Below are 220,792 nucleotides of genomic sequence, written 5' to 3'. Positions count from 1 at the left end.
CACGATCCGGCTTTTAATTGCACGTAACGGAGTTACCGTGAATGATTACACGAGCGAGAGGGTTGGGCCAGCTAATTAAACGACCTTACGCTAATGTATTTATATATATATATAAAAAGGTAGAGCTAATCTGCATTTCCTTTGATGAGTGCCTCCAGCTGCGGATGGGGCTCATTTGCAATTAAAAGGGATATAAATAGATTTCAATTGCTTATTTAATTTATTATATTATTTCCTGTTATTATAAACGTAGCTCATAATGAGCTGTGGTGGTTTTGTGGTTGAAATTCATTGGAAAACAAGGAAGAAGTCCTTTGTGAACGAAGAACATTTTATGACAATTTAAGTTAGACATTTACTCAGAGAAAACAGAGTTTTTAAATTCGACGTTTTTGGCGCAAATTAAAAATGCTTTTGCCCCTAAAATTTTTGCTCGTTTTCTCTGTTTAGCTGATCTTTCAATTGTAACGATTAAAAGTTTTTAAAAAATTTTGAATTTTCAAAAACTAAGGTACTTTTTTTGTAAAAATAGACAATAACCTATCTTTCTGTGTAAAACAAACTGTCTAAAAATAAATTAGTCAATACCAAGCTAAATATTTATTTTGTGCCCCCAACAAAAGTTTGATAAAGTTCCCAAAGTCCAATAATTGTCAATCTTGTGAAAGATTCATAGTCAATTTTAATTTTAAATATATCCCCCTAAGAACGGTGGCCCAAAATCAGAGTGAAAATTTAATATTCTGGGCAAAGTTAAAGCCAATTTAATTCACTTTAGCGCCCACCATCAATCTTTGTTATGCCAACAGAACGGAAACTTGTTTGCTTATTTGTTCGGAGGCCTGTGTCAAAATATTTGTGCAATTGCTAGACTTTGTTTGTGGGGGCCCTCAAAATATAATGTTATATTCATATAGGCTCCTAGGTATCTGAAACCGAATCTGAATATGTGCTTTGGTTTAGTATTAAAACTAAAGTGGCGTCGTAAGTTCAGCTTTTAGTATGGTTTTTGTATCTGCGCGTTTTTATGCGAGATGTTATGAATGGCCAATTTTATGGGCCGACTTGTTTATGTTTACGCGAACCTATATTTTCGTTTCATATAATGTGTGCCTCCGTAAGCTTCCGTTTGTTGACGCAACTCTTAATCAACCAGCTGGCTTTTGTCTGACATTTATGGCTAAAGTCCGGTTCGGGCTAAATTTAACGCACTTGGGGCTGACCCGACCTCATCTTTTATTTCTTCGGCCATGTCAACAGCATTCAATCAATCGCAATGAAGTCGGCACAAAGCCCACGCCCAGCAGGTCGCCATTGTTGATGAATGAGTCGTCATCCAGCGAGTCCTGCGAGTCCTGTTCCGAGAATGACGACTATGGCAACGCCAACTCAGATATCCGTGCTCAAAATACAATCGAGTCACATGTCCTGCCGCCTGAGGACCATAACAACAACAACAACAAATGGTGGTGCTGCATTAAATCCCTGAACAAACAACGTCGTACAAGGAATTGCACGGTAATCATAAAGCGTGATAAGCTAGGGTCTTTACTAAAGCCTGATAATCCATATATAACTTTGACATCAATATGGTATCTTGCTGTTAATCCATATAGCTGTGAATCTATTTATGCTTGTTTTGGTTTTCTATATGCATGTAAGCCATTACCAATATATTGTAAGTAAACAGATAATTTGTGCATTTAGCTCTACCAAATATTAATTAATTCATTAATTTTAGTGTTACAAAATCTTAATGTAATGAAAAGTTTTTTCATATTCATAAGCTGAATTGTTTTATCTTTACAAAAATACTATAATAAAAAACCTGTCCATACTCAAAAGGTCTTAAAAAATTAACTAAAAATATAATTAAAATAAATGGTTAATGGGTAAAAATGCATTTGGTTATTCTCATTTTGAGTCGTACTAGATGTGTGCAAAAATTCTGCAGCAAAATATTACGTATACGTATTTTACGAGTTCGTCGTAAACGAAATATGTTCTATACATGTACTGCTAATCTATATTTAATGACACGTTAAATAAACAAAAGATAAGTTTTATTATTGTTTTTTGCCACATCAAATGTATAGTATATTCATTCATCACATTTTTTACGTATAAATAAATTGATTCCTATTTACTTAATCGATTTGCTAGCCGAAAAAAAATATCTGGAATTATTCTCCGTAATAAATTTATTATGTATTATATTTTTCATTGTGATTAATAATAATATTAAGAATTTAATTAAAATTTTGGTTAATGCAACTTCTTAAACGATTTATTATCCGTTATAAAATATATCGTTACTTAAAGCTTATAATGATTATTTTCTGCACCATTAATAGTTTATCTTTTTCATTCTGAATAATAAGAGAGTTAAGATTTAGGTATTGATTTTATAAGCACCAAAACTAAGTAATACTTGCAGTACAAGCAATCATGTAGTAATCGATTGATTTTGCTGGTACTTTTGTTTGACGTCAATTCAATACCCTAGAGTCACCGTTTAATTAAATATTTAAAATTGACCCCCCATCGAAGAATTTAGCAATTAAGAGGCACGCGCCATTAATTGCAATCACTCCCATTTGCAATCCCATTTACCACTTTCCGTTGCCTACATTTCAGGGCAAACGATGGCAGTCGAGAAATTGTATGCGCGCACCTGTTGCCAAAAGGTCAAATCACTTAGCTGGTAACCCTATATAGCCCACACATACTGCACACTGCGCACTCCACACCAACTAACCGACTAATGGTGGATGCAAATAGCCTGTGACTTACCTCAGTTTGACATTTATGGCGTGGCTCATGTATTTGTTTACTTCATATTCAGCGCAATCGAACGAAGACATGCAAATTGTTGTGCGATGGTTTTATATAGTACGTTTTTATATTAGTTTTATGCCGTTTTCTCCCGTTGCTGCCCTCTCCAGTTAATTAAGTTGCTCCTAGATCGTAGAGATTTTGATTAATTCGGCTGGTATGTACTTTATAGAGTATATAAATGTATATGGTTTATGTTCGAACAGGCACTTCTTTTTGACGCAAACAACGTCAGCGACTGACGACAGCAGCCTGAAGCCGAAAGCCAGAAACCAAGTATTCGAAGACGTTCAAAGAGAGTTTGGGCCAACAAATAAAAAAAAAAGGAAAAACAGAAATAGAGAGAGCGAGCTTCCAAGAGCACCGGCTATAATGTGATTGTGTGGGTGTTATGGGTGTTCTGTGTGTGTGGTTTGTGTGTGTTTTGAGTGTGGCAATGTGTGGGTGGATTTCAGTTTGCAGGTGTTCGCAGGCGCACGGATGACGTGCGATTATTTGCGGGCAATACATTTGGCGTCTAATTGCCGCCTCGCTGCTGTTGCTGTTTGCTGTTGATATTGGCCCACATGTTTCCATTTCTTGGCCACACAAAAAAAAGCAAGCCTAAAAATGTGGACTAAAATGGGAGAGTGAGGGTGCGTTTCTGGGCATTTAACTACGCAATAAGCTAGGCAAACCACACACTCTCCAAAATAGGCCTTTGTTTTTGGTCTTTGCTTAATTGTGGGCGGGTGCACAAAACACGAAAAACAGAAATAGCATAGCAAGGGCCAAGGAAAATGGTGGAAATGCAAGGAAAAGCATGGAAAATGGCTGGCTGTTGGCTGGCCAAAAAAACATTTATAGCATATGGCTGGCTGTTATTTTGTGTAGCATACTTCTGGGCTGTCACTTAAAATGTTCTTCACACACTCACACACACACACACACACGGCCGCACTTCACACACACACATGCTCACGTTTAATGAAGTTCAGTGTCAAATTTTCGTTTCTTGGTTATTTTAGACACAAAAATAAGACAAGCTTTTTTGCTCGCCATATTTCTTCTTGGTTTGTTTGGCTTGTTTTTTTGTTTTGAATTTTTTTGAAAAATGTTATTTAATATGATAACAAAGACTAACGCCTCCTTACACTGTATATTATTTTCTTTTATTTTTTTCCGTGCTGCCCAAGTCCTTTGCTGGCTGCTCTTTTCTCGCGTTGACCGTCAGCCGAAGGACTGCCTGTCCTACTGAAGCGCCGTGCGAAGTCGCCTCGCTCTCGTGGCACGGCACTTTCGCTCGGCGTTTTCCAACCAGCCAGCCCGCCAGTATGTACTGTACAGTAGGCCCTCACCCACACAGCCACACACACGCTTACGCAGCCGAAGCTGTCCAAAATTCCTACGCATTTCGCTGTGTAAGTGTGTGTCTGAGTGTGTGTGCTGTAGGTTAGGCACACACGCACCATAAAGTTAAAGCTCGGCAAGCTTTTGGTTTCGGCCCTGCTTTTCGTGTTGGCCCACAGATGCGGCCGAAATTTAAGTACTCTAGAACTTTCTGTTATGAGTAAGCCCTATTTAAAAAATATAAATAAATTCGTTATATTTAAAATGATCTTTTGACTAGTGTTTCTTAGCGGATTGACTTTTTTTTCAAATTATATTTATTGAATTTTTAGTTTTCTGGTACAACTATGAAACGCTATTTAATTAGTCAATGTATTGGTTAAGCTGGAATATGATTGTTTAATGAACGTTTAAATTTTTTTTATGTATTTATTCATAGAGTTTTGTTAATTTAGTTTTTAGTTTTGTGCCATTTAACTTAAATTGTAATAAATACAATTTCTTTTTATAGTCTTTACATAAAACTTATACTACGGATTAATTTTACTTGACTTTTCAAGTATTTCTTTTTGTTTAAATGAAATGTGGCAGTACTAACCGTCGAGTTAAATATCAAATGTATTCAATTTTTATCAATTTTTATAATATTTATTTGAAAAAAAAGTAAGTTGGCAAAAGTAATAATTCTGAATAATTATTTTTATGTACAAAGTCTTTTAGAGCTGCTAACTTGACATGTACTGTGTTCTACTAATTATCATTATTAATTGTTTGAAAATGTGAGAATTGAATGTCAATTGTTGTTGTCACATAAACAGTAAAAACCCAACAAACTAAAATAACTCAAATAAGAAACTGGAAATGTACCATTAAATTAACTCCCTATAGTGTAGGGTATCTAATCAAATTACCCCCGTGGAATCGGAGGGTTTAACTCCACCGAAAGCTGTCCTGGAGCAACAACAATGGCCTGGCTGCCCAGATACCGCCCACAACCCCACAAATATAAACCATTTGACGTAGGTTGACAGCTGTTTGCACTGGCCAAACTTTATGGCTATTGATTTTGCCCCGAATTCTTGACGCAACAGTTTGAAAGTCGCAGCTTTCACTTTCGTGGAGACGAGAGAAAAGGATTCGAGGCATAATACACCCACTGCGCCTGTCCTTTGTCATCTGTGTATTAGTGTGTTAGTGTGTCAGAGCGGCGCCTGCGCTGCATTTAGTTCTTCTCGAGCGGAAAAGTGGAAAAGCTCCATGGCCGCAACAGTTTGTTGCCGACGTAGGCGGCACCCGGAGAACACAGGCCACTTGCCACTGGAAGACCATCCACTCCCCAAAGGACACCAACCCACCCAATTCCATCCACAAAAACCTAGACAATGACCCATGCACATGCACAAGCCAAGGCGTCTCAGTTGGCTTAGCAAAAATTAATTTAATCACCCTGCTAGAAAAGCGAGAAAACTGAAAAGCGAGCTGCATGCTAATGTCGCTTTAATGAGTTCCCTTTCCGTCTGAATCGAGGGATTATGGCTCGGCACACAATGGGCTAAGCGTTGAGCTTTGCACTTTGGGCTGGCAGAAGGGGCTACTGCGCTAGTGCTGTTTTGCAACAGGTTGCCAATGGCATGCGGCGCTTTGAAAAACTGCCAACGGGCGGCCATTATTATTCACGGTACGAGAAGCCATTTTGAATGGCAGTCAGGAATGTAGGCAATAATAAAAGGGTGAAATAAAGTGCTTGCATACTTTGCGGCTCTGCCAGTTTAAACTTTAAAGAAAAAAGCCATTCATAATTGCAAGGAAATTCTTTGGTTAAAATTGTTTTACGTAAACTTAAGCTGTATAATAAATATAAGAAGACACATAAAATTAAAGCTGGGACAATATGAAATGGTAATGATAAAAAGCACCCCAAAGACATTTACCATCAATAAAAATCATATTTAACTCTTACATTTCATGTAAATCTTTATTTATTTCATTCATTGAATTCGTGTAAATTTTGTTGGTATTCATAGTTGTTTATTTTGTCATAGTTTTGCAGGCCTTTTCTTTTCAATTTGTTAGCAAGTATCTAACTATAATAAGTGGCGGCAAAGTTGCATTCAAAATGTCCATAAGTATTTTCATTCAGTTTATTCAGTTAGTTCTGAATGTAGTTTTGAATATGTACTCGTGTCACTGTCTTATCTCAACAGTTTTCAAGTCAATTTCATAAGATAAACAATTTCGATTTATGCCATAGATATAGAGTTTTTGGTATGTTTTAAAAACGAGTGAACTAAAAGCAATGGATGGATGGACAATGGGTGAACAAAAACAAAAGTCAATGAAATTTCATAAGTTTTTGATTCTTTATTTTTGATGTATTAACTATAAATTTTGTTTCCTTAGTTTTATGCTCGCTGTAAATACAATTTCTAGTTTCGATGTCGAGCTTAGCATGAGTTAGCCTTTTGCTTCGTTTTTCTTTTTTTTTTTTTGTGGGTGTGTTGTGATGCAATGCGGGGTGTGTGTGTGTGTGGACTATGGACAAGGCCAAATCAGATGGTTATCATAATAATAGCCTACTTAAAATTTGGTTTAAACGCTAATTTACACAAGATACAACTAAGTAATTAGAATTAGGCTTAAAAAAACAGACATTAGCACTGTACTTAGAACTAAGGTGATGTGTTTTTTTTTGTGATTTAGTCGAGTTTTTTGAGTTTCATCTGTAGTTTTATATTGTTGTGACGGATTTGAGTGTGTGGTAACTGAGTGTGAAGACAGTGTGTGGGCATCATCACCTTCGCGTCGTCGCATCATCGATATAAGGCAAGTTTAACAGACGGCAAATGGTAACAACAAATGTTCTTTTCTAGTGACGGTTGCTGCTCAATGCTTTCTCTTTCTCTATGTACAACGTTTTCAATATTGAGTAATGCTTAGATTTTGGTTTTCGTTTCAAGTCTAAGTCGAAGGCACTGATTCTGATTCTCTACTCGGTTCGGTTCGGTTCGTTTCTCAATTTAATATCTGTTTCTGGCTAAAGTGTGTAAGTATTTTTTATTTTGTTTTGGGAGGGGGCGAGGTGCAACGAGTTCGCGGCACTTGCAACAACTGTCACCGATTTTAGCTGAGCGTGCACATAAAAAATAATAATACATCATAATTACTAAAATGTAATTGAAATACGAGTGGTTTTACATTTAATTTCGTTGCGCTACATATACATTTATTTACTTTGTTTATTCACTAGTACATTGTAGTACATAAAATGTGCATGAGTGTATAGTAGTGTGTGTGTTTCTGGGGTATCTTCGTAATTGCTTTTCGTAATATACTTTTTTGAATGCTGCCTCGTTTTTACTAGATTCTGATTCTTTCGATCTTTAATTTAAATGATTCGCTTATGTTGTAACTATGAGTATGAGATGAGTTGAAAGCAGATTTTGCAAATGAGTTTTTCTATATATTTATTCGCTTGCGCTAGTTTGTGTGTATGTGTGTACAATGGTGGTGTGTATGGGTATGTGTATGCGTATGAATGTGCTTGGTTTGGTTCAATAATTTAATATAATTTAAATATTTGTTGTATTTAGTTTTGCGCTGCTGTTTTGAGGCGCCATTTTAAACAATAATTTACGTTAGGCCTTGTTTACTTATTGATTACTAGATAAAGCATTCGATATAACATAAACTTGCATAGATAGATAGTTGGATAGTTTGTAGGAGATAGCCGACCTAATTCTAGTAGCAGAACAGTTACAATAATTTCTCCTTGCCGCGCCCCTTGCAATTTAATTTATACATCGAAAATGGGCGGGCGGGCGTTTGCTCTCTCTCTCTTAGATTAACATTCATTTAGCATAGCTTATAGCAAATCATAATACGTTATATGCATATATGTATATAGTAATGTGTGTTTAGTATTTAACACAATATTGTTCTGTGTACACGCACACAAAAAAAACAATTTCGACAAAAAATAAATGGAAATAATAACATAAAGGTGATTTATATGTTTGTTGGTGTTTTTTTTTGTTTTGGAGGGGGAGAGGGGGAAAAGGAGTTTTGAGTTTTACAAAAACTAAGATACTACTCGTACAATATATCATAATCGGTATACAGTATATATATAAACGATATCGTTAGTGTAGCGTATGTGTATAGTAATAATTATCATTATAACATAGAGTTCAGTTTTGAGAGTTTATGTATCTCTCCCTTCGCTGCCAAGTGTTTTGTTGATTTCTTTTCAGTAACTACTTTTATTCTCGCTTGTCTTCACGTCGATGTCGTTAGGGGAAATATATTTTCCAGTCGATCCTTGCAGTATTCGATCCTAGGGCGTCTTCAGCAGCAGAATATCTTTCTTGCGCGTGCGACTGGCACTGGCATTGAGCCGCTGGTAGAAGTAGTTTCGCCCGATCTTGCGCTGCAGCTTGTACGACTTGCCCGCCAGAAATCTGGTGATGTCCAGCACATAGTCATGCACGTCCTCGTGATCCTCGAGCAAATGTATCGATATCACATCGATTTTCACTTTGTCGAAGGGCAGCGTCTGCAAGATCTGCAAGGCAAAAGTGTTAAACATTTAGTGAAAGTGTTTAGCAAAATGGAAAAGTCATGACAGTGACTTACCTCCAGCTCATGCCCCTGTACGCCCAGACTGAGCAGATCGTATTCGGTGCGCTCACATGCCAGCATGATTGTGTAGAGCGGAAAGCATTTGACACGCGAATTAAACCACGAGGTCTCCTCGTCGTGCAGACTATTGATGCGCACATCCTCGTTGTGTATGGTAATCTGTAAAAGAAAGCGAGCCGAAATTAGTCTTTGATAAAGCTTGGTTTTATGGCAGTGATGGGAAGTTAATTTGCATCTGCATAAAACACATATAATGAGTGTGCCACAGAAATCTATAGGGTTGTGAAATCACTTAAAAAGATGTCTAAAATAATTACTACGGTTTTCAAATCACTTATTAATGTGTCTAGAAGTATACAACATTGTATTTTGATTTCCGAAGCCTTAGTGGAAATGGACTTATTACAAAATATGTCTTTCCATTTTTACTAATACTTTTAGGCACCTTTAGTTTGTAGTTTTTGTAGCAACCCTGTGAAGAGTAATTAGCTTCACCTAGGGTATGCATTTGATGGTTTTCTTTGGTTTTATGCATTGAAAAATTAGTTTTTTACTGATTTTTTACTGATAAAAACTCACCTCTTTGGGATAGGTATTGGGCGAGACGCAGGCATGCACCACCTGCATGCGCGCCCGCTGGGCGTTCTGCTTCCTCAGTGTAAAGTACCAACGCGGCTCCGGCTCCACCAGCACGCCCATCCAGTTGAGCTGCTCACTCAGCCAGGGCGCCGTGATCAGATGGGCCAGCGGACCGCTCAGCGACTGGATCACCGCTCCGTTCATCTTGCCGCCCACCAGATCGGCCACATAGTGGGCCAGCTGATCGGCTCCACTGCCGCTGCTGTTGCCGCTGCCGCTTCCGCTTCCGTTCCCGCTGCCAAACGATGAGGCGGGGGAGGAATTGTGGGGCAGCTGCGGCGGTGGAGGACCCACGCCCACTGTGGCCACTGCTGCCGCGACCTTGGGCGACGCCTTGCCCAAGTACTTGCCCATGTGAATCTGGCGCAGGAATGCAATGAGTGCGGGATCGTCTTGTGCCACCCCATTCAGCTCGTAGTCGCGCGACATATTCAGCCGAAACTGTTGATGGCGAATCTCTGCAACAAATAGAGAAAAATCGAAAAAAGATCAGTTGCAAGTTGGTTGTTTGGTTTTTATATGGTGGCGGTAATTGGATTTAATTAAAACTTGTTGCACCACTGGACGCATGGCGTGTGTGGCTGAAACTCTGCCACGCTTCGCTGCCAATTGGAGCGCATTGACCACATTTGCATTGGCAAAATGAGTGCGCTTCAAGAGCGCACTGCTGAGTTGTAGATCTTAAGGTAATCGCAACTCTTGAAACATGTTTTATAGTTATTTTTAGGCCTCTAAATTTCAGTCAAGCGTATTTGTTTTTAATGTCTATAAAAGTGTACTAAAAGTTGTTAGAGAAAAATTTACAAAAACTTCTTTAAAATTTGTTTGCGATAATACTTCTTGAAATCTAGAGTAATTAAGTATTTAGCTAAATTTTAAGCAAAATACCAGTCAGTAGAAATAAAATGTGCAGGTTAATGTCAATGAAAATTTTTTCTAAAAATGTTCTAAATAATTTAAGTAAACCCAATGCATATTAAAAATTCAATAGAAATAGCCTTTAAATGCCAAAAAGTGTTATTTGTTGTATATAAAGGATATCTCCGACTTCTTGTGGTATACAATAGTTTCTAGGAATGTTACTCGAATTTCTATTTAGCCAAATTTTGGGCAAAATGCCATGTCAGTTTGGCATAAATTGTGCAGGTCTGGAGGTGAGAAATAGAGAAGTAGGAGACCCTGCCGAAGGTCGAGTGGAGGAAACAGCCACCTGGCAGCTACAGTGACCTCGCCTTGAAAAACAAAAGCGGCTCGACTTGGCATCGGCTTTTGGCCGTTGTGCCGGCCCATAAAGTATAATGAGCGCACGGCCTTTGATATTTAGCACATGACCCCATCATCGCCTCCACCCCCCTCTCCACCCAGTAAAACCGAATTTCCCCCGGGCCTCCATCCAACCACTTGAGTCATTTCAAAGCCGGCCCAACCTGTCCATAAAACCTTAGCAACAAAAAGCCAACGATTTGCCGTAGTTTTGTTTTTAGTTGCCACACTCCACACACAGTCATACATACATTCATACAGACTTGGGTTTTATTTGCTTTTCACACTTTCCTTGTGCCAATTTCCACTTTTTGTTTCATTTCGCTTTAACCTGGCCTCCGGCGAAACAAATCGTAAAAGTCGAAAGAAATTAAAATATATCAAATGTACTTGCAGCCAATTGTGGCCGCTAAAGAGTGCTTTAAGCCGTCTTACTTCTTTGGCAAAGGTAGCCGAAAAAGCCAAGGACCAAATTTACAGGGTTTTTTTGGCAAAAAGTTAAAGTTTGTTAAGTAAAAAATTGGGAAAAATAGCAAATCAATAGTCCATTGCTAACAAGATTTTAAACAAAAAAAAATATATATTGGCTATATATTAATATAATAAATATATAATACAAAAGATTTAAAAAAAAACAACATTAATGGACTCATAAATTGTCTTATAAACAAAATTAAACCGTAGACTGGCTTTATAGTTCAACGTAAGCTTCAGATCATTTATTTTCCCCACCATTTTCCAAGAATCTGCACAATTTGTCTAAAATTTTGCCAAATTTAAATTATGAATTGAAAACTTTTGACAACAAGAAATATAGGCAGTTGAATTGATCTTCCGTTTCGGCTATCTATACGTCATTATTTTTCGCTCCGTTTCGACAGACGAATTCACATCGTTATGGGCTAGCCGTTCGCCTCACCCAAAAACCAAGTCGTTATACAAATATATTTTAATATATATATTTTTTGTTTTCCGTTGGCCATTCAACGTAAATGTGCCATGCAAATTTTGAGGCGACAAACTTTTCTGTTTCGGTCGCAAAATGGCCATAAAGTTTATTATAATGCATATATAGAGACACAGATAGACAGCAAAAACAGTTTGCTGGCCATTTAGACAACTACTATAATTTAGCTGAAACGAAGAGGAGACGTTTTTCAGTAATTTCGTAAAAGGCCAAGTGAAAACTTGCACTAATTAAGGCGACAAAACAAAAAAAAAACCGATCGTGGCAGGGAAAGTGCCCAGTTGGGGGATATTTATGCGGCCATTAGTTGTGGAAATCTGATAGCCGATTGATCGCATTACACCAAACGATTAGAAGTTAAATGAATTATTTGATCATTTGTCTACCAGCATAGAAAACAACCCACCTCCATTAATGATCTTATATACACCGACAGCTGTGCAATAAAAACCGCCTTAAACCGTTAAATGCGAACACATGTAAATCCGATATAAATACTATATATAAAAACCGAAAAATGAAAATGAAAAGAATGAAATGGAATGGAATGGCCTGATGGCTTGATGGTGGGGAAAAAGAAATCTGCCCTCGGGCGCAGCAATTTCGGTGTCAAAAGCTGGCATTTCTAATTTGCACAAGGGGTCGTCGTCGTCGTTGTAGTTGTCGGTTTTTTTTCAGGGTGGGCAAGACAAATGACAGGGCAGAGCCAAAAGACCCGAGCCCGAAAATTATATTCAATGGCAGCGGACATTACCCAAAAGGAATCGTTTAATTGCGGTTAAGCGGCGGGCAAACTTTAAGTCGAGTTCACAGTCGCTCGTCCTGAGGCGGCGGTTTATTCAGATTATTCAGGGGTAGCAGCGAATGAGGGGCGACTTTTGCCCTGCCACTGCACGCCCTATTCAATAATTCAACAAAGGCGGGCAGGGCAGGCAAATAAAAACACGGGGAAAGGGGAAGAGGAGGAAAGGCACAAGTAAAACCCAGAACTTTAATGCATTTTCAATTGCGGGCAAAAGTTTATTTTAAAAGAAAAGTACACACAGAACAAGTTGACCAAATTAAAAATACACAATCAACAGCATGAAATAATAACCAAATTATTGAAAAGATAATTTTGTAATTATAATAATGACCTACAGAACTTAGAAAAACAGTCCTTAAAAAGTTACAAGCTGAAAAATCAAAATGAAAATAATAGGTAAGAAATAAGCTTTTTTCCTAATCAAACTTTTGATTGAGTAAATAAGTTGTAATATAAACAGAGCTTAGAAAAAATAAAAATGTCAATACATGTATTTTAATGAAAAGAATATAAAATACATTTTAAAAAACCAACAATTTGTATTGAATTTAAAAGCAGAATTAGATGGTTGTAAATATTAAATGATTTCGATAAACATCATAAGTTTAAGTTATTGCTGGACCCTAAGAACTCAACTAATTTTCTGCAAAGTGTATGTCTATAAAAGTACCAAAAACTTTATCGCTGTAGTTTGTTTGTCTTTGTGTTTTTTTTTTAGGGCGCTGCGACGTGGCTGTCGTCGCGCAATGTTACCCTTGTTGGGTAATATCCAAACGGCCTGAAAATCGGGAACTGGATTGCGTGCCCGCCCTGGAAATAATGTTCCGCATGTCCTATTGCTAGTATATTGCCTAGTAGTTCAGTTATTGATTTGTGCAACGATTTCTGCCTCTTGTCTGCCTAGTTGTAATTGCTTGTTTGGCGCTATTCAAAATGGCCTGTTTCCATGTTGATAACGACGAATGTTCCTACATATAGTATATAGTACATGTCTTGCATGTGGTAACAAAGCAAAGCAAGCAACGCAAGTGCTGATTTATTTAGCAAAATGAGTTCGTGGCGGGAGTGAGTTGTGGGCCTAATCTAAGTGGGTCGGATCTTAATCACCGCCTGCAAAGCCCATTTAACTGTGGCCAAATGCAAAAAGGCCAATGCGGGGGCAAACGTCTGCATCACGTGATCAGGTGAGAAGTGCATTTAGTGTGGAGCAGAAAAATTGCACCTTACAAATGTCTAAATACTTAGGTCTATAGACTTAAATATCTTAATTTATAAAATATAAAAGCATGTAAGGTGTTGACCATAAATGTATACACACAAGATCCAATAACTTCTTCCAATTAGGAATTGATACATGGCAGCCAAGCACTCAATATGATATATGACCCCAATTGAGACGTGCCAAGAAACCTTTAACATAATAAATGACCCCGTTTTAATGTGTTAAACGTTCCCTTAGCCATTTATCAACCCTGATTGAAATATCTTTCAACGAAATCCCGATAAAGCAGGCAGGCAGGCACAGGGCAGTTGTTGTTCTCCGTAGTATTAACCTTATCGCACGCTGGGCAATTTCCCAAGGAGAACCCACACGTCGCCTAAGAAATTGCGCAATTGCAATGGCAGGGCAGAGAGGGTTGCAAAATCCGAAACCCACATGCGGGTGTGCCTTGCTACTATACAAAAAAGAAAAAAAAAAAAAAAAAAAGAAAATAAGTAGAAGAAGTCGCTGTGTGGCGCATGCTGTGATAATGCCATTTGAGCTTTGCTTTTCAAATTGAGCACTCGCTGCGCATTTGACGGTGCCGTGTTCTGATGATGATCATCTCCGCCGGAGCCACACGAACGAACCACAGTACCACTTGCACCACATCGACGAGCCGCAGCCCAGACGACTACAACGACTACTCTCTGCGGGGGTGGATTTTCTCGCCAGCCATTTCACCGGCTTGGGGGCCACGCAATGCAACAATGTTGGCAACTGCACACGAAAATTATGAATCACAAGGCAAACTAAGCCGGCAGTGGGAGTAGGGGGGCCCTGAACTGAACGACATCCGGTGGCAAGTAGGGGAGGTTACTACTTGCACACAGAAAAAATACCTACACAAATTCTAGTATTTGTATACTAAGTCTAGTATATACATCAGTTAGTTTAAGTACTAACAAAATCAATAAACATCTATTTAAAGCAAAAATATTACAAATTTTAAGTGTAGCCACGAAATAATCAAACTGTTCTATATCTGTTTGTTATTAGGTAAAGTTACTACTTACACACTGAAAAAATACCCACGAAAATTCTCGTATTCTAGTATACTTGACGTAGTATATTTACATTATATTTTTTCACTGCTAGCAAAGTCCATAATCATTTATTCAATTTCGTTTTTAGTATTTATAATTTTATAATAATTTAGTAGTAATTTTATAATTTTTTGTTTATGCAGAATAAAAGTCTAGGTATAATCTACAGTAGTTAAAACTGCTTAGAGGCAGTAAGAGCAAAGAGGGGCTTGTCAAGACTCCTCCGCCCTTTGTAACCTCCCTATAAACTCGCTGCGTGCTTAACGGGAATTAAGTCATTAGTGGTATGTAGTGGTGTGTCCCTATGCAATAGAGTTCAAGTTGTAAATTTCAATTAAAGTTGCAATTTGCAAATTGTCACCAATGAAGGCCAGACGACAGTGACGACGACGACGACATCGTGTAATCACCGCAAGTGTGAAGATAATGCCTTCTTAACATGATTAATGCTTTGACCTTTGGCTGCGTGTTTGATACGGAAAGGCAAACATGATGAAAATGCACAGAGATAAAAGGGAAATACTTTTTAGGCAATACATATATATAATCGTTGTACTATATTATCTATTGTTATAAATTGTGTAAGCAAGTATTAAAAAAAACTATATATTATCCTTAAAAACAAAAAAAAAACTTACACACTCTAAAACATAAATGGGTAATGGAATATAAGTTTATAACACAACACTTTCTACTTTCTTGTTAATGAGCCACACAAATGGGGTAATACGCTTTGAGGTACTTGTTATGGTCGTCTTCTTTTTTTTCGGCTACCGACTACTGTCAAAGGTGAGGCTAATGACACTGCACCTGGCCATCTGCACCACAGATATATATGGTGCCTCCCCCTTTTTGGTCACGAGTCACGAGCCATGTCAACAAAAACAAAACAACAAGTGAAATGCGGCAACGTCGCCCAAAAGGCGCGGCATGTGGCGTGTGAAGATGGCAACAGTCGTTACCAGTTACCAACCAATCAGTTAACAAAAAAAAAAGTGAACGGTGAACAGTGAAAGTCAGCTAATCGATGACTAAGTAATCACATGGCGTCGATAAGTAGGCTATGCTTGGATTATGGCACAAATCAATGCAATCCGAGGGTGGAATACCATACAGTACATATAGAAAATCATTTCATTGAACATCGACATGTGTTACACATTCAATTTAAATGGAAATATGTTGATGGAATGTGCTATAAATAAATTTTACTACTTGCTATATTGGTAGAACCAGTTCTTGGCAATAAATGATTTTTTCAGCCAGTTTGGCAAGTAGCAAACATATCGAGAAACGTTTAAATGGTAAATACCAGCAGTTAAACCAAAGTTCAATAACCTCGCTGTATTCAAAAGTAGTCAAATAGATTAATTTTAAATCTGACTAAGATAATAGTAAAACCAAATATCATATAATTAAAGAAAAATTAATTAAAACGCCAAGGATTATGAAAACCAATTATAATGTTAAAACTATGCTCTGGTAAATAAACTAAACTACCAATTTATACTTGGGATAATTGCCACTCAATTTATTTAAATTAATCTTTAACTAATGGTTTTTTTTTATGCAAAATCATTGCCTAACTTTCCAAGTGGATAAACATACAGGCCTTATAATTATGGCAATTTTATTTGTAGCTCTATAATTATTTCTAACTCTTGTGAATTATAGAATTTTTATATAGCTTCCTTAGTTAGATTTTCCCAGCGAAATGATCACCACATTCTTGAGTCACTCGATCACATTCCCCAATTACAAAAATGCCGCCAAACATCAAATGCAATTTCCGATTCCGAATCTCTCCCCAGAGAAAAACGCAAAAGTGCTTGGGTCATTGCAACAATCAAAACTGGAACGTGACTGTTACAACAAATCTAGGGATTGGATTGTGGGGGACCATCATCATCATCATCATCACCACTATCATAGTCATGAGAATTACAGAAGTGCCGAAGAAATGGAAACAAAAAGCGGTCGAGGTTGAATTTGTAACAAAAAGAGCGTAGGCAAGCAGAAAAAATGGTATTTGGGTTCTGAAAAGTCATGGTCAGAGGTTTATCAGCTTTGGGAATTTTGGCTACCTCCAACGACACACATTCCAAAAACCGAAAAATCCATAAAAAAAATTTGTCACTTTAATAAGCGCATTTCGGTTTGACTTTGGTTCTGTCAAGTGCATGATTTGAAGAAATTTTCAACTTGAAAACTTCAAACTTCTCAACCTCAACCTTTGTTCCTGCGCACGGAACGTGTTCAATTTGTATTCAAAATAAGAAAGAGCAGAAGAAGAAATGCCTAATTTATGATTATTTTTGTTTATGAATCCGTCCTTTGCTCGTATAAACCTAATAGAGCCATCAATAAGCCATAAAAATGGGGCTGTCCAGCAACTTCAGTCGACAAGTGACACGCCCAACTTGGAGACATCAGCAGACCTTCGTCGAACCCATTCGAATCGAATTAAAATGAAAAACCAGCCAAGTCTAGTCGACATGGCGACGTAAAACAAAAAGAGTCGGATATTTCAGCCAATAAGATGTTGAATTATAACCCCTTTTGAGCACTTAACTGAGTGCATGAAATTACAAATTTATAGCAAGAAATCAGCAGCAATCATCATTTCGATTTTATACAGCTTTTAATGGCAATAAACCACAAGGAAGAAGCAACAAAAAGTGACAGAGTCAAGCCATGAATTTAATAACAATTTTGATTTATACACCGAATCAAAAGTGTGGAATCTGGAATCAATCAATAAATTGTATGCATAAATAAAATTCGAAATTCAATAATAATTTGGATATTTTATACAGTTTTTTACCACAAGGGGGGAAAAATGACAGATTCAAGCCAAAAATTAATAACAATTTTGATATGTGCGTTATAAAATATATTTAATGGAAATGCCTAAACAAAATATGAAATTTAATAACAAGTTGCATATTTGGTAAGCAGACTCAACAATACATATTTGTTTTCTTATTCTTAAAACCCATAACTTTTTCTTTAGAGAAAAAACTGAAATATATAAGGTGTAAACTTTATGGCAAGTTTCAAAAACTGTCTTATTAATACAAATGCAAATCTTGTTTAATCAGCTGGGGAATGGCGCTGTTAAAAATCAATTCCTTAAAAAATTTGCATAAAAGTCTTCAGACATCGAGTGAGAGAAAAAAAAGAGGAAGGAAGAAGTTGGCGCTACGGAAGAAGTCAATGTGCCAAAGGGAAGCAAACAGTCAACGTCAAAGCGAAAATTGCCAACACCCGAGTGGAATTTTAAAATGCCTCTTCTTTAGAAGTGGATGTTGTGGATTTTTACAGCTGCAACAACAATGGACTGACATTGATTTTTTGGGCTCTGGTCTGGGGTGTTTACTCTTAGTAGCCCTTAGTCACTCTGTTGGGTATATATGAATCATCCAATAATACCCGGCGCCAGCATTGACGATCATCCATCGTCAGCGAGCGAGCTCACATCATATGCAAAACAATTTCGCTGGTAAAATACTTTCCGCTTTCATTGAGCAAGCGAGCGCCAGAGGCAATACGAATTAAGCAAATTTATTTTGTACTTTACAGCGACGACGAGTACTTTGTACAGCGACGACGAGTTCGCAACGAAAATTTACACACAGGCATTCGGCGGGCTGTACTTCTGTAATTTGGTCGTCTCGGCGACAACAAAATATTTTAGCGAATTAAAAGAAATTGCCCCATCCGACAGCTGTCCGCGATCTGGACAATAATGTGGATAGATGGCCAAGCTAACTAGGTGCGTCATCGTCATCGTTCGGATCTAGACAAGTCACAAGGTTTACGATGCGGATCATTCAAGGGAAGGCTTTGTTTGAAACGATAGAGATAGAGCTCGCGAACCCAGAATTTTTCTTGCAAATCAACAGCTTATCATGGCACTCTTTAGACATTAAATATTTGCAAAAATATTTTCTTATCGGGTGGCTAAGTACAAAATGTTCTATAAAGCTTATTAATAACTAAGGAATGTGCATTTCCAAGAATACTGGTTAAGAACATGGCTTTTGGTATTTAACATCATTTTACTCAATTGTGTTATTTTCTGGGGGTTTCTGCAAAGATATTTTTATATGAATAAAAATTTGCAAAAATTAAACATTGTTTTAAAAGTAATTTACCTAGTTCACCTGAACAAAATTCTTCCTTCTTTTTTTTATTAATATACTTATTTGTTTAAGAAATTTAAAGTTCTATTTTATTGTCTACTCCTTTACATAATAGTACTCTACTCTACTCCTACTCTATTATAAAATATATATTTTGAAAAGGATTGGGAGGGTACGAACTTTGGGGTATGGTTTTACTATGATAAAAGTAAGATTCATTAGAATTCTTAAAGAGAACCCACAATAACTTCTCTCTTGTTACCAAACACCTATTTAAACTCTTTCCAGTTAGTCAACCAGCCATAATGGCTCCTCAAACGATGGCAAGTATAGTTATTTCTACAATGGCAATTAGATATTCCTCTGACGTTGGAGGCGGTTGTCTTTGAAGCGGAGGCTCCTCCAAGCAGCACGTGTCTGGGCTGCCTCATCGATGATGGCAACGTTTTGGGGCAATGACAACAGCAACAGCAACAGCGAAGGCAAAGCAAACAGCAGCGACAGCTGCGATGTTGCCCTGTTGCCAAGCGATTATCGACAGGAAGCGCCACTGCGCCCACGCCAAAAAGATATTGGCAAAAATAAAAAATGCAGACCTTAAATAAACTCACAGAGAGGGGAAACTAAAAAAAAAACGCAGCGATCTATGACACAAGATGCGCTGCTACTGCTGCTGCTGCTGGCCAGTTTTAGATGAAGCATAAACTAATCTTAAAAGTGTGCCCACTACGGGGAAAGGACAACCTTTCCAAAAAAGACAATACAATACAATACAAAAAAAAAAGTGGGAGAAACGGATCTTCAGGCAAGGCAAACACAGCCTACATCCGGTTGGAAAAAAATTGTATTTGGGTAAAACGCAACCCAAACCAGATGACATATGCCAAAGATATCAAATTTAAATAAGTAAACACTGTACAGGATATGAATACCATAGAAGAGAAGAGGACTCACCTGTCGTGTCCATGTAAACTATTAGTGTGGCAAAGACGGTCGCAAAGGAGAGCAGGCACAGGGCGATGGGCAATAGCTGGCGATAGGGCGAGGGATTCAGTCGGGGATCGAGCTTCTTGGCTTTGCAGGAGGATGATCCAGATGACCCAGTTGCTCCGCCAGAGGATCCCCCTCCTCCACCCGCACAGCCCGCTGCCGTGAGATGATGATGATGGTGGTGATGATGGTGCTGCTGCTGCTGATGGTGCCTGTGCGGATGCTGATTCAGCTGCGGTGATGTTCTCGCCCGGGATTCCACACCTTTGGATTTCGGGCAACAGTGTAGCTGCTGCTGCAACTGCCTGCGGCAGCCGAGTGGGCGTGGAAAGGGGCGAGGATACTGTGCTAACCGATGGCGAACTGATCACGCTGCTCAAGTCACTCTGGTCACCACCTCCTCCTCCTCCTCCTCCTCCGCCTACATCTTGGTGATGAAGCCTACTCGTCGTTGATGTCGTTGTTGTGTGTTTGTGTCGCTGCTGAACATGATCCGTTTCATCAATGCCACAGTCTTTGGTTGTTTGCCGAGTCTCCTTCTCCTGCTTGTCCTGCTTTTCATGCTGGCCAAAGTTCACCTCATCCACGTCCTCGCATTCAATGTCATCATCGTCATCCACTGCCGCATAGTTTGTTCGCACGGGCAGGGTTTTCCTGGACTCCGGACTGATGGCAGGTTGGGCTGATGATGAACTACTGGCTGGCGTGACTTGCTGCTGGTGGATGCCGCTCAGCGTTCCCGATCCCGCACAGCTTCTGCTCAGGGTGAACTTTTTGGGTGTGGCCTTGGCATGCCGCCTGCTCGATCGCTGCTGCTGCTGCTGCTGGTGATGATTACTACTCGTTTGGTGCTCCTCCTGTTCCGCCAGCTGCAGCTGCTCCACCGCCAGCGCTGGATGCGCCGAGAACACTTGCTGGGACATTGCTACACTTCTGGCTTACGATCTCGTCTGGGCTCGTCCTCCTCCTACAGCAGCCGCATCCTGGAAAAGAAACAGAGCAGAAAAGAGAGAAGAGAATCCAATTAGTACCAAAACGCAAAACTAATTTCATAAAGTGCATTGAACTGAAGCATTCTCATCTACACACGGACAGCATCCTTACAGCCAAACTCTCCATATGTCTGGCAATCTTTTGTCTGCTCCTTTGCTGCTTTGCTCCTTTGCTCCTGCTGCTGTCTGAGCTCATTTTCAATTTTTATGAATAGGCAAAAATACAGACCGAAAAAAACTCAAACTCAAACCCAAACCAAACCGAACCCAAGAGCAAAAGTCGCTGCAAGACGCTTCAAGACCCGAGCCCAAAAGAAATTGAATACAAAACTCCACCACCTGTCAAAAATCGAGCAGCAAATGCCAGACAAAAGCCGGGTGCGACAGAGACGGGCATACGGCAGACGTAGAGCGAGAGGGAGGGAACGAGAGCGGTTGATTGCCAAAGAATTTCAACAACAACGCGAGGTATTTTGTGAACCAAATTAAAAAAGACACAGAACGAGCGTAAGCGAGCTCCGCTCCGGAGGGGTGAAAATGCATTGCAGCGAGGCATGAGAATTATAAATGGAAAAGCATTGAAGACGACCAAAAAAAAAATAAAAGAAGGCGATCGAGGGCCGCTGAGAAGGCGGAGATCCACACACAGTGGAAGTGCCAGCCGTTCTGTGTACTAATGTGAGTAGTAGTAGTACCTACAGCATGGTTTAAATAATTGTCCTGGAGTTTAATCTTTTTTTTTAATTTTATGTCTGTATTACTAGGGAATATTCATTTAAAAAATGTTGTGTACTGTAAGTAAGTAGCCCCTAGGACACCAAAATTAAAAAAAACCTTTGATGATCACCCTCAACATCTATGCTGGATTAATTATTTTAAGGCCCTAATAATTTTTCAATATCGTTGCTATAATTTCGACCGCCACTGTATTGGTGTAGTATAGTGCCGTGTACTTGTGCGCCTGCGCAACAGACGCGCGAACGAGAGAAGCCATGCTCGGCTTCAATTGGAGCGAGTGAAACGGCATGAATCGAGTTCATCAACTGGCAGTGGAAACAGCAGATGTTTTTCCAATGTTTGGCGGCTGTTGCTGCTCTTGGGCTCTTATTCATTCTCGCTTAACGTTGCCCTGCCCCCCAAAACCAAAAAAAAAGGTATGCACAAATTAACAAGAGATTTGTAGTGGACCAAGCAACAGGCAGGGATTGCAATTAAGTGTATTTAGCAGAAGAGTATTTACTCCTAGCTATAAAATCCTTAGCCTCTGTTCTATATAGAAACCAATTTTTAACGTTCTGGTGCTCATATGACTTTATTCTTTATATAATCCCTAAAACCCAAGTGTTGTTTTTTGAGAACTTGTTTTATTAAAAAAGCATGTTTCTAAACAAACTAAATCTTAAACAAAATCTTTATAAAATCTAAATAAGACCACATATAAAACCATATCCCTACAATCTCTTTGTAAATTTAAGGGTATTTCAGCATCTATTTGGAACTGATAAACCTTTCATTCATGTAATTCCTTCTTTCTTAGTTTTTTGCTTTATGAACCACAACGTCGTCTTCTGGGTTGGCCGATGTATTGGCCGTAGTATTTTTTGCTCTGCCATCGATGATGACTGCCTCGTAAAGCTCCTTTGTGCTAAGGGCAAGGCTGCCACTGCCATCCATCGAGTAGAATCGGAATGAGAATAAGAATCAGAATCAGAGCGCTGACCAGCAGCAGCGGAGTGGAGTGAAGTTGTGGTTGCATTGACTTATGTGCAGATGCCGCCGCGAGGCATTCGCGCATTCATTATCCATTACGCGTGCGCCCAGTTCTTGGTTCTTGGGATCCCCATTCTCAAGTCCACAACTTCTCCGTCATTTTCCCCTGGAGAATGGAATATGTTTTGTATGTTTTGATTTACTGGAATTTATTGAAACATATCCCAAGCAGCAGCAGCAGCAGCGAAGAGCTGGTCTCTGCAAGACCTGTGATTAAATGCCCTGCTGTTGGTTGCTCGCATTTAATGATACTCTTTTCCCTGCCTTCGTTCGTTAAACGATATGGTTCCTGGAATGTGCTCAGCTTAAATGGGTCCATCTGAAAGATAAGTCGAGCATCTGCAGGTTGCAACTGCAAGTGGGCAGTTTGAGAGCAATCAGATCTCAGATTAATCGATTTCGAGCATGTTATTAACCACTTACGGATTTTTTATAAAACTAAATAACATATATATTTTAAATGTCTTAACATTCTCCAATTTTTCCCACAACTATCAGCTTTTTAATCCTATTCTACACACTTTCTGCCAAATGATTTTCATGGTATCGAACTATTAAGATGCATTTTCACAGCTTTAAAAGAAACTTCAAGTCAATGGACGCGTTTAATGTGCTTTTAATTCAGTAATTAGTTGGCTCCGTCTTTGATTTGCAGTGCGTAAATAAAGCGCCATGAAATCGAATTGACACGAAGCGAAAAACTTTTGAAAGGGCCGCTCAGATACATAGTATCTGGTGGATACTGCAGGCGGTCGGTCTGGCGTGTGATTTACGGCTTGTCGCAGCGCATGAAATCGATCGATTTGAAAGAGAGAGGGAAAGAGACTGGGGAAAAAAAAAAAAAAATAGAAAATCAGTACGGAGCCGACAGCACTCGGATGTATCTATGCATCTTTATAGCCATATATCTATAGATGTATCTGTATCTGTATATGTATCCGTATATCTATCAATAGCTGTGTGCGCGCTTTTGCCGGCGTCGTTTTCATTGATGCTGCCCTTTTTTGTGTCTGCTGGCTGTCTGGGAAATCGCCGACACTTGGCAACAGTATCTATATCTAAAGCCGACTAAATATTCTGTGACAACAGGCACCTCCCAGTTGGCGCCATCGTAGAAGAGGTCACCAAGATTTAAATGGATTGGGTTAGGTTGGGTTGGGGGTAAAAGATTTAGGAGACGACCGAGGCGATTTTTAGGCCCTGCAATTTTAGCCATTTGTGGCGTTGTGCAACATATTTTGCGGCCCCAGTTCCGAGAATCGCCAAGCCAAGCTGAACAAACAACAAAATCAGGAGGGGAAATGGAAAGGAAAAGGAAAGGTGAGACAAGGTGGCACATACACGGAAAAAATTAAGAATATTGAAAATACAATATTTAAAACAAAGTGGCTAATACATACATATTTATGTTGTGTTTTTAAGGCTTGAGAAATAGTAAGTAGGTTTATTAATTTGAAATATTTTATTTTTAGTTTGGAACTCGCTCACAATTATGATTGTTAAAAAAAGGATTTTATTTTAAAAATTTCTTTTTTTTTATAATCTTTTATTAGTTTCAAATATATTGTCAAGCCACACAAATACAATTTCTTTTGCCATTTTCTTGTGAGAAAGCAAATTAGTTAACCGATTTTGATGACATTTTTTTCCGTGTGTAGGAAGCAACAGCAGCAGAGGAAGAACCAGCGAGCGAACATGCCACAATAATGTTTTGCGGTTAATGATCGTGCGATGCGAGGTACGTATAAATGTAACACAAAGCCAGAAAAGCCAGAAAGAGAGGGCGAACGGCACAAGACATTTTGATAAAACATTTACAAACGCACTCAAGCAGAACTCCATCATCCCAGCCGCACACACAGCAAAAACAACACGGCCAACACAGTTAGAAGGTATAAGGTATTATAGCCATATAACCACCAAAGAAAACAGAACCACCAGCAAAATTCTACAAGAAAAACAGAAAAAAAAACTAAACCCAAGAACAAGAGAGACAAGAAGCGTTGACGATGGGCAGCCAAGTAAGAAAAAGGCAGGCCAGCTCGTAGAATTATTCTGCTACGCTTTTAACCATATGGTTTATTTATACAACAACAACTACAACAACAAAACGACTGAGGAACAAGAACAAAAAGTGGAAGGCAGGCCACCACTCGGCAACATTGGTAACAACAAAGTGGCAGACAATAAAAATGCAATTCTAAAAAGCCAGCAATAACAACAACAGCTCGGTCGAACATATAGTTGCACATAGGAATTCTTCGTTTTCTACACTTGTGGCACTTGGAAAGGGGCAGAAAAGCGAGATGGTCAAGCCATCAATGCTGATTACGAAAGTTTTATCGGTTTGGACAGTACGAAATTCCTTTTAAAACGTAAAAAACAATGCAGGAGAATGGTATTTAAACAATTTGGAAAGGCTTAGGTTGATCTTGAGATAATTTATAGGTAGAAATACCTTTAAAAGTTTAAACCTGTTTTTCAATTCTATTTAATATCACTTTAACAAGTTACCACTTAATAACCTAAGATTCTTAAAATTGGTAACTGCACAACAGTTTTCACTACTCAAGAACACCTTTTGCCTTAAATTTTCCAAAATAAACCCTAAAAATGTCTACTCCCACTTGTCTCTGGTTAAAGACCTTCATAAATAACTGTCCCATTCCTGTCAGATAAACTCACAAACGCTCTAAGTGACCCTCCTTTTTGGCCAGCTAGCAAGACAAGGCGGTTCCCTCAAAAAGTTGTTGAAATTTTCCAATTGCTGCAATTGTTTCGAGTACTCGTGTTGCGCCCTTACTACCAAGAGATCTTCTCCCTTTTGCTTCCACTGAAAGGCTACTTAGAAATGAGCTCCGCCACGCTGAACGCGCTAATGAAAAAATTGTTCTGGCCAGGTAAGGCAAGAAGGTATAAGGTATTTCGGAAATTTATTGGTAGCACACAGAAAACGTGAAAAAAAAATACGAAATGTGTAGCAGCCATATGCTGCAGAATGGTGACTGAGTTGAGTTGAGTTGGTGGTAAAAGGGACCTGGGACCTGTGTGGTCGTCGAGGCGGCATTGACTTATCTTGGCTTGTTTATCGGCCAGCGTCGTTGGCGTCGTCGTTTTAATTGTTTGTGCTTAAGGCGTTGCGGGTCGGTTTGTAGTAGGAGTTTTGCCAGCCAACGGTTATTTCAGCAAGTCGTTCTAGTAAATTAGCACATAAAAATGCGGCTGGAAAGTTGCCAAATAAAAAGCGGCAGCAGCAGCAGTTGCGGAATCTAGGGTAAGTTGAAAATGGCAAATGGCTGCCATTGCAGCCGCTGCTATTTTATTGCATTTTCGCCTTTGCATGTTGGGAATTTATTACCAAAAAAAAAAAAGAAAAGAAAAAAGGCTGCACAGCAGGGATAGGCTAAGGCTGGCTAGTTGGCTGGTTTTTCGGTTCCCGTTCCCGGACAGATGGCGTGTGCCAGGACTAGAGAGGAACTCCACAGGACTCCGCCAGGCACAAAATGCAATTCATCGCATTATTGCATGCGACAGTTGGCGGGGAGCACTTTGATTTTGCTTCCCTTCTTGAGGAGATCCATCCAAAACAGGAAGCCAAAAGCGCTTATCTTAATGAGAAGTTGACGTGTCTGCATGCCACAACCAATACCAACTTGCTTGGGGCATGAAAATTGCCTTAATGTGCCGGCAGATGCCCGAAAAAAAAAATAAAATATTTATGCGCCTCAATAAAATTGTGGGAGTTACTTGGCCAATTACACCATAAACTTGGCCCATTGATTGTTTACTTTACTCCCTGGGAGCCATAAATTCCATCTATTGATGATGAGAGTTTCATTTGTTGACTTTAAAACTACAACAATATTTTTGACTTGTCTATTGGTCTGTTGATATCCAATGACACTTGTTTAGAGTGGAAAATTTCGATAGAATTTCTATTAAGCTTTTAGTTTATGGCCAACGGAAGTCTGCTGAGTGTCTTACAAACCCAATTACATAACTATTTAAATCAATGGTTTATTTTTGTAAGGAACACAACACACACTTCTCTTATATAATTAAATTTCCTCAATTAACTAAGTTAACTGCAAATTACAATCGCCGCTGGCCAGCGGCATAATTATGCAATGTTCATCTCGGCATAATTTCGCAATTAAATTGAAGTCCATAATCTATCCCACATCATCGCAGTCAATTGCCAGCGCGTACTTGCGTTTCCAAGGAATATCAGAACGTTATATTAATTTGAGCACCGCCGCTCTCCGCTCCGATCCACAAGATGTTTAGATGTTTATGCCGCTCTTGCTGCTGCTGACGTGACTGCAGCCAACCAAAGCTCAATGAAGCAGCAGCAAAGTGAGAAAACAGAAATGCAGTAAATGCGTAAAGTTACAGTGGTAACCAGAAAAAAAAATAAACTAATAAAAAGTCATAAAGGTTTTGTTAAAAAAAAAACGTCTATATAAGCAAGGTTCCTAGGAACTAAATAACTTGGTTGATTATTAAATATAATAAATAATACATTAAATATATAAATATTTATGGCATAATTGTATAGCAATTAAATATTAAATTTGAGTAAAATTTCTATCTTTATTCTGAAAAAGCTTTAAGAACTTCATCTTTATTAAAAACTTATTAACATATTATTAAAATTTTTAAAAATCCCTTGTACAGACAAGTTATTGCTTGCAGTTTTCCACTGTGCCCGAAAGGCAAAAGAGGCAACACCATCGCCTCGTAATGAGCAACACGCACAAAATCCATAGAAATGGAAATGGATCAAGAGCAGCAGGCACAGATACATTCACAGATACAACTGCATGGCATATAGCATATAGAAGGAGCAAGCAGATGCAGATGCAGATACATCAGCAGCAGGTCAAGCAGGTACAAATGCAACAAGCGTTCGCTCGGCTGATTAGAAAGAGCGGGCACTATTTGTTGGAAACATAAACAATATTTGATGGCCATTGCTGTGTTGTTGCTGTATTTGCCTTTTCCGACTACAATAATGACGATGACGATGATGATGATGATGATGCGTCGACGGTGGCGGCTGCTTCTTGTGTGTCTACACATGCATGACGAATGCCAAGCACCCCGGAGAACTGAACTACGAAAGACTAGCATAATAATTCACTTAATCAGGCTTGAGCGGATTTACCGACTCGGCACATTTATCACGGGAGAAAAGACAGTAGAAAAAATGCCGAAATTGGCCTACACAACCTAGAACCAGCAGATAATAGACAAATTGCTGCTGATAAGCGGCAGCAGCAGGCAAAATGGAAAAGCGGCGGGAAAAATCAGGGGAAAAGATGGCTAAGTGGATGCGGGTCCGTTTAGGCAGGTGAAAAATGGAAATTGAGATTATGTTTAAGAGAAATCCTCACCCCTATGATTTTTCAACCACTACACTTCATCTCAAACACATGTCGCTCTTATTTCCCTTCTTTATTTTTTTTTTTTTTGGGCAAAACGGAAGAAGTCTTTGGAATGCATGAATGGGCAGCAAAACAAAAAAAAGAAGGAAAACACCATGAAAACCCAAGAAAACTCAAGTGGAAAATTTTCACTAGGATGCGTGTGCGGTTGAGAGATGAGAGAGATCCGAAAGGCAGAGTTTTGTGTGCGTTTGCATGTGCATTTCGGTGTCTGTTTTTGTTTGCAACACGTTCACGTTCACTATACACTGTATACACTGCATGCCATGTTGCCTGACTTCACATTCAAATGGCATGACATTTCACATTTCTGGATGGATTCCGAATTTAAATGGAATTGCTTAAATTGCAGCCTGAGCTTGGCTCAAAACAAAAAAAAAACAATAGTTAAGGCAGGGATTTACCAGGAAATAGTGCCCCAAAGGCATCATTTTTAAATGAGCACTGGAAAATAGCTGCCGAATATCATATTTTAAATATAAAAATATTAAAAACAACTCTCAATAAATCTGCAAAAAAGCATGGATGATTCTACCGATTCAAGCCATTTTACACAATCCTCCCTTAACTTTTGCAGACGCCATTTTCCCTTTGCAAATGAAATTTCCATCCATCGATTGCATAAATCGCAAAAGCGCCAGGAAACCGAAGCCGGCACACACAAATGGTAATAAATGTCAGTCAAAGGGGAGTTTTAAGGAGCAGGGAGCAGCAGAGCAGCATAAAGAAGTCGCCAATCGAAGTCAGGTCGTGTCAATAAATCGAAATGTAAACTCAATTTACAAAATTGAAATTGAAGCGGGCCGCACGCAGAGGGTAAAACGCAAAGCGATGTCTGCAGGGAGCGGCACACCTGCGCACAAAGTCCTGGACTTTGGACGCCTTTTCATCCGCTGGATTCGTTTGCGAAATCAAAACAATTCGTGGGGGAAACAATTTGAGAACGGAACAAAGATAGTTTATACAGTGGAACCTCTTGAGAGTTAAAAAAAAAAAAATATTAAGTAAAATAAAAACGATTTGATAAGGGAACAAATTTAATTCATACAGTGAAACCTTTTAAAAGTTTTAAAAATGTATGAAATAAAATAAAAACGATTTGCTTTAAACAGTGAAACCTCTAAAAAGCTAAACAAATTAATCAAGTAAAATTGAAACATAAAGGAAAACCTTAGAAATATATTATTGTTTTTGGAAGAGTTTTTCTGAGCTTTGATTATTATGATTTATGATTATGATTTTTGGATGCGCCAGTTCTTTTATACAAAAAGAAACAATGTACTGCCAAAATCGAGGTGTGTGACCTTTTTCCGCAGTTTTTGGCGTCGCTGTAACTCTGTTTTTCTTCATCGTTTTCAGTTTTTTCTTTTTTTTAGGTTGACGTGTGCGAAGCATTAAGTAAAAGCAGCAACAACAAAGCGTCTATGAAATTCGCATAAAAGTCTGGGAAAAGTAAAACGGTTTACGTGCGGATTACAAAAGAGCAATGGATGGGCGGACGACGGAAAGCATAACTAAATAAACCCACCGGGGGAAAAATCAAATAAAACAAAACTCCATTTTTGCAACATGCTTGCAAACTATAAAAAGCACTCTGAATGTTTAAGAGTGGGAATTCTGCAGAGGCACGTGCGTGATTTCCCTTCTCAAGGCATTCAACTTTCGGTCAAGAGTTGGTGCGGGTGGGCGTAATTAGTGGAGCTAATGACAGGTGCCTCAGTTGGTGTCTGCCACCGGGTGGCACCGTAATTTGCCAAAAATGATGGATTCCCTTTATCAATTTTGTTGGCTCGTGTGTGATGGCAGGATAATATGTTTCCCGAGGCTGATGTGGGTCCGAAAAACTGTGGCGCATTGAACCCAAACGTTGGTGGGGCGGGAACAAGAATTCAGGAGATATACCTTAGGAAAAGAGGCAGTAGCAGTGGCAGTAGCAGTGGTAGTGGCTGTGGCGGTAGAGCGGAGTGTAGCCATGCGGTGCATGTGCAGCGGCTTGTTGCAGGCGGCAGTTCAGCAGGAAGCCAACAAATTACGGCCGAGCCACTCATCATCAGGTGGTGCGACACGTCGAGTGATTGAGTGCACCGAAAAAAAAAGTCCAAAGAATTCTAAATTTTAAAAATATATCCAGAGCATAAGATGTTATAAGATTTTGTTTGAAGATTATAGAGACAAATAGTATAAAAAATGCGAAATTTTCAAAGTAATGAAGTGTTTGCGTTATAAGATTTTATTCTAAGATTAAAAAAAAATTTTGGTTTTAATTAAAATTTTTTTTTTCCTAAATTATTTTTTAAGCTGTTTAGGGCCACAAATTTTTTTGTATAAAAAATTTTTTTGGTAAAATAAAACTTTAATTATTGATTTTTTCATTGCAACTACTTAATGGTAACCTAAGTTTTTTTAGAATTTGGTTTAAATTGTTTTGAGTGTATTAACGAGTAGAACAAAACTGAGCGTCGAGTTAGCTTCGGTTGGCGGTAATTTGGTTCAACTGCCAGCCATGACACATTTTTACGGGCCTTTCTGGAGCGAAACGCTGAGACCGCCGACTGCCCCGTCTCCCTCTCCACCTCATTCATCTCTTTCTCCCCTCGTAATTGAAATGGAAGTTCTGATGCAGCAAAATGGCGACGAGACGAACACTTTTAATTGAACTTAAACTGTACTAACGGCACATTTCCCAGACTAAAACACTTTTCCAACTAACTTTTTTAGGCACATTTAAATGTCGTTTGTGCCCCGTCATTGTCATATTTATATGATTGGCGGTTATCTCGGTTGGAACTTGGAACTTGGTTTTGAGGGTCCCTCCCCAACTCTTAAGAAGTTGTTAAAGTTTTACCACCGCAAACCGAGAAGAGGAAGGAGGAAAAATAAAGTATAATAACAACCATAACAAAACTAAGAAAACTTTGACGTTGTCTTTGCGATCAGTGGCTTATGTTAAATTTGATCTAGAGGGGATTTTAAGATCCCCAAAAAAGCTTATTTTAGAATTTGATATACAATTTTTTATTATTAGCTTATTATATCATTAGGATTTTTGTTTATTAAACACCCTAAACCCCTCCGGCATACGCCACTGCTTCCAGTCCTATTTTTGTTGTGCTGAAGACTTCTTCCGACTTTATTTCGTTTGGTATCCGTATCATTTCATACACAACACACCTTTTTCCATCCATCCATCTCTCCAGTCTTTGCTTCTTCTTGGTTATATTTTATTTTTTCCGCTTCTCTGTTTTTGTTTTGGCAGTCACAACTTCTTTGGCTTTGCCATTGAAAGAAAAGAAAGACAGAAGAAACAGACTTTTTCTGTGGTCTAGAAAAAAAAACTTGTAACCACAAAAGTTTGTATTTCAAAGCAAACCACACTGTGATTCTTCTTCATCTTCATCTACCTTTTTTTTCTGCTTCTTGGTTGCTTTATTTGTTGTTGTTTTGGGGACGGCGACACTTGGATATCTCTTTTTTTGGTCGGATTTCTGTATCTGTGCGGTTCATTGTTATAATTATGGGAATTATTATTGTGGTTTTCACTCGGCTTTACCTTTTTTTCCGAAAAATGAACTGAGAACTGGTTTTAAAATCCCCGAGAAGAACCAACCATTTTTTGATGCAATCGATAAGAAAAGTGTCTGGGAATATTAAAGCTGTACCATTTTTTGAGACAATTCCAGAAGTCAAGAAAAGAAGATGTTCATCAGTAAATTGCGAATTAATTTTTGGATAGCCCATTGAAATTGGTTGTTTATTTAAAGCGGCAGAGATCCCAGCCAGAAATTGTTTACACCATGCGGAGGATGAAGAGCCAAAATAGATGGAAATGGTTTGTGTTATACTTCTCCGCCACAACAGGTATTGCTGCTGATTGATCGGGGAAATACTAAACACAAATCCGAGCTAATATTCTTTATGGACTTCTTGGAAATATACTTATCGCGAGTTAAAGAGTTAGGTCAACAAACCAAGTGGTGGCGATGGTGCAATGGATATAGGGTTTACCAACTCCAGTTCCCACACTTCATAAAGTTCGTTAAGTGAATCATTAAACAAATTACAAATTAGTATGCCAGTTATAAATAGCGTCAGAATAATACATAAATAAATAAGCCAGATCTATATGGAGGTATATTTGTACGCATAACAAGGGGGCACCGAAACCGAAGCACCTACAAAGTAGGTAAACATACATGTCCATCAATGTTGTGTAAATATTGGCGCAGTGAGTTAGTGTAGGTGGCTATGAAAAGCTGCACCACCCACAGGCATTCATTTCAGTTGGGAGAACTGCGTCTATATAGTTTGGGGCCCCTTGTCGATCACCGGGTTAGTCAGCTGTTTGCTATGGATAACGATAACGATGAGTGGGATCCATTCCGGTGAATGGATTTCGCAGCGTTATAATGACGATTCTCTATTGCTCACAGGGGGGAAATTTCGAAAACAATGTACTGCAAAAGGTTTGCAGATTTAGTCATGTATTACCTAATTTTAACTAAATCACCCTTGAAAGAGTTATGTAAAGGCTATATTATTATAAATCATTATAAATCTATGAGAACAATCTTTCAATTTAAAATCTGAAAATTTCTACTATGATTTTCCATATTCCACTAACTATGAATCCTTTAATAATCCTAAATTATTTTACAACTTAATCTTCAAAAAGACTATGATATATGGGCGGAAAAACACTATGTTAAACACCTGACGTTAAATACCGCAGTCGATCTTGACTTCATAATACCATTCCCATTCATTATTCCATTCATGAATGTATCTCGAGTTATTCCAAATGCTGTATTAACGTAAGCAAATCAAAACAAATGTCCGCTGAACCCATAAAATAGATCGATGCGCGAAATGTTTCAACCTTCAATTAACAGGGCAATTTGTACAAATTTATTGCATTATGGAAATTGTTTAGCGAAAAGTGAATTTTTAATGAAATGTAAACAAATGCCAAACGGATTTCGCTTAAATTGTGTCGCTAGAGAGAATTAGATAGAGAGGCCGAATAGATGATCTTGGCAATGATATATGGGCTATATGTAGACAGCATCTCTGCCTCCTCCATCTACTTGTTAAAAATTATTAATTGCGAAAATGTGTGGAGCAGCCAGCCGACTTTATGTAAATACGTATATGTACTTGCGCATCCGATAGGTTCGGGCAATTTCACAACTCAAGAAAAAGAAAAATCCAACGTCGGACGATGACTCAACTCAATCCGAGCTGCTGCGCTACATTACCTACTTTCAATATTTTGTTGTGTTGACGGCAGCGAGAAATTTAGCCCACAAATAGCAGCCAATTGACAACAGTAAAACATGGCCAAATATGTACGAAGTGGGCCCATGACGTAAGCGCCCCACGGTAGCTGCATAAATAGGCAAAACTGTCGAGCCAGAAGTGAACAGAAAAGGTTGCAACGAAGCTGGAATTACCCTTGCAAATCGTATTTTCTATGACTGATAATTCCTTTTTAACATCTTGATTCATCATGATTTCGTTGATTTGCCCGTTAGGAAATAAGAAGATTTGATTGATTTTGCGATTAGGGAAATTGTAAAATGACCACTGACCAAAGGTGATCAATTTGATTTTTTAGAACTGTCTCTATTGATTGTGAAAAAAAGTGTATACTGTATTATCTACGTAGTATTTAATAGAAAAATTAAAAAACTGATACAAGATTTCAACCCATTAATCATTTTTGTTGAGATATGAATCTAAATTACCTATTCCTTCATAGCAATTATATTTCCTTTATAATACAATTTCCACAATATTATTTCCAATAATTTATTAAATATTTATTAAATATCAATACACAAAAAATATTTTCACAAAAATCGTATATTTGAAAACCAATTAAAATAAAATAAATATTATTCTTTATGTCTCATATAAACATGTTGAATGACGTTTTATATTTTATATCATAAAATGAACGACTCGATTGTAGGGTATCAAAGGCTAAACAAATGCGAAATTTACATGAGCGGGTCATGATTTATTAGCAACAGACAAGGACGGACAGAGAGACGCGAAATTACAACTCAAGACGTTGGCGCCCACATTTACATATATGCACAGTGATAAGGAGAGAGGGGGAGATACAAAGCGTTTCATTCACAAAACGAAAGCAAGTAAAATTAGGCGACATTTGAGATCGATTTACATTTGGTTTTTCTGCTTGTGTAGATGGATCAATTAAATGCCAAAAGAACGGGGAATAATCTGGTAACCAAATTTGGACAAAAGGAGTGGCCACATAACGGATATGGGAATGGGCCCAAAGCGAGTTTAGTCATCTCCTTTGGCATGAATCAATCACAATAGATTCCACAGATGTGTTTCATTCACAATGGGCTCCACTCACACATTGTCACTTATTTCAAGTTCCGTTTTTGCCAATTTAGAGTGAGAGATCAATGCGAAAAACTACTCCCCCGTACTCCTCACTCTTGTTAGCTATATATATGTAGGTACAACTATATTAATTTTTCTCTTGCTCTGGCTCCCTCCTACTTCCCTCTCGCTCCCTCCCAATTGCACGTGTTGGGGCCGCTGCAGCAGAAACAACAACAAAAGTCTCGACGCCGACAGCGGATTTTGTTGGATTTTATTTTTGGGTCTTGAGGCTTCTTTCGCTTTTTTTATATTCTTCTTTATGTCTTTCCGATTTTGGAGGTAGCTCGCCATGTGAAAGGAAATAATTACTTTATTTGTTGTTTTTGTGTGTGTATGCGTACAAGCTGGGTCAAAATAATAGAGAAAACAACTTATTTTCCAGAAAAGCAAGGTACATCAAACATTAAAACAATTATTTCAATTTTGAAAATTGTTGTTTTCTTTTAACATTTTTGTATCATTAAAGTATTTGTTAATAAACATTTGAAATATATTTTTTATCGACCAAAAATATCTTATTTTGAATTTAAAACTAAAGTCATAAAATAGTGTAGAGAATTTAACAAAACTTATCCGAAAACCATATACCACTTTTTTTAAAAAGCAAAAAAAAAACTATATTATTTTGACCGCATTTGTACGCCTATTATGAATGTGTGAGCAAGATTGTTGTTATGGCAGTGTTGCCTTTGGTTGATTTGGTTGTTTCTTTTTCTCTGTTGCCAGCTGGGCTGCATTTCAAACAATTTGGAAATTTGAAATTGTTTGCGAGCTTTTATTAGCCAATGTTGCCTGTATTCGAACTCCGCCATCGCTTTTCCGAATTGCCTGCGTCTAAACAATAATTAACAGTAAATGAAAATGGGCAGGAAATGCGAGAGGCCGCTTGTAGGTCAAGAAGCATTAGATGGGCAAGCCATTACTTCCCTAGTCGATGGTATTATTCTGGCCACTGTGATGCAATGCCTTTATTGCCTTCGTTAGACGTTAGATGCTATATGGTAAATATACCTAACGGCAGATAATGACGCATAATTGCCCAGACTAAAATCACAGAGATCGTCAATTGAGAAAAAGTGAGATCAGTGACAATTAAGCGTGGCAATTTGAGCGCAGCTTTAAGCGGTCACATCCGTTTTGCAGAAATACCCGCAGCCTAGAACATTAGACAAATTTGCACATTTAATCAAAGACAATTGCTTAATTGCTCAATTACAGCTATTCACTGGAGTACGAGCAAGGAAATGGGAACGGAACAAGTGCAAAAAATTATAAAAAGGATGAGACACCTACACGAAGCATTAGTCATAACTATCAGAATTGGTATATATAATGAACAGCTCTAACCAATTTAATCGTTAAATTATATTCGTATTTGAGTTACAAATTTAACTGAGGTAAGTTGAAGATCCCTCCTCATATCTAGTTTCTCTATTTACCTTTCTGGAGTGAGATGGCAATAGCCATCTTCAAGTGCGACTCATTGCTGGTGTTTTCGCTGTAGCCCCTGCACTTCCTACTAGGAAATTCTACGGAATTCAGAATTATGTGCAGCAGCAGCGTTGGCAAGTGTCATTTGAGACCCAAACACAAAGAGACAAACAGCAGCTGCTCCACCAGTGGTCTTGTGTGAGTGTCAGAGAGTGGATTTTATTTGAAATTCAAACTCTTTTTATGGTACCCAGTTATTGCAGGGTAGCTGAGGGTATAACAAACTTTAGAACAGTTGGGAAAAGTACAGAGAATATAATAGAACGATTCAGTTAATGCAGGGAAGTTTCTACTCTTGTACGAATAAACTCTAATTCTATAAATTTACTTTTATTATCTTTAAATACCTAAAGACAAAACCCTAAAATCCATGGCTTTTCTCAATGTTTCGAGCGGTATTAGCTAGTCGTACCTCCATTTATGTTCTTTCCTCCCCGGGTTACCAGTAAAAATCGTAAAAATCGCCGTCGCAACAGCTGTAGGAAAACTATAAACCAATGCGTTAGGAAGGGGGTCTCCTCTTATTTTTTGGCAGGGCTACGCCTTTTACTCTTCAGCGTTTTCAAACTCCGGGATGAACTTCTGTGCTCGATTTTCCAGTTGCCAAAAAGCGCCGGAAATTGCTGGCAACTGTCGGCGGTCGCCAGATCGTCGGCAGCCCCTTTTTTATATGGAAAATCACAACCTGATTCACAAGCACTTGGCGAAAATTACATAATCGCCCAACAAATGGGAGCACCACACAGTCGTCATATCGAAATTGTGCCAAATTGCAATTGCAGAATGATAATAACGAAGAGTTATTTCTCCCCCAGTGGGATGTTCATATTTTTCCAGCAGTTTTCTGAAATCAGCGGGTGGCTAATTTCGCTCAATTTTCGCTGTTTCTTCGGCTGGGAAAACATTTCAATTTATATTTTCTCGATTTTCCTCCAGCCCACCAACAGAGGTATTCTCTAGTTTTTCGGGTTTTCCGAGGGATTTTTGGTTTCTACCTGCGAATACCTGCCCAAAAAAAAGGAAGGCGTGGGAATCACCAAAAATATATAGAGTGAAGAAAAGATGAGAAACGGGAAAATTGCAATTGCAGGACGTGTGAAAATGTGCGGAAGACAGGAAACGTGGGCAGGACCGCTCGCAGATTTCACGGAATGGCCTTGGCCAATGGGAAATAGATTTTCCCATTATTTACCATACACTCACCTTTTTGGGCAAAGAGGAAAATTATAGTTGTTCCGTATCCAAAAAAACAGGTCGTTTTATAACTCGGTGCTCCAAATCTCCAGAAGAACACAATATTTTCTTTCACTGCCGATTGATCCAAGTTGAAGACGAATCTTCGCACTTTTGTTTTACGTTTTTGCACCGATTTCGTTTTGGAACATTTATTTTGCACACAATTATTTATTAAATGCTGCACACACACAAATTAAATTTAATCGTGTTTGTGTTTGTTGTTTACGTACGTGTGTGTGTGCGTAGAGCACGCCTCGCACACACTGACAAATATTCATTCACGATACGGTGATCACGATCTTCGCTCTCGCTCTCTCTCATTCATATTGTTGTTGTCGTTAAAAAGCCAAGAGAAAATTAATACTATATGAAATGTGAATGCGAAAGACGCACAAAGTTATCAACACGACGGGTATACGAGTGCTGTGTTGTTGTTGTTGCTGCTGCTACTTGTTTATATTTACTTGATTTCATATTTTCATATTTCTTTTCGTTTGCTACCTGTGTTTTAGTTAAACGAACACACGAAAAACAACACACACGCGCACGCACACCACACACACGCACACACTCACACTACGGAACAAGAGACGCAAAGGTAAAGTGGTAAACTGTGTGTGCAAGAAAAAAAGGCGACAAGAAACGGAACGGAATTAACGGAACCCGTATATATGCACGCGCTCGGCGATTCAATGGCGATTTCAACTGCACTTGGTGTGTTTTTGGGCTAAATATTTAAGTTTTCCCCGCTGTGTGGGTCGAAGTATTGAGTTTGGGCTGCCGTATTTTCCTGGTCGTTCGTAGCACTCGCGGTGTTACGTTTTTGCCGATGCGCGGAGAAGCGTCGTGTCGGAATTTATCGCTGCCGAGTCCACGTGTAATTGCAAAACCTCCAAAATCATTCACTTTAATATATCAACTCTAGCTTGAGTCCGAATTCAGCCATTTGTAGTTTCAGCGAGGCGCAGCGAAAACACGTCCGAACGGCGAGAAAAATGTTTTTGTTCTCTTTCTCTTTCTCCGTCTTTACTTTCTTCTTCTCTAGAGGTGGAGGAACTTCGATTCAAAACGTCATCGATGTTTTCAAAGCGTCGGTTTTATCGATGTTTTTAAAACATCGGTTTCATCTTTTTCTTTCTGTTCGACGATTCGCTTGCATTGAAGTGGATTTTTACTACCTTTCTCCTTCTATTTTTCTGTTGGTTCGACGTTTGGCTAACATTTCGTGGTTCGCGTCTAGCGGTGGAGAAACATCGATGCTAACATCGATGTTTTCAAAATATCGATGTATAGCAGGGTTTCATCCACGCTCTTCCACCTCTAACCACTCGAAAACGGTCACACCAAAAAAAAATTACCCCGCTTATTGCCCTCTGTTAACGAATCCACTGTTAATTATAAATAAAAGAATAATCCGAAATACACAAATTAAATAATTAAGTAACTTTAAATAATAAACTCTTAAAATGCCCAACAAGGAGTTCTTTTAAATTTAATATTCAGCCGTAAATTATATATTGATACATATTTTCTAAATTAAAATAAGGGAAATTTAAATATATAACAAATATTTATTTAATTGTTATTGGGATTAAGTACATCTCATCAACTTAACTCTGCATGCAGAATCGATTAGAGGTTTTTTCTATATGTAATTTTGAATCCAAAATTCAATCACTTAAGAATCACATAACTATTCATTCTGATAGTCTATGGCTTATCCTCCAATATTTTTAATGTTTTGATTTTCAAATAAGGTTGTTGGATTAAATTAAACATTAATTTTTTTAGTCAAAGAACTGCACTAAAAACGCTCATTGCAAAATGAGTTTTACTTTTAATAGTTATCATTTCTTTTTAGGTTATTCTCCATTGTATAACAAAATGTATATATCAAGTAAATTTAAATTAATACGTTTGATTGCTTACATTCAGAAAATCCAAATTCTCCAAATATTAAAAACTTTATTTTATTTCAAGAAAAAATCTAATTAATATCCAGCTTTAACAATATAATCCTCTTAAAAAGTATGTGATGTGTATGTTAACAAAATTGCTTATATTTTTCTTCCGTGTAGCAGTGCAAATGTTGGTATTTTCCAACACTGCCATCTAGCACGCGTTCGATTCCCAAGTGGAAAAAAATAAACAAATTGCAGCGGATCAACAAGTGCGGGGATTTAAAAACAAATGGGAGTCCGGGGCCTAACCAGTTACATAGCACAGCGTGCGGAGATCTACCTGAAGCCCTTCGAGCTCCACTCCACGGCGCTGGTCATTGACGGCGACAACCTTTCCTGCAATTTGTACAAGGATGTCGCCGGGAGCTACTCCGCTTTTGGAGGGGACTACGACGACTTCTACCGCGCTGTGGTCCAGTTCTTCCAGGTCCTGGCCGAGTGCAACATCCGGCCATATGTCCTCATGGATGGCGGTTACGAGGAGCGCAAATTGCGGACCGTGAGCACCCGGCTGAGGGGCAAAATCACCGTGATCAAGAAGATAAATCCAAATGCTTCCATCACTCTGTTTCCGCTGCACCTGAAAGAGGTCTTTGTGGACGCAGTCCGGGATTGCGGAGTCCCCGTGATGCGGTGTGTCTTTGAGGCGGATGACGAACTGGCCGCCCTGGCCAGGAAGCTCAACTGTCCAGTGCTGTCCTACGATTCGGATTTCTACATCCACAATGTCAAGTACATACCGCTGATCACGCTCACAGTGAAGGTTCGTAAATTGGATCATTTATATTGTCGCAGGCTAAAAACGTTCCTTTGAGGCTTTACATTACATTACACTTTACATTAAATTTGTCAAAAGGCTTTGTCAATTAATGCTTATATTAATAATAATTCCCTACAAAATTGCCTTTTCAATATTCTGTAGCTCAAAAAGCTCAAAAAATACTACTATTTTGAACGCAACTCTTTTGCTATCTGTCCCCGCAGGTGCTCACCAAACAGGTGAAGGCCAAGAACAACCACAAACAGAAGGATTCCCGGGACCTGCGACGTAATGAGGCCAAAAATGTGGAGAAGCGCACCAAGGCCAACAAAATAGTGGCTGGTATACAAGCCTCAGAGGAGGTGACATCCCCCAAAGGGAACACCAAGACCTACAAGTACCTGGACTGCTGCATCTACCGAGTATCCCATCTTTGTGGACGCAGCACTCTCAGTCCGGAGAAACTGCCACTATTTGCTGCCCTTCTGGGCAACGATTATATAGCTCGCAGCGCTTTTAAAAACTTTTTTGCTGCCGGCATGGGAAAAGCAGGCAGAAGCCGCAAGCTAAAGATTCAGCAGAAACGTATTCAAGTTATACTTACTTGGCTAAAGGAAGAAACAGCGGAGTCTGCTTTGGCCAAAGTTTTGTCCAGGCTGAAAAAGGTTTGTTTTGTTTGTGATTTTGAGGATTTCTTAAAGTTAAAACACTATTCTTACAGAACCAGCGTGAATCTCTGGTGTCGCAGGTCCATGCAGCCATCTCTGGTTACTCCAACGAGCTTTGCCATGCCTACGATTTCTTTGAGGAGCACTACGAGAAGGCTTTTCCTTATGTAGAACCTCCCAGCAGTGAGGAGGAACTAAGCGATGAAGAGGATGTAGAGGAAAACTTGTCAGGAGACGATGATTTAGCAGGAGAAGATGAGCAGCTAGATGAAGCTGAAAATCAAGAGGAGGATGAAGAGGAGGGCAACCAGAAAACCAAGAGCCAGACTCTGGAGCAGAGGTTGAAGAGGAGGCGGAAGAGGAATCGGATGAAGTCGAAGTGGAGGACAAAACGCTGCTCTTTCCGCAATGGTTCCTGGACAAACTCTACCCTGCCCACCTCTCCCGCTATTTTGTGGATCTTATGCACCTGCGGAAATACATCAACAACCCACAGATCGAGCACTTTCCCTACCACGACTCCAATGAACTGGCCCTGCCCATCCTGAACTATGTTTTCGCCCTACTTCACAATGTGGAGGGTTCCAAAACGGAGCCACAATTGGATGAGGAGGGTGCACCACTACCGATTGCGTTTACCTACCTCACGAGAGCTCTGCGCGTCACGAATGTAAGGTACTTCAAGATGCCCATTGAAAAGCAGCCAGCATATGCTTTCGAACCAACTGCACCAGATGCCAGGCATTTGAAAGCTGTTTTCGAAGAAAATGTCCCGCATGCGAATACGGAAAAGCTGTTCAAGAAACTGGATGAACTGCCAGAGGATCTGAGATTGTATTTTCTGGCCATAGTCTATTGGCTGCATCGCTCGGAACACTGCGATCTGCTCCATCTGCACTCGCTTATCCTGAGTTTAATCGTCTTACGGACCATAGACGTTACCATACCCGCCGAAAGGGAAGTGAAAGCTTTTCGCAAGAGATTCGGCAAGATTTTGAAGGCAGAACGTGGAGTGAGGGATAAGGAACTGGGTGAGGGTATAAAACGTGGCATTAAACCTGCACTCCTTCAGCTCTCCGTACCGGATCGCATGGCCCATGTGCCCAAATCGGATTGCTATTTAACGCAGGAACGCCTGCTGCCGCACTTTCACATGCAGGAGATATTCAAGAAGAAATTTGATTTGTACTCAACGACGGTTATACACTCATTTGCCGAATTTCAGGCTGTGGTCTATCAACTCAACGGTCTCAATGCACTCTTGGATTTGCCACTTCAGAGTCCTCGAATGAATCAACTTTATTGCGGCGCTTTTCTCTACAACATCTATGATCTTTTGCGGAATCGCGGCGATGTCCGCTACCACATAGAAAACTTTCTACTGCCGGATTCCAAAATGATGTTCGATTTCTATTGCTTTTTGTACGATTGGTGTGCCGAGTTTGTGCCACATTGGAAGGAAGTGGAGGTGGATCAGACGGCGGTGAAGGCGCAAAAGAAGCGACTGAAGAAGCAACGTCAAGCGGCGAGGAAAACGGAAGCAAAGGAGTCCAACGCGGATCCCAATGCGGATATGCTGGTCAAGGATGCAGATCCCGATGATGACTTCTTCGATTTGAATAATAAATTCTGCGCGCTTAAAGTGGGGTAGCAATCTAAGTATATTAAGTGCAATCTAATTATTATTATTCAGTTACAGAACTCTAACTTTATTACCTTAATAAATACGAGTTTTGACAACAAACATTAACAATTGTCAAACAAGTGTTGCTTCTACTAGAATTAAAGAAATTCTCAATCGATAATCATCAAATTAATAAATTTCAAAATCTATATTTCCATTGCAATTTCGGAAATAATAAATAGTTGGCTTTTTAAAAACACTACATCAGTCTATTCGGATCTTATTTTGATAGATACTGATTTCCAAATATACATATTTATTGTATTTGTAAGGCGCTGTAAAAATATTTATATAATATTCAATAGATTAGTGATTCTTTTGAACATTAAAAAAAGAAACGATTTTACCATTTAAAATTTTTGAAATCAAAATTCTGTTACTCTCTATGTTATTCCTCTTTTAAGGGGTACTTTTAGTATTTTTTTGTTACAAGAAAAAGCTAAGATTTTTGGCCGCACCTGCTGCGGTCACACCAACAGCTACGTCACTGCTGTTATCGTTGTAATCAACAAAAAAAAAGGAAAGAAAGGAAAGGAAAATAAACCAAATTGTAAACGCCGCCAGACTGGTGAAAAGTTCTCGCTTAGTTTGTAATCAGCGCCCGACGACACTGCCAACAATAAATGCCACCACTGTGACCTTCGGGCGGGAGCAGGAGCACCGCTGCCAGATCGAAAACAAAGGCCAAAACAAAGGGGCGCCCCAGCCCAAATCAGAAACAGAAAAAACAGAAACAGAAAGTCATTGGCAGGCAATTAACTAGAAGATACGGAGGCTCTATTCTGGTCACCTGGTGTCCACCAGTTCCTCCTCCACCCAGTCCACCCCCCTGCAGTGGGCAGTAGATGCTGGTTGGGCTCAGCGACCAGCTAGCGCGGATCATGGAGAGCGTCTTCGAAGCGTATTTGGGCCCGGAGGGCGTCCTCGCCAGCGCAGTGGGCCAGGCGGTGGGCAGCGGCGAACCGGAGGACATTCCGCGCCGGAACACCGACGTCTGGGTGCTGGGAAGGCGGTACAATGCCATACAGGGTAAGATGAGATCACATATATGTATATAGGTGGCTCAAGATGAGTCATTGGTGTTTCCTTCCGCAACACAACTTTTAAAACAGGGGGATTACCCTCTTAATACCGTCGTTAATTTAGGGATATAGATCCAACATATTGAGGTCTATACCACTATATTTAAATTATGCTTATCTTAAGCTGAGTGTTATTATTCTAAGTTTCAAGTGCTTTATCCCCCATAAAATAGGAATAAAAAGGAAAATGGTAATGTAGAATATATTTCCAACATAATTGGCGACTCGATGAGTCATGGATGACCCCATATCATAGTTTTTCTTATCTGAAGCTTGGGTAATTTTTCCTCCCATTAATGGTCATGCAGAAATCAGTTTTTTTTTTTTTAATTTTTTAACAAACTGTTTGCAACACAAATACATTTTTTAAAATTTGGAACTTAGAAAAACTCAAATAGCCTCTAAATCGTATGTATATTGTCTCTCGTTTTAATTATTTCTTCAAATATCGTTCTACATGTTTTTAAGTTTTGAAATTTTTAAATTAAATAAATTAAATAAGTCAAATAAATTTCGTTGAAAGATATTTCTTAAGCAATCCCAATGAAAATTATCTTTATTAAATGAATTTATAAATTGTCTTTATTTGTGTAGCCACCTAGGAATTTATATTTTTATAAAAATCAATTCCGTAAATAAATTTAGTAATTGTTAAATAATCTCTTTCCAGAACTGGAGCTCATCCGACGCGACATTCAGTCGCGGCTGTGGTGCACCTACCGCCATGGATTCTCGCCGCTGGGCGAGGTGCAGCTCACATCGGACAAGGGATGGGGCTGCATGCTCCGCTGTGGTCAGATGGTGCTCGCCCAGGCCCTGATTGACCTGCACTTGGGTCGCGACTGGTTCTGGACGCCGGAATGTCGGGATGCCACCTACCTCAAGATCGTAAAGCGCTTCGAAGACGTAAGGAATAGCTTCTACTCCATACACCAGATCGCCCTGACGGGAGAGTCCCAAAATAAGGCTGTTGGCGAGTGGCTGGGACCGAATACAGTAGCCCAGATTCTCAAGTATAATAAATATGTTATTTAAGATAAGATGTTACTATATATGTTATATATAATTGCAGGAAACTAGTGCGTTTCGATGACTGGAGCTCGTTGGCTGTTCATGTGGCCATGGATAGCACAGTGGTTCTGGATGATGTTTGTAAGTGGTACCTACCTAAAGAAATTCCCTTATTAATATTATATTTTTAACCCATACTAGACTCCTCCTGTCGCGAGGGTGACAACTGGAAGCCACTGCTGCTCATCATCCCACTGCGCCTGGGCATCACCGACATTAACCCGCTTTATGTGCCAGCTTTGAAGCGTTGCCTGGAGCTAGATAGCAGTTGCGGCATGATTGGCGGTCGACCCAATCAGGCGCTGTACTTTCTGGGCTATGTGGACGACGAGGTCCTTTACCTGGATCCCCATACCACGCAAAGAACAGGCGTGGTGGGCCAGAAAACCGCGGCGGGAGAACAGGAATACGACGAGACCTACCATCAGAAGCATGCAGCTCGCTTGAGCTTCTCCGCCATGGATCCCTCGCTGGCGGTTTGCTTCCTCTGCAAAACCAGTGACAGCTTCGAGGAGCTGCTGGCGAAATTCAGGGAGGAGGTGCTCAGCCTCTGCTCGCCGGCCCTCTTCGAGATTAGCCAAACGCGCGCCGTCGATTGGGACACAACGGAGGACATCGACTGGCCCACCATGCCCGACATCGATTGGCCAGCGGGCACCTCGGATTCGGACTCTTTTGCCATAGTTGGTAAGAGAAGGAGTTCCGTTTCGGAAGCTCGTACTTAAGTTAGTGTTTATAGAAATGTAGTTTAACCTGCGTCTATATGATTTAACTAGACTTCTAAATTTTCCGCCTTGTGTTTTTTGATCACATAGATCGAAACATTACACATTAACATTACATGTTATAAATATAATTTATTTAGACAAATATTTGTTAAGTCAATCTTACCTGGTTAAATAATTTAAAGCCTTGCATATCAAGAGTTTTTTTTCTTTATATATTTCGTGTTTGCTCAGATAGTATAGACTTTACTTTGAATGCTTGGTAATCCATAGTCTGTAGCCCCTACAGCATGAGTTCCACTCAAACTCACTCATAAATCACTCCGTTTTTCAGAGGAGAGCGGTCGGGACGGCGACGCCGGCTGCAGCGGCACCAGTGCCAGTACCAGTGGCAGCGGCAAGAAACCCAGTGAGAGTGCCTTCATTTGAAGCGCCTGCGCCGCACCAAAAGCCGAACCGATGAAGCCCAACCAGGCGAAAGTGGAGCAGCCGACGATGAGATGGACACGAGGATGAGAATGAGGATGTCGATGAGAATGAGGAGTGTCTGCGAGAGGGAGCAGAATTGTCGAGCCCCCACTGCGGATGCTGCAAGTGCTGCGAATGCAATAAACTAAGGCTAAAGTGCATAATTAGACGTGTGGTTGAGATTTAGTTTTTAGTATGTTTACGATTTACGATTTACGATTTGTACGAACGAATGCGATTCTTAGCGATTCATAATGCTGCTTTATTGTACGCGATATTGACATTGACTCCACGGGAGACAATTTGGCAAAAAGAACATACACACACCCACACACAGAGACACACACGCTTTTTGATGATGATGATCAATTAAACATTTTTATGCAACCGTTGTACATTGAAGACTCGATGAGATCGATCGCTGCCTTAGTAGCCAAGTGTGTGTATTTATATATTCATATTCGTTTCGTATATTCATCTGTATATGCTCAAAAATGGACCAACAACTAAATACATAATACTTGGACTATATGTATGTATCTCTATATATCTATATATATATATATATGTATATACTATATATATTAACTTTGCTATCCGCGTTTTGGACTCAACGGTTGGACAAACTCAAGCTACACGAAATAAGGAACTTTCTCGAATGAGTAACCAAGGAAAGGTTGTAGGACACTCTACGTTAACAACAAACTCGCGTCTATGCAGCTGACAAATTGACACTAATTGGGCTTGTCCAGTGGTCTTCTGAATTTATTCCCGCAGAAAGGCAAACTTTAAAGTACAAACTCTTCTTCAGAATTAGCAACTCAAATAAATTATTTTTGTTAAGGTCTTTTGGAAGCTTATATTTTCTATCCTATTTAACTCTTCAACAAAATTAGTTGTTTAAAAAAAGGTTAGTAAATACTTTTTACTTTCCAACATTCAGAAAAATTAGTATTTGTTATCATTCTAAATGTTTCTAATCTTTTTTGGTATTGTAATATTTTTAAATCTATTTATTTGTTTATATTTCCAAGGATAAGCGAAATCCATAATAAATCTAGAAAATGAAGCTGTTCAAGAGAAGTTTAATCCAGGACACTTTTTGTTAAATTAAATTAGTACCAAATTAGAATTATTCTTTATTGTTTTATGAGGCTTCAGCTGCAGCTCTGAGAACATCTGCTTTTCTTTGCCAAAAATATAAATTTAGCATGAGAAGCTGATAATAATAAGTTGGCCAATAATAGAGAAAATCATTTCAGCTGCTTTTTGTACAATCAAATTTTTGTAACTACTAATTTTTGGAGACTTAAACTTTTACGTTCTCAGAACTCTAATTTCCTGTTTTACCAACAATATAAAATAAAATGGCCTTTGGTAATGAACATTATTCCAGATAGTTTTTGTTAATCTAGAATTATCAAGTAGCAACGAAATAGAAATTATGCTTCTTGGTTGCTGAATAATTTGCAAGCTTAAAGTTCTTAGAACCTCTGCTATCCAGCGTTTCCAAAGAAGGTTCAATGCAATAACCCCTTTTTTTTTAGCAAAATAAATTTAGATTATCAAATCACAAATATAATAAGGAATTGTATTTCTTAGAACCTCTGATTTCCTGATTTTCCAAAGAAGGTTTATCGAAATAGCCTCTATTTCTCAGCAAAATTAATTCAGATTATCAAATCACAAAGAAATAAGGAATTGTAGTTCTCAGAACCTCTGTTTTCCTGATTTTCCAAAGAAGGTTTAAGGAAATAACTTGTATTTCTCAGAAAAATTCCCTAAAAAGCCTTTTCCAAAGTAGGTACATCCAATGAAGCCCTATTTCCCAGCCAAATGCCATAGAACCCAAAGTTTGCCTTTCCTTTCGGGCTAATCCAAGGACCACCAGGACCAGGAGAGTAGTATAAACATTCAACATCTATTCACGGCTGAGCCTTAGAGTATGCAGCATGATCTCTCGATGCGCTTTTCCACCTTTGGCTCACTGTGCAGCGCCATTTCCACATGTTTCCTTGCCAGCCAGGATTGTTTTTGCAATCGATTCACCACAATCCTGTAGGCTCCAATGATATCGGAACGGGGTCCACTTTGCCGCGCATTTATGAGCATCTCAGAGGACAGGCCCAGTTCGGCAAGGATTTGCCTGGCCTCGAACTCCAAGGCTCCCAGTTGGCTGAGATCCTCGGTGCTGGTGGGCAACATGATGCAGCTGCCCGTCTCCGCATCATAGTTTTTGAACAGCGGACAATCCTCGGCCACCTCCACGTTCCAGGGATTCATCTTGGTCTGTGTGCCATTGGCCAATTGCTTCTCCGGCTCCGTTTCCATGGGCGTCACCTTCTTTTTGAGACTGCCGCACAGCATGTACCGCCTCGTTGGCCTTTTCACCTGCTCCGGCGGCTCCTTCAACTGCTGACCCGATCCTGATCCCGCTACGTGATGAACCATCAGTTCGTGGCCCATCTCAATGGGTTGCAGGTAATTCTGCACAAACATCTCGTCCTGTTGCCGCGTATTCATACTAATGGCCGGCTTCTTGACCACCTCCGCATACCGATCGCGCAGGGAGGCGGATTTCCTCAAACGATGCGACTTGCTGCGCACCCAGAAGATCGATCGCTTCGCCGGCTTACTGTGCTGGTTGATCTCCCACTGCATCAGATCGGCACTCAGCTTGGGACAGGTAACAAACTGGCTGTTCAGCATGTCGTCGATGGTGGGCCGCTGTGCAGGTATGTGGATCAATATGCGTTCTGCAAACAAACAAAGAAGAAATATCCAATAAACAAGTTAGAATGTTAGGGTCTTTAACAATCCTTACTCATTTTCAATGGTTAATTTTTATTGGCAAACCCTAGAGTTAAGCAATATTATAATCTATACCAACTTTTTGAACCACTCTATATTTTCATATATTTTTTCAATACCCTCTTACTCCAATATTTGTATTATTTACATATTATTATATATAAGTAGTTTTGTTATTTCCTATTTTAAAAAAAAAAAAAAACAAATGACTTAAAACCAGCACTTCCAAGTCCATAACTTTTGTTACAGATATCCGATTTTAAAAAGGCATACTTCTGCAGTTTTGTAGTTTAATTTGCTAAGGAACTGCATTCAAAGTTTGAACCTATTTTTTATGGGGACTTTAAGTCTTTGCAGGCAAATTATTTTATATTATATTATATAAATTATATGAATGCAAGATGCGTGCTTTTTAAAATGTTTTGGAGTGAATATTTAAGGGCTTTTCGTTGTTCATATATTATTATGTTAATTATATAAATTATATTATTTAAAGATGCATATTATTTCAATTTTTTTTAGTATAAATAAAGGGACTTTTCATTGACAACTCACGTATAAGTCTTATGCAGGGCAAACTGAGCTGGCCGGGCAGCAGATAGTCGCCCTTGAGAATGGCTGCCTTGAGGCCGGGAATGGTGGGTGCCCGGAAGGGCATGTTGCCGACCACCATGAAGTAGAGCAGGATGCCCAGGGCCCAGACGTCCACCGGAGCACCGATGTAGTGGTCATCGGAGAAGAGCTCGGGCGCCGCGTACGGAGGTGAGCCGCAGAACGTATCGAGCTTTTGATTGGCACCTGTCAAAGAGTTCGAAATTGATTAGTTTGCCGATGGAATGAAATGAAGGCAGAGGGATGGCGGATTGTTGTTGCAGGCTGGCTGTTGACCTCACCATTGATAAGTTGGGTGCTGAAACCGAAGTCGGCCAGCTTGAGGCGATCTTCTGAGAGGAGCAGCACATTTTCCGCCTTGATGTCCCGATGCACATAGCCCAAACTGTGCTGTACGGATTCAAAGGGAAAATATGTTAATTAATTAAATTGTTAAACAAACAAAAAAATAAAATCAAATTATTGTTCAAGGATTTTATTTAAAGAAGCCATAAAAAAGCTTTAAAGTGGACTAATTAGATGACTGCTGAAATTATTTAATTTTTTCGCCACATTAAAAAATAAATAAATTCAATTGTTGTTTGATTTTCATTTCATTTAAAAAAAATATTTTATAAATACGCAAGAAATTAAAGAAACATTAAAATTAAATTAATTTTCATGACTTTTATTTATATATTTTTTTTAAAGATTAATGCGATACAATTAATTTATTTTCCGCACAATTCAAAAAACGAACTTTAAATTGTTAAACAATTTCATTGAAACAATAAAACAAGCTATTAAGTGAACATTTGAATTATACAAAAGAAAGAATAAATAAAAATCAAATGCATTTTCATGGCTTTTATTTAAAGAAGACATAAATCAAGCCTTAACACGAATTAATTAAGTGATTAATTTGCGTTTTTGTTTGAGATACAATTGAATTATTTTCCCCACAATTCCAGAGCATTTTTCATTTTAATTTGGATCAATATTTACCATATGTTTGACGGCCAGCAGAAGCTGTTTCAATAAAGGAGCCGCATGAATTTCTCTCAAAGGACCGCCTTGGGTAATGTGGTTATAGAGCTCACCACCGCGAATCCACTCCGTGACCAGATAAACTCTACCCAAAGTCTCGACCACCTCGAAAAGCCTAAAGGAAAGTATAAATATATGTAATAAACTTATATTTGAAGAGTGATATATTTACCTCAATATGTTTGGATGATGAACACACTCGAGAGTGGCTATTTCACTGGACAGCATTCGAAGCGCCTTGGCATCGAGTCCGGCCCGATCCAGATCCACCACCTTAATGGCCACTTTGTCTGCAAATTTCACAATTAATATATGATCAGGATAGTGTCCTTCGGTAGTTTCTTTTACCACGCGTCAATTGGTGCACTGCGAGTTTGACTTTCGAGAAGTTGCCGCGTCCGATGTCGCCACAAAATCTGTAGAGGCCAATGCGACGGCCGATGGTTACCTTTAATGATAGTTATAAGAAATAAATAAGTAATTTTATGGTTAATTAATGAAAATTCATTAAAACATACTCTAAGCCCTATTTCAATCTTAGAAATAGGGTCATTTTATTAGGAGCTTAAGATATAATGATTATATTTGTATATATATTATTACCTTTAATAGAAACGAAATTTTAGACCCATTTCGTAGCTTAGAAAATTAAACTTAAATTTAAAATTTTCTATCAAATTAAAAATAACAAGATTCTGTTTAACGTAGAGAATACCTACAAATTTTCATTCTTATCCCATTAAGAATTTTCTGCAGCTTAAATAAAGCTTCTAGTTTAATTTTCATCAAACGAATGTCAAATTATGAAACATTTCCCGAACATTTTGCTCAGGGCCAAGGGCCCTAAGGTTAAGTAATCCAAGGCGGCGATTATTTGATACTCCAATGTACACATGTTCTAGCAATTAACATTGAATACGCCCATTCCTTCCTGTAATTAATGCACTTGCGCCCCCAAAACCCTTCACTCAAGTTTAGCTGGTCTTGCAATTAGCCAAGGTCAAGTGCGGTACATTTCTTTTTTGTTAATGTAATTTGAACTGTGCACTGCACTTGACGTGGTCGCATTTTTATTTTCTGCTTGTTGCTGGTCGTTCCTTTCACCTCTTGGATTTCTGTGTTTTTTTTTTTTTGTTCTTTAATCCACCATTTGAGCCACCGAGAAGGAGGCGAGCGTTAATTAAGGAACGAGCAAACGCAACGCAACGCGGCGTATACGTAATGGAAATTCCTTGCCGTCGGTCACACGCGCATTCTGCAGCGTTAGCCCCAAACAGGCGGTGAGCGAGCTTACACAAAGACAACAAATCCCCTAATACACTGGCAGGAAAAAGAACAGACTCTTAAAATAGGTGAAACTTTCAAATGCTTGTATTTGTTCTTAATATCTTTTACAAAATAATAAATACCTAAGCCATTTATTAAGTTGAAAATGTTCTAATCCTGTTATAAAGTATGTAAACTTAAAGTAATATTTTTTATTAAAAACCTTGCTTCCTAATTTTCTAAATTGGATCCCAATTACTTTTAAATTTTTATTATTTATCTATGAAGAAGTTTTAATTTAAAAAAAGAGTCTTAAAACAGGTGACATTTTTAAAAGCATCTGTTTTTTCCCAACTCCATTTAATAAATAATATTTAATATTTTGTATTAAATAATAATATAGTACATAATACTATTCAAAACTTTGCATTTAATAACATATAATTAAATTAAATGCTAATATATGAAACAAATTAATTACAAAAGAAAAGTAGCTATATTGAAAATATAAAAATGATTTCTTAAAAATCCCTAGTGCTTAAAGGTTCGAATTGTTTTAAGTGTACCGCTTGACAACGGCATTGCTGCACAAGCAAATTAGCCTTGAACCCCTCTATTCCTAAATAATTGCAGAGCTGCAGCAGAGGGTTTGTGTATTAGCTAACACACAAACACACACAAACACCCACCCGGGGAAAATGGTACAAAAAAAAACAAACGACAATAACCTGGCTCTAGTTTTCACCGTCACGTCAGAGCCAAAGAGGCAAGCCCTGTTTTTGTGTTCGCTGCCAAACAGGTTGCATTCAGACCTACTTTTCCGCACATGAGATGAGATACAATTCATCATGCGCAAGGACACGCAAATCTGGCACAAAAAGTTCATGACACAAAGCGAAGATAAATTCTTTCCATAACAATTTGCAGCCTTCACGCCTGTGACGCCACAAATTCGGCTGAAGGTATTTTCTTTGATGATACTACGGCTGCTTTAGATTTAAAACATAAACATAAATTTGCCATTTCAAATGTATAATTTTTAAAATGATGATACTAGTCCATATTTCAAAATAATATTTTAACCCTACCATCTTTTTTAAATGCAGTAAACAAGGAAGTCAAACATATCACTCATACGCAGTGTTGTCTCCGTTTTGCCTTTTGTATTTCATACTGCTCAGTTAATGAGCAAAATATACTATTTTTCTAAAAAATTAAAATGTGTTTCCAATTTTATTTTTAAAATCCATTGTTCATGCATAATTTTTAAAATTGTTATATATAAAAAAAATATTTAAAATATTAAATATAATATTTACAATTTAATATTGCAATTGAAATGTACTTCCCATTATAACCAACTAAATGCAACTTAAAAGTTAAAACGTTAAATAAGATTTTCCATTTAAAATTGCAATTTAAACTTTCAACACATTTTCATAAGCCATATATAAATGGTGTATATCCGTTCATAAGCCATAAAGCTCATTGATCAAATAACTTAAAATGTATTAAAAATGTTGGTTGCTGAAAATGTGCCACAGCTAATGGCGGAGGTAATTGACTTTAACCGCGCTGGGGGGTGGGGAAAACCCGAAGTTATAGGTTACAGGGGGCGATGATGATTTTCGCCGCCACAGGTATTCTGGCACTGGCACTGGCACTCGGGCATTTCAATTTGCACTCACCTCGTGGCCGCAGCGCGGATCGCATTGCAGCGCTTTGGTTAGCCGCTGGTAGGGCGGAGTGGGCGGGGGCGGCTGACAAATTGTCAGGGGCGTCGTCGTCGTCGTCGTCGCCGTCGAGGGGGTCACTTTCACAGTGGCTGAGCTGCGCAGCGCGTTGGTATCCACGGCTGCCGTTTTGCTGCTTTCACTTCCCGGAAATCGGACTGAGTTCAGTGTTGGCAACTTGTTGGTTCTCGTCCTCGTCTTCGTCCTTTTTCTTTGGTCCTGTTTCCCGAACTCGTGTGTAATTACAGTGCGGCAAGTCTTAGTCTTAGGGCAGTCTTACATTATTAAATGCTTTGTCTGCAAACACTTTTCTGACTTTCGGGGGGACGAAAACACAACCACGCCTGCAAAAGAAAAGTTGGTAAGTTGGTAAGTGAAGGAGTAGAGTTAAGCCATGTTGATTTCTGTTGTTCGGTAAGCGTCTTATACTATTTGTTGGCATTGCAGGTCAATTGAAATTATATAATTTGATTGTTTTTCGGGTTATTTGAGGAGCTTACAGGTAAGTTTGTGGCTTAGTTGGGGTAGTTTTGTCCGAGGGAAATTAGTCTTAGTATTTTATTATTTTTGAGAAGGTTAAGGAAAAGTTTTTGTTTATGGAGTGACGTATTGAACAATTTGTTTTGGTTACTGTTAGACAATCTATATTGATATTAAGCTTTTTATGTCTAAAGTTATTATGCATTTAATTTAGTTATTTATCAAAAACAATCAGAAACCATGGATATTTAGAAATATAATAATCATATAGTTCATTGCAATAAGAAAATGTAATTTAAAAACACTAACACTAAACTTTTAAAATTAAAAAAATAAATTTAATCTAATCTCAAACCGATTAATCATTACGAAACGTAGTAAATTATATATTAAGTTCATTGTGGAACTTTAAAAAAATATATAATCCAAAAAACTAAGCCTTGAACAAACAAGTATTCAATTGTATATTAAGTTTTTAAAAGTATTGTAAAAATATGACCAACATCTGTTTAGATTTATAACAAAAGAGAAAATTTCCTTAAAAACAGGCCTTTGAAAAGTACATTTACAATTATATTACTAAATTACCCAACTTTGACAAATTTTTAATAAATATCCTAACACAATCTTGATTTACCATGCTCCGAGGAAAAATAAATTATAATAATATATTTTTGGTAATTACATTCGCTAGCGTGAAATTTATATACAATGAATGACCTTAATGATTTTCAGTCAAAGGAAATGCCTGGGCGGCCATTAATTTTCCATTTTTTGCCCACCTCAGCTAAATGCCTTCAACTACAGAAAGATTGTTTTTGAACATAGATTTTCGGGTTGGGGATACCAATAATGATGGGTATTCCGTGAGTCATAAATTAGAATAATTAAATGCAACTTGACTCAAACACGTTCAACTCGCTTTCCTCTTAGGGAAACCGTCGTAAAAAATGTTGCTGGCCAAATATAATTAACGGTTGTCGGAGGGCCATGAAAATGAGAAAACTTTTGGCTGTAATGTAATCGCTATAGCGATATAGGTTGAGTTGACTGTTCGACCCCGTGTTATCCAATTATGGTGGCTGTAACTCAACTAGTGGCAATGCTGCTGGGAGAAAACTGATTTCCAATAAGCGAATAAGCAATTCTTTAATAATTCAATAAGGAAAAGGGCGCACAACCTTCAGCGAGGGCAAACATTAACTCGAAGTAATTACGTAAATGGATTTTCTTTCCTTCTCACTTTTATTTTACTTTTTTTTTGCTCATCTTGCTCAAATTTCCTGCACGTCGTCTCGAATAAAACACAGAAATGGCAAACACAGCGCAGGGATCCCAGGAATCGGGGTAATGTTTATGTAGCAATGTAGCAGAAGGACCTCCAGCGTGACAGGAAGTTGGTCAGGAAGGAAGTTGAGCAAAGGCGCAGCACCGACTAAGCCCCAAAACACAAGCTCGACCGGCAGGCGGCAAAGCGTTACAGAAGATTTGCCAATGGGCCCGCATACTATACTATATATATATATATATCTATATGTAAAAGCACTCGCATACACACTGTATATTTCAACTATAAACACTTGAAATTATTATAAAAGCCGCAGGGCTGGCCCAACTTTCTTGGCAAGTCGGCGACAGGCGACGCCATCTCTGTGATTGACTGACGGCCACAACTCGCCCACGTCCACGTCCACGTCCCCTCATCCAAGTGGTTTTAACACTTTAGGGATGTGCGTACGGGCACAATAGAGGCCAGAAAAATAGTTTGTTTTTAATTTGTTTTCCTCTTTTAAAAAATAAGGTAAATAAAGAATTCCAAAGCGCTTTTGCTATATTGAGATAGAGTTTTGTAAAAATTGTTTATATTTTGTTTTATCTAGGAAATAAAAGATAAACTTAAAATTTTAAACCTTACAAAATATTTGTATTTAGAGATATTGGCCATTTTTTTCGTGTTTTTGGCAAAGTAAGGTAGAGCTTTCAATCAAAAATACTTGGGGATTTTGCAAATTATGACCTTGCTTAAATTTCCCATAATGCTTTAAGTTAAAAAATGTTAAGATAAGGGTTATCATTTTCAACATGCTTTTCATTTTTGCACTATTTTCATGGTCATAGTTGTAGTGTGTGTGGTTGGCACAATTAAATTCACATTTATATTCGCATGTAAGAATACAAGCGCAGAGTTTCGTGCCAGCTGTCACAAAATTTTCCCATTTTCCGCAGGAGCCGCATTTTCATTTCGACGCTCACAAGTATGCAACGAAATTTTTACACTTTTCCCACTTATCAAACAGAAGCAGGCTCCGTTTTTTTGTGAATGTGTGTGTGGGTTTTTGGGGGAGTTGGGGTCACCTTGGTTGGGTTTTCCCCTCCCGTCACGCATACATTTGCATGCTAATGACATCCCTACAGCCGACATCCCCTCAACGAGTATCTATGTGGAATTACTGTTTTAATTACAAAACTAAACGTGAATGCATGTGATATCAAAGCAAAACAGAAGCGACTCGGAGCTCAAAAACTTTTGAGTAGTTGCAATTTGAGTGATGGCTAAAAGCAAGAGTGCGGTGCGGCAGACTGGCGAAAGATAGTGCGGCGGTCTAAGTTCATTTCAGCCAGATGCAATTTTCAGCTGGCAAAGAGTGAAAGGAATCCCATAACTGGGTCAAAAGTGTTTGCATTCAAGAAAATAAGCACTAAGGAAAAGCGGAATGGGTAATGCACAAAAAGCTAAGAACATATAGGATACTGCACATGTGTAGTATGAACTGGAAAAGGCTTTCATTTTAAATATGAAATCGTAATATTTTCTCAGTTTACCAAACTTAATTGGTATTTCATTTCATATTCAATCAAAACATGACATTTCTGTTTAAATGCCAAGCACTCAAATTTCTACAAATATATTTTGGGATTAAATTGACATATTTTTTGCATACACATCAAATTTTTATAATTAAATTCTAAGCTTTCAAATTTATACAATTTTATTTTGAGATCACATATCCTTGTTGTTCATGCAACAAATTTGTACAATTAAATGTTGTGATTGAGTTGACATAGCTCTTTCATAAACGATATTGTTTTATAAAAGCAATCAATATTTTAAATAGCAATCAATTATATCTACAAGCTAAACAATATAAACAATATAAACTGCTCACATTTCTTAGAACTTTAGTAATTAAAGAGTGCTCTCTTATTATATTTATAATGTTTTTTTTTGTGATTTGACCAATCAAACTGTGTTCACTTACTTATCTGTCTACCCAAGAAATCATAATTACCCACAAGTTTAGACAACACATCCTTAAAGATAAATTAGATTCTTAAACCAAAAATAATTATCCAGCCTTTAATCCCCACCCACTTACCTCAACAAACATAAAAGAGTCTTGAAGCTCATAAATACTTGTAATATTCACAAGAGAAACCAATTGACCCATTTAGACCCTACTGGACATCCTATAAATCACACAGACAAACGGTTTAGAGTTTCGCAATTTAAGACATGGCTGGTTCTGCTCTGGGGCAATTTCTGCTTGGCAGCCTCCCCCATAAAATAAGCTTTTGCTAGAGAATTATTCACACAATTTTGGGTCAAGTTCAATTGCAGGCATTAATTATAAGGACTTGGCATTCTCTAATTCGGCTCTTTAGTTCAAAAAGATTTCAATTTGTTGGCCTTTGAGTGAGATTAAAGTGAGTGTGACGAACAGATGTCTAAATTGAAATACTAAAGCTGGCAATGTTTAGGTGTTATGTCAGTTAATAAAAAAACATAGATTAAGAAAGATTAATATAAATAAAATTGTCATTGCAATTCTTTAAGTATGAAATTCTAAGATAAAGTTTTATATTCGGGTTTCTTGTTGTTCAAAAGCAAATTTGATTAAGGTAATGTTAGTTTCAATTTACTTCTATCATTTAAAATATATTGTTTAAAAAACATAATACTATTATGCATTTAAATGTATTTTGCCAGCTCAGATCTTGGGATTAAGTAATACATTTTAAAAGGTTTTCTTAGAAAACAATGTTGTTAAGTTCATTGAAATTAATTTTACCATCTCTATTGTGCACTTTCCCATAAATGATTCATCTTAGTGGGATTCGGAATCATACAAGTGCGTATATGTCGTGTGATTAAAAATAACAAACAGCGCATAATGCGGTTTGTTTATAGAGTGCATGTTAAGCGGGGGGTTCGGGCGGTTTCAGTGGTCGGAAAATCGCTGGGGGCCAATGAATATAAATAGAAAATGCTCTCCAAAAAGTGAGATGTGCAGTGCAGAGGCTGTTTTGGATGGGCAAAACTGGCGCAAGGACACTTGTTGTGGTCACTAGTGTGCCATCAACACCATTAACCCGCCTAAGAAATCGATGCAATCTGCATGGCATTATAAGGCATACTAAGGCATAGTAAGCAAAAAGGCATCCCATATATCGTTCGAGTATGTTAATGATATTACGGCAAAGTAAATGCAATACAAATGAATAATTAGAGTGAAAGGAGCTCTGAAAATGGAATTTATCACGATTTGCACATGTAATTAATTAGTTTTTACGCTCCGTAAAGCAAAAGCCCGAGAAGTCATTACGGATTCCTGCCTTCGTTCGCCATTCACTTTTCCCCATTCGCAATTTGAATTTCATAAAGCAGAAGCAAAAACTACAGCGACCAAAATTCAGTTATGTCCTTCAACTTGAACGATGTCGTTATGCCCTGCCCACTTTCGCCCACTTTCGCCCACTTTCGCCCATTTTCCCCACTTGAGCTACTTACAAGTCCAACAACAAATGACGACGACAATGAGAACAACATTCAAAGGCACTAAAGTGAATGAATGCGTGCACAGGAAGAAAATTTTAATTTTCATAAGACCCTAAGACTTTTATAACAAGTGTATGTAAGCAGGAAAGACATTATTTAATAATACTGCATTTAAGTACTGACAAAATTTAAAGTAAAAAATTCTTGTATTATAATTTAAAATCAAATGAGATTACAAAACTCAAAACTCATTTTTGTGTTAATGTTTATGATTCATAAAAAACCTTTAGACTTTTAAAACAAAGGTATATTAGCTAGCAAAGGATTATTCAAATTTTATAGAAAGATTACAATCAAAAAATGAATGATTTGATATATCGGTGAACAACATTTCGGTTTCCCTTTAAACCTTAAACTTAATATTAAAATTATCTTAATATATTAAATAAATAAATAACACTGCATTTAAGTACTACCAATATATATAGTAAAAAATTCTTGTAATTTAAAAGCAAATGAGATTACAAAACTTTCCAAAGCTGAACTAAAGTTTTTAAGAGTGTAATAAAAAAGTTGAATAGGCAAATAATAAGTATCAAAGAAGGCAAAAGTAGAGGACAAAGAAATGCATATAGCTGAAAGTAAATATAAAATTCCAACTTATTTTATTATTATTGTTATTGTGAGTTCGATTTCCATAGACAAAATAACCAAACACAAAGAGGAAAACTAAAAAGAAGCTCAAAACTTTGCTTTGGTTGCATTAAATGTAGCAGTATTTTGTACGATATTCTCCACCTAATTCCCTGGTAATGTCAAATTTAATTTGCCCATCAAAGTAGAACTTCGGTGCTTAATGATCATGAAATTTCCATTGAGAGGAAGCCATCCATCAGCGGTCGAAGCTCCACAGTTGACCGTCATTATAGGTAATTCCACGATGCCAGAGCAGAAAAGAGCCAGCAATAATGCAAATACTTGGGGGGAAAAACATTCCATTCTACCCACATTTCTTACAGCAACAACCGATAAGGCTGGAAATTTTCCTCCACTTTTTTTTTATGTTTTTCTTTTCGGACAGCTCTAAGCCAAGCCCAAGTCAACTCAAGTCAAGAATAAACGACGACAACACAGAAAATTTTCCCAGCCACAAAAACAAAACAGCGCAAAGAAGGGGAAAAAAAGAGTCGGAATAGGAAATGCAAATTTGCATACAAAAACCCAAAAGTCGCGCGGAAGTTGTGCGCGAAAATTCGCATGGGCGCACCTGAAAGCAGGGGCGTGGCACCACCAGCAGACCACCAAAAAAAAAAAACCAAAGAAAATATATAGAAAAACGTGAAACACCCGTAAGGTGTAATGAGTGTGGAATGTCGTAAATTTTTAAATTGCTTTGCTTGGTTTTACTCTTTTGTGTTTTTTTCTGTTGGTTGCTGTCTTCTGCTGTGTGTATGTACTATAATTTGTTGTGTTTTTCGGTGGTCAAAAGGGGGAACACTGAGAACAGCTTGTGGGAATTTCCGCTGAAAAGTTAAATTATGAGCCACGCACCGCTAAGCGCCATCAAATACCATACCTATTCTCCAGACACTGAGCGAATTAAATTGACGCTGCGACGCTTTCTGCTAACTGAATGTCAAATCTATTGAGGCGATTAAAAGCCACACACCCACACCCACACAGAAATGTCCGCACAATAGAAAACAACACACAGTCGCCGGGGAGCGCCAGCTTAAGAGCCATTGAAAGCAATCAAAAATAGTGCAAAACCCAAAAGCTCATGGAATAACCGATACCCTGTGCTACAAAGAAACGAATAAGCTTTTTAATAAGTCAGTAGTCTGTCTTTAATAAAAATATGTATTTTAATTTTAAATAATTTGTAAATATTCTAATCGCTTTACTACAAATTACTATATTAGTAATAATATGGTGTATATCCATAATTATTGTTATAAATTATGTAAGGAAGTAGACAATAAAAGAGAACTTCGAAGTTTTTTTTACCAAAAAAAATAAAGTAAACCTTCTATGAGCAAAGAAATTAAATACTTAGTTATATAAACTACGAGATAGTTAGTTTTATATAAGGTTTGCTATGACAAATGTTTAAAATTTAAAATTGTATGAAAAGAAAAAAATATATGGCCATTAAAATTTCACGTTTTTTACCTTTATACTTTTGTGCCTAATCACTGTCAAAATCCAAAAATAACTATCAAAAATTCAAAAAACATACAGTGATAAAATAACACAAGTACTTTCCATATGGTTCTCTTAGCTTTAAATATAATTTATGGTTGCAAAAATACACAATTGTAAAAAAAAATGGACATATTAATTTATTTAGGAATCTGATAAAAAAATGTTTTATTAACCTTAGCATTATAATGGTCCTCATGAGTTTAATATTGGACTGATTCTTTTACATGTTCGTAAGTAAACTTATAAGAAAAACAAAGTATAAAAAGCGAGCTTAATTAATTCGTTTAACGCAAATACACTTCAAGCGAAGCTCAAATACGGAGAATTAAAAAATCAACTTAGCTTAAATTTGACATTGGCCAAACTGTAAACAAAATTTGTTTTCAGAGCATGGTCCACGCATTGCTGACGTGCCAGTGCTATTGATTGGGTCCATTGATCACTTTGTTGGCCCCCAAATGAATCGCCCACCCCCCTTGAGAATCTCGTGTCATCACAGTTTCAGCTTCAGTTTCAATTTCAGCGCCATGGAATGCAAATTAATATTAATTAAACGCGCGCTCGCCAAAACTGTTTTTTTTATTTTTTGTCGACCAAACGGGGTAGCTGGAAAAAGGGAAAATGGGAAAAGGAAAAGGCACTGGCACTGGCACTGGCACTGGCACTGGCACTGGCCTGGATTATGTGTCTGATGTGGGTCTGATGTCTGGGTGCAAATGCGTGAAAATTCTGCTTAAATGTTGAAGATTAATGACTGACCATGAGCGTGGCAGCGAGTAACCTTTTCTGGCAGCCATATACCCATGCTGGGATTCATTTGTATCCTCATAAAACGAAATTTATGCTTGGCCGTTTAATCAAAACATTTCAAATTGCTAGCCGGTTTTGCACAGAAATTAATCATGTGGAAGTGTAAACAGGATTGGGGATTCTGGGAAATATTATGACATTATCGTTCACAAAAGCTTTATTTCTTCTCGCTTCCACATAAATTCACCCAGAGTAGCTTTCGCCGTAATTACAGCTCATATTCTACAAATAAACTGAATTACCAATTGCTGCTTTTATTGACAGTATTCAGGGTAATGAAGGAAGAAGCTTCCCTTTTTCATTTCAGAACGTTTATTTATTTATTTAACTCGCTGAACGTTCATTCATAGAACGCATATCCATATAATTTATTATTGTTAGATAAGCTGGACGTAAACGTTACTTATCTGCTGATATGCGTTGCCAAAAAATGCCAACAGAATCAACAAAACCCATTTCAGGAAATAACAGGCTTTTATAAGCGAGTGTCAATGCCAGCAGATGAGCCGAATCTGGAGCAAATGATTAGCGGTCACGTCTGATAAGTGTGGCAAATATTTTTAGAATTCACTGGAAAAATGTATGCCACATTTCATCAGTTATGTTTTGGCTTAATCGGGTTTTTGCAATTTATTGAGTAAATATTACAAAATAAGAAGAAAAGAAAGGTGTAATTGTTGTGCTTACACTTTTGTAATTAAAAATAAATTTAAATAATTTAAAGAGGCTTCATAACTAACTTATTTTTACCTACATTTCAAACACCAATTTTTTGCTCTTCTGTATCGATATATATATGAATATGTTTATTATTTTATTTTTGGTGCAAAATATTTTAATTGTGCATTTTAATTTTTTTACTGAAAAAGTTAATTAATGAGAATATTTTATTGCAGTATTTGTTTTTGTTAATTTCCCACTTTTGATAGGATAAATATTTGCTTGACAACATGGATATGTTTTACACGTTAAATGTGGAGGTAACAAATATAAATACTCTTATTATTGATTTAGTAAAGTTTTTAACCATAACTATTTTGTGTCCATGATTTTAAATCACATATTTATATGTTAAATTGCCAAAATTTAATGAACCGCAGAGGCTATACATTTTTAGCCATTTTGCAAGCCACAAAACACGATTGTAGAATTTCCATTGGTTCAACAAAAAAAAGGGAAACATTGAAAGGCAAATAACTCAGTTTTGTTTGCATGTCGCGGGTTTTGCAGCTGCAACGACATCAGCCAGCCACTGCATGCGAGCATTTAATTCAATTTATTTAAACCTTATTGAAATTTATTTATTTTAATGACACAGCGCCTTTTGTGCGTTGTGCGGTGTGCGTTTTGCGTTCATGGGAGAGCCCATGAAATATTTATAGCGTGGCAGGGGGTGTCGCGCAGCATGGCCCATGTTTTATTTATTTATAACATTTAAGTACAATGAGCAGAGACGCACACGCACTGGCAATGAGTGTTTGCATAGGCCTCTGACTTTGCCTATGCACTCCCTCCACTATGTAAATATATTATTATTATAATACGTACTTAACGAGAAGAGCGACCGACTAGCAGCGAGCTCGCCTATTTGCACAACAATAAAGTCAATTTAGTCGACTTCATTAAGTGCAGTCAAATGCGAGAAATCGTCGACTCTACCTCTATTTTCTGAGATCCCACATTCCTCTGCCTACAGCCCCTATATATATATATATATATATATATCCCCTACCCTGCGAGCACATATGTATATAAATATTTGTCATTGCCGCTGTTTGGCACCTTAATCAAGGGGTCCTACAGCATCATGATTAAGCTTATAAAATAAATGTTTTAAAGGTGTTTTTCTGGTGTTGAACACACATTTGTTACTCTATCGCTTGTATCTGAAAGATAGATAGATTCAATCAATCTCCTAAATCCTTGTTGTTTTTTTTCTGTCCTTATATTTGGCCATCTATTTATAGATGCATGATTCTGCCAATTTGTCCACGTGTCTTTTAGTGTGTCCTGAATCAAGACGCAACCTGTGACTGATAAAGTGACAGGGTCCAAGTGGCAGGTCAAGCACACAAAATAAATGATTAAATAAGAAATGGGTAAGAAAAAAAAAACTGTAAATAAATAACTTATCTTTTCCTTTTTTCATTTTCTAAAATATCTTTTTCCTTTGTTTTTCGTCGGAAATGATTGATTAATGATGAGTTTCCTAAGTTAAGTAAATAATTGAATAAGAACTGGCTAAGCAAAAAAATAACTATAATAATGGGTATAAAATATTTGGAATAATAATTTATTATATTATAATTCTGTCACTAGTTTAATGAACCCAAACATTTCTGTAGTAAATTCTATTAAATTTTATAAAAACTTTTTACCAACAACGAATGTTTTTAGTTTTAAGTTTATTTACACTTTTACTTTGAAAGTACTTAGGTTACAGCGCAATAATTTTCTAGAGTATTTTCCGCATCGGTTGGCTTTCCGTAGTTTTCCATCCGCCTCCGCCAGTTTTCTTTTTTTGCGAATTTATTTGTTGCGTGCGAACGAGAGCTCAATTCGCCTGATAAGGCGATCCGAGCGACAGCGACAGCGACAAGGGGTCTGACGTTCCAACGTTCGAACGGTCCGATGTTCCGATGCTCCGACGTTATGTTAACGCTCAGCTCAGACTGGCCCCGGGGCCATTTCCTTGGGGCTTAATGCCAATCCCTTAACCCTTGTCAGCAGCCAGCGTCGGGGAAATTCGGGGCAGCGTCCAAGTTTATGTATAACTGGCGTTTAATGGCGACTGCCGACGGCTCTGGATGCTGAGAGAATGTTACGCATTCGCCACGTGGTACAGCGAAAGTAATGCGACAATATGGAATAAACTTAAGCGATAGCCGAAAAAGTAAAAAAAAAATAAACACAGAAAATATATACACTTGTAAAAAAACGTGCTTACTCCAAGAAATTAACACACAACTTAAAAGGTTTATTTTGTGTAGGAAACTTTTATTTATTTTTTTTTAAATTTTGGAATAGATTTAAATATGAAATATTTCGGAAAATTAAGTTAAATTGAAATTATAATAACCCATCAAAGTAACAAAAAAAACAAGTAGTAAAACTAAATTTGTAAAAAGGATTTTACTTTTTAAAATTTTTCGACCCTGTTTAAACAGTTTCAACTTTTGTTTTGTATTTAAAAGCTAGATATCTATTTCAACTATCTTTTTTTTTATTAGTGTAAGGAAGAATGTTTTCTTTTCTGTTATATTTCCCCAGCCGAAAGCTTTAATGGCTTTACTTGCCTTTTTAGCGAGGATGTGCGAGCATTGTCAACTGTTTTCGCCTTGAGGCTGATTATTGCCGTTTGACACATTCGGCTGACTTGTCGTCGATTCGCGTGGCAGTGTAATAGAGGAACATTCACACATCTATTTCCACTGGCACATTGAGCATACGCCCCGTCGACGCCCCCATAGCTGACTTATTGAGCAAACACACAACAGTGTGCCAGTAGTAGAGCCAGCACAGCCATGTGTCTATGTCATAGGCAAACAAACGAATGCGAGAGTGGAAAACGTGAAAAGTGAAAATAAACAAACAAGCGCAAGTACGTGGAAGTCAAAGACATCAACTGTCTGTCTCTTGGTAGAAGCCATTGACCAGTCTAGTTTACTCAATTTTCAACACAAGATTAAGATGTTCTTACTTCGGCATTACTCTTTACCCATTGTTAATACACATGTTCGATTGTCCTCTGCAGTTGCCACTTGGTCTATTGATCTGTTTAATTCAATTAATGACTGGCTTTCTTCCTCAAACAAAGGCTAAGAAGCTTGGCATGGATAATTGTGGAGAAGCTTAGACAATAAAAGAAACGAAAGCTACATTTTTCGGCTAGACAAGTGATATACTGATTAGCGCACATGGCTAAGTGGAGGCTATAATGTTGGGTAACTGAGTATGTAATGTAAGGAATTTACTCTAGGTAATCTAAATAGGCATATAAAACTATGTATTATCAAATCGAAAGTATTTAGTTAATTAGAAGGTTGGTATTTAATTTAAAAATATCATTCTGGAATTGTATAAATATCTTTAAGTACTATAATGTTTCTATTATTATAAAAATTACTAATTTGGCCATATTTGTATAAGGCTTCTTATTGGATTGCCGAAGTAGTACCAATTTCTCTTGATGTCGCAAATCGAAGTTCCTAGAATGGCAGGACAATAAGTTGAATAATTATGTCTTCTTTAATAACGCCTAATTAGTCAATTTTCTGATTGATTTCACAATTTTCCAACTGCCAATATATACTTAATCCGTTTTTATTGAATTGCCGAAGCTTCTTCGAATTTTATCCCCTTTTTCTTGATGTTGCCAGTTGAGCCATCTCAATGCCGAAATTCCCGGAATCGCAGGGCAATATCGTTGGATTAACAAGCATATAATGTTCTCAAAACTGTGATGGAGCGAAGAAGGTATCTTGAAGAGTCGTTTGGCCACTTTCTCGCCACTTGAGTTTCGTAATCATTTGCTCATCTTTCTTCGTTGTTTGCCCCCCTATTCTCTTCCCCAAACCCCTTCCTCCTGCGGGTAGAGAGCCCCCCTTTTTGCACCCAAAAGGGGCAAGCTGTTGCATGGCCGGTGGCAATAGATTGCCTCACAGCACATTACATTTGATTATGAGTCTGTGTGCGCGTGTCGGCAACTACGCCTCACAAAATGCCACTGGCCTCAGCTCCAGCCCATTTGCCAATTTCCCTGTCCCATTTCCCCGCTCATTTCCCAAACCCCTTTTTCCCCACCCCTCACTAGTACTCACAGGAAGGAAGCTTCAAGACGCGATTAAATCAGCAAATAAAATAGCAAGCGGTCGGTGTGTGGGAATGAGATATATAGTAGAGCTGGGTAGATAGAAGGTGATTGAGTGAGGAGCAACAAGAAAATGCCACGGGAAAAGCGGAAAAATGCAAAGAAGCAGGAAAAATAGCAGTGCAAACAGCAACTGCAAAATTGCAATTGAGTAAACAGAGAAATGCTGAGAAAAATGAATTTTTCAAAAGTTTTTCGGTCGGCGAAATGGTTAAGCAAGGTGCGGAAACCTTCGACCAGCTTAAAATGTTACATATTTTTTGGCAAGGAAAGCTCCGATTGTGACGGGGGTTGACTTTCTGATTGAATAGATAAATGAAGGACGGAAAAGCACTGAAAATTGATGGCTTCTCTATACAAAAATGCACAATACCAACTGGTATATAAATTTGTATACTATATATACATATGTAAGGCAGCAGAACAAATGAATAGACATGAAAAGAATGAAATCGAATGAAACATATAAGTCGAAAGAGGAAAGTCGTACAGAAATGCAAAGTAAACTGATAACAAATTTGTTTACCCCACAGAGTTCAAGGCTGACAACAAGTCGATGGATGGATGAATGGGTGTGTAACAGGTGGGGGAAGGGCCATAGATTCGCGACCCTGAACGTATGTATAAATTCATATTGAATTACTAATCAAATGAAAGAAAATGTACTTTAAATTGCATTATGTTTGGAAAAGGAAATTTTCTAACCAAAATATATTATCTATACTATATATTTATTAAATTATCATTTTCAAGACCATATTAATTCGTTTAGCTGCACTTGCATTCCAATTTGTTATACATGCTTTTCAATTAACCATCGCTTTTCCGAACTGTAAACTAATTTTTTTTGCTAAACCATATCAACCTGAATTATTAAAATGATTTAGATATAGTCTTTCAAGCAAGTTTATGAAAAAGAGGGCATAGCATGGGCTCCAAATCCGTTTTCATTGTCCTTGCTCTTGTAACATTTTTCTCACATACCATCACCTACGAATATGGTGCGAGTCTAATAACTTCAATTAAGTTATTTCTAGATAAGTGTAAAGATCCTCCCAGCGTCAGAGGAAAATGTAAGGCCTCCTTAAAGAAGTGGGTCTTCAAGGAAAATAAATGCCAGCCGCTCAATTATGGTGGATGTGGTGCAACAAAAAACTTATTTTACGATAGATTACTTTGCGAAGCAGTTTGCAATGGTAAATATAAGAAAAACTGAATTTAAACCGATTTTTTAATAAATAAATACAACTCATGAAATTATAACGAATATAATATTCTTTGTCGGGAATAACAAATAAAATTCAACAACTGCAAATACAATTTATCTTTGTATGCAATTTCAGCATTTCGTTTCTAATATTATCTAAATTAGACGGCAGCATCCAGTCCTAAAAAACTAATCGGATTGGGGTGTATTAAATTAATTGTAAATAATACAAGTTTCATTTTTTTGTAATAGTTAATTTCTTTAATTAAAAAAAAGAGTTGACTAAATCAAGCATATCAAATCGTTTAGTTATACACTATTTGACCATCCCTATTTTAACTGTAGCTGATGTTTTTGTTAAACTATATCAACTCGATTATTCAACCTGATTTACTGAATAAATCTGAATATGTTCTTAGTAGCTGGCAAGTTTTTGAACGAGACGGTACAACATGGACTTCAAATTAGCTTTCATTTTCTTTGCACTCGTGACGATGGTCTCAGTTAAAAAACCCTATGATAAAGTTTCAAATTCTAAAGGTTAATTGAAATTGAAGCCCAGTTCCTCCTTAACGATGGATTTCTTGCAACAAAAAACATACTTGAAAAAAATCGTTTAAATAAATAATGTTTCTTGTGGGGAATAGTAAATAAGATTTAATAAATGCTAACTTTATTATCATCAAAATTAGATTTCGGTGCTCTTTCCTTTTTGGGGTGTATTAAATAAAAACGTAACAATATAAGCTTCAAACTGATTTTCATTTCCTTGTTTTATTAATTTTTGTAGCTTACAAAAATAAAAGGAGTTTACTAGTCAAGCAACTAAAGCTTTTATATTTGTTCTTCAATCAAAAATTGTAATCTACGATTTTTATTTCCTCAATCATTGTCAACTATCCAAAAGCAATTAAATTTATTTGAAAATGTTAAAATCGAATTAGTAAACCAACTCATTTTGTGTTACATAACTTGACAAAATGATTACATTTAATTTCCCATTAATATTTATCTTGAAGGCAATAAGAAAAACTGGCATATTGACATTTATTTATGGGCTGTCGAATTCAATTCAATTGGGCCATGGCTCTTTCACTGATTAAGTTCACGTCTAGACTTGGAAGTATGTAACATAAAACCGTTGACAAGCTGCAAAATCGAGCGGAAGGGTGACAAAAGAAAAGAGTTTCACCTTTTTTCGTAACTTCCACGAAAAATGTCTCCAATATTGTGACTAAAAATGATGTGAAACATGCCTAATTGCGTCAATTCTTTGGTTTTTGTTTGGTAGTTTTTTTTTTTGCGTTAAGATGGAGTCCCATGATAATTATTAAGTGCCATGGCAACGTCCGCTCGGTGCAGGAGAATCGCATTAATTTCCCAACCCATCGCATCGCTTGGCCAATTACCGGGCAAATGCTATTAGCCACAGTCCCCGCAACTGGCCAATTACAAGAGCAACTCGAATGTTGGTTGGGCCCGAAACGAAACACAAACCTAATCAAGACCCAAGACCTGCCCAAAAATTTTCAACTTGAACTGAATCGAGTTACGTGAACATTTTTGCTGCCTGCCGCTTTTCTATGATTTGGCCAAAATCATTTTTTAAAGGCCAACGAGCAATTTAAGCTTTTGTGGGGGGATTTTCTTGGCTTTGACTATCATTCCACTGGACAGCTCTGTTGTAGCTTCTGTTTCTGTTTCTGTGTCTATTTCATTTTCTGTGTTGGTTTTATGGCAAGTCAAAAACCTATTAATGCCCAGCTCAGCAGCACGTTCAACTTGTTACAATTTTTATTTTCCTCTTTCATCGTTTTTACTTCCATACACTAAAAAAGTTGCTTGGCTGGGCGATTGAAGATTTAAGATACAAGATTAATATCGAAAGGTATGCATATTCATATATTCCAACCTCTAGATGACCTTGGCTTTAACCAAACTGACTGACCATGTCAACTTGGCTGTAAGCATGTGTAAAGTCAACGCGTTTTCGATCGGCCATGAAAAATATATCGCCAAGTGACAAAATGTCAAGTCACACCTTTAAAGAAATGTGATAAAAAAAAACTTCATATTCTGTAAAGCAACAATAAATACTAAAAAAATAACACATTAATATAAATAGAAAAAAAAATTTATAATCAACAAAGGTTCTTATAATATAACATTTGAAATTGTATTCTTATTGAAATGTTGGTATCTAAAATTGTAAATATAATTAACCCAATAAGTTTAACTTGTAAATATATAAAAATAAAAGTCAAATTGATAAACTTATTCTTAAACCATCACATTTGATATTGTAAACTTTTTGAAATAAAACACTTTAAATATCTCTTATTATTTTTCGTTTCCCTAAATTAGTAATAACAAGTGTGTAGACTGTTCGCATTGCTCGAATTTAATTTGTCTTCTTTCCTGTTTTCGTTTTTTGCCATTTTATTTGCTTTCTACTAGTATTTCCGCCAGTTGGCTTTTCTGTGGCTTTTGCATTAGCTTCTGCCTTCGAGTATCTCATATATGTTCGTGTGGGTCGTTTCGTATCCCCGACTTTACCTCCCCTAACAAAAAAAAAAAACGCAGAAAAACATCCCATATCAGCGAAAACAGAACCGAACTCGTGTATTGAGCCACCTTTGGCGCATTGTTTGACATGACTTTAATATTTCCAAAAACGATAAAAAGACAATACATTTTGGCACTGCTCTGTCACAATTTTAATCGATACGAAGTATCAGCGGCAATAACAATTGCATACCGAAACAAAACAGATTGCTTGGCAGAAGGGCTGTCAAGTAGAATTTTGATTCCCAAACGGTAACAAATGGTACGAGTATCTGCACAGAAAAAATAAATGTATGAGAAATGGTACTCGTTTTGATGAAGTTTGTTTACCAATTTGGCAGTTATATAATTATAAAATATTATAACAAAACTTCGAAAAAAAATAGTTTGTTAATAAATAACTTGGTAAGCTAACTAAACTTTATATTCCAAGAATTTTTTGATCTTAAAAATGTGTAATAATAATTTGAGTAATTAATTTGTTGGCTCAAAGAGTAGTTATTAAATTGTGGTTTTTATTATACCACTTATTATGTTTATGATCCCTGGTTTTTTGACCTGCGAATGACAAATTGCAATTTTTTGTTCTGTGTGTGTAGCTCTGTGCAATCAATTTCAATTAGGGAAAGTGGGGCAGGTGTACCATAATTAAGCTGCGTGTCATTATGCATTGCTGGCCAGGATCACTTAGGGCTTAATTCAATCAAACCTCCAAGTGTCCACTCCGTTTTGGGATTTTCCCTTTAGCTTTTTTGCGTTTCCATTGGTATTGGTAGGCTAGCCAGCATGGAAATAATCACCGGAAATCTCCGAACGGAAACGCTCGTAATAATGGCACCCGAAATGGACGACAGCAGCGCATTTAGCCAAACAAAGTGAAGTGCTGCCCGGTTTGGCTGTAACAGTGGCAGTGGCTGTGGCATTGGCCATGTCCCTTCGCCTTTTTGGTCGCAAAGTGTTGTTGTGCATGCCATCGGTACATTAATTCGCATTCATAAATAACACTAATGAAAGCGAAAGCGAATGCGAAAGGAAAGCCAGCCGCCCGGCAAAGTGGAAATCAATGCAGTCGAAAACGGAGCGACCAGTGGAAAATACGAGCTAACTATGCAGCATTTTCTGGTCAGATTGTTTGATTTGTGTTTTTTGTTTCCACGGAAGGGGGTCTAATTACTCACGTTAGGCGAGCGGTTGACAAATGGGTGTATTAGTGAGTTCACAGAAACAGAGAGAGAAATATTAAACGTAAAAAGTTAAGGACAATAAATATAAATTTCAAAATAATCAAAAATTATTTTTTATATTTAAGAGAATATAATCTTTTCTTAATTGAATTAATACAACTTATGGGTAATAATAATACTTATACGATTTTCTATTCTGATTGTAGTTCACATTTTATTTAATGATCAATCAATGACAAATCCCTGCCGTGTGCAACTAGCGATTATTTTGTTATCTCTTTATTTGGCTTCTGATATTGAAATGTGAATGTTGAATATTAACTTATTTATATTTTATCTTTGTTTTAATTTATAAATATTTCTGCACAATATTATAAGACATTATATGGTGACATATTTTGTCTTTTAAACTCTACTGATTTAAAATAACCAATTAACTAAGTAGAACAATAAATATGGAATATTGTGATTTCAGTTGGCTTATAATATTAAAACGTGAATTTTTAATATTTACTAATTTATATAATGCCTTTTGGTTTTATTTCCTCCACATAAATTGTTTTAGAATTTGTCCCCATTTTTCGGACGGTGCCAAAATAGCATAATCTCTGCCTGCACTCGCACTTGACTTGATTTGACTTTCCCCGCCCGATAATGGTCATAGCTCACGCGAGGTTGGGGTGGGTGGATTGGGGGTGAAGTGGGTGGCTTGGGTGGTTGTGGGTATTAAAGTGAAATGTGGGAAAAGGACAGTGACAAGCGGTAAGCTATTGACAGCTGGCGGGCTTGCAGTTGACTGACTTCTTATCTCATGCCCCGCGGCTGGAAAATCCTTCCTTCTATAGTATCTCGCTGACATTGAATGGGAAATTATCGGAACTCCACCGCATACCTATTAAATATGCAATAAATAATATGAGAATTCCATGCTGAGTCACGGCATAAATTCAGTTGTCCGCAGAACGCATTATAAATGACTCAACCTTATGGTTTCTGATAAATGATGGCGGAGAAAAGTGCATGGAGACTGATATTGACAGCACTTACAGAACACACCCGAAAATTATTGTTCAATAATTTAAGATTTATGTGGGATTTCTCTTGGAATTTTTCGCTAAAAACTTAGCAGACCAGAAAATAGTTCTCTTGGGTAAATAGTTTGAAGGAATATGTGTTCTTTAAAGTAAGCTTTTGATTTATCTCCACTTACTATCTGCTTTTTTAACAACTTCGGTTGCAATATTATTGTTAAATAATTTAAGATTAAAGTGTCACTCCTCTTGGAAATTTTTTTAGAACTCTAAGTAGACCATAAAATAGTGCTCTTGGGTAAATATTTTGTAAGAACATGTTTGCTTCAGAATAAGCATTTGATTTATCTTACTTACTATCTATCTTTTTTACAACCTCGGGTGCGGTATAGCCATAGCACTAACTGATGTGAAATAAACAAAGTGTAAACCCAACCAGTTAGCACTCAATACGGGCGGCACACAACATTTACGTATGCATCACCATCACGATGATTTGAGCATTTTATCCTGCCACATCGTGCCGCACGCCACACAGCAGGCAATACGACAATAAATTTAAATGGCCATTTCCACTGTGGCAAAATGGATAATAACCCATTTGATGTACGGACACACTTTTTCCATTAAGACCAAATACAATGCGATGCTCGCACACCGGAAAAATATACGCCTACAAGAGGCGTTTCGGGGGGCGGAATTATATGAGCTGGGAGTTAAACACTTTAACGCCCGCAACTTATGGCTCACAAAAGCACACATACACACACAAACATTACGCATACGCACGATTGGCCCATAAAAAATCATTTCCCTATTCATTGTTAACTGTTTTTAATTGAAATCGTGTCGAGACTCCATCAAATCGTATTAGTTGGCTGGCAAAAGTCGTTCTTTGCTATTTATTTATTATGAACGAGAGGTATATTACGTATACGCAATAGTGGTGATCAAGCTGGAAAGCAAGTTTGGTTTTTAAAAATTAAAGTTTTAAAGTTTTTATATACATTTTTGGTAAAATTTAAGTTTTTATAACAATATAAGCGCCATTTGGAATTTCTCAAAAACGGTACTATTCACATATATACTTTTTTTTAAGGAAATTTTATTACGTATACGCAGTGTTCAAATGTTACCTATTTACTGCCTAATTTTTTATGTTTAATGCATTTTTCAAGTTGGGGTTTGTTCTTCCACTCATCAAACGATTAATTTCCATTTGAAATGTTTTAAATTGAAATCGTGTCGAGGTCTTATCAATTTTGTATCAAAAGTAGTGCGATAATTTCGTCACTTGTTGGAAAAACTCATTTGCAACTCAATTTCCATGGAAATTCAATCAAACCCGTCGACAGGCCGTCAATTATGACATTATCACGAACAGAAAACTAAGTTTCAACTTGGCACCCCCCCCTTTTGCAATCTTCCTCCCAAAACATTGTCCCAATTTAAAATTGGGTCTGTGTGCGTTTATCTACGCATATATGCTACTGCTTCTGTTGCTGCTTCTGTTGCTGCTTCTTGTTGTTGTTATTGCAAGCGTTCCTTCTAATTTGCATGCCCCTGCACAAGCACACACACACAGGCACACCGCCTGTAATTGAATTAGTTTTAATGCGATATTCTGGCGCGATAAGGCCGACACCCAGATAGCTCTTTTATTCGTTTATGAACGGTCGTTTATCAATTGCAACTCGCACAACTTATTTGCAATTACCCAAACAAAAGACACAGTAAAAAACTAGCGAAAATCGCAAAGATATATCGCTGGGATAAAATGAAAAGCAGAGAAACACAATAAAAATACACAAAACAAAGAAATTAAGAGCACAAGAACACACAAAATACGTTTGGTGTCACATAGAAAATTGAAGAGATTATTCTTTTCCTTTTCTTTTATTCTTTTAAAAATAATTATGTTGCATTTTGTTATTATTAACACAAATGTGATTTTTTAAAACATGTTGCCTTATTTGTAATGAGCTGATTTTTAATTTACTAATTTTATTTTGATTTTATTTTTATTCAAAGTTAAGAGAATATTTATAAAAGTCACAGTTTATTTGCTAACAAAACTTAAGGTCATGGTTTCTTATAATGTTTCTATTACAATTTTGTACAATTTGTAAGATTTTTTTTGTAATTTAAGTTTTTGTGTATTTAGTTTAGTTTAGCTTAGTGTCACTTATATTTTCAGTTTGCTAAATTAATCAAATAAATTTCTAGCCTTTAATCTTCCTTAATTCATTGTGCTGATATGTATCATTTTTATAAAAATAAAATATTTTCAAACTATTTAAAATATGCAAAACACTTCTTTAGTGTATTTTAGTTTGGTGGCTGCTTAGTGTCAGTTAACATATTTTCATTTAGCTGAAATTAATTTGCACTGCACTTTGCGGTTGCCCCGCCCCCTTTTTGGGTCATCTCGCCTCCCACAATCTGTGTGATATGCGGTGATAAAAAACTAATCAGGCTGATGCCGTACCTGAGCGATCCACCTTCAGCGCGGAACAGGTGCAGGTGCAAGAACTGCAGAGATGCGAATTTTTGGCGAATTGCAGATGCCAGCGGAATTTCCCTCAGAGCGCGCAATCAGAAAATCGGCCAGCGGACTACTCGAAATCGCAGCGTTCTCGACGCGTCACATGAACTTTTCAGACTGAGCGGCAGGTCGGAAGCGAGCGGCCAGCCGAGCCAAAAAAAAAAAAAAACATATATAAACGAGAGCAGAGCGGCCGAAGAAAGTCGACGCCGACGTCGACGTCGCCGGTCGCCGGTAGCAGAGGCAGCGGTAGCCAAAGTGGGCGCGCATGTAAAAAGGGGGAGTGAATTTGAGCGTAGGCGTGCTACCATGAACAAGCCACTCGGAATCGGAATCCGGAATCGCAATTCGGAGTCCGAATGAGTGAGTGAAAACGAAAGCGGAGCAAAGCTGTCCGAACTGGGAAATTCGGAATGCAATGCGGTCGTAAATCAAATGATTCTTTTTCTTAATATTTAAAATATAAATTTATGCTGGAGATAATTACAATTTAGTAAAACAAATAGGTTATTTAATAATGACAGAGAATAAATATATGAGATAGCACTATAGACAATATATAAACTTACAAGAATAAATAAAATTATAAAAGAAAACAATCAAATTACAAATTACAATTGCACTTAGTACAATTTAGTGAACAAAGACTTAAATAAAAGAAAAATGTATAAATAGTAAACCACTGATAGTTAAATAGAATGTTTGAGTAGTTTTTAGGAGTATTTAAATAAGAAACTTTAAGAATTAATCATACGATTCTATACATTTAAGTAAACCAAACCGTTCAGTTAACTTATAAGCATCTAGTAATTAAATTGGGCGTTTAAGTATTTAGCTACCTAAGCTTATCAAAGAAACGACATCCAAAATTAAATTCTAAAACTAAGAAACAACTAGATTCAAATTGTACTCCTACCAAGTAAAATTAAGTTAAACAAAAATTAAATAAAAAGAAATAATCATCAAAGAGTAGAACTCTTAAAGAAATATTTTTAAATTGCAAACAAAACAAGTAAATAAATTTGTTTATAAATTACATTAAAAAAAATTGTAGAGAACAATTACAACAACAATTTAAAAATTAAGCGCCTTGGTATTAAATCGCTAAATCGATTGTTAATTTACAGAAATAAAATGATATACATAGGTAACCTCACTGAATATTGAGGGGGTTAAACTGAAAGCAGCACAAAGCGGTCGGAACCGACCAAATCGGGAAGCGATCGTAAATCAATGGATTCTTTATGTTCTCCCAGCCGAACAGTGTTCCTAAAAATTAGAAACAATCAAATGTAATTGCCACAGATTTATTGAAGTAAAACAAACAAACATAAAACTCAAAAGATGCAAAATGTGGGAAAAATAATTAAAAAGGGAAAGTCGATAAAAGAAACTATGGGTAAACATAAGAATTAAAATAAAACAGGTATTTATAAACAAGCTGAACCACATTGCGGTTGTTCCACTCAAAAAATATTATATTTTAAATAGAAATGAGCGCAAGATAAACTCACATACTATTGACTTTTTGCACATGAATCCAAATACACATTCTATGTGTGAAGTATCTACAGTGTAGTGGCCAAAAATTAATTAAACAATCGTTTAATGGCACAGATACACAAGCACACATGAATTTCGAGTAGCTCTGACCCAAAACGCAATGAAAAACTTAGCGGTAGTAAAATACACAGCAATTAAATGGCATTGGAATTAAATAGAAAATAAAATCGATCAATGGATAAAAGCAGGCATTTCCCGGTATTATATAATCCATGCTTCTGGAATACAACCCCTAGAAATTATTAAAAAACAATGGTTTCGTAAACATTGTATAAACAAGTTTTTGTATTTAAATGTTACAAAATCACATTCTTGTAGTTTTTGTTTGTTTTTCATTTGTTTTTGGTATTAAAAGCCGAATAGTTTAACAAATTTAACTGGTATTTTAAATAAAACTAATGACTAAATTAAGATCAGGCACTTTTAATGTCGTATCTTAAGGTTTTCAACTAAAGAAGTACACTGAATCGAGTACGTTGCGCAGGTCAAAGTCTCCTTTTTGTGGCAATTGCTTTAGAGTGCGGTTTAACTGACGCTTGGACAGATCCTCCACAGATCCATCGTTGGTAAAGTCGCTAAAGGAATAACATGTATTATTCAAAATATAATTTATAATATATATAGTCTCAAAACTTACTTATCCTTAAAGCTGTAGGTGTGCCGCATAAACTGGGATAGCTGCTCCAGAATGGGCTGCGAATGCAGGGCCACAAACTGCTCCCGACACATCCTGTTCAGCTCGGGCACAGTATTGGCGTGCGTCCAGAAGCAATCGTGAACGGAGACAAAGGTGATGCCCTGCCTTTCGCAGTGCAGCGAAGTCAACATCATGTGCGAGGAATCCAGTGAATGAATGAAATTCGGCGGGAAGGCATTCTTTTGCTTGAGGATGTTTGGTCGCTCGTACATGTCCATTGAGAAGTTGGAGGAGACCTTAAATCCGGTGCGAGGCGAGTGCTTCATCTCCTGCCGATTGTATGGCTGCACCACGGGCAAACCCAATGGCGTTATCCACTCCACATTCTGGCTACAAACTCCGGAAATAAGACGCGCGCACTCCGTAAACCAATCCTGAATCTCCCTGGTCGATGTGAACATTTCTCGCAGGCTCTCGAAAGTCTTGGTGGTCAAATAAGTGGACGCTGGCCACACCCAATCCTTGGGAAACTCATCGATGTCCTTTAGCTGGCGAGCTATCTGCAGTCTTGCTCCATAGCGGGTCACGCCATAAACTGTGGTCATCACGGTCTGTTTGATAACCTTGCGACGCACAAATCCTGCCAGTGCCTCCGCCACATGCAGTCCATTCTGGGCATCGGTTTTCCTGCTCCTCTCCACCAATACGGCCACCGCACTGTAGACATCCTGGGGAATGGCCGATGGTGCTAGGTTAACACTACGTGCACCCGCTTCATCTCTGCCCAAAGCTGCATAATGCTGCAATCCATTGCAGGATCCATCCTGATGGATGGGAAAACGACTCAAATAGGCGGCGGGATCAGCAGAGCGGTATACATTGGCAATTTCCATGCAGCAGGCCAGCGTTTGCCAGGGTTCATCCGACTTGGACCACCACATACGACCGGTGAGGGGATTGTCCGCAGAATCGAGTATTTCGGGCATGATCTCTTCCGCGTACAGAAGACGTTCCCTCACCGAATCCCTTTTCTTTAAGCCAGTCAAATTGATGCAGTGCAGCTTCAGCCAACTGAAACCATCCACGCCCAATGGCTGTGCCTGATCGAAAATGAGCATCGAACGAGCCAAGTCCGAGCCAAGGTGATTGAGATGCGGCGGCACGGGATAAACTCGGCCACGGAAGTCCATGTTGTGTGGCAGCCAAAAGACTTTATCGCGGTACTAAAAATGAGAACGAGTTAAGAACATTATAGTTGATGGATTTTATAAAGAAATGTTTGCTGGTTTATCGTACTTCAGCTTATATAAGATCTAAGATCTATTTGAAAATTAATTATCTTATACAAATTGTAATCTTATCATAAATAATATAAGTTAAAGTGCTTAGTTTAATTTGTTTAAAGCCATGAAGGTCCTAAGTCCTAAAGAATACTTACATGCTGTGCCAGGGACAACCTGTAGAGAGCATCACACCACAAGCTGTACATCTCGGCCTGCTTTCTGCGATGGCCCAGCTTGTCCCGGAATTGCTTGGCACGATCTGCATTGGAGGCGGCATTGCCGTCCACATCCTTAGCTGGGAGCGTGGGCAGAGGAGGCAGGGAACTCGGAGGCTGAGGGACATCCAGTTTGGCATTGCCACCATTCTGGAACACCTCGATGATGACATCCAACAGCTGCGTATTCACGCGCCAGGGAACACTGGCCAGCTGATTTAACGAGTCCAGAGCAGGATAAAGATGTTGAGGATTAGAAGCGGCAATGCGATCCCACTGCTGGATGGCTTGGTGAGGCAGGCGAATCAGTTCCGATTTGTTGAGCAGGTAGCCACCATTGTGTGGGGTACTCCACGGTTGCGGAGGACACAGCATGGGCACCAGATTTGAGTCGAAGGTTAGTGTTTGCTGGCGCGAAGCTCGCAATAATCTCGAGAGCACAGGATGTGGCTTAACCTCCTCCTTAACGAAACGTCCCTGATTTCGAAAGAGTGTGTAGAAGGCGGGCAGCATGTTTTGCGTCTGAGTAGCAGACGCTTTGGTTTTGCTTTTCAGCCGCATAACATGTGCATCTATCTTGATGTCCCGCATCAGAATGTTGTACAGAAAGCGACCCACTCCGGTCAAGACATTCGAGGGCCACGGCACCTCTGGCAGATCCATACTGGGTCCACTCTCCCGCTGTTCGTGCACCAGACGCTGCCAAGCCTGTCGGGTGTTATCCTGTGACTTTCCGCTATCCCACAGCTCACAGTACGAGCTGTATATCTCGCCAATCTTCTCCAGCGTGCCATTGTGTTTCTTCTGCTCGATTTTGTAACGTTGCTGAACTTTCTGGCCGAGTTCTTTGTACAGCTGACCCACAGTGGGACTGAAGGTTTCCGAACCCTCGGCCAGCTTATAAAGCTCCTTGATCAGAATGTCTGCAAAGTGTGATGTATCGAGGGTCTTCAGGTATGTGTAGTAGTTCATAAAGCCATGTGGCTTAAAGCGCACTTGGGCTCGCAGCGTGTTAAGATCTCGCACGATGGCAGAGGTAATTTGTTTGCGCCACGTTTCCTCCAGTTCTTTAAGCCGCTCGCGCTAAAGGAAGTTAAATTTACAAATAAATATAAAGAATTTATAGCGAACATTATAGATCTAACTTACGCATTTTTCGGAATTGGCAAACTCCTTTGATTTCTCAATGGACTTGATGGTTATGCTACCGTCTAGCTCTATTTTAAGCTGCTCTCGAGCAAGCTGCTCCAACTGTGCAGTGCTATAGCCTCTTTTCGAGTTCATAATGGCATAGTCCAAGTCCTTATTTTCAGCATTCTCATCTGCACCTAATGGGTAAGACATGCTCATTGAGATGATTCAGCAGTTCATTGTCGTAGCCCAGCTGCGGTGGCACGTAGACTGGTTTGAAATCCGGACGTAGTCGTCGAATAGCATCCAAAGCAATATCCCGCTGATCGGCCACAAACTTTGACTGATCCATAATTTGATTCAAACTAAAGCCCTCGTTCTCCGCTTTAGCGATATATTTGGATATAAGTTGCTGATTCTGTTCGTCCGGTTCCAAGCGACCCAAGCACTCGAAGACGGCTACGTAGGTTTGCTCATTGAACGCCAAACCATCCTCCTCGATGAGTTTGAATAGCTCCTCCACTCGATCAAAGGATCCCTTGCCCGCGTAACCGTGCAAAAGGATGTTGTACAAGTGGATGGTCATGAGGCCCTCGGACATATGCGGCAAAGTACTCTTTCTAACTCTGCCTCGATAGGCAATTATTGTGGACAAGGCACGGTTTAACATATTAGCTGAAACACACACATTGAGGTAAGTGTTCAGGTTAATGTTCAGTGCCCGCTGTTTGGCCAGGCGTTCTTGCTCCTCATTCACATGAACCTTTGACTTGAAACTAAAAAGGAAAATAATTAACTTTAAGTTATTTGGTTTTTAAATGTAGATAAATCAGCTCACCGTTTCTTGGACTTGGCTATAACTGCTGCATTGGCATTGGGCGTAGCCACAGCAGTTACAGAAGAGGGTTTACTTTTGTCCAGCGGATTGATGTACGGTTCAATGGCTTCAAAGGGATCTATGGATTCAGGTTCTTCTGTTAGCACTTTGGGAGTACCCAGCCTGAGAGAAAGAAAAGTTAATTTAATTTTAAATTTAAAGAAAAACCTAAAGGAAATGATAAAAACTGGATTGCTAACTGCTTTATAATAATTCACATTTAATTTAAATTTTAAATGCAATGCATATTAAATTTCATTATTTAATAATTGAATAATGAACAAAATATTACAAATGATTCATATTATTATATTTTCAGTTAAATATGGTTTACTTTAAAATTAAAATTTTAGATATTACTATTTATTTCAAAAATAGTCAAATGAAAAATCTAAAATTCCTTAAAATCGCAATGGAAGAAAGTCAAACATTTGTATTTCCTTATTTTTAGACTCGCCCAAAACCGCTTTTTTTTTTACCAGTAAACCAATATTATCCCCTTATTTTTAGACTCACCCAAAATCCGCTTCATGATGATCGTTCCCCATGCTCTCGATGATGTCCCGAAAGTTATGGAAACTCTTAAGAATATTTTGCATCTCCTCGGGATTGGCTACCACCTGCTTGGTGTACTCATCCTTGCCGAAGAAGAGCATTGGCCGATCGTCGTATATGCCGGATTCTAGAACAGAACCATCCAAGGCCTCCATGTCGATTTTCTGATACTCAACCGGTTGCCGTTGGGCCACATCCGATATGCCTTTGGCCCTCTTATCCTTACGATCCTCCCGGGCACGTCTTTCGAGGATCTGTTGTTGGGCTTTCTGTATGAAATCGGCTAGCTTTTTGGATTTGAGCCGCTTAACACGGGATTTTCGTTCGCTGATTGCCTGTTCGGTGACTGAATAGGGAAAAAAATTTAATTAATATACTATTGCAGTGAAGACATTTCGTACTCTATAAAGTATATATATTCTGGATCAGCCTCACTAGGAGAGTTAGTTTCTACGGAAACCTTCTTCCAATTGCAGGTCGCAACTTTTAGGATCAACCGAAATTCGACAAAGCTTAAATGTTAAGAAAGATATAGGCATATAAATCGAAATATAGTATATATACTTAATTTTCCAGATGTTTGCTACCTTTCTTGTTCATTATCCTAGCTAATAGGACTTACCCTCCAGGAGTTCCACATATTTAGCATATCTTGGCTTGCGCAATCGTTTTTTTTTTCGCCTGTGGCAGTGCATCTACCTGTGTTGTTGTTGGTGTGCTTGTTGTTTGTGTGCGTGTGGTTGTTGTTGCTGCTGCTGCCGCTGATGTGATTGTCACTGCAATGGGAAAGCACACGTTTGTGTTCCTTTCTAATACTTTCTATAATAATTACTCACCTGCCGGCTTTTGGCGGTATAGCATTTGATAATACTGCTGATAATGGACAAAATTTGAAGGCGCAATTTCGCCGCAGCCGCAGCATACTGTTGTTGTTGTTGTTGTGGGGTGGGCTATGGGTGGCAAGCGCAGTGCTTTTTGCACGGCTGCCGCTCGATTTGCACTCAATAGCCGATACATTTCGATGGACTGCAGCTAGGAGCATACAATCTTCGTAAATGTCATTAATTTAATGCAGTTTGTGGCTGTTTTCACACACAATTTGTTGCATAATTACACACTGACCCGTCCGATTTGTTGTTTGTTTCTCTTCACGTGTGGCGGTGCGCAAGCAGTTGGCAACACTGCTTGCGCCGTTGAACAGCTGATTGGGAGACCAGGGCGGGCAAGCAAAAAATACTACATATATACTGCAAAATGCACTGTAAAGTACTTGTTTCCCATCTGTTTCAAATAACTACGTCGAAGGCTTAACGAAACTGTGAACAGTTTTTAAAAACTTCCCTTTAACATACATGTCGGCAATTAGAGAACACTTTCTTCGTATTATTTAAACTGCTTGGCAATATTTACCACCAGCCCTGATTGTTGCCAACGAAACTTGTTTGGTATTATTTAGCCTGCTTGGTATTATATTAACCAGCCCTCGCTCGTTGCCAACGACTTTTCCGTTAGAGTTCAAAAATAAACACAATTCAAAAGTTTGAATGAAAAATGGCGCCAAAAAAGGGGAAAAAGGGCGCGGCAGTTAAACCGGAAGAGGACCTGGGCAACCATCCACAGCCGCCGAATGTCTTCCTGTACATCCAACTTGCCAGGATCAGCAATCTGCCGCAAACGCGGCATCCACTCGAGATTCACATCAGTCAAGGAGACAGTTTGATCGTCAAATGCGATGAGCACTACAACACGGATGGAATTATAGTGCAGGGCGAGTTCTACGGCAAGCCCACATTCACGTTGATCTTCCAGCAGGACAATGTGGACAGGATCAATCATGCGGCGGACAATCCCCTCCTGATTCAATTTTATATGAGGGTGTTTCCCGGTACGGGTGACTTTTTGTTGGACGAAACAGAGGACGAAATGTTGGAGGAGGAGGATGCAGACAATCTGGACTCCGTGGACTCCGATTTCGTTTCTTCTGCGATAGAAACAACGGAGACAATGAAGCTGCAACTTCTATGTGTGGGCTATCTGGACGTGATCAAGTTGTTTGGCCATCGACGCAGCATGATCAGTGAGCAACTCTTTCTTTATCCCATGCCGGATGTGTCCAATGAACTGAGATGCACCGTTCACACGGAGTGGCATCTCTATACCCTACTGCCCATTGCCAAAATGTTGACCTTCACCAACATGACCTTCGTGACCTTTGAGAGCATCTACAATTTGAAAGAGGATTATATTCTGGATCTGGAATCCTTAAGGGTTCGCCTGAGTTTTCGTTCCCGACTGCCCAGTGAACGCAATGACTACACATTCATTCCGCTCTGTGAATTCGGGAATTTGGAGCGAAAGGTGATCGGCACGCAGGATAATCACCATGTCTTCGAGTCCTTCCGGCAGCGAGTGTGTCCTTGGAACGTGACCGGCTTGAAGTCCGCCATGGAGGTGGAAATGCATCGCATCTTCTCGGAACTGTTCTACTCCGAGGGCCTCACCGTGGACTTTGAGGAAATCGAGCAGGTGGTGGACGAGGCACTCGTCTGCAACTCCTTCCACCGCTTCATCCTCACACAGAAGATGGCCGACATCCTGTCGCTTGCCATCACCTGTCAGCAATATGTCCTGGCAGTGGAGGTGTTCCAAAGTCTGCATGGCACCGCCAAGCCACAGAAAGTTTTCCAGGGCGTTCTGGATCCCTCTATAATGGCCTTTCCGGGCGGTGAGTTTAGATAATTGATCAGATTGAACAAGCCAATAAGATGTTGAATACAATAAATGCCAGAGGAATGAGACTTCAAATAGTTATAAAAAAGGGAAACATAGATATCCAAAAATATTGTCTATAAGGCAATTATTATATTAAAGATTATATTAAGATATAAATCTATATGATATAAAAATATTTATGTGTATAAGTAGGGGGTATCTTTTAGTTGGCAACCTTGAATTTTATTTATTTCATACTCAATTTAAATATTTGTATATTTGACTTTCATTTTTTAATGCATTGAAAACAAATATAATTGGCATTAATACAAATATTTTAATATTTCATTTATTATTATTATTTTAAAAAATTTTGTATACAATAGTCAGATATTTATTTTTACTATTTCAGTTTTTTAACAGTTTATAAGTGGTTAGGAATTCTATATATTTCTGTGGCACATTCGATATTCATGATATTATGAGTAGCTGGTATCTTCAAAGGCAGTAGTCTTGATAAAGTATTTACTCTACCATTAAATCCATTTCAAACAGTGCAAAACATGAGGTTCGCTGTCCAGCTGGACTACCTGGGAAAGCTAAAGGCCAAAAAGCAGATAAGCGAGGGCAGCGTGAAGAGTTTGGAACGCCAAAGAGTGCTGCCCACGTTCGCCATTATCAAATTGTGCCTTTTAGCGCCGATTGGGGAGATCTACAAGGAACTTAAAGTGTTCCGCGATAGCTTCATTCGCCAGAATCGCCTGCTCTTCTGCGATGCTCCCTACAATGCCCATAAAGCGCTGACACTTTCTGAAATCCAAATGGAATCCTACGCCCGCTTCGACAAATTCATCCGGGATTGCATAGCTTTCATTATCGACAAGAAGGTGATGAAGGTCGAGGATAAAAAGCAACACTTTTGCTGTGCCGTTCAAAACTTGACCAATATCCTGATGAAATTGGTGGGCAGTGTCTACAATACGAGGACTCCCACTTCGACAAATGTGGAATTTGCGGTAAGTGGATTATAATATATAAATTATATATTATAAATAAAAATATATTCCTTTAGAATCTCTGCAGTACGGCCTACAACGATTTAGAACCTCGTATCCATTCCATTGTGGAGAAAATTGAGAACGAAGGCTTTGAAAATTATTCAGTCAATAAGCATATTCAAATAGAGCGAATCATCGACTACTTGAACACCATCAAGTTACTAAGTTTAGTGAATGATGACAGCCTGGGCAATCTTTTGCTTGAGAAGGTCAGTTTTTGATTCACAACAGTCTGATTCATTGAACACTTTTGATTACTTTTTGTGACCAGCCAGACTATTACTAACTTTTTTATAAAAAAAACTAAGCTGCAGGCTTTTAGTTTAATTGGAAAGTTAGTTTTTTCTTTGAAAGTAAGTTTTACGTATTTATCTATTTTGATTTCAAGATTCAACATGTAATTTCTATAACAGTCATTCAGCTAAATTTAAAGACTGAATCATGCCAATTTATAGGCTGTTGTTTTTTATTCACTTTTTTATTAGCAAACATAAGTTAAGTAATCGATTAAATTCAAGTCATATAAAAATTTAATTTGTAATACATTTCCGTTGGAATATTTGTTTATAATATAAACGGAAGTGAATATGGCTTCATATAAACCTGTAAGTGAATCACATAAGCTGTACGCTAATTTGATTAGATTTTGTACCTTCCCGGTAATGATAAACTGATAAAGTTATGAATGAACGAATTCGGAAGTAAACAATTAATCATTATGACTGTTGAGGGTGTGTTATCTAAATGTTCGTTTATTAAATTAGACATCGACAATTGAACATAACTGGTTTGGAAAAGGCCGCTTCGAAAAATTTTAAAAGCTAATTGTTGACCTATTTTAAAATCTATTATAATTTTAAATTATTTTCATATACAGGCTACCACCGAGTTTCCTTCGGACGAACGCTTTTGGTTCTACATGCTTATCGCGAACATGGAGCGTGGAGAACTGGACAAAGCTAAGCTCTACTTTAATAAGAATCACCTGGCGGATGCCCATGAATATTTTGCGTAAGCACCAGCCTATTAATTATCCCAAATAAATTTTAAATATAATCAAATTACTAAAAATGGTAATTTAAAAAGAAAACACACTAAAATATAAACAATACTAAAGTTAATATATTTAAATTTAAGATCATAATAAAAATCATCAAAATATTAAGGCATTTTGTTAATACTGTACAATTTGCCTATCAGTAAGAATAAATAAATAAATTCATATTTATGCATATAATATAATTTTCTTGCCTGTTGTTAATGTTCTTTAAAAATAAGTTTAGTGAGTAGCATAATTACTTCTAAGTCATAATTGTCATACTATGAAAAATTTAAGCATTTTAATAAATAAATAAATACAAAGAACTGATATCGAAGGGCATTCACAGGGGCTGGATTAAATTGTACATCAACTATGTGGACACTCGCGATAATCCGGAAACATCAGCTGATTGCACGGAGTGTCTGTTGAAGAGCATTACCAGCTATGCTGAGAAGAATCCTCGACAGCAGGATGCCTGGATCCTGCTATACTGTTATTACAAACGATTTAAGTACGAACCGGGATGTGCTTTCGCCCGCTGGCGATTCGAGGATCAGCATTCCACCAGCAAGGTCAGCAAGTCCGAGGCTCCTCACAGCCTTTGGGGTCTCTTCCTATCCCTGAACATCACATTTCCATCCAGTCGAGGAAGCCTCATCTACGACGTCTTCAAGATCTTTGTGCGCCTGGGACTCTACGAATTTGCTCAGGTTGTTTTTGCCACCGTGGAGCATCTGGTTAGGGATGCGGATCGATATATGATCAACACTCAGTTGGCTCTGATGCTCAACCAACTGGATGAGGACTTTGTGCCACAGAGCTTTGAATTTGGAGAAGAAGAGGGAGCTGATCAATTGGTATGATTTTCCTGAATATCGTGACACCCTACAATCAGAAAAAAATACTTTGATTTACAAAAATTCATACTTTAAGGACCTTAAGGTTAAGACATGGCCTTTAAAACGAGCCAACATTTTTTCACTGGTAAAAATCGCAGTAAATCCAAAATTCTTTACTCATTGCGATTTTTGTTTTCTTATAAATTCATGTTTAATATTTTTAAAACTCCTTTTAAATATTTTTGAAATAGATTTCAAAGCTTACACTTAAGTATGTATAATGCTTCACTTTTAGTTTAATCCTTTAAATACGATTTTTTTAAATATTTATGAACTTGATTTTCTGAGCGTAGTAAAAACATAACTTTTTAAGGCCGCCATGAATGCTCAGGTCAATGGAAATGTGGAGTATTACCGAGGAAATCTGGAAGAAGCGGCTCTCTACTACGAATGCTGTTTGACCCTGCCACCTCCAGAGGTCAATGAACGTGACTACTTCGAGTTGAGCAGATTGCGCCTCGGATATATATCCTATGAACTGGGCGACTACCATAAATGCATCGAAGCCCTGAACTTTACGTTCGCCGGAGAGTTGCTGACCGTCGTGGCAGACTATATGATAGGAAAAGCTTATTACAAATTGGATCACTTGGAGATGGCCCTCCAGTGCTTTGCCAAATCCACCCGGATTGATACACATGTGCCCAACGTTTGGGGATTCCTGGCATTGATCAACCTGCGACTGGGCGACAACTATAAGGCCATCGAGTGCTGGAAGTACGCCAAAATAGTAAGTCCACATACTACATAATAGAATAATAGAAAAGTTATGCTTAAGAGTGATAAATAAATAAATTTATCTATAAGTGCATATATTTAAAAGTATTTATTAAATGCAAATTAATATTGAATAACAATACAAATTACTTGCTAATTTCTTATCATTTCAATGATTTGGTTATACGAAACAATACATTTTCAATTATTTAAGGTAAACAAAAAATTGATATAAAAAAGCCTTTAATTATGGGATATAATCTTTTTCAACTTTGTTGTTAAATAGTTATACTTCAAAAAATGCCCAATAAAAAATATAGTAAAATTTCAAATTTAGCTAAAATTGTAGGGGTTTGACAATAAAGAACCACCAGCATGTTTCATTTTTAATACTACTATATAATAATATTCCCTTTTTAGGAGCCCAACCGTTCGATTGAAGACCTTATGATCTACGAGGAACTGGATGCCTTTGACTACGATGCCGTTGACTTGTATATCGATGCACCTGGTCAGTTGACCGAGGACATTTTGGAGGAAACGCTGTCAGGCGGGTAGAGATTGTATATATATTGTGTGTGTGTGTGTGTGTGTGTTTCGAAAACCCATAAAGTCCAAAGCAGCCAGAATGCTCTGCTCTGTTCATAGTGGCTTCATCAAAATGAAAGTGGAACGGTGTGGGGTTTTGTGGTTTGGCTTTATTACTCAGTTTCTTTTTTTTGTCGCTACGAGGCTCATTTGTTGCTGTTTAGCTGGCGTGACTTGTTGACACAAGGTAATGAGACAGGGGCACCAGCAATTTGCTTACATAAGACCAGTCCGCCCAATACACAACCACACACACTGCAGTCGCCAAGTCCTGGCTTTTTATAGAACACATCCGAGGATGCTTAAAAAACGGCGCTGCAGTCGGCATCCAAACATGGCCCATGCAGGTGGCATCTGCTCATCGGCTGTCCTGGAGGAGAAGCCAACGGCCTGTGTGGCCAGCAGCACGGCTCTGGCCATCAGGAACTCCACCATAATTGCCCATCGACTGTCCATTTATCTGCCCCAACTGCTGCTGCCCTCCAGGGATCCCCAGAAGGTACGTTTTGCACACCCTCCATTGATGTCTGTTAAAGAAAGGAATTAGTAGAAATAAATATTTGAACTTAATGTTCAAAATTGCATACATAACATTTAAATTAAATGTGTTTATATCATAATCATATATCATATATATTTTATATTTAAATTAAATGTTGTTTGTATCATAACAATAAATACAATGCATAATACTTAATATGAAAGTTCTTAAATTAATAGAAAAAAAATATGTTCTATTCGTTTTAAATTTAAAATTTTTTAAATTAAACACAAATTTTCAGAAACTTACTGTTTTAGACTGCTGACTCATAACTTTTTTTGTTAATCCGCTAAAAAAAGAGTTTTTACAAATTTTTTTTCAGCTAAAATTCTATTTTCGAGATTGTTGTAGGCCATTTTTTTGGAAGTATTTTTTTTGAATTTTTCTTTTACGATGTCTTGGGTAGCATACAATCCCAAAAAGAAATTTCCTTATTTAAACTAACTAAAAGCCTCAGTGCATGAAAATTGAAGCAACATTGTTTAAATTGGGTATTAAATACTATAATACATTTTTAACAGTGTAGACATTACTACTATTGTAGACTTAAACTAAGCCAAACTCAATTTAATTATCTAATTTAATCAAAGGTTGACACCTTCTTATGTTTTTCCTTAAATAATATATTTGGCTTTCCCAGCTCATTACCGAAATTAACTGCCATGTGGCCCAATTCCGGGAGATGCTCATATTCATAGGACAGGCCAGGGATTCTCCAGAGCTGCGCGAGAAGATCAGAAAGTTGAGAAGGAACTGTGTGGATGCCTGCAAGCACACCTCCCATTTGATCACTCCACAGCCACGACATTGTTTGGGCAGTCCCAGCGAAAGGATGCACTTGACACTGCTTTTTCATCTTACCCAGCAATTTCAGCATGAACTGATCAAGAGTCATCGTTTGATCCAACTGGTGCCCCTCGATATGACTGACTACTATGGTTGGCAAGGGGAATAATAAAATAAGTTCATATTTTAATGGTTTATGTTGCTATTTAGCTCCTTCACGAACTGCTCCCTCGAATCTCGGCAACGTCATTAGTCAATTCCTGTTGTGCAAGCAAATAAATCCCGATTTCCAGCAGGAGGAGCTGTGCAGCATTGCCAAGGACTCGGATGAGCTGACGGAGCTTTTAGAGGAGCTTCAGGCCCACATGCCCTTGACAGAGGCTTCTCCCGACACTGAACTGGATCCGGCACAGAAATGTAAGTAATTCTAAAATTGTTTATTAAGTATTCTTATATTTGATTGATATTTTTAGCTGAAAGTAGTCTTGTGTCACTCAATACTCCAGTTTGGTATGCCCGCCAGCGGAGGAGAAGTTGCAAAACTCGGAGTCGCAATCTCTGTTGTTGTTTGGCCAAAAATCGTACCAAAACTTATTGAAGGAAGTTTATTTGGAACAGAAATTAGAATTCACTATTAAAAGGAACTTAGTAAATTATAGTATTTAATAATCAATTTTAGGTATGGTTTTTGGTATTGTAAAAAGTTTATCGCCAAAAGCAAATTACAAGCAAATTAACTTTAAATACAAGAAAAGCCTTGCATTTTAAAATATGTTCAGCAAAAATAGGAAGTAGAACACTGTCAAAGATACAACCCAATAATCAGATAGAAAAGTAGTGATTTAAAATCCATAAACCAGTTATTAAGTGTGTAATAACTGCAATGCTCGATGATAAGGGAACAGCTTTCAGCAAGCCGATAAAATGTATTCCCAGAAATGATAATAGCAGGTAATGCCGGCAATGTGGGGTACATCAAAGAGGCTTCCCGGGCAATAACCGTAATGAAAGCGATTAAACGAAATAAAAACCAGAAATACAAATCGAGAGTTGGTGTCTTCTCGTTTCGAGGAAACCCGCAAAGAAAATGATGAAATCTGAAATCCGAAATCTGTGCCCCTTACGCGAACAAAGGGTGATAAATTCACCAGAAAGCAGGTGAAATCCCGCTTACGACGACTAAAAAAGATGTCACATTAATTGGCGAGAATCCCAGAAGCCTACACATTATTTACCCATCATTTAGCGCGGCAGGTGATGTCGGCTTTGCCCACCTGGTAGTCATAAATGCTGATTAGATTCAGGCTTACAGGTTAAGCGAGGCTGATAATACGCCTTGACAACAGAGAATCTCACAATCTGGCATTAATTAGAATACATTTGTTTTGATTTTTGCATAGTTTAAGTTTTAATTTTAAAAATATGCCATTGTCTTTTTACAAAACATATCTCTACATTAAAAATATATATATATTTAGATTTATGTATATTGTATGCAGTTTTATATGGTATATAATATATATTTATATATATAGGTGTATATATTAGGTATAAACTTCTACTTGTCATATGGATTTTCACAGAAAATCTTCAACTTTTTGAGTAATGCTTTTTAATTGTTTCCTTGTGCGTGTGTTCTTACATCTTTAATTTTGCAACGACGCGCTTTCGCTTTCCCCTTTTGAAGAGACTGTATTGACTGTTTCAATCCAAACCGATAGTTACTTTGTTGAGCATTTATGCAATATGGAAGATTCTTTGTTGCGCCATCCGTATGCACCATCAAAGTTAACTTTGATCTGTGCTCGTGGATCTCCTCGCTTCGAACAAGCTTTGACACAAGGCAAAAAGCAACAACAACTAACTAACTAAATTGTTAACAACAATCTCTACACGATTACACGGGTGGTTTTGTGTGTGTGTGTGTGTGTTAGACGTTAGCTACATTTTGCTACATCATTATAAATTCACTATTTTTGTTCACGATTCTTTCTGGCTAATATCACCTTTATCACTGCAATGCCTAAACTCGGCTTAAGTCTAAGCAGAAAGAAGTCTTTTCCTTGATAGAATAGGTCAGGTGAGTGTGTGTGTGTGCAAACAAATATGGTGCCGTTTAAAAAGTAGACAAAAGGAACTAACTTAACTGCTAAACAATTTGCATTTCTCACACAACGAACAAACGAACGAAAAAGAAAATTGTGCAAAAATAAAAAATATAAAGAGATACAAACGCTGCACAACACAATAAAAACTAACAACTAAAAAGCTTAGCAATTAGGCCCTAAATTACGGGTGACAGACTGTGTGTTTTTCGTGTGGAGGTGGAGCTGTTCTCCAGCTGTTTGCTATCTGCTATCCGGATGAATGGTTTTGGTGGAGGTGGAGGTGTGGCCGATGTGGAGGCGTGTGTGTGTGTTTTTGCAGTCTGGCTGTCGGAAAGGAACTCTAGTGGCGACCGCTTTTGCTCGCCGTCGATGTGGACAGCTGTTCCAGGCGGGAGCACAGCTCCTGGGCCAAACGCAGTTGATTCGCAGCGGCGGCGGCACACGAGGTGGCAGCTCCAGCTCCAACGGGCAACTGGACTCCGGCCACCGCTTCCGGATAGCTGATGCACACGCCCACCCAGCGAGCTTGACTGCAGGCATGCGACTGTAAGGAAAGAAAAGGAAATTGTTTAGTTTATGTAAGCAAAAATAAATAAATTCAGTTGAATTTGTATAACTCAAACACTGGATATTTTATTTATTTATTTATATAAAGCTAGCTAAAGGTTAACAACAAAAAGGTAACTAGTAATTGAAAGCATGAGCAAAAAGGAAAACAATCTTATTAAAATTAAACAAAAATAAAACAATTTCAAATTTTATGGAAAACGAAATAAAATGTTTTTTGTTTTATTTTCATTTGAAATATTTCATTTAAACCAAAATATTGGTCAAATTTTTATTATATATATTTCATTAAAATAAATTTAAGAAAACCATTTTATATTTTATTGAGTTTCTTGAAACAATTTAATGATTTTGGTTATGTTTTCATTGGATATATTTCATTTAACTTAAGGCGTAGTGTTATTATATTCTCTTAAAAAACATTTGTTTAAATAATCCACCAAAAGTTCTCTGTTCTCAATGTTAGGTACCAGCTTTCATTGCATATTTGTATTTGTATTGACTTATCAACAAAATGTTGAGGTGTCAACCGTAGATGTTATGTATATTAAATTTTTTGTCCATTATTCAAAGCAGTTATGTATATTAACTTTTTGTCAATTATTCAAATCTGTTATGTATATTAACTTTTGTCAATTATTATCGATTTCATTTTTTTGTACTCGCAAGAAATTAGTATATCTATCAAAATGGCACTAATAGAAACGACTTGGCAAAGCAAACAATTAATTTGAGATAAAGAAATTTCAATAATGACGATTGATAAATCGAGGAAATCTAGGCTTTAGTTTGAGTTATGGAAAGTTCGACAAGGGAAGACATATAAATTAATTCAAGTTACCAACAATTTGACAAGACAAGATATAGGCATTTAACTTATGACTAGAGATTAATTCAGGAAATCCAGGCTTTAGTTTCAGTTATGTTGACATTCACTTAGAGACTTGAACTCACCATGGCAAAGTCACGTTTCCATTGGACACCGCACTGGCCATCGCAGAGGGGGCAAGGACGCTCCAGGCTGTAGCCACCGCATTCGCTGCAGTCGAGGGACACGTGGTCATCCGTCCAGGAGACGCCGCAGGTGAAGCAGGAGCCCATGTGCTGGCGCAGCTCCTCTATGGTCAGCACATTGTCCATGCTGATCTCCAGGGGACTTCCCACCAGATCTGGCAGCGAGGCGGACAGACCCAGATTATGATGCCTGCAAGAGATTAAGGCCGGAGCGGGGAATTCTTGATTAGTAATCATAGTAATGGCTGGCGTCGGGCAACCGTGACCTTGCCAAGTGGGTGGCGGTGGCGTTGGCGATGGCGGCATGCGCTGGCGTGATTATGATAATGAACTGCGTGCCGGTATGGGATCTTGGGAGCTGGGGGGGGGAGGGATGAAGATCGGGACGAGGGCAATCACTAGCGACTACGACGACGACGACTCTACGGCGAGACTTTCGCCCGATCATGTGAGCGATGGCGACGGGGCTGGCTTTTGTGCTTTGTGCGGCCCCAAAAAGCGAAATGATAATGATACGAACGCGACTATATGTGTATAATATATGGCTGGTTGTATACAAACACAGGCGCATGGCCCCCTTCATTAATGGGCCAAAGTCGTGGCCAAATTGCAGCTGCGTTTCTGTATTGTATTGTATTGTATTGTATTGTATCGAATGGAAATGGTGTTGGAATTGGAATTGCGGCTGTGTACTCTGCACCCTAGCCGCTAGCCATGATAAGATTGCTAAACTCATGAATGAGCCACCGAATTCATGCGTTTACCCCCTCGAAATTAACCCTGACATTTGTTTACAGCGAATTTTAGCAAATGCGAAACGGAAACGAAACGAATCACTACTTCCAGCTAAAATGATTCATGAGTGCGCGAGATGTATATAGATATGGGCATCTAAATTTGAAAATTCAATATACTTACGACAAGGGACTGCAGATGTCGGCGATTTGGGGACCGTGAACACTAGCGATCGACATATTGGCTGTTGATGGCACTGCAAAGCGTAGGAAAATGGTATACAATTAAGTTTAAAATTTAACAAAAAAAAAATGTAACAAGGTAACAACAGAAACAGAGGGTTCAATGCTTCGCCGGCGAAGGTAAACGAGCTTGTTGTACAGGTGCGTGACTCAAATGTCAGAGCTTGACTGTACTGGTACTAAAACGGAAGATCAATTCAAATGTGGTCAAATATATAGATTGATGCTTGTATATTTCATTTTCCAGCCAGCAAACTCGGACGACATTCTTGGCTAAAATCAACAACTATTCGTGTTGGGGTTGGGAAACTGAAGGTGGAGCGTGCGGTCCACGAACCGCTGAAATCCGGTTGAAAGCACCATAAACACACTGCGAGGCCGCCGATCACTCTGATCAAAATGCGTCATCTCTGTGTGTTGTGTTGTAGTTTCAATTGTTTAGGCGACGGACAATTAAAAAACTTTAATGTGCGAATTATTTGGAATTGGAAGCGGAACGTTAATTGCTTGTGTCTCCAAGCGGGGAATACTGCCTATAATGCATATACTATACTATATTTATACGACCTGTGTCTACATTGTCGCCACGATTTTGGCAAAGTTGCCAAAAAAAGAAAAATCTTTGTTGGCAAGGCGGGCACATGACTGCTGGCCTGGCCTGGCATCATAATAAATAAATAAATAAATGTTCTGCGTTGTTATGCGGCCAGTCTTCGGACGTTCTATGTTTAGCTGGCTCCTATCGAGAAAGTATAATCATTGAGACGTGCCCAAAATAAACACATAAAAACATGCAGTATAGTCTGGGATGTGGTTTGCAGCTCAGCTAGGCTGCCCCTGCAATTCGGTTTGAATGCCGACTACTTTACTGAGGGGGCAATTTTCAGCAACGGCAACGGCGCAAATACGAAATTGCTGTAAATTATCCGAGCGAGCATATTGTGTGCCTCACACACAACTAGTTGCATTTAATTTGATTTTATTTATTTATAGAAGGGCACACACACTCCCAGCCGCACAAAAACGAGGCGCTTCATTTTTTTGTTCAGTTATTTTAGGCACGGAAATACTTACATTTGTTGTGTTATTTACGGCAAAACAGTTGTTGTCTTTTTTTTTTATTTTTTCAGCGCTATTAATAAATCCAAATTGGGATTACTGCCTGTTGTTTTATTTGATTTGTTGCTGTTGCTGCAGTTGGTAATTGTAGTTGGCCTTGCGTAAGCCAGAAAATCAAATTACTTTTGTTTTAAATTGCCTGGATATTAGCATTAACCGTTGGCAATTGTTTTGTTATTTTTTGCAACTTTTCACACGCGATGCGAGACAGTTAGCTCATGAAAATGCAATTTGCAGCAATAATAAAGTTTATATCTCTTGAATGCAATTGTTTTGACAGCGACTACAGCGCACTTTTATAGTTGGACTTGGGAAGCGAAACTGAACTGAGTTGCTGGGGATCAAAATGGATTTTCACCAGATACGAATAGTTTTCTCCAGAGCCGAAAGACCAAAAGTGGGCTAGCACGTCGAACCGCGAAACTCAAATGAACGGCGCTCGCTGAAATCGCCCCGCTTTTATAGGCGATCGAAGCAGCGAGAGAGGGAGAGTTTTGCGAGTGGGAGAGCGAGCGAGTGATATTGCTCGCATCGGATGACAAAGCAAAGCTAACGAACTGCAAAAAAAAAAAAACAGAAAGAAAAAAACAAAACAGAACGATGTCGAGTGGCGTGCAAAACTCGTAATAAACATTAACGGGGGGTAAATCACAAGCAAAATGCCAAAACAAAGTCAGATGCTAACAAAAATTAGCGGTAGTTGGCAACAGGAGCGGTTCTCTTGGTGAACCAAAGAGAACGAGAGATAAGAAAACAAAACAGTAGGGGAAGTAGCGAGTGTCTCGACTATGGGATACCCGGCACTCGTTTTCTGATTACGAAATTTAAAGTCTATCTTCTGGCGCTCTTTAGCAAATGCAAATATAAATTATGATAGCTTTCTTTAGGTTTGTGATACAAAATAAGAAATCTATTTTTACAAATGTTACAGCTTAATAAAATATGTAACTCCTTACAAAATTAAGTTAAATTGTAAACGCATTGAATATTTCTTCTTACTGTTATTTAAAGCAAGCAATTTCAATCCAAAATCTCAAGCTCTTAAAGATATTGTCATCTTTGCATACAAGATTGTGAATCTACTCTATTTCATAATTGTTACAAGGTTTTCTCGAATACAATATACATCTACTACTCTACAACTAAGGGGTGTCAATCCAGATAACGAGTAAAAGAGAGAGAACGAGCACATTTAACGGTCAAGCGCAGCGGGCGGGCACCCCTACATTACCTCTTATACCTCCTCCATACGCCCCATCTGCCGGGCAGTACGTATACGACACATTGACCGGACGGACACTATAGTACATCGACTAGGTGTAATCGCCTGCCGGTTATTGACGCATGTCCAAGAAGACCGCAAAACAACATGCCCCCTGGCAACCGTCAGAAGAATCGACGTTCGACGGCATTTCATTTGAATAACAAATCATTTCACGCTACGACAGGTAGAGCGCCAGGCAAGGACAGGGACGGTTACGGGTTCGAATTCGGGTTCGGGTTTGGGTTCTTAGGTCCGTGTCCGTGAAAACAGCGGCAGCAGGTGGAAGATCATAGTGAATGGACAGGCGACAGAGAGAGGTATTTGGAAGATATGATCCTCGGAAAGTGTGCAGGTAAAAAGCATCCCTAATAACTAGATCCTCAAATGAGCCAACGGAAATTTCCATCAGGAGGTGTTTTTCTGCTAATTACAATGGTCTTAATCTGTAAAATAACATGTTATTTCTAAAAAATATTCAATGTATTAATAACTGACACAACAATATTTACAAATTGATCGATTTCAATGGTTTTAAATGATCATAATAACTTGTAAGTGAAAATTTTATAAGTGTGCTTGCAAAAATAGATATTTAATCATATCAAGATGACAATATCATGCTGAAAGACTTATTTTTTCTCCTCGAATATTTCCCCACCATAAATATACACACACACCATTTTTCGCTTATCAATGTAGAAGTAATCTTATCAGCAAACTTTTTTTTTTGTTTTAGCAATGCGCGTGCCTCTGCCACAAAATGTAAAAAAGTGTAATGGTGAAACCCATAAAATAAAATATAATAAGAAGGCGAGGTGACTCCCGGGGGGCTATCATTCTGCCGGAATGGAAATTTTAGCTAACGTTAGCATGTTAATAGGTAAAATAATGGTTGCCAAAGTGCAGCTAGACCCAGCTTAACAACTTATGCATATGAGCTGAGATCCAAGGCGTGCGCGCTTTGCTTTTAAAGGCGTTTCAAATTACGCCAACCCAAACGAAAAGGGAGCTCCCCGAGCAAAGTTAAAGCCCAAAATTCAAAACCAAAATCAGAGACGAACCAAAGCCAAAGCCAAAGCCAAATCCAAGCGACGACCCTCGCCAAATTAATGCAATTCAGCGTCAGAGGCGACGGTCAACTGACAAGTCATACACAAGCACACATAAACTTGGGAACATCGTACTATACATAGTATAAACAATTAATGTTTATTTAGAAAGCAAGAACGAAACCCTCGCAATCCGGGCACGCTTTTCACTGGCATTCAACTTTTGTCGAGGCGCAGTTTCTTACTTCTGTGCACGGAAAAAAACAGAACCCGATATATACTGGATAAATTTATACGAATTTGTACTTGGAAAATCTATAACTGTATTAGGTTCTCGTCAATAAACCTAGAAGATCAATACCAAACTATACTAAAAACAAATCATATAATTTTAAGAAAACTTATTCTTTCTTATTAATATTGTATTTTAAGGATTGGTTCTTAAAATCGAAATGTTAACATAGAATTATATACGTACTGTATAAATCAATATTAATTTATAATAAGCAATTCACGAACTGTATTTGGTTCTACCCAAAAAAATCTTTTAATAATTAGCTATATGATTGCTTTTAATGGTTTTAGTGCGCAGAAAAATTTTCGAATTACAATAAGCGATGCGTAAAAAATACATTAAACTGATGACTGCCATAATTTGGGGTATTATACTGTATAATATTGGGTAATTGCATAATGACCACGATCGTTTTGCGGCACTTTAGTTTTCAGTGTGGAGATGAAATCGGGGGACCATTGTCATCGCAGAAGGTCGCACGGCAATTGCCTGAGAAGCTCACACAAAAGAGACAGTACCACCTCACCTCAGCGGAAATTGCGTCAGACAACGTGAGGATATTAGTCCGAAATAACAATATTTAAACAATATTTTGCAAACCTTTTAAAAACGTATTAAGTGCCCACGCCGTCGTGTGTTTATTTTTATACTCTTCCTCGAAAGCCAATCCAATTGCAAATTGGTTTATATCGATTTCGCTCTATAAATATCCAGTCTTTTGTCCCGAAAACGTAATTTTTCAGAAGCCTGTACGATCGAATATATATAAACAAATGTATTTCACAAGCGGATGATCTGGAGTAACAGTTTTCTATCTTATCGCTTGATTTATACACCGACAAAAGGTACAATCAACAATATCAATAGATTGAATATCGTAAATATACGTTTATTGAGGGCTGTTATTCTAGTATTTATTATTTGACATTTTTAAATAGATTTTTTTTACGCACTGCTATTGGCGAAAAGCCCTTTGCAATATATTTAAACCTGATTGTTATTTTCCCAAGTGTGCATAGAGTTCCCCTGGAATTCCTATCTATGAAATTCATCATTTGTTTGTTATTCATAATTAAATTTTTAAATTAGCACTTGTGGCGAGTTTTTTGAATTGATTTAATAGACATAAATAAACAGCCTGACTTAATTGCACACTTAACTATCGTTTAAAATAGCTTAAGGTTTGATCTATGACTCTTTTCATTAGTTTTAGATTATCTTGGGCAAGACTTTGAAAACTGATTTTACTTGATTTTTTCTTTAAATCTATATTTAAAGATTTATTTGATAGTTTTAAAATTAATAAAATAAAATAAAAAGTTTATTAAGAGAGAGGGAATAAAAATGTTTTACTCTCTTTAAAATTCTTATAAAAAAATAAAAACAAATAAGAAAATTTAAAATTCAGTAATAAAAAGATCGCTCAAAAAGCCATTATCAAATAAATCTATCAAAAATATTAAATGTATATCTTGGTTAAGAGTGTTAGTAACAAATTATAGTTTTCGATGCTTGTTAAAATAAGTAAGTAATTACAATTCAATTTGACTACCGCTACAAATATAAGCATAAGCTTGGGATATTAATTAAAATAAAATAAACAAAAATGTTTTGAAAAAGGCATTTTTTTTCCAGAGTTAAACTAAAAGAGTAGCTAGTTCACTTCGCCTGCTGTTATCAATACAGCTCAAAAGACATTATTTACGCAGCCTGAACTGAGTGTACTGCAGTTTCACATATGCCATAACTATAGTTTTGTGTTTGCCAAGACAGTTACCCCCCTCAATGGAAATATGCATAACCACAGTGCTCAAGTGCTGCTTGAAGACATGCGCTTCCTCTTTTGGATTATTTGGCCTGGCCGCCAGTCTCTAGCTTCAGTTTGAGCTCTGTTTTTTGAACAGTTTTGTTTTGCAGCTACGCAAACAAAGCTGCTCCTGAAAGTGGCTGTTAATTATTGTTATTATGGGTGTGTAAACATACAGCACAAATGCAAAAACAAAGGCGACCACGGCTTGACGTCAATTGCAAAAGGGGGAAATCAGGAACCAACCAAACCCAGCCCCAAAAAAAGATAACAGAAGAAGCGCGGCTTTGTTTTGTTTTTGATAAATATATATTTATATATTTTGAATATCGAACTTGTGGGCGGCTGATTCATTAGAGTTATGGGGAACGACTCTATGACTCTGGTTTTTTGGCCAGTCAGCAGCGCCACACGTTTCTCATCAAATTGATCTTCGGTTCAGAGCATTGCTTCCATCATCACATGTGGATGCTAATGAGTTCGCTCGAATGCGAATGCGACAAACCAGTACCCGTTCCATGGGATTCCCTCTCGAGCTTCGCCGTTCAAGTGTAAACAAAAACCGAAATCGGAATTCCAACCTATGAAAAGCGTTTACTTAATTAATGGGGGAAAAGTACCCACACAGAAATATCGGGGTAAACTGCCAAAACGGGGCGTGACTTTGTCTGGGCATAATCCAACGAAAGTGGCTATATGGCTTCTCCACTATGTATATAATCACAGGCCAGATAAGTGCACTTAGCATTCGAGACTCTATCAACTCAACACTCGATCGGAAAGATTCGCCAGACGAAACTGTTGACAAGGGCAATTAGAATGGCGACGAACGACCCTGACCTTTGACCCCCTTTGGGGAATACTTATTTCCATGGGTTGTTGTGTAAGCCATCCCACGTAATTTTTTTTAGCATACCGTGACTGATAAACAGATCATTCCTAAATGAGCAATACGAAAATCTCCTATAAATAGGTCTATGACATGTTATCTCACGGCGTCGTTACAATATTTATATTTACGAATGTATATATATACAGCTCTCAGCGTTCTATATAGCTGATGACTGATATTGGTTGCGAAGTCAATGCGAGACCCTGTCCATGACTGAAAAAACCCCCAAGAAGGTGGGTCTCATTGAGCTCTGGTTTGTTGTACGTGACCCTGGCCCTGGAAATGTGTAATTCGCCCACAGAAATGGAGCTGCATTCCTCAATGAATGAGTTATTGCCTGACTACTTAAATGAGTGTACTACATTTTTGCATTTATCAAACCACATATTTACTTCGAATTTCTCAAATATAACTAATATTTAAAGTGAGGGTTTTAACTTTATTTGGATTTATGCTAATAAATAATTTATTATGTTTATAATTAGGACATTAGCTTGCTCTACAATATTATCTATATTGAGAAAACCTATTTCATAATTAATGTATAACATTTTTTATACTATAAAAACATATATAAACAATTTCTTATATTTATAGAGAGTGCATGAGCTTGATCTACAATTTTTTTCCATATCAAAAAAAACCTATTTCTTAATTAAGTTTAATGTTAAACATTTTCTATATTATAAAAACCTATTTATGCTTACAAAAACATATAAATACTGATATTTATAGGGACGGCATCAGCTTGATCTACAATATTATCTATATTGGGAAAACCAATTTGCTATAAATATCTTTAAAAATAGAACGTGTTCTATTCAGGTTTAATGACGCCTCTTTTAATATTTATAGATCTCGTTTCATTATGTCTGAACCGTCTCACTATTATATACACATTTCGTACGTAAGCTTCACTAAACTGGATTGCAATGATGGGTGATAAAATCGCTTACCTGATTAGATCAAAAGGACTATACGTAAGAATAATAGGGTAGGTTCTAGGAACGATGTATTACAAAGATAGTATTTTTCCTTGAACTATTTCGATAAGAAATCTTTTATCTTTCAATCCTTATGTAACATTACACCTAAAATGTTGTGTTAATTAAGCTAATTAATACCTATAGCAAGCAATATCAGTAAAGACTCATTAAACTTAATATGGTTTATCGACTCTATTGTTTTAAAATACAATAACTGGAATCCCCGGAAATTCGCAGAAGTTATATTCCGACGAAGTAGTTATTAACTTATTAGGTAGAAACAAAACATTTAAGATTCTTTCATTAGCCTGCAAAAACTAGGAATAAATAGCAGTTTTTTTCCTTTTAATATAAACTTATAAAGTTCAGTAGTATTGTTTAGTTTAAAAAGTTTATATTTCCCTGTAATAAACACTTTCCTAAGCTTTTTTAATTCGAAACGCCAAGTCATGCAACGTCCCACTGAATAAATACAAAACCACAGATCACATAATGTAACATATATTTTAATGGCAGGCAAAACTACTGGGAAACTATATGAAACTAATTAAAAATCGTTGTTTATATTAGGCTTGCCTAGGCCATATACCATATAACATTTCTTCCTAAAACCACGATATCTAATTTGTGATAATTTGTGATAATTTCAGACTGAGTTGAGTTAGTGGGAAGCCAAATGGAACAGCCTAGAAACATGTTTTTGTTTTTCCAATTTGTTTTCTGGACCTGGGATCATTATAAAAACAATGCCCGGAACTTTCCCCAATGGGATTGTATTGCACAAACAAAACCCGGCACATTGAACACTAGTTCAAGGTACTATTTGCAACGCAAAATCGTGGTTTTGCAAAAATCCCAACCGCAGGGGCAAAGTGCGCAATCCGCAATCGAAAAACTAGAACACAACTGAGTAAAATATATTATAGGGAAAAGGTCTGCGGTTTCGTTTGGCGTGCGACAATTAACACTTGTGGAAGTCTGGAGAACACCTAATTAGCAATTTGCATAATGCAACACGTTGTTAATTACTCGTGACACGGCAGATTTCCACAGGGGACTATCAAACTGAAAGATTCCCCTCACAGATTGGGTTCAGTTCAATCTGGTTTCGCTTTAAATTTGCTCAATGAATTTATGAACTTCGAATCTTAGACTTTTGCGCCATGGACAATATTTAATTAATTTTTAGCATCCACATGGCTAGCAAACAAACGGGTTTCGTTAATAGACAAAGGTTCTACATTTGCTCATTTAATAATGAACTTGGAATTCAACTAAGGAAGAGTTCAGTTTGATCTGGTTTGGGGTGTTTAATTTTCTCAGGCAAGTCATTTCGAAATGCGAGCACTAATAAATGAAGTGACAATAAAGAAACTTGTTTGATAATGTGAAATGTTAGCTACATTATATGTTTATATGTGGCTCAGCACTTCCAGGTATTTTAGTTTAATTAAGTTTTCTATTTAATAAACTCATTATCAGCTCAAAGGTTTCCCCTTAAATGGGGTTTTAATTAATTATATATGTACCTATACCTATTCTCGCAATTCTGCAGAACATGAGATTAGTATTTTTCTAAAGAAGACTGTTGCTGACTCCAGACTCTTATCTTTGGGCCTTAAAATGTTTTATGTAATTTCGGTTGAATAAAGTAAATGTTTATTATGGGATTTAGCAATAAATTTGCTTATTGATTTTTGAGTTACAAAATAGCTTTCAGAAAAGTGCGATTTTTTATGTAATTTTCAAATAAAAGTTTATTATTTGATTTGGGAACAAATTGGCTTGTTTATCTTTGAGTTACAAAATAGCCAATGCACAATAAGGACAAAGGTTTATTTTCGTAGTAAAGATCGCAAGAGTTAGGGTTTTAGCCCCTAGATTACTATCTTTATGACGACTACTACCGTTTGTGATGCAAATCGGCGGGAATTTTACTACAATTCGAGGGGGTATATTTAGTCAATAAAGTGGCGCGAGCGACTAACTGACGTCGCCAGATCTGTCAACGTCGTCATCAGCATCGTTGACTGAATACTATATGGCTATATTCGCTATACGGCTATATGGTACTTCTCAGTTAGATTTGCGTCGCACGGAACATTTGCCCAGTGTAAACATATACACAACCGGTACCGGTTTGAACCGATTACGACTGCCGTAGTGGCCGGCAAGGCAAGGGTTCTTTCTACATACTATATACTATATGTGCTCGCTTGTGTGTGCTAAAATTGTAAATTAATAAATAAGAACGAAGCCAGCCAGCCAGCACAATGAATGAATGAACGGGCGGAATTCGAATTGAAATCAATCCTAGACACACGGACATACGGACATACGGACACACCCAACGATCAAACGGACGGGCCTCTCCAAGTTGAGTGGTTTATAACTTTACAGAACACAAAAATATATGTAACTATAGATTAGTATTCTGTTGCCATCTGGGTTTTATTTTATTTCACCTTATCACTTCGTTCTAAATTCTATTTAGATGCTATATAATACATGTTAAACTCCTTGAGAAGCGGCCTGAATGAGTTATTAAAAACACTATGCTTATAAGTGAATTGTGTGACCAACTTTGGTGATGTTGTCTGTTGCTTTGTAATACTACATTCAATAAATCATTAATTATGAAGGTTCTATATAAATTCCATATAAATAAATATAAACGCAGGATAAACATAATCTAAGTTCAATTAAACACAGTCATTATTCTTCTGTTCCTTGAATTAATAACACAGTTCTATGACACACTCTTGTTTTTAAGAAGTTATTAAACCAGAACCCGTATCAAAACGAACAAAGTTTAATAGAAATCATTTAAATTCCAAGTGTATGCTCATCACAGCACAATCATTACTCATGGTTCTTAGAAGTAATACAATTGGTGATCATTTCTCCCTGTGTTTGGATTATAAACGGGGAAACGGCAGGCAGTCAGCCTCGAACCGGTTGCGTCCCAAGCGAATCGGTTGAGGACCATCTGGAGCCGCCTTTAACTGGTGGTTCCAGCTCCAGACCACAAAGCCCGGCGCCAGATCCCGCTCAGAAGTCAAAGCTGGCAGATCGGATTGCATTTGGGCACTTTCCATCACGACAAGGCATAATACTATACCTGTGCCGACCAGCACACTTCCACACTCCAATGTTTTTCAGTTTCCGAGGGAGAGATTGGAGAACCTCGTCTCCGGCTGCTGCGCAATTTCAAGCGAGACTTATCGCTCAAATAGTCGACAAATTGAAACAAAACCGTGAACGGACTGCGCGTGGCGTTTCGTTCTATAATGAGCATGGGAACATAAAAACACAGACTGACAAACGGACAGACAGACAGACAGAGACATTGCGAAATCGAAAACCGTTTTATTTTTAAACAAAAATTGCCATAACGTTTTAATAAGCATTTTATGCAAACAAAACGCTTATGCAAGCGCACATGCCAGCGAGCTGCCAATGTGTATTCTACTACAAACGCTTCCCACCGCTCCAAAAAAATTATAATTAATTTTGTATAAGGAATAGCCGGGTCTAGACATCGGACATCGGATGACTCAAGCCGATTCAACACGAGATAAGCACAAGAGCGATCAGTTAAGATAATAAAATTCCATGACATCTATCATGATAAGTTCTATACCGCAATGTTTGCTGAGGAGAAAGATCAAATCTAATATGAGTGAGTCACGAAGATAAAGCTAACTATATGGTCCTATAAATAGCTCGGATAAATCGCTTTCAACTAGCTTGATTGACTGCAAATTCTCTGATTCATTTAAAACGCTTACAACATCAAAACGTGAACTGAAACTGTGTAACTTTGGCAGACGACAAAGCTGATTGCAAATAGTCTGATGCAATATGCTAATCATTGGCAAATATGCGAGCTAAGCTTGATAGTTTGTAACAGGCAAATGTACGAATGCTGCCTTAACTTTCTCTTCCCTGAAACTGAAAATATTGTCGCTTAAATATGTATCGCATATACAATTTGGATTAGAGAAGTTAGAGCCAAGAAACAAGACTTATTAAAGGGATTAACTTCTAAAGAAAGATAACTTTTTTATAGTAAAATTCTATGAATGTAGTTAAACAATAGTCATAACTTGGAGACATCAAAATCAAACAAAGTAGTTCCTTTTCTTCAACACAATCGGCAAGAGCCAAGAAACTAAACTTAACTACTGAAGAAAGTAACCCTCTTAATAGTAAAATACCATTAAAGAATGTAGTTAAAAAACAGTCATGAATTAAAGACATAAAATCCCATCAAACTACTTCCACCAGTTACTCAAAAAGTTTTCCTTTCCATAACTGGCCCACTTAAGACCGGAAAAGGGACATAATTTCCACATTCATGGTTGGTTCACACGCAATATTCATGGAAGGTTGGGGGTCATGAAACCACCTCTATAAGCACTATTCCGTAGAAGCCTTTAACGAGCGACACGTGCCGTAATTGCATGCAAAAAAAAAACAGCTCACGCTAGCCATAATCCGCCAATTTGTTATTGTTGACCAAAAATTGAGAAAAATTCCACTCACATTGTTGGGCCATCGGACATATTTGCACACTCTTTTGGCACCCATTTCTCAGCCGGTTAGCCGGTGAAGGAGAAGAAGAAGCTTGATTCGATCCGGAGTCACATGACAAACGCGTGAATTGGCCCGCTGAATTCTGGGTCTGGGTGGCAAGCGAAACGTGTGAATAGGCGAGTCGCACGACTAGCTTGTACGGCTAATCAGTTTGCAGATAAACGGACGGGCAAAGCAATTGCTCACTGTTTCAAAAGGTTATTGATATGGTTACCCCAATTTTTCCTGGGATATACATTCTAAAAACAGCATAGAATTCGCCTAATTTTAAGTGGAACTCCTTTGGGAAGACAGAGTGTTTCTATTTCTGTGTTGTATAATTGATGGCCCTTGTTTATATATATATATGGCCCTTATCAACTGGACACTCGACGATAAAGCCGAAGTATTGGCATTAATAAAAGTGTATGGCAGTTTCCGCTCGTTTAGACACGAAAATACGGGAAAAACCGCTGGGCGATAAGCCACTGCAGCTGGTACAAAGGTGCAAAACATTTTCCGCCTCTTGAATGAAGGAATTCTCCGGGGCTAATCGTAAAGAAATCATAGATTACTCCTCATGTCTAGACTATTAATATATATAATCGGTGGGGCTAATTATATGCCTTTTTAGTAGTCACCTATGAAGTTCAGCTTGTCTGCCGCTAGATTACAAAAGTCGGGATCATCGACATCGAAGATAATGCCATCCTCCCACTCGGTGACAATTTGAGATGATGTTCCAATGGAAATCCCCGAAACGGATACGGAAGTTGTTGTGCGTTGTTGTTGATGTTGTTGTTGCATCAATGAGTTGTTGTTGTTGCTGCTGCTGCTGGCGGAGATGTGATTGTTGTTGCTGCCCGTTTTCATCTGTTTTTGAGGGAAAAAAATATTGTTGGTAATTAAAAAAAATTTTTTTTGTTAGGCAAAAGATGCTCCAAGGTAATTGCTGCCGTTGCCATTTTATTATATATATTTCACCATGAAAATTTACAAAATATTCTTTAAATGTCACACTTTAGTATACCCATTGGTATTTAAGAATATATTTCAACTGTTTCGTCAAAAAAAAACCACAAACAAATTTTTTTAACACGAATTCACCCTACTCCCCCTCCCCTTTTCAAGAAGGTTTGGAAAATACAAGCATACGTGCTGCTATGCAAATAGCCAACTACACACGTGGCTCAAAGTGCAAACTTATGATGATTAACCAGGTTAATTGGATAAACCCCATAAAGTGGGGGATTCTCAAAGGGGGGAGGGGGAAATGAGGATTCCAGCTGTTGCACACTCACACACTAACACACCTAAATTTCCTGCAACACCTCATATATGCCACATGCAAATCAATAGACGCAAGATGCATTTTATTTGGGTGAAGGCTATATATACAATATGCATTTGTACATATGAGTGTGGCAATTGCATTCGCTTAATGTTGTTACTTTTGTTATTGCTTTTGCATTTGCAAATTTTGTTTGGCCCCCAAAGTGCATGCGTGTGTTTGTGCATCGAAAAGACCTCACATCGGCGTTACCTGTATTATCACAATAGTTTTACTCACTTTTAAATAATCCACCCACACCTCAGTTAACCAGCATAAACGTAAATTGCCAAATTAAAGCACAATTCTTCTCCAAGTGGCTCTTGTACGAAAAAAACAAATAGCTCGGTCTTCTTCTTGCTCACCAAAGGGTGGCAGCTTCGGGTCAGTGCTGCCAGACGAAAATTCGGCTGTTATCGATGTTTTCATCTCTTACGTTCGCCATGTTAAACGTAAGCACTTGCCATCTCTAGAAACGTAACCATCTCCCGTCTCTTCGAAACGTAACCAAAATTCGATCAAAATAAATTTGGAATATTACAAAAATTAATTGATTCGCAACTGAAATCTAAAGAAAATGCACCTGCCTGGCCGGCTTCAACTGAAGAGAGTGCATTAAGGGCATAATTTGGAAACGAAAACGTAGGAATTGGCCAAAAAATCGCAGTCATGGAGGAGAATATGTGGTAAATAATAAACATTGGGTTGGGGCTACGTCAACAATTAAGGTTAGTCGGTGCCCTAAAAGCTACAGCATCCAGTTTTCTGGTGATTTATAGGGCATGTTTGTAGTTTTCCCTCAAGGCCTTCTATTTTCTCGAACAGACGACCATTTGTTTCGGTGATTGAGTCAGCAGCTTGGAGCAGGGCCAGCGGGGGGAGTGACGGAGCACCTGGCGGGGGAGGAAAAAAGTGGGTGCTCCGTCTTATCAGCAGCTGGTTATTTAGACACGTTGACGTCGCCTTCAGCCTTCTACAGCTACATGATTAACACAGTTTTCCTCCCAACCCCTTTTAGGATCATTGAGCTGGAATCGGCGCTACTGGACGACTGCAATGTCAACGATATCTATGGCATTTGCCAGGGCAAAGCTCTGCCGGAGGCACTGCGTCCGGATGTGTGGCAAGTGTGCCTGGATGTGCGCCACAAATCGGATCAGATGTCGCTCTTCAACGAGATCTACGACTTGCCTTTTCAAAGCCAACTACGCGAGGATTGCCAAAGGCATGTCGATCGCATGGGCAACGATGAGGAGGACAAGGTCTCGGTGGTGTCCGACCTGGAGTCCATCATCACATTCTACTGCAAGAACCGAAATCTACAGTACGAGCCGGAAAACGGTTGGATAGAGCTGCTGCTGCCACTCTTCGCCCTGAAACTAAACCGCTCGGATACTTTCAACCTGTTTGAGTCCATCAGGGATACCTACATACCCAAGGGCTGTCGGCCCAAGGGCAATGTCTTCCACGTTTTTCGCCTGCTCTTGCTCTACCACGATCCCGAGCTCTGCACTCTGCTGGACACTAAGAAGATCACACCCGATTTGTACTCGCTTACCTGGTTTCAGTCGCTTTTCGCCTCCTGCAGCAGCCTGTCGGTTATCATCGCCATGTGGGATCTCTACTTCCAGAATGCTGACCCTTTTATGGTCTTTTTCCTCGCCCTAATTATACTAATCAATGGTAGAGAGCAGATCCTGCAGATGAGGAGCTCGTCCAAGGAGGAAATCATTAAGTTTCTGGCCCTTATGCCCTGTGCCCTGGAATTTGACGATGTGCCCGACTTTTGCTCGCTGGCCCAGTACTATGCGCTCAAGACACCCACTTCGTTCAAGACGGACTACCTGAAGGCGCTGTATGGCAAACAGAATGATACGCCACGCAGCCAGGAGGAGGCGAATAAGGTGTCGCAGGCCCTGTGCCTGCCCGTCTCCGTTTATGAGCTAGTGGAAAACTCGGCCACCGAATTCCCTGTGCCGGATGCAGTGCGTTTCTTCCTCGTCGACTGCCGACCCGCAGAGCAGTACAATGCCGGCCACCTGTCCACGGCATTCCATCTGGACTGCAACCTGATGCTCCAGGAACCTGTGGCCTTCGCCACCGCCGTCCAGGGACTGCTCACCGCCCAGCGGCAGGCCATCGAGGCCAATTCGAATGCCGGCGGCGAGCATTTGTGCTTCATGGGCAGCGGACGCGTCGAGGAGGATCAGTACACGCACATGGTGGTGGCCTCATTCCTGCAGAAGAACACCCACTACGTGTCGCTGCTGACGGGCGGCTATGCCTCCATTCACGACTACTTTGGCGACCACATGGCCGACTGCCTGGAGGATCACAATGTGCGCAAGTGCCTCGTCTGCCAGCAGCACAATGTCCAGCAGGTGAGTTGTACTTAAGTTAATTCCCTGCTTGTGAGGCTCCAAATAGATTGAACACTTTACCCTCCCACAGACAAAATCAGCGACTCTAAAGGCCTCGACGCCCTCGTCCACGGATCTGTTTAGCAAATTCTCCGCCGCCATGAAGTCAAAGTCAGCGGAGGTGAAGGGCAAACTGCTGGACATCATTGTGAATCCCAGTGCCAATCCCAGTGGCTCAGCCGGCGGTTCCAATGGCGTGCAGTCGGCGCCGGCCCAGGAACGCCATGTGAGTGCCAAGGAGCGGAACGGCAAGCGCTATCGCAATGTGGCGCCTGTCTTCAGCATTGACGATGAGAACGAGGATGCCTTCGATGGAGCGACGGGGGAGCGGGATGACCAACCACTGGCCGGCGATGGCAAGGAGATCGTGAGCCTGAACCAGTACTTCAAGACGGCGGACATCATCAATGCCTTTAAGTGCCAGGAGGTGCACATGAGTGGCTATATGTACGACAGTCACTTGATCATCACGCCCGGCCAACTGGTGGTGCTAAGGGAACTGGGACGAGGACAGGCGCAGATAATGGTGCGCCGCCCGCTGGCCAGCATTGTGAAGATCACGGCCAAGAAGCGGCACCGCGACCTGATCACCTTCAAGTACGGATTCCCCGACGGCGATGGGCTGCTCATCACGGACATGGACCGATTCCTCATCCCCAATGCCGCCGAGGCAACGGCCCTAGTCTCCAAGCACATAGTGCAGGTGCTGGACAACGCCAAGTAGTAGGATAATGTTACATATTAAAAACCTCCATGTGCTTTTCTTGTTTAACCCCTCCACCCCCGCCCCAAGCTTTACTTCATATACCCACCACACAGATGGCCAGAAATCAGAGAAACAAAATGTGCAATGCAGTTAGTTTGTAATTGGCAATGTTTTCCTTAAAGTAGCTGACAAATTGTAGTTCTTATTGTAAACAAAAGGCCTCTGCATGCAATTGTAACATAGAGCAAATGAAGAAGATAGAGGAACGTACACCCACGGATCACATCGCCAGCATATGCCCTGCCCTTGGGCCGGTTTTTCTAAAATTTCTAAGTGCAGAAGAGAAGAAAAGGAATCCTTAACTGAAGCCTTGAGACTTACAACGTGTAAATGAAGAGAGTAACTTATATTTATTGCAATTAAACCAAACAAATAAATCTGTATTATAATCGACACAAAAAAGTAGTTCGAACAAAACTATCAAACTTAATTTATGGATTTTGGGTTTGGGAAAAGAAACGTACTTGAAGTCTGTGGGATGAATCCGTAGATTTTTCCGCACGTAAAAGAAAATTTGTCCTACGCCTTAGATTTATGTTTTACTTAATGGGAACTACTATTATACTATACTGCAACTGTATGTATGTTTATCCATGTTTATACATGTAGACCTCAGCAATTTTTGCCTGCATCCCTTTTATCAGATTGCAAATTGGTTTTTTTTTATTTATTAAATATTTATTTTACGTAAGGGCACATATTTGCCACCATAGAATATTTTAATTTTTTTAAGAATATATTCAAATCCTAAATAAATACTTATTTTACGTAATAGCCAGTGTCATAACCGCACATATTTGCCACCATAGAACCGGATAGCACAGCTATGACCGAACGACCGAAGTCAGCGCTTTGCAGATTCGACGCAGGCGCTGTGGAGGATTACCCAACTGTCCGAGCCAGGGAACTACGTAAGCAGGCTCCTCTGAGGCCCGCCATTCTTTATCAATGAGAGTGACGTAGGTTGTGTGCCGAATGGAGGTGGAGTAGGGTGGTCCCTGCAAACACACAAGGAATCGTAGTCGGAGTCGGAATCGGAATCGGGGCCAGTACGTTAAAAACTGTTGCACTGCGTCGCTGGGACGTCAGTTCATTCAGAACAGTCGAAGGGCGCAGACCACTGGAAGAGGACAAAAATCGAGGAGTCGACGTCGACCTCCCACCTCCAGATCCGAGACTCCTATTTGGGACACCGACACCACATAGCCATGAAGATGCCACTGCTGACCCTCCGCCGGAGCAGTTCTTTGCCCATCCTGGCACTAATCCTGTGCCTCAGTCCGCTGATCCAGGCTGTGCCCGCCTCGGTGCTCGCCCAGGACACGGAGCTCTCCACCAGCGCCTACCATAAGCTCCAGCTCCAGCAGCAGCAGCAACAGCAGCTGGAAAAACAGCAGCAACAGAAGCAGCAGCAGCAGCAGCAACAGCCGGCAGCAGGTGAGTGCCAAAGTGCCAAAGTACCAAAGTACCAAGGTACCAAAGTTCAGGGGGAGCAGCTACGCCCACAATCATAATGCCAAAGGTCATTGGGAAAATTTCGTTTTTCGAGTTTTTGAAAGTGAAAAATGCTTCGGCCCAAGGCGAAAATCTGCTTGTCGGTTGCGTGGGCGGGCATACTCTATTCTCATACTCGGTGGAGAAGCATCCGAGCTCCCATCTTGAAGCTCATCTCATTTAGCATTTTCCATTTCCCATTTACCATTTCCCGCTCGTCGTTCGCCGTTCGCCATTCCCCGTTTTTCGCCAGGAAATGGCGTAGGTGTTTTGCGCCAGGTCGACAGCTGTCGACTTCGCCAGCGATGTCCCTGCTCCTCCTGCTCCACCTCCTTCTTCCACTTTCTGCATGTTTTTACAAATTTCCATGCTGCGGTTGTTGTTCTTACACTGGCTTAGTGAATCATTGCTATCCCTACACTGTAAAAAAACTCTGTCTAATAAGGAAACAGTTATGGGAAGCACATAAAATACAAAATGAAATATATTTTGCTTAAGAAAAAAGGAAAATAAAAATGCCTTTGAAAACATAATAATCTTAAGTGATAAGAGTGGTATATCATTACAAATTTGAACAAAAAGTGAAACATTTTATTTAAATGAAGTTTAACCTTAATTTGTAATAAATAAAAAATTTTTTGGGCAAAGTAAAACATTAGACAAAAAACCTTAAACATTTTCAAACCAGTTAATAATCTATGACTTTATAAAGGCCTTTATAAAGGATTTATAGAGTAGGTGAAAAATAGTCTTAAAAGCACTTTCAGTTTTTAGAAATTCAGTGCGAAATGTGTTGGAATTTTCAATGGAGTTTTGTTAAGCTGAGTTTTTAAAAAAATTGTATTACAAATTGTGCAAAAAAGACTTTGGAATCAATATATATATATAAACAAACTGATATCAGACAATTTAAATTAATTTCAACAGCCAAAGTAAAAAAAATATTGTTTGAGAATAGTTTAAACAAAATGTTTGGAAACATAACAACTTCAAAAATTAACGTCAAATGAACTTCTTTTAATAAATAATAATTTTGTTGAATCTTAACGTCCTACTATTTTTTCCATTGCATTAGATACAAATAAATTCAACAATAGAATTTGTTATAAAAGCTGATTAAATTTTTCGAAAACAAAAACCAATACTTTTTTACCATCTTGTTTACCAGCTGTTAAAATAGCTGTGAATTATAAAGAATTTTTAACAAGGAACCCCCGCATTTTTTCAGTGCATTTACACAGTACATATATGTGTGGCTAAAAGCCCACCAACACAGGCACACGGGAACCTACAGCGCAGTTAAACATCGCGTAGGCGTTCGCTATACAAAATGGCGGCCAGCCTCCTTTGCACACACACACACACACACACACACACACACACTTGTGCATTCAAATATACACGTACAATGAGTGTGTGTGTGTTGGCCCTCCATGCTGTTAAAGGTTGCGTACGTGCGCGCGATTTCATTTCTATTTTTAGAAAGCGAGTTACTCGAAAGTTTTACAGCCAGCGCCCCTGCCTCCTGCGATTTCAGCATTTCTCTTTCTGCTTGCCTAGCATCGCCCATTCACCACATCTTGGGTGAAAGTGCCACCCACTTGTAGGCCACCCCGACCACCTCACCACCCACTTTCACCGCAGGACCCTTGAGCCCTTAAGTAGGCAGCCAGCAGCTCAGGCTGTTAAGCCTTTTCAATCCCATTTCGTCCGATTTTCGAGCGTGTACGTTATATTTATATGCAACACGTTCGTTAGCGACCTCAACCGCAGAAAATACAGAAGGCGGGGCTCTGGTCAAATGTCAATCGCCTAAAGCCAACGGCAGCCACATCAAAATGTCAAAAGCTGGTCCTGAAAAATGGGTATAAATTGAATTGGGGTGGACAGCCAATTAAAATGTTAATTTAAGTATAAATCAAAATCTTATTACCTTTTTCTAATTGTAATAATTTTATTACAATATTATTGCAACAGTATAATCAATATACCAACACAAATGTCTTATATTTTGAAATATTTTATTAAAAACATTTTTAGATTAAATTTAATTTAAAAATATTTTTGTCACAACCCATAAAATACAAAACATTTTCATAATTTTTAAATCAATTTAATATTTACATAGTCTTAGCAATTTTTAAATAAAGATTACGATTTTTCAAAAGATCTTTACATTTACTATACAACAAGAAATCTGTTGAAACCCTTTAAGACTTAAACGTTTTTGTAGAACTTAAAAAACGTTTTTGGCTGGAATTAAGTTTGTAGATATATTTGTGAAACCCCACAAAATGCTAGACATTTTTATTAAGTACTCTCATTTTTCAAAGCATACTTCAAGGCTCTGAGTCCCTTCAGGGAACTCACTAATTCGCCCCCACCAACTGTTCGTCGTAAATAGATTTATTAAATCCCTGGGTGGGCGGAACTAGGGCCCCCCAGTGTGTTTATTAAATTACACATGGCAGCTTGACGACAAAGGAAAACAGGATCAGCCTTCAAGTGTCCAGCTGTTGGCATATCTGACATCCTCTTTAAAATGCAAAGCGAAACACGGTCCACCCTAACGTTTAAATTACGCACCAACAGCGTCGGCAGTCAAGTGTGCACATTAAATATTTATAAAAGCAATGGCTGGCCGTTCCTGTCACTCATCGACGGGCTATAAAATATTCAGGGGAAACAGAGAGTCCTGGGTACCAAGTTCGATACCAATCCGAAAAACCGCAGGCTCCAAATCGTTTGATAAAATTTGTTCCATATGCCATGGTTATTATTAAGTTATTTCTGGTTTGGGGAAAGAAAAGAAACGCCCAAGGACTTTTGGCCATGGCGTTAATTGTGCTCATGTCTGTGTAGTGACTCGACTTTTCAAACAGCTGCTGGATCCAGGAGCCACCCGAAAGCACCTCCCAACCTCCCAACCACCCAACCACCCATCCACCCCAATCTCTGCGCATGTATGTGTGCAGAGAGCAAACAACTTGTTGATACTTTTACAGTTCAGTGAACACACTCTTGTGGAAAAAATGAAGAAAAATAACGACGAGGCCGACGTCAGCAGACGTCAGAGCTGAGCCAGTTTCTTTTTTTTTTCTTTATTTATTTATTTATGTAAGTACCCTACACCCACACACAAAAACCCCACCCCACATTTGATGGACATCCGAGGAGCAGGACATTTGCCACATATAAACATAGTTAACGGGGGACCACGAAATAAAAGCGAAACACGAGAATGACTGCGGATTCTTGGAATCATTTAGCCGGAGGGTTTCTGGAATTGTTCGCCATCACCAAGGACTCTAGGGCATTGCAAACTGGGTTACGTGCATAGTCCGAAGTCCGTAGTCCGTAAATTGTATCGCCTTAAAGAATGTGCGTTTTTTAACAACTTAGCTAGAATTTTATAACGCTGGAGTGTAGTTTCTTGGAAGGGACTAATTTTTCAAGGTTTATGAGTCATTTTAAAATGAAGAGTAAAAACAATATATTTAAATATGATTTGGCTTCAATTATAAACACATTTTTGTACCATTATTTGAAACGTGCAGTTACCATTTGTTGCAAACTGCTTGTCACTTTATTTGTTACATTTCCTGATAAAAAGCTTAACCATGGCCAAATATACTATATTACCACCTGGCCCAGTCAATTGGCACAAGCTAATAACACATTAATCACTGGGGTCGTATAAATCATGGCTTTTTAGGTATCTGATATCGCTGTTCCCAATAATCCACTATCAAAGGTGCGAAAGATAAGCCATAGATAGAGATTCCAAATAAACATAAAAATATATATATAAATATATCTGTTATATCAGAAATGCTTTATCCTATGCTGGGGAGTTTAACGAGTTTTAGTCACGCCCCAGGAGGCTTACAAAACCAAAAGAGGGTGACTAAAAGGGTTTTTACCAAGGTTTTGGTAAAATTTATAAAGCTGTCAAAAAGTATGCAATCAAAAATATAAGTGCAGTTTTTTGTAATTTGTAATACCAAATTGATAGTAAATTTTATATTGCATACTTTTAAACAACTACTAAATAAAACCTTAAAGTTATTATATTTCTTAATAGTATTAGCTCATTAAAAAAAAAAACCATCTATTCTGTGCTTGTAATGAATATGTGAGTAAGGATAATTAAATTAAAAGCGAGCTACACTTTCATCTTTGAGTGACGGGAGGAGAATTAAACCCAGCCAATTAGTGGGCCGACTGTTGCGCAAATAACCCCTTTAGATTGGATGTTATCCAACCAGCATGAGCGTTGGGTAATACGATTAGGATTAATAAGGTCAATCCTTGGTACCCATCTGCGTGTGGCGATGGCCTTGCCTCCATTGGGATTATATAAACATAAACATAAGCGTAAGCCCGGCTGTCAGGGCGCTAAAAGCAATTAGCGACGACCGAGAAATATGTTCGAGTGTATAAAACAATTATGGTACTCGTTTTGGTGGACGGCGGCTAATTGGTTTTGCGGTCACTTGGCAGCGGGGCGTTTGCTGCTGCTGCTGTTGCTGTTGCGAATTTATTGAATCAGCCCGGGGAAATGGGAAATGCAAAATTGAAGTGCCATGGAAAATTACAATTTCAATTTGCTTTCTCTCCTCCACCTCCACCATCTCCACTTAGCGAAACGTTCCGAGGAGGCGAGTGCTCTGCCCTCGGCGGACAAGAAGTCGAGTCCGGAAATTGTGCCTGCTTCCTTTAGCAATGCTCCATCGGCCCGGAATGCTCCCATTCCCGCGATCTCCTCCAGCCAACAGGTGCCATCCGGCATTTATGCCCTGCCCAGCAACGATGAGATCCTGGCCGCGGTGGCTGCCGCAGCCCAAAATAGCCAGCAGCAGCTGCAGGAGGAGCCCACCCCGCTGGAGGAGGCGGTGGCCAGCTCCACGATGCGCAAGCGGGGCGTCAACTACGAGTACAACCCGTACTTGTCGGCCGCGGCCAGCGACTACGGCAGCGATGTGCCGAATGGCGTCTGGTCGGATGACTACGAGGCCGCCGTTCCGGTCAGCTATGGCGAACGGGATCTCCAGGAAATCGATGACTACGTTCCAGAGCGAAGAGGTTGGTTACTCTAAACATTATTCCAACTTAATTTGAGCTTTGTACTCAACTTTTTAGTTTCACTTTATATTTAAAGTTAGTTTTAAACTTATTTAAGTATAGGTAATTTAAGTCCGCTCAAACTTTAAGTTTAATTTGAACTCTGAATTCAACATTTTGGTTCAAAAGCCTAAGTTAAACTTAATATTTATACTATATGCTTTCTATTCTTTGAATTAAATAAATGTGGTTCTCGGAATAAATTCATGCTTTGGTTACAATTTTAAAATTGTATAAGAATTTGTTTTAAAATTTAATTTGTACACTTATTATTATTAATTTGTACTTTATAGCTAAACGGTCTAAGATTAACTTAAAATTTTAAACGATAAACAGGCTATCTTATTTATATTATTTTCGATTTTAATAAGTTTTATAAAATAATCTTCCAATGTTTTTCAGTGAGTGGCTCGAGTGCGCGGAACAAGGCCTATGATAACCTGCAAAATCTCCTGAATGCCGAGGCCTATCTGGAGAGCATTCCCCTCTCGGTTCCGCTGACCTATGCCAACCGGAACTACAACTTGGATGACCGGAACAAGCGGGGTATTTACTACAACATGGGTGGCAGTGGTGCCAATAGTGCAAGCAGCCTTGGCATTGATACTGGCTATAATAGCGAAAATATTAACCTCAACAAATATCGTCGCTTCAATGATATGCGGTGAGTTATTGAAAATATTTGAATAAAAGAATATATACCATGAAGTTACAATTTTTTTTTTTGAGACAACACTGCGTATGTGTAATAAGTTTAAATTTTATCTTGCTAACAAACTCAGGCAATATGTATAAAAGTCTTTCAAGCTAATATTTAATTTAAAACAATACATTTAAAAAGAGTATTATAATTATGCGTAAAATTGTAAAGTTATTTTTGTAATAAGCTGATAAACGCAGATTACATATAAAAAAGTCTTTTAAGCTAATATTTAATTTATAATAATTAATTTATTAGAGTATTTCAAAGAAAGAACACTGGGTATGAGTAATTGGTCTAATTTTCTCCATTCTGACAAAGCTAAAATTTAATATTTATAAAGACAACACTGCGTATGAGTAATAGGTTTAATTTTCCTTGCGCTGACAAAGGCAGATTTTTAAACTAATTATAATTTGTTTAATGTACCCTGTAATTTCAGTCTGAAACGCGACACCCAGCTGAATCCCGCCGACATGTTGGCCCTGGTTGCTTTGGTGGAGGCTGGTGAAAGGGCGCGCAAGGAGAGCGATGTGGAGAGCTCCGTGGCAGTGCCCATGGTCGCCTCCGATGACCTTGACTATGTGCCGGCAGCCAGTTGGATGGACGTGCCCGTACAGGCGCAACCCGCACTGGTGGACTACTACGGAATGCCGCTGGACAACCAGAACCAGTTGATGCCCAAGTATGAGTACGTGCCACGCCAACACAAGTACACTGGAGTCAATAGCCGTGAGTTTCTGGTTAATAATATAATATAATAATAATAATATATTATAAAAAAATTATTTACCCAGGCTTTGGAGCCTCGAAACAGCGTTATATGGTGGCCAAGAAGAAGCGTTCCATTAGTCAGAGCCAATTTATGAACGAACCCGTGGCCGAACGTGGATCCAGCTATAATGGCGAAAAGTACTTCTAAATCTAAAGATCCCAACGCATCGATAGTCTACTATATAGTATTTAATGATAGCCCACACAGGCCCCACGAAAAGTATTTCTCGTTTTTTTCCAAAAAAACATTGATCATAAACATAATCCAAGGATAAAAAATCAACAAATTTTTCAATTCAATTATAGTAAATGAGCTAGTGTGTCAAGGTCAACTCGTGTGCAATTTTTGTGTAGAACTTCAATTTTTAACCAACACTAACAAGAATCAAATTATTGTTATTAAATATTATATGTCAAGAACATAATCAAGTCAATGTTTTTAGTATGTCAAACCGGGTTCGATGATTTTCTCCCATGAAACTAGTCCTTAGTCTAATCGAAAAATGGAACTAAACCGAATCTAAAAGCCACTTAATCCCTGTAAGAAATCAATGTCTATGGCAAACTAAATGTACAATTACTGAGAAACCAGAGAAACCGCAACTATCTGTATCTACTCGTGTGTAATACTTATCGAACTAGAGGCTTCCCGACTAGTACAAAAAAAATGAGAGGAGAATGTTCAAAAATATATTATATACTATATATATATATATGTATATCGGATAGCAAACAATCGCCAAAAAATACGGCTAGTTATCAACTTTAATCGAGCTCAGATGCGACAATGGTCCTCTAAACCGCTTTAATTTAAAAAAAACTAAATATTTTTGAAGACGTTTGAAGCCACCACATTGCGATCTAAACTTTTATATAGCCACGAGCCGACTTGCGGACAAATCGATCAAATGAGAAATGATGCTGAGAGTTTTAATCATATATAATATATATACTGAATATCCGCAGCTAAAATATATATTAACTATACGTATACAATATGCAAACTATTTGTCAAAATTATAAGAAGTGGCTCAGGCATAAATATTTTAAATATTCTATGCCGACGATGGAGAGGCGTATTTTTAATTTAAATGAAAAATTGTCTGACTGTTTTTGGTAATAATCAAATATACAAACATATAAAACATAAATTATATATTACTTATACAGAGTATTTAAAATGCATTAATACCGTATATATGTGTGTGTGTATACAATACAATACAAAGAAATACATATATATATATATGAACACTCAACTAACTATAACATTATATATATATTTTCCCTTACACTTTTTGGGTCTCTGAATATTTGGCCTTTAATTTACGCCTTAAGTTCTTTGCGCGAGCTTAATTTGAAAATACATTTATTTACAAGCAACTGATTTACGATTAAATAAAATACGTCTTTGGTTTGGTAACCAATAAAAAATTGGTAAATCTGGGGGTTTTCGAAAAAGGGAGGAGGTTCATTGACCCGAAAATCAATATGCTGCTGAATAAAATTGGAAATCAAATCATGCAAATGTGTCATCAGTTACAATTAGATGAATGCAATTGTATTTTCAGCTACGCAGTAACCACTTCTCAATGAAAAAGTCATAAAAGTCCATTTCTTTTTCCCCGTTTTGTTGTCAACCGAAGTTTTGGGGAAGAAAAAGTTAAATAACTGAAAATTGGAAGACAATTCAATGAAAGCCAATTAACAACTAGACACATCAAGTGGAAAAAATGGACTACCAAACGAAGTGTGTGCCAAAAATTAAATAAAAACCAATTGGCCTCCGCACACGCGTTGACATCAATGGGGTGAATTCAGATGGGTTTCATCATCAGCCAGCCAGTACTTTGTTCTGTACTTCTTTTATGTTCCAGAGACAGAGAACCAAGCAGCCATGAAGCCATGAAGCCATCTATTGTGGCCACTGCAAATTCAACACAAAGTTATAGACGCTTTTGATGAGGTCCAACTTTATGCAAACAGAAACGGGCTCCTGTCGGCCATAAAAAAATACCATATATACAGTTGGGCAAATAAACGAAACACTGTGAATTACAAATTTTAAATAGAATACTATTTTGCACTTATTTGAGAGGGGAGCAATGGAAAATAATTGTTATATGACTTCAGATACACTTTTTTTAGGGTGATTAACTACAAATTTTTAATATTTCAAACAAAATTCAGTTGAGTCAAGAGTTTTGTTAGTTTGAAAATAATGTTGTACTTAAATTATTTTAAAAATTTCAATAATTTAGAGAATAGAATATTTAAATAATAAAATAATTATTTCTTTTTTATTATTAACTAAGTAATTTTTAAATATATTTTGTGCGATTTAAAATGAAATTTTATTAAAATCGCAAAGATCAACTAGAAAAAGCATTTACTAAATAAATTAAGTAGAGAATGCACACAACTTTATAAAAATCAAAATCCACGTTAAGTAGTTACCTTATCAAACGTCATTTGCAGAGTGTGTAAAACACATTAAACATTTCCGGCTTTATCCCAAATTGTTACCATATGGCCAAGGAAAACTAAATAAATACAAACAACAGAGAACAGACAGAAAATGGCAAAAAGCAGGCATTAATATGTATGGAGTGTGTTTTAGATGGATAACGAGTGCAAGAGCATTAGAGCCTGAAGTTGGGTGAGTGGTGGGGTTGAACCTACATATAGTAGATGCGGGTATGAATGGGAGCATTTGCATATCTCATCAGCGATTGAGCAGTGACCAGAAAGACAAACCTGCTAGACAAAAAAAAACAGGGAAAAGTTTTTTCCGGGTCTCTTAAATTCTTAAATTAAAAGAAGTCCATAAAATATACATAATATTTATAGTCCCCTAATAATAACTAATGAATCTCAATTGTTGAATGCTCACGGGACTTTCCCAATAGGAAGCAATTGTTTTAGCGAATTCCCCTCACGAGCATCACGAATTCGCACCTCTTATCATGAGATCAATCTGCTGGAAAACTTTTAAGATTGGCGTTAATTAACTTGCCAAATAAGAAAATCATTTAAATTAATAAACTCTCGGTATAAAAAACGAAAAGTGAAGGCAATAAAAACCATCAGAAAATGGGAATAAATTATACAAATCTTTTTTGATACATTTGGTTGGGCTTTTTGATCGGTTATTGGTTCTAGATCGGCTCACCATATTTATACTAATTTCATGCACGCGTTTTGCATGTTTAATAACAGCTTTGTATGCGGTTTGCTTCTATTTGCCAAATGTAGACGATTTTTTTTATTTTTTGTTATTTTGCTTTTGAGTTGAGTAAGGCAAGCTAATACTTATATAACATTTGATTGTATTAAATAACAGGAATAAATAAAAGATTATCTACTTAGTAAAATTGTATCTTTATTAAACAATTAAGTTTAGTTTGTATCATTGAGTTAAATATTATTAATAATCTTAATAGTTTTTAAAAATTTTATTTAAGCCTTTTTAAATAACTTATTGCTAAGTTTCAATATAAATATTAGCTTACTGGGGCAAATCGTTATGTTATGAACTAAAAAGCTTACAACCTTTATATTTCAAAGTTTGTAAATGAATTTCAAAACAAATGCGATCAAAATGAAATTTAAATTCCTACCGGGATAGCTCATAAATTAGAAGATTAAGTCGTTATTACCCTTTCATTTGAAATTGGCCTAAACTCTGGTGTATATCATTGATATGCTGGACAAGTTAAAGTGCGTGGGCGTATTTGTAAAAGCCAACTTATCGGAGACCACCACCTAGTCAAGAAACCAACCACAAGTATCTAAAATGTGACGATGCAATCGAACGAAAAGCAAATGAAATTTTCTGGGAAGCGGGGAGTGTCGTTCGTTTGTTGTATTGAGGCATAGAAAATCGTTTTTTTTTTTATATATCGGGCAGTATGACAAACACTTTTACGAGCCCCAACACAAACACACAGGAAAGGAATACGCGCCAAACAACAGGCAAGCCACTCGGAACCAGAGAACAAGATCCCAAAAACTCGGGACCCACCACCACCACTACACTGGTAAAAAATAAATTCAATATTTGACTATTTTTAAAAAAAGATTTCAATATCTGAAAATGTAATTTGTTTTTAAATATAAAGCATTTAAATCAAATATGACCCATTTTAAATATAACATTTTCCATTAGCTCAAACATCATGATTTTCAATTATGAAATTTAAAATATAATGTTCTCATTTTATATTTAACTCAAAAAAAAACATTTTTTTGTCAGTGTACTAAGTCGACCCAAAACACAGATACACACTTACACCAGTGGACGAGAATGTTTTTTTTTTGGGGGACGACGCACAAAATCAAAGAGTATTCCAGCTATTCGCTTCAGTTGGTGAGCAACTTTCGTAGGGGACGCACGTTGATTTCGGTTACGGATTCGTTCGGCATTTCGGTTTTCGACGCCTTTAGAATATATCTCAGTCTGTTTGAATAAACTATTAGCATTTTCCGGGTCGCCAGCTGCAGTTAAATCGCCAAGATGACGGACGAAGTGCCCGCCAAAGGCAGCATATTGGGCAGTAAGTCAAGGAATATACATATGGGGCCAAAATCTGAACCATCTGTTTCGAGATTGCACCCTCGAAATGCATCATCCGGTGAATGCAAAAGTGCAACAAGTGGGTGGTGGGCCAAAGACTTTTGAACAAGGCCAAATATAAAGATACAACTTTGACCTCAAAACCGGCATAAAGGTCATTCGTGTGCGTGAGTTCCAGAAATCTTCCTTATTCTTCGTATTCCTGCTAATGTGTGTGTGTTTGTGTGTGTGTGCCATATCCTTTAGGTTTTAGGTTGCTGTGGCCTTTTTTTAGATTACTACCCACGCGGCATATTTGATTTGTTTTTGGCGTTTTTATGCCCAGGGACTGATGTCCGGGCAAGGTCAAATGGAAGTCATATAGTAGATATAAACAATATTGGCATACAAAAATATAAAGCCAATTTGTATACGCGTTCGTACCGCCCAAAACAACCGCGACATTCTTGAAATTCGTCTACCTATCCCAACAAAAAACATAAAAAGGCGACATTGTTTCCCAAGCTTTTGAATGGCGTAAATAATAGTGTTTACTTAAATCAAAATATGCGAAAATTTCATGCGGCATTTGCAAACAAGTTTTGAGTTTTATGATAAACGATAGGCAAGCCCCCAAAAGGGTTTACTCAAAGAATTTCTTATCAAGTATTTGATGAGTGTTTTTTTTTTAAATAAACGCTAGATGATGATTTAAAGGAATTTTGGTAACTTACAAAAATTTGTGAAATATTTTGTTTCACCTTTGTAAACAATTATTTGCAGCATTTTCTAATAAATATTATCTTAATAGAAGTTTGGTAATTTATCCAACAGTTGTAAAATTTATTTTAAATTTATTTTATGGCAAGGTTTAAAGTAAACACTGGGGTTATTTCAAAAACTGTAACCTTATTGCATAGTCATTGCCATACTTATTAGTTGAAAACAATTAGTCGACAATCTTTCTGTGTTTATGACAAACTCAAGATAAAGTCCACAAATAAAATTGTATAATTTTTACAAATTGATTAGTTCAATAATTATAATTTAATATCCATTTAACAAACGTAAAATATTTATAGAATATTAGCAGTAAATGCCATTTGATCATGTTAAATTCTGAAATTATCCAGGATCAGTCGTTCTTTAACGGAGATTAACCCAACCCCTTGAGCTTTACTACCACGCCACACCCAATCAAACAAGCAAATAAGTCTGGGGAGAATTTATGAATACTTACCAAGTGAAAGGTATTGGTGCTCCTCAGCATGTTACTCAAAGCAAATATAGATTAAGTAATAAAGTGTTAGGAAATAAATGCTCATCGAAGAAAGAATACTCTAGGAACTATTAAACTACTAAAGTAAAATAATTTTTTATACAAAAGCAAAATAAGTACATTTTTTGGAACCAAATGAAAATTAAATTAATTAATTAATTAATTAAAACAAACTTATTTATTTTATGTATTAAGAAATAATTTTTTTCTGTAGTATATGCTAGATTACTTAAGTAATTTTTTGTATTCCTCAAGTACTCAATAACTTGATGGAATCTAAAAAGCAAACCGCCTTGCCCATGAATATATCAAAAGAAAGTCTACATCTTAAGACATTGAGGGAATAATATTGTCAGTATCGATGCAGTAATTAGCAAATATAAATAATCGTGTTGCCAGCTCGTAAGGCTCACTTCTGACAGCCATGAAAGTGAAATTGAAAACAAAGACCACAAATTTATAGGCGTTCTTATCGCAACGTGCGCTCATAATTGCCAGACATGATAGCCCTCTTTTTTATATTTCAAAACATATTATAATCGATATCGGTGCGCGTGCGGTGGTTCTATATACTGACCCTACTCAACTACCAATTATCAGTATCAGTGTCCATTTTGAACTCGTGGTTCACCAGGTGATTGAGTTCCAAATATCCAAATGGTGTCATGTCTATATTAGACCCCAAAAATAATTTTATGGTAATGATAGAACTGCCTTTACTGTCGTCGAATATATTTCTCTATGAGTTCAAGAATTAGCAGCAAATAAAACCTATTACTAATTATTTTATTTGATTAAACGATGTTATTTAGCATTTCATATCAATGCTAATTGAAACTCGGCGAGCAGCAATTCAATTGGCCAATATGAATATCGATGGCATTTATCAAATTGACTTGTCTCACACTGCTGAGAAAATATTTAATTGCTTGTGCAATATTACTTTTACTGAAAAGTGATATTAAAATTTTATTGATTTCTGTGATTATTTTAAAACTTTAAAAAACTTTAAAATTAAACTTATAGTCCTCCTCTGAGTTGGGAAAAATCTCTAGTAATTATAAGCGAAACGAATGTTTAATTTTTAAACTTTAAAATTATAATATTTATACGATACTTTAGATCACATATATAAAAAAACTTTTTACATGCCTGTTTTATAGTTTTATATTATAGCACTTCTACAACAAAAATGGCAATATTTTCTTTTTTGAGTAAATTATTTACATCTTGGTTTTCTTTCACCTGTGCAATTTTATATATACAATATAATGTATTTTAAATTAAAAACCCGATTTTTTCCCAATTACAGAACTCGTGCCCGCCCGCTATGTGTTGGCTCTGCTGGGCTCCATTGGCATGGCCATTGTGTACGGCCTGAAAGTGAATCTCAGCGTGGCCATGGTGGCGATGTTGAATCACACGGCCATCAAGGCCCACAACGAAGCATCCAGCTTGCACGGCGGGGTGACGCTATCGAATGTCAGCCATGTGTCCTTGGTGGAGGAGTGCCATCCGCCGGGAGGAGCCAGCACCAGTAATGTGACGGTTAAGGTGGAGGACGGACCCTTCGACTGGAGTGAGCCCCTGCAGGGAACCCTGCTGAGTTGCTACTTCTGGGGTTATTTGGTCTCCCAGATTCCGCTGGCCCATGTGGCCGAGAACTTCTCCGCCAAGTGGGTGATGCTCTTCTCGGTGGCCATTAATGTGCTGTGCACTCTGCTGACGCCTGTCTTCACCAACATGCATTTCGGTGGACTGATCCTGATGAGAGTGTTGGAGGGAGTGGGCGGAGGAGCCTCTTTCCCGGCCATGCACGTGATGATCGCCTCCTGGGCCCCGCCCACCGAACGCATGGTCATGTCCACCATCATCTATGTGGGCACCTCGGCGGGCACTGCCCTCTCCATACTTTTGGCCGGCGTTTGCTCCGCCCAATGGGGCTGGGAATCGGTGTTCTATGTGATGGGCTCGCTCAGCTGCATCTGGATGTTGTTGTGGGTGATCCTGGTGCAGGATAATCCGAATAAGCAGCGCTTCATCAGTCCGGAGGAGCGGCAAATGATCACCAGTTCGCTGGGCACCGAGCAGAAGGGCGAAGGGCACCATCCGTCGGTGCCATGGCTGAAGGTCTTGAAGTCCGTTCCCTTCTGGGCCATCCTCATTGCGCACACGTGCAGCAACTTCGGCTGGTACATGTTCCTCATCGAGATCCCGTTCTACATGAAGCAGGTGCTCAAGTTCAACGTGGCCAGCAATGCGGCACTCAGTGCCCTGCCCTACTTCCCCATGATCATCTTCAGTATCTGCCTTGGAAAGCTATTGGACAGCCTTCAGGCTAAGGGTAAGCTACTCCACAAATATACCTATTTGTACTTAAAACTTTCTGTAAGCACCCACAAAAAATGAAAATTAAATATTTATTCAATTAAATTTAAATTAATTAATTTAAGCACACCCTCAATTTTTTTGTGAGTCTACCACATTAGAGGTTCCTAAAAATTGTATAACTGTTTTATAGAAGCTCTTTTAGTTAAATTTGAGTTTGCGTTTCTATCAAAATAATATAAGGCTAAATAATATATTTTCTTTTTGAATTACAAATTAAAATAAACGGGTCCTATAACAAAGTTATCATTTTTTTAGATACTTGTTTTACATATTTTTAAGTGACTTTATAATTTGTATAATTGTAAAACCAATTTTTAATAACGCTCCTCTTACAATAACAGGTAAAATCAGCACCACTGTTGCCCGGAAGACGGCCACCTCCATTTGCACCCTGATCCCCGGAGTTTGTCTGCTGGTTCTCTGCTACATTGGATGTCTGCATTATGAGGCCGTGGCCGTCATGTCCGTTGGCATTGTGGCCATGGGTTCCATGTTCTCCGGCTTCCTGTCCAACCACATCGATATTGCCCCAAATTTCGCCGGAACTCTGGTGGCTCTGACCAATACGGCGGCTACTTTACCTGGTATTGTTGTGCCCCTTTTCGTGGGATTCGTCACCAAGGGAAATGTAAGTGAAATCATCCTCATTTTCTCTTCAAACATTAATGTTTTTTTAAATTTCCAGCAAAACATTGGAGCCTGGCGCATTATTTTTGGAGTGACCATTGTCCTGTTCGCCATTGAATTCCTGGTATTTGTCTTTTTGGGTTCTGGCACCGAGCAGCCGTGGAATAAGTCAGGATCTCCCAAGGATCCGGAGGCCAAGGACGAAAAGACTCCGTTGAAGGAGCTCCCCACCAAGCCCTAAATCTATAATCTCTCTACGATTACCCTGCCTAAATTACTCGATGAACTGCTGCTTATTCAGATAGCTCTGGGATGAAATAAAACAATGCAAGCATCAAATGAAATGTAAATACCAATTACAAATTATACAGTGCCCGCTTGAAATGGGAAACTCTTAAAAATCGAATTTTCGTTGGTATTTCATATTGATATAAGGAAAAAAGTACTATCTTTGTGAAGCTCAAACAATTTTAAGATAATTTTGAAATTCATTTTTTATAAGTTCTCTATTTAGAGAGTGCACTGTAGTTTTTAGATCGCTGTAAACCCTATAGTTAGTCGCCGTACACCATTACGGATAAACACTTCAGCCCGCCTAATGTACTTAACACTCTTGATTTCAAAAGTTGTCTACAAATAAAGCGCCGTCTTAGTGAATGCATTCAGTTTTTCTTAACAGATTGGCTGGGTGGAAAGGGAATATTGATTTCACCTTCAGTTTATATGGAAAAATTAGGTGAATGACCTTATTATTTGTTTAGTATTGTTTTTTAAACAAACAAAAGTCATTTTTCAAGTGCTTGAGTAAATCTACAAGCTTTTTGATATTGACACAAAAAACATGTGCCTGTAACATGTTTTAAACAAGCCTTTGTTATTAACATTAAATATAATTACAAAAAATGTATTCTTAAAAAAAAATTCTTAAGTATTAAAAATCGAAGTATTGAAATCTAATTATTAAAAATCTAAAGAAAATAATTTAATTCACTAAATACTATATTTAACCGACCATAACTTTGCTAAATTAAGATGCGTTCTTCTTTATCAATCAATCAATTTAATCAATTAATCAATTTAAATTCCTTTCTACCCTTCTTTACTTAGACTTCTCTTATCACTATTTGAATTTCGATACATTTGTAGCGCCAACACTCAGCCCGATAACCCCTCCAACATCCATCGATTTTCCTGCGGAAACATATGATTTGTACATAACAACTTTGCCGGTTTCACAGCATATTGATATTGTGTAAAATGTTAAAAGTTCGCAGCATTATCCTGCTGCCAAGGAGATGGAAAAGCGGTGCCAAGAAGCGATGGAATCTCGTGCAGAACAAGAAGAACAATTGCGACCGGGCAATGGATAACTTTGATGATTTCTACGGAAGTGTTTACGGCAGCCGATGGAAGAACATGCGGGCAGCGCTACTAACGAGGCACAAATACGTTGCCATGGTGAACAATTTCGGGGACACGGAGCAGACATGCAGCATGCTGGAAACGGATGGAGCCATCAACATGAAGTCCCTGATTAATCTGGCCCAGGATCGCCTGAAGGATGGTGTGGAAACGATGCCGGAACAGGGCAAATCCCGTCATGAAATAGAAGGTAAACTAGATGCCCTACTCCGAAAGCAGCAGGAACGCGAAGTGGCCTCTATTTATCCGAGTTCTGGAGAGGATGGTTCAGCTGCTGAACTGCCAAAACACCTGAAGTTTGATAATATAGAAGAAAAGCAGCCAGAGGTGGAGGAAATCCATAATCCCTTTAGGCAAAGCTTAACCAAGGCTTTGGAGGAAGACGTAAAGCTGGATGAGCATCGTTTGGTGGATCCACAGTTCGGCACTGGCGGACTCTATGAATATATGCCCGCCCACAGCATCAAGGGCATGGAGGATTGGGTGGCGGAGTCGGAGCACTATAAGTACTATCAGACCAGTGCTGATTTTCCGCTCACCATTGAAAAGGAGCCTTCGTTCCACTACCCCGAGCATCTCTCTTTGTACACCTATGAAATGGGCAATTGCTCAGACTTTAAGGGGCCCAAAAAGTGCTTGACGGGAGTGCTCTCCCACTTTATGATGGATGGCGCCTCCACTTTGCCACCGCTTTTCCTGCAGGTGCAGCCCGGTGAGCGAGTACTCGATGCCTGTGCCTCTCCTGGTGGCAAATCGCTGCTCATGCTGCAGACCCTTCACTTGGATCACCTCGTCTGCAATGACATCCAAGTGTCCCGACTGAACAAGCTGAGGAAAGTGATGCAGGAGTATCTGTTTGATTACAAGGAGCGTTGGGCGGGCAAGCGGCTCATCTTCAACCAGAGCGATGCCCGCAATCTGGACCAGTATGAGCAGTTCGACAAGATCCTGGTGGATGTGCCCTGCACCACGGATCGCCATGTGGTAAACGAGCAGGACAATAACATCTTTAAGCCAACGCGCATAAAGGAACGTCTGAGGATTCCCGAACTCCAGGCAGGCATCCTTTCCAACTGCCTGCGACTATTACGACCAGGTGGAAGCTTGGTTTACTCCACCTGCTCGCTGTCGCCCATCCAAAACGATGGCGTGGTTCACATGGCCCTGCAGAAGGTGTTCACGGAGCATGGCATCACGGCCACCATCAAGGATCTGAGCCAGCACACGGCGCTCTTCAGCGATGTCTTCAAGTTTGAGCACCCAAAGGGTCTTAAATATGGGCAAATGGTAGTGCCCTACCTGCCGGCCAACTTTGGGCCCATGTATTTCAGTAAAATAACTAGAAATGTTTGAGAAACTAAAATAAAGATAAATGTTAAAGCTGTAATCAAAAAAAAAAAAAAAACGTCTACCTAAGGTATTTGTTTTTAAAGCGGATAATTTAAATGTATACCTACATATATACTTCTAAATTGTGTTCTATTAAAATAACCATAAAATAAAATAAATGAAAAGCGGAAATTTGAAATCTTTCGATGTTTCTATCGTCAATGATTTGATTTGACTTGACTTTTTAAGTAATCAATGTCTTTTTCAAATTAAAATCTTTCCTTATTTTTAATATACTATTTTCATATGTCAGCAGTATAAAAATCTATATCTTAAATGATTTGTTTGGAAGCGGAGCACATATAATCATTTAATACCTATTTTCGAAATAAATCAAATTCTATTACAAATTAAAAAGTACCTTTATGTTTAATATACTGTTTCATTCAACCGGCAGTATTTGCTACTTCTAGAATTACATTTGCTTGTCCGTTTTCTTTTCTTTTTAGATTTCACAGGCAAAGGACCGGGGTTCTTGAAAATTGTACTGCAAAAGAAAAATGTCATTTATTAGTAGAGTTCAAGGAAATTACACTATCCATACTCACTGGCAAGTGGTGCAAATTGGACTGTATTTGCAAAAGACGGACAGACAGACCGAGCAGACATAGCCAATGTCGATGAGCTCACGATGGCAGAAACAGGAGGCCCGGTAATCCACTTTGGGCGGTGGCGGCAATACCAATTTGTGACGAATTTGCGGGGCGGGCAGGAAGACCCACAGGAGGTACTGCAGCAGGCCATCCAATTGGGTGACTTTGAGGAACTGTCCGGCAGTAATATCACAGCCCTGCTGGAGCAAACTGAGTGTCTTGTCTAGGGCGCAGGTGTCTATCACAATGCCCAGTTTCTGGGCGGTAAAGAAGACATTCATGAAGGTCATGTACTGGGAGGCGCACTCATTGCTGCCGGTCAGGACCAGGATGCGGGAGTGCATCTTGACGCCAGGTGCCACACTTCTTTGGAGCTGTAGGGGATTAGCTTTGGGTTGATTACTAGACTTAAAGGGTCATCCTTAGGGCAATCATTTACCCTAGAGATATAGCACAGTGCCATGGACATGCTGCCGGCCAGGAGACTCTCACAAGGAGCACTCAGACGTGGGGCATTCATCAGGATGCTGCCCAGCTGCTGTTTCACTGTCTTCTCCACCAGGCTAAAGGCCTCATATTGACCATCCACTTGGCGCAATTCCACTTGTCGCCTGGGCAAAGGATACAGGAAGTTTCTGCAGGGATACACTTCTTTTAATATAAATCAAAATTTTTAAGCAGACAACTAACGTGGCATGATGGGAGCAGGATAACACAGCCAATTTGTTTTGGGCCTTTTGCATGAGGTGCGCATTCCCGAAAGCAATCACCGCCTCCAGGATTTGGGTAAGGTTCTGCTGGTTCTGGCGCACAATGTGCTGGGAAGGATTCGTGTCCAGCACGATGACCAAGAGGTCAATGCACGTTTCGGCTGCAATTTGGTTATTTTAGCAATTGTTTACAGGTGTTTAGTTGGGTTTAATTACGAACATTCTTTGATAGCTGCTGCTTGATCCGCTTCCATTTTCGCCGGCAATGCTATCGGTAGAGATGCGCAGTAATCGATGTTTCATTTTCGCCGGCAATGTCATCGGTGGGGATGCGCATCCATTCGATATTTTCAGTAGGGCGCTCAATATATCGAGTTTCTCTTTCACTAGTCAAATTTGTATATTTCCAAAATAGTGAATTTGAATCTGTGAATCGAAGAAAATGAATAAAAATTATCCCTGATTAATTGTCGATTTGCTGAGTTGCTAAACTTTATTATTTTGCAGTTTTTGAGACCTAATAACTTGCTTATATGTATTTTTGTTTTTGATGGAGAAAGCTATAATTAACCCACAAACAATAAAAAGTTTGCTTTCTAAATTGAGCAAATAGCAAATAAAACATGCTGCGGTACAAATTACTACGGATTTTTATTTTTTTCTTAATAAAAAACGGTTTGAGATTGTTTTTTTGCTGAAATAGTTTTTTGTAGGAGACAGCTGGCCGAACTTAAGCGGTTTACGTGTTTAGTCTTTTTGGAAATTAAAAAGACAAACTCAATAAAATGAAATTTTTAAGCTATCCCAAAGAGATTAATTTTCCTTAAATAACAATGCCATTCACATATTAAAAAATAAATATATATAGGCAACATGAAAATCCCCGTTTTGTTTACCTACTATCTTTCCAACCAAAAAGTGCCACCACTAACGATAGACGCACTGCATTCGATATCGCTGTCTATCGTAATATTTGCTGGGCGTTTCACAATTTTTTTTGTGAAACAAAACAAAGCTCTTTAAAAAGGACAAGATGTTAGTTTTGGTACTTGGCGACCTACACATTCCGCACCGGTGCAGCAGCCTGCCGGCCAAGTTCAAGAAGCTACTGGTGCCGGGCCGCATCCATCACATCCTGGCCACCGGGAACATTTGCACCAAGGAGTCCTACGACTATCTGAAATCCCTGGCCAACGATGTGCACATAGTGCGTGGCGATTTCGACGAGAATCTCACGTACCCGGAGCAGAAGGTGGTCACGGTGGGCCAGTTCCGGATTGGACTGTGCCACGGCCACCAGGTGGTTCCACGCGGCGATCCCGAGGCACTGGCTCTAATCCAGCGGCAATTGGACGTGGACATCCTCATCACGGGGCACACGTACAAGTTCGAGGCCTACGAGCACGGCAACAAGTTCTACATTAATCCTGGATCTGCGACTGGTGCCTTCAATCCGCTGGATACCAATGTGGTGCCCTCGTTCGTTCTCATGGACATCCAGAGCACCACGGTTGTCACGTACGTTTACCAACTGATTGGCGATGAGGTTAAGGTGGAACGGATCGAGTACAAGAAGTCCTAGGGTCCTAGTATTAGCCGCCAGCCATTCCCAAACCTCACAACATCCCCCTTGATCCCCGCGAGCTTGGCTTTATTAAACAAATTGTAAATGTACGTAGCAATAAATCAAGTTCTCATTTTTTTATCTGATAAAAACAATGCTGACATTTTATTTAAATAGAAAATAAAATTATGAACAAATGAAGAATGGTTTTAAGTTTTAAAAGAACAAAAGTGGGTTTTAATTGGGTTCAATAAGACAAATGAATAACACAATAAAAAAGGTTTAATGAAAGATGAAAGAAACTATTATACCTCCTTAAAAACTCCCCCATTTATCTGATAAAAAATGTTTAAATTTTATTTAAATAGAATATAAAAAGGAGTTACATCTGATGATCGAGTAAAGAGACTGCTTCAAAAGTTCGAATTGGGTGCTCAGTTTCAATACACACACTTTCGATATAAATACATTGGGTTCGGTTGTTTTGTGGCCATCGCTTTTCCATCGAAATAAATTATATAAATACTTTCCACTAGCCAGGATAGCAAAGTTTTGGCAACATCATTTCATCATTACGAAAAGTTTGATTTAAAAATCTCTGAAATACGAACATTTTGCGCTTATAATTAAATACAATTATGATTGCTGCCTGGCTAATTTTGCTGATGATAGTTGGAAAAGCAACGGTTGGGATTCCTTTAAAGGGTCTCCACATTAGCCGAGGCTGTCCACGCAAACAGTCTTGAGGGTCTTGCCGGCAATGGTGGTCTTATACTGCTCCGGTAAAGCCAACTCGGTCTGGAAATATAATACAAAACAATTACAAATGGTTGATACTTAAATAAAAGTATAAGCTCACATAATCGCCGGAGTCGTCGGGCAAGAGAATGTTCATCTCCGAGGACTTCGAGTTGACAATCTCCACTCCAAGCGAATCCTTGGACAGATACATCTGGCAGCCGTCGGTCTTGTCGATCGACACCGTCGGCACCGAGCCGAGCACCTGCATCTGGACGCTCTGGCAGTTGACAAACTCCACGGAGGCCACCACCGAATCAAACAGCAGCGAGCACTTCTTGCAAGAGTCGAACACAATGTTGTTCACCTTGCCCTTGACGGTCAACGTGGATCCCTCGCAGCGGAACACATACACCACGTTGTTCATCTCGGCATTCTCCACCAGCAGCCCGGTGTTGTTCTTCTGGTACTCAATGATCCACTTCTTGCCATCGCGCTCGAAAACGGGCGCCTTGGCGGGTGCACTTGAAGGAGCGGCAGCGCCTTGTTTACCACCCACTTGGGCTGGCGTTTTGAAGGGAGCAGGTCCTGTGCGCAGAGAAGGATTTTTGTGGGTCTGCATCTCCCCAGTTACCTTCTTCAAGCCTGTAAAATTAACAAATATTAATTATATTATATAATTAAATATTATATTAAATTCGACAGGCAACATTCCGTTTCGTGTTTCTGTGCAGCTTTTCCCTTCACTACTTACTCTTGGTGATGTCAGCACCCTGGTTAATCTGAGCGAACAGCGCACTACGATCATCTCCTGCGCTGTCCAGCTTGAGGGCACTCAGATCCAGCATTGGAGGCGGTGGGGGCAGACCACCAGGTGGTGGTGGTGGCGGAGCACCGCCCGAGGGAGCAGCTCCCTTGCCGGACCAAACCAGACCGGTGGTGTGATACTGCCGGATGTAGGCCTGCAGCTCGGTGAGCGTTTGCACCCAGGCGCGTGCCCACTCCACGTGCTTCACATCCTTCTCCTTCCACTCCTTCAGCACTCGGTTCGTGTAGAACTGGCAGGCATCGTTCATCTCCTTGACATATGGACCGGGCGTCTTCTCCACGCACACCCAACCCAAGGCGGGAATGCTCTCGCTGATGGCCGACAGGTGGTTGAACAGGGCCGAGGAGCGATGCTTCTCGCGGAAGTCCTGGATGGCGCTGATCTGCGTCGAGGTCGGTTTCAGGAGCTCCGCCTGCTTGGGCTGCGCCGGCTTGGCAATCTGAGTGGCCAGCGTCAAGTACTGCAGTTGGAAGCTGTGTTTAAAGAAAGCCAATGATTAGATTATAGTTTATTATATAGAATATATAGATATACAGTTGCGGTCCAAATAATAGTAGTGGCACAATGTATCTATGTAAAAACTGTTTATATTTCCTTAAACTTTTAATATACAGTAGTAAATAATTTTATAACTACTTAAAAGAACAATCACTGCACTTTGTATTGAACTATAGAAAATAAAAAACAAAAAAATTGCATTCTATATAAAACGCAGTTTCTTATTTTTGCCCCACTTTGTATTACATTTTTTTTTTTTCCAATTTTTTTAAAAGTTTTTTTAAAACATACCTATGCTTGAAAGGCATTTTTATGGTTGCCTCATTTAGTTTATAGTATTAACCTATTGATATATAACATTTTTAAAAAGTTGCTTCCAAACTCTTTTTGATTGCTATATTTTTCAGCTATCTGAAACATGATACCTTTGTTAATAGTTCATTTTTATAGTTGCTCCATTTATTAGCTTCACGAACATGTATACATTTTTTTAAACTGGCTTTCTAACTATTTTTTTTTGCTATTTCCATAGGCTAGTTATATACTACTATTTTGACCGCAGCTCAACATGAATGACTCATTTAGCCTGACTCACCCAAAGGCGCTCTTTACGAGCTCCGCATGCTGGGCCACATCGCCGCCAATTTGGGCGGATAGGGATAGATATTGGCTCAGCGGACCCGCCACAATGTCCTCGAATCCGGCGACACTCATGTTGCTGCTACTGCTGCTGCTGCTGGGCGGTAAAGGAGGTGGTGGTGGTGGTGGCGATTCTACTTTCTCTGCAGCTGGAAGAGCTTCTTCTGTAACTTCTTCGTCGTCTTCGGTTGGCGGGGGCGGAAGAGTGGGCGTGGGCGTGGGCAATTCAATGGGCTGGGGAGCCGTTAAAGTGCGTTCCAATCGGTCGACGAGGGTTTCCAGTCGCTCGCAAATGCTTTCCAAGTGATGAACAGCAGCCGTGGGCTTGGCTTCCGGCTCGTTATCTGAACCAGAAAAAGAAAATAATTAAAAACTTGCTTGACAACTAATACTTATAATAACATTGAGTTTTAAAAAGATAAATACTAAAGTGAAGTGATGTTTCAGCGTGATAAAAAACCCCCGTGCACTCACAATATCTTAAAAACTTAAGCTTCCCGAAAAAAATCTCTCTCTTCATGAGTTTGTGGATGATTAGATGATGTAGGACAAAAAAAAGTGCACTATACACTTATGAATTAAAAATGCAATAGGAGAGCTAATCCCAACGAGTGAAGTTGATAAAACCACATGCAAAAACGTCACAAAAAAACTAAAAGAGAAAGTGACTAAATTGAAACCTTTAACCAACTTACTCGACTTGGATTTCTTTTGGGCATTTAGAGGATAGGAGAATTTCTAAATTAACATAGCCTTCGAAAAGCCTAGATTTCAAAACCCAAGCCAAGTAACTTTTTTAATGTTTTAGAGCGAAAATAACAAACGAATCGGACTCTATCGAAGCTCGCATACCCCGCACGGCCACGCTGTGCTCCACAGCCGCGTGAGCAGCCCGCAGGAGCTCCGTGTAGAGACGCTGGCGCTTGAGCTCCAGCTCGTCGCGTCCCACTGGAGTGACCGGTGGCTCGATGCAGCCGCTGGACATGGAACGAGGTCAAAGGAGGCCACATTCAAACGAAATCAAGAAAGGGAAGGCAGGTGGTAAGGTCAATCTGTTCTGGCTTAAACAAAACATGTTCGATTCTTATTCAAGAAATTATTTTTACAAGAATACTTTGTAGTTAATTGTGTTTCTCTGGTGGCTACTTTTTTTTAGTACTTAACAATTCCAGTAAATTGTCTAGTTAAGATATCCTCTTAACCTCACTTGTAACTTTAAAAGTTTGCCCAAAAATAGCAAATTAATGTGCACTGCAACTGAGGGTAACCGTTTAAGAAATTACTTTTCCTAGTAAACTTTAAATGTAATAAAAATTCTGTGGTTGTTTTAATTATATTAGCTACTCCTTTAGGTACTAAAAAATGTCATAAAATTATCTATTTAAAAAAAAATCACATCTGTATAAATCCAAACAAATTTCGTTTAGCCAGAACAAGACTTTAAGCATACATCTCATTGAGTCGCTCGTCGTCGAACCAGGAGGGCAGTCCGTGGGCAAAGAACAGGGTCTCCGAAACGACATCCCCACCCTCGATGTATGGAGCACACATGCTCTCCCTCTTCGGCGGAGGCAGTGAGTCGGAGAACACCTCGTCGTCGTCCAGCAGGGAGTTCTGATTCTGGCTGGCCAGCAGGAGCAGCGGCAGCGGATCCGGCTCAATGATCTCCGCCCGATTGCTGATGTTCACCTTCTTTTTGATTGACTGATGCGTGGAGTTGTGGCGGGACAGGCAGCTCTTGGTAGGCGGTGGCTGGGGCGGTGGTGGCGTGGTCGGAGTAACTTCAGCCGCCGCCACCACCACGTCATCCGACTCCTCCGCATCGCCGCTGGTCATCGAAGCAGGTGGTGCCGTGGATGTGGAAGAGTGTGTCGAGCGGGCTGCTATCGCCTCCGTTTCTGGGTTCTTTGAAGCTGGAACTTGTGCTGGTGCTGAAGAAGTTGCTGGTGATTTGTCAGCCTGAGTTGGTTGGGCTGTTGGAAAGTGTTGCTTAAGATTACTCTACACATCAAGCTTCAAATACACAGAGACGGTCATCAAGAAAAGCACCCATACTTAAGTTGATTACTTCACTTTAGTCTTGGCTTACTTCGCTTCCTGTTTTCATTATTGTCATTTAACGCTTTTAAAAAGTTTTTCAATTCACAACCATGATGTCATGGTCAGTTATAGATTAAGCAGTTAGTTATTTATTGCTTATCTCGCATGGAAAAGCGTTAGCACAAGAAAAAAGGTAATACAAATACATGATAATTTTAATCAGGAAAAAATGAAATTATATCTAGAATTAAATCTTATTTAGACAACAATATTTATTAATCAAAATTAACATTTTTGTCTAAGAAATTAATAGTTTTTTATTAAAAAATGGTTATTTTTGACAAAAAAAAAAAGGTAGATTAAATATTGACATATTTTGACTAAAAAATTAAAAAATTTTGAAAAAAAAAAACCTAAATATTGACTACAAAATTTATTTGTTATAATGTTTTGACTTATTTTTCATGGCTAAAAGAAAACATTTGCTATATTTAGTATCTCATTATTTGTTTGTTTGTGTCTGTATTAATTATATCTAAGCAAAACAAATAAACGATACACATTTGGAGAACATTATAACCATCATTTCTGTTTCTATATTTGTAAGCTCAACTGTAAGTACTATATATTATATAAAGTATATTCTACTATACTCATAGATACACTTTGATCGATGTGCACGATTTTAATGTTCAACACAGATATGTATAGTATGCACTGTCATTAGCTATTCCTCATTAATCAACTGCGTATCGGTGCTATTTCTTGATATGTCTCATAAATATAAAATTAACAGAAATAAACCCAAGAGAAAGCACAGTAGAGAAAACTTAAAAGTGAACTGAGGAGGGCACTTAAAACCCTTTGAAGTAGTTTAAAAAGAGTTGGAAGTAGTGGTCGGCTGCATAATAATAATAATGCAAGGGACGGAAAACCGGCCGGATACGGTGATTCGTTCCGGAGAGCAGACAAAAGCCGACACAGCTGTTGAGCTCAAAAGCCGGAGAGTACATAGAGTGGTTTGTATATATAATACTTAGGCTTAGGTCTGCTTCAATACCAGTGAGGTTTGCCTGGGTGCCTTCATCCACAGGATTATGCGCTTTGGTAGACGCCTTTTCTGGTTTCGAGGGCTCCTCTTTGGCCGAATCCTTCTGGATATCCTCCTGAATCTCCGTTTTTCCATTCAGCTGCGGTTCCCCCTTTTCGGTGACCTTTTCTCCATCCTCCTCGGTGCTTTTATCCTTTTTCTTGGGATTGGAACGGCAGCAGGAGAACATTTTTGCAGGCGGTTTTCTTCGATTCAACACTCTAAATACGAATCAAGCACATTATGTAATTTCCGTTACTGTTTGCCGGAGGATTCCACGTTTTGCTGAAGCAGCGGCGGTCACAGCACTGGCATATCACATCAAATTAGCAGCAGTCATATAAATTTTAGTGCTTTCAAAAGGTGACGGCGGCCACTCCTTGCTCATTTAGCATTGTGTATAGCTGAACTTCGCCCGAATATATTGGCACATTAAAATGAAGAATAGGACTCCGGACCTGAAGACCTCCAACTGGGTCAAGTGACTACCAAACACAGGACTAAATGACACACAAATGCGATTACACACGGCGAACACACCCTAAACGAAGCGCACGCCCACGCACTCGGATTACGATTGGGATTCGGTTTTGGTTTCGAGTTCGAATTCGAATTCGAAGTTTTGATTCGGTTTTTAAACAGGACTCTGTTAGGAGACCTCTGTTAACTTTGGTTGCCTTTTTTGGTACAAAGCGCTGCTGCTTTTGACCATTTCAGGCCAGTCAACGGCTTGGCAATGAAAATGTGTTTGATTCAATAACCGCTTTATGGCCTGGCATGCAGGATTTTATGCAAGCTCGTAATCTTGCACATTTTGCAGCAGAGAAAGCTTCAAAACTCAAGCCGGAAAATGAGAAAACTCTCTGAGAGAGTTGCGCAAACATTAATTTGATTTTTAATATACCCTTACAGTGGATACTACAGCTTTGTTAACTGTTTTTAAAGCAGGGTAAAAACTTTACCAAACCCATAGTTTTATTGGCCATATAAAAAAAGATACTCTCCTTAAAAAACATATTTTTGGGAGGGTTAATAACTACCATTTATTAAAAAAAAAAAACTTTCCAGAAAAATAGTTTGCAATACAAAAATTTACTGCAATTCAAAAGATATTAATTTTTTAAGGTTGGAAGTTAAGGGCAAGGGTATAAAAATTTTGACTGCCCATAGATTTCAGACCCATTAGATCATGTTTTTGTTTTTTTTTGCCTTTGTTGCAATGAGTTTATTGCACCGGTAATAGTTGTTTTTGTCTTAAAGTAGCTTTAAACAAATGACTGGGCAACAAGAGTGCATTAGTATCGTGTCTTAAAGAGGAAGAGGGGCTTTTCACGAGATAAGTAAACCGAGATTCAACTTTCGCCTGGCGATACTAGATCTTGTAGTTGTTTTTGCGGCAGATGCGTTTGTTGCGTGCAAAAAAAGCAGAAGCAAAAAAACTAGAAATCAAGAAGATTAAATGTCTGCAGCTGAACGACCGTTATATTAAACGACTAAGTGTGAGTGAGAGAGCTCGAATTACAAGTAAATGGGGGGAAAATGGTAAAAGCAAAATTTAAGATATGCCGCCTTATAAGGCCAGGCATTTATTTTTTTCCCCACCGGAATCGAAAATAACTTGTAATCTCACTTCTCTATTTTCAATCGAAATTCGCTGATAGCGCTTTATGTCCAACTTTTTTTTTTGAGTCATCCGCATACAAACACAAACAAATGGGTTCGGTCTTGCGTAAACTATATAAGATTATATATATTTTTTTCGGTGTGTGAGTCAGCGAAAACAACAACAAAATGGCCGAAACAGCTGAGTAGTTATTTCTTATCGAAGGGGTTAACATACCAAAAAGGCACCTGCTGAGGGTTAATTTGCATACAATTGCTGGCAATTAATTAGTGGTGGTAAGTGGTATATAAAAAAACCATGGAATCGGATATGAAATCATCGTTAAAAATACACTATATAGAATTTAATTTTACAAACAAAATGAATCACACAAAAATAGCCATCTCACAGCTGTCTCCTGTCTTTTTTTTTGGCTCTCTTTTTATTTTATTTGTAGGCATGTATAAAACACCCACACACACACTTGCTCAGGGGTTAACCCTTCCACTTCCCCTCTCCCTTAAAAATTCAGTAGACAATTGGACCGGCGAATTAGAGAAAAATGGCTTGCAAAAAAAAAACAAAGCCCCGCTTAATTAAACGCTGTGCGACAGAGAAAGCAAATAGCTGGCATTACTCACCTTTGTTTTTGCTGTTGAATTGGCAATAGACTGCAGTTTTTACTTTTATAGAACCGACGAGAAGAGAAGACGAATTCACAAACCGGCAAAGGCGAAAATAATAGCAAACTTGGCGTGGCTTTCAGTGTGACCAGCTCAGGTGAGATGCAAAATGTCACGACTTATTATTAGTATTTTATTTTAATAAAAATACAAAATATTTAAAATGTCGAAAAATACAAAAGAAATTCGAGACAAATTTATATGAAAACTGCCCATAGTCTTAGTTTTTTGCAGTAGTTTTATTATATATGATATATGTGTTATATTATAATATATTGAGTTTACAAATTGATAAATATATCAAAAAAATTAAAATAATATACGCCGTTTTCGCAAAAGTTTATAACTCATTAAAAATTAAAGTTTCTGTTTGTTGTCAAGTTTTGAACTGTCCTAATCGTGGTGAGAAAAGTATTTTGAAGATTGGTCAAGATAAGGAACACTTAAAACAACTAACTACAAATACAAATTGATACAAACTTATACAGCTATAACAAAAAAGCAATCCAAAAAGCACAAGCAATTGTTAATTTATTTTAAATCGGATAAATAAATTTGAAATTAAAACCTTATTAAGTTGTAAAAATCGGGGTAGTGACGAAATCGCCGCTTAAGATAAGGTAAATATACTATTCTGGTATGTTGCTCCAATCGCCCCCTGGTCACACTCTAGAACACGTACTTCATTATTCTGGGAGAGAGCATCGGTTAAAACTTGGATAACACGATGACCCCGCCGCCCAAGTGACTGAGCAGGTAGCCAAGTGACCCTGGAACACAGTGGGTACGTTGCCGGCTCCCCAGGAATGCTTTAATCTTTCAAATTTGCACCACCCACTTGCAGGTTATGTTCGCTTGTGTACACTGCGAAGGGGATTCTTCGAAGAAGCAACAGGAGCGGATTGCGAGTGGGAGGCCGAACCCGCAGGTGGACAGACCGCCCCTGGAAACTGCACCAACATGATCGAGGTGCTGTGCCTGCTGCTGGGCAGGATTCTGCTGCTCCTGATCGGTGGTTACGAGTTGATTTGGCGGTTTCGAGAGCGCCTCAATGCACTGGTGGTCAGGTGGTCATATGATTATTGGCTTAGCCCAACGGCACGTGATCTTCACGAGCGGCGCGTGCTCGCAGACTGCCGCTCCCAGTTGACCAAGACGCCACAGCATCTCGTCCTGGTCATCTCACCCATGGACACCGGCGTGGATGCAGTGCTCCTGCGGAGGATCTTTAACTACGCCCTGGATGTTGGCATCAAGCATGTCAGTTTGTTTGACAGGCGTTCAAAAGACAAGGGCTATGTGGATTTGGCTGATCTCTGCGAGAATCAAGGCAGCTCATTTAAGTGGCCAAAACCTCCTACTCCGAATAGTCCCAGCAAAGTGGAGAATTCGCCCAAGAACGGACAAAAGACAAATGGTTATGTGAACGGGGCAAACGGCTCACATTCCACACAACTGCAGGTGAGTGGGCGGGAATTGATAAGGGGCGGAAAAGGTTTGGATCCAAAGAACGAAGTTCAATATGCCCTTGTATATTAAAAATGTTCTTAATGTAGTGCTACTATTTCTATTTACTTTAGGAACAGAACCAAATTATAAATTATTTTAAACGTAAATACTTTAGATTTTAACATTCAGTAGTTACTTTTCACATTGCAAATAATGCTTAGAACGAAATTATAAACTTATTTTAACTGAAAATACTTAAAATGTAAGCTTTCTAATGTTTAATTTTCATTAATTATTGGCTTTAAGTAGTACTTAAAGTTTTAGATTAAGTCTTGTGTAAATTTAAAATTATTTAAAAGACAAATTTAAGCAACTAGGTAATTTAAAATGTTTATAATATAAAAACTTGAAAAGATGGTATTATAAAAAAAAATAAAAACTTAAAAAGACCTACGTGAAGTGAGTATGTCCAAATTCAAGATAGATAGGGACAATTTAGTTAGGCATTAATAAATATGTTTTAATTAACTGCATTAAAACAAAAATGGTCTCTACCCTTTATAGTAAAACTAATAACCCTTTTGTCAAGGGTATGCCAACCGATTCCCGGAACTAATCGTTCTCTTATCATTTATTAATTGAGTTTCTTGGCTTCTCCTTCTTGCAGCTCTATCAAATCAGCGCCGCCGATGGCCATGCCCTGATCGCCGATGTCTGCCGGGAGTTGTACGAGAAAAGGGAGACGCCAATGGTGCAAAATCTACTCCAGCAAAAGCGCGAGGCACTCACGGAGCAGATCACCGAAATGCTGGACAAGCGACTCGGTTTCGTGGCCCCGGAACCGGAGTTGGGCATCATTTTTGCCCGGCAAACCTGCACCTACGGCCTGCTGCCCTGGCATGTGCGCTTCACCGAGTTCCACACGCATCCCAGTGGACGCCACTTTGACGTGGAAACATTCGCCAACATCCTGTCCAAGTACTCGCGATGCGAACAACGATGGGGCACGTAGATGGCCCTGTTTTATTGAGTGGGAAACGAAACCCTTATATTAACTAGTTACCTTAACTATACATATGTAAATTATCGCCAGGAATTCCTCTAGTTCGTAAGAATAAACCACAAAAGTGTATTGTTCGTAATAAAAGTGTATTTTGGGGCCGGGTTTAAGGTTTTAAGATCGATTTTTAACATAAATATGTACAGTTGCGATTAGGTCGATAGCACTTACAAAAAGTAATAATATAATGTAATGGATTTTTATATTTTCTTTGGATATCTTAAACTCCATTTATTTGTATACTTTTAAATGGTTTCAACAACAAGTGAAGATGTATAGATTGTTGTGCAGTGCTATTAACTTAAGCGCAACTAAATGTTTACATGTAAGTGGGCTGACTTAGACGCTATGGTTAGGAGTATTGTATTTTGTTAATTCCCAGCGAATCCCTTCTATTCCCTTTCAGGTTCAGCATGGCGCTTGGACAGCAGATTGACATCGGTCAGATACTTGTTCTTATCGGTATTATGTGGACCCGGACCCGTGGGCATTCGCTCGTGGATGACGTGGAAGGAGTTGCGCAAATCCTCGAGGGAATCGGCCAAACCCTTCTTGATGTTAGCAAACTCGCTGGACATCAGTGACAGTTTGCCCAGCAGGAAGTTGAGGTTCTCGTCCATGTCGATCATGTGCTTCTTGGTCTCCTCCACCCGGCCTGCCCAGTCCCATCATTGTGGCCAGCGTGCTGTTGATGTAGCCATCGGATGCGGACTGCATCACTCCCAGCATTTCCCTGCTCTGACTGATCTCGCCAGCCATAATCTCGATGCGGTGCCACACCTGGTTCAGCTCCGTCTCCAGCAGTCCACTGATGTTCTTGTTCGCCTCCTGTTGGGTATTCACCACCGTGCCGTCCAGCGTGGCGAAGCGCTCCTGCAGCAGCCCACTCAGCTTGGTCATCTCCTCCTCCAGCAGTTTGCCCACCCGTTGCACCACATTCAGTGTTCCAAACTCCACCTTACGCTGTGTGTCCAAAACCACCTCCGAATTGGTCATGATTATGTTGTTGAACTTGCCAAGAGCCTCCAATCCCTCGTTCAGCTTGACATTGCTCTCATTGGCCGCGGCAAAGAATTTATTGAGGATGCCCACTTCCGTGGACAGCTGGCGAACATCCGCCTGGATATTGGCCTCCGTCTGCTGCAGTCGCTCCGTGGTCTCCGTCAAGGCTGGGGTAAGCAGAAGATCAATTAGTTAGATTAAATTTAAATAAACAAGAAAGAAATAACCACTATTTTTCAAATATGACGTCATACTTAAAATTTTCCTTATAACTTCTAAAATATTGGTTCGATTTGGAAAATTTTTGGTGTATCAGTAGATATTGACCAAATGAACATAAACTGACCAATAAATAGCCTCCACCACATTTCATAGTGATATAACAGTAACAGTAAACGTAATTCTCTTTAAAGATTTAAAAAGAATCATGTTACATGTTCAAAAGAGATCATTTTTACAATCCACATAATTTTTGGAATTTTTTCAGAAAGTGATTTTTAAGGAATTCCTACCTGATTTCTGTGTGGCAGAGGACTCGCTCTTGAGCTGCGCCAAAGCGTTGAGGGTGTCGTTACTCAGCTCCTGGATGAAGGACCGATCCTTTTCGGTCAGGCCAACTGGAGCAACCGGACGCTGAACAGATTCACTCAACTCGGTCACCTTTCCACCCAGCGAATTCAAGCTACCCAAAACTTTGACCTCGAACTCATTGTTTTTGGGCGGAGCAGCAGTGGTCACGCTGGCGGAATGCTCCTGCAATTTGGCCTCGATCTGGGACAGCAATTCCGCTCCCTTGGGCAGTTCTCTCGAAATTCTGTTGGGTTTGAACAGCTGCCTTCTGGCTGCTTTCCTTCAAAGCGGCCACACTGGATGTTAGCTTTTGAATCTCCTCCAGCAACTTGGTATTGAGACGCTTCTGCTCCTCCAGGAACTCCTTCGGAATGGCTGGGGGCGCAGGGGGCGCGGCTGGAGGAGCTATTAGGTTGGCACTAACCGGTGGCCTTTTGAAACACTCGTCATTCTCCCTCATCCATTTGAACATGTGCTCCGTGGCCTGGTTGAAGCGATCCGACTGCGAGTTGTACTTCTCCTCTTGCTAGAGAATAGATGGTCAAAAATTGCATTTTGAAAATTTCTAGTATCCCAGACGAGATAAAATATTTCAGATGAATTTATAAATAACTGTGTGTTTGTAAATAAATTTACCTTAAAATTTTTTTTTAAAAATTAGGTTTAAGGCTTTTTTAAACCATGTTAATAATTCTTGAACGCATTTTTTATTTAAATCAAGCACAGAATTCTCCACTTTCTACGGAGGTTTAATAATATTATAAATCATTTGTTTTTAAATCAAAATTTACGATTTTTTTTAAATACTTAGTTTTAATCTATATTTTTCAACTTTAGCACTCTCGCTATATTCATATTAAGGTAGCGTCCCAAAAAAGAATAACTTAAATAAATTTTAGGTGTAAAACCCCTTTCTCACCGTAATCAACATGGTCTCTATTTGGCTGACCCTTTCGTCCAGCCGTCCGAAGATCCCATTGATGGGTTCCAGACTCTTCTGACCCTTTTGCAGGGATTGCAGAGCCTTCTTCAGCAATTCTCCCAAGGCTCGTTCCCGATGCTCGTGGCGCTCCAACTTATTGTCCAGTTGGTTGTAGGAGTAGATCAGCGACTGGATGGTTCCGCGCAGCTCCTCGTTTCTAGAAAAGAGTCGGGTCATAAGTACACACAGAAAACAAAATGCCCTAATTTAAAAAAAAATTCCGAGCACATAAACAATCGGAAAAACAAATAACAAAAATAGCGTTGCTTTTTTAATTTGTTTCAATATTAACAAGTAAAATCAAAAAAAAAAAATCGGAAGCTAATTTTGAAATTTTTTTATGAAGCTAATATGTACTTTGAACTTTAATAATATAATATAAAATATTTTAAAAAGGATTAAATTAAATTTGTAATTTAAAAAATAGGTTTAATAATTTTTACATTTTTAAGCATAAAAACGATGATTTTTGGTTATTTTCCTAAATTGTTAAAAAAAAATCATTGAATACTGTATATTGGAAAGTACATTTTTAAAAATTATAAACAGTTTTAATATCTTTAAAAAACTACAACAATATCAAAGGAATATTAACTTATTGTTTTCTAAATATATATGGTAGGCTCATCTTTAAGGACATTTTATATAGTAATATTTTTTCTGAGTGTAAAATAGCTTAAAATTAGATCTGCCCTAGACCATTAATCATCTAAGTTGGGGGTGGATGGAGATGCAGAATGGATGGGACCACCACCGTCCATGTGCATGTGCATGCCTATAAATATTGAGGGGATCGTGGATGTGGATATGGATATGGATGTGGATATGGATAAGTGGTGAGTGGATCTCAGGGTCAGGAACCCTGTTTCTTGATTCCAAAAGCTGTTTGTGTGAATTGCATTGATGCTGATGGCTAGAGCATAGACATATGGAGTTGGGGGGAACCATAGAACACATGCCACTCTATCACCCTTCGGAATTGGAATTACCAGCCCATTTGCATGAGAAGTGTGCAGTAAAACCATCTTCGTGCCATCCAAAGTCCGAAAATAAACAAACAAATAAGCGGAACAGAGAAAACATCTTGGTTTCCCTTTGAAGGCATTTTAGTCATTAGTGGTTTTCGATGTAAATGTGGATGTGGATGTGGATGAGGCTGCTGTGCATGGGATGCATTCATTTGGTGTCCCAGGCGCCGACTTCATTTCTCTGCACATTTCGCTAAAAACTCACAGTTTTTAAAAGGGAACACACAGCATACATAGCATATAGAATGGATAGGATAGTGCCAACCAATGTGTGACATGTGTCAAAGCCATAAAAAGGGAGTGCTAGAAATGGCAGTTCCTTTGAATTGAACAGATTGGGATTGGGGATTCCTAAAGTTTGAGCATCCAATTACAGCCCCTTTCACGAGATATGATCGCAGAGTTATTTTCCATTGAGTGCTCTCATTCAAAGTGGCGTAATTGGGCTCTTAAAACTGAGAAATTTGTAATGACCTACGAGTTTTCTTCTTTTATTATCATTTTAAATTTAAGTTTTCCTAATGAAATTCAAATGAAATTGGTTGGGAAAAAAGGGGAACAAAATTAAAATAAAAAATGCATTTTAAAATAATAATAATAATTATAATGACTAAGGGTACAAAATAAAAAAGTTGAAAGGTAATCTGGGCAGCTAAGGCTCTCACTCGTTTTGAATTTGATTAAAATAAATATCTAGAACAAATTATGAAGTATTCTTTACTGATTAAACAATATTCAAAATAAAATACGTTTTAAACTTTTCTTAGCAATATTTTACTTTTAAAAATTAATATTAACCTTTTCTACTTCTAAAGGGGAGTTTTTGCTGCGACTTTAAAATTAAAATTGATCGATCTAGTTTACTTACGAGACTGGGCCCGCAGCAATCGTCTGCCATTGAGCGATTGCAATTAGAGCTAGGAATACCAATTGAAGTGTCCGACTTCTTCCACCCATCGTATACGATATGATGGTCTATATGGGTCTGGTTCGATGCGATCTTTAATTGGTATGTATGCAAATCCGCGTAGAGATCCACTGCGTGACCTGCGGAAAAATCGAACGGATCCTGATCATTGGCTATGGAAAATGAAATTGAAAATAAAATGCAATGGCGTCGTTTGGCCATCGATTTTATAGCCTTTAAGTTAAATTATTTCCTTACGAATTACATCAGAAAATGTTTATCGCAAATAATTATTGTATAAACAAATGTAGGCAAATTGATGTGAAATATTTATGGGGGCTGCAGTGATTTGCAGCTGAAACAACTGCAAACAAAGCAAATTGGTTCCTTGTCCATTGTGCGGATATGTCTATATATATAGACATATATATATATTGTTCTTGCAGCGATAAACAAATGACGCAAAAATATCCACTGGACTGGACTGCATGTGCCAGATTTTCCTTTAAAAAGGGAAGGGGAGCAAAATAATGCAATGGGGAAATTGGGTCAGAAATTAATGAGCGTGGAATTAAAAAAAAATGCCACCGTTAATGAGTAAAAAATTGAAAATGTCTCAAGATAGACAGAAGTTGTACACGATGATAAGAAAGCTTGGGTTAAAAGGTTGACAAATACAAGAATATAAGATAGTAAAATATAATAATAAAGTTTTAATAATTAAATAATATTTGATGGGCTGTTGAATATAAACAAAACACTCACTTTTATGAAAATTTTCCTAATTAGACTTCGAATATTACTTAAAAGTCTTGCACTTGGAACACTTTAGTTTTCAAATCGGAGCACTTTATTTGGACGTCTTCACAGCTCGAGTTGAGTTCTCTGAATGATGCTGGATCTGAATGGTCGACTATTCCGAAGTAGATGTTCACTATATGTGGATCCGTATTCCTACCCGATAATGATGCTCTCTGCTCTCCGCTTTTTTCAGCTGCAAAAGAGCGTGAGACAATTCAGATGTCTTCAATAACATGTAATTAAAATCTAGAGAACCCCGGCATTGGGGTTGAAAACTAATCAAAATTCAATTTATTCTAATACAAAACCATTGAGTAGAATGCAAACAAATGACTCGGGTGATGCTCTTTGTATGCTTTGCCTTATAGATCCAAAATAATTTAATTCTTCTGGCGTCAATATTGAAATTTAATAAATTAGTGAACAAAGTTTTAGTTTTTTGGGGTCTTATTAAAGCATTTACAATATAATATCTCAGACTTTAACTAACTCATAAATATTAGCACATATTTTATTTAACATGACAAATAAATGGTTTATATTAAATATATGGTGTTAAAAGTAAATAATATGTAAATTAAAATAAGACACCTAAAAAATAAGATGGCAAGGAAAAAGGGTTAGAAAACATATGGACATATCCAATTATCTGTTTTTTATTTGCTTTATATTTTTATTAACAATATACAAAACTTGTAATAAATTGTTAAAAGTGATTAATTAAAAAGCTGTCTTTGATTTTTCAATGTAGATTTAAAATTTTTTTGTTTTGATTAAATTTTAAATTTGAATTCCCGATTGGCGCCAAATTATGGACAACCAACCATTCACAGGAGACTTGGTAGTTAAACCAATGTGAATGGCATTTCAGCTGGAGCGAAAGAAGAAGATGCATAAACAACATAATTTTGCCGGAAAAATAAATAATTTGTAAATATCAATTAGAAATGCCCACTTTAATAGCGCTGGATGCATCGCTATCGATGCTTCGTCCTGTGCCAGGACGAAATGAGCACACCTACCAATCGCTGGCCATCAAGGGGATTCAGCATTTGCTGGACAATCTCACGGCGGCCGGAAAACTGGAGCACCTTGCTCTACTCTTCTACTCGACCACATCGGAACTCAAAGTGGATTTCACCAGGGACTATGACCAAATCCGGCAGGCCGTGAAAAAAGTGGAACCCGTGGACAAGGCCTGCTTGGCCAGCATGCTCAAGGCTGTGGTTTCCATAATGTCCCCATGGGGCAACCAAAACATCCTCCAAGTGGTCATCTTTACGGATTGTGGCCTCGGATTTGGCAACACCTCCATCACTGGCTTCCTGGAAGCCTATTCCGGCAAGGATTCAGAACCGGAGTTTGCTTTCCTCAAAACCCTGGCCAACTACAACCTGAACTTCATTTGCTTGGGCCTGCATGGTGATCACTATTTCACTAGAGGATTGGCTGTGTATCAGCAGCTACTGGACAAGGTTTCACTAAAGGGTAAATTAAATTATAAGTGGGAGTAACCCCTTAACGAGTATGCAAGTTCCTAATGCTTTATTTCTCTGCCCAGGCCAGCTCTTTATGACAAAACCTGTGAAAACGCCCGAAACAGTGGAAGGAAATCCCAACCCAACCCCGAATCCCAGCCACAAAAGCGAACTAGGACGCACTACAGTTTTTGAGTTGATTGAGCGTCTGTGTGAGACGAGCTACAAATCCTCGGAGGTGACCTTAAAATGTGGCAGCTATTTCCGCATGGAGGCACCTGTTTTGCTCTGGCCACCCACGGCACCTTATGAGCAGAAATCCTCAGTTTTTGGCCGAGAACCCACCATTCGGCACATAGACCAGAAGATTGAGGTGTGTGGTTTCCTGGCCCTGTCGGATATTGGTTCGCCAGCCACTTGGAGTCGTCACTGGGTGCTGCCGAAAGTGGAGCGGGAAAAGAGTGGCGGTAGCCGAAGATCTGGCAGTTTGCCGGCAGCTGCCAAGCCACCAAAACTCAATTGGACATCAGTAATCCCAACTATGAGCTGGAGAAGCTGGAAACAGATATCAAAGACTTCTACGCCAAGGATCCAAAGGAAACCGAGGAGAGTGGCGATGACGATGTGACGATTGTCTTGAAACCAGGTCCGCAAACGGAACAGCAGAAGGAAAATTTTTGCGTCCTGCTCCATGGAGCCCTGAAAATGGAGAACATGGCCGCGTTGGTTAAAGTGGGCGACAAGTGGTATGGCTTCATATACGCCTTCACCTGATGGAAAAAAGAAATCGAATCTAATGTTGAACATACTGCCACCCGGCACCAATGTAATACCTTGGCTTGGAGATCTGGAATTGCTGGGATTTCCCGAGGATCTGGCACCCGGAGAGACAGCCAGTTTTCCGGTGCGTGCCGATCGGCGGTCTTATTCGCAGAGCAGTGTTGTATGGATTCGACAGGCCAGCCTGCAGTCAGATGTCCAGAAAGTATTGCGACACGCCAAGAAGATGCCCGATAAGACGCAGCATTTCTACAAGGAGCTGAACAGAATTCGAAGGGCTGCCTTGGCCCTGGGTTTCGTAGAGCTGCTGGAGGCATTGGCCATGCTGCTGGAGAAGGAGTGCGCACATCTCAGCCTAAATGGAGCCAGCAATGAGTGCACCCTGCAGCTGCAACATGCGGCCACGGAGCTGCGAAAGACCTCGAATAGAGACATTAAGTCCACGATTATACCGCTGCAGAAAGTGGGAGCTTCCGATGCGGGGAGCACAGCTGCCACGGCTCCTGCTCCTCCATATATGTACTAAAATATATGTTGTGTCTATTATGTACCAGTTTTTGACTTTCATTTGGAACTTACGCTGGTTATTGCAATTTAATTTTATTAAAGCTAAATTTAGCTCAATTCCTTCAATTTGTATATTTTTCAAAAGGGTTGGAAAATAATTTTAAAATGTAAAATATAACTACCATACTAGTTTTTATCTTAAGTTCTATTTTTTTTAAATAATAAATATATATTTAAATAGTAATCTAACGGTAATCTTTCTTCATTGTATGCACTGCATATTTTTGCATTTTACAGCACTTGTTGTGTTGCCTATCGTTATCGATGACAAAACTTTATTATTTTGGGCTACGAAAAATATAAACAATGGGAAGTCCGGAATTACCCACAGATCCTGGTCAAGAGGTATTCCCAACGCCAGTGGTGGATCATCCACGAAATGGCGTGGAGAGCGAGGATGATGACGATTCCGATGCCTACGATGGCTACCAACCACTGGCCTTGGAAGAGGATCTCGATGGAATACCAATGGATACCGAGGATTCGATTCCCAGGGCACCGGAGGCTCATCTGAGGAAAACGATGAGGATGTTGATTTGATGACAGCTCCAGTCACTCATGGTGACCCCAATATGCCGCCAATTGAGCCGGCGGATGTGGAAATCGAGCGACAAGTCTGGAGCGAACCCAGACCCAGGGAACTCCAAATGGAATTGGATAAAACGCGAACGGAACAGGTTAGTTTAGTTTATGGTTAGTTTATAAGATGTTCTACTAATCCCTCATCTTGCCCTTACAGATCCTCAAAGCCATGTCCACGATAACCTTGCCCAACATCACGGTACCGGATTGGGCCAAAGGAGTGCCCGAAGAGCGCTGGAAACACGAACTGCTGGACCGCATTAACAACCGCCAATCTCCAGCAGAAGCATCCTCGTCGGCGCAGAATCCACAGCATTCCAAGTCCAAGAAAGATTAGCGGGTTTATAATGTGTATTTAGAAAAAACGTTCGCTCCAATATATGTTTAATTTAGAATGATGATAAATGGGATCCTAGAATGCAGCCAGCAGGGCCTGGCCCACCGAGTTCACCTTGCTGAAGTTCTCGGCCTGCGGCGTGTTGGTCAGCTCGCGCAGCTTGTCCATCACGTAGTCCACGGAGACGACCTGGGCGACGGTCTCCTGGCCGCAGGATGTGGTGGTCAGATTGCCAATGGCCTGCATGGAACGGTAGCAGGCCTCCAGATCCGTGGCCCACTTGAGCAGCTCCACCACGCCGGCGGTGACCACATGGACAGACCTCCGCCTTGGCCGCACTTACAGTCTGGGCAATGGTCAAGTTCAAATAGAAGGTGGCCACGGCAATCTGCAGATTGGCACTGCCCGCCTTGATGCCCCCCACCAGTTCGATGATCTCCGCCAGATGGGACTCCACCTGCTGACGTCCCGTGGCGTGACTCAGGCTATTGGCCAGGCAACGCACCACCATTAGCTGACTGGCCGCCGACCCAGTCAACTGGGGGATCACAATGCCCAGGAAGTTGTGGCTATTGTTGAGGACACTAAAGACGGGCTCATTGCGCACGGCCAGGCGTAGAATATCCAGCACAGGGAAGAGCATGGCAGCTGGCCACTTAAGCAGGATAATCAGGGCTTCCAGAGAGGTCAGATCCAGCTCGGGTGTTTGCTCGGTTAGCTTGATGACAGCCAACAGGACTTCATCTCCAACTTTGCCATCAACGGGTGTGAGTTTACTATTAAACTCCCTAAAAGAAACAAAGGAATTACGATTAGAGGCTTTCAAATGTAAGTAATCTGTAATCTGTACACACTTCATTTTCTCCAGCACCTTCTTCGAATCACAAGTATCAAAGGTGCGATAGCTGCTCACGGGAAAGTGCTTGTCACCGGCACGCACAAAGTTCACATTCACATTGCTGGCTGTTGTCGAGTAGCTGGAGGCACCCGTAAAAGGATCCACATTGCCGCCACTCCCCACATTGGTGTTGCTCGAACCGGGAACGTAGCGAGAGCCTCCCGTGAACGGATCCTGATAGCCAGTGGGTGCTTGCTCCACCACCACCGCAGCACTCTGCGAATTCTTCACTATGAAGTTGGCCACCTGGTCGAGATAGGCCTGCGGCAGGTTGTTGCGATGGATGAAGGTCTGGGCCGCCTGCCAGGGATCTTCGCCCCGGTTGTAGGGCAGCTTGATTGGCGGCTCCGTATCGGAGATGTCCACATTGAACACAAAGTCGTACTCCTTGCCCTCGTGCAGTTTCTTGCCGGAGCTGGCCTGTGTGCCGCCCGACGCTCCTGTCACATCGCCCACCAGATTCCAGTTGCCTAGCTCCCAGCTGTAGCATTTCACCGAACCATCGGGATGACGCACCATCTTCGTTTGTCCCTCTCGCGTTCCATTGGACAAAAGGGCCTCCGGACCGGGTAGACTGTAAAATAGGGTTTGTTTAAGAGTTGGAAATACAGATTTCCCACAAAACTTACTCAGTTTTCTTTACCCCTCCGATTTCCTCGTTCATCTGCGACTTCCTGGTGGCCACGGCCAAGTCAAAGGCTTTGCGTATACCCTCACTCGCTTGCCGAGTTGGATCCTGGCTGAATACCCTCACTACACCGTCGCTGCAGCCGGTGACTATGTCGCCGTTCTTCAGGCAGGCCACCGACCACACCGAAATGGCGGGATGCAGGATGGGTGCGCCTAGTTCATCGCCAGTGATCACGTTCCACATGCGCAGCGTGCTATCCTCGCCGCAGGAGACCACCACTTGCTCACCTAGAGCTCGATTCCGGTCCATCGAATAGATGTAGTTGGTGTGTCCGCTTAGCTCGCGAACACACTCGCCATCTTCGTTCCAGAAACGGAGCACTGCATCATTGCCGCAGGAGAGCAGGGTGTTGGCATCCAGGCCAATGAGACCCCTCACGCAATCCGTGTGTCCCTTGAGCAGACGCAGCTTCTCGCCCTTGGCGTTCCAGTAGTAGATGTTCTTGTCCGCTCCACCGGTTACATATTTAAGCTGCTCCTTTAGAGTGGCCACTGCCCAAACGGCTGCCTCGTGGCCCTCTAGGGTTATAAAAGTCACATCACCCGCTTCGCTAATACTCCAAACCTTGGCTGTCTTATCCCAACTGCCACTGATCAGACTCCTTGCCTGCAATCCTTCCGAGAGCGTGCACACCGTGGAGCCATGGCCCTTGAGGGTCAACAAGGGCACAAAGCCATCCTGCTTGTAAATGCAAATAGTGGCATCATTGCTGGCCGTGCAGATCCACTGCTCCGTTTCCAGGTAGTAGATGTACGAGATGAAGTTCTTGTGATCCTGCAGCGTCACGCTCTCCAAGTACTCGTTTCTGCCGGGGATTTGGTTAAGGGTTTAGGATGGGGATCAAAACTAAGCGGATAACCTACCCAGTAGGCCGCCAGAGCTTGGTACTTTTGTCCCGCGAACCGGACAGAATCATCTGCCCACCATCCGGAGTGGGGCCACCCACTGCCACCGCCCGCACGTCCATGCTGTGACCCAGGAGCTCACAGCTCAGCTTGTAGTTGTCCAACGAGGGATCCATGTCTGGAGGCTTGGTATCTCCTGTTTAACCTGATTCCCAAAACTCCGCTGAAAAATTGTGTTACACTTTGTTCGCCGGCTGTCAGCGACTTTGCCATTCACTACGAACAAATTTGCACACTCAGATAGCGGTGGGACTATCGCATCCGGTTCAAGGTCAATAAACTTAGACCGATAGTATCGCAAGCAATAGTTTCTAGATTTGAAAAGCCAATTAATAGTTTGAGATGTCCTAAAAGTAAATATATTTAACATATATCAACTCGTTAAGAACATTTAAGGTAATTATGTATTATATAAAAAGGATTAGATTTGTTTCTTGCTATTTAATATTATACAGTAAATAATGCTACATATTATTTTTTTTTTTACTAATATAGTAAGATTGTTTTCAAAATTTTTTTTTATTTTTTTGCTAGTTCCACATTTAAAACTATCGATATTTAAGCATTCTATCGAAGTGTGTTTTTATCCGGTTTGCCATCTCTACGCTCAAAAGTATTGTTTTGCACTGTTTACACTTTTTGGCAAATGGGTGGAAAAAGTTATTATTGTGATTATTGTTGTTGTTTTATGAAAAACGATTTAAATGTGCGCAAACTGCACAACGATGGCATCTCCCACACAATTGCAAGAACAAATTATATGCGCCGTTATGAAGGTAAATATTTCTCCACGCTCCGTACCAAAACTTCATAATTTAAAATTTAAAAATATTTAGATCCCAAAAAGATATTGATCGAAGAACGAGCAAAAATACCATGTCAGCGATACTTTGGTGGCTACTGCAAATTCGAGCTGTTTTGCAAATACAGTCATTATAATGAAAAGGAAATACAGGAACTCGAAAAATTAGGTATGAGATTTATTGTGATCTTAAAATAAATGGGATTTTAATGATATAAACTCTTAGTTTTGGCTAAGAAGAAGACCAACTACCGAAAGAGAAAGAAATCCAATCAATGGCCCTGGAAAACTCATCCTCAGAAGGGATTACCTCCTTCTCTACAAAACATGAACTTAGCCAAGCTCAAACAAACCAATTTTGAGCTAGATTGGGGCTAATTAGACATTAAATATATACTCAGAATAAACACAGTTAATGTCAAGTATTCAATATGTTGTGTACTTTTTCCATAACTCGAGCCACTTTCAGGTTAATGCGTAATGTGCGAGCGTATTCGTAATGAAACGATTTCGGGGTTTGCCCGCTTAAGTTTTCCTCATCGGGATCGGCCAAATGTGCCAGCAGGAAATAGCAAAGGTGTTCTGTAATGACATAAGATTATAAGAATTTAGTTAAATCAATATTTGGTTACATGGAACTGTACAAATATTCATAATGATTCAAACGAACACTGCCAACTCAAAGGTTGTTCATACAATCATAGGAATATGTATGTAATTTAACATCTTTAAGTTGCAAATGTTGTACGGTTATCAACATATTATTTTCAACCTACCCTGCTCCCCTTGGACGGCATAAAAAAGGGGAGGATTGCCGCCCTTAGCCTCGGAGGCATTGAGCACATTCTGTTTATGCCGGCGGTTCTTCAACTTGGGTTTACTCAACTCCAATCTTTCGCAGGCACGATCATAGTACTTGGCAAAGGCCTTCTCATTTTCCCTTTCGTTCATATTTGGAGCCTCTAATGGTCGCCGGTACACTGCATCGCCCAATTGCCGCTCGTCAATGATATCCATGATTGCCTCCGCAATTAAAAACTGATTGTTACGCACTGCCAGATGCAAAACCGTGTAACCATCATCGTTGATCAGCAGTAGAAGATCCAGATCGATGCGACGCATCAGTAGTTTAAAGGACTCAATGCTTATGTTGTTTATCACGGCCAAATGCAGAACTGTATTTGAGTTATCATAGAGCTGATTCGTGAGGCAATTGGCCTCCAAAAGCATTGAGACAATCTCCGTGTCCGTGTCATTTTCGAGGGCAAGCTGCAGGCAATCCTCGCCAGCGTTGCTCAGTAGGTCATTGATGTCCAGGTTGGCGTGATTGCACACAAAAATCTGGCGCTTTACCCCGTGAACATCACCATGTAGTATTTCATCATGAATGGGCCTGAAAGAAAATGATATCATTATGACTGTTGCAATGATCTCATTCATTTTAATATATACTTACAGCAATCCTTCTTCGGACATTATATGAGCCTTCTTAAATTCATGGGCCATTATGCGTAATATCCGATCTTTACTAGAGCCATTTATATAGTTTTCCACGTAGTCTCCCACCACGTTGAGCACATCCATATTAATAGATATATCTGACGCGTTCGAGTTACGTCGCTGGGGAGTTGCTTTTGAAAAGCTATTAACCCTTGCATTTCTAGAGTCCTGTAAAAGATATGATTAATATAAATTTCAGAGAAAACATAGGCAGATAAGGTCGATTTTTATATGTAAGATTCTAGATTAAGGTTTCACAATTCTGACGAATATTGCTGTGGAAATTGTAGTAGTAGCCTATTATCAAGTTTCACTCCCCCTTTTATGGAAACAACACGAGTCATGTACTTTTAATTATTTTTTTCTGGGAAAAACAAATGGTTCACTATAAACAGCTTAGAATTGTATGACTGTTTCACTAAAAATTTAAGACTTTTTTACTATAAACAGCTTTAAAAACTGTTTATAAAACGAATTTAGTTGAAATTACTATTTTTTGTGAATCTTAAGAATTTACTCCCTACTATATTGTAAAAAATTAAAGTTGGTTTAAATTACTATTTTTTCTGAATGTCATCTTTAACCCTTCATTATATATGACTTTAAAGAAAAAACTGTATTTAAAGTTTTAGATTTTACTTATTTCATGTGAGCTTGATCTCTTTGAATTCACTGTCTGATTCGCCTAATTTAATCTTTTTTTAAGATTTTTTTTTTCAGTTTAATCTCTGAATACCTTAAAGTAAAGACTGTTTCCAAAGGGAGATTGGTTTAGATTACTCCTGTTTATTGAACTTAATCTTCAAGAACTTAATCCCGATCATATTGTACTTACCACAACCTCCTGTTTTCTCTTCTTGGTGACCACGGGTGTCAGTTGCTTCTCCTCCCGCTCCTGGAGCGCCATTTCAGCTGCCGATCTCTTGACCACCTGAGGCACACAGGTATTGCGCTTTCTTCCCCGTTTTTTAGGAACTTTTCCATTTGGTGCCAGCGGTGTTTCAGTGGCCTTGGAACTTGGACTAGGGCTATTTGTGGGCTCCGCTTTTGTTTCTAATGTTTCACGCTTTATGGCAGGCTTTTCCAGGCACTTTATAGACTTCAGATCGGGTTCAGATTCTGTCTGCGTGGAGGCATTTACTTTTTGGGCCCCACAAGAACATTGTTTACCTTGCGGCTGGGAGATAGCAGCGACCTTATCGCTACCACTATTGCGTCCATTAATCGCGTCGATCACCCGTTGGGTGAGGGCTTTATCGGGAATGCGCATGAGTAATTTGAAAATGTCCTCGTAGACGGGCTGGAAGGACTTCCTCTGGATGTAGGTAGTCGCTCCTATTTGAGCTGGCATCGCAATGACACGAACTGGAGCACTTGGCGGCTTGGCCAATAAAAGTTCCGATCCGCCTGTGGAAACCGACCGAATGTGCTGCGATTTCGTCAACATCACCTTCTTCATCGTGGCTGTCTGGCAATAAACTACTCGTGTGTATATACAATCTCCAAACGATAAGATAGCCTTGTTTGCGCTCGATTTTGGGGGAAGTCCTAAGTTTATATGGATCCAAAATAAAATAAGTTGGTTTTTCCCCAAGACACGCTGCACGGAATGGCACTTAGTGGCGGCACTTGGGCGTTTTTCAACACTTTCCTTGAGATGGACGATAGTCAGCTAACTAATCGAAATTTTGTATGGCTTTAATTTATAAGAATTAATTTTGTGTATAATGAGAAACAAAACTAATATAACCTTGGGGAAAAAATAAATTTTAAATTTTTTAAGCGAAATTAAAGTTGTTAAACCTATTAGTTACTTATTTTAGAAGCTATGTTAAATTTAAATTTAAATTTATTTTTTATTAATGTTTATTATTAAAAAGTAGGTGAAAAATATGTTAACCATCTATATTTAATGTTGTTTTATTTATATACATATGAACTCAAGTAATTAGTAAGTAATTAATTGCACCATCTCTAGATTCCCTAAGCTTATCGATATTATGGTTCGCAGTGAATGGCAAAACGGGACTCAAAGTGTTCTTATGGAAAAAAATACGGTCTTTTATAAAGGCACACCGGGATAAAAGAGCAAAATAAATCAATTATAAAGAAAAAGAGGAGCTCTTACCTAGAGGCTCCCATAAAACCAAACCTCTGCATTAGGATAAACCGGAAATATCCATCATGGACTCGCGTAATCGGCGCAGTTTCTCCGGTGGCAGTGGAAATGAGGGGGGTCGGGGCAGTAATTACTACAGATCCAGACCGGGATCTCGATATAGCCGTTCCCGATCGCGTTCTCGGTATAGATAACCTCTTAATAACCATATGTAAATCCATATTTATAAGTAATTTTAATTTCCCAGCGAGCGCAATCGCGGTTTTGGAGGCTTCAGACATCGCAATTCTCGTTCTCGGAGTCGCGATCGTTCCCCCATCTTCAGACATGATCATCGTGGTGGTCGCGGTGGAAATGGTGACCCCGATTTGTATCACAGCCTCATAAACGATGACTACAGGGAGGATCAGCGCAACTACAATCCCCGGAATAACTTTGACAATCGCCAGTTCCGGAGGGAAGACAGCTTCGATCGTCGGAATCATCGGAGCGATAGAGATTGTGGTGACAGTGATCGGGAGCAGAATGATTATGAATACGAACAGCGCTGCCGGGATCTCGATTCCCGGGAATCGCGTAACTCCATGGAAAGGGGCGAAAGGGGGTTCCAGGACAGAGTTCAAAGCAGGGAGCAAAATAGACCCTGGAACAGGAACTTCAACCACGACGATCGAGGCAGGAGCAACGAAAGGAACATGTGAGTTTGGGAAATTCAATGTAGTTCATTTGAGATTATTGTTATTTATTTCCCAATCCACCGCTTTAAGTTTTGCTTATAAAAAAGCAGCTTTCTAAGGCTATGCCTGCATAGCTAACTTGGGCTTAAAATTATAACGAATCTAATGGATCTTTAATAATATTTATAAAACTTATATTACAAAGCTGTCTTTGGCCTAAAATAAGAGTGCTGAGCTTAATGATTTAGTATATAGTATTTGGCTTTAAAATTAATAAATAAATTGTTGATGATATAATATACTTTTCCTTTTATAGACGCCCCCGAGAACAGCGCTTTCACAACGGCGGCGGAAACCACAATATGCCCAACCACGGTAGAGAGCGAGAAAGGGATTGGGATGAAGATCGAGATCGAGATCGAGATCAGGAAAGAGATCGAGATCGAGACCGGGAAAGAAGAGGTTCATCGGATTATGACAGTGATGAAGGTCATATGCGGAGGAACAAGTACCGAGGTGCCACCGAAGCACTCAACATAATTATAATCTTCGGCCTCACCAAGGAAATGACCAGAGCAGATGTAAGTTGGTATAAAACTCAAAAAAAACATTATTAATATCCCATAAACTCTATTTCAGATCATGAGCGAGCTGATTAAAGTGAACATGGAGCCAGCCTGCATTCGAATTATCCGGAAACATGGAACAGGTGGGTTACGAAATCACTAAAATTTGCACTTACAGCATAGACGTGTGAGTAGTTCCAAAAAGTATGGTGCTACTATGCAAGTGAATGGAGACGAATAATGTACCAAAAAAAACGAATTTAACCGGCCACAAAAGAAACGAAAACGAATACAATTTTCCCACAAACAAAAAAAAATGTTATACAAACCTATTGAAACATTCAACATTTTTTGACGAAAACATTTTGTATCTGCTTCTATCCGAAAATTTAGATTCATCACGCGGTATAGCGTTTGTCGAGTTTAACACCGTTGAGGAGGCGAAGCAATGGATGGAAATTACACAGGTATCAGCAGCGCATTCAACCAGAAATCACCCTATTGAACCTATTTCAACATCAGCCGCTAAGCTTCTTCTTTGGGCCATGATAATCTGAATGGGTTTCCTTTGTTTTGATGACCCAGTTTTTCCCCATTCAAAAGTTAGCTTTCAATCCGAATTACCCTTAATCCTAGAAACAAGGAAACTCTGATCTAGTTATTATGGTCCCAAGGAAGCGCTTTGAGAGGAGATCAATCGACCGCAGCAGCTAAAACTTCGCGTTACGAAACACAGAAGCAATCCGGTGACTGTGTAGAGTGTGAAAGAAGGAATCCTCTCGATTGGTTACTAATCCCAGACCTTTTCTTTTTCCTATTTCCATGTCTGGCGCTTCACAGGGCGTACTAAAGTTGAACGATCAGCGTGTGAGCATGCGGTATAGTCACAAGAGAATACAGGATTGGAATTGCAATAAGGTTAGTTTATGAATTTAATCATTTACTCTGTTTTAATTACAATTTCTCATTACCTTTTTAGTGTGGTGTCTGCAACTTCAAGTTTAGATTCTATTGCTTTGTGTGCAAAACATCGCGGGAAGATAGCGAAACCACATTTTCCTCCGGCAGCGAAGGCGTTGATGAAGTCAGCGCCATTCTCACCAAAAGTATACAAACCAAATATGCTTTTCATTCTATATTTTTATACAACTCTACCATATTTCTTGCAGAGATTATGCTGCGCAATCTGGATGCTTTGACCAACGAGGAGGGTGTGCTCACTGCCCTCCAGCAGCATCTGCCGGAATTAAGCAAGACGGTCAGCAAGGTGCTTATAAGTCGGGACACCTTGACACAGGCATCGCGAGGCATTTGCTACCTTAACTTTGACACTCTAGTTGACTCCATGAATGTGCACAATGCCCTGACATCGCTGGATCCTCCTTTAACACTAGATGACCGACTTGGTAATGAGTTATATTAATTAATTTACAAAATCTGTTTATAAAACTAGTGCCATTCAGTTGCCGTAACCTATTGCAATGACTTGGAGGAGCGGCAAGCAAAGCCCAAGGATCCGAAAACCACGACAGCGAAAGCCACCGAACCAGGCCTTCCAAGTGGCGACATTTCCGCCGTGCCACCCTCTGGATTGGGTGGCAGCTACACCCTGGCCGATGTGCCACGCCTTGCCGAATACAGTGCCTCCTTGTACGCTTCAAATCCCGCGGAACATGCCCACTACGTGCAGTACTACACAGAGTATTACACGGCGGACATAAGCAAGAAGAGTGATCCTCACGTGACGGAGGCCAACTCCGGAGCAGCAGTGGCCCTTTCGGCCATCCAGCGCAAGCAGAAGAAGATGAACAGCATAGAGACTACGATCACGGCGGCCGCAACAGCTGCAGCACAGGCAGCGGCGGAGGTGAAGGCCACATTTGCTGCCCAGGGAGTCAGTGCGCCCAGGGGCAATGATGGAAAGACCTACCGTAAGTGAATCCAGACATATTCAGCTGCGGTCAAATATTAATTTCTATCTTTCCCATTGCAGCCACTCCCGATGTGACCCAGTACCAGTACGATGAGACCTCTGGCTACTATTACGATCGCAGCACGGGTCTCTACTACGATGCCCACTCGCAGTACTACTACAACAGCGAGACGGGTGCGTACCTCTACTGGGATCAGCGGAGGAGCACCTACGTCCTGGCCACGCCCGCTTCCACACAGGCAGCGCTCCAGGAAGTTCTAGCTGAAGCGGAGCAGAAAGAGGACGATGCCAAGAAGGCCAAGGAGAAGGACAAGGACAAGGAGGGCGGCAACAAGCACGACAAGGTCAAGGTGGCCAAGAAGATTGTCAAGGACATGGAGAAGTGGGCCAAGCAGCTGAACCAGAAAAAAGACTACACGGCAGTGGCCACGCCGCAACCGATATTGGCCAACGAAGGACCCAGCACATCGTCACGCGGAAATCAAGGCGGATATGCCGATGTGGGATTCTCGATTCTCGAGAAAAAGGAGCGTGGCAAGCTGAACGATTATGTGGCGGGTCCTGGTCCCATGAACAAGCTGGTAAATGCTTATGGCGGAGCATCGGACTCCGAAGAGGAGTGTGCTGCCAATTTCCAGAATGCACAGAGCTCAGCGGGATCAGGAGTTATTTCTGAAAGAAGCGGTGGCGCCGAAGAATCGGATTATGTGGACTTGCAAAAGCTTACCTGCCTGCTCTGCAAGCGAGCCTTCCAATCGCTGGACATTCTGCAGAAGCACCTGAAAATGTCCACGCTGCACAAAGAGAATCTGGCCAAGCTCAACCAAAATTCGGCAGGAAATAGCATCGATGAGGCACTGTCGTAAGTGGAATTATGTTGTTAAAGTGATGTTTATGTAATTTAATTATATTTCCCTAGTTATCGTGATCGTGCCAAGGAAAGGAGGCTTAAATACGGCGAGAGCGACCCTCCTCCGCCAAATCGCAGCAGGGAGAGATTCGAGCAGGAAATCAAGACTTTGCAGAAGGGGCAGAAGGATGCCTCTGGAAATGCTCCAGCCATGCCCATCAGTTCAAGTAATGTGGGCAGTCGTTTGTTGCAGAAGATGGGCTGGTCGGAGGGTCAGGGATTGGGCAGAAAAAACCAAGGACGCACACAGATCATTGAGGCTGATGGGCGCACCAACAACGTGGGCTTGGGCAACAAATCGGGACAGATGATTCCCGGAAACGACTACAAATCCTACATCAAGAAGATGATGAAGCAGCGTTATGAAAACGCCTGAGACTAGGCATTACTGCCTAAAACCTTTTTACAAATGTAGAGCCGTTTTCACATGTTCCTTTTTTGAACTAAAATGGGTCGTTGAATTTTAAGCTAACAAGCAAGAAAAGCTACTAGCATACCATATTATATATGAATCTTATTAAGCATTTTCTGTTGGCAGTTTAAACTGATAAATATATATATATATTTTTCATTTGGCACTGGGCAGCTTGCATACACATTAAACTTGACAGGAAAGTGTAAAAACGGCGTATTAGCTAATAAATTTATAGATTGAATTATGATTAAGCAAAGTTCATACCCCCGAATTGTACAAAAATAATTTTTAAAAACGTCGAAAAGTTTAAATAGTTGCGTGTTGTAAAACAGCTTTTCATACTCTTTTAAATTACCAGGGAAATTTGAAATCGTTTGAAATATTAGAAGCAACTTCAAACCTTCGTTGTACAAAAATAAAGTTTAAATATTCGTTTCTTGTAAAACAGATGTTTGCATACACTTTAAATTTAACGATAATTGTTAAAACTTCACTCAGCTAGCAAAATAAATATAAATAAAATAAATGTATGGTTTTAAATATGATTAAGCTTAATAAATATAAATAAGATGTAAAGAGAAGTTTAAATATTTGTGTGTGCTGCGAAACAGCTGTTTTCGGACGTTTTGCAGCACTGGCATTCAAATAGTAATCGATAACTGACAGTCGGTGTTTCTGGGTGAATGGCAAAAGGAGGCCGAGATTTTTTCTATTCGTGTTTTTTTTTGTGCCCGGATAACTCTATTGTTTTTCTCTGCTTCAATGAACAGAAAATTTCAGACGGGAAACAAGTTTAACGAGTATTGCAATATAATCCTGTCATAAACGTGGTAAACAAGTAAGATGTGTAAATTAACGCGGTTTAACTAAACGGCAAAAGGCCAAAAACACAGGCAGACTGAATCTGAATAAATTACAATCGATTCGCATTAGATACGCGTAGAATGGATTCTCGATATGGTCGCAGTTTCTCGGGAGGAAATGGAAATGGCAATGATTCGGGATATAGACGATATACTCGTTCCAGATCCAGGTAAGATATATACATCTGCGGTCAAAATAATAGTAGTGGGCCCATGTAGTATTCGAAAAACAAACCTTTGATGGGACAGCATTTCGGTTAATTTATAATGATTTTTTACCAATGAACAAAATCGATATTGTTTTAGTTTTTCAAAGAAAATTAAAACTGTTATTTATTTCTTAAAATTTACTTGTCAATATGGTTGGTTTTAAAACAATTTAAGAAAATAACCATTAAATTTTGTTCATCTGAACTTTGTATTTTAAAACAATTTAATTTTATAAATTTATTTATTAATTTTGTAATATTTTATACCTTTTTAATCCTTATACATAGTATTAGCTTCAAAAAAATATATAAATATTCCATTTCCATAAGCTAAAACTACTATTATTTTGGCCGCAACTGTTCATATTTCCACTCGGTTTATGCTAAAGTATCATTATTATTCCAGGGACCGCAGTCGAGATCGTAATGACTATAGACGCCGCAATTCGCGTTCCCGAAGTCGCGATAGATCCTCGCATTATAGACACGATCGCAGTCCAGATTGTGATCTGTATGGGGATCTGATAAATGAGGATTACGATGATCAGGGAAACTATAATTCGAGGCATCACTTTGATCATCGCCAGCATCGCAATGAGGATAATAACTATGATCGCCGGGATCAGGACAATCATGGTCGCCGTGATCATGATAGCTTCAGTAACCACGATCGTAACGATCAGAATAGCTATGATAAACGCAGTCGGGATAAATACGATAGTGAACGTGATCACCGCTGGAAGGACTACGATCGGGAGTCCAAGGAGCACAACTATGATGACTTTGATAGAGGATCTGAACGTAGCAGGTGAGAAAATTCAATATACTTTGTAAAACCTTTAGTTTTATAATCAAAACTTGAAAATTACCCCATTTTTGGAATATATAAAATATTGTTTCACAAAATTCTTTAATCGATCTACACTGATGTTTTAACTGAATTCTCCTATAAACTTAAAAATGTTTAAGATTTATAAAATATTGTGTATAAATCTTAAAAAAAATCTTTTTCCTTGTAACCTTTATAATGTCAGTAATTGAGAACTTGAAATTGTTTGCATTTAATTTTAGTTAAAAAACTTCAATTCTCTTTCATAGAATTATAAAATACACTATCCCTATTACTTGATTTTGCTGTATTTATGTAAACTAAAAGTCAACAAAGTTGTAAAAGTGAGACGCTTCAAACCTTTATAAATATTAACATTTTTCCCGATTTGTATTGCACCTAGAACCCGGCTTGAATGCATACAAATTTCCAAATGAATCATTCATGCTCAATTTAATGAGTTAAAGGGAGTGCCTACATTATTTAGGTGAACAGCAAATGTTATTCCAATTAATTGCATACGAAATCAATGAAAAAATGCAAATAAAATTCAATAAATTAACGAAAGAGTTACATAGAATAAAGGTGAACTAATCCATTATCTTTGCAGTCGCAGTGGTGATCATCGGCAGTATAATAATAATGGCAATGGCAATGGCAATGGCAGCAATAATGCCACTGCCAAAAATGATCGTGATCGTGAAAGACAGTATTCCTCGGATGAAGACAGCGATATGGCCAATGAATTTAAGCAACGCGGTCATTACGGTGGCCAAAACGTCGAGCCGCTTAATAATATCATACTCTTTGGTCTCAAGAAGCACGTCACGGAAGCAGATGTAATAATTTTTAAATATAATATAATGCAATGCAAATAAGGAACTAAAATTGTTATTTACCCACAGATTATGGGCGAGCTGATTAAAGCGGATATGGAACCCAGTTCCATTCGCGTGATGAGGAAACAGCCAACAGGTGGGTTACATTTTCGTGTTTGACAATCGATTTATAGCAAAACAAAAAAAAAAACAAGAAAAACGAAAAACAGCGTAAGTATTGCGTGCCCAGCAAAAATGTTCGGAAAAGGATTTATTGTAAATTCAATTATATATACTTGGCTTACGACATCTGCAACAAAATTCCACAAAACAAATAAAATATATATATAGATAAAAAAAACAAACAAACAAAACAATCCCCAAAAATGTTACAAATGCCTATTTAAACAACCAACAACATTTTTTGACAAAAACATTTTCGTATCTGCTTCTATCTAAAATTTAGGTGCCTCACGCTGTTTTGCATTTGTCGAGTTTAAAACCGTTGAGGAGGCGAGACATTGGATGGATTTGAATCAGGTATCCACAACCAACCAACAAGAAACTTGAATCTTCTTGAATCAGCCAATCATCCAATCAGCCAAATAAGAGAAATGATGGCAAAACTTGGAAACATCTTGGCATCATCTTTAAAGAAATGGAGGCTTTGAGTTTGGTTTTCTCCTTCCTGTAGCTCTTGGTATTTTTTTTACATCTTCAATTGGGTTAACTAACTTCTTTAGTCTAAATTTGGATGGCTTACGAAGGGAACTGAACTCAAAGCCAGAGTTTCTCACGAAAGGATAAACCACCTGCAACGGCGATAAAAACACAGAAGCAACCTGGTGACTGTTGTGTAGTCTGTGAAAGTTATGATTAGTATTTGAATCATTGCAGTTTCTGATCCGTTTTATCCTTTTTCTATTCCTTTTTTTCTAAAGGGCACACTCCAACTGGGCGACCATCGTGTGTCCATGCAGTATAGCCACACTCGCATCTCGGATTGGACCTGTGTTAAGGTGAGAATTAAAAAACACACAGAGAAAAAAACTTGTGAAAAATCAACATACATAAATAGTTAGCTTGACTATAAAAATTAAAATTAAATGATTGATTTTACATGCTTTATTTTTTGTGTTTATAAGCAGTAATGAGGTACTAAAATGTTTTTTTTTTCTTACAGTGTGGTGCCAGCAACTTCAAGCGCCGCTTTCAGTGCTTCATGTGCAGCTGCTCGCGAGCGGAGAGCGAGAATGCTTTGTCCGGAGCAGGCGAGGGCGTCGACGAGATCAGCCGCATCCTCACAAAAAGTATATCCACCAATGATACAATCATTCAATGCCGTTTCCTCCAGCTAATCAGCTAAAAATACCCCACTACAACTACTACTACTTTCCCAATGCAGAGATCATGCTGCGCAATCTGGACGCTTTGACCAACGAGGAGGGTGTGCTCACCGCCCTCCAGAAGCACCTGCCCGACTTGGCCAAAACAGTGAGCAAAGTGCTGGTTAGTCGGGACACCTTAACGCAGGCATCTCGGGGAATTTGTTACCTGAACTTTGACACACTCATCGATTCGATGAATGTGTTCAATGGACTGACGGCTTTGGATCCGCCACTAGAACTGGATGATAAAACTGGTATTTAGCCACTTTCCACTTTAAAATTTATTTCTTATAATAATAGTAAACCTTGATTTCAGTTATCATAAGCTACTGCATTGATGCGGAAACTCGTCAAGGGTTTCCCAGCGACTCGAATCCATCTAAAGCCAGTGGCGGTGCTATGCCACCTTCTGGAATAAGTGGAGCCTACACCCTGGCGGATGTGCCTCGTCTCGCCGAGTACAGTGCCTCCGTTTATGCCTCCAATCCTGTGGAGCATGCCCACTATGTCCAGTACTATACGGATTATTATACGACTGAAATAAACAAGAACTGCGGGGATCCGCATGTGACGGAGGCCAATTCCGGAGCAGCTGTGGCCATGTCGGCCATGATGCGCAAGCAGCGCAAGGTTACCCACCTGGAGACGCCTACGACCACTGTTCCAGAGGCGAAGGCCGCCTTTCTGGCCAGAGGAGCAAGTGCACCCAGGGGAAATGATGGAAAGAAATATGGTAAGTGGTGGCACAATACCAGTGCTACAACTTTAGCAATTTAATTGCTATTCTTGGCAACTATTAATAGATAAAAATTACATTTTTTAGAAATATTTAATTTAAAATGAAATTTATAATTAATTTTTTTTTTCACATTTATATTTTTTTTAACCTATCAATTTTTTGACTGTTTTTAGTTAATTATAATAAATTTGTTAACATTTTTTATGATTTCGCGTTATATTGATTTCCATTTTAAACAGCATTTTTAATGATTATTCATTAATTTGGCAAATTATATTTTATATATATCTAGCCACTCCCGATGTGTCAAAGTACCAGTATGATGAGACCTCCGGTTACTACTACGACCACATTACGGGTCTCTACTACGATGCCCACTCGCAGTACTACTACAACAACGAGACGGGTGCGTATCTCTACTGGGATCAGCGGAGAAGCACCTACGTCCTGGCCACGCCCGCTTCCACACAGGCAGCGCTCCAGGAAGTTCTAGCTGAGGCCGAGAAAAAAGAGGAGGAGGCCAAGAAGGCCAAGGAGAAGGAGAAGGAAAAGGAGGAGGGCGGCAAGCCGGACAAAGTCAAGGTGGCCAAGAAGATTGTCAAGGACATGGAGAAGTGGGCCAAGCACTTGAACCAAAGGAAGGACTACACGGCAGTGGCCACGCCGCAGCCTATTCTGTCGGGAAATGAGGCGCCCAGTACGTCGCGTGGAACTCAGGGAGCCTACGCTGATGTAGGTTTCTCGATTCTCGAGAAGAAGGAGCGTGGCAAGCTCAACGAGTGTGCACCACAGGCAGGACCACCGGCCATAAACAAGCTGGTCAACGCCTATGGAGGAGCATCGGATTCAGAGGAGGATAATACCAACTCCTCCCAGAATTTGCAGAAAGTGGTGGAAACTGGAGGTGCTGCTGTTAAAGGTGCGCCCGATGAATCGGAATTTGTGGACTTGCAAAAGCTTACCTGCCTGCTCTGCAAGCGTGCCTTCCAATCTCTGGAAATATTGCAGAAGCACCTGAAGATGTCTAATCTGCACAAGGAGAACCTGGCCAAGCTCAACCAAAATTCGGCAGGAAATAACATTGATGAGGCACTGTCGTAAGTGGAATTATGTTGTTAAATACATGTATAGTTAATTAATTTAATTATATTTCCCTAGTTATCGTGATCGCGCCAAGGAAAGGAGGCTAAAATACGGCGAGAGCGACCCTCCTCCGCCAAATCGCAGCAGGGAGAGATTCGAGCAGGAAATCAAGACTTTGCAGAAGCGGCAGAAGGATGCTTCTGGAAGTGCTCCAGCCATGCCCATCAGTTCAAGCAATGTGGGCAGTCGTCTGATGCAGAAGATGGGCTGGTCGGAAGGCCAGGGGTTGGGCAGGAAGAACCAAGGACGCACCCAGATCATAGAGGTAAGAATGTACTTAAAACTATATATCATTTATTAAAGATAAATCTTCGTTTTAACAGGCTGATGGTCGTACCAACAATGTGGGACTGGGCAACAAGGCTGGAAACTTGCCGCCTGGTAACGACTACAAATCGTACATCAAGAAGATGATGAAGCAGCGCTACGAGAACGCTTGAGACTGCATTCATAGACATGTACGATTTAAATTCCGCTTAAATATAGGAGCATTTAGGCATTGGTTACCTCAATTATACAAAATCCACCACCTTATTGCGCTCATTTAGCATTACTTTCGAAGTTAACATGTAAATAGGACGTGAATAAAAAGTCTCAAATTAGATTTGACTTAATGATTTTTATTAATATTCATTAGAGATCGGATAAGAGGTTCTTAACATTCATTTTTAAGTAAGCTTAGGTGAATAACATAATTAGATTTAAGCAAAAATATTGCTTTGATGAATGATTAACATTCAAGGCGGACATGAAACCATTTAAACCACTTTACTTTGTGGGATTCCAGCGAAGCACCAGTGCCAAAGTCCTTAAATATATTGAACACCAGGTGGAGTTCGATAAAGTTAATCTTTATAATATATACCTTTAATCATTTTTATTCTAAAATCGATAGCATCAATTTAGTCATAATATTGAACACTAGGTGGCGTTCAAAACAGTTTATTTGCACTTGTTGCTTTGACATTTGTACATTTATTAATATTGATATTGCTGGCTAATGGCTAATCTATACTTTTAGTTAAAATTCAAAATTTGAACGGAAACATAATTTTTTTTCTAAAATCGATAGCTTCGACTTACAAATATGGTATATTTCCGATTATAAGCAAGTGGTCACACAGAATTGCGATTAAAAACGTGCACCCGGCTTTTTTCGGGGTAAACAGTATATATTACTTGCATTAAACCTTAAAATATATCCCACCTTAATGAGTTCAAGTAAGATACCTCCGTTGACCTACAAGGTGGTGGCGGAGTGCTCTGTTTCCAAAGCCAGGGCAGGATTAATGACCCTCAGGTGAGTGTTTCCTTGAGAAAAACTCTTAGGAACTCTGACTAACCCATAAAATAAATCCCCATAAACAGGCACAGCGAGGTGAATACTCCAGTGTTCATGCCTGTGGGAACTCAGGGAACCCTAAAGGGCATCCTGCCGGACCAACTCATCGAGCTGAACTGCCAAATCCTCCTGGGAAATACCTATCATCTGGGTTTGCGTCCGGGAATTGATACCCTGAAAAAAGCTGGTGGTCTGCACAAGTTTATGGGCTGGCCCAGGGCCATCCTAACCGACTCCGGTGGCTTCCAGATGGTTTCCCTGCTGCAGCTGGCCGAGATCGATGAGCATGGCGTGAACTTTAGATCCCCCTTCGACAATAGTCAGTGTATGTTGACACCAGAGCATTCGATACAAATACAAAATGCCATTGGAGCGGATATAATGATGCAGTTGGATGATGTGGTCAAGACGACTACAACTGGACCTCGAGTGGAGGAGGCCATGGAGCGGACCATACGCTGGGTGGATCGCTGCATTGAGGCACATGCCCGCGATGATGATCAATCGCTGTTTCCCATTGTCCAGGGGGGATTGGATGTGCCACTGCGCCAACGTTGCGTATCCGCCCTGATGGAGCGTCAAGTTCGAGGGTTCGCCGTTGGAGGATTAAGTGGTGGCGAGAGTAAACACGATTTCTGGCGGATGGTGGATGTGTGCACGGGTTATCTGCCCAGGGATAAACCACGCTACCTGATGGGCGTGGGATTTGCAGCGGATCTGGTGGTCTGTGTGGCCCTTGGCATCGATATGTTCGATTGCGTTTTTCCCACCCGGACAGCTCGTTTTGGTTGCGCCTTGGTGGACAGTGGTCAACTGAATTTGAAGCAACCAAAGTACAAACTGGACATGGAACCCATTGACCAGAAGTGCCATTGTAGCACCTGCAAAAGATATACTAGATCCTATCTGCACCACATTGCCACCAATGAAAGTGTTTCCTGCTCATTGCTAAGCATCCACAATATAGCCTATCAACTAAGATTGATGGGTAGCATGAGGCAGGCCATTCAGCGGGATGAGTTCCCACAATTCGTCAAGGATTTCATGGCCAAACACTTTAAAACCGATCCCATTCCGGCTTGGATACGAGAAGCTCTGGCAGCTGTGAATATTCAATTGCCAGCGGATCCGGAGAAGGAAGATCAGGACCTGGAAAAGAAGACAAAGGCAGAGAAGCGACAGGAGACAGAGAATGTGGCCGAGGAGCAGGTGGCCACCAGCTAAGAACATAGTAAAATAACACAGTTTTGATACCCTTAAAGATTCAAAAACTGACTGGTTTGTAAATATTTTTTAAAACCTTGTAGACATTTGAAACACATGAGACAAACCATGTACATATTTAGTTTAAGCATAAAATCAAAGTATAACACTTAAAACAATATCTAAAAATATCTTAAACTGGTTTTACTAGTCTAAACATTTTTTATAGATAATTTGGAAAATATTTTTAAAAATATTAATAATAAATATTGAAATTTTAATAATAATAATAGTCACAATAATAGTTACATTGGTAAATTGTAGGCTGAAAATTTTAAAAGTATTTACGTTTTAGTTTTGCAATTTTTTAAATATGTAACAATAACAATCGCTTTCCACGTATTTCGCTATACCTTTACAGAGGGTATAAGAATACTGGTTTTTGGTTCTGCTTTGCCTACGTTTTCGCTTTTACCTATGGGAAAAAGCTCAATGTGCCAGTATGCGTCATAGCGCAAATCGGTAGCGATCGTGAATCTCGCGTGGAACGGCCGACCAGACCAATTTTCGATTTGTACTTTATTCTCGCCTTTTTCCTCGGCTTCTTTCTTTTTTGATTGTACTTAGAGTACATGTGTGGTAAATAAGAAAAGAAACAAAAAAAAAATAAGAGACCTCTCACTTTTAATTCGGCTCTCTCGCGAGCTCTCTTCTGCGTTGGGCTATATATTTTTTGCCGAACTCTCTGTGGAAACCAAAGAGATCTGAGATCTGCGAGAGAAAAAAGAGAGAGCGGGGGAGCACGAGCTTGGAGCAAGTGGTGGTGGATCCAATCGGTGGTGGATGGATCGTTCAGTGAGTCCCCAAGCGTTGTCGCATCCACTTTAGCGCGTTTACACTCGCGGATTCTTGCGCCGTGGTCGGTACTTTACAAACGGTTTTGCGCACGCATCTGGCGGCAAATTGGCAGCGAGAAGCCCGCGCTAATAATAAATATATATATTTTTGAAAATCGCCAAAAACGGAGGAACGCAAATCCATATCACACCGTCAATTGTAAGGAGTCCCCAAAATGTATTGCTTTGCAATGACAATTAATCACGGAATTGCAGTGCGTGAGTGTGTGTGATGGTGTGAGTGCTGGAGTGAGTGACTCTGTGTGTGTGATTTTACCTCGTATCGCTTGCCAAATGTGGTAAACTCAAAATAACAAAAAAAACAATATATATATATATATATATATGTATCAAAATCGTGCCTTGTAATCGTGCTTTTTATGGCCGTGTCGCCTTTGTTTATCCCCAGGATTTCGTTGGAGTATCAAAGAGCATTTGAGAACCCTTATATAAAGTATACGCCAAGTATATCTGCAAAGTCCAAAAGTGATTTTTTCCGCTCACTTTATTATTTATATTTTTTTGTATTTGCCATCATTTTGGCTTTGGCCTGTGTGTTTTTGAATTTTCATGGTTTCATTTCTTTAAATAAGTTTTATTTTTAGCATTTTTAGTTATTTTTGTGTATATGTTTTTTTTTTGTTCTCACCATTTTCGCTGTGCTGCCCAGTTCGCCTGATTATTTTTTTCGAAAAATGTTCATGCCGATTCTTTGGAATATTCATGGGCTTTCTACTCTGTGTACACAAAATGTGTGAAAAGATTTGTGTTTAAAATTCGGTTAAGTTAAAGGTGCACATGGGGTGGGCCAAAAAGTTAAGGGCGAAAGTAACGAAATTTTGCATTTGTTTTAAGAACTTTTTATATTTTCATATATTACAAATGTAAATACATAAATTTCCTATAATTGTAAAGTATAGGCACGACATTATCTAAAGTCGATTGTCAGTAAAAGAGAAGTAGGCACTCGTAACGAAGGTCTACATTAATATAAATTAATTTCATACCATAAAGAAGCTCTCTTTATTTCTTGTGGTCATGTCTGCTTCTATGGCCACTTTTTGGGTGTCTACTATTTTGCCTAATTTTTCAAACACTCAAACTCTGTTGGCCACAATTCATAAATAAAAAGTAAACACACAAGGCAGCCGATTTATGATTGAAGGCACATAGCGAAAAAAGATTTTTTTCGGCTTTCAATGTTGGCCTCCAAATGCAAAGTCTCAGACAAATGGTCAAAAGCGATATATAAAGGCAAAAAGCCAAATGGCAACAAATTACCACCAAAGAGTGGCGAAAAAAAAATGTGTATAAAAATAAAAGAAAATTTTAATGATTGCTGCTAATCATAATCACGCTAGAATTTGTCAGTTTCGTACCGTTAGTAGACTCTGGGCTCTTTGCTTTTTGCCTAGTATTTATAAATTATGACACATTCGAGAGCCGAAGAGAAACCGAGAGAATGGTATGGTATATTCTTTATTTTATTTTTCTGGGGAGTGTAACTATGGGCAATACTCTTTGAACAGCTGCTGTGGGGGCGGCAGAGAAAAGGGGCATGGTCAGAGTGTTGTTTTGATGGTCGTTGAGCCGCAAAACACATGCAAAATTCGTCATTTTTACCCCAACGAAAGTGGGAGCGAAAAAATTGAAGACGAGCCGAAGGCAATTAAGCAAAGTAATTATGGGGAAAAGAAAACACAAGGAAATACACTTTCGCGCCTTTGTTTTTGCAATTGATTAACTTCATTCTTCTCTGTCGGTGTGCTAAAAAAACTTGTTTTAATTATATAAATTAATGAATACTTTTATATGAGCGGAAATTCAAATGCAGCTTAGCAGCCAATTAAAATCGTTTAACGAAGTTTAATTATAAACAAAGCTCCAAATGAATTATTTCCTGTCCTCAGAATTAAAAAAAAAATAAAATTTCTTAAAAATTGGTTAAGAAACTTAAGAAACAGAAACTTATTGTTTTAAGTTTTTGAAGTAATTATGTTATATTAAAAAAAATTTAAAACTAGAGAGTAAAATGTTCTAATCAAAATAGAATTATGATTTGAATATCAATCTAATATAATATTAAATAAAATTATTGTGCTATTTCTTTAAAATTTTGGCTTAGCATAAATTAAACCATGTATAATTTTAGAGTTTAGCAACCAATTAAAAACTTGTCTAAACTCCATAAATGGATTGTTGTCTGTCTTAATTATTTTGTATTCGCTTAAACCATAATCCAAGTATTTTCCAAAACAATTCCATTAAAAGCTCACCATTTATTCGTTTAATTAAATATTATTGTCAACAACATTATAATCAATATACCAAACAAAATCAACAAAAATTTCCGCACAGACGACATTTTTTGTTCTCAACCATCTGAAACAAGTTTTTCATTTTCATCGTCGCATGCAAATTTCGGTGAGACGAAAAATTCAAATTCAAAAATCTTCGTATACAATATGTTCGCTTTGATAGTTATTCTATGCAAATCGATGTTTGCCTTTTGCATTTGTTTTTGTTACGCCAAAAACCAAAACAAACGGAAATGGAAATGGAATATTTGCGTTGCATATTTGGTTGCTTAGAAATCAATGCTCTTAGCAAACTAGTATGAAATTCCTGTGTAAACAGAGGGTCAGTTCTGCAAAGCTAAAAGTGTTACCCAACCTCATGCAAATCATTGTCTAAATTGCTGGTTGCTGATTCATCTCTCAACGAAATTTTCTCCAAAAACCAAAAAAATGTTTGGCTGATGATTGTGTGGGAGTTTTTACTGTACGGACAAAGGTAAAGACGCTTAGTCATTGGACCTATTTTTGCAGCAGATTTGTGGCTTAGAAACACCCACCCCAAATATTGATAATTTGCCGGAATCTTTTCGACGGCTATTTTTTTGGTCATCTAATGTTGCTTTGCCTAAACGATATTTGCCTTCGATTCCTGGTCGTACTCGTTTTTTTCCATTTTTATTTTGCGATTTTTGTCGAGTGTGGGTGAACAAACTTCATGGTGTTTGGATCAGTTTTTAGTTGATTTTGAACTGCAAACCAAAAAGTCGTTTGGGTTGACAATGAATGGGTTTTGCTGTTGACTTTGAAAAAGAGAAATAACAATAAAAAACATTTGTGTTTCCCTCTTTGAGAGCGAGAGTGAATGGCTGGAGTTAAATAAGAGTCAGGGGATCAAGTGTTTAACAACCTTGAAACACTAAATATAATAAAATTTGCTGGACATTGAACATGGAAATAAATGACTAATGAAACACTATTAATAAATTTGCTATTAAAACCATGTTAAAGAACATTTGGTGTGGAAATTTCAATAGTTTGTACTTAATGTTGAATCAGAGATTGCACTCAGTATTTTATTTTTTGTTTTGAATACCTAAAACGTCTAAATATTTGTATATATAGGAAAAATAAAATCTAACTCAAAAATTCCTAAAAACATTATTTAAGCTTTCAAAGTCTGATATCTAGCAACAGCATATAACGATATAAATATGTAACATTTGTAATAACACATTATCTATTTTTTCAATCTACGTTGACCAATTAGCTTTGGTTTAAATATTTGATCTAGATATCGAGTTTATTTATCCAAGGAGACAAATGTTGACTGTCGCATTAGTAACCGATTTTATCAGCAATATCAGGCCCCAAGCCATTTGACTTTGATCTCCAGAGCAATAAATAACAAATTTGAATAGCCCAACATAAATCACACGACAATTTGATATTCGTTTATTATTAAATTTTATTTCGTTTAATTTTGTTTATCCACCTCTGTCTCTTTCTTTTTGGGACATGTGAGCATTAGTTGGAAATATTTATTGTGCCTCTCACAAAATGGGAATTAAAGCTGCCGAGTCGAGGCATTAATAAATCAAGTTCAATTCAATTAGTGCAATCCGGGGACGGCACAAACAATTTCCATTTCCCCCAACGCTTTTGGCCTCTCATAACCTACGACAATTATAATGTTGCGCCGAAATGGAAAGAAATTCAAATGCAAAAATGACAATGAAAATGTTGAAAAAGCAATGCACTATGCACTAGCTGAGTATCCAATAAATTGTTAAACAAATGTTATTCTGTAATCAATAAATGAGCTGATGTCGGGTGAATAATAAATGCGGAAGTGGCCCCACGAAACCACCCCACTTGGGAAACCACTGAAAAACATGTTGAATCTGTCAATTGGGCGGGGCCATAAAAATCCGCATTTTATATGGCCGGCAATAATTTCGATTTCAGCATGAATTTATTTTCCACCTTAAGCCTGTAATTTTACACGGAAACAATGCATGTACTGTCAATAATTCAATAAAGAACCATAAAAAGAATTATTTAAACGCGTGCGAAAATCTCTGGTAAAAAAATAAATGTTCAATTTAATCGGTGGAATGTGCAAAACTACACTGATAAAAAAAATGGTTGTAAATTCAAGTATTTTATGCAAATAAAATCCATTTTTAATTTAATATTTTACACACATACACATGTTTCATTTATTTATAAAGTATTTATTTTTACCATACTTTATCAGTCTACAAAACACATAACATAATCGCCTTGCGTAACATATTTCGCATTTTATTTATCTATCTTTATTTTCTGCCAAACGAGAATGTGAGAAAAACTTTCTTTGAATGAAAGAAAATGTTGTCATTGCGTTGTTGAAAAAACGTTGGAAAAAATAGAATTTCTATATTTTTCCGGTGACCTTGTCCCCTGTTCGCTCAATCTGGCACACATTTGGCATGAATCGATGAACCGATCCGGAATAGATTTCACGATCCCCTGGCAAATTATATGCAAACTGCAGCTGACTAATTTCTGGAATGGAATGGCGCTGATCGCATCAATCGTCTGCTGTCAATAGCTAGCAAATCTTTTGTGCCCCAAAGTGTCTCTCCGAGAATCGGAATTCAAGGCAGACATTTTAGACATATATTCTTTTTACCCCCCGTTCAAAATTGTCAACGTCTTTATATATAATCTCAACGAAATGATATTCCAAGATGAAATCAGTTAAGCCCAAGGCTTTCAAACTGTTTTGGGTATGGATTGTCGGTCTGAGTGTTGACATCTTGAATGTTAATGAATTTTCGGGATGCGATCTTGAACTTGAGCAATGACAGACCTTCAGTGCAATTAAAGTTTTTAGCGATGATTGTGTTTTTTATGGATTATAAGAATGTTGAGATGTTATAACAAACCCTAAGTCTTTCTGAACAATTTGTGAATGTATTGATTATTAATTTTCTTAAAGTACAATTTTTTAAATTTTTCTATTATCTGCAGTCAAAAAAGTAATGAATAATATGAAGTATATTTATAATATCAATATTTTGTTTTTACTATTGCAAACAAAAAATAAAAGGTGTTATTAATTCTGTTTAAATGTAGATTTCCAAACTTTAGAAAATATTATGATTATATTCTTCACTTAAATTTAAACGATTTACAAAGTTAATAGTAACTTGACTTCAGTCCTATTCAGTCATATTTCCTTCCCGTTTAAAATCTCATTTACCTGTCTCAGTTTTAGTTAAAAAATGCGGCCTTATTGTTGTGGTCGGCATAACATGTTATTCTCAAAGCCTTCACTTGATTAACTTTTCACTCTGAAAGGTCTGGTGATCTTCAATAGATGAATTGTTTGGGGTAACCGCAGTCCAGGAACAGTTTTATATTACAGATGTCTCAACGCCCCGTGATAGACATGTCAACTAATCAAGTTCTAATGCTCTAAACGCCATCCCGATGGGGGTATTCCAACCCCAAGTGATCTCCAGCTGTCGCAGAAATATTCATAAATGTCATCGTCAATTCTAATTCAAATGGTTCATGTTAAACTCAATTGGACACCCAGATCTTCAGATCTTTCTGAAATGTTAAGGTCATTGCAAATTGGCCGGGGAACAATTTTCATTTATATATATATATAAATATATATATGTATGAACAAATTTGAATACTTAAAAGACTTTCCTTGTTTTCTTGATATTTGTTTGTCGAATGCTTATGCATACCAAATAAATGAATAAATACATAAAGCGTTAATTGAACTTGCCTTTACTTTAAAGTCTGGCAAATACTTAATTTTAAAGTGTCCATCAATGGATGGACAGGCATTAAAAAAGCAAAAAAAAAAGGGTGAGAAGTGGGCATAGAAATGTTCCAATGTTCCGGAAAAATAGAAAAGATATTGCCAGCTAGACGAGCTAAATTTAGTGAAAGGCGTGGGCAGTTTAGCATTGAACATGACGCGTCTTATGATCACAATCCAAACCAAACCAGCAAAATGGAACTTTCTATACGCAGTCAAATAAATATATATTTATATATTTTCTGATTTTTGCAGATCTTAGCTGATAATAAGCGAACCACAAGAGGGAAAACGACAAGATGCATGTGCCATTGTAAAGATAAAAAGGAAGGATATTATTGGAGCAGTATTCCTTTGTTATATATGGAAAACCGATAACTGATATTATTGTAGGTGTTTGTATTTAGAGACTTAAATATTATTAAATATTTTACATTTTATTTACAGTTACTAGAGTACAGAGAATTTGAGTGTTAACTTTTTACCTACATATATAGAACCCGCTCACATATACAGATAGAAACCAGAAATGGGTAAAGATTACTATAAAACCTTAGGGCTGCCAAAAACTGCCACCGATGATGAGATCAAAAAGGCCTACAGGAAACTGGCATTGCGCTACCATCCGGACAAAAACAAAGCCGCCAATGCCGAGGATAAATTCAAAGAGGTCGCCGAGGCCTATGAAGTCCTTTCAGACAAGAGCAAACGGGAGGTATACGACAAATACGGCGAGGATGGTCTAAAGAGTGGAGGTATGTTTAAACTATTTTCAGAAAGGTTTTCTATATTACACTTAGAAAACTAGATTCCTTGAATTAAGGAAAACAATGCAAATTTTAGGAATAATTTCCTTAAATTTGTGCTTTTTATACAAAATTTAAGAAAACATGACCTGAAGCGAGACTCAAAGGAAGGAAAATGTATACTGAAAGATAGTTTTGTTTTTAATTTAACTATTCATTTTAAAACTGTTGAAGAAGCTTATAGGCCCTAAAAAAATACGAAAATGTTTCAACCAAAGATCTAATATTTTTTTGAAAAATGTTTAAACCAAATTAAAAATGTATCTATAGTTTTTTTTCCATAGGTCAAAATATATTAACGAAAATGTTTTAAGCAAAGAATTTTAAAAATAGTAGTTAATTTGCAAAATGTATTTCCGATTCTTGCATTTAAAATTTGAATAATTAACTGGTTTTTTTTATAGTTTAAGAAGCAATGGCTTATTGTAACTAAGCAATGAACTGCTTGTGATCAATTGATAATGAATACTGATTGACTAAATGTATTGCTTTTGTGTGAACTTAGTTAAAAGTCCTTTTTAAATTTTACATTTAAATTTTACTTACAATGTGTTTTTTAGTTAACAATTAAAGAGTATCTGATAGAATATTGATTATTGAAATGTATTCTTTGTGAATCGAAAGATCATTAATAATTCTTAAACTAAATCCCTAATATGGCTAATGATGTTGAACTAATATTTGAATTGAAAATATTATTAGGCACTCGGAACGGCGGTCCCTCCAGCAACTCGTTTACATATCAGTTCCATGGAGATCCGCGGGCCACCTTCGCCCAGTTCTTTGGCAACAGCAATCCGTTTGCCTCGTTCTTCGACATGGGCGACAATCTGTTCGACAAGAACGTTTTCGATCTGGACACGGAACCCGACTTCTTTTCATCGCCCTTCGGAGGAATTGGATCGCGGCATGGTCTTGGCAGTGCCTTCAGGTTGGTCCATCGAGAGATTTAGAGATTTCGAGATTTTCCCGGGCAATCCTTGCTAATCTTTCGTAGGCCCTCTTTCAGATCACACTCCTTCAATGTGCACACGCCGTTCAAGAAGGAGCAGAAGCAGGATCCGCCCGTCGAACACGATCTCTATGTGACGCTGGAGGAGATCTACCACGGCTGTGTTAAGAAAATGAAAATCTCCCGACGCGTCGTCCAGGCGGATGGCAGTTCGCGCAAGGAGGACAAGGTCCTGCAGATATCCATCAAGCCCGGCTGGAAGTCCGGCACCAAGGTCACCTTCCAAAAGGAGGGCGACCAGGCGCCCGGCAAAATCCCCGCCGACATTGTGTTCATCATCAGGGACAAGCCGCATGCCATGTTCAAGCGCGAGGGCAGCGATCTGCGCTACACGGCGAGACTGACGCTCAAACAGGTGAGTTTCTAAACTGGAATAGTACAATTTATAAATATATTTTTTACATAAGGTTTTTAATAGTGGAAAATAAGCTTTATTGCCTTAAACAAAGTGCTCGGTCAGCTATATATATTATATACACAGAAAGAAAAAATGAATGTAGATCAATAAAGGAAAAATGTTTATTAAGATGGCAGGCAGTGCATGAAAAAAGTCTATAGTGAAAAAGCAAATTTATTTGATTACTGATATTTAATTAATTTTATACATTTTTAATCCGTTCATTTTCTAACTAATATATAGATGCTTAAAAATATGTAAGGAATTACATTGAAAACATGCAAAATGCATACATTTTGTTTCTGTTTAGAAATATAAATAAGTTACAAGATAAAAAAATTGTAATTAAATATCATAAAAACATGCAGACCCCATTTTAAAAAAATATTTCCTAATGCAAATATTGCTTGTATTTGTAAGCTACTATTTTTAGCAGTTTATACTTCTTTCCAGCTTTTAACCAACGGATTTGGGTCAAGTTTTTCCTAGATAGGTTATTATAATACTTGAACCTCTGCAATTTACTTGAGACCTCGCTTCAGAACAACCATTCTAAGATATGATATTCACTTGAGAGACCTGCGGTTGGGTTCTCACAGTATGGCGCCCAATTAGTGGCGCAGCCAGTGCCTAAATCAAATTGTAATGAAATCAGGCAGACATAGGCATAATGGTTATGGAAAATTTACCATATACGCGGTAAGCAGCAAAGCACCCCGCCAAATTGGTCGACATGGTCAAGTTTCAATTAACGGAGACAGAGATTGGGATTTTGGCCAGCAATCTGCTCCCACAGAGGTGTTAGATTTTTACACAGTCGCCAAAGCGCAAAACTTCGCACAACATTTTCTTTTTTTTTTTTGTTTTTCTCCGTTCACTTAAAACCTATATGGTCAGATCCAAAAATGAAAAAAAAATATCAACAAATTTTGAAATACTCAAAAGTAACAGACGAACAAACTGAAATGACACGCCACTGAGTTTGCAGTCATGTTAAAATTGTTAATTGCATTAAGTAGATTAAATAGTTGACTTTGCTCCGTTGGAGATTTTTAACATTTTATTGCTTGTTAGTGCGACAAATTTAGTAAATATTTTTGGGCTTCCATCTCGGTCCCAGGCCACTTATGGCATAGTTGGCCAAATGCTTTTGCTGCCTCTATTTTGAATTTATGAATTCCATTTTGGTATCGCTTTTGTGCTAAAAGTGTCATGTTGCTCTTTCTATATAGAAATATTTGACACGGTTATTTGGCTCTGAGTGGATTTGGTATGGATTTAATTGAAATATTTTTCAGCTTGAAATGATTATTATATCTATGTGTTTGCTTAAAGGGATTAAATCACTTAAAACAGTTTTTGTTATTTAAATTTAAATTTGAATTTAATAACAGTACGATAAAATAGACTTGCTTTTTTAATAAAAAGTAGTTTAATATTTAATAACAAGCGTTTAAGGATTTTTAAATCTTTGAAAAAAACATTTTTTTGTCTTAAAAAATATAAAACGTCTAATCAATCTATGAAGACCCGTTCTTATTAATTTATTTCATTTTTAATTGTTCAAATTTCAAGTTAAAAATATACTTAAATATTATTACCCAGTCTTTTAAAAAGCTTTGCCAATCTGGTTGTATGAAACCGTATAAATCTTGGCTTTTTTAATCACATGCCCAACTGAACGATCGTAAGATTCTGGTCGAATCAATAAAGCAGCCATACGGCAATTGGAGCTCCATATATGTTCATCCACATAATTGCCAACAACGATTTCCATTTTTTTTCTGTCATAATTCTTTTTGTGCTTTTGTGTTGTCGCTGCAGCAGTAAATTTAATGCCACTCATAAATTACATCATCGTTTACGATAAAATTGAAGTCAATGAGTTTCGAATTAATTTTTTTTTTGCGTTACGTTTTTGGGCTTATATTATTTTTATGCATATGGCAAATGATATATAGACTTGGCACGTTTCAGTTTGAATATTAAATTCTCTTACTCTTACTTTGTCTCCTCTGATTTTGGTCTGGTTGTGTATACATATATATTTTGCGAAATGGAAATCAAATTTAACAATGGTTTTGTTTTCAAGTGCCAGCGTCAGAATTCTCGCAATGCAGCAAACTAAAATTGATGAACAATTCAAGGATGTGGATGTACGAGTGTAACCAGGACTCACTGGTTGTAACTGATGGCCAGACGAAATGGCATTGTCATTCGATTTGGTGGCCCAAATGATTTGCTCTTCTCTTTTTTTTTCTGTTCTGTTAGAAAAAAAGAAAATATTGAAAGCTCTATACAAAACCATTTGGTAGACGAAAACTTCGTTTGCATTTTGATGACAGTTGTCAACTGGGGTGAGCAAAAGAGTTGGGGTTGGGGACACAAAAACAAAAAAAAAACGAGGCAGAAGAATAATGCTTTATGACATGCGATTGAATGCTGTTGATTTGTTTTTCAGCAAACAAAAAATGAAAACTCCCACCTAAACCTTCACTTCTTTCACCGAGAGTAATTGTCTAGAGCAGTTCGGAAAAAATGGGGAAAATATAGGGGAATTGGAATTTATGTTTACTGCCTGGAGAACTTTCCGCTAAGCTGAGCCTGATATTCAGATTTATCATCTAGTCGTTGCCAGTTCCTATGATGATTTTTTTTACACTTAGAGAAACTTAAGTCTAATTAATATAATATACAGAAAAGCATTAACAATATTATTTTATAGTTCTTTTTTTTTACTAAAAAGCTTATAATTTTATTATTTATAACAGTTTAAAACTATTTATTCTTAGAAGTATTGTGTACATGTTCAAAAAAAAAATACCAAATCAATGAATTTTTTGTTAAAACAAAATTATTATAATTTATATTTAATTTATAAATATTTTATATATATTATTATACATTTTTCTTACTGTTTAGTTCATAGTTATAGCTTTGAAAACGGGTTTTCATATTTTTTTCAAAATTTCTTTTAGGCCTTGTGCCTGATCCAGATAAAGATTGGTTCGCTGGGAAGTGCTCGCAAAATTTTATCGATGCCCCCCATTCACATTTTGATTCCCTTTAGTTTCGGTTCCCTCTGTTTTGCTTTTTTTATTATGTTTCGGTTTCCGTAAAAGGTAGCAAAGTATTTAAGCGTTACAGATTTATACATATATATGTACGTTATTTTTTTTGGCTGCGACAACATTTTCAACATTTCCATTAAAAAAATATTGATGCTGGTCGGTCGTCATCATGGGGACAGGTTGTTATCGTTGTAGTTGTAGTTGTTACTGTTGCTGCTTTCTGGTTCTGTCGTCATCAGTTTATGCTGTCATCGCTTTAAATTCGCCAGTCGGCAAATACTCAATCCTCAATACCCGATCCGCGATTTTAAAAAAGTACGCACATATATATATATATTTAAATATTCAAAAGGTGTGCACTTTGGTTTTGTCGCAATTTATTTATGTTTGAAGTGATTTCTTGTTGAGTTTATAACTTATTTGTATTTTATTGGGTGAGGCCCATCAGGGCACATTGACAACTATTTAACACATGTCCGGCAAGTTCTTTGGTTACAAATCACTTGTGACAAGTTATGGAATGGCATATAAAGTTATTATATCATACGTTGATGGGCATCAAAGGGATCAAAAACCATTTTTTCTATTTTGCATTTCATAAATCACTGTTGAGGAAGGGATTGACATTCCAGTTATGGGTTGTTTATGGCTTAGTGTCGAGAAATTTGAAAAATAAAGGCGTTTCCAGTTCAAAACGTCGGTATTCGGCCCCAAAAGGATTACCAAAGATAATCAGTCATTTCTGGGGGTTCTCTGGAAAAGGTACGCTAACAAGGCAAGACGAAATGAAAAGGCTTAAATGAGAAATTGAAACCATAAGTTATGTTTTTTTTTTAATTTTATTTTGCTATCAAAATTGTCTTCAAATTATAAAAAAAAGATAAAAAGCAATCAAGATTAGAAACTTGCAGTTTCAGTAAATGAAAGCAGATATACTTTTATCTATTTAAGAACTATATTGAATCATCTTGAACATATAGTATTAAAGCATTTTGCTCAGGACAAAAAGAATCAATCAGTAAAAGTTTTAGCCAAGTTCGGCAGAAATTAATTGGCTAAGCCACATCAATGTCTGGATGCGAAAACAAAACCTGATTGATGCCCATCTTTTAGTGGGCCAATTAAACAAGTCGTATGTCAAAGGAACTTAGCCCAAAGAAAGTATCAATGAAAATGTCTGGGCCAAGAAAGGAAAAAGGGAAAGCAAAAGGAAAAGGACATGAAGCGTGTCAACAACATGTTTAAACACGAATTAGGCAACATAAAAAAGGATTTACAAATGTTATGTTCGATACAAAAGCAAACATAGAATTCGGGGAATAGAAGCTCGAAGGAGCTGAAAAAAATCAAGGATTTGGTGTGGGCACCTAAACAGGATTACCCAGAAAAGATTGATAGATCCCACTCGACAGTGGAACTCATGTGTTGTGTTTGCTCAATTCGGGTTTTGGGTGAAATAGAAAGCGAAATGGAGTTATTGGCCGGGGTATTTGCTGACCATTTTGATTGATAAGCCAAAAAGGAAATAAATAAAACGAAAAGTATATAAATAAATGGCATAAATGCCGAGAAATGCCTTGATATGTGAATTTAGAGATTTTTTGGCCATATACGGTAACTCTAAAATATCGACATAAATGAAATATTTTATTAAAGTTTCACGCTCCAAAAATTATATATTTATTATATTAAATACAATCATCCTCATTTAATATTAAAACATTTTAAAATTAAATGTGCAAAATATAAGCTAGAACAAGTCCCATTTGTCTTAAATTATTCATTATTTTAAAGTTAAATTTGGTTAAAATACTTGAATTTTTGACCATTTATGCTTACTCAAAATTTTAGCATTGTTCTAAAAAATCGAAAATGAAATTTTTTGTTAAATTTTCAGGCTTTGTGCGGCGTTGTCTTCCAAGTTCCTACCATGTCCGGCGATAAGTTGCGCATCAGCACCATGCAGGAGATCATTAAGCCGAATACGGTGAAGCGGATTCAGGGATATGGGCTGCCGTTCCCCAAGGACACGACACGCAAGGGGGATCTTCTGGTGGCCTTCGACATCCAGTTCCCGGAGAAGTTGACTGCCGCCCAGAAGGAGGTGCTCAGAGACATGTTATGAGGGATTGAGGGATTGAAATCCTTACCAGTGACGACTCAGACTCTCACACAGTCCGGCCAGAGAAAACTCGGACTTAGTCATCCAACACAAACACAGCGCACTAAAACCAAACCGAATCCATCTTTCAATTCTATGTCCTATTCATCGTCTAACATCGCATCCATATCTTCCCTCATTTTGCTTGTTTTTTGTGTTCAGTGAAACATTTGCTCATTTCTTACAGGAACTCCTTCTTAACAATCGGTTTTGCTCATCTCAACGCCACGAACATGTTTGCATAATATATATATGTTGACCATAGTTATTATATCATTAATTCTTAATTTATTTGTCTAAATTAAAGCTACATTTAATAAAATTACACAAACACACACAGAATACATGTGGAAGAAAAAACAAGCGAATGTTAAATATGTTTTTTAATGTGGGTATATTTTTGTAGTGAACGTTATAAATGCTGAATTATGGGAATTCCTTAATTTTACAAAATGTACTAAAAAACTACATTTAAACTTTATTAATTAACTGTGTTTCTGATGTTTTTACTCCATGCATTTTCCTTAGAGTCATGTTTCTGCAATTGTAAAGTTTTCCCCAAAAAAACGAAAAACAGTGAAAGGAAAAGTGAAATTTTCTTTTGGTAATCGCAAAGCGTTTGGCTAATTAGCTGCCGTTTCCAGTCCCCGGAAAAAAAACACTCCCCTATGTCAAATAGAATGCTGCTCGTTAAGTCATTAAAATTGCATGAAGTCAAAACTTTATGGTCTGCAAAGTTTGCGTCAAAGCCGAACTAACCCAAAAAAAGGAGGAAAATGCTGGGAAAGCCGATAAAAAAAAAAATTAAAATGGTGCAAAAGAATGGGACAAAAGTTCTGCAGAAGAACATCAAAGCTGGCAAATGGTAATTCGTTTAAAAAGAAAGCCAACGACAGACGAGGACATAGACATACCCATAGACATAGACGCATTTCATTTGCAGACAATAAACAGGCAGCACAAGCAGCAACAACAACTCGAGGGCAAAGTAAATAAATTAAATTTTGAACAACTCTTTGCATACAAAATAGCGATGTGGAATGCTTGGCCGAAAAAAGATTCGGCAGCTTGCTCAGATTTCAAACACATGCCAGTGGAGGAGCTAGGGAAAACAGGAGCTGGAGCAGGAGCTGGAGCAGGAGCTGGAGCAAGGACATCAGGATGCGCCCTGTGCCATGGATACGATGTCGAGGCGAGTCTAGTCGAGTGTTCGATCTGCACGTGCCAGGAACACTTCACAGACCTCTGGCGCTGACTATGTAACAATTCGTTGCGATTTTCCACTTATTTGCTGAAAAACCAAGAAAAAATTGCACACAACACTTAACAAAAAATTATAGGTAACTTTAAAACACATTTTGAAACATTTAATAGGTTTTGGACATTGGTTTTTGCTTATTTTTATGATAAAGCGTTATTCAAAACTTTAAGTTAGAGACATGAAATAAAAGAAAAACCTTTTTTAATAATATACTTTAAATTAACAGTTCTTGAATAAATACCAGATTAGTTGTAAGCCTTATATCTATATATTTTCATTTTAATATGATAACAGCTTAGAGCCATGTTTCCCATATAAAAACCATTTTTACGCCAACTTACTGGCAATAATTACCCTACAAATATAATATTTCTTAAGGCAATGCTTTGGAAATTTCTTATTAATTTTTTTTGGTCACAATAACTTAAAACAGTACTTTAAAATCCCAGAATTTTTTCTGTGTGTGTCTCCCCAAAGTTCGAAGAAAAACCTCAAACTTGTAGGCCGAAGTCGAAGCCGAAACTGAAGCTGAGGCTGAGGATGAGGCAGCAAGAACTTGGCTCAGCCATTAGCATTAGAGACTGGGCAGAAATGGAGGCCCAGTCAAAATCACAGAAAATAATCGACAACTGGCAAATGTGTGAATTGAATTTTCAAACAATTTTCCCCCGTGCAGAGAGTGCACTCCTCATCGTCATCCGGGTTGCTATTTCCCGGTTTCAGTTTCTGTTCCTGGCGCTTTTCAATTCCGCTTGTCCTGCCATTTCCCCGGTTTTCCGATTTCCCGCCGGCCAAAAAAAAAAATAAAGGAAACGTGCATGATTTGAGATTTGATTTGGGCGGCGGCCACATTACAGTCGCTAAACCTCAGCGTCCTGTGCTCCTTTGAAGCGGTTTTTAAGCATTTCACTCACGTCTCGGATGTTTATGCCATTAGCGTTTAAGTTGCCCATACAAAATGCGACTCGTAAATAAGCAAACGTTTCTTTGTTTTGGCTTCCTTTCTTGTTTTCCATTGTTAAGGGCAGAGGTAATCGATTCCGAGCTAGTTATTGAAAATTATCGAGGGGGAAACAGGCCATTCGATAAAATTAATTGAAGATTTGCTGTAAAATGATAAACATTTGTTCAATGACAAGACAATTCACTCTTAAACTTCCGACTAAAAGGAAAGTGTTTGCTTTAATGAAAAGCTTTCATAGTTAAATTAAATGAAATAAATTCCGAGCTCAATAATTTTTAAATGGAATATGAAGTGAATCAGTTTTCAAAATGTTTAGGTTGGCACATGGTTTTTTAATTTGTCCATTAATGTTACTTTTGTTAATAAATTATAAAGATTAATTAAAAGATTTCAGCTAAGTATAAAACAATTCTGTCTGAAAAAATATCTATGATTTAAAATAGGCAAAACATAAATAAATTAAATCTCTATCTAAATTGAAACTAAATATATATATAAATACAAGCTTGAAGTAAATAAATTTGAAAGAATACTTTCTTTTGGAACAGAGTACATTAAAATAGAGTAAAGATGGTTTTCTTATGTTGCAGTTGCTTAGTATTATTAATGAATTTATTATTAACAATTTACATTCTCGTACAAAATTTAAGGTGAAAATTTTAAAGCTTTGTAGAAGCCCAAAAATATGCAAGGAATTAATGCACAAACGAATAGTTTAGCTGCACTCCAAACAGCAAGATGAGCTCGAGCAGGTGTTGATGAAGGGATCTGGATATAGCTCCTTGTAATTCTGCTGAACCAATATCTGGTTATCCGGATATATCTGCTTGAAATTCTCCTTCCGATTTTTATGACTAGCTGCTCGATAAAGTTTCCGAATAAGAGCACCATATGGTTTTCGCGTCATCGCGTGAGTTGTTGTCTTGTGTATATCGTAGACACAATTCGTCTGTAGACACACAAAGGGTTCTTCAATTTGCAGGACATTTTTCAATTTTAAGTTAGGTTGTAGAGTGGGCAAGGCAATCCTCTGGCTTTTATTAGAAACCGGCTTGGCCTTCTTAACTTGTTTTTTGCTCACCATCCTGGGCTTATTCTTTTTTACCTTATTAGTCTTGTGCAATTTATCGCTTTTGTTTTCTGTAATAGCCGCTTGGATCTCCGCTTCAAAGGATTCCTTACGCTTTTCATTCTTTTTCCTCAAAGACGATACCATTTTGTATCGGCTTTGTATACCGTTAATGTTCCTTAACGTTTTCTTAAAAGAAACCTCGACTTTCTCAACTTCCTGCAGCGTTTTCCAAAGATTACTTTCCATAATTTCGTACACGACAAAATTTTACTCAAAAGCTATACACATTTACTTGAACAGATTGCAAGAATAAATAGATTGTGCAGGAAAGGAAAATCAAGGTAGCTAGATTTTGATATTTTTCTCCTTGCTTTGTCATTGGGAAATTCCGATATGAAACGACAAGTCGTAAACAGACATTATCGCACATTACCACTTGATAAACAGTTTTTGATGGGAAAACCAACACCTCAACTTTATTTTTGCCACTATATATAAAGTGGGTAGCTAAAGTAGAACATCAGTTTAGAATTGCACTTGCTATTGCAATAATGCCGCCACCACCTCAACATCCTCACAATCCACACCCACCCAAGGGTCCTGGACATCATGGGGATCACCATCCAGGTCCGCATCCACCACATCACGAACCTCCGAAGCCCCACCATGGACACCATTAAGATTGGACACAAAATAAGTGAAAACTAAACAGGATTATAAAAATAAAAGGTGTATATGTATGGAGCTAAAACATTATCAAAAATAAAACGTAGATTTAAAACTATAAAATGCCAAAGAAATAAAAATGAGTGACTAAAAAAAATATGGTTTGTTATTGTTGAAAAAAAATCCCGCCCATCTTCATAGTGGTTGTATTGGAAAGCCTGAAATACTGATGAGCTAAACAGTGTCCACCTTATCAGGTTGGCTGATTAGATATTACCCTACTCGAAATATATAATTTTTGTATAAATGTTTGGCAAAGAGTGGGTCAGTTTAGTATTCAACAGTAGTTAAAAAAGTAAAGATGCCGCCACCACCTCCGCACCACCACCACAACCCACCGCCCCATGGACCACGCCCACCATTCCACACACCGGTGCATCCCATTTATTACGAGCCCACTCCCCAACCAGGAAATGGATCCGGCTACGCCCCACCACCGCCACATGGTCCATATCCCTATCCACCTCGTCCTGGATGTGGATGTGATCCTGCGCCAGGATCCCTAATTCAACCTCGATAAGGACTGACCCATTAATTGGATTTAACAATAATAATTAGAATAATAAATATATTTAATACAACCAAAAAAAAAAAAATATTAATTGAAAATTAAATAGAATTTATAGTTCAAAGAGTCTTGCCTTATATTTAAGTTAATAAGGTTTTCCAAACTTAAAGTTTTCATGAAAATATATTTGTACATCCAAAGTTCCCTTGCTGATGGAAAAGTACATTTGAAAATAAATAGGCGTTACTTTCTTTAAAAAAACCCCATTGTGAATAAAAGCTCTCCATTTTTTCATATACAAATATTTATATATATATTTATGTTATTTAATTACCTGCAATGTGCTATATATATATTTTTACTTTCCTAACAAATTATTTCACAGATTTTTGTCGGAGAAAAACGACACATAATTTTAATTTTATCATAGATCGTATGTTTTTTTTTTATTGTTTCGTTTTAAATTTGGCTGAACAGAAATATTTTTGACCTCACAATAAAATATTTGTCACTTGTCCAATGATTTTGTTTATTAAATATAAGTTATATTTTGTTTAAATCACACTATCAAGTAGAAAGGTGCCAAAAACAAGTCCACCATTGTAATTTTCTTAGTTTTATAAATATGTTTTTTTTTAATTCTTTTAAATTTAATTCTTAGCGTGGATGCATTGGAGGTCCAGGTGGGTGGTGATGGTGGTCATGGTGCGGAGGACCATGGTGGGGTGGACCATGGTGCGGTGGTCCGTGGTGGGGTGGACAGTGGTGGGGTGGACAGTGGTGCGGAGGACCACAGTGTGGTGGTCCGTGGTGGTGGTGGTCGTGATGCGGAGGTCCATGATGAGGAGGTCCGTGGTGGTGATCGTGGTGCGGTGGTGGCGACATCTTTGCTTGAAGAACTACAGTCAAGTACTGAACTTACCAGCCTTTACCAGCTTACCTTTTATATACAAAACATATATTATTTCAAGTGCACCCAATCAGATAAGGTGGGTATTCCGGAATTCCCAATAACCGGCTATAAAGATAACCGACCTTTCCACACGTAAAAAGTTGTTATTCTCCTGGGAATAACTCTCCCATGAAAGTTATTTATGTATTGTATCAAATATTCTTGATTTCTCGCATCATATAAGTAAATATTTTACTGGTCACCTTTCACTAGGAGAAAAATCAATCAATCATAGGAATTGGTGTTGACAAATAGCTTATCGCTTTAGTTGAATGTCATGTATTCTTAACTGAACTTATACGTAAAATACGCAAAATTACATTTATTTAGCAAAATGTTTTGTATTCTTATTTATTTTTGAGGTATTAGCAATCATACGTAAATATCAGTTGTAAACTTTATCTATTGGGTTGTTTAGTCTTGGGGCTCGATAGTGCTTTGCTTATCTTATCAATAGGAAATACGCATTTGGTCATAGAAATTTCCTGACATTACTCAGACTTTAACTAAGATTATTATGGTGATTTTAGGTCCTATGTTTGGTGCTATGATTTTCTTGATTTTAAGTGGAAGTACTAAGAAAAGTAAAAAGTAATGTAAAAAGTAATGTAAGTATGTCAAAATATCGAAAGGTATTTAATATTTTAGTTTGAATACATATCATTATTTTTTTTTTCTATTTCACTGCTTATATATAAATTTATTTTTAAATAATAAAGCATCTGTTCACTTTTCATACTAAAAGAAGGCTTTCTTGTTTTAAGACTTCAAACATTACTCATACGCCATGCTGGCTTATATGGCTATGACCTTTTCACTAGAAAAAAATATATAATAAATGATTTTGTTGCGATAACCAAACCCCTTCTGTGTCCGCAATCACTCAGGCGTTTAATAATTGACTGCATCTGCGGTTGAATCCCGATCGACTCGTCCATCGGTGGGTAATAAAATAGACTCGGGGAAAAAATCAAGCAAACAGCAAATAAAATTTATAACAAATCTAACACACATACATCATTTTTATATGGTCACGGACACGTTCCCTCCGTCTATTTGCTTAAGGATGGATGCCTCATCGGATGTGGACAAGGTCCTGGGGAATCTGTTGAAGCTGGGGAATCTGGCGAAGCTAAGGCAACTTCAGCCGGGACAGACACATTAATTTTGCTGCTCGCTTTCCTAACCACATGCAATTTTTCTTGGCTTGTGCTCCCTCGGCTATCGCCTTTCAATGGCAGGAAGCAAAAGTCCGGGAGAATGAGTTTGCGGGGTAGGGGATTCGGGAATCGGGAAGGGTGTAGCCTCACATCCTTCAGCCCAGTCAGTTAGTCAGTCAGCCAGATAAGTGCGGTTTATGTGCAGCACGTAGACCAACTCAATACACTCGATAAATTGCGGCGGCGTTTGGCTGCTTAGAAACGGGAAACTTGACCGCATCCAAAAGGGGCAGTGGGAAGTGGGTAGGGCATTTTTACAGATGCACCAGGATTATTGGCTTCTTTTTAACCAGATGACTAATTTAAGTAGAAAAAAAAAATTAAAAACAAAATTTTCTTCAAACAAGGCTTAAAAAAATGCAATTTAAATTGATGTTCATCGTTCTGCTTTTATTTTTTTAACAAAAGTAATAAGAATTATTCTTAATATTGTCCGATTTAACTTTGTTAATATTTGCTATTCAAATTATTTGCTTCTTAGTTCAATTAAAATTAAGGGTTTTATTGAAAAAAAAAATATTTAAAAAAAATATTTTTAATATTATCTGTAACAAATTTTGAAGGATCGATTTTATTAAGTATGTTCTTTTCTTTATTTGAAAGAAAATAGTAATCGTTTACATTGTTATCAGATTTTCTTAATAAAAATATAAATAATGCTATCTAAAAAGGTGCTGTTTAACAAGGTTTAAGTATATTTTTTTTTAATTATTATTTTGCCTTCTCTGAAATATTAAAGAAATAAATAAGTATTCATTCTCAACGTTTTTTAAAATGAACTTTGTTCATATTTGCCTAATTTGTTACCATAAAAATTAGGTTTTATTGAGGCAAATAATTTCTTAACTTCTGTTCATGGGTAATGTGTTACAAGTCATTAAAAATGTAAATTTTTTTTGATAATCTATAAACAAGTAAAACTGCTGGTGCCTTAACCTCAACTGTTTGCGAAGGGGTAACCACCTCGAGTTCCAAATTGATGTAGTGCAGTATTTCTTCGAACGAAAACTGCAAGTGTACCCTAAACCTCCGAGTGAAAACCTGACTTTGACCCACCACCACCCCAAAAGTTAACTCAATTTCCTTTCATTGAACAACACTTGATTAAATAATGTCTAAAGGCATTTGATAGCCGAATTCCGATTGGAAATGCCAGCGAGCCCCTTCACAAACAAACGAAATTCCATTGCAAATTTACTCATATTAAAAGCTTATTAAAGATCAAATGCCCAAAGCACATCCCAACCCCCTTTTCACCCACTTTTCCGCATTGGGGAAAAACTCATCATGGCAACAACATTCCAGGGCATGGGAAAAACGGAAAGCCGCGTAACGGAAAATATGTTATTAATTCAAATTAATATAATCCAATTTTTTTCGCTCCTTCCTCTGGAGTTTTCCGGGGGAAATGGAAACTACTTTCTCAGCGCAGCGCATTACGAAAAGATGTTTTCCCTTTACCGCCACCGGATTTCCATGGGTTGTGGGTGGTTGTTCTATGATGTATAGACATCGTCGTATCTGGGTTGGCATGAGAAATTGCCCGGTTTGAGGATTTGTGGGTGTGCCTTTTGCAAACTCGTGTATGCAAGAATGTGGTGGGTTAATAATGAGGCCACAGACAGCAGCAGACGGGCTTAAATTTAAAAACATTTGTCTTGGTTATGCCATTAGCTTTTTTGCATATGATTATTTCTAGGTTTCCATATTTTAGGGTAATGGATTCATTTGTAAGAGGTTAAGTAGAAGATGAGGCACGGAATTAATTATTAAATCTCTGCATTTTATAATCTTGAATGAAGACTAAGTTGGCTAGCCGTTTAATCAACTTAATGCGCATTTTACACTGGAAAGTAGAAACAAACTCATCGATTGCCTGGAAATCTATTGTCTTATGTAACCCGATCGCAAATCACACTCAAACCACATCATTTCAAATGCTTTTCAAGGGAGATATGCAATATGCACTGGAGAAAAACTAAAACCATGTTTTGTTTACTATAAGTTGACTACAAAAATAATTTTGAAATGTTTCATCTTGTACACAAATAAAGCAAATGACTTACAGAATTATATTTGCCATCAAGTATAATTTAGTTTCTTAAATCCCAATATGTTTAACAAAGATTTCAAAGTATGAATGAAAATTTAAAATTGATCCGACAGTTGCTGAACAGAAAAATATTTTTAAATATAAATATTTAAAATACTATTACTCGTAACTTAAAAAAATGGAGGATATTCAGTTTATTGATATGTATGATAGGGGTCTTTTAACTATTAGATTTAAGTATAGTTCTCTAATATCATTTCTTTATGTGCAGTGCAAACCATATCCATATGCAACAGTTGCCAATGTGTGTGCCATTTACCAACTACCATTTACCATCTCGCTGCCACTTCCTCCAGCCATGGCAATTGTTAGCTTGTTGGTTCGATAAACTCCCTGCCAACAGCCAAACAAATCCCAATCCCAATCCCTGCTGCACCTAGTTTTTCCTCAGCTTCTTCCTTATTTTCCCCGCCAATCGAGTCGAGTTTAGTTCGATGGCGAATGCCCGGCGGTGAGCAAGTAGGGAAATCGGGAAATCTGGTATCTGGCTGAGTTGCTGAGTGCTCGGCATAAAACGGAAAACTTGTTTGGGATGGATAAACTGCGGGGCAACAATGCGGCTGCTGGTGGTGCTGTTCCTTTTCCCGGTGAGAATCCCTTCAAGCGGCCAATGAATGCCCTGCAGAAGCAGTGGTATCGCGTTTTGCTCGCCCGCCGAGTGGGATTCGGGCAACGTCCTCCGCCCGATGAAAAGGAGCTAACGTAGTAAGTCAGACAGAACCACAGCAACAAAGGCCCCGTCCCCCTGATCAAATCAAATTGTGTGAAAATTGCAATTTCCTGTTGATTTAATACATTTTTCCCTGGGCAAACAAAAGCGCCGACATTTGTCGCAAGCGTTATGCGGCCTCGTTCCGGCGATACAACGAGCGTTTCCGCCGGGAAATGGCCAAGCACGAGGAGATGCAGCGATGCGCCATCGATGCCATGAGGGTTCACAGGTGAGAGCAGACAAATCAGTCAACATCCTTATTTTATTTCAATATCTACGGCATCACATTTATTTAAGTGTTTAATTATTCCAAACGAAAAATATTTCCTTATACCCAAAAAAAAAAAATATGTTAAGTTGTCTAATTATAGCTAGACAACGGTTTATAAGCGAAAAATGATTCTAAACATTCGATTGCAAGCGAACTTTGATAAAACACAATGGTATTTGAACAACAATATCGAAAAATTTGTATTGATCCATGATCAATAAGATGTTTTTATAATTCACTAGTTTTTTTCAAAAAATGTTTCAAAAATAAGTAAAAAAAGACAAAGTCTAAGATGGCTATTTATGAAAATTAAACTGCATTTAATTTTCGTTTATTTCTAATAGTATTTTTTATTTTCTTTAAATATATTTATTTGTAGAAATTTAAACTCAAGACTTTTTGGCATAAAAAATAACTACTACTGTCTCTAATCTTATTTAAACTAGAACCTTTGCCATAACCACACTTTGGCTGCCTTTGCACTCCAAGCGGGAAATTAACTCCACATTGGAGACCCTCGAGCAGGTGAGAAACCTTCAAGTTAAATCTCAGCTTCAATCGAAATAACTGGTATTTTCGTTCAGGTCCTTACCGCCAAGGAAAGACGACGCCTGCAAGAGATACTCAAGCAAGGACAGTCCTGGCACTCGCATCGCTAAAGAAAACATCCTCAACTGAAGCCAAAGACAGTCCTCGGATTCAAATTCAGATTCCAATTCTGACTCATCGTTGTACCCATCATCATCGCCATCATCATCATCATCATCTGCCTCGGCTAAGTGAACACCATTTAGCTTGGATTTCACTCTGATTTTTCTTCGCTCACTTCATTTTTCACTTTTCCTTCATTTTGTTCTTGAAATTTCGCTGTCAGTGGCCAAGGCATTGTCGTAAATATTTAATACCAGTAAAAGTGCAAAGTTCACTTTGGCTAAAACAGAAACTGTGTTGGGACAAGATCATTATTCTGGAAGGGATAAGATTATTGAAATGGCTGAAGCAAAAGGGATTACTGCACTTTAGTTTCAATATTTTCGTTTTTGAAAGCTTAAATGGCAATTATGATTGAGCTTCTTAGGAAATCTGGCTTTATTTTGTTTGAAAAATACTTTACACTTATAATTATAATAATAAACTACAAATTCCTGTATATATATATTTAAAATATATTTTATAACATTTTCTTATTTGTATATTGTGTTTTTTACAATACAATTTTAGAATTTAACATTTTTCTATTGGTTATTTTATATTTTCTTTAACCCATATTCCAAAATACATCCCTTTTTCAGATTTATTGTGTTATCTTTGGGAATCGATTTAGCCTATTAAAAACTGCTGCCTAGGGCAAAGTTTTCCAAAGTAAATATGTCATATGTCAAGAAAGGATACCATACCATAAAACACACTTGTTGGGGGGTTGGAAAATGACCCCTAAGATGGGGGGTGGATTTTCACTAAATCCCTGCAAAACTGCAGAGACAAAAGAGCCAAAGTCAGCTTGAAGCTTAACCCACTCGCATATCCCAGTGACATTTGCTGCCAGAACTAAGGTTCGATAGTAGGCCAAACAGCAAAAAGGGATCAACCCAATATCCTTGCCAAGAGCAAACAACAAACAGAAAAAAACAGAAACAGAAGCTTTGGCCAGCAGAAAAACCGAAAGAAAACCCAACTCGTAGGCTTGAACTGCCGCAGATGTTTCAGTTTGGCATATTGCCGACTTGACAGCAAAAACAGCTGACAAAAAAAAATGGCAGAACAAAACTATTGAACAAAGTGGCGCCTGTCGCACTTTATGACGAGCCTGCAATGCCCTTTTTCTTTTTATTTTTATTTTTCCTTTTCAATTCTTGGGCCCCTTCTCCACCATTATAGCAATCACAGAAATGTGTTCTAATTTAAAGTCATATATATGGGAAAGCAAACAGTGGAGGAAAAACAACAGACAGAAGAGACAAAGGGAACAGCTGCCAAGAAAAAGAAGGAAATCAAGCAGGGAAAATAAAGGAGTATGTGTTGTAATTTGTACTGGAAGAAAACTGAGGTTAGCCAGTAAGTTTTTAAGTAAAGTTTATAAAGCGTTACATGTACGTCAGTTCATATATTTTTTTATACTTTTTTAGGCGAATTTTTCAGGAGTTTTATAATCAAAACAAAGAATATTTTTTCATAAGAAGATATAAAATTTATATACAACATAAAGTCAGTTATTTAAATATTAATGTTTGTTTTTTTTTAAATGTAGTACTAAGTGGATTCTACAAGCTTATATTTTTATTAATTATCTTATTAAAATGTTTAATTTAAAAATCCAAACGTGTCTGATGTCAGTGTAAAATTTGAAACTGCAGCTGGGCAAAATGATTTTAGTATTTTATGTCTGTTTGAGTTGTTTGTGTCGTCGATGGCGTAGAACTCACTGCTCAGTGGTGAGGTCGTGCCCAGTATCAACATTAGTTCACGGTAATGTCGTGAACTTCTCCTGGCCTCAGCTGTTCGTTTGGCATTGGCTTTGTCAGCGTTTATTGATGGCATCAAAGTGTTTTTCAATTTATTTTATTTTTCCCCGGCAATTTATTGGCACGCTCTGCTGCGGGGGTCGGTTTGCTTTTGGCCTTTTCCCTGGATGTTTGTCTTGGCCGTGGATCCAGATGCGAACCGAGCAATATGATTGATGTTGCAACAATTTTGCAGCATAATTTTAGGCTAGCCAATACATAGTGCAGGGGCCACGGCGAAATGGTTACTTCAAAACAGACACGTAGGAGCCGTTAAGTTGAAATGGCCAAAGAAGTTCAATTGATAAGAAGCTGGAGAGATTGCCTATAAAAGGGATTTAATGTTGTAAATGTTAAGAATTTGATATATTTTCTGAAATATATATTAAACAATATTCCTTTTAAAGATTGACAAGGTTTTTTCCATGTATATATATTATTATTTTATTGTGCTTGGAATAATTCTCATCAAAACTTGTGTCAAACAAATTTAATTTGATCACTCAGCTCAGTATAATTATGCAATTATATTTTGTTTATTAAAAGCATATTAATTTTTTTAATATATTCCCTGTGAAAACATGAACGAATGTCTAACTCTCTAAATAATAATGTAAAAAAAAAAAATTAAAATTTTTTAATTTTCTAACTATTTAGCAAATATTATTCATAAGATATTTCACTCAAAACAATTCATTTCTTAATGTAGTGCCTATAATTAATCCCATTGCATAACAATTATAGCTTCAGCATATTATTTCGAGCTCTGATCCGTTTGAAACCAAAAAAAAGAAAAAAACTGCTAAATTGCCAAATGTTAGAAGCCAACAAAATCGAATTGTAGGGGTCAAATGGGGGAGGCCTCAATAAGTACATGTATGAATATGAATGCATGCCCTGGCACAATGAGTTGATAATCCCAAAGGCAAATGCTCAAATAGAGGAAGAAATTGGGGGGCGTGGCAGAGATATGTCAGTGGCACACACATGCAAACATACACTGACATCTATCTATGCAAAGCCATAAAGCAACAATAATAAACGCACATCATCATCATCAACGGCGGCAGCGCTTTTCCCGCTTTTCCCTCAGTTTTTCCCTCGGATTTCCCCCCTTAACCGCTGCTGCTGTCAGCAAAAAAGTATGAAATATCATCTAAAATAGGAAATGCGTAAATGCGAAATCCTACAGAACGGAAACTCAACTGAAAGCGATGCGCCGAACGAACGTTGATGATTTCCCCCCACCGCTTTTCCACTCCCATTTTCCATGCTCTGTATGAAAGTCAATTTTTCATTTAGATAACTTTGACATACGCAAACGTCATGGAAAGGAAGGAGTTTCAAAACAGTGGTTTGATTACAATGAATGATGTAGAGTTTAAGAGTTTTAAAAAATGTGTTGTGAGTGCTACAGAAATCACTATGTTTTTAATATACCTTTGAGTAATCTGTAATGGAAAAATATACATTTTTTGTTTTTTTTTTTGTATGAAAGTTCAAAAAAATATATAGTCATACAAATTAAATTTTAGTATATGTAATTACCCCTGATTTTATTTTTGTAAATATTCCTGTCGTTTTAAAAAACTTAAAAAAAACTTTGGTCTGCTTGATTTGAATTTAGAAGGCAAAAAGAATAATATATTAAATAAATATATCAATTTTTCAGTTTAAGGAACAAACTTTGTTACTTCTCCTAGATGACCTTGATACCACTGTGCCTTTGACGCTTTGCCTTGGCCGCCCCCAACTCCGCCCACCTCCGGCCCCCAACCCCCGTCGTTTTGCATGTGTGCGTCTGCATACAATGATTTAGATTTCTGTCTTAACCTCGACTGCCATTCCTGCTGGCGCCAGTCAGTTTATCCTGAGGGGTTTCATCGCGGAAATGCGGGCAGCGTTTTGATAAATGAATTTTACCCCAGATCTAACATCAGCACCCCACCCACCCCTTTCTCCTTAGAGTTTTATGTGTGTGCATGGCTTAAATGAAATGTTAACAATTAAACGGAGCCGGCGAAACGACAAACGAAGTAACACGAAAAGACTATCAGTTAGGCTTCGTCGGGTTAATACGCTGCGTATACTTAATAAAATAAATAATTCTTCTCTTGAGGGGTATTTGTTTCATGTTGATTTTTGCCGCTTTGTTGGGTGGTTGTTTAGTGTAAACTTAAGAAAACAGCAGAAAACATAAGTGGCAGAAGGGATAAAGATTTTTCGGTAGTGTGAGATGTTTGCTTTGTTTCATTAAGGAGGGTTGTTTCTGTTTGCAGAAGTGAAGTTATTTTGTATTTACCGAGTATTTTTGTTCACCTGCCGCCCCCTTAAAAACTAAGCAGACACTTACACATTGTTATAATCATAAAAAGTATTAAAAAGTAACGAGAAGAAGCTGCTGAGTCTTACGTTTTGGGTTTGGGTGAGGCAGGTGGGGCCATTTTGAAGTTGATTGCCCATTTTTAGGATGCTACACTTGCTTACCTACTTGTGTCCTTTTCTGGGGGGGAAATTCTGTTGTGCGAAGGAGAATCTGGTCGCGGCTTAGGTACAAAATTTGCGCTTACGTTAGCGTGAAATGATGTTCGGGTAATAAAGCGAAGATATTTGATAGGTTTTAGTTGGCAGAAAGGTGCTCTACAATGGAAAAATGGTTAAAACATTTTTAATTTAATTTAATAAATTAATTTTTTGTTGTACTTTTCCAAAACTTTGGCAACCAAATTAATATTATTATTTATAATTAATAATTTGTAGTGCTTAACAGCAAGGAGCTTAATGTTTTTTAATAATAAATATAAATGTATAGGAGAATCCATAAAACAAAACTAAAAGAAACCAAAAAAATATCAAATCCAATGCTATTGTTAAAGCCAAATATATATTTTTTATACTTCTTCAATTTAAAAAGTAAAGTAAAAAGTAAGCATGGCTATCAAGTTTTCTTTAAATGTATAAGAATAGAAAGGAATATTCAGAACATTTTCTTACATTTTTGATTTCAGAAACCAATTAATTTACTTAATCAACATGCCGCAAACAAATATCTGTAGCGCAGCACAATCATATTTCACGCTTTGTTTCATCCGAACAGACAACTCAACAAGAGGCGGGCAAAAGCGGGCATATAAAATTTTATATCTCCACCATAACGCAAAATCCCAGGGAATTACCTGGAAAAGTGTCCTACCCACCCAAAAACAAAAAAAAATACTCCGGAATCGAGCCTACATTTTAATGAAATATGTTTAAAGTGTAGAGGCGGCTCGTAAATACGACTTTATAGTTGATATACGGGCACGTATGCTTATGTGCAATACGATTTGGACAGCTGCGAAAGTTCGCATGATATTTTATTAAAGCTCTAACTTAACCTTCAATATGGTGGGGCAGCATAAAGTCGTGCAGCTGCCACACACTTGTGTTTTTTTTTTGGTTGCGGTCCATGGAGGATGGTGTTTCTGTTGGCTTGGACGCAGGTGTTTCGCTACGTGGTCGAGGGCAAGGCAACAAAGAAGCCAACCGACTTGGAAGCCACAAAAGCAAACTCCAACTCAGACTCCAGACTACTGACTACTGACTCCAGACTTTAGACTCCAGACTTCAGAGTCCAGACTCCAGAAAACCAGACCCGAACCAGACGAATCCAGAGGGTGGTGGGCATTTTTTGGTTTTACCTTCAGTCTCACTGATAAAAAAATGGGGAATTAAATTTTAATTTAAATGAAATATTTAAGATATTTTAATGTTTCATAAAAATAGTCCAATAGAAAATGTAATATTATCATTTTATAAAATAACTTAAAGCCGCATGAAATGAAATATGAAACACAAAAATATTTAATTTGAGTTAAAATTAAATAAATTAAATTTATAAAAATAAAACCATAGTATTAAACGCAAAGCAATTAAATTTCATGATTTGATTATATTAAAATGTTTAAACTAATGTGAAAGTTATTGGGTTTAGAATAATCTCTTTTACTTAAAATGCTTAATATTTCATTTTAATATGGTTTTAATTTAAATTAAATATTTCAGATATTACAGTGTACTAAAAAAATGAAATATTGAAATGGATAAAACTCAAAACAAAAAAAAATTAAGTTGAGTGTGAAATACTTGGGTTCACAGCGATTTTTTTGTCAGTGCTGGAATTACACTTGCTCTCACTGGGTTTATTTTCCTTTTCGCCGTGCATACCTTTTTGGCACTTTTGCCGAATTTATCGCATAAGCTTTTCGCATACTTCCGGGTAATTGGCAACACCATGTTCCCTGGAACAGTGGGTGTTTTGTGTGTGTTGCGCATTTAAAGGCGTTAAGGTGCAAATTTATTTCTACGAAACCTTTTCCGTACCCGAACTGCCAAACATCCTAACATCCGTCCTTCCCCTCTTAATGAGCTCTTTGGCTGCGTAATATTTCTTTACCCTCAAACACATGTACTATATGGATGAGGTGGGATGGGTAAGGGTCCACATTCCGGTTTCAGGACTTTTCTTTGGGGTCCTCGTTAGGGGCAGGTTTCGCACTTGTGGTCTGGACATTATTGTTCAAAATTGTTAAGCACATTTAAGCTTGATTTAGTTGCATATTTATTGTGGCCATTTCCGGCAGCCATTTTAATGCGTTATGTAAACTGTAGTTAATTTATGTTTTTCTTTACTTTTTTGAGGTTGAGTGGAGGGATACAATTTTAAGGACTTGGCGGTTTTAGCTTTCTTATGCACTGAATTAGTTACAATATTATAAATTAGAAAATAGGTTTTAACTTTGTATTTAATTTGAAAAATAAATATATTCATGAAAACTTAAATCTTTTTATTTAGGAAAGATTCAGTTATAAATGTAGTATTTATTGTATTTAATTGCTGCTTTTAGCAGGATTTTAAAGGATTTTTATTTAATAAATAGATTTAACTAAAATTTAAAGGTCTCAAGCCCTTAAGAAATGTCTGCTCAAAGTTCAAGTTTGAATTGTTATTTAAAGTCACAATAAAACGTTTTTCCCCAGATTCCATACCTCTAAATTCAATTTTTGTGATATGCTGCTGTGATAATTCCTGCAGTGAGTATTTATGAGTTCTCCGGTTGTCCAAGGCCCGATACCTAAGCAATTTATTTGCCATAAAAACGTCCGCAGAACTACCGCCATAAACCGATTCAACAAAGGACATGGGGTTCTTATCATAATCATTTCCAGGCAGCTGCGTTGACTTCCATCTGTCCCTGTCGGTTTCGCCCCACCCCCAAAAAAAAAAAACAATTCAATCCCAGCGACCCTTTTCCGTCGATGATGATAATGGAGTTTGAGTTAGAGTTGTAGTCAAACTCGGAGCAGTCTGTTCCATTTGCCTTCCGCATTGCTTTATGACCATAAATATTTCATTATGAATTTTTCGTCCAACAGACAACGCATTTCGACATGCTATCTATAAGTCATTTGGCCTAGCTGCCAGCGAACTTTCGCCCGAAATAAATAATAAAAAATGCAATCCGTTGCCGCTTCAATAAACCGTTTTTTGCCAAAGGAATATAGCTCAATTTATGTTTTGTTTTTACGCATCAAAATGCGTCGAGACACGAAAGGGTTAGGCATGAGGTGGAATTGATGGGGCCACTGAATGTGGATTTGTGGAATGAGTTGGGATTGGGATTCTTGCGAGGAAGAGGAGAATTTCGTGTTCGTGACATCTGCAAGTCGCATTAATAATTAAATCAAGCAATAAAAATTCAGCACGAGTGCCCGGAACCAGACCTAAAATCACTCCATGACTGATAGCTCTCCTCCCACCGGGAAAAATATACAAAGTTGGAGGACCCAGGAATTGGATGCTTGGCAAATAAATTATTGTTATGGTTAATACCCTAAAAATGTGGTATAAAGAAGTTCAAGTAAAAAGTTTTCTATTTTATTATTGATTATAAAAAACAAAGCGCAAGCTGCCTCAAGTAAATTAGTGATAAAGTGATAAATACCCTAAATATTAAGCAAATTATTTAATTTTAAACATATTTTTTAATAAACAATATTAAGGGCGTCTGAGGTAAATTACTTTTTCTTTATTTTGCCTAGCATGTTAAGACCAATTTTTTGTTTTACTCAGTGGAATGCTAGGCAAACATTTTAGAATATTGGGGTAAAACCTTGATAATTAAGAATAAAAATTCAAAACTATTTTGTTTCATTTTATCAATTTCAACAACTTTTTATAGTGAAAAACAAGAAGAGGTTCTAAGAAACAGATCTTCTACATGTTGTTTAGCATTTTAAAACCTTTTTTTTGTATTACTCAGTGTGATAAATACTTTAGTACTTACTTAATAGGAAAAATTTCATTATATTGGAGGGTACAAACCCATTAAACTTTGTTTTAAACCTTAAATTCCCTACAAGTATCGGTTAACGAAATTGGCATAATATACATAAATCATTAATTTTCATTCAATCCTAGTCCCGAAAAACAAAAGGTTCAATTGACATTTTCTTTGTGGCCATTTTTGTCCTTTGTTTGTGTTGTGCATTGAGTAAATTTTTGCACACGAATTGCTAAATTCATAATAAATGAACATTGGGGCTGGAGGGGGAAAATTGAAAATGCCGCCTGCAACATTCTTACGCACGAACAATTTCGTAATGAAAATCTTCCATTTTCCTGCTCTCCAACATTGTTGTTAATAATATTTCTCCCTTCTCGACTGGCGCAAATGCGATTAAAATTGTTAGAGCAAATTATGGAAGGAAGCAGCAAAAGCAGAACTCACTTCAGCGCAAATTTTTCTGCGCTTTCCCTTTGGTTTGTGTGTATTTTTAATCTAATAAAAATAGTTTACGCTGTAACTCATAAATTCGCAGATAGAAATTCCAGCTGCGTCGGGGAAATTACAACAAAATTAAGAAAGTTGCAAAGGATCCAAAAAGGCGAGCGAACGGCGGGCGGCCAAAACTTCAAGTTTAATCAATAAAAGCCGCAGGGTATCCGTGTGCTAAAGATGCCGAGGAAATAGACAAAGGGAAAACGTGTACCCCTCATGGAGAACTGCTTCAATTTTTCCTTATCCATTTTCCACCCATATATAGTGTAGTATGTCTGAGTTATTGTTGTGTGTATTTTGGCTGCCACCCACTAAGCTTTTCTTTATCTGTTTTTTCATTTATCCATTATAAATCACTTAAAAAAATTATACAAATATATATTTATTTTTTTCCCAACTTTATTAAAATAACGTCAAAAATGAATAATGATTTTTGCCATTCAGATATTTGGCACACATTTTGCTTTAGGATGGATTTTTTCAAGTGCAGTTTGCTGCCCTTTGACACCTTTCCTTGCTCTTGTTTCCATGGTGAGCATTTTAATTGAAATTATATTTTGTCTGTCATGACAGAGGTCGGGTTAAGCCCTAACCTTACCTTTACTTTTCTTTTGTGTTCTGCTCAGGTGGATGGATGTGGATGATGACATGCAGGGAATCACTTTGTGCAATCCGTCACACAATTTCCATAGCACACTTTTGGAGATTATCTTACCTTGAGAAGGTTGCGTTAACTTTTCGGCCAGCATCTTGACTTAGTGTGTGTCCTTTTCCCCCAAAAAGTTGAGGCCACAAGCCAAAAGTGACTTTTGCATGGGAAACTTTTTCAAAGCAATTAGATAAGGGCTTTGGCTGAGTTTAAAGTTTCAGCCAGAAAATCTGTCTCTACCGATTTGCCAAATGTATGTGTGTGTTATCGGCTTGAAGTGGACTTTGGCCAACATTTAATCAGCAGAAAGTTTGCTAAGTTGACCAAAGAACTCCACAAAACCACCTGGACTTCATGGAAATGTGATTAGAGGGCAACTTACAATTTATATTTGGCTTAAATAATATTTAGGCAAGCGTAAAACGGAGATGGCCACTAACTGGAGTGTTTTCCTGGCCAAAGGAACAAAGAAAAATATTTAAGCACTTAAGTGGCAAAAGGAGGAGGCTTCCCAATGTCCAGTCAGAAATTAGTTGTAAGATGAATGGCCAAAGTCGCAAAGTTTCTGCAGCTTTTCTCCGGGATTTACTGCCTGTAACGGCTGGGGCAGCCACGCCCCCCCGCCTCCTCCTTCCCTCATAGTTTTGGTTTAAGTAAAGTCTTTTTTATTAAAAGCAAAAACTTTTTTAATGAATGCTCTTAGTTGTGCACATATTTTTAGTGCACCGAGAGTTCATTAAAAGGCAACTTTCGTTCGCCTCGGCCAGAATCTTAAAACATTTATCGCTTTTAACTACGGATTCATAGAAGCAGGCCAGATGCAAAGTGGCTTAAGTGTTGAGCTTATGTTATTAGCTAAAAGCCGCCCGTAATGGACTCGAAAATTGTCTTTTTCTCAAAGCAGTTTTCATTTCGCTTTTTGAAAAGAAAAATTATAAGAATTTCAGGACAAGTCGTAGGGTTAGGGTAGGGAAATTATTTTTATTACAAATTAAAATTATTTTTTAATTGAGGAAAGGCAATACAAGTCAATGAAACGCCAAGGAAAGCCCTTTCCTACCAGCTTTATTCTTATTGAGGCGGACATTCCCTTTTTCAGGCATTTGGCATGAACCTGTGTTCATTGCAACTGTTGAAATTTGAAATGTTCACGCCTTCTGGCTGGCAAAAGCCAACCAAAACCCAAAAATGAAACAAAAGCTGCCGAAAAAATTGGGGGTTGGCATCTTTTGTATTACATTTTTGTTGAAAGTCATCTCACGTAGCGGGCGAGCAGCCAACGTAAAGCTGATACACCGTGTATAATGGGATTTGTTTATTGGTATCATTTGTGCCAAACTTTTCAGGGATGTGATGTTGCCATCCCTCGAGTGCAGTGGGTAAAAAAGTTTCATGTTGCGTTTTTTGGAGAGTGCACAAGGCGGGAATAAGTAGCTAAAGTGGTTGGCCCCTTCCAACGAAAACTGGGGCCATACGCATAGCTAATCCTCGACAGCCAAAAGCCAACAGCCATCATCACCATCATCACACAGCTGGGATCGGCTACAATGGCACAGGTGGAAGGAGCACTGCAAGAAAACAGACTACACCATTTTAATTTCTGCACTTAAATATGGGAACATTTAGGTATCTTAAAATATTTGGTTAGTTTTTGTTTAATTTTGTAAGGCTAGAGAACTTTAAGCATATTTTTTATTGAATAAATTTTGTTCACACAGACAAATTTTTAGGCATTGTGTAATAACACTAAGTAAGCTAATTTTTGTATTTTAAAAAACAATTTTGTTACTTTGTAAATAATAATTATAATAATAATATATATAATAATAATTATAATAATAAATAAAAAAAATAGTTTTTAACTAGTAAATATTTTTAAATGCAAAATGTTGTAGTGTAAGAGTTTGCCACGTGATGCTATAACGCAATATTGACACTTTCAACGACTTAACAGCGCCGCCAAAAAGTCATAAAGGGAGTGGAGTTGGAGTCAAAGTTTCCACTTTTCCCGCTTTTCTTTTTTTTTTTTTGGCCAGCCTTACGCCGTTCGGCATTCACCTCTCAGATTGCACTCATGCAAAAAGTGGGTGTGGCGGTGAGTGGGTGGGTAGTGCATAAAAGTAAATCCTGGGATTTGGTCGTTGTTGCCACTTAAACTTTTTCACACCCAGACACCAAAAATGGCATCGACCCGTCGAGTCTTTAAGTGCCTTGAATGGCTTCCATGACTTCAGAGCTCCACTGGACGTCCTCATTTGGGATCCGGCTACTGTATTCTGGATTCTGGATACTGGATGCCGGGTTGCATGTGGATGGAGCTAGAAACGGAGATGGAGATGGAGGTGCGTGTGCCGGGCATTATTTTCATTGTCGCATTTTTCATCATCACCTCCCGAACTCCAAGCTCCAAGCTCCCCCACCAAAAGTTTTTATGGCTCGCCGTGCTTGGCTGGCTTCCCCGGATTCTCCGGCTTCTGTCTCGGCTTTTCACTATTCGCAGTCCTCTGCCTTTGGCTTTGGATTCTATATAGCTTCTATAGCTTCTATAGCTTTCGGAGTTGGCCTGCACCTGTGCGTCGCTTAGGACCGGAAGCTCCACATCAGCGCTTCGTGTGCGTGGGAGACTTCCCAGACCCAGGACGTCATGGCACAGTGGGCTAAGTTCTTTTTCACAAGCATTAAAATTAAAAAAAAATATATTTTACAGCTTGATTTATTTAATTTTAACGGTTTTTTTTATATTTAACTACAACTTAAATTATGTTTTAAAAATACTACAACATTAGATAAAATGAAAATATATTACATACTAATTAAACTTCAGTATTTTACTTTGTCTTAATTAATTAAAAATCCTAATTAAAATATTTATGTGTTTTGTAAAAAGGTGACACAAAACTTTGGCCTCAAACGTATTACTTAATTAATTTTATACCTATTTAAATAGGACATACACATAGAAATATCTGGCTTAAGTCGTTAATAATTTTTAAACTTTTTAAATATTCCTTTTTTCAAGACAACTAGATACTTTAAAACAAGTTTTTAAATTATAAAAGGAAGTGCTATTTTAAGATACAAATTTGTGTATCAAAATAATTAATTGCTAATTTATGCAATACATATTTTAATAAATATATATGTATATTATAGTATAAGTACACATATAAAGACATTTTTCTTTGAATATACATTCGAATACATGAATATTTTTTTTATTATTAGGGGAATTTCTTATTTTTAATTCAGTATTATTACCTGAAACGTATCCCACTGTTCGGTTTAGTCTCTGGTCGTGGCAATTGCCACTTTTGGCCCTCTAGATTGCAGCGTCGCATCGCCTTCATTGTCTCTTAGTTTTCCGTGGCTCCGCTTTTCTCCTTGGCTGGCGTGTTGTTTTTCACTATTTTTTTTTCTGTTCGCTTTTTTGGATGAGGTGGGGGCAAATCTCTTTTGAATTATTACTGTAATTACCGTTGAGTTTCGCCCGGCAATTGCTTGTGCAATTTCGCCTGGGTCCTCACTTGGGTCCTCAGTTTCATCCTTGGCTGTCTGAGTCCTGGTTTTTTGTCCCCACATCCATCCCAGCATCTCCTGATGGTGGCCTGTTGTGACACCGCTGATGACTGTGTTGATCCGACGATTATGATTTTATTACGTTTTCTTGTAGTTGTGCCCTGTGTGCTTAATTTCGGTCACACTTCCCACTCCGCAGCCTCATATATCTGCACTCTGTATCCTGTTGGGTGAAATATGGCCCTGTTCACTGGTTTCCCCCACAATAAGAGGAAAAACAACAGCAGGAAGATTCTCAGGATGAAACTTTGCAGTGCTTCATTGGGCTCCAGTTTTTCTTCTTGCTCTTCTGGTCGAAACAATCAAAATTAATCGCCTGTAATGAAGCAACCATAATGGCGGACAGAGCCTAGAGAATCGGAGAATCTGAGACCCTGAGAGAAGTGATAAACGATGTCGCAATGAGCGGAGCATTTAATTGTGGATTGCCCTTCGGGGGCCCCTTTGGATTGCAAATTGGGTCTACCAGAGAATCCGCAGCCGGACTTGGGATTAATCAGAATTGATGAAGGCAAATTTATTCAAGGTGGGATTTCAAATGCTAAGACCAGGTTTTAAATGTCCAACGATTTAAAGCTCTAGCGGATATTATGATGAATAGTGAAGGCTTTAAGGAATAATACCTCTACCTTAAAGTAGGAAGGGAAATGGCTTCACACTTTAAAGTGCAAAGAAACACTTGCAAAAGTTAAATATATTAAATTTGAAAGAGCAGACTTATAAAAAATTTGAATTATTTATTTTTACGTATAGGAAAAATTAAGTAATATTAATTTTAATATTTCAAAATACCATATTAGAAAATTCTGCAATTTACCTTTTTTTGTGGAGTATAAAACTTTTAATAAGCTTAATTTGGCAATTAAATATAAACACAAAATTCTTGATAATTATTTATTTATTTGACACACTGCAAGTATAATTTATCATTAAATGTGCTAGTCACCAATGCTTAAACATTAATACCCATTAATTTATAAATATTTCTGCCACCTTTATCTCTCTTAGATTAAATTATTGCCACCATTTCCACATATGAATGGTATTTCACAACGGCACACATGCCATAACTTATTGTCCATAGAATTTTCATATCCAAATCATATATCATTTGACTTCAACACACACTCGAAATATATTCTCACCTTTGCCAAGGTTACCTTTGCCATTTTTGCCCCCAGTTGCGAATACTCGTATTGTTCATTATGTCTGTCATAATTCATAGTCAGCCACTCAACGCCGGCTCTAAAGTCAACCCCCTCCGAATAAAGCCTGCCCATTTTCCACAGCGAAACATCTGCCTTTTCTAAAATATTAAATAAAGCAATCAAATAAATCTTCCAACATGCCTCATTTATTGCAGATTACCATGCCAGGATGCTCCACCGAAAAATGCAGACAAGATGGAAGAAGATGGTCTGCTGGAGCTGCGGAACATCCCCCCAAAAAGTTACACGCACGTACAGGCTGCAACTTCCACACCACTATCATTACGGCCAGTGTTCAGTTGCCAGTTGCCAACAACCCCAACCTCAGACTCCAGAACTCTGAACACCCCACTCTTTTCGTAATCAAGAGTGGGGCTTGTCTGTAAGTGAACCTTCAATTACGTAAAATTGCGACGAGTAGCGCAGATTATCTCATTAAAGGCGAAACGCCCACGCAGCCTAGCTTTTTTCTTTCTTGGCTTCTTTAAATTCAGCTCAGTCTTCATTTTCGGGATGGGACAGATCTGTTCAGCTGACAAACTAAAAATATGTTAGCCTTACAAAAAAATTTAAGAAGGAAGAAAATAAATTTCTCGAGTATGTGTATACCCTCAAACGTCTTAGCAAACGGTTTGAATGTTAGGAAATTTAGCTAAAAATATTAATTACTGTATTGAAAATCAATTCAAAATTTAATTTACTCTCGGGCTACCAAATAAAAAAACTTTGTTTACTCAGAAGCTAAAATCTTTTAACAAAAACACACGTTTATGTTTAATTTTTATACTTTTGCTGTTGCTACAAAGTAAATTAAATTTGTTTAATTTGAAACTAAAGTAAACCTAATAACAAAAAATATAGCAATTGTTATTTTTTAGTTATTTGATTACTTGTATATATTTTTTTTATACATCCACATTAACAATGAATTAAATATGACTAGAAATATGTGTTCAACTAGTTTTTTAAATAGATTTATAAAAATATCCCTTCAGTTTTTTTTCAGTCAGTCAGTTTTTTTTGAATATAAAGATTAAATAAGTATAAATATGATATTAATTGAAATAAAAATATATAAAAGAATCAGAACATTAAAGCATTAGGAGAAAACATTAGATTTCCCAAATAACTATATACATTTTTTCAAGCTATAAATATATAATATTGCATTCATTAAATTTTTTAAGCCAAAATCCAGGACAGATATTTTACAAACAAGACAATACCCCATGTAAGAGTATAAACAGAATGTATCCGTTTGGTTTCGGGACTTGCCATTAGTGTCTGGCGTCTGGTCTTGTCTGCTCCATGTCCTTGAATGAAAGTTCCTGGCGAAAGTGAAAGTAAAACTCGCGACTCGAAGCGCGACACATTTCGCACTACCCCCCACAATCCCCCTTTCCCCACTATTCTAGTCTTCCTGCTCTCCCTTCCTTTTTTTCTCTCACACTTTCACTGTCGTCTTGCTTTTCTGGTCTATAAATTTCTATGGCCAAAGAATGCGTGTTTAATGGCCGGCATTGTGTATGTGTGTGTATGTTGGAGCTTTAAGCACGTGTGGATGGGGATTTTCCGGGCTCAGTTTTTCCCCCCTTTATCCACCATTTTCCCACGCTGAGCTCCATTTATTATGCTTCAAAAATATTCGCATTTTTTTCCTGGTTTCGGTCTTTCGGAATTCGCTGCCTGCTGCAAATGCCATTTTAGAAGATGTTTTATGTGTGTGTTGACATTTTTATTGCGGCAACATGTGTCGAAATTCGCCTTGCCACCCCCTCGCAACTACTTTCACCTCCTTTCACCCGCTTTCCACCCCCTAAATTGTTGTTTTGTCTCTGGATTTTCCCGTGTGTGTTCGTTTGTGTGGAATGCGGAAAACGGTTTACATTGTACTTAGCGCATGGCAAAAGTTAAATGTATTTCCAGGGATTTTCAGTCACAGGATTTTCAACTGTCGGATTAACGTAGTTACTATTTGGAGTACTGTTTTTGCGGTTCAGCTGCGCAACTTTGCCAGCCAAAGTTGTTTTAATTACACACGCTGATAGGGAAATTTAATTAAATTTTTAATGTTCTGATAAGCCAGTTAAAATGATCGGGGAAGTGATTTGAAAGTTTGATAAGGGCAAAAACTTTGAGAGGTTATTTTAAATGTTATTTTAAATCTAAGAGGATTTATATTAAGATTTAATTTAAATATAAAATGCTCCCTGTTTTTCAACAGGTTTGATGATAGCAATTTAAAATAGATTTAAAATTTTTTATTTCATTGACAAAACACTTATTAAATTAAATACCTTTTTATTATATCTTTAAAGCGAAGTAAGGATACCTAAAACCTGAAGAAACTATGACCCAATTTTTTTTATACAACTGTGGTCCGACCTAAAGTTCATATGCACACCTATTAAAAACTCTCCTTTTTTTGCACAGAGTAAATCTCTTTCAAGACGACTTTTTAAATAATTATACACTTTGCTGTATGGGTGAATACGGAACTCATTGAGTTAACGGGTATATTGAACACTCAGACTTTTGTGTAACCACTTGATAATAGCCACTTATAATTATCTTTGGAAACTATCAAATTGATTATGTGTTTTACTTTGACATTGATAAGAAATGAAAACAAAGCATTTATTGTGCTATTATACTCTACAATTACTCTGTTAGATTTATGATGACACAATGTAATTTTGTTAACTATCAAATAATTAATGTCAACAAAATTGTTGTTTACAAACTCACATGCGCATTATCATTTGTGGGAACAAAGATTTTGTAAACTAATTTCTGATAATTGTTGATAAACTTAAAATTTTGTATAATAAAGTACGTGTTTTTCTTTCTTTTAATCTATATAAAATATTTTATATATTTACGTAAACTAAAATACCAGGTATGATTAAGTCCAGGCCCCTGTATTTTAAATATTTTCGGCAAAATGCGTGACAAGAGCATTTAGAGATCCAGAAGTGAAAGTGTGCCGCCCCAGACTCGTTGATTTTTGTTGTATTTTTTTTGCGGACTCACAATTCGTAGCGCTTGGAAATACCCACAGTGTTTGACTGAGTTAAAAATACTTGGAATATTAAATCGCATATTGATTAATATGGCAGTTATTGCACAATCATACCGTCAGGTAGGTTGATACCAGCTGCGTTAGTTTCGCCGCAGCGCCCTTTCCTAGGGCAGTAAGTTCAACGAACCCCCCTTGAACTACCAAACTATTACAAATGGCAAGTGGATTGCCAAGGTGAGCCACTTCAGTTAGTGACGAATTTATTGTGTAGTAGTAATGCCTTTTATATCGCTGGCCGATCTGTTCGCCAGAAGCCGCTATCGGTTGTTGCCCTAAATTGTTAAAAATTGTGAAAAATAAAACAAACTGACGTAATTGGCCCAATCGTCAAGCGTGTGCCCTAAATGTTAACCCTTCAATAGGCTGCGGGACGTCCCACACACAAAACAATTTCATGCTGATATATGTTGTTCCATTTAATTATTTTTGGAGAATTTTAATTTGGTTTGCTCAAAAATTAAATTCTTTTTAAAAGTTCCATATCTCTCCGAAAAAAAGTGCAAATGTATCTGAGAGAGTTGATAAAAATAACTACACGCATCGTCATCGCAGCGGACATCCCCCATCACATGTGGCATTGAATCTAATTTGGCTGCTATATCGGTCATTGAACCGATTTCGCTGGCGATCGTCGTACTGATCGCAGCTAGCAGTTTACTGAGATACTACTAAAGGCAGACAATGGGTAAGACTATGCAATACCCTCTAAAGTAGGGGTAACAGATAAACGCCATTTGGAGAGGCCACAACTGCATTTGAGGCTTACTCTCTCGCCTCACGAAATGATTAGAAATAGCCATATCAGAAAGCTTGTGAGCCAAAGTAAGAGTCGTACTAGCCCAGCCAGTATATACAGTATACAGTATAAATATCACTGCATCGTCATGGCCATCGCACACAGAAAATGGTGTTCAAGCAACTCTCATCGCTCTCTATTCAAAAGAGGATGATTTTGGCTTTAATCCTGATCCTTGGCATTGGACTGCCCACTTCCAGGGGATATAGTTCAAAGGATTTGCTTACTTGGATGCAACACAGCAATTTTGGCTATCAGGTGCTACAACAGGCCTTGAATGACAATCAATCTACGACGGCATCGGAGGTTTCCTGTTTGGCAGAGGTTCGTCTGCTACTTCAAGGAGCTGAATTCAAATCCTTGCCAGCTTTGAGGGGTAAGCTTACTTTTATCCAACTAAATAGATAGACAGAGCTCTAAAATGCAATATTTTAGGTGCAAGAAAAGCTATATTTAATTAAGTAAAGCAACATTATTATTAATAACAAGTAAAATAAAATGCATTAGAAGCATCAATTTGGATATGCACAGGTCACCAAAAAAATAAATAGTAAAAACTTGATTTTAAAAATAATAACTATTTCATCAAATAGAGACAAAAAGCAAAAAATCATAACATTTCAAAATAAATTTTACATTCATTCATGATCAAAACGATTGGAATTTGTCGACCTTTTAAATTCAAGTTGTAACTTGGAATATTTTTTGCTTTGCGCATTATTATTATTTACTAAATATACCATAATTTTTAACAGTTCTTGATGCCTGGGGAAAGTTTCCACAAGGCCTCCTTTATGGTCACTTTATGGACATGGGAAATTATGAATCCTGTTTGAGTTTAGACCTCAACAAAAGTCTGGGCAACAATATATCCATAAATGCAGGAGCCAAGTATTGCCTAAGCCACATAGAATTTGAAAGTTTGCTTTTGGAAGCAGCAGGAGCAGATGCCTTAACTTTGAGCATTGGAACCTGTATACCCTCATCCTGTAGTGCCAATCAACTCAGTCGATGGCTACAAGAACATCTACAGGATATGTTTGGTCAGAATTCAACAGGAACTACTTTGGTTCAAGAACAGGATTGTGCTTTATCCCATAAAGAACCCATGAATGGTCTGGACTGGTTTGCTGTGTAAGTAATTAACATCTATAATAACTCATTCAAGAAAAGTGAAAAGTAATTGATAAAATCTCCCAGCCTTTGTTTACTCAAAATTTACGTAATATACAGTTCATGAAACTGGTTGTTTGTGCTTAGACTTGTTTTGAATGCCAATGACATTAGTTGACAAAACGCGTTGCGTATTAATGAACAAGGTCAAACCTAAAGAAAATAGAAACATTATTGTACTTTTTTTTAAAACAAAGACGTTTATAACTTTTTCAAGATGGCCAAATTTTCTTAATTGCCATTGGTCGCATTTCTATCAAGCGATAATATTTTGGTTTATTTATATTTTTTAGTGCCATGCTTATCTTATTGTGCACTTTGGTTTTTCTGTCCACCATTTTGGATTATGGCAAAGGTAAGAATTATATAAAATTTAAATTTAGAATCCGAAATATATAAATAAAAATGTATTATATATTTTATAGTTTCAAACAAGCTACTTGGCACCTTTTCGCTTCGCCAAAATCTTCCCCAATTGCTTAAGACCTCGAACTCGCCCTCACCTCGTGTAATTCCTTGTCTAAATGGAATTCGCTGCCTGACAATTATCTGGATCATACTTGGACATGGCTATATGTACCTCCTATTGGCACCCAATATCAATTCCTATGACATTGTGGCCTGGGCTAAAACACCCTTCTCGATGGCCATGCAAAGTGGTACAACTTCTGTGGATACATTTTTCCTACTAAGTGGGTTGCTTTTGGTATTGACCTCACTTCGTGAATTGGAACGGTGAGTTTGGAGTTCTTTTTAAGTGAAATTTAATGCTCATTGTAGTTAATTTTTAGCACCAAAGGTCGTCTTCATTTACCTCTGATGTATTTGCATCGCCTGGTGCGATTGACTCCTGTTTTGGCCTTGGCTGTGCTTATATTTATGACTTTATTTTCCCGCCTGGACAGTGGTCCTTTGTGGAATCAGTTCACCAGCTCTTCGGAACTCTGCAAAGATACTTGGTGGGCCACTCTGCTCTATGTGCAAAACTATGCTGCTCCTGGAAGGATGGTAAGTGTTTATTTTTCCAATTTCTATTATAAATCTAATTCCAAATCTTGTTTTAGTGCTTGGGGCATTCTTGGTATTTGGCTGTTGACATGCAATTGTATATTATTTCGCCACTGCTGCTCATTGCCTTATATAAATGGGGCAACAAGGCAATTGGAGGCATTGTCCTATTGATCCTACTACTTTTTGGCTGCGTCTTTAGCATAGTGATGCTACGAGAACTTAAGGTCTTCGATCGTCATGGGTAAGCTAAGAGAAATTAAGGCACTTTTTGTGTATTTAATACTGATCCTTTGATTGGATAACCAAGCTAATATGATTTTTGTTATTTCTACAGAAACCTAGGCGGCGATAGCCCCGAAATGCGTCTCATTTACTACACCACTCATGCCAGGGCCACTCCTTGGCTGATTGGACTGCTTTTCGGTTACTTTTTGCACCACCAGGGTGGTAGGAAAGGTCGTCTGCCCAAGTGGTTGGCTTTGCTGCTGTGGATCCTGGCCCTCTCCATGGTGGCCACTGTAATCTTTGCCGTATATCCGTATACCCAAGACGGAGTGGAGGCGATGAGCCCACTGGCTGGTGGCTTTTACTTGTGCTGCAGTCGGATTGCCTGGCCTTTGGCCTTGTGTTGGATCATCTGGGCTTGCCAAAATGGACAAGCTCCCATTATAAATGAATTCCTTAGCTGGACATTCTGGCAGCCACTTTCCAAGATATCCTATTGCCTTTATATATGGCATCTCTTGGTGGAAACGGTTCATATTGCACGGATCAAGACTAGTTTGCACTTCTCTGACTATGATGCTGTAAGTAAAATAAAGTCATTTACTTTTATCAGCATTTTTGGAAAAATGTATAATCATTTTTAGATCCTCCGTTTCTGGTCGGACTTTGGCATTACCCTTTTCGTATCCATGTTTATGCACTTATTTGTGGAGGTTCCATTGGGACGACTTGAAATGGAGTTGCTACGCAGAAGCAAAAAACCTGAAGTTAAATTTCAACCTCCAGTTGCAGAGAATTTAAGTCAGACCATTGGTGTTCCAGCCACTAGCATTTCCCGCCAGAATTTAGTCGACCCTTAAAAGAAGGATTTTATAATTATTAAGTTCAAAATGATGTACGCATTGTAAGTGATATTGTGATCATAAACTGTAAGTTGTTTTTTAAATTGTATTAAGTCTAGGGTCTTATATATATAGTTTATTTATACATATAATTTGGTTTATTAACAGACGACCTTAAATCTGATTTTTAATTGTTGAATTTAAAATAATCAAAATATTTACCAGTTAAGTTGCACTGCCAACACCCATGTATATGTTTTGTGATTAAAAATTTTTATTTGATTTGTACAATTTTTTAAAATGTTTATTATAAATTTATACATACAAATGCCCTTAAATGTGCTCACATTTATAAATATTTTAGGTAATGCCACAAATGAAATCCCCAAAAGTATGCAAAACTTGTTAAATTTTTAGCTGCACATATATTGTATCATGTAATGTTAACGAACAATGTATTCTTACATGTAAATTAACATATATAAATGTGTAAATAATTTACATAATTGTTGTTATATTAGCTGACTAAATGAAATGACGACATAGTTTCCAAGGACAAAACTAACCCCTTTTTATCCTCTTTCACATTATACATATAAATGTTAAATGTTGTTCCATAAATTTTGGGCCCACATCACGTATGAACAATGTGCCCCAGTCATATATCACAATCCTTTCAATCAGCTCCAAAAGAGCAACACTCTGACCAATTTTCGCTGAGCCAGACCCCCCAATCTGAGCATATCTTTATAGTAGACCCATTTCCCACAACAATTACCCTTTAACATACACAAATTCCACATCACGTATACGCCTCCGTGAACCGCCCATCCGTTTGAAAATTGGTTGGTTGGGTTTTTCGGGTGTTCTGCCAGCCATCAACCATATAAAATAGGAGGGAGGGGGAGTGGGAAGGGGGGCTTACATCTATGAAAAGCTAAACGTGCAGCAACTAACAACTAAATTTCATTAAACCGCAGCGCACAAATTGAACTACAACAAACCCACCGCCAAAAAACACCATCCTCATCAACATCAACGGCCCGAAAAAGCAGCAGCAAAAACAAATGCCGCTGGAGGGAAAATTTAAGTGCCTTCGGCGACCAAACGAACCAATTTTGTAGCGGCCATTTCAGGGAGCCAAAGCTTAAAGAAAAAAATTAAAAAAAAAGGAGACCAGCAAAATGAAGCGGCATGAAGTTAATGCCGCAGACTACAGCCATGTGCTCTATGAGGCAGCGGATGCCAAAAAGCAGGACAGCCAGGACAACAACTCGTGCATGAAGCATCCAAGTGCACCGAACGAAAAATTTCGTGGTAAATAAGTCAACAAATTTAAAATAATAATATTAAATACAATGCATATTGATTGCATGATTTATTACTAAAATATTTTAGTTAACTTAGGTCCATTTGTTTTAAAAACATTATATTTAAATCATAAAATTAAATGAAATATCAGATATTTTTTTTTTACAGTAAACAAAATTTAATGTTTCAATTGTGTAATCTAAAAACCGCAATGGGTGAAAGACAAAGCGAAAATACAATATATTAATAGCTTGTTTTAATGTCTGTCCTATTTGCTTTAATTACATTTTATTTAAATCTTATTTTAAAATCAAAAAATATTATTGTTATTAATCTAAAAAAAAAAATAATACAAATTTATTTCAGTATGAAATACTTGAAACTTACTATGATTTTATTTACCAGTGTGGGTGGGTTGGTATACAGAAATGTGGGAGTTGGGTGGAAGAAGGCATAAGCACAAGAGGGTGGACAAAAATCACGCAACGGAGCATGGCAAGCAAACGCAA

The 220,792-nt window shown here is 38.2% G+C and overlaps 29 protein-coding genes across 38 annotated transcripts; 19 read left to right on the top strand and 10 right to left on the bottom strand.

The window, feature by feature from the left end:
* Positions 1–6,500: 6,500 nt before the first annotated feature.
* LOC128262505 (protein Star) lies at positions 6,501–38,312 on the bottom strand. The gene is given in 6 exon segments (XM_052996808.1): positions 6,501–8,725; positions 8,797–8,961; positions 9,382–9,899; positions 19,883–20,219; positions 20,221–20,901; positions 37,242–38,312. Coding segments are annotated over 5 exon segments (1,869 nt in total). The 5' UTR covers positions 20,842–20,901; positions 37,242–38,312; the 3' UTR covers positions 6,501–8,497.
* A 1,048-nt stretch (positions 38,313–39,360) lies between these two features.
* On the top strand, positions 39,361–42,407 carry LOC128262504 (protein asteroid). Its single transcript, XM_052996807.1, is given in 4 exon segments — positions 39,361–39,998; positions 40,220–40,660; positions 40,717–40,971; positions 40,974–42,407. Coding segments are annotated over 4 exon segments (2,571 nt in total). The 5' UTR covers positions 39,361–39,464; the 3' UTR covers positions 42,315–42,407.
* A 401-nt stretch (positions 42,408–42,808) lies between these two features.
* Positions 42,809–46,224, top strand: LOC128262508 (cysteine protease ATG4B). Its single transcript, XM_052996810.1, has 5 exons — positions 42,809–43,376; positions 44,100–44,442; positions 44,502–44,581; positions 44,642–45,187; positions 45,560–46,224. The coding sequence occupies exons 1-5, from the start codon at positions 43,193–43,195 to the stop codon at positions 45,652–45,654; spliced, it is 1,248 nt and encodes a 415-aa protein (XP_052852770.1). The 5' UTR covers positions 42,809–43,192; the 3' UTR covers positions 45,655–46,224.
* LOC128262506 (uncharacterized) lies at positions 46,140–53,415 on the bottom strand. Its single transcript, XM_052996809.1, has 7 exons — positions 53,097–53,415; positions 50,491–50,590; positions 50,315–50,432; positions 50,101–50,257; positions 49,398–49,506; positions 49,060–49,302; positions 46,140–48,449 (listed from the first exon to the last, which is right to left on the bottom strand). Exons 3-7 carry the CDS (start codon positions 50,368–50,370, stop codon positions 47,632–47,634), a joined length of 1,383 nt encoding a protein of 460 aa, XP_052852769.1. The 5' UTR covers positions 50,371–50,432; positions 50,491–50,590; positions 53,097–53,415; the 3' UTR covers positions 46,140–47,631.
* Positions 53,416–76,677: 23,262 nt separating this feature from the next.
* On the bottom strand, positions 76,678–82,261 carry LOC128261843 (DNA-directed RNA polymerase, mitochondrial). Its single transcript, XM_052995745.1, is given in 9 exon segments — positions 76,678–76,953; positions 77,016–78,238; positions 78,454–79,596; positions 79,663–79,842; positions 79,844–80,420; positions 80,483–80,644; positions 81,038–81,422; positions 81,699–81,852; positions 81,913–82,261. Coding segments are annotated over 8 exon segments (3,873 nt in total). The 5' UTR covers positions 81,772–81,852; positions 81,913–82,261; the 3' UTR covers positions 76,678–76,823.
* A 319-nt stretch (positions 82,262–82,580) lies between these two features.
* LOC128263307 (uncharacterized) lies at positions 82,581–88,125 on the top strand. Its single transcript, XM_052998287.1, has 7 exons — positions 82,581–83,801; positions 84,344–84,804; positions 84,861–85,055; positions 85,724–85,857; positions 86,235–86,745; positions 87,101–87,517; positions 87,925–88,125. The coding sequence occupies exons 1-7, from the start codon at positions 82,628–82,630 to the stop codon at positions 88,060–88,062; spliced, it is 3,030 nt and encodes a 1,009-aa protein (XP_052854247.1). The 5' UTR covers positions 82,581–82,627; the 3' UTR covers positions 88,063–88,125.
* Positions 88,126–88,282: 157 nt separating this feature from the next.
* Positions 88,283–90,775, top strand: LOC128263309 (uncharacterized). Its single transcript, XM_052998289.1, has 4 exons — positions 88,283–88,591; positions 89,274–89,571; positions 89,630–89,836; positions 89,893–90,775. The coding sequence occupies exons 1-4, from the start codon at positions 88,283–88,285 to the stop codon at positions 90,015–90,017; spliced, it is 939 nt and encodes a 312-aa protein (XP_052854249.1). The 3' UTR covers positions 90,018–90,775.
* Positions 90,776–90,798: 23 nt separating this feature from the next.
* On the bottom strand, positions 90,799–107,783 carry LOC128263310 (protein pinocchio). 2 transcript variants are annotated; one of them, XM_052998290.1, is made up of 5 exons: positions 107,646–107,783; positions 106,717–106,948; positions 94,027–94,099; positions 93,049–93,298; positions 90,799–92,071 (listed from the first exon to the last, which is right to left on the bottom strand). In XM_052998290.1, the coding sequence occupies exons 2-5, from the start codon at positions 106,946–106,948 to the stop codon at positions 91,868–91,870; spliced, it is 759 nt and encodes a 252-aa protein (XP_052854250.1). In that variant the 5' UTR covers positions 107,646–107,783; the 3' UTR covers positions 90,799–91,867. The 2 variants fall into 2 exon arrangements, with proteins under 2 accessions (XP_052854250.1, XP_052854251.1); XM_052998291.1 differs by lacking the exons at positions 106,717–106,948; positions 107,646–107,783 and adding an exon at positions 95,160–95,654.
* Positions 107,784–107,884: 101 nt separating this feature from the next.
* On the top strand, positions 107,885–110,993 carry LOC128263308 (TBC1 domain family member 23). Its single transcript, XM_052998288.1, has 3 exons — positions 107,885–108,091; positions 108,424–109,786; positions 109,857–110,993. Exons 1-3 carry the CDS (start codon positions 108,075–108,077, stop codon positions 110,547–110,549), a joined length of 2,073 nt encoding a protein of 690 aa, XP_052854248.1. The 5' UTR covers positions 107,885–108,074; the 3' UTR covers positions 110,550–110,993.
* A 638-nt stretch (positions 110,994–111,631) lies between these two features.
* Positions 111,632–119,291, top strand: LOC128261994 (probable serine/threonine-protein kinase tsuA). Its single transcript, XM_052995988.1, has 5 exons — positions 111,632–112,028; positions 116,730–117,170; positions 117,612–117,873; positions 118,352–118,641; positions 118,707–119,291. Exons 1-5 carry the CDS (start codon positions 111,800–111,802, stop codon positions 118,829–118,831), a joined length of 1,347 nt encoding a protein of 448 aa, XP_052851948.1. The 5' UTR covers positions 111,632–111,799; the 3' UTR covers positions 118,832–119,291.
* A 3,746-nt stretch (positions 119,292–123,037) lies between these two features.
* LOC128261998 (sialin) lies at positions 123,038–128,192 on the top strand. The gene is made up of 4 exons (XM_052995992.1): positions 123,038–123,239; positions 125,830–126,861; positions 127,250–127,536; positions 127,594–128,192. The coding sequence occupies exons 1-4, from the start codon at positions 123,200–123,202 to the stop codon at positions 127,774–127,776; spliced, it is 1,542 nt and encodes a 513-aa protein (XP_052851952.1). The 5' UTR covers positions 123,038–123,199; the 3' UTR covers positions 127,777–128,192.
* Positions 128,193–128,638: 446 nt separating this feature from the next.
* LOC128262471 (5-methylcytosine rRNA methyltransferase NSUN4) lies at positions 128,639–130,416 on the top strand. The gene has a single exon (XM_052996748.1). It carries the CDS (start codon positions 128,793–128,795, stop codon positions 130,308–130,310), a length of 1,518 nt encoding a protein of 505 aa, XP_052852708.1. The 5' UTR covers positions 128,639–128,792; the 3' UTR covers positions 130,311–130,416.
* A 184-nt stretch (positions 130,417–130,600) lies between these two features.
* Positions 130,601–132,011, bottom strand: LOC128261357 (general transcription factor IIH subunit 3). Its single transcript, XM_052995019.1, has 5 exons — positions 131,870–132,011; positions 131,630–131,810; positions 131,379–131,574; positions 130,895–131,313; positions 130,601–130,833 (listed from the first exon to the last, which is right to left on the bottom strand). Exons 1-5 carry the CDS (start codon positions 131,901–131,903, stop codon positions 130,716–130,718), a joined length of 948 nt encoding a protein of 315 aa, XP_052850979.1. The 5' UTR covers positions 131,904–132,011; the 3' UTR covers positions 130,601–130,715.
* A 566-nt stretch (positions 132,012–132,577) lies between these two features.
* Positions 132,578–133,417, top strand: LOC128263488 (vacuolar protein sorting-associated protein 29). Its single transcript, XM_052998563.1, has one exon. The coding sequence runs from the start codon at positions 132,683–132,685 to the stop codon at positions 133,229–133,231; it is 549 nt and encodes a 182-aa protein (XP_052854523.1). The 5' UTR covers positions 132,578–132,682; the 3' UTR covers positions 133,232–133,417.
* A 126-nt stretch (positions 133,418–133,543) lies between these two features.
* LOC128263485 (adenylyl cyclase-associated protein 1) lies at positions 133,544–141,430 on the bottom strand. 3 transcript variants are annotated; one of them, XM_052998557.1, is made up of 7 exons: positions 139,018–139,555; positions 137,368–137,890; positions 136,770–136,894; positions 135,874–136,261; positions 134,706–135,253; positions 134,073–134,596; positions 133,544–134,011 (listed from the first exon to the last, which is right to left on the bottom strand). In XM_052998557.1, the coding sequence occupies exons 1-7, from the start codon at positions 139,235–139,237 to the stop codon at positions 133,928–133,930; spliced, it is 2,412 nt and encodes an 803-aa protein (XP_052854517.1). In that variant the 5' UTR covers positions 139,238–139,555; the 3' UTR covers positions 133,544–133,927. The 3 variants fall into 3 exon arrangements, with proteins under 3 accessions (XP_052854517.1, XP_052854519.1, XP_052854518.1); XM_052998559.1 differs by lacking the exons at positions 136,770–136,894; positions 137,368–137,890; positions 139,018–139,555 and adding an exon at positions 141,292–141,430; XM_052998558.1 differs by lacking the exons at positions 136,770–136,894; positions 137,368–137,890 and having other exon boundaries at positions 139,018–139,542.
* A 560-nt stretch (positions 141,431–141,990) lies between these two features.
* On the top strand, positions 141,991–143,929 carry LOC128263487 (dehydrodolichyl diphosphate synthase complex subunit NUS1). 2 transcript variants are annotated; one of them, XM_052998562.1, is made up of 3 exons: positions 141,991–142,113; positions 142,178–142,794; positions 143,450–143,929. In XM_052998562.1, the coding sequence occupies exons 2-3, from the start codon at positions 142,294–142,296 to the stop codon at positions 143,792–143,794; spliced, it is 846 nt and encodes a 281-aa protein (XP_052854522.1). In that variant the 5' UTR covers positions 141,991–142,113; positions 142,178–142,293; the 3' UTR covers positions 143,795–143,929. The 2 variants fall into 2 exon arrangements, with proteins under 2 accessions (XP_052854522.1, XP_052854521.1); XM_052998561.1 differs by having other exon boundaries at positions 141,991–142,117.
* Positions 143,913–149,252, bottom strand: LOC128263486 (uncharacterized). Its single transcript, XM_052998560.1, is given in 7 exon segments — positions 143,913–144,498; positions 144,500–145,011; positions 145,357–145,648; positions 145,650–145,940; positions 146,334–146,553; positions 148,293–148,471; positions 149,097–149,252. Coding segments are annotated over 6 exon segments (1,668 nt in total). The 5' UTR covers positions 148,382–148,471; positions 149,097–149,252; the 3' UTR covers positions 143,913–144,234.
* A 757-nt stretch (positions 149,253–150,009) lies between these two features.
* LOC128262378 (integrator complex subunit 14) lies at positions 150,010–151,940 on the top strand. The gene is given in 4 exon segments (XM_052996582.1): positions 150,010–150,620; positions 150,694–151,128; positions 151,131–151,381; positions 151,383–151,940. Coding segments are annotated over 4 exon segments (1,761 nt in total). The 5' UTR covers positions 150,010–150,079; the 3' UTR covers positions 151,917–151,940.
* Positions 151,941–152,200: 260 nt separating this feature from the next.
* LOC128261775 (uncharacterized) lies at positions 152,201–152,944 on the top strand. The gene is given in 3 exon segments (XM_052995632.1): positions 152,201–152,462; positions 152,465–152,634; positions 152,697–152,944. Coding segments are annotated over 3 exon segments (549 nt in total). The 5' UTR covers positions 152,201–152,263; the 3' UTR covers positions 152,877–152,944.
* On the bottom strand, positions 152,873–155,605 carry LOC128261774 (phospholipase A-2-activating protein). The gene is given in 5 exon segments (XM_052995631.1): positions 152,873–153,191; positions 153,193–153,664; positions 153,731–154,348; positions 154,404–155,270; positions 155,329–155,605. Coding segments are annotated over 5 exon segments (2,355 nt in total). The 5' UTR covers positions 155,487–155,605; the 3' UTR covers positions 152,873–152,951.
* Positions 155,606–155,955: 350 nt separating this feature from the next.
* Positions 155,956–156,597, top strand: LOC128262166 (uncharacterized). The gene is made up of 3 exons (XM_052996262.1): positions 155,956–156,146; positions 156,207–156,341; positions 156,399–156,597. Exons 1-3 carry the CDS (start codon positions 156,017–156,019, stop codon positions 156,548–156,550), a joined length of 417 nt encoding a protein of 138 aa, XP_052852222.1. The 5' UTR covers positions 155,956–156,016; the 3' UTR covers positions 156,551–156,597.
* On the bottom strand, positions 156,334–159,318 carry LOC128262165 (uncharacterized). Its single transcript, XM_052996261.1, has 4 exons — positions 158,508–159,318; positions 157,629–157,840; positions 156,949–157,565; positions 156,334–156,754 (listed from the first exon to the last, which is right to left on the bottom strand). The coding sequence occupies exons 1-4, from the start codon at positions 159,129–159,131 to the stop codon at positions 156,591–156,593; spliced, it is 1,617 nt and encodes a 538-aa protein (XP_052852221.1). The 5' UTR covers positions 159,132–159,318; the 3' UTR covers positions 156,334–156,590.
* A 370-nt stretch (positions 159,319–159,688) lies between these two features.
* On the top strand, positions 159,689–164,725 carry LOC128261772 (RNA-binding protein 5-B-like). Of its 2 annotated transcripts, XM_052995628.1 has the most exons (11): positions 159,689–159,975; positions 160,039–160,488; positions 160,785–161,049; positions 161,108–161,177; positions 161,428–161,501; positions 161,875–161,952; positions 162,014–162,140; positions 162,204–162,440; positions 162,498–162,965; positions 163,028–163,829; positions 163,887–164,724. In XM_052995628.1, the coding sequence occupies exons 1-11, from the start codon at positions 159,857–159,859 to the stop codon at positions 164,251–164,253; spliced, it is 3,057 nt and encodes a 1,018-aa protein (XP_052851588.1). In that variant the 5' UTR covers positions 159,689–159,856; the 3' UTR covers positions 164,254–164,724. The 2 variants fall into 2 exon arrangements, with proteins under 2 accessions (XP_052851588.1, XP_052851589.1); XM_052995629.1 differs by lacking the exons at positions 159,689–159,975; positions 160,039–160,488; positions 161,428–161,501 and having other exon boundaries at positions 160,993–161,049; positions 163,887–164,725.
* Positions 164,726–164,963: 238 nt separating this feature from the next.
* Positions 164,964–170,890, top strand: LOC128261745 (RNA-binding protein 5-B). Of its 3 annotated transcripts, XM_052995586.1 has the most exons (13): positions 164,964–165,130; positions 165,226–165,325; positions 165,771–166,172; positions 166,804–167,032; positions 167,099–167,168; positions 167,478–167,551; positions 167,953–168,030; positions 168,195–168,321; positions 168,417–168,653; positions 168,716–169,132; positions 169,431–170,235; positions 170,297–170,546; positions 170,605–170,890. In XM_052995586.1, exons 2-13 carry the CDS (start codon positions 165,237–165,239, stop codon positions 170,719–170,721), a joined length of 2,895 nt encoding a protein of 964 aa, XP_052851546.1. In that variant the 5' UTR covers positions 164,964–165,130; positions 165,226–165,236; the 3' UTR covers positions 170,722–170,890. The 3 variants fall into 3 exon arrangements, with proteins under 3 accessions (XP_052851546.1, XP_052851548.1, XP_052851547.1); XM_052995587.1 differs by lacking the exons at positions 164,964–165,130; positions 165,226–165,325; positions 165,771–166,172; positions 167,478–167,551 and having other exon boundaries at positions 166,978–167,032; XM_052995588.1 differs by lacking the exons at positions 167,478–167,551; positions 168,417–168,653; positions 168,716–169,132; ... (1 more) ...; positions 170,297–170,546; positions 170,605–170,890 and having other exon boundaries at positions 164,964–165,325.
* Positions 170,891–171,384: 494 nt separating this feature from the next.
* On the top strand, positions 171,385–172,983 carry LOC128262485 (queuine tRNA-ribosyltransferase catalytic subunit). The gene is made up of 2 exons (XM_052996764.1): positions 171,385–171,581; positions 171,650–172,983. The coding sequence occupies exons 1-2, from the start codon at positions 171,493–171,495 to the stop codon at positions 172,845–172,847; spliced, it is 1,287 nt and encodes a 428-aa protein (XP_052852724.1). The 5' UTR covers positions 171,385–171,492; the 3' UTR covers positions 172,848–172,983.
* A 347-nt stretch (positions 172,984–173,330) lies between these two features.
* On the top strand, positions 173,331–187,657 carry LOC128263090 (dnaJ protein homolog 1). Of its 3 annotated transcripts, none has more exons than XM_052997788.1 (6): positions 173,331–173,465; positions 180,098–180,231; positions 180,290–180,597; positions 181,351–181,579; positions 181,646–182,015; positions 187,026–187,657. In XM_052997788.1, the coding sequence occupies exons 3-6, from the start codon at positions 180,372–180,374 to the stop codon at positions 187,251–187,253; spliced, it is 1,053 nt and encodes a 350-aa protein (XP_052853748.1). In that variant the 5' UTR covers positions 173,331–173,465; positions 180,098–180,231; positions 180,290–180,371; the 3' UTR covers positions 187,254–187,657. The 3 variants fall into 3 exon arrangements, with proteins under 3 accessions (XP_052853748.1, XP_052853749.1, XP_052853746.1); XM_052997789.1 differs by lacking the exon at positions 173,331–173,465 and adding an exon at positions 173,694–173,882 and having other exon boundaries at positions 181,658–182,015; XM_052997786.1 differs by lacking the exon at positions 173,331–173,465 and adding an exon at positions 173,694–173,882.
* Positions 187,658–190,112: 2,455 nt separating this feature from the next.
* Positions 190,113–190,975, bottom strand: LOC128263091 (uncharacterized). Its single transcript, XM_052997790.1, has one exon. The coding sequence runs from the start codon at positions 190,830–190,832 to the stop codon at positions 190,230–190,232; it is 603 nt and encodes a 200-aa protein (XP_052853750.1). The 5' UTR covers positions 190,833–190,975; the 3' UTR covers positions 190,113–190,229.
* A 5,525-nt stretch (positions 190,976–196,500) lies between these two features.
* LOC128263092 (uncharacterized) lies at positions 196,501–198,204 on the top strand. Its single transcript, XM_052997791.1, has 4 exons — positions 196,501–196,810; positions 196,924–197,046; positions 197,535–197,613; positions 197,673–198,204. Exons 1-4 carry the CDS (start codon positions 196,638–196,640, stop codon positions 197,745–197,747), a joined length of 450 nt encoding a protein of 149 aa, XP_052853751.1. The 5' UTR covers positions 196,501–196,637; the 3' UTR covers positions 197,748–198,204.
* A 17,636-nt stretch (positions 198,205–215,840) lies between these two features.
* Positions 215,841–219,083, top strand: LOC128263088 (nose resistant to fluoxetine protein 6). Its single transcript, XM_052997784.1, has 8 exons — positions 215,841–216,097; positions 216,477–216,855; positions 217,188–217,249; positions 217,320–217,629; positions 217,686–217,902; positions 217,959–218,146; positions 218,240–218,711; positions 218,775–219,083. Exons 1-8 carry the CDS (start codon positions 215,872–215,874, stop codon positions 218,988–218,990), a joined length of 2,070 nt encoding a protein of 689 aa, XP_052853744.1. The 5' UTR covers positions 215,841–215,871; the 3' UTR covers positions 218,991–219,083.
* The last annotated feature ends 1,709 nt before the right edge of the window (positions 219,084–220,792 follow it).

This window comes from Drosophila gunungcola, unplaced genomic scaffold, assembly GCF_025200985.1.
Source record: "Drosophila gunungcola strain Sukarami unplaced genomic scaffold, Dgunungcola_SK_2 000001F, whole genome shotgun sequence".
Taxonomy (NCBI): domain Eukaryota; kingdom Metazoa; phylum Arthropoda; class Insecta; order Diptera; family Drosophilidae; genus Drosophila; species Drosophila gunungcola.
This window is presented reverse-complemented; position numbering and strand designations above follow the sequence as displayed.

What these genes read in the sequence shown, in the direction of transcription:
- LOC128262508 (XM_052996810.1), top strand. Translation starts at nt 43,193, where the DNA reads ATGCTGGTTGGGCTCAGCGACCAGCTAGCGCGGATCATGGAGAGCGTC. An exon ending in ACAGTAGCCCAGATTCTCAA is followed by an intron (nt 44,443 to 44,501) that starts GTATAATAAATA and finishes ATATAATTGCAG; the next exon opens with GAAACTAGTGCGTTTCGATG. An exon ending in GGACTCTTTTGCCATAGTTG is followed by an intron (nt 45,188 to 45,559) that starts GTAAGAGAAGGA and finishes TCCGTTTTTCAG; the next exon opens with AGGAGAGCGGTCGGGACGGC.
- LOC128262506 (XM_052996809.1), bottom strand. Translation starts at nt 50,370, where the DNA reads ATGCTGTCCAGTGAAATAGCCACTCTCGAGTGTGTTCATCATCCAAAC. An exon ending in CAGCACCCAACTTATCAATG is followed by an intron (nt 49,303 to 49,397) that starts GTGAGGTCAACA and finishes ACTCTTTGACAG; the next exon opens with GTGCCAATCAAAAGCTCGAT. An exon ending in GCCCTGCATAAGACTTATAC is followed by an intron (nt 48,450 to 49,059) that starts GTGAGTTGTCAA and finishes GTTTGTTTGCAG; the next exon opens with AACGCATATTGATCCACATA.
- LOC128263307 (XM_052998287.1), top strand. Translation starts at nt 82,628, where the DNA reads ATGGCGCCAAAAAAGGGGAAAAAGGGCGCGGCAGTTAAACCGGAAGAG. An exon ending in AAGAGGGAGCTGATCAATTG is followed by an intron (nt 86,746 to 87,100) that starts GTATGATTTTCC and finishes TAACTTTTTAAG; the next exon opens with GCCGCCATGAATGCTCAGGT. An exon ending in GCTGGAAGTACGCCAAAATA is followed by an intron (nt 87,518 to 87,924) that starts GTAAGTCCACAT and finishes TTCCCTTTTTAG; the next exon opens with GAGCCCAACCGTTCGATTGA.
- LOC128263309 (XM_052998289.1), top strand. Translation starts at nt 88,283, where the DNA reads ATGAGACAGGGGCACCAGCAATTTGCTTACATAAGACCAGTCCGCCCA. An exon ending in CCTCCAGGGATCCCCAGAAG is followed by an intron (nt 88,592 to 89,273) that starts GTACGTTTTGCA and finishes TGGCTTTCCCAG; the next exon opens with CTCATTACCGAAATTAACTG. An exon ending in CGATATGACTGACTACTATG is followed by an intron (nt 89,572 to 89,629) that starts GTTGGCAAGGGG and finishes GTTGCTATTTAG; the next exon opens with CTCCTTCACGAACTGCTCCC.
- LOC128263310 (XM_052998290.1), bottom strand. Translation starts at nt 106,948, where the DNA reads ATGAAAACGGGCAGCAACAACAATCACATCTCCGCCAGCAGCAGCAGC. An exon ending in GACATCTGCAGTCCCTTGTC is followed by an intron (nt 93,299 to 94,026) that starts GTAAGTATATTG and finishes AATCTCTTGCAG; the next exon opens with GCATCATAATCTGGGTCTGT. An exon ending in GGAAACGTGACTTTGCCATG is followed by an intron (nt 92,072 to 93,048) that starts GTGAGTTCAAGT and finishes CTTTCCTTACAG; the next exon opens with TCGCATGCCTGCAGTCAAGC.
- LOC128263308 (XM_052998288.1), top strand. An exon ending in AGCAGCACAATGTCCAGCAG is followed by an intron (nt 109,787 to 109,856) that starts GTGAGTTGTACT and finishes ACCCTCCCACAG; the next exon opens with ACAAAATCAGCGACTCTAAA.
- LOC128261994 (XM_052995988.1), top strand. Translation starts at nt 111,800, where the DNA reads ATGAAGATGCCACTGCTGACCCTCCGCCGGAGCAGTTCTTTGCCCATC. An exon ending in GCAGCAACAGCCGGCAGCAG is followed by an intron (nt 112,029 to 116,729) that starts GTGAGTGCCAAA and finishes ATCTCCACTTAG; the next exon opens with CGAAACGTTCCGAGGAGGCG. An exon ending in GTACACTGGAGTCAATAGCC is followed by an intron (nt 118,642 to 118,706) that starts GTGAGTTTCTGG and finishes TTATTTACCCAG; the next exon opens with GCTTTGGAGCCTCGAAACAG.
- LOC128261998 (XM_052995992.1), top strand. Translation starts at nt 123,200, where the DNA reads ATGACGGACGAAGTGCCCGCCAAAGGCAGCATATTGGGCA. An exon ending in CAAAGGCAGCATATTGGGCA is followed by an intron (nt 123,240 to 125,829) that starts GTAAGTCAAGGA and finishes TCCCAATTACAG; the next exon opens with AACTCGTGCCCGCCCGCTAT. An exon ending in GATTCGTCACCAAGGGAAAT is followed by an intron (nt 127,537 to 127,593) that starts GTAAGTGAAATC and finishes TTAAATTTCCAG; the next exon opens with CAAAACATTGGAGCCTGGCG.
- LOC128262471 (XM_052996748.1), top strand. Translation starts at nt 128,793, where the DNA reads ATGTTAAAAGTTCGCAGCATTATCCTGCTGCCAAGGAGATGGAAAAGC.
- LOC128261357 (XM_052995019.1), bottom strand. Translation starts at nt 131,903, where the DNA reads ATGGAAGCGGATCAAGCAGCAGCTATCAAAGAAT. An exon ending in CACTGTGCTATATCTCTAGG is followed by an intron (nt 131,314 to 131,378) that starts GTAAATGATTGC and finishes AATCCCCTACAG; the next exon opens with CTCCAAAGAAGTGTGGCACC. An exon ending in CCAATTTGCACCACTTGCCA is followed by an intron (nt 130,834 to 130,894) that starts GTGAGTATGGAT and finishes TTTCTTTTGCAG; the next exon opens with TACAATTTTCAAGAACCCCG.
- LOC128263488 (XM_052998563.1), top strand. Translation starts at nt 132,683, where the DNA reads ATGTTAGTTTTGGTACTTGGCGACCTACACATTCCGCACCGGTGCAGC.
- LOC128263485 (XM_052998557.1), bottom strand. Translation starts at nt 139,237, where the DNA reads ATGTTCTCCTGCTGCCGTTCCAATCCCAAGAAAAAGGATAAAAGCACC. An exon ending in GCACAGCGTGGCCGTGCGGG is followed by an intron (nt 136,262 to 136,769) that starts GTATGCGAGCTT and finishes TTTCTGGTTCAG; the next exon opens with ATAACGAGCCGGAAGCCAAG. An exon ending in CTCGTAAAGAGCGCCTTTGG is followed by an intron (nt 135,254 to 135,873) that starts GTGAGTCAGGCT and finishes CTTTAAACACAG; the next exon opens with CTTCCAACTGCAGTACTTGA.
- LOC128263487 (XM_052998562.1), top strand. Translation starts at nt 142,294, where the DNA reads ATGATCGAGGTGCTGTGCCTGCTGCTGGGCAGGATTCTGCTGCTCCTG. An exon ending in CACATTCCACACAACTGCAG is followed by an intron (nt 142,795 to 143,449) that starts GTGAGTGGGCGG and finishes TCCTTCTTGCAG; the next exon opens with CTCTATCAAATCAGCGCCGC.
- LOC128262166 (XM_052996262.1), top strand. Translation starts at nt 156,017, where the DNA reads ATGGGTGGAAAAAGTTATTATTGTGATTATTGTTGTTGTTTTATGAAA. An exon ending in TTATATGCGCCGTTATGAAG is followed by an intron (nt 156,147 to 156,206) that starts GTAAATATTTCT and finishes AAAAATATTTAG; the next exon opens with ATCCCAAAAAGATATTGATC. An exon ending in ACAGGAACTCGAAAAATTAG is followed by an intron (nt 156,342 to 156,398) that starts GTATGAGATTTA and finishes ATAAACTCTTAG; the next exon opens with TTTTGGCTAAGAAGAAGACC.
- LOC128262165 (XM_052996261.1), bottom strand. Translation starts at nt 159,131, where the DNA reads ATGAAGAAGGTGATGTTGACGAAATCGCAGCACATTCGGTCGGTTTCC. An exon ending in AGAGAAAACAGGAGGTTGTG is followed by an intron (nt 157,841 to 158,507) that starts GTAAGTACAATA and finishes TATCTTTTACAG; the next exon opens with GACTCTAGAAATGCAAGGGT. An exon ending in TGCCGTCCAAGGGGAGCAGG is followed by an intron (nt 156,755 to 156,948) that starts GTAGGTTGAAAA and finishes ATGTCATTACAG; the next exon opens with AACACCTTTGCTATTTCCTG.
- LOC128261772 (XM_052995628.1), top strand. Translation starts at nt 159,857, where the DNA reads ATGGACTCGCGTAATCGGCGCAGTTTCTCCGGTGGCAGTGGAAATGAG. An exon ending in CAATGATGGAAAGACCTACC is followed by an intron (nt 162,966 to 163,027) that starts GTAAGTGAATCC and finishes TTCCCATTGCAG; the next exon opens with CCACTCCCGATGTGACCCAG. An exon ending in AGCATCGATGAGGCACTGTC is followed by an intron (nt 163,830 to 163,886) that starts GTAAGTGGAATT and finishes ATATTTCCCTAG; the next exon opens with TTATCGTGATCGTGCCAAGG.
- LOC128261745 (XM_052995586.1), top strand. Translation starts at nt 165,237, where the DNA reads ATGGATTCTCGATATGGTCGCAGTTTCTCGGGAGGAAATGGAAATGGC. An exon ending in AGAGGATCTGAACGTAGCAG is followed by an intron (nt 166,173 to 166,803) that starts GTGAGAAAATTC and finishes TTATCTTTGCAG; the next exon opens with TCGCAGTGGTGATCATCGGC. An exon ending in ATTGGATGGATTTGAATCAG is followed by an intron (nt 167,552 to 167,952) that starts GTATCCACAACC and finishes TTTTTTCTAAAG; the next exon opens with GGCACACTCCAACTGGGCGA.
- LOC128262485 (XM_052996764.1), top strand. Translation starts at nt 171,493, where the DNA reads ATGAGTTCAAGTAAGATACCTCCGTTGACCTACAAGGTGGTGGCGGAG. An exon ending in GCAGGATTAATGACCCTCAG is followed by an intron (nt 171,582 to 171,649) that starts GTGAGTGTTTCC and finishes CCCCATAAACAG; the next exon opens with GCACAGCGAGGTGAATACTC.
- LOC128263090 (XM_052997788.1), top strand. Translation starts at nt 180,372, where the DNA reads ATGGGTAAAGATTACTATAAAACCTTAGGGCTGCCAAAAACTGCCACC. An exon ending in GGATGGTCTAAAGAGTGGAG is followed by an intron (nt 180,598 to 181,350) that starts GTATGTTTAAAC and finishes AAATATTATTAG; the next exon opens with GCACTCGGAACGGCGGTCCC. An exon ending in GGTCTTGGCAGTGCCTTCAG is followed by an intron (nt 181,580 to 181,645) that starts GTTGGTCCATCG and finishes AATCTTTCGTAG; the next exon opens with GCCCTCTTTCAGATCACACT.
- LOC128263091 (XM_052997790.1), bottom strand. Translation starts at nt 190,832, where the DNA reads ATGGAAAGTAATCTTTGGAAAACGCTGCAGGAAGTTGAGAAAGTCGAG.
- LOC128263092 (XM_052997791.1), top strand. Translation starts at nt 196,638, where the DNA reads ATGGATAAACTGCGGGGCAACAATGCGGCTGCTGGTGGTGCTGTTCCT. An exon ending in GATGAAAAGGAGCTAACGTA is followed by an intron (nt 196,811 to 196,923) that starts GTAAGTCAGACA and finishes GGCAAACAAAAG; the next exon opens with CGCCGACATTTGTCGCAAGC. An exon ending in CATTGGAGACCCTCGAGCAG is followed by an intron (nt 197,614 to 197,672) that starts GTGAGAAACCTT and finishes ATTTTCGTTCAG; the next exon opens with GTCCTTACCGCCAAGGAAAG.
- LOC128263088 (XM_052997784.1), top strand. Translation starts at nt 215,872, where the DNA reads ATGATTTTGGCTTTAATCCTGATCCTTGGCATTGGACTGCCCACTTCC. An exon ending in TCACTTCGTGAATTGGAACG is followed by an intron (nt 217,630 to 217,685) that starts GTGAGTTTGGAG and finishes GTTAATTTTTAG; the next exon opens with CACCAAAGGTCGTCTTCATT. An exon ending in ATGCTGCTCCTGGAAGGATG is followed by an intron (nt 217,903 to 217,958) that starts GTAAGTGTTTAT and finishes ATCTTGTTTTAG; the next exon opens with TGCTTGGGGCATTCTTGGTA.